This window comes from Arctopsyche grandis, chromosome 8 (genome assembly GCF_051622035.1).
Source record: "Arctopsyche grandis isolate Sample6627 chromosome 8, ASM5162203v2, whole genome shotgun sequence".
Lineage (NCBI taxonomy): Eukaryota > Metazoa > Arthropoda > Insecta > Trichoptera > Hydropsychidae > Arctopsyche > Arctopsyche grandis.
In genome coordinates this window covers 12762272-13050629 of record NC_135362.1, presented here as the reverse complement: position 1 = coordinate 13050629, position 288358 = coordinate 12762272, and the positions used below count along the sequence as shown (strand labels likewise).

At 35.2% G+C, this 288358-nt stretch overlaps 1 protein-coding gene across 2 annotated transcripts; it reads right to left on the bottom strand.

Annotated features, from left to right (window-relative positions):
- Positions 1–103883: 103883 nt before the first annotated feature.
- LOC143916007 (LIM domain only protein 3-like) lies at positions 103884–225643 on the bottom strand. Of its 2 annotated transcripts, none has more exons than XM_077436861.1 (8): positions 225324–225643; positions 171179–171234; positions 140108–140195; positions 109903–110167; positions 109700–109825; positions 108180–108294; positions 106307–106687; positions 103884–104770 (listed from the first exon to the last, which is right to left on the bottom strand). In XM_077436861.1, the coding sequence occupies exons 3-7, from the start codon at positions 140151–140153 to the stop codon at positions 106466–106468; spliced, it is 774 nt and encodes a 257-aa protein (XP_077292987.1). In that variant the 5' UTR covers positions 140154–140195; positions 171179–171234; positions 225324–225643; the 3' UTR covers positions 103884–104770; positions 106307–106465. The 2 variants fall into 2 exon arrangements, with proteins under 2 accessions (XP_077292987.1, XP_077292986.1); XM_077436860.1 differs by having other exon boundaries at positions 104437–104770; positions 108153–108294.
- Between the last annotated feature and the right edge of the window lie 62715 nt (positions 225644–288358).

The window sequence follows — 288358 nt, the reverse complement described above, 5'->3', positions numbered from 1 at the left end:
TTAAATTATAAATTGTGACGCTAATAACTAATAATACTTAACAATGATTTGCTATAAATGCAAAAGTGTTGTGTTGTTGACTAATTATGTGCTGTGCGAGCTTTGTGAAGAACCTTTCCACCATGATTGTGTGGGGATTTCGGAAACAAAATACAAAAAAATGACGTCAAAGAATAAGGAAAAATGGCGATGCGTTTCTTGCCGTATCCATCCTAACCCCCTTCCGCCGTCTCAGTCCTCATCACTAATGCTCAGTTCTCAAGATTCAGTCATCAGTCCTCAGCCATCTTTATTTGATATACTTAATGAAATTAAATGCTTTCGAGCAGACTTTAATACCATGAAAAATGAGTTTGAAAACATAAAATCTGTAATCACAGACATAAACAATAAATTATTCACAATAGAGGCTAAGTCTGATGAATTTGATGGGAGACTAACCACTGCTGAAAAGAAAATTTCCTGCTTTTCTGATGTAAATAAAGGTTTAATTGAGGCGCAAAATACTATTGTTGAACTGAAACAAGAAAACAATCTGCAAGATCAATTCTCTAGAAAAAACAATGTAGAAATATCCGGCATACCTATGAAAAAGGGTGAAAATCTAGTGTCTATATTATATGACTTATGTGCTGTCGTGGGTCACAAATTGTGCGACACAGATATTGACACCATACACCGTGTGCGGCCGTACCCGTCCCAGGGCGTTGCAGGTTCACAGCAACAGCAACAGCGAGAGGGCAACAGCGATGTGAGTGTGCGCACGTCATCAGTGGTCGTATGGTTCACTCAGCGCCGTCGTAAGGACCTGCTGATGGCGGCCGTGCGCGCCCGCCGCGGCATCACCACCAACGACATCAATATTCCAGGCCCGCCCACCACCCTATACGTAACGGATCACCTTACACCAACGAATAAATTATTATTGAAGCGAGCACGCCAATTGAAAACTGAATATAACTACGCCTACTTGTGGGTTAAAGATTGCAAGATCATGATTAGAAAAAGTGCGAGCTCCAATATCATACAAATCTCAAAAGAATCAGATCTTTGCAAAATCAAATGACTAAGTGCAATATTAAATTTTAATAACCTAATAATTATCTATGCATTTATTGTCTACTGGTCTGCATCACATATTATAATGTATGTGCAAACAATTATCGCGTTTATCGTATGTTTAACGGAGAGCTGAATGAGGTTGATCTGTTTGGTATTTCCCTACATCAATTCAGGTCTAACATCAAGAGAATCTTGACCGATTGATTCATTTTTTCTTCTATTCTATTTTTCCAATATTTCCATTATTTTTATACTTTAGTTTAGTTATGTAATGTGCTATTTAATCATATTATAGCTTTCATTCCTTTCCATTTCATTTGTTTATTTTGTATTTACCTTTTTCATTTGTTTTTTATATTTGTAAATTTCAATTTCTTCTTATATTCTATCTTATAACCTTTTCCAAATATTTTAATACTATAGTTTAATTATGCAATGTACTACATATTTTGTCATGCCTTTATTCTTTACTTTTTAATTTGTTTTCCTTATATTTATCTTTTTCATTTTTGTAAAAATCTATTATTGGACTCGGGTGTTACATATATTATTTATTTACTTTTTGTGTTTTTTATACCTATCTCTGTACATCCTGTCTGTTGATTTTTCAATTAATAAAATAAATAAATAAATAAATATACATGGTAAATGAACATTTTCGATTTTTCAACATTCGATGCGGTGACTAACACCGGAAGAAAATATAATAGAACAAATGTGTTGGGCAGAAAAAGGATGGTTATAATTTTATATAAAATATTTACTTTTGTGAGATAAAAAAATTTAATATAACCACTTATCTTTCTAACTTAAGTACAAAAACAAATTGAAAATAGCAAAGTAACAATTTTGAGTCAATTTTATAGATACGGTTCCATGCCGATTATCTGAAAGTTATCTAATTCAGAAGTATCAACATTCTGAACAACAACTGATTCTAATTTATGTTACACCAAATATTCCGAAATATGTACATGTATATTACATGTACATATTTCGTATGTATGTATGTATATATATATGTACATGTATATTTTTAATTTGGCAGATGGGTAAGGGGCTAACTTCAGGTCCTGCCTGATGAAGACGGTAAAAAGAGCAGATACAGCTTAGTCGGTGGGTGTCCGTTATTTGTGTGTCAGGTCGTAGGAACGTACGTGTGAATGGGCTAAATCCAGGTGCGGATCTGGGATATTGCTTGGGCCCAGTGGCCACGGACGGACGGACTGACGGGCAAACGAGCCGAACGTGGATTTTTGTATTAGGACGCTGTCACGGGATACGGCCCCAGCTCACATATTGGCTGATGTATACTGGCCGTCGTGGGGCTTACCCCATCGCTAAATTAAACCACCGGTGCACCACCTTTATTGGCCTCAAACGGGCTTCTTTCGAGCCATGACCGAGACGATGTCGTCGCTTCATTATCGCTGTGACGCATAAAGCGCTGCTGAATACACACACATACATCCATACATGAGATATATACATACAACACAAACATACGTAAATACATGAGAATATTAGATATAATATAAATTTGACTCGTTAAGCGATTGTTCACCAGTAGAGTCTCTGGTCGTGGGTTCAAATCCTAGTCGGAATCGAAAAAATTATTTGATTTTTTCGATAATTACGTATAATATAGTACGTATAATATATCGCTATATGTATATAGACCTGGATGGTTATTAAATCTAGATTTTCTGCTTCTTGGTAACGTAAAAATAACTGGTATAGCTGTTCAACTACATATGTAGACTGTGATGCTAACTAGGGGCGGCGAACAGGGGCATCTGATAGCCAGCTGTCATCACGTCGATCTCACAGTCAATTCTGATGAATTTGTTGAATGATTAAATTCTTCTAGCGTTCTGTCAGAGACATGTGTTTATTGTAATTAGAGCTAGCCTCCATATTTCAGTAAAATATCAAAGCGATTGGAAGATTGGAAGTGGTTCAAAATCAGCTCATAAATATTGGGATACGTACATGTGGTAAAAAGCTTGTAAAAATTGAATTTATTGAAACTGTGTACATAAATTTTACTTGACTTTAATATCTACATATACATAATATGTTAATATCTACATATACATAATATGTACCTGTCAAACCACATGTACATATGTACATACAAGCTTTGTTAAAGTTTCCTCGAAAGAAACATCCTACATAAACGAAAAATAAGAAAGGATGCTGACCTATTTATATTATAATAATACGTATTGCTTTTAATACGTATTTATTTAACAAAAAAATGATAATACATATGTACATACATATTAGTCTATTAATTGATTCCTTTTAAAGTCTGCATATGTATTGTAATTGGTTAGCTATTATAATTTATTTATTTTAAGTTTGGACCATTTTGGAATTAAAGGAATATCTAATGCAACACAATGGTACAAAATATATAAAATTGTACAGAAAAAATACATATTTATGCAAAATACACAAAAAAAGTCAGCACCAATAAACATATGTACATACAAGAACCAGCCTTGAATACAAAACATCCCCGTGAGTTCGAAATGGAAGAAAGAATATCAAAATTCATTCATACATCACATCTCATAATTATGAAAATAATAGCGAGCGCAGGTTACTAGATAAATATGTTAAAATAATCTCCGATAACCTACGCTCATTGAGGTGGAAAATATCACATTCAGGCACGGCAGCAACGATTACATTAGGAATTCTGATAGCCCATGGAATACGAGCCATCCGATAAAGAACTGTGTGGGTAAGTGGTACAAACGTCATGAATGATGATATCTACCATGCACATAATTATTAGGAACATAAAGTCCCAACTGTTCCAGCAACGATGCGTATGACGTACTATTACGTAGAAGCTGAAAAAAAAAACTAATTTTCTCCGAAATTCAAGAGAATTATACCCAAGCATACCAAAAAGGAAAGGAGTAGGGTAGATATATGGATGATATCCATACCCTTTCCTATATAGGAAACGAAGATATACTTATTGCACGTTCTAAATCACTAGAGAGCAGTTTGCTTCGTGTGGATTCCATGGCTTGCTTCTCACAAGCAAGTTGGAAAGCAAGACAGAGACAAAGGGTTGGAGAATAATCCTGTATGTACATACATATATCTTAAGACAAATCCAAGTCGATGAAAGGTTGTGAAAGGTTGAGGATCAAAAGTGAGATCCATATCAACCATAGATTCTAGCCGATTCAACAAGACGGATCCAATGGAATATCCGTGATAATAGATCAAATTTGGACATCCGTAACTCATAATTGTACATTTATTAAAATTAAGTTATAGATCTAAAATAGAACTGAACTTTAGGACGGTGATAAACATCAGCTTGAAGAAGAAAGGATTGCCTCTCAACCTTGACCGAAAAGAATAATTTGATGTCGTCAGCAAAAAAGATACATGATGCATTAAATTGGACTTTAGATAGGTTATAATATATGTAAGTAGATATTAGAATTTAAATCGTTTATTAAATATTTTCAAAATTTAATAGTATTTCTGTTTTATTTCGAGCATTGCTGTTAATATCGTATTATGAAAATCTTAAAAAGATTATTTAAAAATAATCATCGAATAAATATTATGAAATTTGATCGCACCTTTCGATTTAATTTGATACGAATTCACAACGAATTTCACTTCAACACACATATGAAACGGTAAAAAAAAATACCACAACGTCAACGATTTAACAATTTTTTATTTTAACATTCGCCCTTTTTAAAAAGTGACTTAGTCGGAAATCCGGTCGTTTGAAAAAGTTAAATCCGATTGAGTTGATCGGGTTTGGCGAACGGAAAATGGAAGGGAACGGGAGTGAGGATGGGAGTGGGTGGTAGACGGAGTATTACTAGTACGCGTATGATACGTTTGTGCGATTGCGGGCTCCCGAAGGGGGTACTAGGACACCCCAAACCTCCCCCATCCCCATCCATAGCCTCATTCGTCCCATCCCACCGACCCGGCGACCCGAGTGGGGTGGATGGGCGGGTGGCAGAGGGTGTTGAGCCCGCCTGTCGGCAATAAGAGTCAACCTTGCTCCGGATTTCAATTAGGCGGGGTGACAGCCACCCCCAGTTCCCCCCCCCCCCCAACCCTGTGCTCTAACCCACCTACAGGGTTGCCTCCGCTAATTCCGCTACGGGACGATCGCAATTTCGTATCTAATATAAGATTTTTAATTAAGCGCATACGCGATAAAAATACATCCAATCACAATAATTGATTTATCATCGTAAAAAAAGACCACTTCAAACTAGGCCTTTTTACTTTATTTTTATTATATTATAACATTATAATTGAGACTAAGCGCTCTGTTAAAATTATTGAGTGCACTTAACTGTGGTTATGAACATATGCATTAAACATTATATAGAATATACTTTGTAGAATGTCAGCCAGGATTAATTGGATCACAGCGTTGTGTCGAGTTCGGCTTTTAAGCGACTCTAATGGAAAAGTTTCCTCGAAGAAGCTTTTCAATATACGCATCCCTGATAAATGCATAAAATTTGAAAGTAATTTATTATACAGAAGGAGTGAGCGTACGCGAACGCCAAGTTTGTGTTATATTAATTTAATTTTACATACGTCTATTTAGTGGAAACGTTACCTAAGTACACACATACAAATGTACATATGTATGTAAGTATTTATGCTTGTATATATGTATATATTCTTGTTTATTAGTATATTAGCAAATATATTTCAGTTTTAGAGGTCTGAAAATAATAAGATCGCTTTTGAAAAGTCAAAAATATGTATCAAATATTATGAATACTATTTCATAAGAAGTTGAATGTTTTCTGAAGAAGTTTTCCATCAGCTTGATTCACGAAGCAGTGTTTAACTTTTGTAATAATAAAATGCATTTCCTCGGGTTCGACTAAAATTACTTTGTGTGAATAGCCTTAATAAACATATTTCAAGATATTCAGAGTATTTAAGAGATATTAAAATTAATATTGAATATTTATTTATTTATACAATTTTAGCTAGTTAGCGAATTTTAATACATATGTACTACTATTTTAATTGAATACAAATGTACATACATACTTAATTTCATAAGTCCAAAATTATAATCCTTATAAACTATTTGGATATCACTATTTCTTATTGTAAATATATAATCCTTAAAATACTATGTATGTATCCTTCGCCGTCGTCCGTAGATCGGTGACGTCATCGAACACGTGATTCGATTTTTTTTTTTTCGATCCATAGGCGCCGATTTGTTTTTTTCGATTCAATGGATTCACCCCCGCGGGGGCGCAAGGCGAGTAGTTTCATGGGGCCCCGCCAGGGGCGCCACAAGGGGCGCAGCCCCGTGGGGCCCCGAAGGGGGCCCGGGCGGCGCAGCCCCATGGGGCCCAAAAGGGGGCGCAACTTTATGGGGCACAGCCTTATCGGCCGCAGCCTTATGGGGCGCAACCTTATGGGGCGCAGTCTTATGGGGCGCTGTCTTATGGGGCGCAGCCTTATGGGGCGCCACCTTATGGGGCGCCGCCTTATGGGGCGCCGCCTTATGGAGCTTAGCCGTATGGGGCCCCGAAGGGGGCCCCAAAGGGGGCGCAGCCCCATGGGGCCCCAAAGGGGGCGCAGCCTCATTGGGCCCCAAAGGGGGCGCAGCCTCATTGGGCCCCAAAGGGGGCGCAGCCTCATGGGGCGCCGCCTTATGGGGCGCCGCCTTATGGGGCGCCGCCTTATGGGGCGCTGTCTTATGGGGCGCAGCCTTATGGGGCGCCGCCTTATGGAGCTTAGCCGCATGGGGCCCTGAAGGGGGCGCAGCCTCATGGGGCGCAGCCCCATGGGGCCCCAAAGGGGGCGCAGCCTCATTGGGCCCCAAAGGGGGCGCAGCCTCATGACGCGCAGGGGGGCGCAGCCTCATGGGGCGCCACCTTATGGGGCGCTGCCTTATGGGGCGCCGCCTTATGGGGCGCCGCCTTATGGGGCGCCGCCTTATGGAGCTTAGCCGCATGGGGCCCCGAAGGGGGCGCAGGGAGGCGCAGCCTCATGGGGCGAAGCCCCATGGGGCGCAGCCTTATGAAGCGAAGCCCCATGGGGCGCAGCCTTATGAGGCGAAGCCCTAAACGGCAACTGATCATGGGGGCGAAGCCCTAGACGGCATTTAATCATGGGGGCGGAGGGGCGAAGCCCTAAAAGGCATTAACTAAGGGGGGCGAAGCCCTAGACGGCAATTTATCATGGGGAAGCGGAGGGGCGAAGCCCTAAAAGGCAACTGATCACGGGGGCGAAGCCCTAGACGGCATTCAATCATGGGGGCGTGGAGGGGCGAAGCCCTAAAAGGCATTAACAAAGGGGGGCGAAGCCCTAGACGGCATTTAATCATGGGGGCGCGGAGAAGCGAAGCCCTAATAGGCATTTACTAAGGGGGGCGAAGCCCTAGACGGCAATTAACTATGGGGACGTGGAGGGGCGAAGCCCTAAAAGGCATTAACTAAGGGGGGCGAAGCCCTAGACGGCATTTAATCATGGGGGCGCGGAGGGGCGAAGCCCTAAAAGGCAACTGATCATGGGGGCGAAGCCCTAAACGGCAATTGCTCATGGGGGCGTGGAGGGGCGAAGCCCTAGAAGGCAAAGGCTCAGGGGGGCGCCGAGGGCGAAGCCCTAGAAGGCAAAAAATATTTTTTTGATTTTTTTGCAATTTTTTTTTTGATTTTTTTTGGTTTTTTTTTTATTTTTTTTTGATTTTTTTTTTTAATTTTTAAAATTTTTTTTTAATTTTTTTTTTTTTTAATTAAATGTTTACTATTAGCTTAGTCATGTTTAAGCGGTTTATATTATAAACACTGAGCGAAGCCGGGTAATACAGCTAGTAACTTATAAACAAAAGACATGGTACTAAGATTTAAATTATTTCTAACACTCATCCATTCAAATTCATCTAACATACTTCTAATACTTTTTAATCTACCAGCATTCAAAACACCTCTTATAGCTTTATTTTGTAATTTTTGTATTTTTTGCTTAATCTTGGCCATTAAACATGTTTAGCACAGTGGCTTAATAAACCACGTGTGGCAAGATAATTGTATTATAGACTAAAATTTTACTTTTTCTATGTAAATATTTTCTTAACCTACATAAGACACCAACTTTTCTAGCTATTTTTTAATTATACATATATTCAGCATGTACTTTAAAATTCAGTCTTGAGTCTATGTGGATTCCTAGATATTTTATCGGTGGTCGAGTTGCCGCCATAAAATAACAATAGACCTCTCCATTGTCCAAGAAAGCAGAAGAGCAAAAATAAAAATGGTTGACAATTGACAATAATGAACCAGAAATTGACAATAATGAACCAGAAATTGACAATAGTGAACCATTTTTTTAGCCGTCGAGCATCGCGTCCGCCAGTCTCTGGTTATAACTAAGGATAGGCGGTCGGTTTCTATTTGGACAAAAAAATGGGTTCATCATTGTCAATTTCTATAGTCAACTTTTTTTTTTTCCTCTCTAGCTTTGTAGGACAATAGTAATCAACATTCTTTCCTGGGAAATAGAACCCGAGCGACGAAGTCTAGTTATAAAAGTCAAAATCCCGAGGGAAAATTTTTGCATGATTTGACAAACTTAATATATTTTTACTACGTACATATGTATATAGATAATGTCAAAAAAATGTTGAAATTCTCGATAAAAAAAATTAAACCAGTACAAACTTCGAAGTGTATGTATAAGCAATTGTCGAGAAGACTTCCGGGGAGAATTCGAGTTGGCAATTTAAGGGTTGGTCCTGCAGGAACAGTTTCCGGTATAATTGATTGTTCTGAAGTTTCCTCTCATATTGGTTCGTCATCTGAAGATGTATGGACAGTTTAATTAACAATAACCCTCACTAGTACGGGCACGCTTGGCGATTACTACCCACAATATCATAAACGGCTACGAATCGAGATTCCACACATGTACCCGTGTGCATGCGCACGTGCTCGACGTGTCCGATTGGAGAGGAAGTAGGAGGAAAAAAAAATGATTTGAAAAAAAAAACAACAAACGAATGAATCAGAATGCAATTGCACTGTCATATATGGCGCGTGTCTGCTAGTGGCGTCGTACAGACTTGCGAACAATTTTATTGCCGGCTGCGGAGAGCCGGAACCTTATTAAAGTTTCCTAATTTGGTCTCGGCCATCTCCTCTTCCGAATCCTCTTCTTGTCTTCATCTACTTCATCTGGCCGTCGAGACACTTTAAAGTTCCCCCATGCTCCGTGTGCAGCGTCTGCCTAAACAAACAATATCGAGCCGAACGCGTCGTCGCACCGTCTCTCACGTCTCCTACATATATGAAGTGGGTTGGTTCTCTTTTTAATAATACGGTGTGTGAGGGAAAAATTGACAAATTGGATATAGTAACGTTTGTGACTTCAATTTGAGCAAATACGTAAATTGGCCTGTGTGGAAAGTAGACGAGTGTTTTCGTATTGCTGGAAATGCTCGCGTCACCTTACTTACATACATACATATACTCGACAAGAGATGTAACAAGCAGAGGCGAATTGGTTATAAATCTTAGCAAGTAAACCATTTAATGCACCTGGCATGTTTGTTTAACATACGGATTAACAATTTTATAAGTATATGTATATATAATTGAAATTCTACTTTTCTTCATTTCGAGATATATCTCGCAAAATATTAATATAATATTTTGCGTTTAACAATATTTTGAAAATACTGGTGGCTTGTAAATACGTTTAATCTGCTTTTCCGAGACTCTGGACACATCGAATTAAAATAAGTGATTACAATTTTTGAATTCAGTCAAACAAAAGTAGTATTTTTGGAATTGAAAATTGAACTTCCGCCACTTTCAAATATAACGGTTCAAATATAACATCTGTACATAAGCATTCCATTAAACATAATAAGCGTCTGAAATCATATACAAGTATCGATATGATAACAACATGCATACATTGAATATTGGTTGAAGACTAAATACGTATGTATGTATTGTGAATCTTGAAATGATTTTTTAATGTATCTTAAATGATCAGTTCATTTATGAAAAAATATTTACAGTAATAGTATTAAAATCACCAAATATTGAAATAAAGTCGGTGTAATTTTAGTACGCTTATTGTTCATATTAAATTGGTAGAGTAATGATTTGTCTTTGAACATGTTTTGATGGTTTGTTTTAAATGACTTTAGAAATATTTGGTTGATTTTAAAATTCAGATTGATTAGGATTTATTAATTTAATCTACGGATAGTAATTTACTGGCGTACATTGGGTAGCGGAATGATAATTATTTTAATCATTTCGAGCCGTTCTGATTCATTAGAAAAAAAAAATATTAAGGAATACGCTTTTAAAGAGCTAGATTGCTTATTCAGTTGAATCGATATGATGTACATACAATCGATCATCTTTTGCACGATTTTGAAATAAAACGGTAAAAAATATACGGTTTTTTTCTTTTTATATATCGTAATTTTTTCTTGTACATAGTTATCATTTTACTGTTCTATTTTTGCAATCTCTTTGTATTGTCTTAAATTTTGCTATTTTTTTTTCTCATTTAATTTATATATTATACATATATGAATAAGTTAAACCTCTTGGGTCTATCGGCTTTGCCGCCTATTAAGGATGTTAAATAAATAAATAATATTTTTTGCTTTAGCATGGTTTGACAAACTAAAAAATAGTAAAAATACGAATGAATGTATATATATATGTATATATATATATATATATATATATATATATATATATATATATGGTCCGAGTCCGATTGTCACCGTGTCCGCGCGCGTTTCTCTCGCTCTCACTTTGCATTTCGAAATACTCGGTCTCCCCACCCATCTATCACTACAGAACTAACCGTCTACTCACTTATTTAACTAATTGCATCCTAGTATAATTTAAGTGTAAAAATAAACAGACGATCGGCCGTTAACAGCGTTTTTTAATATCAGTGATTGCGTAAAATTTTGTGTTAATTTTGTGTCAGTTACAAAAGCGTATACGAACGTGATACATCTCCCTACCTGAATACAAAAAAAATAAGGGTCCCAGCCAAAATTCGGTCCCACAGAAGCAATAAATCTTCCACATAATTGCTTTCAGACAAAAATTTTTAACGAACTTTACTTAATAGAAAAAAATAGCAAACAGAAACGGTGTTTCCCAACTGTCTAATAGTTCTTTTTCATATTTAATTTATATTAAAGTAATTCGTGTAATTTTATATTCTTTACTAAATTTATTATTAAAATATTAAATCGCAAACCGCACTCACACATATATAAATCCGTTGTCTCCAAAGAGGCGTCTCACGATAAAGATCTGTAAAGAAAGTAGTATAACAATTGCTAATCTATTATTATCATAACTAACTACTTTCACTTACAAAGTAACCCTGTTAAATGGCATGTAATAACCCATAAGTGATCCAAGTGATACCTAGGATGACTATCAGACAAAGCTGACCACAGAGAAGAGTCTATGGCGGTAAGAACTCACTCCTTGAATGGAAATCTCTCTCAAGTACCGCCTTTTTCTCAACACATCTTGGATAAATGCGAGAAAAATAATATCCAAACCTCCAACAAGGTAAGAGTGACGATGGATGATAGCTTAGCTAATAGAAACCTGTATCTAGCCACGTACAATGTAAGAACGTTATCGAGTGAAGGAAGTGTGCTTGCATTAGAGAATGAATTAGAAAGTATCAAATGGGATTTAGTAGGACTTAGCGAAGTAAGACGAAAACAGGAAAACCAAATAATCCTAAAAAGTGGTAACTGTCTCTACTGGAGAGGGCTACCAAATGGTAGAATAGGAGGAGTAGGGTTTCTTATCAATAAGAGAATAGAAAGAAATATTATAGAAATAAGCGACATATCGGAACGTATATGCTATGTAGTATTAAGAATCTCGAGCAGGTACACTTGTCAAATCTTCCAAGTGTACGCCCCCACATCTAGCCACCCAGACGAGGAAATAGAAGACTTCTACGAAAAACTACAGGGCGCATACGATAATAGCCGCCACCACTTTAAAATAATCATGGGCGACTTTAACGCAAAAATAGGACAAAAGGCAAACACAGAAAGAGCAGTAGGAAATTTTGGTACCGGCCAAAGAAACGACAGAGGCGATCGCCTCATAGAATTCGCAGAACACAACAGGCTCTTTATCACTAATTCATTTTTCAGGAAAAACGCAAACAATAAGTGGACTTGGGAGAGTCCTAAAGGAGACAGGAACGAAATAGATTTCATCCTAACAAATACCCTGCACTCCGTTAAAGACGTTAGTGTTTTAAGTAAAGTAGATATAGGTAGCGATCACAGATTAGTCCGGGCCAAGATGGCCATTAATATAAATTGCGAACGTAGGAAACTAATAAAAGGAAGCAGTAGCTCTCCAGACTTCGCTCAATTAAGGTCTAGGAAAAAAGAATTCGAACTCGAACTTGGAAATAGATACGAGAAATTAAACCCAGAAGCAGACATCGAGGAATTGAACACTGTAATTAGTTCGGTTCTAACCTCAACAGGTAAGAAATTAGGTGGATCCAGAAAACAGATTAAATTAAGCAAAATTTCAGCGGAAACGAAAAACCTAATTAAGCATAAAAGGAGTTTAGATAGGGATAATAATAAGCAAGAATACAATCTAGTAAATAAGGAAATTAAAAAGAGAATAGTCAGGGATGTCAGGGATTTTAACAGCAAGTTAATAGAAAGTACCATTAAGAATAACCGTAGCCTGAAAAAGTGCAAACAGGATCTTTTCTTAGGCAAAAACCAATTGATCGCAATCAGATCAGAGAGCGGAGTAATAATTAGGAATAGAGAAGAAATCATAGACAGAGTTTACACGTTCTATGCAAAACTATACGAGAACGACAACGGCCAATCCCCCGCTCTGGAATCGACAAACGGCCAAAGGGTTCCTGCAGTATTGCCTAGCGAAGTAGAGGCCGCGCTAAAAACTGCAAAGAACGGTAAAACCCCAGGGGAAGATAATATTCCCATTGACTTACTAAAATGTGGCGGCTCCCCCCTAAATAATATCTTAGCTAGGCTTTTCAGCAAATGCATCCAGAACCAAGCTATACCAGAAGGATGGAATAACGCAACTATCATCTTAATACACAAAAAAGGTGATAAAAGCGATATCAAGAACTACCGACCCATTAGTTTACTTTCAGCGGTCTACAAGCTCTTCACGAAGGTTATTACAGAAAGGCTGAAGAATATCCTCGACGAGAACCAACCTATAGAACAGGCAGGATTTAGGGCAAATTTCAGTACAATGGACCACCTCCAAGTAGTTGGCGAACTAATCGAACGCGCCAACGAATATCAACGGCCATTGTGCCTAGGTTTCGTCGATTATGAGAAAGCCTTCGATACAGTGAGCCACAATGCAGTACTTAACGCTCTACAAACACAGGGAGTACCGGAACCCTATGTGGGGCTGTTAGCTGCAATATATAAGAATGCCACAGCTTCGATTAAAATTTTTTCAGGTACAGATAGATTTAGCATAAGAAAAGGAGTAAGACAAGGAGATACAATCTCGCCCAAGTTATTCAATGCGGTGCTTGAGGGAGTTTTCAGGAACTTGGAATGGGACAAAGCCGGAGTAAGCATCAACGGTCGCTTCTTGAGTCACCTTCGGTTCGCAGACGATATAGTTTTAATAGCTCGTGATTCAGCTGACCTACTTAACAGACTAACACAGCTGGACAGGGAAAGTAGAAAAGTAGGATTAAAAATTAACGTAGATAAGACCAAACTAATGTTCAATAGGTATTGCATGCCTGATAGCATCCCATTAGATGATAAACCAGTAGAAGTAGTAAATAATTATTTATACTTAGGTCAAATAATTGACATGTCTGGTAATAAAGATGAAGAGATAAAGAGACGTATGAAATTAGGATGGAGTGCATTTGGACGGATGAATGCTGTTTTTAAATCAAAAATGCCACTCTGCCTGAAGAAAAAGACCTTTGATCAATGCGTTTTGCCAGTGATGACGTATGGATGTGAAACTTGGACACTGAACACCAAGATGCTACATAAAATCCAATGCACTCAAAGAAGTATGGAGCGCTGCATGCTTGGCATAACGAGAAAAGACAGAAAGCGGAACACGTGGGTGAGAAGTATGACAAGAGTAGTGGACATAGTGGATAGAGTGAAGAGATTGAAATGGCAATGGGCGGGTCACGTAGCTAGGAGGATGGACGAAAGGTGGACAAAAGAATTGCTTGAATGGTACCCGAGAGAATGCAAAAGGGTAAAAGGAAGACCGCAAGGAAGATGGGTGAACGAAATTAGGAAAATGTGCGGGGTGAGATGGATGAGTGTTGCGCAAAACAGAGACGGGTGGAAGCGTGTTGGAGAGGCCTTCATCCAGCAGTGGATGGCGAGTGGCTGTAAATGATGATGATGATATATATATATATATATATATATATATATATATATATATATATATATATTTTTAGTCTTTGAAACGTATTCGAAATGTAAATGGAGGATCTGGTGAATTTATAATCAAATTGTTGAAAAAAATATGTTCCATAAATTATTTAATAGTGTCTATTTATTATCTATCAATACAAGATATTCTGTATAAAATGTGTTTTTATGTAACACCTACAATATATATTCTCGTATATATTACATTACGACGAAATGATAAATTTTATATGTGCGCGCGTGATTGATGGCGGAAGTAATTCGAGCGGATATTTTTAATTAACGGACATTTAGGGCGAACGGGGTTGAGTTGCCGGATGCGGCCCTGGCGAATTCGATACTACAGGAAAACTCAATAGAGGTGTTGATTAAAAATATTTGGCGTTCGCCCGAGGGGATTGGCCAATCATGCCGGGCAATCAGGGGCGGACAGATCAGCCACCTACATGGGGCTGTGAGCGTATTACACAACCAGCTCGTATCGACACTTGAACAATTTCTCATCGAAATTCGACGAAAATGTATCTTGAAAATAGCACAGGTATGTACTGTAAAATTTTCAAAGAATTGCGAAAAATTTTCTATACATTTTTTTATCATTGCCTGTAAACTGGCAATGAAAGCATTATTCTCATGATATTTTTCCAAAAATAAAAAATGAAATAAAAATTTCTTTCCATAAATGCTAAATTTTTATATTGTTTTATTTATCAGTAGTATAAGTTCAGTGGGCATATGTTGCTAGTTACTGAGCTGTCCCAGGATTGAATACAGATTAGATTTCGATTAAAAAGAAACACGTTGACTGGATAAATCGATTCCTATCAGAGTTTGCCAATTATTTAACTGTTGAAATGGTTCCTCACAAATTTACTACCTATGTACAGCCGTGGACAAATGTGTTAGGCCACTTGTAAAAAAATACTCGGGTATTTGAAATAACCACTATCTGCATCGCATCCAACTAATTTCTCTATTGTTTACCCTATTTTATCTTCCTTGGGTTACTTATTATTTGAAAAAAAATAAACGAACTTCTCCATTTTACACAAATTAGTGTTTCGAGATAAGTGGTTTCATCGCGTTGTTTTAAAGTTTTTGCTTCTGCTTTTTTTATTTTTTGATATTTTAAAATTAAGTGTAAATTCTTTTAATGACAAGTGCCAAAACCATGGGAATCAAGTTAAGGGAACAGGGCTCGGATTATTTTACTACATTTTCAAGGGTCGGGATAGATAAAAAATTCTAAGCAACGTTAATTATCGCGATGTGACATTGAAAAATTATTGTGAGATTGGTTCTATTAAAATCTACGAAAAAAGGGAAGAATAAGGAAGAGAGCACTGTATCATGATCACATTTTATCGACCATGTCTTTCAAAATCCCAAAAACGGACCTTTTGAATTAGGAGAATTGAAAACTGAATGAAATATAAAATTTTCTTCGCGAATCGTTAGAATATAGTTTATATTATAGTTTTTGTATTTTGAGATGCCGTCCTGGTGAGATGATTTTAATTAAATTTATTAATTTTTCCATGACGAGTGATGATAGATATTTTCAGTCCGATCCAAAGGGTCATCTTTGCGAATGAAAGTCACTCCTTCTTCATTTCCACTTTCTTTTCGGCGTATTTACAAAGAGAGGCCATTGTTCAATTCCGGCGTAATTAGGTAGACGCATTAAATTAATTAATTTTTCATCCTACGCGAGATTACACAACGCGGCGAACTTCAAACTGTGGTGCGAGAATTTTCCCGGAGTTGCTAATTTCAGCGTTTTCATTTTGTTGGAAGTGAAATATTACACGGACATTTGATAGATAACGACACTCGAGAGATTCAAAGATTTTTAGCTTAAGCGTCTAATTTTCTATTACGGACTATGAGAATTTTTTTTAGGGGTTGTCTAAATAAAGGCCATATTTGATACTGATAAAATTTGTCGTTAAAATGAGCCTTACTAGAGGTTGTCAATGTAGTGCAACTTCTTTTAAAGGATATACCTATATAATAGTTATTTATTTAAAAGTTTTGGATCATTGTGGCATTACAGGAAGAACCTAATGCGCCACAATGGCCTTTATAAATTATAATCATTGGGATCCTAAGCCGTTCGAATAAAGCAGTCTCACGAAAAGATTTCCCTACGAAAGAAATTGTCTACGAAATTCGCTATTGCGAGAGATACTACGAAAGATCTAAGATAGTTTTATTAGAAGACAAACTTTTTGACTCGACCTATGAGAATCAAATGCACTTTTGAGATCATTTAGACAAATAACTAAACTTCCTTGATTTGTCTAAAGAAATGCCGTATCTGGTTGCAGACAAGTTGTTCGTCTCTGAAATATTGCTATGCCAAGTAGATTAGCTTATTATGCACTACGGTTTGCCGATTTATCTACTGACAAATCAGTAGGCAAATCGGTAAACTATACGTCAGTGAGCTACTTAAGGAAGGTAAAAAGTGCGGGGGCAAAAGGTTAAGTTATTAATAATGGAGTTCAAATAAAAACTTCACCTCTAATTAAAATTTCATGAATGAAAACGCTTCGTCTATTTGTATACATACAAGTTTATCTTGATCCCTTTTATACTTCGTATATATTGTACATATATTTACATATGTAAATATGTATATATTAGTTTACAATGGTTTATAATGGCCATGTACATTACAAAAGGCAATCGATTCTTTTCAACAAAAATCTATTGTATATATTAGATACGTCTATACACCGTTGTGTTGCAAACATCAAATGCTATGAAAATAGCTTCATGTTTGCAATGGATTTCAGAACGTGTATAGAGTTTCGTTCACTCTAATCGAAGTGCATTTTTCTCCGATCTCCGGTGATCGGATAGACGGATTTACAACCGGCAAAGGATGCAAACAGCATCCGTTCGGGAAAGATGGCGAGAAGTCATTAGGCAAATTGATATGGCTTTGACATTAAATTAAAGCGTCGGGATTCTCGCACAGCGAGCGAGTCGCAAGAAGACCTCCGGCGCACAATCCGAGGCGCCATCGTAATTGGATCAAAGTTATTTTGTCCCGGCCCCCAAGTTAATTATTGTACAAGTTAAGTTAATTAATATAGTTGGCGCTCGAGAGGTGGAGGGACCGCCTCCTCTTTCGCTTCTCATCGCTGCGTGCTCTCCGTTTATCGCGCGCGATTATCGAACACGAACCGTTCGCGAAGATTATCGCCACCCTCCCTTTATTCCATCTTACATTTTATAAATTGAGTAAATTCAAAAAGTTGACAATGACCATTTCCATATTGGCTAATAAGTGGAAGTCTTGCGCTCGAGTACTCGCGAAGAGTACCGCAAAACCTATAGTACATAGAGCTAAAGATGAGGATAGTGCTGCTGCTAACAGACTGTCGGACTTTTTAATACATCGAACTCGAGTATAGCTACGCTGAACCATACGTCCTATATTTAAGAGGATAGTACTTTGTTTCACTGCTCTGTCCTGTTTATTTATTTTCTAAAATTACTTTTTTTTTCATTATTTTGTAAAGTCAACCATCGACAGCAAAATTGTTATTTTAAGCCATTAAAATAGTACTTTTTGAAACTGGAAAAATGTCCCATGATTCTGAAAAACTTTTTTAATGAAATATTAGTTGAGGAATAGCTATTTTTTTCTTGATAGTCAAGCTTCAAGATTTCGCCAATGAAAGTGGCGGAAGTCCAATTTTCAGTTCCAAAAACACTATTTCTGTTTGAATCAATTCACAAATAGCTATCACTTATTTTAATTCGATATGTACAGAATTTCGGAAGAGTAGAATAAACGTATTACAATCCACTAATTTTTTTAAATATTTTTAAACGCAAAACGTTATTTTTAATGTTTTGAGAATTATTTCTCGAAATTAAAAAAAGTGGACTTTGGCACTATCAAATATGATGAATCACAAAAAAATTCAATATGTGAAACATCCATATATTTAAAATAAGTGAAGCAAAAGTTAACTGAAAGAAGTAATGAAGGGTTTTTGCCTATAAACATTAAAAATTATCTTTTGATATAGAAAAAATGTTAATGCTAAAATATTCAAAGTTGCAATTTATAAATTTCATCAAACCTGTATTTAAATAACTGGGACAAATGTTCCGTTGAAATGGAAGTATTTAAACGGGTCATATTGCGATAAATTCCTCACGAAAATTGAGGAATGCTATTTGTTTATTTTTAGTCACTACTCTCGAAATAGTATACTCGTCGGCGAATTATTCAATGAAGTTTCGTGTATAAAAAAATTATGTCACAAATGAAAATATCAACGAATGGCGACAAAAAGACAAGCCCTGCCAACATAGGTGGGTTGAAATTTTTGAATATCTCAAAGATAAAAAAGTTCCTTTCAAAAACATTTAAAAAATCGTTGAATTTTCCTTACGTGTTCCTAGATCTAATGCCCTCATTGAACGAACATTTTCATTAGTGAACAATATGTGGAGTAATAAAAATGTCCAATTAAAAATAGAAGCATGCATTTATACCAAATATTACTTTGATATGAACTGTATGCAATTTTAAGATTTTTTAAAGCACGAACCTGCGTTATTAAAAAAAAATCATTGTTGGGAAAATATCAAAATTAAGATCAATTAAATTTCAATGATGTGTAATAAATATGATTGCCTAAAATTCTAATATTTTTTTATGCTACTATTTTATAATAAGTGTTATAATAATTATAAAGCATTTTTTAAGTTTTTCGAATTTTTATGTCCTTTATTTTTTTGAAAAAATATGGTCACTGTAAGTATAGCGGATTTCACCTCATCAAACATTGTTATTTAAGTTGTTTTGAGAAATTTATACCATGGAACCGTTTGAAATATTATTATCAGCTTAAATATGTTAGTTATAACTAGTCACCGGACCCAGAAGGTGCCGCGTATTGTTCAAAGGTTGTAAATGCATTGTTAAAGGTTTTCCGAACCTATTTTTTACAAAGGATTTACAACAATGGAACAATGGATAGCACTGTGACTATCCAGTGTCTAGTTATAACTAGTCTTTTATAGTTTAGTTATAACTAGTCTTTGTTATAACTAGGCGGTCGATGGACGCCTTTTGCACAAAAAGTGGTTCACTATCATCAACTTATTAGAGAAACTCTTGATTTGAACAAAAATAGCTATACCCTATACCTTTGGATAGCTAGCTGTCAGCACGTCGATCTGACAGATTTAATTTTTAATGATTAGATTCCTCTAGCTCCATATCGGAAACACTTTCTTAATTTAATGAAAGCTAGCCCCCCCCCCCTCCCCCGTATGTCAGTAAAATATAAAAGCGAACGGAAGAGTAGAAGTGGTTCAAAATCGGCCAACAAATTTCTGACGATCATGAATTTCAACCAACTAACCAAGTGAAACTAATAAAAAGTTGAATGAAAGATTATGGAAACAGTTTTTTTTAAGTCGGATGGAATTAAGGCGAAAAAAAAAACAAAAATGACTTTCAAGAATGATTTTAAAACATCATATTGCTCAAATAAAGACACATGACAAGCGGAAGATGTAGTCTACGTGAGAGTATTCGCATTATTGAAAATGGATTGCGACTTGATTGTTTGTTGTTTTCATAAATGATTGTCGAATATACCTCTGATAACACATATAATATTATACCATTATCATTAAAGCATTACTAAAATGGTCTCTTGAAAGTTTGCGGCGATGATAATATTATATTTATATTGAAACCGGCATTTTCATATTACACCGCGTCTTTACATTAAGAAATGAGAACAATAAGAATTTTATTTATTCTGTTGATGTTGTCGGGATGGGGAGACAAGAAGTTGAGACTACAATCGGTTTGACCCGGGCCCTCAGGCGGATGGGTCCCATTTGCCTAAAAGCCCCGCGAGTGTCCTACCGCCTCCCCTTTCCTTTTTCCCCCTCATACACATACATTTTATATGTAAGGTCCTGAGGGAGGACGTCGCCTCGACATAATGACTCGTGTTTTATTTAACATCCTGCCATTTTTATTATTCGGACGACGTTTAGGTCCTCTCGAAAAGGTGGCTCTCGTTCGTCGGGAATTAGCCGGATTGTTTATTGTAGTTACATTGCCAATTACCAAGGCTTACAGTTTTGTTACGACGCAGCAGTATAATATTGGATTACACCTTCGAGGTCGTAAAATCAGCGACACATACAAATCAACGTGGAATTATCTTAACGAGAGAATCTTTCAATTCGTTCGCGTCGGGATTGTTTTTCCAAATTCGTTAGTTCTTTGAAATGGCAATTTTATCTCGATCTGGCTTTGAATGTCGCATGTCGTTTGATTGAAATATGCAATAGCGAATATAAAAGGGAGCGACGTCTTTCAAAACCCGCCCATAGGAAAATCAATTAATTATTCATCATTTGAAACATTCGCCCTTGGGTTATAGTGAGGATAAAAAAAGAGGATTGAACAGAATAGCATTATGCCGTTCGACCTGACTTGTCCTTTACAGTAAATAATAGCTATTACACATTATACACATGTAAATTTATATTATAAATAGTATATGTAGTGAAAAGCTACATAGGTAATTTTAGTTAAAAATTCTATTGTATGTAAGACGATCTATGTACATATACACATATGTACATAGTATCATTTTAAAATCTTAACATATGAAGGATAATGCAATTCTTGTCGTCCATATATAAAATTCGGATGTGATCAATCCATGACTTTATCTATGTATTTGAGGAATATAAGAAGGTCACAAAACATTAAATAATTAAAAATACGTACAAGTTCACACATAATTTGACCATTGTAGCGCTTTAGGAATTCCTGTTATGCCACAATGGTCTGTTTAGAATTAAAATAAATAAATAATGGCTATGAGAGCTTTTTCGATACAAATTGAGCGCAAATTTAAGGAAACTTATACAAGACAAAAGTTCTACTTCCGGTTGTCGGATTTTGTTCGAAATTTTTTATTACTTAAAATCACTATAATTATTATAAAAATGCTAATTCCGGTTTACGAATTCTGACCAAAACCTTATCAGCTCTAAGTTATTACATAAAAATACAAATATAAATTTTTAGCTTGATAGTGCAAGAAAAATAAAACAAGAGTAAACTGCCACTTCCGGTTAACGGATGGATATCAAATTTTATACTTAACTTGGTATTAAACTTCTAGATATACAATTTCAGTTCAATAAACCAAAAGGTTTCTGACAAAACATGAAAAACCTCGCTTCTCTAGAGTTTAAGTACTACTTCCGGTTCAGGTAAAAATATTAAAAAAGTATCAGGGTATAAAATTTATAATTTCTATGACATGTGAAAAAATTTCAGTCTTATTCGGTTAGCTGTTTGGGAGATAATTTAATTCAAAAACTTAAAAAAAGAGGAAGAGGAAAAACTCAAAAAAAAAAGACGAATGATAGTGTGTTGGAGAGGTCTTTATTCAGCAGTGGATGGTGAATGGCTATACATGATGATGATGATGATGATACACCTGAAATTCAGCCGAGTATTTTTTCTAGTCTACTGCACACCGAGAACATCACAAGTATAATGCAGTTTATTAAAATCTTCCAATGAAAGAGTTAAATCAATACCTTTCTTCGTAATAGAAGAAGAACATTCAGCTCAGAATTCTGAAGTATAATACTTAACATTTACATAGCTGTTATACGGCTATTAAAATATTGATTTGCCCAGGAAACAGTTACACTGCTTCCATTGCAAACTTAATAAATATTAAAGTGGGTACCTATTCAAATTGAAAATATTTTGCGCTTAACTTTAATTAAATTCGTGAATATTGCAGGCGACGGTTTACGATATCATCAATGATATTTATGAAGAAATTTCTCACTATGTGGGAGTGTGGGTGGTTAGCGAGTGGGTGCCCCAGAGCACCCCAACCCATCCTAAAGGCTTGCACTCTATCATTCCAAGAATTCAATTAAAAACTTCGAGACTTTGGAGCGAGCCGAACGTTTTTAATTTCGTGAGTGCTCTCCTTCCTCGTCTTATTATATATTTTTTTCCAACCACCATCCCCATCTAGCATCCGTGTTATTTCCCCTTCGCGGCTGTTGAATTGATAATAACGAATGGTCACTGTATTGTATATCACAACAGCTGTTGCGGTCTATTGATTTTAGTATTTAAATTTTATGTTGGATTATCGGCGAAGCGGACAGGTGTGATAAAATATGGAAATGTAAAGGAAACGCTTAATTGTGCCTTGGGTTTGGATTTCAACTCGGAGCTGCATTCTCGAGGTTGGATTGCTCGGGGGTGGTCATAATTGATGATGGTCGAGCCCAGGTGTTAAGTGACCATCAGATGCAGTTGCACAACGTCGTTTTGCATTACACAGAACAACAAGCGAACCAGAGTATAATCTATACGTTTTGCATTTTAATTTTTAAATGTTATTACAACAACCTTCATTTTTGATGAGAAATCCAGACAAAAATGTACCACACAATTCAATAGCGAAATACTTAAATGTAAACATGTATTTGACTACGATTATTAAAGGAAAGGAAACCTTCAGCCTCAACGGTCATAAATTTGGGCCGTCTTTATTCGCAGAGACACACTAATGATATATGAACATAAATTTTTTTTAAATATGGAATACTATGTTAATATCATATCATGATTTATATTAAAATATATAATACAAAAGAAAAATAATTCAGAAGTGAAATAAATAAACACCTTATCATTATAATCTAAAGCAATACTTTCCAAGTTATTAAGAACTAAAAATCTGCATTAAAAATGGTCTATAATCACTGTTAAGTTTTACACTTTCATTAGTTTCGAGTAACTCTAATTCATCTACATATGTTTGTAAAAACATAATCTCATATATTTTTATTATTTTATTTACACTCTTTTGGGTACTAGAAAAGTACTCGAATACTTTTTCTTTTCTTTTAACTACGTTTATAAACAATTTCATTTCAATCTCTTCACTTGCTATACTATAATATTGTAACGTAGAGATTAGGTGGGTGGCGCTCGTGGACCGATGGGTTACGAGCGCTAATTACCTGATCTCTCGTTCGCGCCAAAATGTCCTCGCCGAATGAATAAGCCATATGTAACGGCCAATAGGATCGCCTCACTCATCGACCAATAGTTATTACATGTGCATGTATGTGTGTTGTGCCCAACGGGTATGAATATGGGGCGCTCTCGGCCTGGAAACCATTCCGACCTGGAGCGCCGATGAGAGCAGACCAATAAACCGCTACTACAACTTCCTGCGTCTTTCTTTCCGATTCTGGAAGCCCCCTCTTCACGTCCACACAAAAATATGTTAGCACTCATCTCACCAATGAATTTTGTTTACTGTCATCTTACGTTATACCGAGACAACGGCATTTTATACATCTGAGTGCATACATAAGTATGCATAGGTAGTATAAAACAAATTTTTAGAGACCATATTAGAAAATCTTTGGTTTCCTGCTCATCTTATCTGCTACCGTTGAAAGTCTTACTAATAAATTTTCGACATATTTTTATTTTATTTAAGACTTTGTCATAATGATACCACAAAAATGCCCCAAGCTGTCACTATGGCTAAGCAAAAAAGGATACAAGAATAAAATATGTATGTACATGTATTTCGTACTATAAAAATATTTTTTAGGTACGTAAGAACGGAATTCACTGAGAATCGGTGGATTATGAATACTTCCACGAAGATCAATGAACATGTGTCGTAATAATAAAATACGATGACGAGATTCAAGACTAACTAAACCTGTCATTGCCCAAATTTTGCTTGGATATTCCATCCACACAAGTAGAGAAACCGACAAAATATTTTGGTGGATTTTTTCCAATAAATTAATATACAATTTTTCGCTATGTGATTATCTGATTCCAACAAATTGGTAACCCTGTCCCATCCCTTTCACCAAGCATCGAATTATTCAGCATCTCGATTTTTGCTAATTAGAAAATCTCTGTGGCTGTTAATCGTTTGGTCATAGATTTCGTCTTTAATAAAAATGGATTTATACCTGTTTAAATAATAAATAAATAATTCTTAACCGTCGCATTTGGGCAATCTGTTGACGAATGAGCATGGTTGATTGAATAAAATAAAATATGTGCGTAGTGTTGATGATGTAGTTTTGTGATCATGAGAAATTTCAACTGATTTGAATCCACTATTTAGTTAACACTTCATCTACCGCGCGTTTTCGCAATGAACTACCACATAAAACCGCATGCGTTTTTCTGCCGAAATGGACATTATTTTTAAATTTTTACATATAAGAAAGAAATTTCCTTGTGATCACACAGGATGCCAACGAGACTGTAACGCACTATATACATGTAGATACAAGGCATCGTTGATATTTATGCGGTGCACATGGTCGCAAAACGTTGAAACATACATACATACATACGTACACACAATATATGTCGACTTTAAGCGCTTTAGTACCGCAAGTGCCCCCGCTGTTAATATAAAAGTAACCGTTCCGTGACCGTTACTGCTCCACAATTAAAAATTATAACCCTGGCTGTTTTCCTCCTCCAAACACCCCACCCGACTTGTCCATAAAAATAGCCTGAACGCGCGTGGGCACACGAGACGCCACTGCTATTTCGCTCTCGATAACACGCACGCGTCGTCGTCCGGTCGAGATGTGTCACCACAGTTGCATCTCGGATAACGCCACCGTTAACGGAAAAACTCTCGTGTCGATGGCCGACTGTCGTTGTCGTTGTCGACGATGACCGGCCCCGGTAATGGTAATCCCGCATTGGTCGTCCGTTAAATCCATTTTGTATTTATTAACGAGGAAATCTGCGAAATCGATTAAGTCTCGCTTGTCGGTTCGAATGGGAGCTCGTTGCGACGGTTGCTTTGTGTCGTTCGTTCGACGTGTAAATTCTCACATGAAAGCAATCATCTTTATGTATGAACGAGTGTACATATGGTGATTCATAGCTCGTGACAAGTTATACGGGCGGTCAATTGCAGATAAAAATCATGTGAATTCATGTATGTTACTTGGCACTTGTAGACCGGAATGGGGCCTAATTATATTTTATATTTAACTAGTGGTTTTACCCGGTTTCGCTCGGTATTCGCAATATAAACCGCTTAAACATGGTTAACCTAATAGCAAACATTCATTTGTTATTTTATTAAATTTATTTTTATCGAAAAAAAAAAATTTAATGTCAGTCAATAAAACAACTCATGGTTTTTTTACTAGCCTCTTCTTAGTTCGGAATCGATTTGTTTTTTATATATAAGGGAACCGGAACGGAAAAATAATCCTGATCCGGAACTGAAAAAGGAATCTGGATCTAGAACTGAAAAAGGAATCGGGATCTGGAATTGAAACAGGAATCTGGAACCGGAAATGAAAAAAGGATCCTTATCCGGAACTGAACTAGGAATCGGGATTCAGGCTTGAAACAGGAATCCGGAACCGCAACTGAAAAAGGATTCCAGATCCGGAACTGAAATCTGAACTGAAATCAGAACTGAAATCGTATTCTGAAATTGGAGTCGAAAATTAAAATCGGGAACCAGTAACTGGAACTCAAATCGGAATTGGAAATTGGAACTGAAATCAGAACTGAAATCGGAATCGGAAATTAAAACTGAAATCGGAATCGAAATCTGAATCGAAAAATAAAGGTTCTTTTCGTCTAATATGCTTCTGTCAAACATTGAAATATTTCATTTTAATTTAACCACTTCATCGCCATAAGCGCACCAGTGCGCACTCCTTCGTATTTAAGGCTATGGCTCTAAATTAATTTTGGTTTCTTCACAGCGAAATCTAAAAATATCCTGCGATACAAATGAAATTGAAAAAAGTCAATATTTTTCGTTAGTTAGTTATTGTATATTCAACTCACTAAATTATCACTAAGCATACATATAATATAATAAAATAATCGAATCGGTTTCTAAAAACGCGTGGCGATTAAGTGATTAAGTGAATATTCTTTCTTCCAAACAAATTTTCTTCGCACATTCAAATATTTTTAGTAATTTAATATTTCTTTATACATACATATGTCCAAAATAATAAAAAAAAGCGCGGGGCGTAAGTTCCGCGAAGTAAGCCATCAAAAATCATCAAGTCGATTTCTATCAACTAATGACGCGGACGTGGTTATGGTAGTTGTATAGGACTGGGGGGAGGGAAGCAGGGGGAGGACTTTGGGAGGACCGACACTCTCGTCGACGGCGCGTTGATAATTACTTCAACGTTAGTTATATTCCTAAGAAAGTAAAGCTAGTGTATAACAAAGAGCCGAGTGGCTTTGCAGAGAGGCTCCGCCCGCCCTCTCCTTACACAACAACACTTGAATTTAATTAAAGTTTGTTGTTGAAATAGATTTAATTAAACTAATGCGAGGCGCACAATGGCGCACGACGCACACCAAGTTAAATAGCCTTTTTGATACAGTGCGCCAGTTAATTCGCGCGCGAGCACCATCCAGACGCAATAATCCATTGGATCCATCAGACGGGGCTTCCTGTTTGGGGGATTCAGGGGGAGGAGGCGCTGATCGGGAGCTGCGCCCCCACCCCCCCCCCGTCGCAGTCGTTGCAGCAGCCGGAAGGCCAATTTTAATCTTGATCCAATCGGACGCTTGACGTATCGTCAAAGGGTCGGTGCAATAGCATTTAGCGACGTATTAGTGCCGAGTGTGAGCTTTCCGATCTGATGGTTGATGTCAATCCATAACATATGTATGTACATACATAGATGCTCAATAGACCGAAAAAATAGAGACGAAGAAACATTTGATTGGATACGCTATGTCAGGAAGTTTTTAAGTTGATCAGACAACTTTGAAAGTATAAAAGAAAGGTAGTAGTAAACATAATCAATGATTAAGAAATAAAGTTTGTGATCATAGACAGTTCACATACATATTATGAACGATAAGCGGAATAGACTATATAGACTACTTTGGTATTGCCAAGGGATGTCGAAGATCTCATAGGTGGATTGATTAACCAACATATCCACTATTAGAGAAATTAATTATAAATTCATTAGTAACCATCAGCATATATCAATAGTTACCATGTCATGCTTTCAATTGTGTGGTCACAAATGCTGTACCTGGAAAGTGCCGCTGGCCAGTTTTGTCTAATTTCTCGCAAAAATTCGAGTTTTCAGCATCTCGAATTTGCTGATTTATAAAATTTACATGGCAGAAGTGGTCTTTTCATCATATTTACATGTTATTATTTTAAAAATAAAAGATGCTGAAATTTTCCTTTGGTATTTAATATATCTTCATATATTTTCAACTACTACTACAGGGTTCCAAAAAATTGGCAACCCTGTTCTATCTCTCGAAAAAATTCGAGCTTCTCACCATCTCGATTTTCGCCGGTTTGCACATTTTGCTATAAGCGCCTCTGTAGATATTAATCGATGTTTGTATTTGCCTTGTATAATATGTAGATGTCGTGTTTAATGTAAATATATGGGTGTATACCTGTACACATAATTAATTATTATTAATATGTATAGCACACTCGTCGCGTTGGAGCAATCTGTTAGACGAGTGTACATGATTGGTTGAATAAAATATAAAATATATGACGTATACACTCAATACAGGCTTGATAGTGGTTGGTGATATGAAAAGAGAAAGGTGAAGAGGTACATATGTAGATCCTTGAAAAGCTGTTCCTAGTTGGCTATACACACTTCGATAGTATAGCGTGGAAGTGTAGAGGGGTTTCTAAGATCGGGGTGAAGGACGCAGTAAGTAATGGTAGAGGTAGTTTTTTGTTGTTCCGTCGACGAGTCAGCTCCGAAAGGAGCACGGAACAAAACCGCCGAATATTTATACACATCGTGTACTCTCAGCACAGAAAGTTCATTGGTCGTTGGGTCGCGAGACCTTATTGGCTGTTGTATACAGCTTGTTCATACATGGAGGCCTTTTTGGCACGAGCGGTGATTATTGATGGTAACCAGTGGTCCACAAACAGCAATTACCTAATCTCTACGTTACAATAGTATAAATGTAAGGTTAAATAGTCGATAAAAATAATTGCTCATTGACTTAGTTCACATATAATAGAAGATGAGCGGAATATATGAATATTATATAGACATCTTTGAGCTTTGGCGTTGGCAGTGGATGTCATAGGTGAATAGATTAACCAACAAATCTATCCCAGAGAAGCGAATTATTACAGTTACAATTATTACTAAACAAGCTTGAGTGTGGTTGGTGATCTGGAAAGAACAAGATGAAGTTAAAGTTGGCTATGCAAACTTTGATTGTATGAATGTAAGGGAGATAGTATTGTTAGAATCAAAGTCTATGATTACAGACTTAGCCCACATACCGGCTACTGGCTATTATAATAGATCAGGTGAATATAGATGAAAATTATACAGATGCCTTTGAGATTTGTTGATGGAAAGAAGCGTTGAGAATACTATGGATGAATAAATGAACCGACTTTTCAATCACTAGTAAAATGAATGATCAAATTTATTAAGTTATACGAAGATGACAAGACAGGCAGTCTCGGTGCTGTGGAGGGAACAAGAGGAAGAAGTGGAATATACCTGTTGGATTAAAGAACAAAGCGGATTAGTTTTGAAATACGTGGTCGAAATTTGCTCTCATTGTGAGTCACAATTTGTGACCACTCACAATTGCGGTCCTTCATCATGATACGTCGAAGTAAAGAAGAAGTCAAATATAAAATTCAGTATTTTGAAGACGACCTGTATTTCATATTACATATTACGGTTTCGCAGCACTTACATTTATTGTATTTTTGATCCCATTTCATATGTGGGGTAAGTATGGCACAATTTCGTCGTACACGTACGCATGTAGTAGTGTTTAAGTGTATTAAATCGAGGATTTTTTTTATTTTTTATTTCCTCAGTCGTCTCTTATAACGGCGGCAATAACACCATTCAAATATGGCGGACATTATTTCGGCGTGACGCGGCTAAATAATGGCGGCAATATTAACGCGCGAAAAAGAGAAATGGCGCACGCACGCACATCGCGCGTATATTAAGTGGAGCATCGTGTGAACTAAATGCAAGAAAATCTATTGGCATACATATGTGTATATGCTAAAGTTGCTGTAAATTTTCCATTATTTGTGAGCATGCCAGGAAATTAAATCCCGTTCGTTTTCCCAGACTAGTTCATCAATATTCATTGTATTCATCAAGTATTTTTTTCATTCTCATCTTATTTGACGTACACTTGGGCAGATAATTTAGATTATTTCTCAGTATATAATTGTGGGTGGAACGGTTAAAAACTAAGAGCTATGTATGATCTGTGATAGTTTGTAATATTGAGATGAAATGTATTTTCCTGTACGTTATCATTTAAGGGAATTTGAGTGGGACTCGAAAAAGGATGTTATGCTATAAAATTTTTGAATTTTCATCCACGAACCTAGTGGAAAACTTTTTTTATATATCTTTTTTCCGAGAATAGTTATGATTTTAAATGTAATTAAAAAAATAAAATACTTAATATTCATCTATTGCAGTTTAATTTAGTCAATTTTGATAATTTTTGACTGATTAACGACAATTCTAATTCAGAGTTTTATTCGAAAGTCTTATACAGGTAAGAAATTCGTATACAGGTTTATACGGGGAAAGCGTTTTTTCATATAATCGTTACCGTGGTTATTTTGAAAACAAAAGTCGTTGAGAGCCACCTTGGGTATATATGTAACTTCAATCTGAACATGAAAATTCCGAAAATAATTACGAATTTTAAGAAATGTGAGGTGGTCAAAACGACCTGTTTTACCGTTAAGTCATAGAAGTAAAAAAAAATTAGTAAAAACTGCAACCAATGATGCAATAAATTTGTATTAAAACAATGAAAGCTGGATTTTAATCATTTAATTCAATTTAAAGACCATTCAAGATTAAGTTCTGGGAATCAATACAAAATTGAAGTCAAAACATTCATTTTATATGTCTATAAAATATTATCATTTTTCCTGCAAGCTATAGATAAGTATGAAAATATGATGTTGATTCAGAGAAATGTTATAAATTTCTCTGTGTTGATTCAATTAATACGCCGTAGATTCAACATAACCTTTATCTATAGCAATATATGATATCCATTCAAATCAAAACGTATATGTAATTTAAAAAGAAATATCAAAACATACTAACTTTGGTTATGTGCTGCAGCTTCTAAATTCTCAGACACTACTTTCACAATTAATATAATAGACAGAAAATCACTGAATTTAAACACTACAAGTCAAACATTGAAAAAACGCTGAACTGTTGTCACAACAAGAAAAATTTTATTTGAAAAATTAAAATCGATCGTGTTTTGTTTTCAAACAAAATTTTCATTAGTAACGAACAGTCGGCCATTTTGAGGTGTTGAAAATGTGTCACAATCGTTCTGGACTCAATTTTTTACACTTGAAGGTAATATAATTACGTAGTTGAATTATTGAATATCGCCGGCATGGCCCATTAGCGTATTACTGTAACGTTTCATCCCTCAGCCGCGGTGATAACTTACGAAAAACAGACTCTGGCATTAAAAAAATGAAATAAGCCGGAGTAAGGGGTATCTACACCCCCCCCCCAAACCCACACCTAGAAACCACCACCATCCTTCTGTCGCGGATCACGGTCTGGTAGGGCATGCTTGGGGGGAGAGAGTCGATGGGTAGGTGGACGGGTGGTGGTAATCAAATAAGAGCAATTTGATGATTGCGTTACGGCCCACCCTCTCTGAGGGTTATATCCACCCCTCCCCCTTCCTCCCGCCACTATACTTTACCGCGGTTGATCCGCACCATCAAGCATTGCCGGGGAAGGAAAAAACTAATTCTAAGATAATGGCATCAAAATTGGAAAGCCCAGATGAGGTTGGGAGGGTGGGCCACTTACTGGTCGCAAGCGGTTATGTAAGTGGTTCAAAGTTAAATGATCGATTACTCTGGAAGTGTGTGTGTGTGTGTGTGTGTGTGTTTGTGTGTGTGTATTAAATTAACAATACCAAAATTATATATATAGGCAGTGCCGTGGAGAGGATATCCGGGCCCCGGTGCAAATTAGAAAATCCGGGCCCCCCCCTTTGACCCATTTTAGTAAAAAAATATTTTTCAATATATGTTAAATAAAAAGTGATGTGGGTATTTCAATTAATATCGTTGCTAATTTTTAAAAATATATTTAATATCAATTTAAATACATAAATACAATAACCGTAAAATATTAACTAATCGTAACCGTTATCGTATCAATAAGCTTATCGTATCAATAACCGTAAAATATCAATATAAAATATCATCAGGTACATAGCATGTACTAATGTATTGAATTTGGGATGTTTTTTTCTGTGAGAGCTTTTTAAAATGTCTCTATATATACATATATATATATATATATATATATATATATATATATATATATATATATATATATATATATATATATATATATATATATATATATATATATATATATAAATATATATATATATATATATACATATATGTACAAATACATACATACTTCAGATTGATACATGTTCATTATGGGTTAAAATAATCAACATAGAAAACAGTTGAATAATAAACTCGCACTTATAACTGTCCGCTTATTACTTGCTTGAATCGGCCAAGGGCTATTTTACTAATTTTTTTTTGGATATTTTGACGAGGGAATTGACCATTCTGAACACTAGGACAGATCTTTTCCTAAATTTTATTATGCCATAAGTAGGTAAAATCCGTTACTCGAAAATAGTTATACCATTTTGAAAAAACTCACTGAAAACAGATACATTATTCAGAAATCACTTCGACCTCATTAAATGCCCGTTAGTCTAATGTCCGTTCGGCCAAGTGTCCATTCGGTCAATAGTCCGTCAACCGCTGGCGTCACATCACTTTGATCCTTTCATATAGTTTTCTCAGATTATGTGATAACAGTTATTTAAAAAAAAAATGTGATTTTGGATTTACGGCATTTTCTGTGAAATTATTTCGTGTATCAAATTGAAAATCATTATCTTCACGGTCAAACCACACAATGCCATACATTTAATAAATATTGTAAAGATCCGCCAACCTGAAGTGATTGATAGATTACTCTCGAACGATTTTTTTCAGACCCCTTTTCGTATTTATAGCGATGATAAAACCTTCAATCATTTCGAACGATTTTTCATTACATTGGATAGATAGACAAACACATGTCTAGTTGGGTATTATAAGCTACCCTTTATATTTATATGTATGTACATATGTATATACTAAATACCTGTACAATAAATTCGTTTATATGTATATTAATATATTTTACAATAAATGCTTACACATATTTGGCGATTTGAGCTTAAAAACCAATCAATATAAATTATTAAATTTCATTTCAGATAAACCTTCAAAATATTGTACAAACAAGTGTAGCTTACACCAGACGATGACACCGGTTGAAGAATTCAGATCTTGTGAGTTTAATTGCGTTTCAATTTAATAGGTCTACGCAATTTGGCTGATATATTCCGACATTTCTATTGCACGTGTGTATATATATGTATATAAATGTGTATACATATATGTACATATAATACAATGCTCGGTTCGTATTTCCCGAAATTGTGTCACTGTTTGTACAGCAAGTGTGTATGTTATTATCGTGGCTACTTATCGCTGATGAAATTTCAATATGGGACTAATTTGGACAAACACTGCGGCGTGTCTTGTCTTGATTACCCAGAGGTGTTGACGTCCTCGCACCAAGCCTAATTGTAATCATACTAATGGACATCATACATAATGCATATTGTATTCAAATTGAAATTTTCTACCCACTACAATACACTCTTTAGCATGTACTACATATGTATGTATGTAAGTAAACTGGATACTACAGTATTTTCTATTACGCAGTAATTAGAAGCGGTTGAACTGCACTTTAGGGAGATGTATTTTCTATGTATGTAATCTTCTACTATATAAAACACTGTTTTTCTTAGAGACTTACTACATATGTTTGTTTATTCGTGACAGTCAATTTAATAAAAAAACAAAAGAGTATCCAAATAAATTTATATAAAATAAAAATATTCAAACACATTTAATAAAATGTTTACTATTAGATTAGTCATGTTTAAGCGGTTTATATTATAAATACCGAGCGAAGCCAGGTAATAAAGTTAGTATAATATATTCATATATGTAATATAGTAATAAACTTGTATGTATTGATTACAGATTATAAATCTGTAGTCATATTCAAATAGTGGTGGCATAGTGGGTAGGATTGTGTTGTCAATTTGATGACGAGATGTTTCAACAATGAAATTATATAAATTGGCAAATTCTGATAGGAGATGATTGACTTGGAGCACAAATATCCAAGTCTGACCAGCAGCACCACAGAAATACTCCGAATAAATTCTTTTCAAACGAGGTCAACCCAGGCTTGAAACCGGGAACCTCTCGGTGACTGGCATTAAACCTATCACCGAGCTTTGCTGCTGGCTTATATATTATATATTGAATATTTTATTAGTACAATAAAAACTAAGCTGAACTAACTATGGAAATCGTAGTTAATGAATTTACCATTGAAATAATTAAAATTGGTTGCGTGTTAAAGCCTTGTTGAGCTGCTTATGCCCCCCAAATAAACATTTTCTCGAGATTTGATTTTAGCTGAAACCATGACTATACGATTTCAAAACAAAAAAAAATAATTTTATTCAAAGCTCGGTCAAATTTAAGATTTCATTGATATAATTTGCTATTTTTTTTGATGAAAATTTATTAGAAGCGAAGTTGATCATCTTAGAAAAGTGGACACACAAACAGATGACAGTAAGCATACATATGAACATATGATAGGCTTGAAAATAACAAGCATACATATATATAAAAAAAATTGAGTGTGATGGACAATTTTTTAAAAAATTCAATGATCACCGTATATCCCCATAATTTCAAGCATATTATTCATTTGAAGATTATTATTGTCCACCTTTCGTTCATTCTTCTAATTACATAGTGTGACGATTTCAATGTAGCCACTTTTGCTGCCTCTCGTAGATATGCCAAAAATGGGTGCGTCTACTTCGAGCCACCGACTTGAAATTTATCGACATTCAAAAATACAGTAGGGAACTATATTTAATATATTGGAATTATACATATACCCAACGTTTCGAATCCGTATGTCATTATTGCCAAAATAAATTGGTCGAAATCCCTATTCTTCATACAAATGGTCGTTTTTGCGTTTGGGAACGGCATTTTCTACATCATATTTACTATACATACATACATATTTAATATATATGTAAATATTAAATATTATTTGATCACTTAAATTGGAAGCACATAACTGATAAAGTGTTACTTATGCAGAAACAACTCTCGCAAGACATGGCTTTGTTTTATATTTGAAATTTTTGTTTGAATTGAGTTCCGCGAGAGAGCAGTCTTCCATCGGCCACAATTTGAGAAGAGCCGCATTACATAATGGACGCGAATGTTTTATACCACATCTCGTGGGTGGGCGGCCGCGAAGTAACAACCACTTTTGGTAATTGGGTGGGTTTTCGGGGGGTGGGTCGGTGGGCGGTTTTGCCCTGGACGGATATTGGTCTAGATTGGGCAAGGAATGAACGCGAATAGGCCACTTATGTGCCACTGTTCAAAAATTAAGCCCACCGAATATAGCGTCATTACCTGATAAACTTCCAATGAGCGTTTTTCAATTACTGCGTACTACGTATCGCAAATTTCAAAGGGATTTTCGATGCTGAAAGCACTGTTTGTTTGAAGTGGTTCACAGTGCAAATGTATTTTGTATTGTATCGTGTGATAATTTCAATTTTCATTTTATACTTTTGTTTTTATGCTGAATATATATTCGTTTTTATGCTGAATACTTGTGGATGTATAATAATTTTAGCACGGTACCGGTCGGCGGATGCTGATCTGCTGACCCGATAGTCAAATCCTGAGCACATGCAAAACACAACTACGCAATATATAAGGAATTGAAAACATTTTACGAAAATTTGTATGGACGTTGCTGAGTAAATATTTATATCGATGCTGTTAGTAATCGAATATTATGGATTCCATTTGGAGCAGTAAAATTCTATTCCATTTCGGTTTGAGTGCAGAATTCAAAAGGAAAATGGCAATAGCTGCTGTATGGAGCAAAAAACTTTGGCAATCAATAACAACTGTTTCAAAAATGTCAATACTTACATACAAATGTTTCTGACTGTATAAAATCAAATTCATTTTGTTCTTCATTTGGAGCTATTTATTCGTGTCAGTTTATAGAGAGGACTTTACGTTTTAAAAATTATGTTGTCTTATTGAGGTTCAATTGGTTTGGTGTAATAATCGCGTGTACTAAAATGAAAATTTAAATATTATTTTGTATGGATATATCAGTGGACTGCCGTGAATTTAAAAACAGAGAACTAGAATGGACAAAAAAAATGGGTATATAAAAATATTTTTTTTTTGAATAATAATAATCTGCCTTGAAAGTGATGAATATAATTTTTCATTTTTGTGCTAACAGAAATATCATAACTGCGCTGACTTTCTTAATAACATCTTGTTTGTATCTAAAATATAATCTTCTTAACGATTTGTCGAACAATCGATCAAGAATGCAACATTCCAAGGCCTCGTTATTTGTTTCCGTGCGCTCCACACTGTTTTATTAAGAGGGCATAGTTTTGTGAGTCGAGTCCCTTGCCATTTTTGTACTCGAGAAGTTCTGTATAAATATGTGTTATTTTAACAAAAAAATTCGGGTGTGACCAACCCAATACTTTATCTATGTATTTGAGGAATATAAGAAGGTTACAAAACAAAATTTGATATTGAACTAATAACTATGATAGCGATACAAATTGAGCGCAAATATATGCAAATACTTGCACAAGACAAAAGTTCTACTTCCGGTTGTCGGATTTTGTTCAAATTTTTATTATTATTTAAAATCAGTATAATTATTATATTGCTGTCGGTTCCCTCATCACTGAGGATCGTGACTATGATGTGCGGTCAACCAGCTGCCTCCATTCAGTTCTAAATTCGGCCAGGCGAAGACTTGCTACCGTGGAAGCGCCCGTCGCTGCAGATACTTGGTCAGTCCAGCGTGCGGGGGATCTGCCTCTGGCTCTTCTGCCTTCGACGCTACCAACCACAACCAACCGCTCCAGGCTCTCCTCACCTCTTCGTGCAATGTGGCCGAAGAACTGCAATATACGTTTCAGGCATATTGTTGACAATCTATCCTTGATTTTCAATTCTTCAAGAATAGACACATTCGTGCGTTTGTCGGTCCAAGGCACGCGCAGTAGCCGTCTCCAGGACCACATCTCGAAGGCATCGATTCTCCGTCTATCCGCCGCCTTCATGGTCCACGTCTCGACACCATAAAGGCAGACAGAAAAAACGAGACTCTTCACGAGACGGATTTTGACAGCAGTTGTAATGGCTCTATTCTTCCAAATCTTCGTTAGTTGTGACATTGCCGATTTTGCTAATGTAATCCGGCGCCGTATTTCCAATTCACTGCCGCCGTTGTTAGATATGAGTGACCCCAGATAGACAAAATTATCAACCACATCTATACCGTTTAAAGCTGAGTTGTTGTTTTGCAGCTGTTGGTGACGGTCAATTATCATAATTTTTGTTTTGGGGCGGTTTATCTGGAGGCCAAGTACATTACTCTCTGTCTCAACACGACGGATCAGTTCGGCCATTTCTTCATGATTATTAGCTATGAGCGTTGTGTCATCCGCATACCGAAGATTGGATAGTTTTTTTCCACCAATGGACACTCCACCCTTCCAACCATCCAGTGCTCTACGCATTATATACTCTCCATATATATTAAATAGGTCTGGAGATAATATACACCCTTGCCTTACTCCACGTTGTACTCGAAAAATTGTCGAATTTAGCGAATTGATTCGAACTACTGCATTGTTATCATTATACAAGTTATGTATTATCTTTACAAGATGCATGGGGACTCCCATGTCCAGTAGAACTTTCCACAGATAGTCCCAGTTCACAAAGTCAAAAGCTTTTTTATAGTCTATAAAACAAAGAACGGCTGGAGTTTGAAACTCCCGACATTTTTCAATGAGTTGACGTATATTCAGTATTTGTTCCCTCGTCCCTTTGCCTTTTACAAACCCTGCTTGTTCGTTCGGTATTTGCCATCCAAGGTAACTGCTCAAACGATCTTTAATTATATACAGCAATACTTTACTAGAGTGCGATATTAAGGCTAAGGTCCTGTAATTCTCGCATTTTTTTGTAGATCCTTTCTTGTGTAAGGGAATGAATATTGAATTGACCCAATCTTTCGGCCATACTCCGTTTACCCAGATCTTGTTGCACATATTACATAGCGCCTTTATCGCAGTTTCACCAAGCTCTTTCAGAAGTTCAGCTTGTATACCATCGCTGCCAGGAGACTTTTTACATTTCAGTTTCTTTATGGCATTTACAACTTCAGATGTCAAGATGTCAGGCTCCCTGACATCATCAATTAGGGAAACAATTGAGGTTGACGAACTACCACTGTACAATTCCGAACAGTATTCTTTCCATCGGTTGAGTATCACATCAATATCTGTAAGCGTGTTTCCAAATTGATCATCTATTGTCCAAGTTTTGGGTGAAAATTTTTGAGTGACGATTTTTACTTTGTGAAAAATATCCCTTGCCTGATTCTTTAATGCGTGTTTTTCTATCTCCTCACATATGTCATTTATATATTTAGCTTTATCCCGCCTACAACTCCTTTGAATATCTTTATGTAATATTGCATACCTTTCAAGATATTCTGTCGATGTTATGCCAGTTTGTTTAAGTCTTTTACGTTCTTTTATCTTAACCCAAGTTGAATCAGAGATAAAAGACTTACGATGTTCATTTTGCGGTGTTTGATGTTTTCTGGCATACCGAATTATGAGATCTTTAAAAATTTTCCAAGACTCTTCTACATCTACATTAGGATTTATTTGGAATTCTGCATCTTTTTCTCTGATTACATTGCCAAAATTAATTACATCATCATTGGTGAGTTTAATTGCTTTATTTTGATGTCTTTTAATCATTTTCAATTTCAGTCGAAATTTAGCAACAAGTAAGTTATGGTCCGATCCGCAATCTGCACCTGGATATGTTTTGACGTTATGTATCGATGATTTCCATCTAGAATTTATTAATACATAATCGATTTGGTTGCGGTGACGATCCCCAGGAGATATCCAAGTGTACAATCGCCTAGGATGATGTTGAAACCAAGTATTCATAATGGACATTTTATTTTCAATGCAGAAACTTATAAGTTTCTCTCCTCTCTCATTTTGAATACCCAATCCATATTTACCTACTATGTTATCAATGTTGCTATTATTACCGACTTTGGCATTAAAATCACCAAGAATGATGGTCATTTCTTTGTTTGAGATATTTGACAATGTATCGAGTAGTGAAGCATAGAACGCATTTATTTTAATATCTTCGGCATCTGCAGTAGGAGCATATATTTGAAGGATGTTTAGTTTATACGGATGCGTGTTGAGTTTTAAGTGTATAAGTCTGTCACTTATGGGGTTGTAGCCAATTAGTGCACTGGTTAATTTAGATGCTAAGATCACCGCGACACCGCTATGTGACGAATCTTGGTTACCAGAAAAATATATCGTATTTCCATTTGAAGTTTTATAATGGCCGTTGTTCTTCCAGTGCGTTTCCGAGATTCCGAGTATATCTAGCCCATGACTGTACATCTCTTTCTCAACAACCAGTGTTTTCCCAGGATTCAGGAGTCCTCTAACGTTCCAAGTACCTATTTTGGATTTGTTCCGTAAAGTTTCTCCAGTCGCATATTTTCCACATGATGCCTGGTGAGTCACATGCATGTGGCCAGTAGCCAATTTCACACCGTGAGACCTGGAACCTCGAAGGCGCCGGGTGTCAGCCGGAGAGTCAGACTTCTTCACACTTTTATTTTTGTACATCATAGTTATCTTGGGAGAATACTGCAGTGGATTCCCACTTCCTTCTACAGCGCAGTAAATGTTTTGACATCTTATACTGGCAGAGCTGCTGCCCACTACCAGGGATTTATTATAGAGTTTCCTTCTCTGTCAAAGATGATACGGTACCTTCGAAAACCGGGTTGTGCTTTTGTTAAGCGGCGGCACTTACTCGCCGCTGACCTGAGACCGTCATAGTGTTGTGTGACATTTTATAGAGTGAAACTTACCACGGATTCACTCATCACCACTCTTATCTCAGCGCTCCTTGTCCAGGACCACCATGTCGCCATGGCAGTTGACTGCAAGAGTCGTTCCCCTATTTGCAACTTGGGGACCTGAGCGGTTGCATGGAGCTCTGCTCTGAGCTTATTAATTACTCCGTGCGGACGGACGTGTGTTTCCATTTATGATATATTTACATATATAGACAGTTTATTCACAATCATAATATTTATGAAATTAGTACCAAACAATAACGTTAACGTTGAGTACAAGTATCCAATATCAAATATTAAATTATCAAAACTAAATATTAAATAATTCAACACTCAATATTAAATAATCAATTATGAAATAATTCAACACTCAACATTAAATAATCAATTATGAAATAATTCAACATTAAATATCAAACCATTCACTCAATATTAAATATGAAATAATTCAACGTTAAATATTATCAATACTATCATTAATAAATCAATCGACGTTAATAGTAAATTATTATCAAAAGAAATGTGATCGAAATTATGTGGGTAATTATGTAAATATGAAAATATTATAAATTTAAATTCCATTTAAAAAATATGAAATCAAGCATAGATAATGATTCTGAATATGTACTAACTTGCGAGGCGCCAGAAGAGCTACATACTCATCCCAGCACCTCCTCTTTAGCTCCAATTTAACACAAAATTCTACATACTTATCGGGAACAACACACAAACACACGTCCGCACCGAGCTCGCTCAACCCGCGAATGTATAATTATTATACACATTAAATATCAAGATGATAAAAATAATATAAAAGGTCAAAATAAAATAATGAAATATTGTTTTAAAAAAATACTACTTCCGGTTTACGAATTCTGACCAAAACGTTATCAAATCTAAGTTAGTACATAAAGAATACAAATATAAATTTTCAGCTTAATACGTTCAGGGGTGTAGACAGGATCCAGGCGACAACATTTTTAACCTTTTTAATAGGAGAAAATCCTACTTCCGGTTCATTAAATTTGGTGATTTTATTTTTTATTTTTGCTTAAATTCACTATATTTATTATACCCAATAAATATCAAGACGCTTAAAATAATTTAAAAGGTCAAAATAAAATAATGAAAGAATAATGAAATATTGTTTTAAAAAAAAATACTACTTCCGGTTTACGAATTCTGACCAAAACGTTACCAAATCTAAGTTAGTACATAAAGAATATAAATATAATTTTTCAGCTTAATACGTTCAGGGGTGTGGACAGGATCCAGGCGACAACATTTTTGACCTTCCTTCCGGAAGCTTCCGGAAGGGAAAAAATCCCACTTCCGGTTTATTAAATTTAGTGATTTTTTTTTATTTTAATCACATTGATACAAGAGTTATATTTTAATTTTTTCGTGAAGACCACACATGTTTAAGGGGTCGAAAAAAATTGTGGAAGAAAAATCGAACAAGAGTAAACTGCCACTTCCGGTCGACGGACGCTTACCAAATTTTATACATAACTTGGTATTAAGCTTAAACTGATCGATATGAAATTTCAGTTCGATAAATCAAAAGGCTTTTGAGAAAAACATAAAAAACCTCGATTCTCTAGAGTAAAAGTACTACTTCCGGTCCAGATAAAAATATTTAAAAATATAAAATTATAAAAACTATTATTTCTTGTACATGTAAAAAAAATTCAGTCCGATTCAGTTAGTAGTTTGGGAGAAAATCGAATTCAAAAACTTAAAAAAAAGAGGACACCTATAAGGGGAGGTACCATTTCCGGTCAACTTAAAAATTTGAAAAAAATGTACGTAGTGTCGATAAGAATTTCAGTAACCGATACAAAGTTTCAGTTTGATAGGACTAACGGTGTTGAAAAAAATCCCCAAAGTACACAGACACACACACAGACACACACACACACATTTTTTCTAGATCATGAAAACGTGAAATCGATTTTATTCTTTGCACTTTATTCTTCCAAGAAATTTTTTATTGGTTATAAATGTAATAGTTTTATTATTTTTATTGTATAATTTTTAGTATAATTAAAATTTAATTTTAATTAATGATCAGTAATCGATTCTGAGTTCGAATCAGTCAAAATCTCGAGTTCGAATTTTCGCATGATCACAAAACTTCATATATTGTTACTACGTACATAGATAAAGTAAAAATAGTTCAGAATGATGTTTGATAGACACCAATCAGAATGTTTTTAGTGGAAGTTTCATAGATGCTTCAAGAGATGAGTAAATAAAAAAAAATGTGTTTTCTTTGACGGAACGCCTATACATAACAATTCGCAAGTACTGCGAAGGGAACAGAATTGAGACGGCGAGTCCGTGCAGGTGGACCACACCACAATAATCCACCACAACTACCTCAATTGTTGATATTTTAAATTTTTAGGTAAATGATTTTAGGGGGCCTAGCCTAGTCCCTCTAGTCCAATGACGGCACGCCACTGGAATGTACGTACTTATGTATGTATACATATATGTATGCAGGGGATATGCATATTTTTTACTGTATCGATAGGGTATCGGGATCGGTTTGTAACATCTGACCGGTGATGTATTGGCCACGGTCAGGGGTGGCCAATCAAATTAGGGTGGGTAACGGCGCGGTAGGCAATCGTCTGAGAGCTTTCACGATACACCCATTTGAATGCTATCGCGCAAAACCCCATTATTTCTGCACCCCTCTCCCCTCTCACCCCGTATCCCCCCCTGCGTTCGTTTCGTTTGAACGGAAATAATAAAAATAATATTTTACGTAGAAAATTGTACGAATTTATTTATTTATTTATAAGCCTATATATTTCACGCACGTTTTAATATATACGTACATGTAAGCCCGGTATTTAGCTTTTGCGTGCTACAGAGCAACACAAAATAATTCGTACGCTTTTTAAAGTGTGGCGTTGAGTGGAAATTACATATGTAGGTATATGAAATTTTACCCTTATGAATGGTTTTTAGTATATTTTAGTAAAAAAAAATACTTCGTGGAAGATGATTAGATAAACAAAATAAATGCTAAATAAGATGCATGAGAACATGTAGAAGTTTGCAAGAATGGTAAAGGAGATGCATCAGTAGTAGAATAAATTATTTAATAAAATATGTATGTATATAGTACATGCATACATATGTACATATGTATACATATTGTTTGCATTTTTTTATTACGTCATATGTGCCATGACAGGAATCATCCCAAGGTGACATACATTTATGGTTAGATTATATACAGGTACTAACAATTTTTCGAATATAACTATACATACATAGAATACAATAAAGACAACTATGGACAGTCAATACATTTTTTGATACACGGCAAATTTTCGAGAAGTTTATTATGTAGGTAGCAATTTATAAGATTCAACAAATTCGAGATGCTAATAGCTCGAATTTGCGAGAAACGTATACCGATGTCGTATTAAATTTTATTTTTAATTTTAATTTTACCATCTAACCATTTACCTGTGTCTTCACAGGTTACCCCAATATGACACTGTGGCCAGATAATACATAACACACATTTTATATAAACATACATAGGTACATATAAAATATATAAAAACACATTTGATTTTATTTACAAAACATTCACATGCTACCCAATATATGTATCTATGTATATATGTATACCCGTATTTATGGGCGACCGTCACCGCACCGAATGTTAAAAAGTCGAAAATGTTCCTTTACCATGCATACATATGAAAAACGGTTGGTATACATATCAGTGGCGTGCGGTAAAAGTCTCTCTCCCCCCGTCGTACATCCTCACTTAATTTGCGCGAGCAGGATACAAAAGGAACAAGAGAAACAGGCTTTTCCTCCCGTATTCTGCGCGCGCACATTAAACAAGGCTGTATGACAAAAAGAGAGATAATTTCACCGCATGCCACTCATATATATTATACATATATAGATAGTACCGTTTACAATGCACCCTTTTTTTTGATCTTTCGATTTTCGATCTTTGCCTTCCGATATTTGCGTTTTCGGGCTTTTCACTTTCGGTCCCGTGAGGTAGACCCATGTATGTATATATGTACATATGTATCTATACTGGTGACCGTCACAGCATCGAAAGTTCGAAAAATTGAAAATGTTCGTTTACCCTGAATACATATGAAAAGCGGGTAGTATACATATATGTAAATCAGTGGCGTGCCGCAAATCTCTCTCTACCCCCTTCGTGCAGCCTCACTTAATTTGCGTGAGCAGGATACAAGGGGAACAAGAGGAACAGGCTTTTCCTCCCGTATCCTGCCCGCGCACATTAAGCAAGGCTGTACGACAAAAACAGAGATAATTTCACCGCATGCCACTGATATATATATTATATATATGTACATACATAGTATCGTTTACCATGCATACATTCTTTTTGATCCTTCGACTTAAGATCTTTCGATTTTCGATCTTTGCTTTCCAATATTTGCTTTTTCGATCTTTCGACCTTTCTATGCCGTGATGTAGACCCGTACCTATACATATGTATATACATAGATATGATAAATTTAATTTGATTTTTTTGATAGAATTTTAATTTTGCAAAAGTTAGCATAACATTTTAGACTAGAATTTTCATGAAATTCAAATAATGAAGGGTAACGTTTGAACTGTAATTAAATTCTAAAACGTGCCAACTAATTAGAAATACTTTTGACTGATCATCCGCGTAATGCAATTTTCAAGCCGTGAAACGCTTTCCCGAAAACGTGACAAACTCGTTTCCCGAAATTTTTATTTGATGACTCGCCTTTCCTTCGTTATGTAATTTCGTGGTCGTTAAAAATTTAAATCGGCCAGCATTTGAATATTTTGAACATAAAATTTCGGTCGAAATTAGTGGAGCGATGCACTCGTTTTGATTTTTCTAAATAAGTGCCGCAAGCACTTGCATAATGCATATTGTATGCATGTTTTGTACATATATACGTTCATGTAAACGTAGTATTAGTCGCTTTTTAATTGGGAAATTTATAATATAAAACTTGTAATGAAAATACCTGCTTATCAGAGGTAGTTAGAGAACGGTTGACGTGCTTTAAATTACACATTCGTGGGCATATGCAAAATAATTAAAACTATATTAGCTAGCGAATTTTAATTAACACAATTTAAACATCATTCAAAGTTTACACACATGCGCATACGTACATTCACGTTTGTATTATTGAGAATACGTTAATTAGGCTAGCGCTTACGGCAAATATTAAACATGATTTGCCGTTATTAATTATTTTGCGCAATCCTATGCACGTGTGGTTATGCGCGTGTGTATATGCATCAAGTGCAATTGTCGTAATTAAACGAATAGGTGTCAGTGCAACCCTAACTGTTTTGCTTTGAATATTATACGTATGTATGTATGTGCTCATACATGCATGAATACATATGTACATACATATGTATGTATAAAGAGTAATTATACTAATTATATTATTAATTATGTCGTTTGACTTTCGGATGTGATTCTCAGAATATTATACATACATAAATATTCAATTGTTTTAATCCAAATTATTCATGATGGATATTATGATGCTTTCATCTTGATTGACACGTGTATATTGTGTATTTATTTTATTCATATTTCCTACTGAAAATAAAAATTAAGTGTTTTATATCGTCTCTAGGTGTTAACCTGATAAATAAACTTAAAGGCAATGTAGATAAATTCAGTAAAACTTGCCTTTTCTTTGTTTTGATTGACTGAAATAATTTATCCTCTTAGATGTTAATAAACTTGTGTTTGTATGTATGTATGCAGCGGTGTTTTGGATGTCGGTTCTCATGGTTCTCCAAAAGAGCCGATTCTCCAAATTTTCAGATATTTTCAGATTTGCAAAATTATCTAGGGTTGGGTGGAAAGACATTTTCGTTACGAGGTTGGCGGGGTGCTATTTTCATCAAGATATCATTATTATTTTTATTTTTACAAACCTCCTTTACGTTTCACTTACTATTATTAAATACTTTAATTGTAATCAAGTTGTACAAAGAAATTCGCATGCGACAGAATTTGTGTGCATTTTGACTTTATTACATTTTGCATTTGAAATAGAAAAATCCAAAAAATACACACACACACACATAGCCAAACACAGACACACACAAACACATACATTTTTTTCAAGATCATGAAAACGTGATCAGTGGTCGATTCTGAGTTCGAATTAGTCAAAATCTCGAGCTTGAATTTTCGCAAATTTTTGAATGAGAAATCTCCATCTATTGTTACTACATAGATAAGTTTTTAGAGATTCCCAAAGTTCTGAAAAATGAATAAAAATATTCTAAAATGGGATTGAAAGTTCATTAAATTGTGTAGTCATTTTAGATGTATTCAATTTTGACGAATGTGTAAATCATAGACTTTGTATGAAAACAATTTTTTTTTCATGGAGGGGGGGGGGGTGGATTTGACAGAGAACCCGTTGATAAAAATTTGGCAGCACACCATTGTGTGTTTGGACAGTGTTTTTAATCTTACAACATTATTTTTTCAATGCAATACCAAGGCAATACCCCATTTTATTTCAATAAAATGGGGTATTGCCTCCTATATTATTAATGTTGTGCTCGTTGATATTTCAATAAATACAATTATAAAAAATGGATAGTTCAATATGTCGAATAAAACAAAACAAAAACTATTCGAGAACGCATTTGTAGTCCTATAATGTCGGATTCGCGGTTAGATAGGTATGCGTGCATCTTCGCGTTTCGTAAGCATGTGCTGATTTTTGCAGTTAGACGGATATTACTAGCTTTTCATTAGTTTCACTCTGTTGGTTCAGTGACAATCTCGTCTGTCAAAAATTTGTGATCTGAATTTGAACCACTTCCACTCTTCAGGTTGCTTTAATATCTTACCGGCATACGAGTAACATTGAAGTAAAGTAATGTCTCCGACATGATGACAAAAGTTTAATAATTAACGAAATCATAAAAAATTACAACGGTGTTTTGTGTCCGATTGAAGCGATGACAGCTAGCTATCCAAACACGTCTTTCTACCGCCCCTTCACATCTCACAGGCTAAACAGCTAAACAGTTACTGTTTTCACTCTCATTTATTATGTGAATTTTATATTGTTTTATACGTATGTATATACTCGGATGTTATATATATTATATATTTACTATTTGTTTTATGCATGTTTACATCTATTGTCTGTTGGTTTTTCAATAAATAAAATAAAATATTGTGTGTTTGTATTTATGCACTTCTGCATTTTGTAACACAATCTTATAAATTGACGCCGTTTATACATGTGTATATGTACATACATATACATATGTGTTTCTGTACAATTGCCGAAGTACCTTGGAAGTTTGATTGTCGGAACGTACCCCCACCGAATCAAGGATCGGCTCTGTTTGCTCGGTTGCGAACGCGACAGGGCTGGCACCGTTGCGCCGGCTGCGGCGGGTTCGCCAGGGGTGGCACAAGGCATCGAGCAGCCAGGTCAGGTGACTGTTGAAACGGGAGAAGCTCCTCTAATTAGTTGATAATTGGCAGTAATACTAGAGCGGCTCGCCGGGCGGGCACAGCCAATTAGAGCGCTCTCCCAATTACGGGGCTCTTCCGCCCAGAAGTGCCCCGCTTTCCCGGCTCCGGCTCTGATTTCCACCGACAACAATCCGGGCCTTCATTCGCAAACACACTAAATAATCATTCGTTATATACACGTCGCATAATTAGCCGGGGACGGTTCGTGAAATATCTCCACTATACACTAGTATGTACATGCATACATATATATGTACATACTTGGGATATGTATTGTAGTAGCGCTCCGGGTCGACGTTGATTTTGTCCGATGACAACTGGCAGTGTATAAATTGATTACTAAAAAGAATCGGGACCCGGAACTGAAAAAACGAATCAGGAACTGGAACTGAAAAAGGAATTCCGATCGGAACTGACACAGATATCGGGATTCGGAACTGAAGTAAAAATCAGAAACCGGAACTGAAGCAAGAGTCGGGAACTGAAGCTGAAAAAAGAATCGGGATCCGGAACTGAAGCAGGAAACCGGAACTGGAAATGAAAAAGGAATCGAAATTGATATAAGATAATAATTAATAATACATTCTGGCATACTAAAATTTGTTTTTTTGAAATCTCCATACTGGTTGACTCGTCCGCACAAACACATTTACGTACATATTACATACATCGCGTCTCTTTTTATTTTATTACTAACCTCTTCTTAGTTCAGAATCGATTTTGTCGTCTGACGAAGTTTGGGTTCTTATCTAATCGTTTTCAAACTTTACCATTTTTCTCGATTTGTTCATCCCATTTGTCCACACTGATCTGATCGTTTTTTTCCCTTTTTGCCCCCCTCTCGCTATGCCAGACTGAGCACTTTGCCATACTCATGATCAAAGTGTACGGAGATAATTGGTGATTTCTTAATTATGTTTTTTTTTATATATTGTCTTAATTTTATATATGTATATTATTGACCATGGTAAAAAAATACGTTGGAAATAGCTTTGAAATAGCCATCATCTATGTACAGCCATTCACCATCTACTGCTGAATGAAAGCCTTTCCAACACGCTTTGATTCGACTCTGTTCGATGCAGCACTCATCAATCTGACACATTTTTCGTATTTCATACACCCATTTTAATTGGTGCCTTAGTACTCTCGGGTACCGTTCGAAAACTTCTTTTGACCATTCGTCCATCCCGATCTGTTAATTCCGTTTCAATTTCTGCATTCCAATCTCTCCTCGTTATTCTGAGCATACATTGTTCCATACTCTTTTGCACCATACTGTGCATATCTATTAGTAATATATTCATGTCAATGTTGTAATATTTCATTATTAACTGCGATAAACTCAATTTATTATGTATTTATTTCTATATAAACCGTCGTATAATGGGTGTGTATGAAATATTTTTCAGGATTTATTTTAAGCGAATGGATAACGATTTGCGTATTTTTGCGTAATAAATTTACATAGACGAGTTAATCCGCGTCTGCGTTTAACTGTACGGCATAGCTCGATAAATCATCGAAGCTTAGTAATCAGTTTATATTAATTAGCGAACAAACACAAACGCCCCGGGGCGGAGGTCTATGTTTGGTGAGTGTGTGTGTGCGTGTATAGGGGGAGGGGGTGTGTGCCTGAGGGTCTAAGTAAGGTCATAGACGATTGAGAGGAAAAGGGAACGGGTGGGATAGGAAGGAGTGGATTTCTAACGAATCAATGATGGAGGATCAAACTTAAACGGGGACAGAGCCGGATTAGGCTCTCAATCACAGTGTCGCTTAATTATCGTCACAATTGGGGATTAAACAAAAACAATTTGTTAGCATCTCAACTGTGTTCAATGAAAAATTGTTTCTATTTTCGCATTTGATTTATTGCATTTTATCGAGCTCATTATTGAAGATGATAACTACAATTTTATTTCTTTGCACCGTGAACACAGACAATATGTGTGTAACGGATGACTCTTCATAGTTTTTATGCAGGAATAAAATTATTTTGATTTTCTGGCTGGGTCTCATTTTTCATATCTTTCGATGATGTAGAAAAAGTATAAAATAATTGAAAATTATACATACATATGTATGCATTAAATTTTTTTTTTTTGTTTAAAATACATATACATATGTATCTATGAAGATATATGTATGTTTGTACACCAAAGGAAATTTTTTTGCATCTTTTTTTATTTTTAAAATAAGAAAAAACTGACGATTTTCTGAAGAGACCGCTTCTGCCATACAAATGGTCGTTATAAGCGTGCCGCGTTTCGTATGGGAGTTTTTGGTAAAACGGTGACTTTGATCTCTCGTTTATCAGTCAAAACTAATCACAAACAACCCCAATTTATTTTTATTTTATACCTATGTATGTATATACAAGAAAGGCCTAACAGGTGGACCCCAATGCATCATCCTGGCAAATTATTGATAAGCAAATTATACAGAAATTTTAGAGAGCATTGTAGAGACATCTATGGATAAATTTGACAAACAATTTTGCATTTTATAAATCAGCAAATTCAAGATGCTAAACTCGAATTTAGCATCTCGATTTGCTAATTTGTTGGAACTGTTGGCAAACTCTGGTAGAGAATGATCGCCCTGGAGTAACGTATCCATAATCTGGCTAGCAGTTCCGGGCCAGGGATTAAACCCGTGACCACTCTTCTGTTGAAAGCATTACACGCTAACCACAGATCTGTGCTGCTGGTTGGAATTAAGCTGCAGTAGATCACTATTGTATTTTTTAATAGTAAAAAAATCGGTATAAATGTGTGTGTATACATACATATTGACAGACATACATACATATGAAAAAATTCAGACGTTTTTGAAAATTTTGCCAAGGTAAATCGATTGGTTGGAAGCAAAGGATATTGTTTAAAATATGTAGATGAAAATTTTAATTTAACGTTTCCTTGATATGACAAGTTTTCCACTAGGTCCATCGTGAAAAATCCAAATTTGACTACATACATATGTATGTATGTATGTACATATCAGATGTTGGATTTTGATAACACATAAATTGACTTACTATGACGTTCCCCACAAAATTTCGTAGGTACTGCGAATGAAAGGGTAGCGGGTATTCAGCTGACAAATTAAGAGGAGGGCCGAGGCAGCGATGATTTAGGTGAGGGTGTTAGCGAGTACCATCGAGCTGACGATGACGAGGCTCCGAGGTCGAAGGACAATAATGACGGTTGCGGCTCTCGGAGGACCAACACTTGGTAGCTCGAAGGAGGGGGGTTAGAGGCGCGAGGGAGGTAAGAATATTACATTTCTGAGCATTGTTTCATTAGCCGTGTTATCAGATGCCAATTACTGGCGTATTCATTAGACTGAAGGCTCTGGTAAACAGCCGCCGGCTCGTCGACACTGCCACTTACACACACACACACATATACAGACACTACAGATAGGTATAGAATACCCACTCATACATCCGGTTCCGTTTTAAGGCGACGATGGACGTATGTATGTATGTATTTTTGGTTCGGTGATTATTGGTCACAAAGCGCTCGCCCAAAAGTCACTAAAATCTCTATAACGGAACATCTGGCAGCCGAAAAGTCCATCATACTAACGATATCTGTCATACTAACGAGAACTCGAGTGCCAAATATTCCGTATTCGCGGTTTTCATTACAAAATTTGTCTTTTGGGCGATCACAGTGTGACTAATAATCCAATTACCGTATTTTTACAGTCATTTCGTCATTGAAATTTGCCACAAGGTGTGGCTACAGAAAAATATATGTACATGTAATGCTTACGACAAATATTCTGATATCATTATGATATTTATATTCATACATATGAGCCGTTATATGTATTTGAAAGTAGCGGAAGTCCAAGTTTCAGTTCCAAAAACACTTTCTGTTTAGCTTAATTCACAAATTGTTATCACTGATATGTGATAACAATTTGTCTCGGAATAGCAGAAAAAACGTATTACAGGCCATCAGTATTTTACATATTGTAAAGCGGAAAGCATTATATTTAACGTTTTGCGCCAATTTCAAATATTATAGCTCATATGTACATATATGTACGAGTATGTAATTTGAGCTCGTTGTTCACTTCACTTATTTTGATCGAATTTTAACTGTTTATGTTCAAGTTCTTTTAGGCTCTTCGGCCTTTTCCATTCTGGAACAAGCGTTAGAATATTCTACTGAAACAATTCATCCGTGAAATATATATTATTTATCTTCAAACGTTCAATATTATTAATCGGTACTAATAATATTGGACGTTTTAAGATCTATTCACACTAAACAACAGTTGGCCAAAGAATACCGGGTTTGCTTTATACGTTACGGCGATTTATACTGCTGTATAATATGAATAGATCTTGTCGGCTACTATTGTTACGTCTACGCAACGTTAGACATGAATGTGTCCATTCAAAATTTACTGAAGAATACTTTTCGTACTGCTGGTTACGTGCAATTGCCGGTACGTGCTGTGCTAGTATGAATTGAATTGACGTACCTACATATGTATATTACTTTAAAAAATGATAAATTTACTGCTTTCAAAAATTTTTATCACCGGGGAAATACAGTGGGAACACGACAACGATTTAAAAAATCTTTAAAATTAAACTTAATAATTTAATTTATTTCTCATCGGGTCAATTTTTAAATATTTCTGGAGTTGTAATACAGGGTGCCACATTTGTATAATTAGTTGATGTACATAAATCATTAACTTTTAACTTAACTTTTTTTTAATTCAGTATTTTTTTATTTACGAATATATACGTACAGTATGTATTTATGTATAGATATGTATGTACGTACATGAAACTAAAAATATATTTGGCGTAACGGATATGTCAAATATTAGGGTACTCCTCAATTTGATCCAAGAATGAGAAAAAGACAAAGAATGGAACCTAGTGTTGGATTTGCATATTGATTTGCATTCGGTATTGATGAGTAACTCTTATGTAGTATATATACATAGTTACTAATTCAATTTCACGTACATTGTTAACTAAATGCGACTTAAGCGCGGAATCGGAGTCGTAGTCGAATTTTTAACGAATCCAGCTAAAAAGCCACGACTCCACAGCCTTGAGTTTTGTGATCGTGTATTTTATATAAAAAATGATAAATATAGTTTGAAAAGTTTTGATTTTTGAATCAAATGAAAACATTTGATTTTGAAAAGAGGCACAGTTTACTTATGTGTTTATGTACTATTAGTATCTTTGAGCACTTATGTACTTATTTATACCTAAATTTCTAATCAGTCGACCGGATACGCCTTTTGTTTGGTTCGTAGACGGAGAAGAGAGTGAGTTTTGGTATTGAGCGACGAGCGCGTGACGGTCCAATGTGTTTAATTAAGGGGCGCGCAATTAGCTCAAAAAAGTAAATTAAATTTCGTTCCGGCACTATCCTGAAGGGCAACCCACCCACCCCACCACCCACGATCCTCTCGGGAGGAGTGGGGGGTGAGATCGTTTAAGGCGTGTTAATTAATTTTAATTAAAACGCGAAGAGAGGCGAAACACGGTTAATTCGCCACCCGTCAGCATATTTTCGAACACATAATGCAAATGGCCGCGCAAACAACGTCAAACCCCTTCTTTTGATCCTCCCTTTCTGATCTAATCCCCCCCTCCACCCCCTTACATGCATTTAAACTATGTATGTTGTCATTTTTGATGGATAGAGCTTGAAACTATTGAATCCAGAGCTTTTTAGTGTGTATTTATGTAAACATATATGATGACTTGTTTAGAAATCGAATTAAATTAAAAAATGTGATAAAGTGGTTTGTTGGTGTGCTAAGTTGTGATAAGTTGCAAATAATAATAGACCGTTTCTTCAGTGTTCAAAGTAAGAGCAAAAAAGCTTGTTACAAATGTTAATTCTAAAAAAATAACAAAAGTGTCACGATCATTAGTTTACATAAGTATAGTGATAAGTAGAGGTAGGACCGGAAGCGCGCCGTCTATTGTTCCATTACTGTAAATGCTTTGTAAAAAAGGTTCGGCAAACCTTTAACAATGCATTTACAACATGTGAACAATGAACAGCGTGCTCTGGGTCCACTCATTAGTCATAAGTAAGCTTCGGCGCGACAGTGCTATTTTCCAGGAAGGAGGGTTTGCCTATTGTCAACCTACAAAGCTAGAGAGCAAAAATAAAAGGTTAACAATAGAAATTAACAATAGTGAACCCATTTTGCACGCTGATCGCCGATCTCTGATGATAAGTAAAGAGCGGCGGTTAGGTTTCCGCCATAAAATAACAATAGACTTCTTCATTGTTCGAGAAAGCAGGATAGAAAAAAAATGGTTGAGAATGGAAATTGACAATAGTGAAACATTTTTTCCTTTAATTATTATCAGAGTTACATGTGTGCATTTGTAAGCAACTGGCACTGAAACTAAATTGCAATTTTTTAATGATTTTTAATGTGTGCAATGACTGGTGTCACAAAGTTTTACTAATTGTTTTTGTTATTGAAAAAGACACGTTTAATTTTTTATTGTTTCATTTCTCTTAAAATACACACACATATGAACCGTTATATTTGAAAGTCAAATTTTGAAAAAAAAAGCCACTTTAAACTAGAATTAGGAAAATATGCATGTCTTATTATAAATTTATAAAAACAAAACCAAAATAGTGTAATATCTCCATGATATGAATAGAAAAATATTTCACTGGAAAATATTGCTGCACAATTGATGTTGTTGAAAGTGGCGTGAGTCCCTTACTATTTTTGTATGTATTCAAGTTTTCGATTGTTTATTAATCAGTTTATAAGAAAAATGTTTGTTTATACGTTTTTCTTTGTGTGTTTCATTCCACAACTACACTTGAGAAAATGACACTTTACTTAAAATATAAATTTTCTATTGCGTTTGTATAATTTTCATGACAAATGAAAGTGGCGTGTGTCCATATTTAATTCCAAAAAAACAATGCTTTGGTTTGATTATTAGAAATTGTTTTATTAAGATATTTTCATAATCTCGGAAAAAAATAGATTTATTTATTTTAATTTTTAATTTTTATTATTTTTTTTCTTCTTGTATGTATTTCATATAATTTTTGTATGTATTATCTGGACACAGTGTCATACTGGGGTAACCTGTGAAGACACTGTGGTATGTGTATTAAAAATAAATAAATAAATTACAGGCTACCATTAAATATTGTAAAGCGCAAAACATTAAATATCTCAAAATTAAAAAAAAAGTGGAATTATGCTACTTTTAAATATAACGGCTCATATTTTTTGAAGACAGGGGTAGTTTTGAATGAACCATACAACGCTCAAAATATTTGAAGTAATACAATGAAGAGGATAAAAGTTCGATACAACAACTACATACTACCGTGCTCTTCGCAGATGGGCGCGTGCCACACTTTTGGGCCATTCTTAGGATGAGAGCAGCCTCCCTGCGTCGTCGTGTAGTTTTGTCATCTAAGGGCGAAATCACAGAGCGGTAAATGTGGCATGGGGCTTTTTATAGATAGTTTAAAACATATAGAAAAACAATGTGACGTGTTCACGGCAAGCATGCATGGCACACGGTGGAATAATACGTATTCACGGTGGATAAATATTACCATACAATTTCAACGACATAGGTCAAAAGTGTCGTTTTGAAAGGATGTGTTCCACCGTGTGCCATGCGTGCGTTTCACTTGTTTAAAAGTATCTAAAAAAAAACCACGAGCCACATTCACCGCTGTGTGATTTCGCCCAAATTGTCTTCTCGCTGCCGCATCTTTTAAGTTGTGCTCGTTCCTGTATGTTCAGCTACTTCATCGACCGCCATAAATTGAATTTTAATTGATTGATTATTCATTATTATTTTATATTGTTTGATGTGTTTTTGTTTGTATTGTGTTGTCTTTATTGTTATCATTGTATTATGTAGATCTACATAAAACCGGTACAGTTATGTAGAATGCACAGAATTTAAGTGTGAATTTGAGATAAATTTGTATTCCGAATATATGTATGTACATATGTACATATTGTGGAATAACTAGGACAGTGTATGTAGGTGCGAGGATGACTAGTCCCATACCTGGTGATCGACTGAACCTTTGCTTGTCGCTGTCTCGCATAACAGCGTGTGTCATGTCGCTAATTAGCAGCGGTAACAATTATCCGACACGCTCATATTTCGACGGATGTTGCAGCGGCGAGCCAACGCTAATTTTTCAATGTTCGAGATGCTCGTGCTAATTGGGTCACACGACACGGCCAAGGAATCGTCTATGCTTTCTCCTTTTTATTGTCGTTTGTTTGCGATGTCGTTGTTTCTGCGTGAGGTTGTATGTATTGGCGGATCTGGACCATCGTGGCTTATCCGAAGCATGTTTGTTTGTGTGTGCACTGCGGTGAAGACAGCACCATCAATCATTATTAGTGTCTCGTTAAGGAGACTTGTATTATGTGTGCATACATATGTATGTACAATACGTACATATTTATATAGGAACATCACTGCATCGCTTGCATATATGTACATATGTACATATGTAAATGCTGTCGGTGTTGTAAAAAATTATAAAATAAAAATTTGCTGATTGATTGTTTAAATCCCATTCATCAAATAAACGGTGTCGAGATTTTTTGTGTCAGGTTTTATATGAAGGTAATATACATATATATTTCTACTTGTACCTATGTACATACATACTTTCAGTTTTGAAATACACTTCTAACTGTTTTTGAATATTTTATGTCTTCGGTAATTTTCCTTCGACATGTTGACTAGTTCATAAATGTATGGTCTTGATTGTGTATTATAGATGCGAATTGGTGCTTGCTTACTTAATAAAGAAAGTATCCTGAAAAAGTTTTGAAACATAAAAAGTTTTCTCTATCAGAAAAACTTTTGTCGGAACAACAATATAGACATTCCGATGGTTTTGTTTAAGGACGAAAACACATTGAGTGGTATGGGACGTCACGTGTCCTTGGCTTCCCACTGTGACCGTAAACAGTGGGTGTTGCCCAAACCGTATTCGGGTGTACTTGCACGTGCAGAATGCATATGTTTGGGAGGTCGCACGTGTATGCATATATGTATGTACATACATATGTACCTTACATATTCAACCAACTATTTACTCCTACATTTCTTTAAATATGGGATTCACCATTATCTATCACTATCAAGCAAGGATGAATACAAGGATAAAATATCACTGAAAACACTCCAGGGGGTGATTTTTGGGACTGTGTACCATGAATATGGGTTAGGAGTGCTGTGTTTTTTTCGCATTTTATAAAGTGTCTAAAAAAAGCACGTACCACTCAGTGTGTTTTCGCCCTAAATTGGTTTCGTGTACATATTTATGTAAGTAGTAAATATTTTGTACTAGTTAAGACGTTAAGGTCATGTAGAAGTACATATCTAGCTACCTTAGATTTTACTCACTCACCCCAGTTCTGAGAACTCTAGCGTATCCTTTCTTCGGGCAGTCATTGAGTCCCGTTAGCCTAGTCCGGGGGGTCTCTGTTGTTCACCCACGAATGCACTTAGACAGTGAATACTCTCTCTCATGTTCCCACGTTGCAATATTATTTACTTACATGTCGGAGAATATTCTGAAGTGAGCTGTCTTATTGTTCGTTGTCCTCGATTAAAAAATACTAGTTTTAATTGAAATATTAGTATAACGATAATTTTTTGTAAGCATGTATTTTTATTTAACCCGGAACTACTACCTATATATGTATAATTATGTTCATATTATTTGTACATACATATTTGGTTCAAAAAAAAGTTGAAAAAGTTATCGCGATTGTTTATAAAATCATAAAGCTATTTATTAAATTATAATTGAAGTTTAAAGTCATATTCACACCTGTGCATATAATATTATATACATATACAAATATGTATGTACATATACATATAGAGGAATTCGACACGTTCACTTTTTAATTAGTCTATTACTAAGTGGGTAGGTAGGCGTCAATAAAAATGTCAAACGTTAAATTGCAATCCAATGCCACATTCGTAAGATCGTATCGCATTAAAATTAATACGAGTTTTAACTGTACTTTATGACTTGTACCAGGAGCAGACTGAAATTTTAGCGATCGTTGAATGTATGTATATGTAATATATGTTGACGGAAATGTTCGTCAATCGTGAGGTACATATCACTGCAAAATCGTGTTTCTCAAAGTGTCTAGTGGCGAACCGGTAATGATTTATATTCGTAAACTCGGCAAGATTTGCTGTATACAATTTGCTAGCTGTGAAACATAAATAACCCCCGATGACAATTGTGTGCTACGTTCGGACGAAATCTAGAATTGTGTTTCTGGATTCCTCCTCAAAAGTTTTCCTTTTGTACCGTAGTATCTGGTGATTCTTGCACTTGGATACCGTTATTTATTGCATCAACATAATATGTATATATTTTTTTTATTCATTAAGTTCTTGAGAAGTGATGCCTGCTCCTTTTTTGAAGGGTTGATATTTCTGTTTTATTGAGTCTATTAGGTTTTGATTATTTTCTATTATGTCCATAAATTAAACATACATAGAGATGTTTTATTTTCACATATGCAATAAGTTTTATTTCGCTTCAAGTGGCTTAAGGCGAAAACACACTGAAAGGAACGGCACAGTACGTCTTCGTGGCTTCCAGTCAAGGAACGGTGTTCCCAGTTCATTGTTAATTCGTACGATCTTTTTAAATAATAATAATCTTAATAATGATTTAGTCTAGATAAATAATAATCGATCTAGACTAAATCATAAAAGTATCTCCTAAATTTCTTCAAAAATGGTGCCTCGGATATGGCTAGGCTTGCTTGCTTTTTTTGCATTTTCAAAAGTATTAAAAAAAAGTGCTACGTGCCTTTCAATGAGTTTTCACTCTCACTCGTTATAAATGTTTGCTTTTCATGCATGTGTGTATGTTTCATCGTGAAACCATGTGTGTGCATACATATGTATGTATATAAACATTTTATTGTGATTTGGAGAAAAATTGTCGTGTTGTGAGTCACTGAGCAACAAAAAAAATGTTTTTGAGTTACCGGAGCGAAGAGTAAGCAATATTTACTAAGTTTGACCCACTAAATTTAAATATGACAATATTTTTTGTTGGCTTGCCCTCGTTTATGAGATTTGACCGTTAAAAAAATGCAAAATTTTTTCAGTTTTTTTTTGTTTTTGCAGTCTCATAAACTAGTATTGCTGTGCCAGAGTGTTGGAATCATTAGTTGGATATTTTTTAATGCTTTATAATACTTATATTTAATTATCTAGCGAATTTTAAAAGCCGAAAATATATTTCGTTTTGCTTTTTCATTAACTTTTAAATTTAACACGATTATATGTAAGCATTAAAATTATCAGAAAAATATTAAAAAACCGATATAATAGAAACGTCGTTTTTTTAACCCTCAATTTACAATTGGGTCAAGGATTTTGCAGCCGGTGCCGTCTCTGTTTCAGTCGTACATGAATTGATCTAATCCGTGTATTCAATGATTAATTGGCTTTTAAGGAATCGATGTTACATAATTTTAGAATTTTGGGTCTGCTTAGAGTACAGTCGATCGTTTGCTAGCAGGTTTAAAAACATGAGATCGATTGCTAGAGGTAGTAATTATGTTCGTGGTATTTCTATGTAATTAGTACTGCATAAATAATTACTTATGATTTAACTGCCTAATTTGTAACTGCTAAATAAATAATTACTTTCTAGCAATCGATCTCATGCTTTTAAACCTGTAGAGCGGAGCGCAGAATTTTAGGTGTACAAAAATTGAATAGTTTATCATTTAGTTTAGTCAGAATTTTTATGTTTGAATTTGAATGAAAGTTATATTACTGTGTAACATACATGTTTAATATTTTGCTACTTTTACCACATGACTAGAGTTCGGCGGTGGCGTTTCCATTTCCTAGGAAAGAGGGTTGACAATTGTCTATTACTATTGTCTTACAAAGTTAGAGATCAAAAAAAAAAAGGTTGACAATAGAAATTGACAATATTGAACCCATTTTTGTCGAAATAGAAACCAGCCGCCGTCCCACATGACTTATCAGCAGCTGCTGGAGCTAAGCTTCGGCGCGAAGTGCTATTTTGCAGGTAAGAGGGTTTGCTTATTGTCAACCTACATCGCTAGAGAGCAAATATATTAGAATATATAATTGAAATTGACAATAGTGAATTCATTTTGCACGCTAAGCGCCGATCTCTGGCTAGAGAATTTCGTCGACTGTTTCGCCAATATTATCCGAACGTAGCGTAGGACCTACAGTGTGCAGTAGCCGGTTGTCAGGTAATAACGATGCACCGATCATTACGACCGCAATAAATCTAATCAATAAGAGCCCACCACCATTTCGCGGTGATTTATACAACCATTACTGGTCCGCGGACAAAGATCGCCACACATACTTTGTCACAGAGTTCCAGAGTTGGGGGGGGGGGGGGGGAGGTGGTCCTTACAAGAAGACGACGTCCGGACTATGCGACCGACAAACAACATCAATTTGGAACGTGGGTAACGGCAATATGGCATATCGATCACCCGTCCCGCGAGGATTGCCGCGAATGTGCTCGACACTTCCTATGTATAGTAAATTCGCGTCTCTTCGGGCAGGTGCCGATTGACGTCGGTTTCGCCGGTGGCTTCTCGGCTGATGACGTTGGCCGGTAACGAGGCGTCATGATGCATCGACGTGAGATGTGGACGTTTGTATAGCGCCATTTTATTTTATCATCCGCCAAAACGTGCCGAGGACGACCACCCTAACGAGGCTTTTCTCACGTGCAAAAGTGACGGTTGTGCGCAACGGGTTCGCAGTTTGCATATACATACATATGTATAGGTACATACGGATGTATGTATGCACGCGTCCGTTGATGCAATTTATCTTACGGTGTTGTGTGTATTGACGCTCGGTGGAGTTCTTTGGCAACAAAAATCTCACCGTGAGTGTTTGTTGGCGTACGGTTAATATTGGAAAGTTACGTGCATCGGATTTGGATCTGAACATGTGTAATAAATAGAGGTAGGATAGTCACAGTGCTATCCATTGTTCGGCAAACCTTTAACAATGCATTTACAACCTTTGAACAATACACGGCCCCCTCAGACTCCGGTGACTAGTAATAAAGTGACCATTTTTACTTTACCTACATCATATGTACGTAGTAACAATAGATGAAGTTTTGTGTTCATGCAAAAATTCGAACTCGAGATTTTAATTGAACTCGGAATCTATCACTATACTATGGTCTAGAAAAAATGTATGTGTGTGTGTGTGTATTGGTGTCCAGTCAAAACCGCTCGGTTCATAAGTGCTCCGAAATAATCACCCCGTTATTACCGCGTGGCGCGAAAACCACAAGTGACATAGCCGCGCTGCCACAAAAGAAAAAAGCGTTGGAATATATGAACAAATTGAAATATGAATATCGACTTCGGTTTTGAGAAATAAAAACAAATATGGCTGTGATAAATGTATGTACTTATGTTCATACATATGTATCAGTGGCGTGCGGTGGAAAATTTTATTTTTCTGTTGCACAGATTGTAGGATACAAGAGCATGCTTCCCGACCAAGTCAAAGTTGAAATTGATATTTTAATCTTTTCATATATTCTGGTGCGGTTTTGTCAGCGAACGTTTTTTGATGGCGCGGTTTTGTCGGTGCACAGTTTTGTCGCCGCGCGGTATTGTCGGGGCGGTTATGTCTGTCGCACTAGTCGGGGTACCGTGGGTGTAAGTTCACATGTGTGTCTGTGTATTTTGGAGATTTTTTGAACACCGTTAGTCCTATCGAACTAAATTTGGTATCGGTTACTGAAATGCTTATCGATTACGACGTAATTTTTTTTCAAAATTTTAAGTTTACCGGAAGTGTACCTCCCCTTATACGCAAGTGTCCTCTTTTGGATCTTTTGGATTCAATTATCTCGTAAGCCGCTCAAAGGATCAGACCGGAACTTTTTTGCATGTAATATAAGTAATAAATTTCATACACTTATATTTTTTACACAACCGGGAGTAAATTGGATCAATTTGTATTACGTTTTGTTTTGATTATTGCAGGGAGATCACATGTAAAAAATGCATTCATAATAATCATATCCTAGGTGTGTGGTATCTTAAGTGTTAAGTTACAATAATGAAACATTGGAGTTTCGTCTCCGAATGGCCTGCATCCTTTGCTCGGAAAAACAATGAGAAAAGGCGGAAGGTGGAAGGGAATCTATGTATGTCGGATATGACACTCAATTTTCCAATTCTAAAATGTATTCCCATTGTCCAGAATGTGAGCTATCTATAAGTAAATCATTTGTATATACATATGTTTACAAAAGGATAAATACTATTATTCAATAGTTATAGCACTTCATTAGATGCTAAAATAGTGGAAGTATTCAATAATTATTTATATTTAGGACAAGTAAAGAAGTATTAAATAAGAAGACAGTAGAAGACAGTAGTAAAGAAGAAGAATAAAGAGACGTTTAAAACTTGGTTGCATTTGGACGAATGAATGCCGTTTTTAAATCAAAAATGCCACTTTGCTGAAGAAAAAGATCTTCGATCAATGTGTTTTGAAAGTGATGACGTATGGATATGAAACTTGGACATTGAACGCCAAGATGCTACACAAAGCCCAATGCACTCAAATAAATATGGAACGCTGTATGCTTGGCAGAAAGAAGAAAGACAGGAAACGGAATACGGATGAGAAGTATGACGTGGAGAATTGGATATAGTGGAAAGAGTGAAGAGATTGAAATGGAAATGGGTGGGCTACGTGGCTAGAAAAATGGACGAAAGGTAGGACAAAATAAGTGCTAGAATGGTACCCGAGAGAATACAAAAGGGTAAAAGGCATACCGCTGGGAAGATGGGTAGACGAGATATGTGTGGGGGATGAGAATTGCGCAAAACAGAGTCGAATGGAGGCGTGTTGGAGAGGCTTTCACCCAGAATCGGATGGCTGTAGATGACGATTTGCAAATGTACATATGTTCATACATAGGTGTGGAAAAAATAGGATTTAATTAAATTGTCCATCGCATTGGATGTCTCAGAAATCGTATAGCATTGTTCTCAAACATTCAATTTCTTTCTTGGATGACTTCATCTAAGGACTGAATTGAATTTAAGGCATTTTTGAACCATTTTTATATACGAGTATTTTAATATCAATTTTAAGGTGGGAATTACTTTTCATATAAAACACAATAGGTAGTTATTTTTCATTGTTATTTTTTGCGGATGAGCTCAGGGTCGTGATTGGATCAAAGGAGCTTGTCCGTCGTAACGTGTAAGTGGTGTGTGATGATTACTCCGGCACCGAAAGTGTTAATGAGGTCCCTGCGGGGTCGCTAACGAGCGCCATTGTTCTGCCGACAGACGACGACGACGACCGAAACATAATATTTGACGTGTGTCGCTAATTGTATTAGGAACCCGGATATATGTACTAGCAGGGGTGGACTGGGCCAGCGAGAACTCGGGAACACGTTTGTGACACCGTCCTCAGAAAGTGTTCACACATACAGTCACGGGTTCTATCCCGTATGCTGCTGGTCAGACCGTGGATATGTGACTCCAAGGTCAATCGTTTCCTATTAGAGTTTGCCAAGTTATCCAAAAAAAGGTTAGCACCCTCGGATGGCATACAAATACTCCTTGACGCTTTTTTGTAGAATTCTATTGCATTAGTTCTCCTTGAGCATCTTTGAAAGTTTGGATGTCTCGAGAGTGCAACTATCTCGAGTACATTTTTCCGGTCACCACATGTAAGTACTAGCAGCATAGATCAATATCTAGCATTTAATGCTTTCAATTGTGAGATCACGGGTTCTATCCCGGACATGTGCCGCTGGCCAGATCTTGGATATGTGACTCCAAGGTCGAGCGTTTCCTATTAGAGTTTGCCAAGTTATCTGATTTAATTGAGACGGTTCCAACGAATTGCCAACCATTTTCCATCCCTTATTTTCAGCATCTCGATTTTCGCTAATACGAAAATGCTGCAAACATTGTCCATATATGTCTCTGAGGCTGTTAATCGTTTGATCATAAATGTCGTGTTTAATAAAAATGGGTTTATATAAACCTGTTAAAATAATCCTTAATCTGTATAGCACACTCGTCATGTTGGAGCAATCTGTTTGATGAGTGTGCAATCTGTTTGATTAATTGAATAAATAAAATAATAAATATTTTTAGTATATGAGCCGTTATATATGAAAGTGGCAGAAGTCCAATTTTCTGTTCCAAACACTATTTCTGTTTGAATTAATTCACAAATTGTCATCACTTCTTTTAATTAGCTATGTCTAGAATTTCGGAAAAGCAGAATGAACGTATGTACATATTACAGGCCACCAGTGTTTACAACTACATATTGTTAAATGCAAATATTATATTTAATGTTTTGCGAGATATTACTCGTAATGAAGAAAAGTGGACATGCCACTTTAAATTGTAACGGCTCATATGTACATACATATACACATAAGCTTTTGATAAAATCAATCACAACCTTTTACTCAATAAACTTTGGTCCCTCGGAATCCGAGGAAATTTATTTCGTTGGATCTCTTCGTATATACTAAATCGTCACCAAATCATAATTCTCAATGGTTTTAGATCATCACTTAGACATATTCCTTCCGGTGTCCCACAAGGGTCGCATTTAGGTCCCTTATTCTTTTTACTCTATATTAATGATATCTCATACATCTTCAAACATTCCTTTATACTTCTTTACGCTGATGATTTAAAAATTTACAAACCTATATACACCATAGACGATTGTCATAAGATACAAGAAGATCTAGATAGATTCTCTATATATTGTTTAAATAATGATCTTTTTATTAATCTAGAAAAATGCTCTATTTTAAATTTCACTAGAAATAAGTCAATTATTACTAATCAATATCAATTAAATCATTCAATCCTTAACACGTCATCTTCTATTGAGGATCTTGGTGTAATACTCAATAATAAACTAGATTTCTCTGAACATATTTCTTTTATTACCAACAAAGCATTTAAATCTCTTGGATTCCTACTCCGCTCAACAAAACCCTTTAATGATCCTTATGTACTAAAATTACTTTATTTTTCCTTTGTAAGGTCTCACCTTGAATTTGCCTCAATTATCTGGTCACCTTTTTATTTATCCCATATTAATTGTATTGAGAAAGTTCAACTTAAATTTATTAAATCCTTACGCTACCTTTTTCCTACCTATACCCATTCTACTGTTTCCGACATTTTAAAAATCCTTTCTTTTAACAATCTTTCTGTCAGGCGACGACATTCTGATGCTATATTCTTCTTTAAGCTCATAAATGGTTTTCTTGATTGTTCTGATTTACTGAATAAGGTTAATTTCAGAATCCCAGTTCGATACTCTAGACGCGTTGCACTCTTTTCACTTGATCCTTTCAATACTAATTCCCAAAAATATTTTTATCTGCAGCGCGTTTATCGTATGTTTAACGGAGAGCTGAATGAGGTTGATCTGTTTGGTATTTCCCTACATCAATTCAGGTCTAACATCAAGAGAATCTTGACCGATTGATTCATTTTTTCTCCTATTCTATTTTTCCAATATTTCCATTATTTTTATACTTTAGTTTAGTTATGTAATGTGCTATTTAATCATATTATAGCTTTCATTCTTTTCCTTTTCATTTGTTTATTTTGTATTTACCTTTTTCATTTGTTTTTTATATTTGTAAATTTCAATTTCTTCTTATATTCTATCTTATAACCTTTTCCAAATATTTTAATACTATAGTTTAATTATGCAATGTACTACATATTTTGTCATGCCTTTATTCTTTACTTTTTAATTTTGTTTTCCTTATATTTATCTTTTTCATTTTTGTAAAAATCTATTATTGGACTCGGATGTTACATATATTATTTATTTACTTTTTGTTTTTTTTATACCTATCTCTGTACATCCTGTCTGTTGATTTTTCAATTAATAAAATAAAATAAAAAAAAATAAAAATACATATGTATCTCAATGTATGTATCTGAGTCTATCCATCAATTTCACGCCGCAGCATCATTGTTGTTAATTTAGCCATTTACGTACTATATGTATACATATGTATATATATGGAGAATGTTGTGTATTTAGATTTTTTTTCAGATTCCATCTATGCGATAAAAGCTAGTCTTTTCGTAACACTGCACTTTATTATACCCTTATTCCTTATTCCTTACTACAAAAGCCGTTATTAATTACCCGAGTCGCTTGAAACTTAATTCTTAACCGTTCCGGAACACTTCAACTTGACGCTGGTAGAATGGGAGGGGGGACGAGTGAGCAGATGGGCGGTGAGGGTGGGTGGGCGGTGGGGTGGTCGGGGTGTTGTCCACCCTCGGCTATCACCGCTCGCTGGACGCTTCCGAAGCTGAAACTTCATTAAGTTGAACATGCATCTAGATGGGAAATTAGTTAATGCTGGGGCAGTAAAAAGCGTATCGTTCCCATGCCCATCGGAAAAGCTCACCACTCGACGGCACAGAAATCAAGTTTGAATAATATATTTATGTGTGTGTGGAATACAACGCCACTCGTAAAGATTGCGGATTGATATAGTTTGTACATTGTTTGAATTGTTTTTGTTTTTTTTACAGCCTGTGTATATCGAATTGATATTTATGTATATACACAGAAGGCGAAATTATTAGTTCTGTATGATTTGTTACAGCTTGAAAGGAGCTAGATTTCTTGTACATGGTTTACCTTAATGGGATTGGTTTGGTACATGGCTAAATTCTTGACTTCTGTAATTTTTTTTAATATAGGTATATGTATATTTAAATTAGCTTGATAGCTAAGATAATATATAAATAAAATAAAATAAAAGTCATAAAAATATAGAGTGAAAATAGAAAAAGTTATAGACGTTTAAAAAATTTAAATCTGACATAGCAAGAGGGTGGCGAAAAGGGAAATAAATACGGCAACTTACTATTAGACGTCAACGAGAACGATATAAGTAGTATTTTTCAAACGTGTCTATTGCGATTATTTTTCACCATCGTTCTAGCGGATTTGATTTCTACATATATTGATGATCAAACCGAGCAAAATGGTAAAGTTTGAAAACGATTGGAAGAGTGTGGATAAGAACCTAAATATTGTCAGACGAAAAAATCGAAAGCAATTTGATAAGAGGCTTGTAAAAATTAGCAAAGTCGAACTACTGAAGCCTTTAATTTCTTAAAGCTAGCATGTTTTTTTGTTTGTTTCTTTAATGTATTGTTGTACATATAAACATATAATGTACATACAAATATAATTTATTTATCTCTAGCAAATATAAATTTATAAGCATCTCATATGTGCTGATATTACAAAATGCTACCCACTCTGACTTTATGATACTGAATATGTAATTGTTTGTAATTGACCAGGAAAGCACATTGAAGTTTACCTGTTAGGCTTTCCTGGTATGAATAAAATAAAAAAATAAATTACTCCTACATTTTAACACAATGGGCAAAACGGCACGCCGTCATGAGCGCGCTGATATTAGCGAGCTGACAGTAGTACACAAAATAAGATTATTTTGTATTGTTGACTGCTAATTTTAAATAAGTTTTCATGTCTAAGCTAACTTTATGCCAAAATTACACTTATTTAAAATTATTTTTTAGAATTATGGAGATATCATTAATTAGAAAAAAATAATAACACAGTTTTCTTTAAAGTACATATGTATATCAGTGTATCTATACTCTGTTATTATTTGTCAACCGCTTAAACGTTAAACGCTTGCTTTCCAAACTGCTTATATTATGTACATTGAATATAAAAAAATATAATTTGCGTGCTAAAGTTGACGCGCGTAAGTCGGCGCGCAAATGTCGCTGCACAATAAAAAAAGGGATGCTGTTGTTGGTATTGCTTTGTGAAAAATCAATAATTTAATTTAATACAGTCATTTACAGGATTATACACTGTCTCAAAGATTTGTTGCAACATTGCGAATTGACTGTAAGTCAACCGCTGATTGATTCAATCGATTCTTAAGTATCATTGCTATGCAAGAGAAAATCTAGAATGTAGCCTCAGAAATAGACAAAGTAAGAAGGGTATTGTCTCGCCTTGCAGACTGACTGAAAGTCACCAGGCCAACTAATTTATTATTTTTGCTGTATTCGACAATACATTGTGCTCAGGGATTAGTATTTTAATTTTAAAAGTGCATCTCCTTTATTTTGTGGAATCGTTTGAAAACTTTAACGTTGATGGAGAGGTCTACGTTGTTAGTATGATTCAAATATATATACATGTGTCGAATAAAAAAATCTTTTAAGTATAATAGGTAGTATGTATAATCAGATAAGATTTTACGATGCAATAAAAGCTACTTTTTCGATGCATATTCAATTGCGAAAGTCAACTTGTTATGCCATCGAAGCGTTTGTCCTTTATTGTTCGCTTTTATTACTAGTGGATGTATTTTTTTGATTCGATCGTGCGTCATTTGAAACATTCGCTATTGTTTTAATTTTCTAACCCTTTCAGGGACTCGCACGATGCGACTTTACGACGTCGTCAAGTCGTTCACGACAATAAATTAATTACCATAAATATCGTAAAATTCTTTCGATAAGATGTCCGTCGTAAAGATTGTGATACGTATCGCGACGTTGTCGCGACGTGCTTTGGAAAAACACTTTTTTTGTTGTTGGTGGTAATCGTTTTGTCGTGGTTAATATTAATGAACGACTGGTGACTGGTAGGGTTTCGAGAGCGAAGGGCGTGATGATTCAATTTAATTCTTGGGCGAGCGTTTCGCGGCACAAGTGGGGTCTCCGAGTGAGTCTCGTATAATTACAGCACGCCGGGCATTATGCACTTAATTAAAACTGTAAACTCATCGGGGTATTAGATGTTATTATTAAAGTTTTTTAATTAAATGACAAAAGGAATGCCACGTCGCCGCCGGCCCTGCTCTGTCTCATCCCGGTACTTATCCATCCGCTCGGTGTATAATTTTGAAAAGATGAATTTCAAGTGAGCACTGTTTCGTAATGTTGATTTGAGATGTAATTTTTTTGCTATTCGTTGTTGTTAGGCGATTGTGACATTGTCGAGTTTTAATTCGTTCTGTATGAAGAATTGCCTTTGAAAGCGCATGTGTGTAAATAGACTTTCACCTGTAATATATTGATTTTAATTTATAATTTATAATGTTTTTATTTGGACGTGGATTAAGACGTTTCGTCAATAGAAGAGTAATGAGCAATGACTTGTGTCAAATAATTGATGAAATTTTTCCATTTATGGACTATGCATGTGTGCAAATACATACATACATTCTATGCAGATTAATTATTCAAAAGAATACTAGTTGGTTTGTTTTTTTTTTACTATTTACATATGTGGGTTCTAAAGTGGTTTTCAAATATTACAAACAAGGAATGTGAAATATAAACGTTTTAAAAAATGTTGCTTGTTTACCGAGAGAACACGTTTAAATTAAAATTGCAGCGTTTTGACGTTTTGGGATTAAGAGCTGTTGGGATAATCCCAACAGCTCTAAATCAAATTCAAATTATATACATATTTTTGATGCACATATTTTTTTTGAATTTATAACATACATAGTGCTTCATATTTTAAATTTTACTATAAAATAATTATATTTTGGATATTGTCGCTATATACATATGTATGTACATATATATACATACATATGTATGTTGACCATATATTGAAATTGTTAAATAATGATGTGAAAGTTGGACATTAAAATGCACTAAAAGAAGTATGGAACGCTGCATGCCCGGCATTACGAGGGGAGATACGGACGTTTGGCCGATTGTGTGCCGAAATTACTCAAAACTCACTGAAAACAGATACATTATTCAGAAATCAACTCAACCTCATTAGAATTTGATATTTACGATAAATTAAACATTAAAACATTTCATTCGGCCAGCGTCCGACGACTTAGTGTCCATTAGCCATGACAAGGGTAGTGAATATAGTAGAGAAAGTGAAGAAATTTAAATCGTAATGGGCGAGTCACGTAGCTAGAAGAATGGACGAAAGATGGACAAAATAAGTGCTAGAATGGTACCCGAGAGAATATGAAAGGGTGCAAAGAAGGCCGCAGGGGATATGGGTAGACGAAATAAGAAAAATGTGTTGGATGATAGTTGGGCAAAGGAATGGAAGCGTGTTGGAGAGGTCTTCATCCAGCAATGGATGGCGAGTGATTGTAGATGATGATTGGATTTTTCCTATAGCGTGTTGATATCTAAAAAGAAGTAAATCCATGTATATTTTTGTCCAATATGCAGACATATAGATATGTTTTCAAATTTATTTGTAGAAATTATATGTATTATAATATATAGGTATAATAAAATGGCATTGCATAAGATTACGTTGAGTTTAATTTGAACGACGACCATATTTGGCAAGCTTCCGATTAAGTATTTTTTACCATTACCGGTCTCTTTTATACATACAAATTAATTAGTCAATATCGATCGGATTATTGAGAAAAAAGAAAAAGTGAAGAAAATTCAATTTTAGTTAATTATTTGCGGCTAAGCCGTTTCCGCGTCGATGCAAAACGACAATGGAAAAATTCCGCGATGGCGAATTTAATTAATTTCGTGTAGTATTAATTGCGATTCCGGTGGGCCACCTCACCCTCTCCCTCCTCCTTCGGTCTCCGCTCGCTCTCTAATATCCTCCAACCACCCACTCACCCACCCACCCTCACCCTCGAACCTCCGAGCGTCGGCGAGATACATCATCAGCGCCCTATGAAATAATGGTTGTCAGTAAGTAATGGGATGATTGCATCCCTTTCGCACCATTCGACGGTCGTATGGCAGCGTCCCTTTCACCGACCCGACCCCCCTGTTCCCATCTCCTAACAACTAATTATAGTCCGATGGTATCTGCTAATTGGAAGAGCATTTCTCATTTATGGATACCCCACCTTTCTACGGACGTTTCTTCAACTCATCGTGCGGTTGCGAATAAGAATTTATTTTCATTTTTAATTGATACTATATATTGTATTCAATAATTCGATTACCTATATATGTATGTATGTATGTATGTACATACATATATTGTTGACGTCAACTTAATTACTCTGTTCGTGAAGATGCATACAGTAGTTCAAAATTATCGTGAAAATCCAAGATTATCTCTTGCATAATTATGTATATTGTATGTAGTATTGTTGAATAGAGCAAGAATGACGCTTATTATGGTTAAGTATTATGTAAGTTTAATAAAATGCTATGTTTGGGACTATATTATATTATATTATTTTAGGGTTATTAATTATAATTTTGTTAATTTTGTTATATTTATTTGTTAGTTTTGGTTTAAATTTGTTAATTATTAAATAATTCATTAGCAATTTGCTATTTAATAATAAAAATAAATAAATAATACATATCTCATTTCTAGATTTTAACTGGACAATGTATAGGTATCTATAGCGGAAAAGGTTTAGTTAATTTAGTCTGTTGGAGTCGTGCCTCTTCCTCTTGTTCCTTTCAAGGCTCTCTGAACTACATTATTTTCTCCATACCACATATCCAACGAATTAGAGAGCTACATATGATCATACATATGCATTTTATGTATTTAGATATATAATATGTAGTGCTGTCGATATCATCATACAGTTGTGTTGGACAACAACATCTATACAGTGGCGATCCAGGTCAAAGCTCACCCCTTGGAGTGTTTTCGGTGGTATTGTATCCTTACTGACATATGTAGGTATGACTGTGATCGATAACGATGATTCCCATATTTGAAGAAATGTAAGAGAAACTTGTCATGATAGAACGTATGAATTAACAATGACACGAAGATACGACCATTTACAGATGGAGTCTACCTAGGCATGCCGTGCCGTAGGATTATGTGTATCGGAGTCGTATATATGTACATAATTTTTTTTAATAGCATATTCTACATATAGTATTGTGATATATTTTTTGGGAATCGGTCCGTATTGGGTTTGCCTGAAGGTCTTCATGGTATAATCTAATATGTGATTTCGAAAGAGACTTTATATGTATGTATGTATGTTTGTTTGTTTGGTTCGTAAATCCGTGACGTTCAATTTATTAAAAAACAAATGAATATTCAATTAAATTTAAATAAAATAAAATTATTCAAATAATTTTAATAACATTTTTACTATTAGATTGGCCATGTTTAAGCGGTTTATATTACAAACACCGAGCGAAGCCGGGTAAAAACACTAGTTATAAATAAAATAAAATAGTAAAAATATCTACGTATACTTCTATATGTACATTGTACGGGTCTACCTCACGGCACCGAAAGTCAAAAGATCGAAAAAGCAAATATCGGAAGGCAAAGATCGAAAATCGAAAGATTTTAAGTCGAAAGATCAGAAAAAAAGGGTGTATGGTAAACGAACATTTTAGATTTTTTGATTGTCGGTGCGGCGACGGTCACCCACATTGTACATAATAATAAACATTTCAAGAACAATATTCAAATTTTGAATAATTTATTTTACTGTCAATAAGTTTTCATTCCAAGAAGGCATATTTTAAAAATTCTATTGGGTAGGTTTTAAATGGAAAATAAACAAATACGTGTAAATATATACATACATATGTACTGTAAATTGCAATTTTATTTTTTTGGTGCGAGTTGTGACGTGAAATACGTCTCTATGAGACAGAAACAGTGTACGCTTACTTTGGATTCAAAGTCCATAATTGGCTTCGTGTTAGATTTAAGTAATTGAATAATACGCCAAATGGGCGACAATTTATAGACGGGATTACATCGGTGAATAAATAGATTTAGGCGAATACACCCCGTTTTAAGTGATATAATCGGGCCAATCTGTAGCCCCATTTCTCGCCGAACGACACAACGCACCATCGAGGAAAATTCCCACCCCTCTCATCGTACTCGTATTGTATGTACGTCGGCTCTCAAGTAAAATTGTGAGAGTTGCGATCGGTGCGATTTGTGGAGGCCCGCGTCGAAACGTTTGAGAGGCTGCGGGAGAACCGAGCGCAGAAACAAGGTTAGCCGAGTATGCAACCGAACAAGCTAGCAAAGCCGCTTTATTCAATTCATCACAAGTTACTGCCTACGGCGGCCGCGATAACAATCATATTAGTCGACGTGCAGGGGTAGTAAACCTCTTGTGAATTATTTAAATTTGAAATAAATGCTTTGGGCTTACGTTTGTGGTACTTTGAATGCGGCCTGATTGAAGGATCGGCGTTGAAAAGGGGATGTTGCGTAGATTTTTGATTAAATTTGATAAAAAATTCTGGTGTATACACATACACATGTAGGTCATTGTAAAAATCTAATAATTTATTTAAGTACCGTATCAGCTCGAATGTAATGTGATCTATGTATGTACATATATGTATTATATATTTGGAGGGGGATTGAAAGGAAAATATTTTAAAAGAAACCAATCAATTTTCCTTTTACTGCTTTGTATAAAATGTTAGCCCCATTCCTATCTTTAATAGATTTTTGGAAATGCAACATTTCTTAAAACTTTTTTCAATACACAAATGTACATGTTACTAATCTTCTTCTAGGCGGTCATGATCAATTCCCCTCAGACTACAATTATTAGTTTTTTTTTATTCTTCGTGCAATAGGTATCAGTTGATGATTTCCGTGTCGTTAATTGCCTTTGAACGGTTTATTGACATATTGTGAGGTGAAACACAGTATTAAGTATGGTTTTGAACTAAACCACGAATGTACATAATAATGCGAATGCTTTTTGGAGAAAAATGCTTTATGTAAAAATTATCGCTTTATATTCGGACTGATACGATAGTTAGTTGGTTATAAATTACAAGAAGAGATAGGCTTCTCTTCAGGACAATTGTAAAATAACAAAATACGGTTCCAGTGTTCAACGAAAGAGAGTAAAAAATATCGTAAAAACTTGTTTTTTCCAAGAAATGAACAATAATTTTAATCAAAATAAGATGTAAATATGTACATATATTACATACATACAGATTTATAATTGAGAGGAAATACTACGTTCTTTCGTCATTTGGATTTCAAAAATTAATATGTATTGATTGTGTCCAAGAGCACCATAGAAATATAGAAATTTCTGATATCTGTCTATCAAATATCAACTATTTTAGTAGTTGTTAAAATAGCACACATTTATAAAGGATTTCTTGAGTACAAATATGGTAAGGGACTCGGTTTGCGAAACGATTCCCTCAGAACAAATCAGCGCGGAAACATATAACGAGGCTTTGGAGTTTTGCATTCTCGATCGACTGATGGACACATAATTCAGAAAATTAAGTTTTGAAGACAAACAAGATGTTATTAAGAAAGGTGGGCTACTTGAGATATTTCTGATAGCATAAAAATGCAAAATTATACTTACCACTTCAAGACAGGTTATTATAATTCAAAAATTAATCCCTCTCAGACTACAATTAGTATAGAACCCAAATCCGAATATTCGAATACTTTTTATACGAACTTACTTTTTTTTCAATCTACAGCACATTTCGTCCTATTTGATGTTCCGGATAACGATTCTCTTAAAATTTTAATAATATCTTGAACTTCTTAAAACCACAAGTAAATAATTTTAAGCTACTATTCGATATTCGATATTCGAATAATTGGGATCGCTACTACATATGTATGTAGTCCCCTGCTTTAAAAGTCACGGCACTCCTGGTTTTTAGGATTATTATTTTTAAATTTTAAAACTCAACGGTCCACCAAACTTAATTTTGCCAACGGTTAGTGTACAATGCTTATTAAAAATTTATTCAAATTGTTCGTTTGTATACATATGTAGATCGAAAATCAAAAGGTTTATTAATTTTTTACACACAAAATTTTATATACATAGGTTGAATTATTTTGAAATAAAAATTATTATAAATTCAATGACTATATAAGTGATAGTATTCTATTGTTAGTATTGTGATTTTTCATTTTTTTGTCATTTTACTGTGAATATGATCTTAATGTTTTAGTAATCGGATTGAATCTTCGGTACGGCGCGGCGAGGTGTTTAGATGCGATTACACAATCTGTGTATTTTTAAAACGTAGTTATTTTATATTTACAAGGGTAGAGGGCGCCTGATTGGGGCCCCGGTGGCGTCGTTACGTTTTCCCGGCCGTTAAGCGCCGTTTCGCCGTTAGCGACGGCTTTCACTAACGGCGCACAGTAACGAGCCGCTAACGGAACTCCTCGGAGCTTTTCATTGACATAACAACGACGTTGCTTACCTTCAAACGGTCACCGATTAAACTATAAATACGTACACATGTACACGGAATTGCATTTAAACGGACAAGTGCAGACAAAAATACACAATATATTTTCATGCCTAAATTTACACAGACGAGTCTAACTATTTTCTACATGTGTAATTACATATGTACATATATATTGGTAAATTAAAATAAAATTCGATTTTAATCATGTGGTTTATATATTCGACGAAAAACTAAAAATACCACTTTTAAATCGCTTTTTTATTTTTATTTTGTATAAAATATACAGCACTTTCTAAAAATCCGATTTTCCTTCGTTTCGTGTATACGCGATTGATTATTCAATTGTACGAGAAAGCTTATACATAGAAGCTCTTTGCTTTTTTTTTGTTTGGAAGTTTCTGTTGAAACACCTGTTGTCGGATGATAAACGACCGGTTGGAGCACCTGGTGACTGTTTGGCTTAAATCTTGTCCATATATGAGCGTACATATATATTTTTTATTTTATAATTTAAACGTAAATTTTGACTCATTTTAATTGCTTGAATAATTTTTTTAGCGTGTACGGACAATTCATCGCGGGGACAACTCATTGACAGATTTCATACAAATATATTTTTTCCACAATATTAATCTTTAATTTGTATGTTTTTGAAATGTACATATGTAGTATATTGAAACCGTTATTCAAATATTTCGAGCAATAATTTTTGGAATCATACATTTGTAGTTGTAATCTTTTTTAATTAAATTAATTGAAAACTTTCTAACTTTCTTTTATCAATAAAATATATATTTTGTTCGAAAATTTTTACTGCCGTTTAATATAATTTAAAAAATGGAAGAAATCTGCCGGCAATTTGTCCACGCGATGAAATGGTCGTGCGAAGAAATTTATCAAAATAATACGAGAGTAACGAATTGACAATGACATGAAGATAAGTCCATTCACATCTGGAGTCTATCTAGGCATACCATGCCGTACAATTATGTGTGTCTGAGTCGTATATACTTTTTACAAGGCCATTCTTAGTTTCATTTCGTCTATTGGTGTGATACTATTATTACATTCTTCCGCTCGGTTTGAAATTTTGCGCGGTTTGGTCACCGATAGCAATTTAAATCGCTTACGCAAATGTGACGGTGAAAAATAATCGTAATAAACACGTTTAAGAATCCAAAAATTTTGGAGATGATGTCAACTGATGGCCAGTCGCCTTGTTTGTTTGACTTTCCGCCACCCACTCATTTCGTCAGATTTTAATTGTTTAAACACCTATAACTTCATCTTTTGCACTAAGAGAAATGTACGTAGTTTCGATTTAGTATTTGCATATTTGAAGTATTTTATTTCGTGAAACTATTGTCGAAAGGGTATTTCAACAGTGTTGGAATAAATTGTATGTGTGTATTTCAAGCGATGCAGATGAGGATGAATCAAAATGGTGCTGCAGAAAACCTTTTAGCAGTAATCCTTCAGAGTTGTTTTTGTCCCACAGAATCAAAGGCGGAAAAGCGATGGAAAACAGTCGAGGATTTTCAGCTTTTACATTCACTTTGCTTCAATGAAAAATAAATATGTACATACATATGTATTTATTTTATATGCTTTAATACACACACATATGTAGGATATGTTTATTTCTACTTTTTATTTTAATTAATGGGATTATTATTAGCGTGAGACTTTGATACGCGTACGCGTTTCAAAGTCGTCTTTATTTCAAAGAATAAGTCCACTGATCCTACGTAGAATTGTTGGAGCTTTTTTTTATCCTATTCGGCATACACAAGGGTTGTTATTTTTTTTTATTATTATTTTAAAAGCTTTTCGTTGTTCGTAACGGTCTTTTGTGAGCGAGACATAAATATTCAATTCTTTTTCAATCCTTTCTATAATTTCGCCGTTCGCCTTGCCCGCCGTACGGCGGCCATATTTTCGTTTTATTAAAATGGTAATGCGGGATTTAGATTGAAAAATGTATATTAATTTTCGATGATGAATCTCCGGGTTGTGCGCGGGGGAGGGTCGGTCGGGATGGGTTTTGGGTGGTTCCTTGTAATACATATGTAGGGGTTAGGTAGGAAGAAGGGAGGAGTAAGGAGGTGGGGGAATGCCGGCCTGGAGGATCGCTTAATGCTTTTTCCATTTCCTGGCGGGGGAGGGCACTCTATCTGTCCGGACAGCTTCTTTCTTTGTGATTGCGGATGGCTCTGCTTAAACTACGTATTTATCTTGCTTACCGTTTATTTGCTAGCTTTTTAGACACACACACACAAACACGCGTGTGTATTTATATACATACATATGTACATATGTAGGTTGAACCCCACACATACATATGTATGCATGTATAACATAATATGTGAGTTTTACTTTCATTCGTTGTACTGAGCATCACGTATTCGTTTGTCAGAAAGAAGACGTGATAGATTCATGTTCAACTAAAGTATGTACTTTGTTAAGAGAGTACATTCGGTGTATGTATATTTTTTAAGTGAAAAAAAAGTAATAATACTTTCAAATCTAATTTGATTGTGAGAAGCAATCGGTTTTATTTACTCCATGTGTATGAAATGTAAAACTGCTTTATCCGCGGTAGAAGTTATTACACAGTTCGAGTACCTATGAATGTATGTACATATTGGTCTCTATTTTGCACTGCATATTTGTATTCGGTAAATGGAATTGAAGTGAATTGGAGATATGCCCACAAATAACTACGAACTATCCAAATTTGATCAAAATGCAAATTTGATCTACGTCTATTTTTGAGGTTACATTATATATTAATAATTGCTTTGCGATTACTTCTATCATACGTTAAAGTGAACTACAGTGCGCGGATCGCGAACATGATTAAGCCCGATCATAAGTTTCTACATATATAACTCGATTTTTATTACTTTATCGATCACTGATCACGTATTCATGATTTAGAAACACCATTTTTGAACACCGTTAGTCCCATCGAATTAACTTGGTATCGGTTACTGAAATCCTTATCGATACGAACAATTTTTTTTACAAATTTTTAAATTGACTGGAAATGGTACCTCCTCTTAAAAGAGTCCTCTTTTTTCGTTTTTGAATTCAATTTTCTCCCAAACCGCTAATTGAATCGTATTGAAAACTTTTACATGTAAAAGAAATTATAAATTTTACACCCCAATATTTTTTAAGTCGTAAGTAGTACTCTTACTCTAGAGAATCGTGGTTTTTTATGTTTTTCTCAAAAACCTTTTAGTTTATTGAACTGAAATTTTATATCTAGAAGTTTAAGTTTAATAACAAGCTATTTACAAAATTTGGTAAGCGTCGGTCAACCGGAAGAGGCAGTTTACTCTTGGTCGATTTTTCTTCCACTATTTTTTTCAACCTCTTAAAGATGCGTGCTCTTCACAAAAAAATTCAAGTATTATTCTTGTATCAATGTGATCAATAAAAAAATCATTAAATTGTATAAACCGAAAGTGTGATTTTTTCCCCTTAGAAAGGTCAAAAATGTTGTGACCACGATTCTGTCCATATCCCTGAGCGTATCAACTTGAAAATTTATATTTGTATTTTGTATGTACTAACTAAAAGCTGATAAGGTTTTAGTATTTTTATTTAAGGTTTTAGTATTTTTAGTGAATATGTATGTGCAGTTAAAAATCGAATTTGTTTTGTGACCTTCGTGTATTCCTCAAATATATTGAAAAAGTCATGGGTTGGTCACATCCGAGTATTTTAATATACAAAGGAACCCGACTGCTTTTCTTAATCCTTTTTACACACCACCGTCTCGATTGCATCGATCCCACGCTTTTCGTCATTGATGCACTAATGCGAAATTGCAATTGCACTTGTATGCGGTTTTGCCGTCGGTTGGTGAAAAGCAGTCTGTTGCATGGCTCCCCCACCCGCTCTTTTTTTGTAAAACGCAATTTTCGTTTTGATTGCACCCATCCCTCCCCACCTTGCCTCCCGACTGCACCCCCTCGAACGTCCGCTCACCCACCTCGAACCCACCCACCTTCGAAAGGCGTGGGGTAGGGGGGTTCACCTCCCGCGCTCCCCCCTGGATACAATGGAAAAAGTAAGCAAATTAAAATTAGTGTAATTTACGGTGCTGGCCTCCCCGCGGAATAAGGCGACCCGGCAATATCTATATGAAATTTTTAATAACCCAACCCCTCGTTCTCCCCCCACCCCTATTCCGCCTTTTCTCCCGCAAGGCCTAATTGAAAAACGAACAAAAATGCCGAGGCATTAGCGCTAACGATATGTTTAATTAAATTTCTGCCTAATCGACGCTATATGTGTGATATAAAAAAATAACGAATATACACCCATACAGTGTCTATGCTTTCGGGTTAAAATGCCGACAAAAAATGAAAGCTGAATTTAAATTCCTTAATCCAGTATATGTTTATTAGAAGATTTTGTTACCTTATTACATCTTATGTGCGTAATTAATACCGGTTGTTGAATGAAAAACCTCATGTATGTACATATATTAAGTGAGTATTGTACATAGGTTATGATTAGCGCATTCTATAACAAAGGTGTTTATATTTAATGCATAATTGAAGTGGAGATGGAAAATTTTATATAAACAACAAACGTGGAGAATAATTCGTTACGAAGCCGGAAAATGGTTAAATCCCCCGCAAGGTATGAGCGTGCTCGTAGCTTTTATAAAGGTGCTTTTACATCGCCAAGTTGCATATTTTATATACATATACAGATGATTTTATAACAATACTATAACGCGTAGACACGTTAATATAACATATGATGATTCACGAATTAAATATGTTGGTGCAATTGTTATAATATTAGGGTTTTTGATTCCGCATTTAAGGGAATTAATTCCATACAATGAGTTGAATTTCGGATTAAAGAAATTCAACTCATTTTCAAGGTAAATTCATACTAGCTCAGCATGTACTGGCAACTCCAGGTAACCATCAAGTACTGAAAATGTTCTTTGGTGCCTTTACTTATGAGCCGTTATAATTGATTCATTTTACTTATGAGCCGTTATAATTGAATTGGCTCATTTTACTTATGAGCCGTTATAATTGAAAGTGGCATAAGTCCACTTTTTTTAATTACTTCAAATGCTTTGCGTTTAGCAATATTTAAAAATACTGGTGGCCTGTAATAAGTTTGTTTTGCTTTTCCAAGATTCTGGAGGTATCAAATTTGATAAAAAAAAATGGTAATTAAGTCAAACAGAAAGAGTCTTTTTGGAACTGAAAATTGAACTTTGAAATATACATTTATATATAAATATAACGGCTAACGGACACAATCATATATTCCATTGGCGCAAAGAATATTTCCGTACTTTCTGCTTACGTGCAGTTACCGGTACGTGCTGTGCGTATTATGTTTTAAATAACGTATTGTTATTTAAAACATAACAAGATACATGATTTCTGTTCTCCTGCTCTTACGTGGTAATACGTCATGCCCGTTGTTGCTGGAGCAGTTGGGGCTTTATGTCCCTATTCACTATGTGCGTGGTAGACATCATCATTTGCTGGCTGTACCTCCTGCCCGCACAGTCCTTTTTCGAATGGCTCCTATTCCAAGAGCTATCCGACTTCTTAATGAAATCGTTGTTGCCGAGACTGAATGTGATATTTTCCACCTTAGTGAGCGTAAATTGTCGGAAATTACTCTAACCCATTTATCTGGTAGTCTGCGCTCATCATTGTTTTCATGATTGATTGTGATTTATGAGTGAAATTTTGATTAACTCTCTTCCATTTGGGCCTTACAGGGATGTTTTGTATTTGCAGTTGTTTCTTACATATTTATTGAAACTGGCTGTAGGTGCAAGGCATTCCTTATGCTATATTTTATTTGATATTTTTACTTTATCTGTTATTATAAATGCTATTTTTTATGTATGTATGGATGTATTTATGTTTATGTTTAATTGTTATTTTGTTTTTTTTTCTTTTTTGTGTTATATTTTTTGACCATTGTGGCGCTTTAGGAATTCCTGTTATGCCACAATGGTCTGTTTAAAATAAATAAATAAATAAATAAATAAATGATCGTTTGATTTTTCTTACTTAGGTACTATAAGAGTAATTAAAATTTTTGATCCGGGCTAATGGAGTCTTGCGGTAAAAAAAAATGAAATCTTAGTGGAATTTATGAGGCATACATATCTGCAAATCTATTATATAGATTTATCGTAATTGAATTCCACTCAAATATAATTAATAAATCGCTGTTTAAAGTTAGCGGAAAGGTGTGAGTGTGGTTGTGCCCTATTGGCCGCGGTAACAATACGCCGGCCAGCTCAAGTATCCGATTATATAACACGCAAAATTTCAATTACAACTTGTAATTAGTTTTTGGAGAGTTTTTCTTTCAAGATACATCTATCCAGTGGGCTCCTTGCCGCCACCTCATCACCACCTCGCCTGGCAACGCAACATCACACCCACACAACCTTCTACCCCCTTTACAAACGTACATACATTGTACGTATTTAGATATGTATATTCGGACCAGGGTCATTGTCAATATAAATTTAACTAATAATTGCTTGTACATTTTTTAACAATTAATTACAATGATATTCGATTTGAGGTTGTTTTCGGGAGTGCACCTACATATGTACATACATATATGTATATCTGGCTTGATGGATCAAGTTTTCGTAACGATAGTATTCTTCTATTGGATGACGGTTTTCAACTATTGTTCAACTTTTTTTTTAATTTCGGTCAGAATTCACTTACATTAAATTATTCAACATTCATTCCATCTTGTTCTAGTTTTTTCTATACATGGGTACTGCATATTTGGGCAATCTCTTTAATTTGTCTACAATAATAAAATAAATAATTTTATAAATCCCAATAATAAATAATAAGTATTTAGGTAGACGTGATGACAAATCGTTTATGTCATCATTCAATTTTCATCTCATATGACGTTAAAAATAAAAGCAAGATTCAAAAATGATAATTCTTCATAATTGTAATTCAGTCTATAACCGTCTTTCAATTGTAAGTTTCTTTGGGTTTTATATTTACTGGTTTTTACCGATTAAAATTTCAACGGATGGCTTTGAAATTTTTTTCATTTCTTGCACTTATTTTATATTATTCAACGTTTAATACGTGACTTTTATAGTAAATTAGTGTTTTTACCCGGCTTCGTTCGGTATTTGTAATATAAAACGCTTAAACACGGCCAATCTAATAGTAAACATTTTATTAAATTTATTTGAAAAGTTTTTTTTTATTCAAATTTATTTGAATATTAATTTGTTCGATGACGACACAGATTTACGAACCAACAATGGTTATATACATACATACATAGTTAAAAAGTCTCTTTCGAAATTATATATTAGATTACAGTAATTAACCTGCCAGATTTTGCATTATTTTAACTTAAAGTATGTACATATTTTTCCTGAACCCTTTGTGACCATCACAGTAGCTAGTAGATTTTTTTTCACAGTAAGACTTAAATTAAGATTAAAGCTTACTTTCGTACATAAATACGTGATGTTACTGTGAAAAGTTACTATTGAGTTTTAATGAAAAAAAAAACTAGTAAAAATCCATATTTAGCCAAATCGTGGATCTATCACCATTGTGTTTTATATGTAACCGGTGGCCTGTATGCACATAATTGTGCACTCAGTAAAATATCGCAATTCGGATCAACGGGATTGATAATTTAAAATTTCCGATCATGTGAACGAAGTGATATACTGCATTTCTTTCCACGATATAAACGATATAAGGGGAGAAAGAGAGACGGAGCAGGGCTAACGGACATAACTTCGCACACACGCACGCATTAGTCTTTTATATAATACAAGTTGTTTAAGCCGGCTTCGCTCAGCATTTGTAATATAAACAGCTTAAACATGGCGAAAAAATCGAATCGTTCTCATAGAAACTTTGATTTGTTTTCGATGTTACCAACCAACATTACATACTTACAAAGTCTCTTTCGAAATTATATATTAGAGAATAATAAGATTAGATTATCGAAAAGTAGACTAATCATTTTTTTTAAATAACGGAATATGGGGCTTATAAATAATGTACAAAGGCACATCCATTTATTTTTTCTTTCACATAATTTGGCTATATGTAGTTCACTTCATTTATTTATGTACTTGATTTACTTCTTAAACAAATTAGCCATCGTATTCCAATTTCAATCCTATTGGTAGGAATACATGCACCGTGAAATTGATTCGATTAATTATACTATACGTACATATATGTATGCAATTCTCGGTAATTTTTGATGAGCTCATCGTGTAAATTGTGGGTATGTGTAAGTCTCCCTCTCTCCCTCTCTCTCTCTCAACTGTTGTAATTGAATGCCGCACCCAATTTAACAACGCGAGGAATCTTTTGAATCCCCGGTCCGGCCCTGTGCGAAATTGCCGGGAAGACGGTGAGCCGGTGGGTGGGTGGGTGAGCGGGTGTAAAGGGGTGGGTGTGGTGCTAGCCGGTGAGAGGGTGGTTTCGGGGGTGGGCGCGGGAGGGTGGCCCATAAACGCTTTTCATTAATTAAAAATAAAATGGGATTTAGCTTTCGTTATAAGCCTTCTTTTTCGCCATGCTGCTGAAATTACTAGAAATATAATTGAACGCGAACCGCCGTTTCTCAAACTTTTCTCATAAAAGTTATGCACGGCATAAATTTCTCCGTCGTCGTGCCGCCGCAGAGCGTTGACGTTTTCTTTTCAACGCAAACCAAAAGGGATTATTAATATTGTATTATACCTATACATAGGTACGCGATGTTCATTGTGTGAAATTCCAATTTATTTATTTTACAGCTTATTGTATTATTTTTAATTACTACCTATATATTACGTACTTATTATATAATCGTGAATTATATATGTACCCATGTTCATATGTACGCATATAAATTGAATCGTTATGTAGTGAATTTCATATGAAAAGATGCTTAACTTTGTTTACGTTGTTGTTTAAGAGGTGATAGTTGGAAAACGATTTATTTAATAGTACATATGTATACATATGTATGTAATGTAAAATATCCCATTTTACATGTCAGAAGTTTTAAAAGTATATCATCAAAATAATTTACAGTCATTCGCTGATTCCACAGCTGGATGAAGGTTTCTCCAACAAGCTACCATTTGTCTCTGTTTTGAGCAACTCCCATCCATCTCATCCCACACATTTTTCTGATATAATCCACCTATTTCCTCTGTCACCTTCCTTGTAACCTTTACATTCTCTCAGGTACCATACAAGCACTTCTTTCGTCCATTTATAGTCCGTTCTTTTAGCTACGTGACCCGCTCGTTACCATTTTAATCTGTTTACTCCACCATTACACAAACTATGAATGTACCTTTGTTTTACTTCTCACCCATGTATTCCGTTTTCTATCTCTCCGCTTTATGTCAAGCATACAGCGTTCTACACTTCTTTGAGTGCACTGGACTTTATGCAGCATTCTAGTGTTCAATGCCTAAGTTTCGCATCCACACGTTATCCCTGGCAAGACACATTGATTTATGGATATATCAATGATTTTAGAAACATATGTATAAGAGCCAAAAATGTATTTATAAATTTTCTTTTCATCCAGAATTTGAATGTTCAACCTTTTAAGATTTTAAAGATTTTCAGTATAAAGATCTACATATTTGTAAATTATTGACTTCTGGGTGGTTCAGAACTATTCAAACTCGGAACTCTAATCGAACTCGGAAATTATGTACATATGTAATTCAATGCTATATCAGTTGTTTTTTTGGAGGAGGTGCAAAAATGAGCAATGTATCGGTATTTAAATAGAAGATTATACCTATGTATATAATGTTGTGATTATTATTTTCATTTTAATTTGAAACATTTTGTATGAATTTTACATTTTGTATCTACAGGTTGCCCAAGGCGACATCTATGATCAAACTTTTGTATATTAGTACCTACCAAATAACGTAAGTACACATAAATATTATACACAAAAGTTCATTTGAAAACACAGTGTGACAACCCCTGCGGAAGTCGCTATAGCAGCTCCATCACGATGTTCCTCTTCCCAATAAATCGACCAAAACTAAATAGTTAATTGCAGTATGCGTTAATATTGCTATTGTTTCACTCGACTCAACCAGGAAGGTCGACTGTCCCGTCATTACATCGTCATCGTCATCGCCCAGCTTTTAAATGTTCCATCGATGCCAGCCAAACTACACTCTGCAAAATGTTCAAATTATTGACGCGAATTAACAACTGCGTAACACTAAATACTATTCAATCTATTGAATAAACCTTTAACGTTCACTTATTTTTAATACGATACTATTAAATTATTTAAAAATAAAAATCTTGATTTTTATACGAAAAAACAAATGAAAATGTTTAATCGTTTTTCAAGTGAATTTTCATCACAATTTTCGCAGAAAATTTAAACACGATTTTATCGCAAATTAAGCACACTGTTATGGCACTTTTATGCGACTCGAATATTGTACAATTTATCACGAATAAGGTCGACCTGTTAGTTTCTAAATAACCAAGTATTTACATATGTATGAATGCGTAGATTATGTATGTAGTTCGTACGATTGAGTATATTGTAATGAACATAAATTAATTAAAATTTTCGTCTTAAAAGGTTGAGCGGTAAAGTTGGAAACCTTGGAAAATATATAGTATCTGGAAACTTTTCAAAAACATCATATCAAAGGCTTTTAAGGGGCTTTAGCCGTGACAGGCTAATTACACCGCGGACCCCTCGTAATTAACCGTTTATAATGAGGTTTCTATGTTTGATCGGACGGGCTCATTGTCGGCAGCCGCCTCGAAGCTTCGGGGAGCTTTCGGAGCTTTCCTCCTTTCCACCCCCCTCTTTTTCCCCCGCCCTCGAACTTCACTTAATGAGATTTGTTTTGATCGTTATCGAAACGCGCTTTCATTCAACTTCAAATCAGCCACGCCATTACGGCCACTCGGCTCCCGTAATGCCAGATAAATAACAATGCTTATAAATAGCAATTTATAAAGCGACCCACACTTCCTATAAACAAAACCGTATACATATGTATATACATACTTCAATCTCTCGTACAGTGTAAGCAACGAATATAATGTATATTTTAAATACATATTTGCGTATTGTTACAGGAATTTGTCCGTTTTTAATAATCGTGTTGTGTTGGTAGTGATTTTATTCCAAGTAAGAGGAGTTTTTTGCTCTCGAAAAAAGTTTTCGTGAATGTTGCCAGGCCCGACCCGAAGGTATATGGCATCCCTAGACGATGTAATTTTCAACGCCCCTCCCCCCCTCACAGAATAAATTGTATAAAAGGTACATGTTGAAGAAAAAAATATAAAATTAAGAAAATTATAAATTAAAAAAATTTAAATTGAGAAAAAATATTAAATTAAATTTACTGATTTTTATTGAAAATAGTCATGTTTTATGTTCAATATATAATATTAATAAAAATGAATAAAACAAAACATGGAAAAGTATTGTAAAAATGAGGGTGCCTCCCGGTGCCCCTTGGTTATATTGTCCCTAGACATCTTTGAGCCGGTCCTGAATGTAGCCGATATAAGATATTTACTAATACAGTTTAAATGTGCACGTATTTGTTATTTTAAACATTTTATTAGTTGTTATTTTTATTATTAGTTTTATTTTATCCAATAGATTTAGTAAAATACGTTTTCGTAATATTTAGTTTCTTAGTCGTATTCTTCAGATTGGTGATTTTTCAGGATACTACTCGATTTTTCTGGAGTTATTCCTATCAATAGAGTGGGAGTGAATCTTTTCTTTTGCTTCCTCCAACTCCATACTGTTGTATGGAGGTGAAGAAGTCAATTTATACTGTTGTATCATATTAAGAGGGCTGTACACCCGAAACCTTAATTTTGTTGCCGTTCCTTTCTTCGATATAAATATTGAGTGAATGTATATATTGACCGTTAAATAAGCACGCTGGACTCTATTCGTGAGTGTAAAAAAGAGGCGATTTTATAGATGTATGTCGGCTCCTAGCTCCTATAAAAAATAACTAATCAAAAAAATAAAAGCACAGATGCATGCCAATGGTGGATATCCATAGCATATTAAAAAATAATTTATCTAGTGCCATAATTGAGGAAGAGAGAAGTGTAATACGTTTGTATGGACAAGGCGATGGTGTCCAGCCCTCTTAAGGTTGTGTCATATTTTCAAGTTGAATTCTATTCAAGGATAGAAATATTGGTTTTACTGATAATGGTACACTTATTATGGTAAGGTATGGTACATTTTTTAGGATAAATCCTTTGTTTGATCCTAGGTCATTTCTGTTAAGATTGTCAACATAGAGTACGAAGTGTTTTTGAATACAACATATTTCGCACTACAATATATGTACATATATCGCGGATCATTGAAATTTTTGCTCATATTGTCGAGAGTGGAAGGTATTAGTTTTTTCTAAATCATTTAATGTTTGTAACATGTGAGTATCGACAGAGTTCACGGTACAGTAGTTGGAGAAACGCTGATGATGAACAAAAATTTATATTATATATGTATCCATATGCATGTACATATGTGCATAAATTGAAATGTACTCGCGTGGTATAATGGAGCACTTTATGCGGCATCATACAATACATTAGGAATTAATAGGTTTTTACTAAAAATGCACTTAGCTTAAAATAATATTACGGAGTGGGGCCGGAAATGCGCCAATGCACATCGTGGAAATGCATTAGTGCTTTTGACACTGACACGGCCATACACCCAAACGAATAATCATACACATTACATTTACAATTCTGTTTTATAGAAGTTTTGGTACGAATTTGGTTTTAAAGAGAATCCGGAATACGTCGTACATTTTCTTAGGTTCGACGTCAATTATTTTGATGCGAGTTTTATAATGCTGGGTTTGGAATATTGCGTTTGCGGTCATCGAAGTGTTGAGTGCGGCGAGTGTCGTCGCACATTGCGGATGCTGTGGGTCTTTAAACCCATTATTCAGCGTTGAGGTCCTTTTTTTGTTGGTGGTTTCGCGCCGCTAAGTGAAGCTTATCTTTATTTTGCTTCCTTTCGCCCTAATAAAATGCCACGCAGATACGTGCGGCACGCGTGCCCACAATGACGCGCGCCGATCGTCAACATTGGCGTTCGAGCTTTGGTCTTTTGCATTCTTATAACAGTTTTTTGTGAGGATTGTTCTATATGATGAGAATCCTCGACTGTTTAACAATTAATGCATTCGATGATGCTATTATACAAACTAGACTAACAAATGATCCCACTTCTGACACCAACGAAATGGCGAATAGCGCAACGATTAAATTAAAATGCAGTTTCTATGTCATAATTGTGTCGACATGTTTAGTTTTAGTGATTGCTTTATTATGTTTGTTAACAGGTATCATCGATGCTTTTTGTCTGGCAAAATATGGGGATTTGTAAAATTGATATTACAATTATTAGAAGTTTATAAAAATGCAAGAAATAGCGCCGCAAACATAAAAAAAAGACTATATGTACACACGAAGGCACATGCATACATATGCAAATTTGTACCGAGTCGGCCGGGCGAGCGTTTCGGGGTGCGAATTGACCACGAAGATTGTGCATGCTGAAGCCGTAGCGACAATAGCCTCGAGTGTGGTACATGTATCAATTCCTTTTCAAAACCACCCGTGAAATATCAACGGGAACAATACTAGTTGGATGCAGTATATTAGTTGTAAAGATTATTTATTTAAAAAAATCAATATCAATGCGTCATGTGGTTAATATATAAAAATAAAAATAAAATCATATCCAGAAACAAATATATAGAATAAAAATACATATAAAGCATGAAACATAAATATATAAGAAAAGAGTTACCATTGACCGTCGTTATTAATGTTAAATATCAAAACTCCTTGGCTTAATTTGTAGCTTTACTACAATTGGTAGGATGTATGTAATATTGTGAAGTAATTTGTTTGTTGTGAAAACTCGTGTCGATGAATAGTACTGTTATTTTATCACGCTTTTTGAAAATTTTGAAGGGTTCTGTATATTCATTCTGTTCCCCTATCTTATTTTCTACCCGGCTTTATTTTCCAACTTTTCTTTAAATATGTACATTTGATATCAATCCATTGAATGTTTGGCTTTTCTTTATTAAGTTTCGGCAATTAACCTCACAACTTATTTCAGGGTATTCCATTGACTTTTTCTCATTCGGTACGGCCGCTAAAATTATCCTCATAACTCAGACCACTCAATGAAAATTTTCATAAATTCTCCACATTTTTCAGATATTCTTAGCATCGTGCTGTGGATCAATATAAGAGTGTGTCTCAAATTGTGAAACCCTTACGATGGGACGAATAAAGGAGAACATAATGCTCTTGGAGCACTTCATGCGTCGACCCTACTGATGGTAAAGGTCGTACAGTTATTCCGGGAGGCAGCTTCCGCTCGGAATGGTTGGCGATCGCTGTCCGTGTCCGTAATGTATCCGCTAATGTAGTGGCGGCGGCAAGTGGACAAGAGAATACCGGATCCATTATGGATCGCCGCCAAATGGGCTTTGATGAAAGGCGCCTGAGTTGCGCCCGCCCACCCCTGCCGCCCCACAGCACATCTGACGTTACTTCACTCGATCGTCACACTATTCTCCACTTTTTTCCCATTCAGCGCTTCTCAAATGACGGTAAAATATAATGGAAAAGCCCCCCCCCCCCTCCACGTACAAAGCAATATGTACATACATGGTTACTGTGCCAATTGGAGGTATGTAGTCTGCGTCATCGATTAAACGAGGTCTCGGCGAATTATCCAAAAATCTTTAACAAAATGCTAAGTCGATTGTGAGATCAACGGTTGATACGATCCGGGAAAATATTACATTTAAAATCACTATAAACAAGTAACAATTACTAGCTGAACCCGGCATGCGTTGCAATTCCACAATAACACATGCAATTCCCGTTCCCGTTACTGTTGCGTTCTCGGTCCCGTTCTCGTTCTCGTTCCCGTTCTCATTTCTCGGAAAAATGCAGCAGCGAACACATTCGACATTATTCAATTGTTTGTTTATTTTACCTTAACAACACTATTGCGTTGCAATGCCATTCATTCCCGTTTTTCCCGTTTCCGTTTCCGTTTTCGGGGAGTACTTTTCTATTTAGCACTACACCACTGATCACAAGCCACCATTATTTTTAAATATTGTTGAACGCAAAACATTATATTTATTGTTTTGCGAGATATTTCTCAAAATGAAGAAAAGTGGACTAATGCCACTTTCAAATATAACGGCTCACGTATCCAACAGAAACTGTCTTGGTTGAAATTTTTGACTTGGCTGAACATTTCAACTTACGCAAAAGCTTCAGAACCAACAAACTAATTTTCTTTCTCACTGAGATTTATGCTTTGTAATATACGTAACATTTTATCACTGTTTTTATACATACATACATATACGTATGTACCTGAAAAGTCTTACAGGCCAAACTCCAATTCGCCTTTTTGGCCAAATACAAACAATTATGTTTATGCAGTATGATAGAGACATCTATTGACAAATAATACTAATATTTCGAGAAATAGATACATACATTTTACAGATTAGGTAGCATTTATAATATCAACAAATTTGAAATGCCATAAACTCGAATTTGCGAGAGATAGGAAAGGTTTGCCATGTTTTTCATGGCATAATTTGCATCATATTGTTTTGTGTTCAACTGTTCAATCGGGATGAATTTTCGTAGTTTTGTACAAATACTAATTTAATTAAAATCTTTCTCAGATTTAATTTTCTACGAATGTGCTATATCATATAATGCACTGCGTGAAATTATGACAAAAACTTTTTATACTTGCTACATATGTACCTATACAAAGGGTAGTGGTTGGAAGAAAAGTTATTTACCGGTTGTCATTACCAGCCGGAGAAAATGTTACATTATATTAAAGTAAAAATCAAAGGAGAGTAATTTTACGATACTAATCCGTTCAGGGATTTGCATAAAAATGACTATCAATATATGAATTAGAAAATTTAATTTCAAAAAGAGGAAATAAATTGTGATTATTTAATAATAAGCTATGGTTATCAATGTTATATGAATATATCGATTTTCCCACACCTTGTTGACGAATAAACATTAGAATTAATTAACTTTTAATTTTTTGCTATCTGTAAAATATGTATGTACGTGCAAGCTAGACAGCCCTTGATGTGGTTATAAAAAAATGTTGAGCATATTGAAAGTCACGGCAGTTGGGTGGATATGGTATTTAATTAAAATTATTACAGTATCGAATTTGTGTACCTTTAGCTCATATGAAATTAATTAATTTTAATTAGGCGGGACGGTATATCGAATTGTGCACAATATGTACGGTAATAAATACTTGGTATATGTGTCTATTATAATATTGTATGTGTGTGCTTAAATTAATTTCACATTATACGTACATACATTCATAGATATGCATGTATGTGTGCACATTCGCACAGGTATTCGGTTAATAAAACTGATTGATTTGTTGGTATGTGTGTTTTGCAACGTTCGTAGTTATTATTGTTGTGCTGTAAGCCGTACACGGAGTTGGCAATTAAGCAGTTACAATCAATTCAAAATTAAATTTAGCAGACCGGAAAACCGTACCGCTCGTAAACCGCTAATAAGCAAAATCTGTGTTTAAAAATAAACATCGCCTCGTACGGTTCCGATAGGTATTTATCGGACGCTAATTCAATCGGCATGGTCTTTGTCTAATGGTTCGTTTATTTTAATGAGAATTTTTCAAACATTGGTGTATATACATTTGTATGTATATTTTTTATATTTTCCCATGATGCTATTATGAGTTCCCATTGGGCGACACCTATGGTATTAAACTTGTATTTATATACATACATTTATAAATTTGAAATCATATTCAAATAGTGGTGACATAGTGGGTAGTATGGTTTCGCCAATTTGATGAGGGACTGTTTCAATAATAAAATCAGATACATTGGCAAACGTATCCCGATAAGAACCGATCAATTTGGAGTTACAAATATCCAAGTCTGATCAGCAGTCCTACATTGTAAATACTGCCGATAAAATTCTTTTCAATCGAGGTCAAGCCAGAACTCGAACCAGGAACCTCTGGTTGGTTAGCATTAACGCAACCACCGAGCTATATGTATCATGTTTACATACATATATGTACATAAATTTTAGTTCAGTGTGTGAATCCTTTCTGGTTAACTACTCTCTAACCTCTCTTATATCGGGTAAGCACGATATGAGTGCAGTCTGCCAATTTGGCCACTCGCACGTTACTCATAATATGGCAGCTTCCGAGTAGCGTTCGTATAACGTCCAAGTCACAAAATAAGCGTAATCGGTCTGATTGCATTCGTATCGTGTCAACCCGGTATTAAAAACCAATGAAAAAAATTTGGTTACACATGATTGAAGAATGATTCTCGCATTATCGAAACAGTCCATTGCATTTGTATGTGATGCAAATTTGACTCGACTTCCGTTGGCAAGACAAAAATCCATTAATGCAGTTAACAGAGTGATCAATTCTTCCTCTGTCGGGATTAAAGCACTCTATCCTGCCACCCCCGAATGCGACCACCCACTGGACGTCAGCTACCTTTACAGTCGGCAAGCCTCTGCCATCATCCTCCCCCTATATACACCCATTGAAGGGGGGGTTTGAGGGGATCGAATGGAGGTGTACATTCCCAAACATGGTTCGGGGAGAGGACGCTAAAAGCATTCGCTAAGTGGCGAGTATTTGTCATTAATCCTTTAATTGACGAGAACGGCCAGTCACAGGCCGACTCCGTAAAACGAACGGAAAAAATGAAAACATCGACAACATTTCCTATATATTTTATACATATGTAATACTGTGCGTATACATTTAGATTATACTCTCTCAAATATAAGATTTCTTTTAAATATAAGCAAATTGTAAAGATTTGTAAGAATATACATATGTATGTAGTAAAATAATTTTTAATATAGGTGATACAGTAACTAAGGAAAATTTGGTTTAATAATGATTTAGTCAGTATATGCGAGGATTTTTGGCTGAATGGACATTTGGCTGAACGAACATAGACGTAAGGACATAAGCCAACGAATGTTCAGCCGAACGGATATTTGGTCGATTGTTTATCAAAATTACTCAAAACTCACTGAAAATGGATGCATTACTCAGAAATCATCTCAAACTCTTTGATAAATTTAAACAATTTAAATTTCATTCGGCTAAAGATGCCGACGGCCTAAGTGTCTGTTCGGCCAATCGTCCATCGGCCAAGTGTTCATTCGGCCAATAATCCGTCAACCGTATAATACGCGAGTAAGAAGTATCACAGAGAAATCATGAAATTCCAATGGGCGTATTACGCAGCTAGAAGAACGTACGACAGATTGAGGAAAGAAGTGCTCGATTGGTACCCGAGAGAATATAAAAGGGTGCAAGGAAGACCACTGGGAAGATGGGACACATTTTTCTGATTTTATGGGATGAAATCAGAAAAATGTGTGAGATGGGAGATGGGTGAGAGTTGCTCAAAACAGAGACGAATGTAAGCGTGTTTGAGAGCCCCTCAGCAGTGGATGGCGAATAATTATGATGATGATATATGAACTTGATGATCTGTGATAGATATGTACTTCATGTTTATTTGAATAAACTTCTATAATTCTGCTGATTTTCAGATTGGAAAATCAGCAGAATTGTACCAAAAATGGGAGAAAAGGAATGAATATTTATTTTTGACCTGGTGACTTGAACTATGCCTTGTTAAATGGCAGTATAAAAAAACGATCGGATAAGAGATAAAAATGACCACTAACACGAAAGCCATGTGAAACGTAAAGGAGGTATGTAAAAAGTGCGTGATTCCTATTCATCAACTAAGATATTTTGTCAATAGGAATTGCTTATTTGGAAATATCCCCTCTAGCTAAAATTTACCTAAACTGGAGTGAGGTCACTTGGAGAGAATGATAACCTTCGAGGTTATCAATTAGCGTAGAGTATGTGTATGAATTGATGTATGCACATATGTATGTGTGTTACTACCGACTAATTAAAACGATGTAAAAGCGACTGAATCTTGTATCTAGAAAAGAGCTTTGTGCATCCTAAAAGGCACCTCATAACTTTATAACACTTTTATTATTTAATAACCAGGAGTTGTTTGCATTATACGTACTCATCAAAAACCAACCACTTAAAATATGGAGCGAAACTTTAATAAAGAAGCTTTTATAAAGCAGTCGGGTCAACCTGAGTGGAACCATCAGCTGTTGCATATTGCAGCGAAACTTTCAATGCATATAACGCATCGATGCAATTGAAAAGCAGCCATCGAAGTGCTTAGAGCAGTCGAGCGGAGGCAGTCATCAGGGGGGGGCATCATGGGTAGCATTAGGATGCTGTCGCACGTGACTAATGCCATTTTGATCCGGATTCGAACCGGAACCCACCGGTGCGCTCGGCCAATTAGCCGCAAACGGCGCTTCGATCACGCTCCGGGACTTTTTTTTTGCCACTATCCTCTCTCCCTCTCTCCCTTCCCGCAAATGGGTACCGGGTTCGGATACCGGGAATTGCGAGCGCCAATTATGGACAATTTTGTCGTCAATTGCTCGTACGTGTGCGAGTGTGTGGATGGGGCTCGGGATTGACGCGATTAGGCGAGGGTCGCCGCGGGAGTCGCCTAGTTTGATATTATCCATGATTATTGTGAGGAACAGTCTGGCTTTTAACATTTAGCCGTTTGTGAAGGCGATGCTAATTTTAGTGTGGAAATTTCCCAATCGAGTAATCCGAATAAGGGTATTATGCTATAGGATTATTCGAGTTTGGTAGAGGAATGAATGAGTGATTTTCTCTTTGATGTTTTATTTTTGGGTCGCTTTGACCTTTGCCACATTTTTTTTAATGACATAATTCTTCTAGACGGCTTTATTATAAATATGATTCGACAATCAGTGTAAGTGAGCTCTTATCAAATGGAGCGTAATTGGGAATTGCTTTCAAAATCACGTCTCTTGTTTTGGCCTTGTTGTTTTGTCTAAGCCATTCGATTTCTGTTTGTTGAAAATTGAAAATTGAAAATTGAAAAAATTGAAAATCAATGTTTTCAATTTTATTATAAAATATAGTAAATAACCCACACCGCTTAGCACTGGCTCTACTGGCTAGAAGTATGGCGCAAAGTAGAGGGAAGATCTTGTGGTTATTACTAGAGACCGGAGCCACTTTGCGCCGTTCATTGTTATCAATGTTCACCGTGCATTGTTAATTTATATGGTGAACCTTTTTTTGCTCTCTAGCTTTGTACTACAAAGCTAGAGAGCAAATTAACAAAGAACGGCGCAAAGTGGCTCCGGTCTCTAGTAATTAGAACAGAGATCTACCATCTTCTTTTAGAATTTTTTAGAAGTTTTCTAGCTCAATTTCTGTACCGGATCCAATAAATCGGCATCCTTTCCCTCAGTTCCTCGCAAATTCGAGTTATTAGCATTTCGAATTTGTTGTATATTATTAAAATATGCTACCAATATAATGTATTTCTCAAAAATTTTCTGTGCATCAAAAAAAATTGTTGATTGTATGATACGTATGTATGTATGAACATATGTCTCTTTTGTATTATGTACTTATGCATTGTTATGTTTGAAAATGTACATATGTAGGCATTATATATGTAACACACATACACATATCGACATTGCACACCTACACATATCCACAAAGCCAATCACACATTCATTTATTTCGAACGGGTGAACGGGTTGGATCATCATATTTATATATAACATATAACTTTATTTTAATTCGTGTATCAATTCTTTCCCGTAACCACATGTTGAAATCCACGGCCACAACGCCATGTACATACATAGTTCTACATAGTATCGATCGACATTAATACATTTAAAAGTGGTTTGGATTGAAATTTTTTTTTTTAAATAATTGCACCCTTCTTTTAAGATCCACTCTTCATTGATACTGGGAAAGGGTTGGGTTCGCATTTAATATTTTTTTATTATATTTCATATGTATGTACATATGTGTGTAAAGTATAATGCGGAATTGTTGGTAGTGTGCGGTTCGTCCCATACAAGGAACTTCTACGTACCTCCCGTCCTCCCCCTACGCCCCCACATCCATCCCAAAAGAGCTACTCGCAAATAATTGGACATGCACCCAATTAGCCGCCGCCACTGGGCTCCTATGCCATCGTTGTCTCGCTCTCTCTCAACACTCTTCACCTGTACTCGACAGGGACGCACATAGTCGGACCAGCTGTGTGGCATGAACTGATTCCGAGATGAAAACTGTAGCACTTGACTGTTTACCGTCTCCACTAAACTTATAATGAATCTGATATATCCGTTTATGTAAATGTGCTTCGAGTCGACTTTTTTTTAGTTTAATTTAATTTTAAATTTAAATTTTTCCGTGCTACCCCGCATTATAATCGTCAATTAGCGAGAGGCGATCCAATTTTGAACACAGGTTTAAATAATAAATAATTAATTAATATTCCGCTCGCTTTTTTAATTGGTCCACCGGATGAGTGTAATTGTCATCGTCGACGACAAAACCGGCTATGCGGCAGATATGCATCTACCCTTAAAATAATTAATTTGCAATTTTACGAGCGAGTTCTCATTAAAAGTTTTTCTTTCAGGCTATGTAATATACTTTTATTACACTTAATTTGATATTGCAACTCAAACATATTTGTATTTTATGATAAAGAACTAAGATCATCCGATTACAATTGATTCAGTCAATTTATTTTATAGCTGTGATTAAACCTCATTGTAATGTTAATATTTCCTTAAAACGTTCAAGAAGTATAGAAAATGTAATCTTGAAATAATCAGAAGTCATTTAAAATTAAATCTATTGTACTGTGACTGAAAAAACTGCATGCAAATGTTAAAAAAAACAGTAGTAGCAATTTGTGTCATCTGATTTCCATAACAACGGATTTCCAACAGTAAATTCTTTCAATACATACTATACATATGTAAATACATAGTTTAAAAAATATTTTTTCCAACTATATAAATAATGTTTACAAATCGACATACATATGTAGAAATATACATTTCTGCAGTGCTGTAACTAGCTGAGACTTGTCGCTGTACAAGATATCCCCTTATTTTTTAGCGAGGAGAGTAGGACTAGGCCGGATGTGAAATGAAAAGCTTAAACCTGCAACACATATCAGTGGTTAGCATGTAGTGCTTTCGATTGTGTGGTCACATGTTCAATCCCTAGCTTTGTTGCTGGCCAGACCTTGGATATGTGACTCTAAGGTCAATTGTTTCCTTTCAGAGATTGTCAATTTATCATTGGTAAACTCTGGAATTATATATTATTTCATTGGAAATGGTTCCAAATAATTGGCAATCCTGTCCTATTTCTCACAAAATTTGAGTAAACCTCATCTCAAAATTTGTTGATGTTTAAAAATGCAGCAAATATTTGTCCATAGAAGGCTCTATGATGATTATATTGTTCGATGATCCATCTTTGTAATTGGCTTTGAATGATATTTATGTACTACGTTGACCATAGATTTCATGTTGATAAAAACGGGTTTATACCTGTATAAAAGTAAAATGAAAGATTTATTTATACTATCATATAAATAAATATTATACCGGCAACTGAGCGTAATCAGCAGTATGAAAAATATTCTGTTTCTATATGGACACATTTATATGCCATACATTCGTTATGTGAAGCATCTTTTTCTGCTTCTAATGCCAAATCCGGATTCGGACGTAGGTCACTACTATGAAGAGACATTGTTTATTTCCCGTGCGAATTCTGCCCTATCACTAAGCCGAAACAATTTTTCGAGTCCGAGTCCTATCCTGATGTTCAGGAGCCAAAAGATATTCTTTGCATATATCCCTGTTTGGTTTAGTGCATGGGTTAAACTATCATGTTCCACTATATCGAATGCTTTTTCGAAGTCGATAAAACAGACGTATAGTCTCTTTTTGAATTCTTTACACTTTTGCAGGAGCACGTTCATGCAGAACAACGCCTCTCTCTTTCCCAATCCCCCTCTAAATCCAAATTGTGAAATTCGTATGTAACTCGTAAGTTATAAATAGGTTATGCGAAGCATCTACTTTAATGAAAAAATGTCTATTGAAACGTATATTATAATATTTATTTATTAAAAAATTGAAGCATTTGCAACATTTTTATTTCGAGTAAAGGATTTCTAGAAACACCTGGAATTCCACATTATAGCAGCGTTGTATGTGCTGGATTAATTGATAATAATGCATGCAAATGCAGGAAATTTAATGAAACATATGTTCATTCATATTAGGTGAAGCTGTGTAGTAAGGAAGTAAAAAAGGATCTAAGTGCCGTTTAAAGATTTTGCTTTATGTAATTCGGGTTTTGTCAAGCATTTTGCAATAATTGTACTAGAAATACAAATTTGCTTTTGATATACACGATTTTGGGGACCATTTTTTAAAACATTGTCTCTGATGTAGTAGAACGTATTTATGGCATAAAACCGATTTTGGATTTTTTGCCACTTAGGCTATTTTTTATTTCCGGTATGCATATGTATAAATAGCAATGGGAGGATATTACAGGACTTCACCGTATGTATGGCTGAAGATCTTCAACGGTGCAACTGTCAAATCAGATTCAAAAAAGGGTTTCAAAAATATATCCTTGTCAAATTGTCGAATGGTTTCGGGTTATGAGAGTTGGGATTTATGGCGTGATGATACGCGAGAGCCCGGGGCGAAGGGAATGTGGAAGCACATCAATATGTCACTGTTATTATTAAGTTTTCAAGGAGCCGGTCCTTGGTGGTCCTTCTGGGAACAATAGCGGAACCGCTTTGCAAATGCGTGGCGGAGTTGCGAAACGCGTGGGACGGGTCGGCGGTTTCGTCTTTTAAAATAAAAATAACCCACATACACCCATACCTCCATACAAAAGAAATTTAATTAAAAAGTTTAAAGCAAGTTCACAACGTAGGCCTGCACACATACACGCCAGTGAGAGTATTATGGCGTGGGGATGGGGTGTGTGGAGATTAGGGGAATTCCGGTCCAGGGAACGTTCGCCCGCATTAGATCATATTAACTTTACGCTGTTGATTGCCCACGAATGTATGTTTGACATCAAATATGTTGTATTGATCTGTCGTCGTTTCCATTCTCACCCGGATGACTAGTTTCGATTCGGCATTGAAAACTTGTTGTGGTCGAGCTCGATTTAGATTTCAAATATCAATCTCCTCGTGTATACATAAGTTTTGATCAATCAATTGTAATTTTTTTTTATTTTCTTTCAGGTTTCTGGGTCAACTAATGAAGCATGGAGGCGTATACGGTTGGACGTTCTTGGCTGATTTACTGCTTTACGGTATGGTTATGCAAATTTTAATTGAAGAAAATAATGCAGGTACTTTTTTTACCGTCGTTTTTTATTTATTTATGTGAATGTGAAAATAAATAGGTTTTAGTTTACGCCAAAGTAATATTGCGCAAATGTATTAAAAATGAAAGAAGTAGGATTTTTTGCTCACAAAAACCAATTTTGCAGATAAAATATAATGATTTGTTGACATAAACACGCAGGGCTTTTGATGGGATTTATTTCAAAGAAAAATTTACGTAATTTGCACCAAAAAAGGTACTAAGTTTTAGCTGCAAAGTTGAAGCTTAATTTAGACGACTTTCGATATTCGATATTTTTTGTTAGTATTGATATTGTATTCAGTGGCGTGACGTCATTATTAGATGCACTAGGCAAGTCCCTTAAAATCTTTTAGCTAAAATTAAAAAAAATATTAATTTAATTACAGTAAATTCAAACTGTTGTCCATATTGATATTGTTCATTCGGATTAGTTAAAAAACCGGAATCGGCCCTGACTGAGGTAGCGGTAGTTGTAGTGGTTTTGGAAAAATGTATATTTAGTGTTGTCAATAATAACTTCTTTCCGTTTGCTTTACTTTCCTTTATTTAAGATTGTAGAAGAGGGATTGCCGGCTGGTGTATGGTGATTGGCACATCACTTATCAATGTTAAATTGATACTAAATTAAATGGACACAGTGCACCGTCGGTAGCCCTCTATTTATACATATATACTAAATATCTGGTGGGGAGCGACCATAACAATATGAAGATTGTCCAGGTTTGTTATGGTATGGTATGCCGCGTCGTTCGCTTGCACGGTCTCACTGTCTCAATTCTGTTCCTTTCATGGTACTGGTGAATTATTATGTTTTTAAAAGATTTTATTAGTTAATTAACTCATCTATTCAAAAATTTTTGGAATTTTCACTAAGAATGTTCTGATTTGGTCTTTCAAATATCATTCTAAGCTGTTTTTTATTTGTTTTATAACTAACTAATATTTACACACTATTACTTCCGAATCATTTCCAGAGGGGCTCGGCTCACGAAACGATTCCCTCAGAACAAATCAATGCGGAGCGCTTGGAAACAAATATCGAGTCATTGGAATGTTACATTCTTGATCGATTGTCAAAATTATTCAAAACAATGCCTCTTTGTATTTTTTTTTTAGAATTAATACATATCTACCACTTATGCAATATATCCAAAACAATAACATAAAAAAAACGCGGTAAAACGATGAAATTGATACAAGATAAAAACAGTTTTCTTTTGACAAAACAGGTGATATTTAACAATATTAAAATCATCAGTGAGAATGATAGCGATGATCTTTCAAAACTTCTACGGGTTTCTACAATGTTTTTTTCCTACTTCGACATCAAAAATATCAATGTCAAAAGAAATCTTAGACAAAAATATATAAGTATGCAAAATTGCAGATATTTTTGACGATCAGAAGTGACTCAATTGAAAGACAGATTTCAAAAATTTTAATACCTTTTTTATTTTAACTTGTTGCATTCAAAGTAAAGTCGATTACTGTATGTATGTACATAAGTATTAGTATTGTCGAAATGCTTGCTTCCAAAACTCAATATTTCGAAACGATCACATATACTTCAACGTTACCCCCATCGTTCACCCTTAGCCCAGAGGGTGGTATCAGCCCGCATCCTCATCCCAAGGGGGAGGGTAATGGTGGTCCATACAAGCTCGCTAATTGATGGCCCCGTGAAGCGATCTGTCTCGCACGTGAGCCAATAACGTGGGATTATTGCCACACTCTCGATACTGTCCTGTAAATATTGCTTCGTTGATTAATTTGCCAATAATTCCCGACTAAGACTTGGTTTTTCAGTACGAAACGATTAAGTTTTGAGCAAAATTGATACCGTAAAACGGGAGCATATCGAGGATTTTTATATAAGGGATTATTCAAAGTTGAATGGATCTTTAATATACACCTTTAATTGACATTGTAAATAGAATTTTCGTTTTTCTTTTGTTTCTACCTATGTAGGTATGTATGTACATATGCCTGAAGTCTTAATGCCTGTATATATGTATGTATGAAGTCCAGTGAAGAAGCGACCGCGCCTGCAAACTCCACAACTTGGGGGGCACCTATTTCACTTTTTACTTTATCTATGTATTTACATACGTAGTAACAATAGACGAAGTTTTGTGAGCATGCGAAAATTCGAACTCGAGATTTTGACTGATTTGAACTTAGAATCGATCACTGATCACGTTTTCATGATATAATGCTGTCATAGCTATTAGTATTTCATAATGCTGCCGGTATGTGTGAATGTGTCTGTACGGTTCAATATCGAATTTTGTTTTGTGACCTTCTTATATTCCTCAAATACATGGGTTGGTCACATCCGAATTTTTTTTAACTAATATAACTTCTGTTAAGCTCGATTTTAAGTTTAGCAGAACTTCACCATTTACTATAATTTTTGGTTGACGGACATTAGGCCGACGTACATTTGACGGAATGAAATTTTTATTTGTTTGAATTTATCAAAAATATCAAATTTAAATGAAGTGGAGGTTATTTTTGAATAATGCATCTATTTTTCAGTGAGTTTTGAGTAATTTCGATACACAATCAGCCAAACGTCCGTCAACCAAGTGTCCATTCGGCCAAAATTCCGTGCACGAAATTTTTTACTACATTCCGTGTAGTGAAATTTCTTTGCTTTATCAAGAACTGTTGATATGTGAGTTGGTTTTATTAATAGAGTAATTTTCATGGATCTTAGTCATAAATTAAAAGTTGGCAAATTTTCGTTCGATTTGGATTTTGTAATCATATAGAACTTGGCGGTAGCGATGGACAGATAGATATAGACATCCCATGACCTCTTATCTCATTATTTTTTGTCACTGAATATACATATGTATGAGCCGTTATATTTGAAAGTGGCATTAATTCAATTTTCTTCATTTCGAGAAATATTCGCAAAACATTAAATATAATGTTTTGCGTTTAATAATATTCAAAAATATTGGTGGCCTGTAATACATTTTCCGAGATTCTGGGCATATCGAATAAAAAGATGTGATAACAATTTATTAATTTAGTCAAACAGAAATAGTGTTTTTGGAACTGAAAATTGGACTTCCGCCACATTCAAATATAACGGCTCATATGTATGCTCAAACGGCTTTCAGTTAATGACATCTCCCCGGACGGTTGATTTAGATCTTTCATACTAAATTGATTGTCCAAATTCGGACTGGTTTCGGGGACTTCTTGTTTGCCCTCAGGTGGGTCTCTCAAACAGCAGGTCCTCAAGACGAGTGGTGTTGACGGTAACGTTATTATTTCTCACGTAGTTTAATGAGCCCCTTGTTAAGGAGTCGCCTGGAGCGACCGCGATTCTGTGCCTCTCTTGTCCCTCCCCAGCCCACCCTTCATGGGGCCAAGGGGGCTTTGTTAGCCCCCGCTAATTGTCCCAGGCATAACGAAGCGAAAACGGGGACCAGGCGCGTGTCCCGGGGCGCCCCAATCAGTTGCGCGTCTTGGTACACTCAACACTTACCTGTCTTTATGCTTATACGGCATCTAATCAGTGACGATGCAAAATTATACGTAATTGGTACACATCCGAGTATCTACGTATGTACGAACATACATATATAGCGTGATAAAAAATAATTCCTTTTTGATGTAGAACTATATGTATGCCTATTCGTAAAGTTACATGTAAGCATCGTGATGGCAAGGGATCATTTTTATTACTAACCTCTTCTTAGCTTGTTATTATTACTATAACTAACCTCTTCTTAGATTGCAAACGATTTTGTCGTCTGACGAAGTTTGGGTTCTTATCTGATCGTTTTCAAACTTTACCATTTTGCTCGGTTTCGTCATCAATATAAGTGGAAATGACGTCCGCCATTACCACGGTGACAAATAATCGTAATAGACACGTTTGAAAATACTGTATCTTCATTCACGGTGACGTCTATCGTCCACACTGTCCCATTTGTCCACACTGTTCTGATCATTTTTTTCACTTTTCGCCCCTCTTCTCGCTATGGCTGATTGATCACTTTGCCATACTCATGATTAAAGTTTACGGAGAGAATTGGTGATTTCTTAATTAGGTTTTTTATATATTGTCTTAATTTTATAAACAAAATATAGAAGAGGTTAATTTTTAAAAAAACATTTTTTTTGTATAGGAATGATGCTTATTATTGTCGAATATAGGAAGAGAGGTGCTTTCTAAAAATAATAATTGGTGGATCTGGTGATGTGAAGTATAACGAAACTTCGCATAGTAAAAAAAAACAATGTAGAATAAGCCTAATGTACAAATAATAACCAGACAATGAACATATGACGAGAGAACATACGACTATGCTTGCAGTGACAAGTAAACTTATAGTCTACAACCCGCAAAAAAATTAAAATTGTATGTGCATAATAAATTACAAAACACTCATGTTCTTTTATCGGGTGTTTTGTTGACATGGAATGTTTATACCGGGTTAACCGAAACGAGTGTACTCAGACGTTGATACGTTTTGAGTAACGTCCGAGTGACAAACTTAGCGAACTTGGTCTGGTTGCACTCTTATCGTGTCAATCCGATATTATACACAGTGGGAGAATCCATTTATTATTTTGTGCAAGGAATGAAATTCGCATTAATATTTAAATAAATAATACTTTATTTACAAATGATCGTTGAACAAATATAAATTTATATCAATTTCATAATAGTAATAATAATTATTAACTAATAATAAAACTTAGAAAATATAAAACGAAACAATTTCAATCAAATTTCACAGTCAAAACGGGAAGTTGTACAAACAAAACGAAAAAAAATAAAAATATCATACATAAATATTGTACGTCGATACCTAAAGAAAGAATATACAAATTTAAAATTTAATTAGAAAACATTTAAAATGACTTATTATTTATAAATTTTTTGTATTAAGGTACATTTATTCAATAAGGATATTTTTTCTTTATCATAACAAAGCGTTTTATTTTTATTTTTTTTTCAAAAAATGCGAAGCAAACATATCTTCACTTGCAATAGCGTGAACTTCTTACTCTCTTCCACTCCCTCCTCTACATATCTCTCCTTTACAAATCACGTAGATTACTTTGGTTGATTTCTTTTTAAGTACAATCTTATAATATATAACTTTTATTATATACACGTTACAGACATATTTTTTTTTATTATTCATTAAATTTATATTTTACATAATATATTTTATCGTATACTTAGGTCACGAGGAATTCTTATCTACAATATATTGCAAAATCTGAGAGAAAATCGTGATAGACTAAAATTGAATAGTTACTTCGTTGCAGGATCGGGGGATTGATGGAAGAAAATTTGGATACAAAGGCGGGATAAATGATTTAAATTCAACAGAATTTAAAGTGAAATAGGAGTAGGTACTTAATAAAATTAACGATAAAAACTTATTCGTTATCGTCACTTGAAACAAAGTAGAGATTGTCTTTTAAATAGTCTACTGGAATCGTTGTATCGTTGCTTTAGTGCGGCTTTATCTGAAAAAAAAAAATTATATTACATTATCGTAAAAATATTACACCAAAATGAACACTCTTTAATAATGGTCTGTTTATTGTAAAACAATATTATTCAAATGGATGAATTTTAAAAGTGCGTTGCAGACTATAAGTATATAAAATACGTTTACGATGTACATAGTAGCTACTCTCTATAGATACGTTGTGAGAAATATAATATGTATATCGAGAGACAAATTTTTTAATGTCGTTTCTTTTGGAAAATGCTGATCGTATTTACAAGAAAACCAAACATCCTCGATATATACATATGTACAATATATGTATATGTTATAGTTGAAGTGTATCTTCCAGCTGTAATATATTTTGACTAGTTGGAATATATTCCATCTAACCTGGTACCAACTACCGTTATAGTTGAAGTGTATTTTTAGTTGTAATATATTTGGGATATATTCCGTCTAATCCACGTAAGTTGATTCAAATAGCGAACATTCCGACTGAACAAAATATATTACAAATGAAAATACAGTTCAACTCTAAGTTGGTACCAGGTTAGACGGAGAGGCTAATTTTTCGTGAAAACGTAACTAGACTAGTACATTGAGTTGGAAAGTCTCATTTTAGTTTTGAACACATTTTTAGAATTATCGTAATACGGTACTCATTACTAGAGGTAGGATAGTCACAGTGCTATCCATTGTTCGGCAAACCTTTAACAATGCATTTACAACCTTTGAACATTACACGGCCCCCTCAGGCTCCGGTGACTACTCATTACCTTGATTCATAATACCCAGCAAATATTAACGCATCAGTGAATTCAAAAAACATCACAGCTGTCAAAACTCAACTATTATATTACAACTGGCGCACATTGTTGAAAGTGTATTTGCGCTTGTAATTTATTAGTTGAATTGAATTCGAATATGAATGACCTAAAGCTTCAGTTGGAATATATTACAACTGAAAATACACTTCGACTGTAACATAGATATATAAAAACATTTTATATATCTATTGTTTGTTTTACACTACATATTACAGGACGTGCGCGGACTTTTCTGTATCGAAATTACTCAAAAACCCTATTTAGAAATCACTTCGAACTCATTGAGATTTGATATTTTTGATAAATTTAAACAATTAAAAATTTCAATAGGTTAAATTTACATCGGACTAATGTCCGTTCGGCCAAATGTCCGTCGGCCTAATGTCTGTTCGGACAAGTGATTCTGACTTCATCATCAAAGTACATAATTCACCATAAGCTTAAAAAGAAAATTCTAGCAAATTATTTTATATTTTTCTTTATATGTATGTATGCAAGTCTATGAATTACACAATCATCGAGGTCACAGTGACGAACGCAACTATGTAGATTGTATTAGACAAGCTTATGGTCTCTGAAAAACTACCATGTAAGACTTGTACTTGTTTGCCGATTTGACTACAGGACAATATCTACGTGAATTTCGTACTTAGTTACTGCATTAGTTACTTGGCAAAAAATATGACAGTACGTATTACTATTAGCATATAATGAGAACTCACCGTCAGGTCTGTCCTGGCGTTCTTCCTGAGAGGCTTGCAGGCCCCCTGCATATGATTGGCGTTCGCTGTGGGGTAGTGTTGGGGGTGTGTATGGTGGTTGGGCTGGTGATGTGTCTGATAGTGGTTGTGGGGGTGGGTCTGCAGCGGCGCCGGCAACTGTCATCGCGGGTTCTCACAAGTGTCCGCGTCGGGGCTGCCGTAACCACTTGACGCGTCATCCCCGCCCACGCTGCCCAACATCATGTCTTTGTCAACACCAACCCCAACGCCAACACCAACCCCCACCCCTACGCCGACACCTACCCCAACGCCGACGCTCGTACTTACTCCAGGGTGGTATCCACCACTCACGGCGCCCATACGCGCCGCTTCACTGGGTGACTGTAACAACATTCGAACATTGAACACTTGTCCTAAGTGTATATTATGTGCATACACAGTCCGTTTATTGAAAGGAGATAGCAGAAGTCGTTTAGTTTACGAAGGCCAACCCCCACTCCACGGTAGAGATGCGCAGGCTAGAACCGTGCACTAATTGCTGCTTCTGCGCACTATTTCCCTGGAGTGGGGGTGAGACGTCTCCATCTTTACTGACATTATGTACATTTGATTATAAAAAGCATCAATGAAACCACGTTTTGCTTGTGTTTTAGTGTTCAGTGTCTGTACAAAGCGTATGTTAGAATTGTTATTGTAATTTCATAACTTATGAATTATTCAATTTAAACAAATTGCTCAGGTTGTGTTAATGCTAGCCAAGGTTTCCGCGCTTGAACTCTGGGTTAACCTCAATTGAAAATAATTTATTTATGCGTATTTCTGTAGTGCTGCTGGTCAGTTTATCTATTGATTTCATTTTTGAAATGGTTCTTCATCAAATTGGCAAAAACCATCTTATCTACTATTTATAATCACAATTTTAATATGATTTCAAATTTATAATCTATAAATGTATATATGTACAAGTTAAATACCACACGTGTTATTCAGGGCAACACGTAATGGCATCATGGTGAAAGAAAAGAATGTACGATACACAAGGTTTTACAGTTTGATATATATATACATACAATAAATTATAATATGTTGGTAAAATTTGTATTTTACATTTGCGTTTCATTTGAATGGGGGAAAATATGCAAAAAAATCATTGAGAGGTTTCAATTAAGCCGATTGGGGTATTTTTTACAGATTGGAGGTTTTGCCTGAAGGACTTGGGAGGGCTATTTTGAATAACTTGGCTCGATTTTCCAGAGGTGGTTAAAGATAGACTTTTATGAAAGAAAAAAGAAAAATTAGAATAAAGTAGAACAAGGGGATGGGGAAGTCAAAAAAGGCATTTTATAAATTGTGATAATATTTGAAACCATATTATGTTATGTACATGTGTATAGAATCTACAAAAAACTTAATAAATAATAAGGTATACATAGATTCACTATTGGCGCGGTGTATATATTATTTTACATAAAAGGATTACCCACACGAGTGTTGCCTGTGGTTATATTGAGAAATACTAGTGTGTATATACATAGGTTATTAGTGTGTGTAATTCTTTTGTGAGGAATAATCATAGAACCATTCGCACAAATACACAAGCAAAACGGATACTCACTGTTGACACATAACTCCTTTCAAAAACAGACTGTGATTGTATAAATTGTAAACAGACTGTTATATGCAGCTTTTAATAATAAATAAATAAATAAAAGTGAATAAGAATGCAAGCCCGCCAGGAACTGATCATCATCATCATCATATAAAGTTTGAAGTAAAATTTAAAAATGAAAAATCAAGCGTAACTGTAAACATTCAATTATTTATTTTAGACGTGATGATAGTTTACCTGTAGAGCGTTAACTTGCCGTCGTACATGGGCTAAACTGGATGGGTTGTGGGCCATGTTGGCGAACACCAGCCTCTCCTCGTAGTCGTACTCGCACAGGATCTTATTATCGCACAAGTAGAAACGATCGCCCACGCAAAACCTAAAAAATTAAGACGCCGTACAGTTTGCTATCGTAAAAAGTGAATGGAAAAAATCTGCGGGAAATCGGGCTACTTTTAAAATACTAGAAAGTATGTAGAAGCAGAACTAAAGTCTAAATACAGTTTTTTCTCAAAGTGATATAACCCAATGAAACACTTTTTTTTTAATTCAGTAATCGATTAAGTAGATTTTGCCATAAAATTTATGTATAAAGGTTGATATTGTGCTTGTGCTCACTTTGTCTAAATATGATAATTGATTATATAAAACATCCGCATCCTATATGATTCGCCAGTACGAAGCAATCTTGAGTTTTCTTCTATCACATGTAGCCCTAGTGATATGGTACATTGTTTAAGAATCGAGAGAGTACAGAGGAGGCTTCTCAGATATGTATATACATATGCACCTACATGATGGTTTATGGTCGCTATCCTTGGATCTATCCTAGTGTGTGCCTGTTTGGAGCACTATGTTATAATTCCCTCGAGTCACGACGTAACATACATAGATTACATTTGGGGAAATATTTTTTATAAATTACTGGTTGGTTTGGTGAGCAATCCTCAAATTATTGCAGAATTGAGATTCAATGTTCCCAGTCAACTCAGGTACATTATATGCCGCAGTTTGTTCTCTTCTCCTGGGACACGTACCAATTTGATGGTTTCGTTACCTGTTGCTAGGTGTATGAAGCTCCTAGACCAGATTTCTGTTAACTTGGATTTGTTAAATCTAAAATATTCTGGCCTAGTTGAGGGATTGTTGAATTTGAGACTATAACGTGTTCTATTATTATATATATGTTTTATAGTTGTGGTAATTTGTTTTTTTTATTATGTTTTATTTTATTGTCATTGTATTTCTTTTTTGTTTAGTCATAGTGACGACTATTACTACTCTTTAATGTCACTATGCCAAAATTGTAATAAATAAAAGGCTAAGCGTTCGTACATACATACATACATATGTACATATGTACATTACAGCGATAATGCGCATGCACGTTCCATTAACTGACAGTTTTTACATGGTGATCAAGTGCACAAATGTGTGCATCAGGCTTTTTGTAATAATATGAAAAGGCGCTCTAAAACCCGCTTATACACCGAAAGCCTACGTATTATCACTACTAGAAGTGGGGGATTTATAGAATATAATCAAGATGAAATGTTGATCTATTCAATATATATATGTAGGTATAGAAATGATGAGTACAATACATTATCGTTTAAATAACTTATTTTCCATTGTTCTTGCAATTTCAAAGGTTTCGTCTACTAGAGTTAACGATCGCTTGTTTTTTCGCTGGTGTAAGCGCTCTATTAGTTTCGCTTTGTTGATGCAGTTTTTACGGCCGAAGCCGTATGCTTTATATTCAAAGTGTTTTTCCGGTTCATTACCTGTGATTACACTGCTGGCACGCGAAACACTCCAGGTGGTAGACGAAACTCTTCGCTCTCATCACCATCTCGAAGGCCGGTATCACTTTGTTGCATGCCACGCAGTTTCCAGTCACGCCGAATAGCCTAGATCGATAATTGCACGTGTTAAATTTTTATTCGAGATAATTACGTTTCGGTTAATTTGCGTTGGGTCGCTTTACCTTAAATAATCTCTTTTGCAAAGTATGAGATCAGCTTTCGTGTACAGTGTGGATCCGACTTCTCCGAGTCTCGCGTCGCAGCAGCCGCATTTGAGACAGTCCTCGTGCCAGAATAGGTCCAGGGCCTTCAGCAGGAACCTTTCAGTTATGACTTTTCCGCAGGAGGCGCATTCTCTGGCCACTCCAGGGCCGGATCCTGGACCTCCCGGTCCGTTGATCGTCGATCCACCGCTGCGGCTCAGCGCCAACTTGATATCGCCTGTAACTAAACAAATTAAAGTTTTGTGAGTTTGATTCGTTTTTGAATACTTTATGTACATTTTGAATTGTTTTTCAAAAGATTTGTCCGTTGTGTTTTAACATAGAGCCTTATTTTCATAAATGTAATGGTTTGCTTTACAAAGATAATTAATTTATTTGTTGTTTTGTACATTTAATTTGCGAACAACATTATAATTAGCATTAGTTTCATTGATTACGGTCATCTATGTATATTTAAAATTACATACATTTTTCACATAGCTTTGATGCAATACTACGGACTTATTGTAAGTCGTCAGGACAATCAACTATTGGGATACAAGCGTTATTTTAAATATTATTACTATGCGAGAGAAAATCTAAGATTTTTAGTGATTTGATGGCGAAATTTATGCGTATTGTATTAACCGAGACTTTGCAGCCTCAGTTGTAGACGTTGACCTGCGCCAAAGGGTTACTTTTTTGTGAAGAGAGATATGAGTTCCAATATGGCAGACTGATTGTAAGTCACCAGGTCACCTTGTTATTACTGTTAAAAGCGTCATTCTCACTCTATTCAACAATATATAATATATACTAAGGTCAAGCGCACACTGTAGACTTTTTGTCGTAAATATCGAGAGATCATCTCGGATCTATATGTAGCTATGCAACCATTTTTTGTTATCGCGATCACTGTGAATATGTTTCCCTATAAATTTACATATAAAAAATAAAATTTAAACAGAGCGGGTCACGTAAAAAGAAGAACGGATGAAAGATTGACGATAGGAGTGCTCGAATGGCACCGGAGATAATGCAAGAAATACCATAAGGGAGATGAGTGGATGAAACAAGAAAAATTGTGTGCTATGAGAAGTTTAGACAAATGTAAATACAGACAAATGGAAGCTTGTTGGAGAGACTTTCATCCAGCAGTGAAAGTCTATCCAACTTTAAGTCTGATAAGTGTTTTTTGTTGTTTTCTAACATATGTATGTACGTAAGTTATCAAAAGCAGTAATAAAAAAATTGATGTAATAAAGATGGAGTTGGACGCCTTTTATCAATGAAATAGTCTAGATAGTGAGAAATAAATTGAAAATTTAATTGGAAGGTATTAGAAGAATACATATGTACATACATATGTTGTTGAGAATACATATGTACATAGTATGTAATATGAGTGTGCGTGTGTGTAAAAATGTTGATGGTACAACCCTGTCGAAGTTTAAGCCTTTGTAGACATTTAATTAATGTAATGCGATATTGCCGGCTGATTAGTTTGTAGCGGCCATAATTGGTTTTCGATGCGATGCCGCGTCATTGTACTGCCCCAACTTTGGGTAATCAATTTAATTGGACTTTTGACAGTCGCATTATCGACGGGCGATTACTTTGTCACGTGGCATAGTGACAGCGGCGTCACGTTCAAATATGATTTTCTTTATTGTTAATTATATAGCATTTAATTGATTACATATGCAGCTTTATGTCCACAGTGCCAGGTGTGGTATGAAAATATTCGGAATTCAATTAATATTTCGAATAATTTACGATCGAAACTTCGCACGTGTATTCAGGTTTGGATTTAAAGAAATAAATGGTTAATTTTCAACGGTGAGTTTGGGAACTTTTCGATCATACCACGTCCACAGGCGCGTTTCAATTAATTCTGCCATGATTCGAGTTTAACATCCGGCAGAAGACGACGGGCTTTCAGTTAAATTAATGCAAATTTGCCATGGCAGGTGACAGGCAACTTTTCGTTCACACACACACACACACACACACTACCAATTATGCGATAAAGCCTCAATTTCAATATAATTTCACTGCAAACATACGGGCAAAAACGCATCCTATGCAAATGAGAAGCGTACAGTTAACTGTGAATTAGTTTCAACTTTACTTTTAAGTTGATATAAGCGGTTTTTTTTGTCAACAGAAGCCATTCGAAGCGCATGTTCTTTTTGCGTTGGCTATAGATAACCTATCATTTAAAACAGGGTATATGGCCGAGCATCCGCTAGTCATATGCCCGGCGGCATAAGAAATAGTCATTTAGAGATTTGTTACTATTTTATATAACTACATATCTGTATTTAAATTATCGTTCAATTTATTTTATTAGATAGTTGCCGTTTGAATTTACAAGTCACTTAAATCGAATGGAAAGAATATATTACGATTTTTAATAAAAATATGCAAATCATATTCATTCAAGATTGACATTAAGTATTATTCAAATGATTGTAGCGATTTTTTACTAATGCATCTAGTAGCTATTTTAAATGAATATTAAAGTCAAACGTAGTAATAGCTTCACCTTGTGTGTGGGCAATTTAATATGTATATAAGAAATTCAACGATCAGCAATCTAGGCATTGGTAATTGAATGAGATGGATAAGTGGTAGTTTAATTTAATTGCATTTATGTATTTTCATTTAATTTTAAATATAGGCCATTTATCTACGACTGGTGTTTTGCCGCGGATGTTTTCAACGTATTCCTGTTGTTTCATGATCTAAACATCTATGTATGTATGTATGTATGTATGTACATATATGTAGGTATATTTACATCATGAGATTTGCAACCGGCCGGAAGACGGATAAGTGGGTTTGAGAATGGCGTCGTAATGAACAGTTCGCGGATCAATTCAAGACGCGAACGAATTTATTCGAAATGGCACAAGTTGACTGAATAGCTTCGTTAGAAAAACTATTGTAGAAAAAAAAGCAATTAAGAGTATATATGTACATACATCGCATACAATCGCGCAGTAAATGTCAATATCGAAAAAAAATATTGAATGTGTAATAATTTGCGGGTGATTTTTTTCCCCGGTTATAATATTTGTTGAATTATTTACGAAATAAAATTCGGGTACATTTTTGAATTTTATTTGTGGGTTCGTGTGTGTGCGACGCCACTGTGTTACGCACAGATTTGATGGGCACAAATTGGCCATAATCGGCCGTCATTTGGCGGCCAACACCTGACCGGCTGCCGTTTTAACACCCGCACGTCACGTTAATTTATGCACCTGTCGATTTTACACTCAGATATCTTGCAAATATTTATTTCATTTGCGATAAAAAAAATTTGCCTTTCCCGTTTTTTGGTTATCGGATGCAGGACAATTAACGGCACATGCGAGTCAATTTTCGAAATATTTTCAAACGGGATGCTTAATAATAATTAATCGGATAGTAGCAGTTGAAATTTTGAATATATGTATGTACATATACATATAAAATTATTTCTATTATTTTTTGCGGAATGTGAAAAATAAATAATAAAATAAAAAAAAAATCACGTGTAGTCTCACCGTGATATAAAATTATGTTCAATTTCTATACCTATGCACGTGAATTTCAGGCGACTTTAAAAAGAAAAGCATTGAGTTTTTGTATTAAGAAAATCACATTTTTCAAAATGGATGAAGCTATTGTAAGTTTAGTTAAAGTTTGTAAGCTATATTAAATTTAGATTTAAAAATAGTTTTTGAGGCAGAAAATCTGTATAACTACCATCATAGATAAATTAAGTCAAAATTTTATTTCATAAACCCTTTTCTTGAACATAATCTGCTATACAACCATTCATCACCCAATAGTGGACGAAAACCTTTCCAGCACCCTTTCGTCTTTGTTTCGAGCAACTTTCACTCATCTCATCTTACAAATAGTTCTTATTTCATCCACCCATATCCTTTATGGCCTTCCTTGCACTCTTTGACATCCTCTCGGGTATTACATTCCAGCACTTATTTTGTCCACCTTTCGTCCATTCTTTTCAATCTCTTTATCTACTAAATCAACTACTCATAGATATCAGAAATTGTAATATTATACTGCGTACATACATATAATATAATATTATATATTGAAATTATTTGCTAAAACACATGTCTGAAGAAATTGCTGAATTTCTTATTGTGTCTGAATGTGTTATATTTAATTGAATTTTAATAAAAAAAATTTAAAATTCCATGTATTTCATGTGTGTCGTAACCATTTTTTTCTTTAGATTATTATTAACCGTTACGTAATTAAATTTACTGATTAGCATGCATCTCACGGACCTCTTGAAACCTTTCTTTGGGTTCCCTAGGGGTCCATGAATAACCAGTTAAAATATGTAGGAGGTTCAAATGAGAAATTGTGTATACATACATATATGGATATGTTTTATAACCATATATACAAACTGGTGTGGTTTGTTTTTCCATGAAAAAAAAATATACAACTACTAATCAAATTTGTGATTCGCCATTGTACGATTTGTATGTCGAGTAATTGAGCACTTTCCGCTCCATTTAGGCAACCGTCAATTAAGTGAGGGTTTTTGGTCTAAGTTTAAAAAAAAAAATTTGACAGCAGTTTAGGTTTAAACGGCGCAATGGTCGGAGGCTGAGGGCCAGTCAGTGCAAGAAGTGACCTCTTAGAGCTCATTTAATTGCCGTCTAGCTGTAGGGGGCGCAACGCCAAGATAAATCGGCCGCTGTTCATCTCATAGACATTTACAATACACCACTTAGCCCCAGAGAAGGAGTAGGAGGAAGAGTGAAGTGAAAAAAAAAGAAAAAAAACCCACTCTATACAACCCCCTCAGGCCTTTTTGGCGCTATCTAGAAAGGATGATACGACGAGTGCTTCTTTTGGGAGCTTTGTACGCAAGCACTCATTACAGATGCCATTCCGACAATTCAATAGGCTTTGATGTCACTATTCAATGAGTCAGTGATCCGATCGAAATTATTAAGCAGGATAGGGAAATAATAGACGTCGATAATTTGGAATTGTAGTGGGTCAACTGGTAGAAATCTATTGACGCATTGATAGGTGTTTTATCAAGTATGAACTTATTATATTATAGCGGCACTACTTTATTAAGGTAACGTGAAATAAATAAATTCAAAATACAATAGATAATAAAATATATTGTTCATATATTGACAGGCTCCGCGAAATACAAACATGATTCGTACTTTTTTGTAACGATTTGTAACGTAGAGATTAGGTGATTGGTGCTCGTCGACCACTGGTTTACTATCACTGATTACTTGATTTTGCGTTCACGCCGAAAAGGCCTCGACGTATGAACAAGCGATATACAACAGCCAATAAGGTCTCACAATCCATCGTCCAATGACCTCTTTGTGTTGAGAGCTCTTTGTTTTGGTCTGTGCCTCATTCGGAGTTGGTAGGCCGACGGATCAAGAGCAATAAACTCTGATAACGGAAATCCTTCTACACGTCCACGTTACAGTACTAATTGTTAACAAATAATTACCACTTCATAGAGGTTAAAATAATAAATAAAATATTATAGTTATATGTAGTCCATTCGCTGTAGGAAGTGCCTTACACCCCATCTCTACCAATAGAATTTCGCACGTATAATGTTATATTGTATACACGAAATACTATTTATTGGTCGAGAGGTGGTGTAAGGGACAGCATGTACGTTTTACCTATGTGAGTGACTTCCTACAGCGAGTGGACAATAATAAAGGCGAAAACACTAACAATTGTATTTAAAAAAAAAACCACGTGCCACATTCACCGCTGTGTGTTTTCGCCCTAATACTATATTTCTCGTTTGATGCCTTCTTAAGTTATAAGATCATACATTTCAAATGAATCTTCCACAAGATGTATTTCATAAAAACATTACATCGAATGAATGCACTAATGAGTATTAGTCTTCTTTAAAAAATCGAATTTCAATGTTGTATTAGATTTAAAAATTAAGTGTCTAGAAGCAAAAGCTCTTAAAGTAGTAGCTTTTAAACACATAATGGTGTAAAGATGCGTCGTAAAAGTAAAAGGACTCTTCGACGATAGCAGTTCGCGTGTTTCGCGTGAAATCATTAAATGCACACATCCTTGGGGATTTTGCACGAGACTCTTGCGCAATTTGCCAAAGTGGTTTAAACACCACCTACTTAACATACCCGTTCGACATGGCGTCGTCGCATTCAATCACTCACTTTATATACGTATTGCCACAAGAACCCTGTGGCGATTGTCGTCATTATTATGTCACCGTTTCGGACCCGTGGAATTTCAACGTCGTTTCACACTCGGCTAACATATGCGGAGGGTTTCGCGCATGTGAACTTATGCGAAGCTTTGGCGTCCCAATAAGCCGAATCGAGAACGTTTGTTGGTTTTAATTGTCGCCGTAAATCGTCTCGGTGTGGCTAATTCGGTGCTGATGTCTCATCTCGCGGAATGCAAGTAGTGCTTTCGCTTGAAGTTTATTGTGCGTTTAAGACTTATGTTTACGGTCGGTCGGGGGACATTAGCGAAATACCCGAATATCGCGTAAACTTGACTGATGGTCCCCGACGCGGTTTTGGGAATGCTCGAAATGCGGCTGGGCGTGGATGTGTGTGGCACCTGAGAAGACGCAAAGCATTAAGATTCTGGCTAGAGTCACAAAACTATTTTGATGGCCTGCCTAAATATATGTGTAAAGTAAGAAGCGGGAACATTTAGCAGCTGTTGAATTATTGGTTAATGCTCGCAGAAATATTTCGCGAGGGTGAGAAGAATCATTGGCGTGGAAGATGTAGTGAAAAAATAAGACGGACAATGGAAATGTATGAATCGTGTACAAAATCGGAAGATCGATGGTATTTTTGGGAGGACGAATTAAATATAGCTTGGTATACAGTGGATGGAGTCAATGCGAGTTTGGCATGGGATATTATTTCAGTAAGAAGAATGGTTATATTTATTTATAGATTAAAGTTGATATATGTAAGTAGAAAAATATTACTAATCATATGTTTATTTATTTATACGGGTTAAAACCATTTTTATTAAAACGACATACATATATTATCAAAATTGTACATAAGCATTATCTAAAGCCGTCGATCATCAAACATCATAGAGACAAATTTTTGTTGCATATTTGAATATCAACAAATTATTAGATGCTGTACACTCAAATTTTGAGAGAACCTATTGAATAGGATTGGCAATTTGCTAGATCCGTTTCCAATAAAATCAAACAAAAATTGGCAAACTCTGAAAGGAAACAATCGACACTGGCCAGCAAGAGAGTCAGGAATAGAACCCGTGACGACAAAATCGAAAGCATTAAATGCTAACCAACTGATCTACATTTTATAAAAAAAATATATTTTCCCATGATGCCAATACGGGTTGCCTTTGATATCCTATTGAAATGTATTTAAATAGTGATGACTAGAGATAGGCGCGACCGTGCTAACCATTGTCAATTTCAATGGCCTTTTTTTTTGCTTTCTATCTTTGTAGTTTGCCATTTTTCCTAGAAAATAGCACGGTCGCGCCGAGCTATAGTGATGATAGATTACAGGTAGGTAGGATTTCAACAATAAAATCAGATAAATTGGCGAACTCTGATAGAAAACGATCGACTTTTAGTCACAAATATCCAAGTCTGACCAGCAACACTGCATACATACTCGGAAGTTAATTATTTTCAGTCGAGGTTAACTCAGGGCTCAAACCCGGCAGCCTCTCGGTAGTTAGCATTAACGCACAATCGAGTTATGCTGCTGCCTACCAATATGTAAATCGGTTTTTTATAAATATTGGAGCGACATACTAGAAGTAGTTCGTTTTAGGTCTTTGAAGGACTTAAAATATTACTAAACAACGGATCAGACACTTAAGATGTAATTAGAGTGTGTAAAGTGTATTATTTACTCGGTTTGCATGCGATGGTCAAATATAAATCCTGACCATCATATCAGACCATTAATACCAGGGTGCGTTCATCAAGTAATGACCTTTTCGATTGACGTTCGACGTGGCAATAAAACTCCTTAATTGCGGCAGGCGTGTGTGTAATTAAAATATTTCGAACATATCACAATGGACGTGTTGGATAGTGGCCAGAACTTTGAATATATATACACGTAATAGTATGCATAGGTGGGTTTGTATGCATGTACCACTAGTGTTCCTTAATTGAGCAGTATCCATTAGCGCGTTCGAGATTACTTTTTATGCGTTGGCAAGTGACGAGCATTTTAAAATTTCGTGCTGAAATCGAAGCTCGGAAAAAAAGCTTTCAGTGTAGTGCATTAGTTAGTCTTTTATTTTTTTGCTTTTGGTCCGATATCAAAAGAGCGCGGTCATAATAATCGACGTGTGGTACTCTTTATTCTGGAAGTCTTCAACCCTCCCGTCTATTATGTCGATGTGCGTAATATTATAGAAATATGATATAAAGAAAATGTTTATTTGATTGATTGCTTTCAACTCAACAATATTTGATAAGTGAAGGATATCTTGAGAAACAGCAAAATTAAGTGACATTAAAGGAGGTACTGCTTTCAGTTTCTGAAAATTTGACCAAAAAGTCGTTTCATTTGTAAAGGCTCACCCCCATTTCCCAGGAAAAGATGGGCACGTTAGTATTGTGAACTGGTCGTTGCTTTTGCGCACATTTTAAGAGGATTGGGAGTGGGCTTTTATAAATAGAACGACCGTTATAAATATTTATCAAGATGGGATAAAACTGTGTTCAGTTTGTGTTTAAAATCTATATGTATATCATCATCATCATCATCTAGACACATACAGCCACTCAAAATCCACTGCTAGATGAAGGCTTCTCCAGCACGTTTAGATTCGTTTCTGTTCCCTTGTCTACAATTCGCCCATTCTTCTAGTTACGTGATCCGACTATTGCCATTTTAATCTTTTCACTCTCTCCACTAGATTCACTACGCTTGTCATACTTCCCACTCACGTATTCAGTTTTCTATGTATCTCTATGTATCTATAAAGCGTTCCATATTTTTTAGAACATTCAACTTTGTGTAGTTTTGTAAAACTAGGATTTAGTGTATTTGAACTAATGAATGCCGTTTTTAAATAAAAAAAGCCTGAAGAAGATCTTCGATCAATGTGCTTTACCAGTGATGATGTATGGATGTGAAACTTGAACATTGAACGTAAAGATGCTACACAAAGTCCAATGCAGTCAAAGAAGCATGGAGCTTAGCATAACGAGGAAAGACAGGAAGCGGAATATGTGGTTGAGAATTATGACAAAGGTAGTGGATATAGTGGAAAGAGTGTAGAGATTGAAATGGTAATGAGCGGACCATGTGGCTAGAAGAATGTACGAAAGGTGGACAAAATAAGTGCTAGAAGGTATCCGAGAGAATGCAGTAGGGTAAAAGGAAGACCGCAGGGAAGAGGGATAGACGATATTAGGAAAATGTGTTGGTTGAGATTTATGACATGGAAGCGTGTTTGAGACGAGTGGAAGCGTGTTGGAGAGGCCTCCATTCAGCAGTGGATGGTGAATGATGATGATGATATGAGAATTTACAAATTAAGTCGATTCTTTTTGTATTTTACAATTGACAGATAAGTTTTGAACTTGGACATATTTTTCATTCTCAGAACAAAGGTAAATCAAACGTCATTCCTGTATAAATACATTGTTTTAAATTGATCACCGGTTCTCGATGTATTTGTATATGTATGCTTTAACCCTGGGATCACATATGCAATCAAAAGTATAATGTAAGTCTATGGAAAAATATATGATATCAAATTTGAGACTGGAAAAAATTTAACAGATACAAATCAAATACCATTATAGTATATTTATATGTAGGCATATACGAGATGTGTAGACAATTGAATTATTTTATTATATAAAGCAGCCAAAAAAGTCATTATTTTTCTTTATATTCCAACATACATATCTGTGATTTATTTTCAGCATGGTAATATGTATGTAATATAAGATATACGTATTTTGCATTTTTAGAAGATAAAGTTGGCGACACGAGACGTCTACTTTTCCGGTGTTTTCGCTAGGGATTGACCAGTGGTCCGTGGGGTGGAATAGCGATATTGTATTTGAGGAGCCACTGGTGAGATTTATTGTTTAAAAGCTTTTCCCGGTTCCTTTTAGTGCGTTCCATCGGAGGTGACTGCCTGAGGAGGATGGGCGGGCGGGTGGGTGGGTGGGTGGTGCCGGGTGATCCATTACCCAGTCGTGTCTACCTAATGGTAGACGTTTAACTTACCCACTAAATCTGTTGAGGGGTTTGCTCGCTCAAGACGATGATAATGGCGACGACGAGGTATTTGCATGTAGCATTCCCATGCCGGAACGTTCCTTCGTTGCTTTACATATTTACGCGGGAATAATAAATAATTCGAGCGATTTGAAAAACGCGGATGCGATCGTTCAACGTTGTCGAGATTTTTCTCCGACATTTTTCTTCGGCGAGTGATGTGCGACGTGTCAACAAGTTGACTTGATTCGATTCTTATTACGTAAACAAAACTACAGGTGTGCTGGAGACGATTAGATTAGGCTGAATACATTACTGATTCGTAGTGATGGCAATCTAGTCCTGTGTAACGGGAGACAAGGCCAAGTAGCTGATATATACAAACATACATGTATGTATGTCATAATATATTGTTGCAAAGGGTGGGTTCAGGATTCAAATGAAAGGCCAAAGTCGCTTCATAGCATTTATTCAATGATTCCAGAGGTCCAAATTACACCACCGCTCACTCCAGAATAATTCATCTACCATGTGCACCTCCTTATAAAAGACAAGTTGCCCAGCATAGCATCACCGATCCGTTGGCGTGTCTTTGTCTAGGCACGTACATAGGTCTACCCACACTCGCCGCGTTTTGTGAGAACCCCAGCGTATCCTTTGTTCGCGCACTTATTGAGTACTTTTAGCCTAATCCGGGGTTTCTATTGTTCACCTACGAATTCACTTAGACAGTGGATGCTCTCTCCCATGTTCCCACGTTACAATATTATGGCTGAATTTTCAGATGAATTTTAATGCAAAATCTATCCAAAACAATCCTGATTACAATCTGTCTATGTATTTCTTTTGTTCTCATCCTATAAAAGCTATTGCTTGCCTAGGATTTATATATGTATGTAGAATTTCAAAATATTTGTATCCATACGTAGATCTATCCACAATCAAATCAATACCAAATTTTCAGCGTAATTTTATAGAGGGGAATGTATATTTGTTAAAAAAATAACACAATTGTTCAATTTATCAATAAATATAAGAAATATATAATATGTGCATATCTACGGAGCGTATACTCGGTGTGAAATGAATAAAAAATTGAACACAATTCTTAATGTACATACATAATATATTTATGTGTGTATAAATCATTCAGGAATGCCTTAGAATAAAACTCAATGGCTACACGTGTACAACCGAATGCTATTATACAATGGATTGTAATTTATACCTACACACTTACTGACCACATTCTTTAATAACATTATTAATATGCATATTTTTTGCACAAACGAGACAAGCAAAACACTCGACGTGCAAAAGCAATAATTATTTCATATGAATTTGAATATAAGTAGGTATAATTGGTATACTTACATTTGTGTTTTACTTGACCTATCACTAACTAACATCTCATTATCCGAAAACATGATGTTATCATTATGAAATTCCAACAGCGTATATGATATTCATACAGGCAGTTATATATTTAAATATTTATCAACATCGACAATTAGTGAGATATTTATTTTCATTTTGGTATATTTTATAATTGAAAATTGTAATCCATTCGATTTGATAATGAATTAATTGGATTTGATCGACAAGACTGCGTAAATTGGCAAAATCTATTCAAGAACGTCGATTTGATAGTCTTCTGGCACGAATTTTCAAATGTCAAATGATTTCGCTTTTTGATTTACCCTCGCAATGCGACTTTAAATGATACACATTTAAATGGTAATTAGAATTGGCTTTGTAACAATTGGTAGGATGATTGTGCGCGTCGCTCGGTCCCCCACTAATTAACAACGCAATCAATTTCTATTATTAATTAGAGCGATGTGCAAGCACCATTATATTTAACTTAGTTTTAATTAATAACTATTCGATTCGAGCGCTAATAACTAATTAAGTCGAAATACGTACATTTTATAAGCAAAAGTTCGCCACGTACGAACGTATCCAATTAAGGAGGCGTTCTGTGAACGGTGGCAATTAACTTGAAAACTTATCTTATTTAATAAAATTTAATTGGAACTATCGAAAATAATTAAACTGGAGGCATTCTGAGATGCGAGAAGATTTCTCATCGTGGCGTAACGTGTACATATGTATGTTTTTAATATTATATTTCAAATAAGTCCATGGTAAATGTAATTAAATTGCACCACGTACGGATATTGTTTAAGTACTTACTACGTGTAAGTTCCTCTTACTTTTATATATTGTATTAATTGCGACCGAACTTTGTACAATAATTCACCGGAATCTAGCAAAAGTTTTGTGCGAAGAGTAGGGAGTTTATAGGCTAAAACGGAACAAAATTGGCACAGGAATAATATTTTAAATTGAAGTATTTTACAGTTCTGAAAGTGATGTATGATCGTTGTTATGACTTGAAAAGTCCTCACGTCCAATGATTTTCCACTTTAATATGCGCAAGTAAATAACTGAAGCGAAGAGTTAAATTTTGAAATATTTTAACTTATTGTGCATATGTTTGTATGTAAAACTTTTCTCAATGTTATGTCCTGGCAAAAATGGAACAGATATAAAACGAACTCGTAGAACTCGTCCTAATAGAAAAATGTCAATTTTGTTCGTTATTTATGAATCATCTTATTCATATTTTGACGGTGGTGGATTCGTGGGGTGGGATATGATGGGTGGGGTTGTAGGATGTTAGCAGGATGCCAATAAAGCCTCATTTGTTATGTGGGGGTGTTCCAGCGTTAATATCGCAAGGAAGGACCCAGCCAATATTGGACCTCTGTGAAATAATGCCAATCTCTAAACTTTTCTGAGGATGCGACGAAACTTTCAGTCTTTCAATATATCATTTCATTTTCGATATATATATACATACATATATATACGGACATGTATACTTGAAGAGTTAACAATATCGCGCCCGTATTTCATTTTGATCAAATTTCAAATTCAGAATTGCAGGGAATGATTTGATTTCTGTTTTAAGCTGCTAAGGTGAGACACAATCGCCATAACCGACATATTGTTTTCACGCTTAAGTATGGGGTTTTTTTTACCCAAAGTGACAAATAACGCGGTGTGAACGCACCCCACGGATCGCTCTTCAAACTTCAATAAGACGCTCTCCCCCTTACTCCAGACGGCCAGGGGTTGCCAAGGGGTGGTTCGCGGTCAAACGCACACTGTGCCGAATATTGAATATTTGACGGAAAGCCAACACGCCCCGCTGAATACTAAAAATATTAAAACCAAAGAAAACCGTTCGAAAAGTTTATACGGTCCTAACCAAACTGAACAGTCCGATTTTATTCACGGCGAGCGCTCGCTCCTCTTCACAGTTCTACTATTTTCTTTATGTGCCGATTTTCATCCAGTCGGATATTTGTCGGGTACTAGTGGACTTTCGCTATTCACACCTATATACTATATTATAGATTTTTACCACTATTTTTTAATAATGGATATTTTAATTCGAACGTAGTCGCTTTGATAAAAAAAATTGTATCTGTCGTACGTAAAACATATTTTCAGCATATGTTTGAACATATTTTGAATACTCATTTTAAAAAGGATATTATATGAATTGGAAGGGCTTCGAGAAAAAATTCAAAAATATATGAGATTGAGAAGAATTAATATCTCCACATTTATGAGGAGAATAATGAGAGGTGATCTAATTGAAGTTAACAAAATTATAAATAACCATTGAAATTGTTTTATGATTAATCTCCTGACGTTTAGTAAAAATATCATCTAAGAGGTTTTTGACTCCAAAAAGATATTTCTTACACAAATATTAGAGATTTCTTGTTTAAAATACATAGAGAGGTTAAAAATTTGGAATAGTCTACCGAAAGAATTATTAATTTCTAAAATCTAAGGCTTTTTTTAATAAACAATGATGATTTTCTTAAAATTAATGGGTTTTTGTAGTTCTTCTATTTTGATAAATTCTTATTGTGTGTTTATTACATTTTTTTTTATAGAATTGACAAACCATTATTAAAATTGGTCTCAACTATTTTTTTAAAATAAATAAATAAAAATGTAATGTGAGAATGGGGAGCTGTGAGAAAATTGTATTTATTATTGTGTGGGAGGAATAAGGGGAAGAGGCAAATCTTCAACATCAGATCTAGCAAAAGGCCCTTTGTATTGGGAAAGTAACATCAACTAGAATATGACATATCATATGTTTGTATCATAATGTAGGCCATTGTGGCGCATTAGGTTCTTCCTGTAAAGCGACAATGGTCCAAAACTACTATAAATATATAAATAAATAAAATAATAGCAGTTTCTGTGATAAACAATTTTTTTGATTCGAATTTGATAACTTCTGATATTGCAGGTAAATCTGATTATGGATTAGAACCGACGTCATTTTAAGAATATTCGGACTTAACACACTACAATTATTAGTTTACTAAATTATAACAATATAAATTAAATATATAAAGTAAAATATTTGTTACTATCGTATGCATAAATGTACAGTTTTTAATTTAGAACTATGAAATTTGGTATACATGTATCTTTAACATATTTGGAAGGTGTTAAAGTCTTATATTTCAAATTTCATTCAAAAACTTCTGGAAAAGTTCTATTTTCAATATTTTTATTTTGAATACACCAAATTTTAGTCTATACAAGAAACGCTGGGTACTTCGCCTAGCTGTGCATATGTATTTATATTCAGGATATACGATATTTGAAGTTTGAAGTTTAGAATGTTATAATTTTACTATATGTTATGCATGTACATATTTATATGAAAAAATGTTTATAATTGCCGGCAAGCTGATAGATTACATTTCCCACAAGTTGAGTGTATTTGTCGAACCATAATAACAAAAAGCGGTTTAATAAAATGATCTAAAAAACAATTTTGAATCTGAGTGACGTATGACGAAAAGCTAATATTTCATTATCGGCCCATTTGACGTGTCGGCGAGGGTGAGTTTGTGGGAGGCTGAGGGGTGGGTGGGTGGTAAGTTTCATTCACATGTTGGCACAGTCTTGCGCGTCCTCAATATCACACATCAGCTGCCCATAAATCAAATCCGCATAAGTATGCGGGAGAAGGGCCCTCTACCCCCCCCACTCCAGAACTTCCCAGTCCCTCTCGCCCTCCCAGTGCGAACGAGACAGTCTGTATGAAACCAATAATTCAAGTTGCTGACAGAACGAAACAGCTTCAATATAACGAACGACATATCACCGGAGGACATATTAAATTTTGCCAATATACCACCTCCCACCCCCGTCTTCTCTTCCCATCATCCCTTGCGTCCTGACCTAGCATGCCTGTGCACGCTTCGGTATGTCGGACACTTTGGGTTTACGTGGGTAGGTAGGATAAGCACGCCTCTTCTATAATAAGTCAACTTTGACTAGAATTTAATATCGATTATCAGTATCGTTGCTTTCATTCGGATTTGTCGGAATGTGTGATACGACGTGTGAGATAAACAGCTGGAGTGGATAATCTTTTCAATTTTTTTAAAAATAGTATCAGTTCTAGTAATGCAAAATGAATTTTTATCACTATTATGTATTTTATCACTCTTCGTGTAGCACAAGTGAAGAGGTTCAAATACTGGTGGGAAAATTAAAATTCATCCGATATTCATGATGATTTCGATGTTTTGTTGCTCGTATATTTTGGAAGATTATAAAAATTCAAATCAATTGTATTTTGTCAGAAATTGCCGATTATGTATTTAATAATTGTTGAGATGGATACAAAATTGAAAATTTTAACAATCTTACTCACTGAAATCAATATCTATTTTCAATTTTCATTCCTTCTGCTTCAGAAAGCAAATGGAGAAAACCTTTCCAAAGAAAACTTCACAAAATGTGAAATAGTAAAAATGTTACAGAAGTTCACTACATACATATTAAATCGAGTATGTATATAAGTTTTGGAGTTGAATTTTTATCAAATTACTAAATAATGTTAAAAATATTTGTATACATAGAACTAGTTCCACTGTAAAAAGGGTTTTAGAATTATATCAGCTTGTTTTTATATATTATAAAGCAACTTTAGTATAGATTGGCAGATTAATATGGCAGAAAGAAAGGTTGACGGACTATTGGCCGAATGAACAATTGGTCGACGGATACTAGGCCGACGGACACTTGGCCGAAAGGACTTAAGACCAACGGTCATTTAGTCGAATGAAATTGTTAATTTATCAAAAATATCAAATTTGTTTTTTTATATTCTGTATTTGTATCTGTTTTCGGTGAGTTTTGAGTAATTTCGATACCCAATTGGTCAAATGTCCATCGGGCTAACGTCCGCCAGCCAAGTGTCCATTCGGCCTCAAGTCTGCGCACGGAAAGAAAGAATATGCTTCAAATTGGAAAATCACAATTCCTGTTATATAATATTTTACTTGTGTTTTCATGTTAGAACAAGGTCGTTATCTTTTGTGGATAGTTGTGAGTAAAATTTAAAAAAATCTAGGCAAAGTTATATGTTATATTATATTCAATATATGAGCCTTTATATTTGAAAGTGGCGGAAGTTCAATTTTCAGTTCAAACGTATTACATTTCTCAAAATGAAGAAATGTGAACTTTTGCCAATTTCAAATATAACGGCTCATATATATGTACATAGGTGATAACATTAGGATTACATAGCTTCGGTAGTATCACATTGTGGTTCTATTGTGAGGGGATTCTAAATAGTACACCCCCCCCCCCTTTTTCCACCCACTTTTCCTCATCTTCCCCTCCTCCTTTCACCCGTCGAGCCACCCGTCCACTTTGACCCCTCATTTACCCCCCACTCACCCTTTCGTCTCTCCCTTAGTTGCCTCGTCACCCTCCAATAGCCGTGGCGGCTAATGAAAAACTACTGCGAAACTTTCAGCGCGCCGTTCCGGATTTTTAATTTCCTGCCCGCGCCCGCCGGAACCCGCTTTTCATTTTGCAGAAGAAGGACTCGTCAACTGGTGGTCCGCGGACCGGACGCCAACTAACGAAGAAACGTACTGAAAATATCGGCAATACAAACCCAAATGGGGATAATCGGGAAGTGCGATTTGTATGTAAAGTTGGAAGCTATACTTACATATATAACCATAACAATATCTGACGTAGAACTATCCCTATTCGTTTTGGTACAATTTACCAATGGTCACAATATGGGGGCGATGTGTATTGTTTTTTAATACAATGATGAATTGGAATTAAAATATTTGATTGATCAGTAACGCATGTACATATGTATATATACGACTTTTGGTAATACCGGTACTACAAAATAGACTATTAGTTGTATCGTAATATAATAAATTCAATTTTATGTTAGTTGAATTGTTTTGAATTTAGAAGAAATCGTTGTTTCGACTAGTTTGTATAGTTGTCCAGTCGAAGTATAGTCGAAGAATCAGCCAACACTCAACACTATTTTCGACCTGCTATTCAAAGGAGCCGCTAAGTGTATCATAAATTTAAAAGCAAAGGTAAAGTATGCTGAAAATATTTTATTAATAATTATACAAAAGTGTAGGGATTTCAAAAAGAGGATATACTGTTTCATCGACTTTGAAAAAGCATTTGATAGAGTGGAACATGACAAATTAATCCATGCACTAAACCAAACTGGGATAGATGCAAAGGATATTGCCCTTTTGAAGAACCTATATTGGATCCAATCTGTTGTCGTGAAGGTTGAAGACTTGGAAACTGAAAAATTAGAAATTAGTCGAGGGGTATGGCAGGGAGTGTATTGTCGCCCATGCTCTTCAATCTGTATTCGGAAATGGTGTTCAACCAGGCAGTCGATAGTCGAATAGGAGTAAAAATAGACGGCGAAATTATAAATAATATCCGTTTCGCTGATGATACGGCAATATTGACTGAGAGTGCCGAGTGACCGCAATTGATCATTCATGTAAAAAATGTGGTCTGTCTATTAATATCGACAAGACAAAATCAATGGTCAATGTAAAGAAAAAACGGATCCACTAAACCTGAGTGTGCGCGGACAAATGATTGAAGAGGTCGAACAATACAAATACCTAGGAGCAATGATCAATACGGACGTCAGTTCCGAAATGGAGATAAGAAGAAGGATCGAAATAGTAAGAAATGCCTTCGGCAGCATGAAAAAAGTTTTGTGTTGTTGTCTATGAAATTGCGCTTAAGAGTCCTGCACTCCTATGTTTGGTCGATTTTGCTGTACGGATGCGAAACGTGGACGCTGTTAGTGGCATCTATGAACAGGATAGAGTCCTTTGAAATGTGGTGTTACCGGAGGATGCTAAAGATCTCGTGGAAGGAGCATGTAAGAAACGAAATAGTCCTCCAGCTTCTTCATAAAAAGAGAGAGGTTTTTGACACGGTGAAGCGCCGTAAGATGGAATACTTTGGCCACATTATTCGCGGCCCCAAATATCGCCTTCTACAAACAATCATAGAAGGGAAAATAGAAGGCAAACGGTGGCTTGGGAGAAATAAGCTCTCTTGGCTCCGGAACATCAGGTCATGGATGGGACTCGGTCTCGAAAAGTTATTTCGGCTTGCCCATGATAGGGAAGAATTCGCACGGGCCATAAACGATGTCTGCCCATGGTAGTCGCCTACGTCCGAATACGGATTCGGCATTAGAAGAAGAAGAAGATTTTATTAAAATTTATTGCACTATTTTTTTAAATAAATAAAAACCGGTGGATACATTTACTAGCAGTAGTGGATTTTTTTTTGGCGGCACTAACAAATGTTGATATTTTTGAAAACTATGTATTGTGAATTGTCAGAAGCAGAATTGTGTCAAAGCTATAAGAAAAATTTATGAAATCATTATATGTGTAAAAGCAAATATCGCTTTGGGACAACCTTTAACGGTACCATGGAGAATATATTTTTTTATTGTATTTGAAATTGTTGTAATTATCTGTAATTCAACTTATTTTTTTCTGTGCGTATTAATTACACTGTCGTTCAATCGTATGAACATGTACTTTTACTATGATCTGATCGATTTAAAGAGTCGTTGGCTACCCCTGACGTTAATCCTGAGTGGCGGCGCCCGTCCATAATCCGCCGCCCCCACAATTGGGGGTCGCGCGGTGTTAATTACGACCGACGTTTCCATTCGTACGGATTTATTTACGGCTTCGCGTAATTGAACACAGCGTTTGATTCAGCGCGCGAACCACCGTACGGCCAAAATATTAAACGACCGCGAACCACTGCACGAATTTTAATATCCGCATACATACATACATATGTATGAAAAATATTAAAAATAAACAATTCATATCGTTTCTTGATATTGCGTTGTTACATATGTATATGTAATACTCACCAGTATCGGGTAAGCGTTCACTTTCAGTGAAGTTATGTTTCACGTTTATGGTGGACGCGTGCTTTGACGATCAACCGTCATGCGATAACTATTCCTTTGATCTTTTACACGTTTTCGTCATAAAGTCTGGTCGTTAGTTATAATAGTTAAAAAATCCATATTAAAATTCTGAATATTACCCAAGTTATTTGCAAAGTTGAATTTACACAGCTTTACTGTCGGTATGTATGTGGTCATTCCATTCATTAAGGTCCACTTCAATGATGCGCAAGTTACATAGGTTCTTGCACTGACAATCATTTATGCGCATCTTTTCTGAGGACAGAGGGTAGGCCTTTATATGTAGATGGAAGAATTTACACGTATGTATTTAAAAAAAAAAACATACTAAATAAGTTCTTATTTTTTTAAATTATTATATTTTAAATTGTATACTTTATATACTGAATTTATTTTTATTTTTTTTATTAACCTTGCACACTAGTCTAATAGATCGCTATAAAGCAACGAGTGCACAAATTAAGAACAAAAAATTCTTACAATAAACATGGCTAAATTATTGGTTAACAGTCAATAGCCAAATTAGCATGTAAAACAGCCAAATTAGCAGTTAAGTGATTAGTGTTAAATAGCTCACCATCCCTAATAGAAGGATGAGACCAGGTCTCAGTGATGGCAATGATGTCGAAATCATTTAAAATAATGGATACATTATTTAAGAGCTTGTGCGTAACTACCGAAAAACTTCTGTTTGGAGGTCGCCCGGGCTGAGCGAAAAAACCATCTTCTAACTAAATGTTAAATAAACTTTCTATATTTGTAAACTTATTTTTATAGAAAGATTCGACTGTCCTGACATATTCGATACATTGGTGATCTGCATGTTCGGGTATGTGTTAAAAATTGGGTGTGTGTTCACAAGAACACATCATTTAGGTCGTCCAATAAACTCAACTGGCATTTAAATAAATACTACATGGTTATAAAAAACTCATGTCATTTATAAGCTGACAGGTAAGGTGACTGATTCCACATTGGTCATATTCTTATGAGCATTTTAAGTTTAAATATTTTTGAAAGGTATGATTACTTATTTTGTACGTGCGGAATATGATATGTTTAGTAATCTTTTGAATCAATTCCGTTATCCGGAAACTAATCGTTCCGTGTAAAAGAAATCTCGTATCAAATTAAAGGAAGTGCACTTGGATTTGTATCCAAGATTGATTTCACCGTTGCACATACATTTGTTGTTTTGGATCGACGAAGTGTTCTTCCACCTCATCGGTCTTCGCCACCCATTCCTCTGGGGGGTAGTGGCTCTTTCTCACGGTGGGAGAAGAAAGAGCCCCACCCTTAGGGGGTGCAGCGCCTGTGGGGCGAAAGGGGGTGGGGTTGTGCCCCGGGGACACTTTCATTATTAAAAAAGTACGGTGAGTCGCTGTCGGCGGGAACGGGCGCCGCCGCCGCGACTTTTTTAATTAAAAATTACGAAATTGATATAAAACCAGCCCTGGCCCGGCTGCGCGATGTATGTTGTCAACACTGTAATGACCGGCCGTTAAATTAAAATTTGATTTACAATATTAAAAAAGTTCGGTGCAGTGGAGTCTGGCGCCTTAGCGGACTAACGACGTCGCAGACCATTACCGCCTCACAACCCGCCTCAGATGCTTTTAACTCCCTTCCAATTCTTTTCCAGATCTAGGGCACTTTTTTGTTTAATTGAAGTCATTTTATATTGTTGAATTAGAGAGTGCCATTAAAGAGACATCAACGCGCGTTGGGTTCTAGCCCTAAGTTCTTGTTCTCGTATCGATGGTGTCGGAGGTATAAAGGATGGGTGGTGTTTCACCTCCTACCTACTCCCCTTTCTCTCACCCCACCTTCACTACGTCTCCACGTCAAAACTTCTTAATACGTTTTCCGTGACGCAAGCGAAATTGAAGAAAACCCATATTCGGAGCGCCGCACTTCCCAAACATAGATTAAAAGTTTAGTGCTCTCAAATTGGTCTTCCTATATTGAAACAATTACCAGAGATCCGTAAGTAATACCGCATATTCCAAATGGATACGGAGTAGAAGTTTCAATATAATAAAAAAAATGAAACACACCTCTTAATGCAGTCGCATAAATTGTAGACAGATTTAAATGATTGAAATTGATATCGGGGTAAATGTATTGAAAGACAATGTGGGAAAGTTTGAATGGTAACAAACAAAATGTAAAAAGAGTAAGATACATACTGATTAAATATGTAATTTTTTACATGGATCAAATCTGCATACGTATGTAGTTTGAGTACACATTTCATCGTCTGAGATATCACTGAAACATGTAACAGTTTATCCAAATTGCTAACGCGTATTTAAGTGAGACCCTTTCGAGGAGTGAATTGAAAATCGAGCCAATTTAGAACGAAGGGGGAGTCGGGTAGAGAAAGGGTGAGGTCGGGAGCGCTGTTAAATGAAACAAAACTTGGGTAATTTTGATTTTTAATAAGGCCAGAACCAATTTTGGCGCGTCGTAAAGTTCCGCGTGTATCGCGTTACTCGATTTGGGACGGCCGGATTAGGGAGCGAGGGGGGAGCCAGTCGTCTGGGTTGAGTTTGGTTTCCCAGGAAGCTTTCAGGAAAGGGCGGGGTGGGATTGGGTAGGGGTGAAAGGGGGAGGGATGTGGCGCTTCGCCCCCCTAATGGGATTGTCTTGTACGGATGATTACAATGAAGCACTCCGCCAGGGGTTCCGCGATGACGGAGAGTGGCGCTCATACGACGGACCACCGTGAGACCAGGGGTATCCAAGCTTTCACGATAAGTTTAGATTTTCTTATTTTGCACTTTGGGTTGTTTTCATATCTAACCCGTTTGTTACCAGTATATTTTATGGGTTTTCAGTCTGGCGAACCTCTTTATGTTCACTAGAGCAGCGAGCTGTTTGAATTATATTAGTATATGAATAGGTAACCATACATACATATAGGCAAATTCATAGAAAACACAACTTTAAAGTGACTCTTCACGTGGAGTTTTTCCAGTAGACCAGTCAGAATCTAACGGATTTTAAATCACCAGCAACTAATATGCCAACAGATAAAGATGTTGCTCACAGTACAATCCGAACAAGTCTTTAAATAATCCAAAAATATTATTAAATGATGGTTCAAGAATTATGCGTAAAAAATTGCGTTTTAAGTATGATAATGTAGCGTGGACGTACAGAGGGGTTTTGTACAGACGTACAGACGTACAGAGGGGTTTGGGATCGGAGTGAAAGACGCAGTAGTAGTGACTTCCCAGCTCCGAATGAACCACGTACCAAAACCGCCTAATATTTATACCCCAGTGTGTACACTCAACACAGAAAGATCATTGGATGAGGTAGTAGTAATCCATCCAGGAAGCATGGAACAAACCGCCGAATATTTGTACGCAGCATGTACAGTACAGATAGATGATTGGTCGATGGGTCACGTGACCTTATTGGCTGTTGTTTACAGCTTGTCATCTATACAATAGGTTTTTGTGCTCTTTTTCCTATTATGCCGTACATTAACATTAGCATAATATAATACTATGATTACTAACCAAATTAAATTAAATTGTAAAATAGAAAATGATCAGTAGATCAGTAGCTATTAAAATACATAGATATATGTAAGATGTATTTTGAACATAATTTCGTAATAATAAACGCATTTGAAAATCAAATCAAAACAATACGTAATGATGAAGGAATTTTTTTTTGGGAATTATAATTTTTTGTCGAACAAAACATTAATGAAGGGCTTTGTTCCTTGGTTTCAATCGTAGACTTTGTCATAGCTCTGTAACTAACGATACTACGAAATACTTGTCTTCTGTGAATGCTTTTTGTCTGCTGTGACCTTTTTTGTATTATGCTAATTAAGTCAAAATAATTGAAATACCTATATAACAGTTGATGCATGATGGTTTCCATCACAAAAATATTTTATAGTGGATAGTTGTATATATAATGACTATTTGTATTGCTATTCAAAATCAGTGGCGATATTGATATCGGCAAAGGGTTAAATCAGGAGAAGTGCTCACAACGAGAAAAGAAGGCAAAGTGAATGAAAATGGGTTGTTCGGAGGGGATGGAGTCTGGGAGATGGCTTGTGGGCCTGGGAGGCGCCTTAACTCCACTGGGGCAGTGGCGCGAAATAAAATTTATGGCCCCTCTCTCCTCTTAAAACAATATTGAAGGGCCTGCGGAGGCCGCAGCCGCCAGCCTCTACTATGATTGGATTTCCCGTGACGTAAGGACTTTAGAGGAAAATAAATTTTCGGATGAGATTCGCAGATTTGGCCCGCTTTAAAGATTGCACACGTACGATAGCAGTAATAATAAATAATATATATATATATATATATATATATATATATATATATATATATATATATATATATATATATATATATATATATATATATATATATATATATATATATATATACATGTGTATGTGAGTAAATTCCGGGCGTGAAGGGGTTGTACGGGGGCGGTGGCATCTCGTCAACATCCAATCTCCGAATGTGGTAGAGTTGCCGGCATGCAAATACCGACGTGTGGTTGACAAAAAGTAGATATCGTCTCTCGTGCCAATTTCCTCCCGGAGGAAATAGCCCGTCGGGGTAGGGGTTGAAGGGGTGAAGGACTGAAAATTAGGTGGGCGCTCACTACAAATAGTAACCGATCCATTCCAGTTGGTTCGCAAAACTCACATGTGCGAATATGGAAATTGTAGAATATACATATACATAAATCGAAATATATATTCAATTATTTTCGATGCTAACTTTTGACTTGGAAATCAATCAATAAATTAAGGATAGAATAGGAAGAATATGAAGGTTGTTGGTTGTATTTGGCCATTGGATGGTAGATCGAATATTAATAAAAATTATGATTTTTTAAATACAGGCATCCTTATGTATATATGTAGGTACATACATATGTACACATATGTATGTGTCGCAGTGAAATTATATTTCAAGTGAAAATGTATTTTCACTAACGTTTCAGTGAAATCATAACCAGTTACATTTTCAGGGTTGGTTTTATTAATTGAAGATTAGATCGTTAGGGTAGGTATTATTTAAGGGTTAGGATAGGTTAGGTTAAGTAAGGGTTGGTTCTATTCATTTAATATTGGGTTGTAAGGTTTAATTTATAGAGTTAAACATTGTAAATTCATTATTTGATACATTTTCACTGCTTGAATATGCTTTCACTGTAACATATGCATGATATGTATATGAATAGGTAATGATGTAGTTTTATTCGAGTTTAGAATGGACACCCTATAACTTCTGTAAAGATTTAAAAAACCAAATCTTTAAAATAAATCATCATCGTTTACAGTCATTCAACATCTAGTGTTGGATGAAGGCCTCTCCAACACACATCGTCTTTGTTTTGCGCAACTATCATCCATCGTATCGCATACTTTTTCTAATTTCGTCTGCTAATCTTTCTTACGGCCTTCCTTACACCCTTTTACATTCTCTTAGGTACCATTCCTCTGTCCACCTTTCATCCATTCTTCTCGCTACATTACCTGCCCATAACTATTTCAATAAATTTGTAAAATAGCATTTTAACAATGAAATCAGATAAATGGGATGGGAAATGATCAAATTGGAGTCACAAATATCTAACTCTGACCAGCAGCGATATAGATTATATCGAGGTCAACTCACAGAATGGAACCCGGCAACCTCTCGGTGTTTAGCATTAATGTAACCACCTTATAATGCTGCTGGCTAGTAAATCTAATCAATTATATCAAAAGTACAAAACGATACAAAATTGTCAATTTCAACATCAGACATGATTACGGTTTATAATCATAATAATAACAAATGGCATATCTGCAGCTTCGGTGGTTGAGCGAACGCAAAAAAAGCGCTCGTAAAAAAATATCTATTCGGAAAATTCAGCCCTTTTAAGTGTTTCGATATAAAAATTTTCCACTCGCTTTCACCGGGACATAAAATTACGTTTTATGACTAACGTGCATAGAAGCATATACACACACAAACACATTTACCTATATGATATATGTACATATATTTATATCGAGCAGGTCGTATAACTTGTATATACGTTATTTATATTTATATCGATCAAATTAATTCGAAGCGTGTAAACATCGCTTAATTTCACGCCACTGTATTTATTAAGGGTTGTGCGACAGGGCGAGCGAAAGTTGTATTCTCGCACATCCAGGGGTGTATTGTGTCGAGAATACACACGAAATACATAGGTATATGTGTGTGTGTGTATGTGTGGAACTCGTTTACTCAACATTTTATTGCATATTGAAAACGACACCTAAGGGCTTCTGGGGAAGAGGGATGTCGGAGAAATACATCTTAGATTTAAAAGCTTCTTGCGGAGCACAGACAACGTGGATGGACGTGTTCAGGGCCGGTTCAGATTTTCTAAAGATTGGACTCCATTAGATTGATTGGAATCGACCGTCACTTTGCATTACTTGAGCAGTATACATATGTATATATGTATGTGGAAAGTTCTTGCTAATAATGGAACGTTTTACGAGTCGGGTTCAAATTGAATTTTCCCATTATCGTCAACGATAAATTAGGTTGAATTGGATGAGAGTTTGTTTTGTTTTTGTCGAATTTAGATCATAAATAAATATTGTTCGAGTGTGTGGTGCCAAAGTCTTCGAGTGGTTGGGATGATCGTATAATATTGTTGCGGAGTTGAAGGTTCAAGGGTCATGAAAGACTACTGTTTATTGCTGCTTGAGAGATGACTCAATGGATAATGACCCAGTGAATGTTTTCGCACATCTCTCACTAATGTTGTGTAAGAGATGTGTGAGATGATTAGACATGTCAAGATGAAAGTGAAAGCGTACCGTATTTACAGTACATACATATGTATGTACATTATAGGTTTATTCCAACAGCTTTTGATACAGATATCGTTGTCTCTTTCATACATATTTTTTACAAGCTTCTTCTATGTTTCTCTTGTTAGTTTTGTAACGAAAAGATTAAGTGATTTATTCTCGTCGACCACTTACTAGCACTAATCACCTGGTTGCGCGTTCGCGCCAAAAAGGCCTCGGCGTATAAGCGAGCCGCATACAACAACCAATAAGGTCTCACGACCCATCGACCAATGATCTATCTGTGCTCTATACGCTATGTAGATTTGGTAGATTTGGCAGATTTGTAGATTCGGCAGATTTGTTCCCTGCTTCATTCGGAACTGGCTAACAACAATAAATTACCTCTATCACTACTCGCAGCGTCTTTCACTAAGATTTCGAAAAACCCCTCTACACATCTACGCTACAGTATTTATAGCTTATTTTTAAGTTCGAGTATACAGCATTATAGAAAAAAAGCTTAAAAACCTATTTATATAGTGCACTTAATGAAGTTATAGGTAGATTATGGAAGTTTATTTTTAACTTTAGTCAAGTAAATCAACGGGCGCTTAAACTAGAAGTTCTATCTTCAACATTCAATTTTATAACTTTCACTCTTAGTTTGACATATCAACTTGCATAGTTTGTACACATTTGTCATACTTACATGAAGCCGAAGTTTTGACAAAGAAGGATGCGCTAGTAAACCTTTGTAAATGTCGCGTAAGTTGAAAAGTGATCACAGAGTTATAGTTGAGATTCTTTTTTGCAGATGAATAGATGATTGTAATAAATCAGTCAAAATATTGTATCGTTGACGTGTTGAGGGGTTTTTAAGATCGGGATGAAAATCGGGGTAGTTTATTGTGGTCGACCACCCAGCTCGGAATGAAGCACGGAACAAAACCGACGAATATTAATACACAACGTGTACTTTTAGCACTGAGAGGCCATTGGTCGATGGATCGCGAGATCTGATTGGCTGTTGTACATAGCTTGTTCATACGTCGAGGCCTTTTTGGCGCGAGCGTGCGATCAAGCGATTGGTGATGGTAAACCAGTGGTCTACGATCACCAATTACCTAATCTCTACGTAAAAATACCCAGGTCGTATTTTCTCACAATCACGATATGTAGTTAAAGTTAAAAATTACAATGATAAATGCAACTAATTACACATGTACATATGTATATTAGAGCAATTATTCGGTTGGTAAGTATGGTAGGTTTATTTAAATGAAATATATTTTGTTTTTATATATTTTTTGTGAAAGCTAAATATGTACATATATAATATTAAAGATTTTGTTTTGTATTGAAAATTTTTGGGTTTAGCCTTTAAAATTTAATGCAAATAATGATAATAAAAGTCTGGCGCGTAAGTGGAATGAAAAATTTACTACGTAAAATTTATAGTCCAATAAATATAACGAAATCACGCTTCATACCCGTAGTAGATACGACTACGTATTGAAAGGAAAAAATGAAAATGTTTTTAATAGTTTCTTAAAAAGTCTTGTTTATTGGGCCGGTAGGGGCGAATCTTATTTACGACGCAACCCGGTGTAAAATCAGTTGTGTGGCCAGTGGCGGCGCACAATTATTTCGCCGAGAGCATATTTCACTTCCTTACGGCATTATTAAGCCTGAAAGGTTTCGACGCGGGACCCCCTTTGAAAGTGTATATCCCGGGGAAAATTCGCGTAAAAGCTTTGAAAGCTCGCCAAAGCGCCCCCTCCCCCTTACCTTCCGGAAAGAACGGGCTTTCGTTCATTGTAGTGTGTGCGGTGGCGGGCCAATCGATCCGAAAGCCTTAATCATGGCCATTCACGGCCAAAATCGATCGCGTAATTGAACCGTAAGTATACTGCCTTTCAAACGTTCTGTCCCGCCGGGATTTTGTATACGAATTTTAAAATATGTCCGCTATGTGATACGTTGTTGCGAGTTGCAGCGTGTGAGGACAATTTTTCGGGGCGATCAAAAGATTTAATAAAATTCGGATTAGTTATGCGAAAGGCCGATTTTGTGAAGCCACACACAAAAGGATGTATAATACGATACTTATTAATATATGAATTTTTTTTTGAAAATATAAGACTCGCGTTATTAAATAATACATATGTATATATATATAAACAGGAATACTGATTTTTTCTCATGAAGGTTATTGTTATGGTTTGCAATAGTAAAAGAGGCGTATTTTCTTCCATTGAAAAAGGTTGCTATACATGAGCACATTCAATATATGTACATATTTACAATTATTGTTCAATAATGCAGTTAAAATGTACACATATTTATTATATTTAAAATTAGGTCAATAGAATTTTTGAAATACGCTTTCGTGAGGTCAAAACTGAGTACAAATAATTGAAAAAAAAAAAACTACTAAAATGCATTAGATTGGAGGATTTTTGGAACACATTATTGAAAAGAATATTATTAATTAATCTAAAAATCTAAAATACTGTATTGATTTTTGGGCTTTTTTAATTTTCATCGATTGAAAAAATCTATATAGATATACTACATACTCAATATGTATGTAAGTATTTACAAATATTTCGCAATAATATATATACACATTTACAATGAATATACATACATATGGCTATTTCTTATTTTTAAAATCGGCCCAATAGATTTTTATATATGCCCTCTTGAGGTGAAAACAGTGTACAAATCATTTAAAAATATCTATTAAAACTCTTTTGAAATGTATTAGAATGCAAGATTTGTGGAACACATTATTGATAAGATATATTAATAAATTAAATGATTTTTGCGCTTTAGAATTGAAAGTTTTTAAAATTTAAATTTATGTATGTAGATGAAAATTTTTACTAAATTATTTGGTTTATTTCAGTAGCTTAATATTATTGAATTCATATTAGCTTTCTTATTTGATTTGTGTTTGTATAATACATATAATATGTATAGATAGCATTATTATGTGTAGTATGTATTTTAAAGGGTAACAATTTAAATGGTAATTTTTTTCAATAAATGGTCAGTAACTTTTACGTATTTTAAGTATTTTTTGACGAACAGATAATATTCAGGTGTTAAAAGAGTCTTTTTCCAAAAAGGCAATTAATTGCGAAAGAAATTTCTAATCATCGATAAAACTCTTGCAGTAAGAGAAGGGAAGGAACATTTTTATTAAGTAAAACTGCTAAACTATATATAAACTAAACTACTAAACTAAACTAAAAAATACATATAAGTTCTCAATTATGTAGTTGTTAATGACGATTCATCATTAGCATTGTATTATAGATAGATAACATTATACAAATTTTGGCATTGATTGAAAATTTCTCTCGTTCGAAAATTGATGACATTCATCATAGGTTGTCAACTTTTCGGTGTTGAGCTCCCCCCCCCCTTTCCCCCACCCATGAAACCGATCGCAGGGGTGTCGATCAATCCGCTCAAGACACTTCATTAATTTCACGTCATGGCTTATTAGGGTTGCGTCTATCGCTCGCTAAATTATCTCAAGCCTCATCGTCGAAGCAAACTATTAAGTTAATTATATTTTTAAATTGCGACAGTTTGTAATTTTGACAAAGCGCCATCGATTATATACATACATTTATATTTTTTAATAATCAGTTAGAATAAATGAAATATTTGTAATTTATTTACCGGTGGCATTATCAGGCTTGTGCATCGCAGGAGGGTCGCGGATCATGTCGGGATGGGCGAGCGCGTCATGCCCAGCGTTTGCTAATAGCTGAAAAAATAATAAAAAATACATATTAGTCTTTATGCGAAAAGTTTCAAGTGAATTTCGTATATATATAGGTTTTACAATAATTTTGTATAGATTTGACGTATGCAAATTGGAGGGCAGGTGTTCCAGAGGTATCTCGTTAAAAGGGGAGCTGCCGTCGTACGTTACCTGGCGGATTGACACCGCGAGAAAAGCTCACCAATTATCCACGAGCCCGGCAATTCTCAAACTTTTTAAAGCTGAGCGTATATGATAGAGTATCACTGGCTGGGGAATTCGTTTTATTTTTGGTTAGGCATTTTACAAGGCAGTTCATTGTTAGGATTAGCCAAATTGGTCGTCGTTAGCTGGATTCGTATTCGGATGTCGGATTTCATGCCATTCGACAACAGACTAACGGGGAAATATTGTATCATTAATAAATTGATATATTATTTTTTTACCCTTTCAAATATATAATATCAAAGATCAGTGTGTTGATCAGATTTATAGGAAAAAGCGAAAATTAATGACAAGCATAACACATTCTGTTAACACTTGTCGCACAGTGATGGATGGCGAGTGATCAGGAATTATATTTTATTTTATTTTTCCAAATATACTGAATGCAGGGTCTCTATATTTTATTTATTTTTCGGCAAAACCTCTATGATTTGAATGATGTCATTATGAAATAAAAAAATGATAAATGAGACTAAAGAACTCAAAGACTTTCTACATCTGATATATAGTTTCGAACGAGACTTTGTATGTACATACATATGTACATATGTGAGTTTTGGTTCGCAGAATCATGAAAAAACTGTATTTATATATATGTATATATGATTTTTATTTAAAAGTTTTACACCATTGTGGCATTACAAGAAGAACCTAATAATCGGGTCTATCACTAGTATATATGTATATTCCAATCAAAATCTTTCTACGTAAAAGCTTTTGAAACTTTTGAGATATTAGAAACAAAATTCCAATACAGTTTGTTGAGAACTACGTAGATAGGTAGTAATATCAAGCTTTCCGTTGATTTTGACATTCGAACTTATTTATTTGAACTTCTACTCAAGTTAACTGTTATTAGAGACGTCTTTTTAGAGAATTGTACATATAAATTACAGAAACTCTACAAATTGTATCATATCTGTATAAGTCAACAACATGTGAAGTTACATATGTACTTACTAGATGTTAAATTACTACTATATACAGTAACACGTGCGCGAATTACTATTTTGAAACGTCCAACTGTTTATTTAATATACCGTTTTTCCCCAATATGATAATTTGATTAATCAAAACGCTTTCGGATGCTCCAATCCATCCAATCAATCTATTGATACAGGTTTTGAAAAAGCCCGATCTGTACAGAGGATATTTACCGTAGGTGTGCGCCGCGTGTGTCCGGCCCAATCGTAAATTGGCATCGGAGCGCCGCTCATGTGCGTTCGGCGAATAAACTAACCGAAAGTAATGTTGCTCAAGTATAACCGGAAAATGAATTTCGCCAACCCTCCCACCGCCCACTCCCGTTCTTCTCTTTGGGAACGGGTGCCGCGGGTTGGGAGCGTGCGCCGCCCATACATCTGCCGGCGAATCCACTTTATTGGCTTCAATAAAATATGAACACGTTTGAATGGGCCGGGCGGGAAGGGGTTGGGGATGCGGACGGGTCGAGCCACTCACCACCCACCGCCCCCCCCCCCCTATGTATGCCGCCCACCGAAAGGCCTGAGTGGGGTATCGGGCCGGGGGCAGTTAAGATAGCCGTCGAAATTGCTTTTCAGTATGCACCGCGGTCTAGGGGTGAGAGGATGAGGGGGTGGATTTGGGGTGGGTGTGGGAGGATGGGGGTGCTGGCCCGCACACGAAACGTACGACCGAGAAACTTTGTCCAATACTATCCTTATGCATCTTCCATGGCTCAGCTGAAGATTGCTTTGAATACTTTAGATTCGCGCCGTGTGTACACGTGTGGGGGTATGTGTGTGTGTATGTGGATGGCCCAGAAGGGGTTGAAGGACATTTTGTCGCAACCTTTACAAGACCGGATTGAAAACAATAGCCGTTCCGGAGGCTAATATATACGCGCATAAATAAATAAACCGCATATTGTCGATGCAACGTCTATGTAACCGTCCGCAAGTTCGTTCGAGGAAAGTCCGGAAAATGTATGAATTTGGACGATAACATGATATTGAAATTTCAGTTGGAAATCTTTGGTATACTTTATAGGTATACGTTTTACATTGGAGTGACCTTGATCGGACGGTTGCAAATTGAAATATTGTGTAATATATGAATGCCATGACTAAAGGTGGTTATTGAGATTTTCTATTATTATTTCGCGTGTGAATTGATTTTTGCATACAGCTTTAATAAAACGTCTGAAAATTCAGAATTACAATTATATAAAAAGCTTGTAATTTTTGTTTTGAACATATTATTTTGTTGAACATATTATTTTAATTAAATTGTTTGGTATATATGTATGTTACAGTAGAAGTGTATCTTCCAGCTGAAATATATTTTGACTATTTGGAATTTATTGCATCTAACTTGGTACCAACTACCGTTTAAGTTGAAGTGTATTTTCAGTTGTAATATATTTTGACTAGTTGGAATATATTCTGTCTAACCCACGTAGTTGATTCATTTGGTGAATTATATTCCAACTGGTCAAAATATATTATAACTGAAAATACATTTCAACTATAGGTTGGTACCAGGTAAGACGGAGAGGTAAGGTTTTCGTGAAAACGTCAATCGACTAGTAAATTGAGTTGGAAAGTCACATTTTTGTTTTGAACACATTCTTAGAGTTATCATAATACAGTACTAATTACCTTTATTCGTAATATATAGCAAATATTAACGCATTATTGAATTCTAAAGCATTCATTAAAACATCACGCTGTCAAAACTCATATTTTATATTACAACTGGCGACTGCTTAAAGTGTATTTGCGCTTGTAGATATATAATTTACTAGTTGTATCGTGTTCGAATATGAATAATATATATATATATATATATATATATATATATATATATATATATATATATATATATATATATATATATATATATATATATATATATATATATATATATATATATATATATATATATATATATATATATATGTAGGTATGTATAATATGTTATATGATACAATTTCAGTGTATAAAAATATACCCCATGTTATTTTACGTAAAATATTACAATTAATGAATATTGTGTAACCGTAATAATACATCGTCTAAACAAGGTTTCAATCTATTATAATATGGTATTTGGTATTGAAAATAGTCTTAAATTATGCAAGAAGTAGTTTATTTAGATTAGAGTGTTAGTAATTGAAATAGATAAATTATCACGGGAATGGATGTTTCTGTTAGAATTATTATTTTGAATGTAATAATAATAAAAAAGTTGTATACTTCTGACTACCTCCCCTTTCCCGATGCCCTCCCACCCACCCAAGCAATATCAGCAGCAGCAGCAGCAGGCCGCGCGTATAATTCAAAACGAGATGGACCCGCGCTATCTCAGATTTATATCTGATGTGTTTCGGCCCGAATGTTCCGGGGAGCACATCGCGAGGGATGAATTTCCCCGGGATGACCGGATTAGATGGAGATTGGATGGGCGCCTTCAGGGGGAGGGCCCGAAGGGGTTGAGGATATGGAATGGTCAAGACCGAGTGCTTCGCGTTCTCTTTTTAGTTTTTTTTTATATATATTAGACACACACGTTCACATGCTATGTTATTGGTGTATCGACGAAACTATGTATTGTGAATTCCCCTCTTTGGGATTGTTTTGGAACAATATCACGATTATAATCATGTCGATTGTGAATATTATTATACAGCGGATGACTGTTATTGCATCTCTATGTAGTATGGACTTTGTATTTGTAAGAAATCTTTATGGCATTGTTTGCATTTATAGAATACAGAGAAATGCTGATGTTGTATTTTTTTTTTGTTTGTAGTAGTTGCTTGCTTAGAATTCCAATTATTAGATGGTACGTTTATTTCTTAAATTTGATCAAAAATTGCACAGAGTATAGGAATATTAGATATCAATGAAAAGTTCAATACCCAAATAGATTTGAGATACATGTATTGACACAAATAAAAATTGTTTTCTGTAGCTTACTTTTGAACGCTTTCAAATTTAATCAAAAATTGTATTGTATTTTATTCGATACACTTATACGTAGTGGAAAATCAATCGAATTGCCAATTTGTTCTGGAGTAGATTAAAATGGTTGCCGGTTTAATCTTACGCTACAGTTTCTCGATCGGAAAAATGTTATACGCTGTATCGCATTATTGACAATTGTTTGATATTGCACACAATTTCAAAATCCAAGTTATAAGACAATACAACGTATGTATGTACATAAATATCGATTCTAGCGAGTTGTGTGTGTACAATATCAATTTTTTTATGGAAATTGAAGCATTGGAGTGATAAAAGTCTAAGAGATCTTCATGTGAGTGAGGGATTTCTAGCAGTTACGTCCCAGTAGAGCGGGTCCCGTCAGTGTTTTATTTTTATTTTATTTTTATTTTATTAATTGAAAAATCAACAGACAGGATGTACAGAGATAGGTATAAAAAACACAAAAAGTAAATAAATAATATATGTAACACCCGAGTCCAATAATAGATTTTTACAAAAATGAAAAAGATAAATATAAGGAAAACAAATTAAAAAGTAAAGAATAAAGGCATGACAAAATATGTAGTACATTGCATAATTAAACTATAGTATTAAAATAATTGGAAAAGGTTATAAGATAGAATATAAGAAGAAATTGAAATTTACAAATATAAAAAACAAATGAAAAAGGTAAATACAAAATAAACAAATGAAATGGAAAGGAATGAAAGCTATAATATGATTAAATAGCACATTACATAACTAAACTAAAGTATAAAAATAATGGAAATATTGGAAAAATAGAATAGAAGAAAAAATGAATCAATCGGTCAAGATTCTCTTGATGTTAGACCTGAATTGATGTAGGGAAATTCAGCTCTCCGTTAAACATACGATAAACGCGCTGCAGATAAAAATATTTTTGGGAATTAGTATTGAAAGGATCAAGTGAAAAGAGTGCAACGCGTCTAGGGTATCGAACTGGGATTCTGAAATTAACCTTATTCAGTAAATCAGAACAATCAAGGAAACCATTTATGAGCTTAAAGAAGAATATAGCATCAGAATGTCGTCGCCTGACAGAAAGATTGTTAAAAGAAAGGATTTTTAAAATGTCGGAAACAGTAGAATGGGTATAGGTAGGAAAAAGGTAGCGTAAGGATTTAATAAATTTAAGTTGAACTTTCTCAATACAATTAATATGGGATAAATAAAAAGGTGACCAGATAATTGAGGCAAATTCAAGGTGAGACCTTACAAAGGAAAAATAAAGTAATTTTAGTACGTAAGGATCATTAAAGGGTTTTGTTGAGCGGAGTAGGAATCCAAGAGATTTAAATGCTTTGTTGGTAATAAAAGAAATATGTTCAGAGAAATCTAGTTTATCATTGAGTATTACACCAAGATCCTTAATAGAAGATGACGTGTTAAGGATTGAATGATTTAATTGATATTGATTAGTAATAATTGACTTATTTCTAGTGAAATTTAAAATAGAGCATTTTTCTAGATTAATAAAAAGATCATTATTTAAACAATATATAGAGAATCTATCTAGATCTTCTTGTATCTTATGACAATCGTCTATGGTGTATATAGGTTTGTAAAGTGTCCCGTGGATGGGGGCTCTGCACGAGGCCAGAGTGTCCGGAACCAAACCGCCCGGAAAATTGTCAATTCCGTTTGTCCCGCTCCGGTGTCTTCTCTCCCCCGTTCCCAAACCATCCCACCCACTCCCACCCCATTTCCACCCCGCGGAACCACCCTACATAACGGCTCTCGGTCACCCCCGGCTCGCCTTTCGCCACTTTCGGGATAACAACAAAATCGGACTGGCCGGAAAAGTCGACTGTTTTGCCCCCTCGTCCTTTTTTCCGCAGCCTCGGTGACTTTTCACGATCGGATTAAAAACGGATTATCTATTAAAACTATGATTGGTGGGGTTTTGATTTGTATGTTGTTAATTTTTGATCTATCGGTGGTTTTGCTTGGAAACGTGTAGTTTTTGTCAAATAGGATTTCTTCAGATTTGTGACTTTTATTCAATTTTGGGGGGGGGACCTTTATTTTGGTTATTATATTTCATCTAATATGCATAAGTTTTACTCAACGCCTTGGATATAAAGTTTTATCTTCTATCTTTGGAGATAACTTTAGTAGACGTAGAGTTTATTTATTGAGCATTAAGTTATTGGTTGGATTGGTGAGCAATCCTCAAATTCTTCCTGTATTGAACTTTAATGTTGCCAGCCAACTCAGGTCCGTTAGATACCGCATTTTGTTTTCTTCTCTTGTGGCAAGTACCACAGTAGAATGTTGGCATTAAGCTCCTCAGCCAGATTTCTGTTTACTTAGATTTGGTTGAGGGATTGTTTAATTTGAGATCGTAACGTGTTCTGACGTTGCTTTTGTTTTTAATTTATTATTATTGTATCCTTTTTTTATTTTTTTGTTTGACCATAATGACGGTTTGATACTATTTTGTAATATTACTAAGGCAAAATTGTATAAAAAATAAATACAAAAACAAATAAATATTCAGGCATTTCTCTTGTGCTCTAATTTCCTATAGGAAATTAGGGCACACTGTTAGTGATGACAAAACAATAACACGTTATTCATTATTATGTGCCGATTTTCAAATAAAAACCTATATGAAAAAGTATATAAGAAACGGTAAATTTCAGGCATCTACTATTATATAATAGCGAAATTTTAAGGTATGTTAGAGGAAAATGTAAAAAAATAAGTTTTATATAAAAAAAACTTCATCTATTGTTACTACGTACATAGATAAAGTAGCTGCAGTGCATTCTAGATAATAAATAAAATGGTTGAATTTAAAGTATTCAGCTTGAAATATTTTATTTAAAAATATATTTATGAAATGCATTTTATCAGTGATGTGACAGAAGTACATACATATGTACATTGTCTACCAAAATAAATACAATACATTGTATGTACAATTGTTTTCACTTTTATGTTTATAAGGTTTTATTTTTGACAAGATTTTTTACTATACATACATACATATGTAGTTAGTGGGAACATACTGTTTTACATTTTGTTTTTTTTCTTTAAAAACAGGGTAGAATTATAATATGGACCGAAGGGTAAAAAATATATTAGTATCTAAAACCGTCTAGTGGTAATATAAAAATATAAGGGTGGAAATTTTCATTTCCTTTTTTTTTTAGAAGAGGTTTAGTTTAAGTGATGATGAAGGACGAAGTAGTCCCTTTGAGTGGGAATTCGGCAGGGGGAGGAGCGGGAGCTGTACTCCGGTGGGGTAAGTGCGTGTCCCGGTAGAAATGAACGGCACACATATTCCATTAGGTCCTAGCAAAACGACAAGTCAGTTTTTCTATTTCCACCCGTGTGTCCCCCTCCTCTTCCTCCCCCACCCACACACACGCACATCACCCCTCTCGGAGGGCGAATTCTGCGTGTGTGGGGTACGAAAGGACCCCACACCACTAACTCCCACCCTTCGCCTTATATGCTCCACGGTTCACCCTGAAACACTGCGACATCTCATCCGCTACGTGATCCATTTCCCGAGTTAGAAGCAATCTTATTCAATATCCCCTTTCTGGCCGCCGCCCACTCACGCAGGGCCGCACTTGCCCCGTTCGATTTAGTCCTATTAATATTTGACGTAGAAACACACTGAAAAATGATATCTTTTGTATTTTCATTTTTCAAAGAAATGCTAAGCTAAAGTATAGGTAGTTCTACTTTTAAACAAATCGGGTGTCAAACAATTTGTTTATCGTTGTTGTGAGAAACATAAACAGTACGCGTATGGAATGTAGGCTGATGTAAGTTACATATAAACCTCGTCGACGAGTCGTATAGTGAAAACGAAGGTTTAATTTACTTTATGCAGAGTGAGCGGTGCTTTGAGCTATTTATTTTAATTAAAGTTGAGTAATTTCTTTCAAGGTCAATAAAGATAAAGTTCTCGTGTGAGGAAGGGCGGCAAAAGTGCTTTAAGTGAGTCGCGTGTAATGGAAAGTAGTCACGAACAGTAATTCTTCTTTATTCAAAAGCTCGCAAGTATAAAACTCTGCTTTAAACCCAATTTTTGGTAGGTCAAAGTATTAACATAAATAAATAGATTTTACTTAATTTTATTATGTTTTACGACCAATACTATTTAAATACACTGAGATGTAGTGGTCAAAATGCTGGATTGGATTGTATAATATATAAGCCATATAATAGTCGATTGAATGTTCTGGAAACTGTTACTGTTTAACTCAGTCTGCTTTCGACACGAATACAATTGGTTATTCTTATTCGGAATTTGAAATTGATAAAATCGCCGATTCGACCCTGTGGTTGCTGTCTAGGGGCAGTCGAGGCGATGGAATCCATTTGGCTTAGCCAACCCCTTCCCACGCTCTTCCTCCGACATCCTTCGATCTCCTTCCCATCCTGCCGCCGAGGAAAGCCCCCTTTTCTCCCACCCAGGTTCTCTTATGATGTCATATCAACCGTTTTGTTACGGCCGTACGAGAAAGTTACAGCAATTACTTTCATTGTAAATGCGGCAACTGCCGTAACGGATAACCGAAATGAGGTCGACCCTAACTTTTGCCCCCCCCCCCCCCCTAGCCCCGAAAAAAAGAAAAAGAAACTCGACCGCAATCAAAGTCGCCTTTTTGACAATTGCGAAAGTGCTTATGTAACTTTTAATATACTGCCCGATTTGTAGCATATAAATATTTATGCCTTTTCTACTGGAATTCTTCAATGCACTTCTTAAAGTTGGTGTGTAAATATTCTACTTATTTTACTGCAGGGGTGAGAGCGAGCTCTCAATGCAAAATGGATACATTTAGTCAAAGCAAACAATTGAGGTGAATTGAGTTTTAGATGTTTGGATGCAGAGGAAGACTTTTATTTTACGATCAGAATCTTAAAATCGCCATAAAATTTCCATTCTCGTATTATGGAACAACTAACTTGACTTTTTAAGGAAACGAATAGTACTTTGATCTTTTGAATAACAATTGAAGGTATAACAGCCATAAAAAAACTAGGTATAAACTTCTTTAGTGATAAATTAGACAATGAAATCTGATTTAATGTACATATATGTAAACCCAATTATATCAAATAGATTTTGTTAGGATGTTAACAAAGTTAGACAGTTCTGTGAATAGGAAAAATCAAGAAAATAACAGTTAAATAAAAACATTCATTTCTGAGGGGTTAACATAGAAGATAAGCTCCATAGTAAAAGTTAATTGTTATAAGTAGTAACCGGACCCAGAAGGTGCCGCGTATTGTTCAAAGGTTGTACATACATGCATTGTTAAAGGTTTGCCGAACCTTTTTTACGAAGGATTTACAACAATGGAACAATGGATAGCACTGCGACTATCTTACCTCTAGTTATAAGCAGAGATCGGCGTTGGATGGATGCTTTTCAAATAACAATAGACCGCTCCATTATTGTTCAAAGCAAGAAAGGAAAAAATCGTGGTTTTTCTAAGAAATTGACAATATTGAATTTGTGCGAAAAGCATCCATCGAACGATCTTCGGTTATAAGCAGAGATAGGTGGCCGAAGATGCTTTATGCACAAAAAATGGTTCACTCTTGTCAACCTTTTTTTTCTCTCTTGCTTTATAGGTAATGGACAGGTCTTTTGTTCGGCGGCCGAAATCTAGTTATAACTATAAATAAGTGTTATGTATATCTTAATTAGTAATTATTAATATCATGCTATACCTCCCGTGTCAATGAAACTGTAGGGTGTGACTATAGAAAGCAAGACGATGTTCGTGTTGTACAATCGTATGTATCTGAAAAATTTACTATGCAATTCAGGAAATATTCATAGGGCACGTTGAGTGCTTCGTCTCACTTTGTTCGTAGATTCCTTGCATAGGCGTTTCCGGATATCAAGACGCTTTCAGCAGCTGTGGGTCTGCAAAGAATCGTCACTTGAATCACGTGTTGAAGAGCTTCGACCACTTTAAGTGCCGACGTTTTGTTTCAGCGCCACGACATACATTTGCATACAAAAATATGGAGAAAATCCTCGCCGTAATGCCAGAGCGATCATCCTGGATCACACGAACATGTGCAAGCTCAACGAAATGTGTCAGGGACTGGATGAGAATATTTTATATGCCTACTACGTGACACGTATAACCGCACAATTGCTGTGTACATACGATGCGTAGGATTTATGTACTACTAATTGAACTTCCGAGGTTTGTTGTTTTTATATAAAACGGTTTTATCAAAATCACGGTGAGGCTTTCAGGCCAATTCTTCCGAAAAAAGGCGAATGTATTATGCAGTGCGCGAAACTTTGCATCATCTTTTCGGGGAAGTACTAGCATGTGGTAGGTAGAGAGCGCAAGAGAGCTTTCAGGATAAGGTGGGACGCACTCAGGCCCGGCACAAAAGGTCGGAAAGCTTTAAAACAAGCTTATTCTCAAATAAAGATTCCGAGTTGAGACGCACTCGGCAGTTGGCAACTCCTACAGGTGACGACACACACACACACCCACAAGTTGGCGCTTGAATAACAAACGACATGGGAAGAGGGGAGCTTTACTCATGTTTCATCCGCTGGAGGAGTCCACACCGAGGTTCAAATTATGGTATAAATATCAACCGATAATTGATATGCTTCAAATGTCAATTATTCAAAATGCAAGACAATTGTTATTAGTTTCAATATTAGTGTATGGAAGCGAAGTCTAGAGTTGGAGCGTAGAGTAGTAAGTTTCGTAATAACAAAAGAAGTACTGAAGTTTCATAGTATGTACATAGATTGAAATGCTCAAGGTACTTATTCATTATTTTTTTTTAACTAATGTTCATGTAAGTTTATCGTTATCAATTCAGGTGAATGTTTGCTGTGACATATCGTTTCTTCTTATAGCAAGTCTGACTCCTGAACTGAACTGAAGTTTTTTCCAATTTCGGATAATCTCTTGAAACTCTGCCCGACTTCTTGTGGCGTGAAGTATCCTTTCCGCAGAAGCTAATCCTGTCCAGTTTTTTATGTTCTGCAACCAGGAAAGGCGTTTACAACCCACTCTATTTCTTTCTATAATGGTCAATAACAGGTCTTCAATTTTATCATGATATGCCCAAAGTAGTTGAGTTTTCCGCATTGAATTTTTTTCATAATGGTACATACATATATCTAATGATTCAAAATAGCAAATCTATTTTAATGAACCTGATCACCTGAAACTATTTGATTTGAAGTAGATTTGGATTCCAAATAGTTTTAAATGAGTAATATTTACGAAGTTTAGGTAACGATATGCCTGGCTATGATATTTCATTAAAGAAATAGAAGGGAATTTTACAGTGGAGACTAATTATAGAATTATTTAATTGTTCAAAGGACCATTTTTTGGTCAAAATCTTTATTGTGATCTCATGATCAGTCTTAGGCGGTCGATAGATGATTTTCGCACAAAAAATTGTTCACTATTGTCAATTTCTTAGAAAAAACATGTTTTTTGCTCTCTTGCTTTGAAAACTAATAGAGCGGTCTATTTTATTTGAAAAGCATCCTTCCAACGCCGATATTTGTTCACGATATAAATAGTCTTAAAGACGCAAACACACTGAATCGTACTCGTACCGTTCTTAATTCGAAAGGTCTTATCATTTGGACAAGTTTCTCGTACATTTCTTCAATTATTCAGCAGTTTATTGAAGTAATCACTGTATGTACTTACACCAAAAGGAGCTCTTTTATTGTTGTGTATTTATTCTGCGTAATTGGTTACTTTATTTAATGTGACTTGTTGGCGTTTTAACCCTTATCCTACGGGTTGGGCAGAGAGCAAGCAACCTGCGACAGGGCGGGAGCATTCCATTAGCCGACAATACATTCAGTGAGTGGAGCCACTCGCCCACACCCACTTCACTTTAACTCGCGTCAATGGGCCGACGCCTCTGGGGGTTGCATGGGGGTGGAGAGGGGCCCTGGGGGAGGGAGAGGGTGGCTCATAAATCCGCCTAAAAATTACCATTATGCGCCCGGGCGGATATGAAACTGCCATTTTGACAGCGGCAGCTAACGACTGATGAATCAGTATAATTGATAACACATACGTATACTTTTCCATTGTATGTGTGCGAATAGACGTGGGGGAGGTTTAAGCGATTGTTGGTTTGTGGTTGGTAAGCGTTCATAAACACGCTGTCTGCATCCATTTGGCATTCGCTGAGGGGTTGTCGGGAGCGGGTGGGAGACTTTGGAGGGTGGGTCCGTGGTGGAGAGACAAAAGAGCAAATACCAAAAAATGTTAAGTAAGCCGCGAGCATCCTGTGAGTAAATCTGCCATTAGCGGTGGCAGCTGGGACTGCCACGTACCAATAATAAAACCGTAATATGTCTGCTACTACTACTACTAAACGCGACGCAACCAGACAGAGGATGGCATTTGAGAACGGATGATTTTTTTTGAGATAAAATTGAATGCTTATTGCTTGAAGTGGGTGTACTATATTCATACGTATAAAAGAAAATTATTTATAGGGACTTATGCACTACTCTAAAGCTTTGTATTAAAAAAAATAAGAAGTGTTTGAAAGAATGGGTTTAAGATGTTTTCGTAACCAAACAACCTCTTTCATAATATGAATAATCGATAATTTATCATTAAAAAAAACACTATGACAATATTTCAAATGAGAAAGCTTTTGTGCAAGGTTTAGTTCAGTTAAAAACTACACACATCTAATTTTATATCATATTTGAACAATGAACTAAGATTCCGAAGGATACAATGTATTTTTGTCTATTTTAGATTGTTGCGAATTCTTCAAAGCATGTTCTGTTATTTGAACTTAATTTAAAACATGCTTTAAACCATTGATATATGTATGTACATATTAGGATTATTTTATTATATAAACATAACAGTGATATTCTTAGAAGCAGTCGTTACTATTTAAATTTATGACTACCTTCAGCAATTATACCGAGGAAGAAGGAAATACATATAATATAACAGTTAATATGAATATTCCAATTTAATTTACAGTGCAAATTTAATTCTTTGACAAAGATTGTTCGAAAGTACACTACAACAAAAAAGGAATTTGTTAAGAGCTTGGATAATATTTATTCTTAGCAGTATATCAGGAAAGAAACTCGATATCACGAGACCCAGACTATTTTCAAGAACTGATACCCGACATTTAGAATACAAAGGGACGAGATATATGCAAGTATGTATGTATGTATATACAAGTATAAGAAAGCATTCAATAATAATCATATGCAAGTTTAGTTTTATCTTACGTACCATATGATTGTTTTTGGTAGAGGGACTAGGCTAGTCACCTAAAATCGTTTGCCCAAAATTTAAAAATATCTACAATTCAATCACAATAAATTTAAATCGTTGTCCGTATTGATATTGTTCACTCGGATTAGTGATGTTCAGAAACTGGAATGGGCCCTACCTGAGGTAGTGATGAGTTGTTATGGTATGGTCCACCACGTCGTTCACTTGCACGGTCTTGCCGTCTCAAATTTGTTCCCTTTACAGTACTGTGCGATTTTAATGTACAGGTGATCCGTCGAAGACAACATTTTTAGTTTACTCGTCTCTTTCAAGTATTCATGTATTTTTTTCTAAGAATATTCTGATTAGCGTCTGTCAAACAACAACCATTTTTTTTGTTAAAAAAATAACACATATTTACACAGAACATTGAGTACAAAAATGGCAAGGAACTTGGCTCAAGAAACGATTCCCTCCGAACAAATTAGTACAGAGTGCGTAGAAATAAATAACAAGGCCTTGCAAGGTTGAATTCTCGATTGATTGTTCGACAAATCATTTAGAAGCTTTGAAGACAAACAAGATATTATTAAGAAATGTAGGCTACTTAGAATATTTCTGTTCGCACAAAAATGAAAGTTTATAATCATTTCAAGAACGATAATTATAATTAAAATTTAAAATATTTTTTTATATATGTACATACATGCATATGAAATTTTTGTCCATACCTGTTTTAAAAGTCACGGCACGTCACTGATATGTACATTTATTTAATTCCCTAGAGTAGCAGTGCAACTTGTGTACTAAGCATGCCCAATTTTGACTACAAAAGCAATCGTAAACCTGTTAAGTGACAATTTTTTCAGGCAAAGGGTATATAAATGGCACGAGGACATACAGTCGTACTATCATTTTAGTTCAGTACATATGATCTACATGTATGTATGTATGTGCTAGGATAATTAGCTAATTAGAAGGAGACAAATGATCCTTCAAGGATCGGAATGCCGAAACGGATAAATTTGCCTGCAAAGTGCGAGTAGATCAAATCACCAGAGAATATTCATAAACGGATGGGCTTTCAGCGACTTTCAGAAAATATATTTTCAGAGTGTGCTCGCTATACGTCGTCGTGTTCAGGACAAAGTGGAATACAGTGCGACTTATGACAGCTTCGTGCGGCAAATTCAAACTGGCACTTATCGTTGCCGTACTCCAGAGTGCACCACTCAAAAAAGCACACACACACACTCGTATGGCGGCTAAAATTGTACAGATATAAATTTAAAATGCAGAATCGGGTCAGTGCAGTTCAGAGTTGCACTCGCACAATGCATTTATGCAAAGTGGAGTGTTAATTATGCGAGACGTTACGTCGAACGGTAACAATCCGGGTTCCTCTATTCTATATTACGAGAGTCTCTTGTTCGCGACCTTTTACCCGGTTTTACCGGTTTTCTCGCGGTTTTGCCATACTTTCTATAGCCGTTTAACACGAAAGATTATTCCGCCAATTAGCCTCGACGATCATTCTCCGGCAACAACGAATGGGTAATTAAATGCAATTAATAGTAATCATGTGTGATTTTCGATCTGAAGATGTTTGCTCTTGTTTCTCGGTAGTCGTTCCTCATTAACCGAACTGCACGCATCGCACGGTTTATCCGGTTTTTAATGATTTAGCGGTTGCAGTGTAATTTTATAGAGTGGTCGAGAGAATCTGGAATTATACGAGTTAATCATCAATTCATCAATCAATAAATGTATCTGCGATAAGCCAAACCGGTCTTTCGAATGAAAATCTTTTGAAAAAATGCGATAGATAGATATAACATTCCTTCGTAATAAGAGCAAAAGATTCAAACGTTTTTCTATTGAACGAAAACATACATATGTAGTAAGTAGGATTGCTCTAAAAACTTTCATCCTTTCGAATAGAAAATATGCTCACCGTTTATTTTCAGAGATGATATTGTTTCATTTATAGGACTATTCTATTACATATGTATGCATATGACTGAATGCTCGTATTTTATACACACAGTGTACTAAAATAGTTATTTATTTTTACTAATAAAACATGTCATATTAAGAGAAATATATTTTTTTCGAAATAATTAATAATTATTCGTTGATAATTTTTAAAATGAGAAAAATTCCGCAAATCCTAATAGATGACCTTTCCAATAAAAACACTGAGTAACAAAAAACTAATAAAAACCGTGAAAAAAAATTACGTTTTTTACTTACCAAAGCGAAGACTAATCAATCTTTATTTGTCAATATAAGTTTGAGTCATTGAATTCAAATATGATAATGATTTTTGTCGATTTATTCGCATTTATGAGCTATTAGCAGTCTTTTGCAGTCTTAAACTCAAAATCTAGTATTGCTGTGCGAAAAGTAAGGATTTGAATAAATATTCAAATATTTTTTGTATTGATTTTAAGTCTCTTTTGTTTTAAAATAATTTTCTAGCAAATTATTAAATTCAAAAATATACTTTTTCTTACACATTTTTATTTTCTTTTCTTTTTACTATAATTATTTATACGTTTTATAAAAATTGTGCATTTTTTTAAGCACTAATATCTCAATAACAAAAATCATTGTCATATTCGAATTCAATGGGTCAAATTGAATAGAGTAAAGGTTGAATAGTCTCCACACCATTAATGTTTTATTTATTGCTCAATGTAATCATATCAAAATCTTATCAAGACTTATTATATAGCAACTAGTATGAGATTGAATAATTTCACTGACTGATTTACGTTGTATTTGAGCGTATTATATGTATATGTGATAATTTTGGTTCGATATAAGTCATTCTTAATGAGTGTTCAAAGCGAACATTGTAATGCAATCCTGAATGAATTGATTGCCGATTGTACACGAGTCAACTCTTCGATCAGGTTTTTCGAACGAGCCTTCATAGCCGACCTTTGAACCGGTGTGTCAGGACGCAAGGAAAGTCGTTTTAGAAAGGCACGATCGGTCTTTTAAACAGTCACGACATTTTAAACCGCGCTGCTCAAACGCAAACAAGTCAACGATGATGACTTTGTCGTTGATTGCGCTTACGATTTCTTTATACTTGAATCGGTCAAGTGGCGCCCATCACTCTCGACTTTCAACTGAAATTTTCATACGTAAAATTATATTGGCGGTTTTGAATCCGCTGTCGTATAATTCGTGCATAAATTTGGAGATATTCTGATAAATTCGAATAAGTTTGTGTGACGTTGCAGTTTTCCCGTAGCGTGCAATATCGCGCTGAGGTTTTCCGCACATCCTCATCGCTTTTCCGTTACCGAGATCCTCCGTGGGGGAAAATAACAGATGCAGCCGATGATATTCGAGATATCTGGAGAGGACCTTATGTTATAAAAAAACGGTTTATCGTCAGGTTGGATTTGAACCAGAATAGATATTACGGTAATGCATTCCTGTTTAACAGTTAAATGGATATATAATAATTACAAATATTTATACATAGACCAGAAGAAAATGAGTTTTTATTCAATTAAATAATTTTTGTATTGAATAAAATAATAAAATTGAATTTCAAATTTCAAATGAAAATTTTTATATTCAAATTGTTCAGTTGTTTTTTTTTCAGTCGTTTTCACGTTGGAGAAAAATTTTATTGGTAGCCGTTTCTGTTTATTTTTATTAAGGTATTTATTATTATTTCTAAAATGAATTTATATCTGAAAATCGTTAGATATTTATATTTCTTATGTTACATAAAGTTTCTTAAATTTTCATTATGGAATTAAGGAATTCGGCCCCGAAAAATTTCGTTGATTTTTAACCTGAACGTAATTTATACACAGCTTTAATTAAAAATAAATATTTTGGAACGTAATATAATATAATGTAACAAACGTAATACATATAATATAATTAGGGTTGCCATAATTGTCAAGCATTGATACGGGACATTTAAGTGCTACATAAATAAAACATGGAAAAGTAGGTAGGTAATAGTTTATTTTTAAAAATTAGTCTTTTTTAGCCCAATCGTATTTTAATGATGATTTAACTTTTTTAATTAAATCGTTTTCCTCTTTTACATGATGATAAAATTGGGCGCAAGTCATTTTAAAATTATACTGGCAAACCAAAATTGCCTCAACTGTCTCAACCGCCAGCTTATTTCTTTCATCCGACCATTGTGTTGACATCAGAGAAAATATTCTCTCCACATTGGCATTGTGGGCTGGAATGGCAAATATATACTCACATAGTTTTATTAAACATGACTTCTGTTCAATATGCTTGGTATGTCTAAAAAAACTTCAGCCATTTCTCTTCCATACTCAATTTCAGCGTTGTCTCCCAGTTTTCGTTGGTATTATTTTTATTTAAATAATCTTTTAAATATACGAACTGGTTGAAAAGAAGCTTATTGTTTCCAACATCGATGTTCCTTACTTGCAAATATTCAACGGTTCATTCTATTTCCCCCCATCCAGGAACTTGCTTGAGAGTCATCCAATCGAAAGCATTCAATTTTTTGAATGATTGGGACCACTTATCACTGTATTCCACAGCAGTGTTAAAGAAATCGACAGTCTGTTTTTGGAGAAAAGTTTATGGAGAAAACGGGACAAATACGGGACAAATTGTAATACGGGACCGAGTAGTGAAATACGGGACATGTCCCGTATATACGGGACGTATGGCAACCCTAAATATAATGTAAAAAACAGTTTTCAATTTGTTCGTAATCGTTTAATACTTTTATGAAATTGTTTTTCGAACGAACGAAATGTTGTTTTGTGTTGCTATACGAAGATTGGTAGGTAAATTGCTACATATAAAAAGTAATTGTTCTTATACGAACATTTTTTCGATCTCATTTTTAAACTTTGCCAAATTGCTTTCTGAAATTATTACATAATACGCTTTTTGGTATACATAGTTAGGTTTCCGAGGAGTCAGGGAGGGGGGGAGAGGATTGTTTTCGTCTAATTTTCAAGGGACGAAAATCCCGTATGGAAAGATGGCTATCGAATAATTGGAGGGAAAGCTGTCGGTCGGGGTGAGAGGGCCGCGGCGGTCGACAGCTCGTAAAATATTCTCGTTAGTGACGGCCCGACCGGCCACACCCCCTAACCCTCCCACTCACCCACCCACCCCGTCGGTATGAAAGAATGGCGAGGTGGTAGGAAAGGAATGGGTGGGTCGGCGGGTGGAAAGGGGGAGGCTGGGCGTGTGTAAGCGTGTGGTGGCGCAGCTGCGAGCGTTCGTATGCAATTTGCCGCCTGTAAGTGGAACGATTTAACTACACACATTACACGGTCAGGACCTTTCAACTAAGGGCCCGCAGGCAAAATCTTGAGAAACTTCCGGAAATCATTCAAAATAGTCTCAAAGCGAACCTAACTTCAGTTGTCGTAAGCCGAGTTCAATGGTGTCCTTTGTAAGCGTTTCAAGTGCACTTTTACACTGTTTTACTTTATCTATGTATGTACAAAGTAACAATAGATAAAGTTTGGTGATCATGCGAAAATTTCAACTCGAGATTCTGATTGATTTAAGCTCAGAATCGATCACTGATCATGTTTTCAAGATGTGTCTGTTAGTATGCGTGTTTGTGTATTTTGATGATTTTTTGAACACCGTTAGTCCTATCGAACTAAAACTTAGTATTGGCTACTGAATTGCTTATCAATATGACGTACATTTTTTTCAAATTTTTAAGTTGACCGCAAGTGGTACCTCGCCTTATATGTAAGTGTCGAATCGAACCTTTTTTACATGCAATAGAAATAATAAATTTCATACACAATCGGTAAGTAGTACTTTTACTTTAGAAAATCGAAGTTTTTTAAGTTTTTCTACGAAACCTTTCCATATATTGAACTGAAATTTCATATCTAGTTTCTTATGTGAAAGTGGAAATGTAATGGGTAACTTTAAATGTAATGTACAAACTTTTTCTCAAGCGAGTGTCAAGTTATGTACCTGCCGTAGCAGTTTCTCACATATTAACGACTATTATTGTTTGCCAACAGCTAAGGTTTCTGATTACAATCTATCTTTTAGGGACTTCAAATATTGTTAGGGAGTGTATCGCAAATAATAATTACAATACTTTTTGTCTTAAAAATGATAAAGTATATCGATGAAATTTAGCTTTTCGTCAATATGATCTTATACATTTATTAGAAATTAAAAGACAAAAGATTCTTAGGCATGGTTTATCTCTTGTTAGATCTGTCGAAGTATATGTATGTAGTTATGATAGATGTTAAAGCTAGAGGTCTTACGAGAGATTTTTTTATGCAAATATGTATGTAAATTCTAGTGTGGATGGCCATATATCTCAATACTAGTCATACAAAATTTGCACAATATGATTAATCGGTATCGGTTAAGTTTTAATCCATGTTAACACAGTTGTAAGGAAAGTCAACAATTCAACATGTCAAAAATATAAAATGAACTTGTGCGGTTTTGTTTTAACATTACGTGCATATTTAATTGACATGTTGACTATTTCGTCTGCATGTCTGTGAGGATAAAAAATATGTTGCTATACATATCTTAATGTACAATAGTTACGTCTTTTGATGTATTTTGACCAGAATATTGACACTTGTTGCCTCTGCGTGTATTGGGCTTTTTGTGATATTTGACCCATTTGAATAAGTCTTAGTGAAAGTTGTACCCCTTTAACTTAAAAGTCACCTTTTGCCTGGAAAAATATGATTTCTCAGTATACCGAAAGGTTTTCGGGTAGTTTGTGAAATCTTCGAGTGCTCTCGCGATTGAAAACCCCTGAAAACGTCTTCGGAAACACAAGAGCCACCCTTATATAAACTTATGTGCGCGAGATTTTAAATTGGAAAAATAAATTGTAGCTCGAATCGTAATCTAATGTAATGGAAAAGTGAGCGCTGTGAAAACTAACCGAGGCGTGTGTCGTGAAAATTGGCCGAAAAACAAACACACGCATACCTACGTACATTTTGCCCTTGAACTTGCATACAATTATACACGTTCGTGTGTATATACATATGTGTGTGTGTATTTGGAGAAAATTTCATTTTCATTGTGCAACGGGGCTTTGTTGTCCCGACTTCCGCACGGGACCGTCTGTTTGCCGCGTAATTTCATATCGGATGATCATAATCGCATTAACCGCTACCCTAACCCTCGTACGCCCCCTCCCACGTGAAGTGGGGTCGTCGGGAAACCCCCCTTAGTGGGCTGTGTGGGGTGTCGGAACCTCCCCACCTCCCTCACCGTTTCTCCCCCATCCGACAGCGTGGCCCGGATAGGTAATATTAATCAGATGAGAGATGCCGGCGGTACTTTCGACTTTGAATATTGTTTATACTAGGTGTGTGTGTGTATGTGTGTGTTTGATATAAATTATTGTTATTACAATATTGACTTTGGATGTAATTATATTATGTAGCTTTATTTATAGGTGGAGGAATTTATATTTATATGATATTTCCATTAGTCAATGGTTATAGAAATTTAGCAGATTAATAATATATTTAGAATTAATTTTAATCTTAGTTTCCTTAGGATATGTGTATGTGTGTATATTTCGTAATCTTGTTCATAGAATATTGGATTTAGGCCATTTGTATAATATTATATTTAGTATAAAATTATATGTCGTATGGATACTACTTTATTTTCTCTATATACATATGTACGTACAGATGTTTATACATTATATTTACTTTTTAATTACATATATGTATATATAAATTAAAAACATATGAGTAGGTCATATTTGAGGGCGGGGGGCAGAAGGACGTTGCTAGGGTCTCACAATTTTAGGGGCCTCAATTTTAGACTCATAATTTAGATCAAACATACATAAATACAAATATTATATATATATATATATATATATATATATATATATATATATATATATATATATATATATATATATATATATATATATGTATATATATATATATATATATATATATATATATATATATATATATATATATATATATACATATAAATATACATATATAGGTATAAAAATTCTGAAATAATATCATATTTTGCTGGGGCTAAAGCAGCAAAATATTTATTTAATAAGAAAATAGATGTTAAATAAAAAATAAAAACATTTTTATTTCTATTTTAATAATATTTTTAAAAAGATTTTCTTTTCTCTTTGGGTTGAATTTTCATTATGGGGGGTTTAAAAAATATTGGTTCCGTTGGGCCTCACATTTTCTCTATATATGTAGGTATACTAGTTGTTTTACCCGGCTTCGCTCAGTATTTGTAATATAAACAGTTTAAACATGACGAATCTAATAGTAAATATTCATTTGTTTTTTTATTAAATTTATTTGAATCGAAAAAAATATAATATTGAACCAATTGAATTCTCATCATAGAAACTTTTTTTTGTTTACGAAGTTTCTTTTTTTTTTTCGTTTCTTTTCGAAAAAAAGTTTCTTTCGAAATTATATATTAGATATGTATATTATACTAGTAGTTTGATCCGGCTTCGCTCAGTGTTTGTAATATAAACCGCTCAAACATGGCATTCATTTGTTTTTTTATTTAAATTTATTTTAATATAAATAAAATATTTAGCCAATCAGAAACGAATGGTGTTTTTTAAATATAAGGGAACCAGAACTGAAATCACTGAAATCTGAATTGGAACTGAAACAGGAATCCGGATCTGGATCTGAAAAAGAAATCGGGATCCGTAACTTTAAAAGGAATCGGGATCCAAAACTGAAACATGACTCCGGATCCGGAACTGAAAAAGGATCGAATCGAAATCGATTTCAATATCGTTGTAATAGAAAATTTGATTTTTTCGATAGCGACACGGATTCTACGAACCAAAACTTACATAAATACAAACATACATACATACGCATACGGTCTCTTTCGAAATTATATATTAGATATATAGACGCAGTTGTACTAAAATTCAAAATCATTTTTTTTTCGTTTTGATACTACTATTTTTCATAGATCTTGGTGGGTATTCATTAAATTATTTTTTTGCCTGTACAAACATAAATATATTGAATGGACAAATATTTTCCTCATATCACATGTATGTATGATTTTTAAAAAAGTTATAGATTGTTTTCAGTGGTCCTTTAAGCATTCAGAAAATATTGTTTCTTCCATGAAATAGGATATTATTAAAAAAAAATCCAAACATCTTAGCTACGCTTTGAACACATTTTTATATTTTTCGATAAAAGAATTATTGGTTTATAAAATAACAATACTTTATTAGCGCTTAGCAAGAGGATATTGTACATGTTCAATGAGTACTTGTGCGCGTGTATCAAAATAATATCAGTTCGTTAGGTGAAGCCACCCGTGTCAAAATCCCAAACCACCCCCATCCAGCTGAACCACCCCTCCCCGCCTCTCCATCCCCCCCCCATTTGTCGGTGGACCAACCGTCTCGCTCAATTGCTTTATTAAACATTCCAATAGGTCTCATTTATTGCGAGCATGTTCGGAATTATTCGATACCCAGTTCCCCGCGTCTCTCGCCACCTCCACCCCCTTTCTACTCCACCCCCTCCCCCCACCCCACCGACTTTTTTCCCCCATTATTTACAAATAAATGAATGCGCATTGACAAATATAAATTCCGAGGTGGTTCGTAAACTATGCGATACCCCTCCCAGGTAGAAATTTGCGGCACATATTAAAAATTGACGGCTGCCACGGGCGACGGTGACGTATTATAGCCGCTCAGAATTCCAATCTCACCCCCCCCCCCCTTCAACTCCACCACAATTGACGCTGCATTTAATAAAATATGATATATCGATGTATGTGAGAGTGTGTATGTACATATGTATGTATGTATAAAGTAATGCCTAACACAATTATCAAATGTCAACATGTGAAGTTGACCTGGAGTTAATAAGATATATGAGTAGAATTGTGTTAGTAATTTTTTATTGTTTGGCCATATTTCCAATTCTTAATATCCCATATCTTCCACTATTTAAAGCTTTTATTTGATTTAATTTATATCATTATTCAAATTTATTTTAAGAAACTTTTTTGGTGAGATGTTATGTAATGTAATGCTGTTTGTTTCCGTAAAAAAAAAAAAAAATGTATGTAAATATGAACATATTTTTACCGATGAAATTTGGCATAGTGGTGTTTGCTAGGCGATGCATGTGTGGAATAGTGTAGATATGATCAGAAAATCTGATATTTATTGTTATGATTTTTCATTGAGTAAAAGTTTCTTGGTGGACTCACAGTCCATTTTTTTTCTTTTAATGCCGTGGTAGTAAAAATAAATAAATGAAAATTTTATCTCAACCTCAAACGGGGTGATAACTTGTTTTCTAAAACAAAAAAATTGTAGAACAAATGTCGAGTCCTTTTGGGGTTGAGATATAAATTTAGAATTTTTCTTATTTATGTTGCATTTTAAAATGTATAAATTATACTATGAAACTTTTTTATCATGTTTGTATATGTACTATGTATACTAATTATAATAGAAAAAAACATCAATAAAGCCAGTAGCGTTATAATGTACGTACATATATGTATATAAGTTTAAATTGTGGTAATATTACATTGAGTTTAATCTGAAATTTATTTCAAAAATATGTATTGTATGTATCGCATATGTTCTTGTTTACTCCTTGTGTTCCGAGCTTATATTGCTCGGGAACCCCACTGTATATACATAGGTGTGTGTGTGTACGTATATATGTACATATGTATACGCGTTTCAATTTAATTTAAAAAAGTCATAGTTTCAGAATTGACGCCGTATGAAATATTACACGCTCGCGCTTAGGTACATAAGTATTTATATGTAGCGACGAAAAAATAATAATAAGGGAAATATGAAATCCGCGCATAAAGCGAGACGGAATGTGTGTTATTTATGCTTGTGAATATTGCTTGTAAAGTAAATTCAATACAAACAACCGTACGCTTTTCACCATATGGCCGACGGACATAAATTCAGGCGTGTTACACATTTTCGAACGGAGCAATCATGCACGAATACCGGGCTGGAAATGGCGAAATAAAGTAAATAAAAAAATAAATAAAAACAAAACAAAAAAAAGTGCACTAATAAAAAATCGGATGTTTGTGTCCGTCGACGCTGTTCACTCCCGGTCCACACACATCGACAGTGCATCGTCGCAAGTCGTCCGTGCGCATTGTACGAAACGGTCGGCAATATGCAATTTTTGCAAATTGAATATGTTCGAATCGGTCGACCGATGTGTGAGCGTCGCCTTCTCGCTGCGCTAAAATAAATTGGTTTCTTCCTGAGAAATGGAATTCGATCAAAGTCATCTTAACCGGTTGACGGGGCCGGGGTGGGTCGATTCTAGTGAGTGTGTTGCAGATCGCATGCTCGGCGAAGCGATGCGACGTGATAAGGTGGATGTTGATTTGGGTTGGATAATCAACATCCGAATTTGACATGAGTATTGATATTTTGTAGAAAATTATAGTTCCTTCCGTCTTATCTACGTATGTATGTATGTATGTATAGGGAAAGGGCCAAGGAGAGAGATGAGGGGGGGGGGGGCAGACGGTAAAATTTTACTTGGATTATTTCAAGGGTCCACTCCTAAATGGTAAGCGAAGTCTGCAAATTTCCGTCAGCCCAGCGGTTACGAATTCGTCGTGAAAATCCGCCAAAAACACCGAAGTTTTGTTTTTGGTCACTAAATTAAATCTCCCGGGCACAAATTTTTTCTCGGCACTACTGGGAGCTATTATATATATATTTTTTTTATTTTGCAATGTTTTGGTTTTGAATATATTTATTTATATCAACTTATCAAATTCACTACACTGTTGCACTGTTAAATATGAAATGATTGAAGAAGCTATTCACAAATATGAATTATGAATTGTACATTATGTATTTCTGCAACATACATATATCCTTCAGCATGATCAAGTCAAGCAAGTCAAATTTCTTATGTAGATCGTGATTATTTATCAATTATTATACGGTAGCACCGGGTAACACCAAATTTTTCAAATTGAAAAACGCTCATTCAACATATTCGTTGTATGACGGTCCTCGAGCCGGCTACACGCCTCATTGCAATTTCTGAATTTGCGAAATTCGTCTGGTGCAGCTATGTATATATAGCATCAAATATGAGCCATAGTTGGCTTTTGTTTGAACTTAGCTTCTCTTTTGGCGCTTCTCTCTCGTTAGTCATAACAATTAACAACTATTAATAATTAATAAAAAATACTTTTTAGGTGTCACCACCCATAGTGACGCTACTGATTATATTTGACCTCTAAAGAACGAAACTCTAAAAACGAACGAACGAAAACGAAAAGTTGCTTTAGAATGCAGTTTTTAATTTGTCCTTACTCTTGATTTATCTACAATATTTATTAACCACGATAGTTACTAGGCTCTGTCTCCGCGATGATTTGAAAGATTTGTGTTATTTAAATTTAAGTATTGATAGTGTTGTTTTAAGTGTTGCAATATTCTTTTGACTCACTCAATATATGTATACGTATGTATAGGAAAAATCATTGTGCTTTTGAATTGAATTTCCATACCATTCAAAAGGTACCATCACAAATTGACAGTTGCTAAAATGTTTGTCACGATACATACGTCAACTCGTGTAAATTTGGTATCAAATTTGAAATAAAAATTCCTGCTTGATTATTAAAATCGCACTTGTATCAAGCAAATGTACATATCAAAAGTATTGAGAAAGCAGTATATTGGATTCCTGGCTCAGAAGAGGGGAGATTCAGGTTCAACCTTCGACTCTCACCCTACCCGCGAAACAAGAGAGATGGTGAGGGAGTGGGAGGGGCAATAAATGCGGCAAAACATTTTATTATTTATTCCTCGGAGTGACGGGGGCGATATTAAATGTTCGCCGCACATATGGAAATATGTTGTACGCAATTATGTGCGCCAGCATTAATATTGGATTTGTTCGGAGGAAAGGAGGTAGGGAGAGTGAGAGAGAGAGAGAGAGAGAGAGTGGGCCGAAGGGTGAGCCTGTGGAGGCTGTGTGGCGTTTGTCAAGGTGTTGAGGAACATAACGAAGTTGATGGAAGGAGGAACTACATTTAATAAGAGTTCGACATGCCGACAAACTCCCTAGTCTTGATTAACTTTGGATTTGTAAGCGATCAAAGGGAATGTACCAAAATAACGCTGGGCGTTAGTAAAAGTTTGTTACTTTTAAATAAATTTTAATCTTGTGAATATTAGTGTTTTCTTTTGCTAAAATTGCGTATAATGAGTTGTGGTGTACAAATTATCGCATTTTGTGTGAGGCAATTATCAAGTTCACTGAGCCTTTAGAGCACACAGACATCATCTACCGGTAGTACGTATGTAGTAGATATGGGTGGGGTAAGAGCTTTCGTACTGATCGTATTATCTACAATTAGACTAAATATTACGGGGAAATTTGTAGGCCGGAAAGTCTCTCGTAGAGTTTATAGATATCACTTTGTTCGAGAGAAAAAAAATCGTTCTAAAAATATTTTAAACTTTTGTCGATTGCAATAATTTTGCCTAAAAACAAAACTTCAAATATTATTCCTACATACATATTGTCGGTACACTAGCTTTTAGTCAAAAATCCTTGTTTTGAAAAAAAATCTGAAAATCAAGAAGCTTAAAGCTACATATTCTGTGATCTAAATATATCTTTTTTTTAAATTATATATTAAAAACAAATTTAATTCAATTTTAGACTTAAAATTTTCTGTCTGTATAGGTACTGACGATATTTTATTTTATTTTTTACATATATATATATATATATATATATATATATATATATATATATATATATATATATATATATATATATATATATATATATATATATATATATATATATATATATATATATATATATATATATATATATATATATATATATATATATACATATACCAGGAAGGCCTGACAGGTAGACCCCATTGCGCCTTCCTAGACAATTAATTACAAACATTGCAGCATTTTTCTTACGTATATTACTGTATTTTGAAAGGCTGAAGAACACGAAATTAAAATTAATTAATTAATCCATTGAGACATCTATGGATTTAGACTTTTACATACATTTTTACATGAATCAAATTTAGATATTTGTGACAACGGGTAGGATGATTTTACCAATTTGAGGAAAAGTTTCAACAATGAAAATCAGATAAATTGGCAAACTCTGATAACAACGATCGTCTTGGAGTCACAAATATCCAAGTCTATAAGTAGATACATGTAGAAAAAAAATCACTCAATCTTTTAAAAATATTTTGAGCCTTTGAAAGACGGCGACGAACACTACTAGGAACGTTCGATTAATTGTATTGTGTTGTGAACAAAAGCCCAATTAGTAAGCAGACAAGTTTTCGGTTTCTAGGAAACCGTTACGGTAGACAAATTGGTACAAACATGTCTGCCCATTTGTTTGCAGACGTGGTTTGCAGATGTGCGTAATGTACATACTATGTACATACATACGTACTGTCGATAGGTTTAACGTATGATTGGTCACGTTGTCTCCAAGTGTAACAGATTGTCAACCTATGCGTAAAATAACGGGGCATTGAAAAACTGGGTCGAATTGGAATCGGCAACACGGGGATGCGTCTCGCTCCGGACCAGAGAGAGGTGTCGGTGTAAGACTTTTGAGGGAGATCTATCGAGGGAAAAAATGGCGCGTGGGAAAATCCACCGATTGGATGGGAGCGGGGGATGGTCGTAGGTAAAACGTGGGATGTGCGCGCGCGTGGCTGGCGTGTAAATCGAGCCCGATAGATATTAGATGCGGACGTATTGTAATGGGATTTGGCCGGTCCCGGAAGGGTTAAAGCCGATCCGAATATGTTGTGTCGGAGCGAGGCTTCCGCAGACAACTGTTCCATAAACATGTTTCCGTATTTTTCAATCAGAGAGCTGTCAGCCGGCGCTGACGACCCCTGCGCGGCCCCAACTAACGCGCCATCACCTGCACTGCAACACCAAATTGGTTTTCTACCTTCGCCTACAACCTAGACGGAGTGTGAGGGGTGGGGGTTGAAGGGGGGGGGGTGGCGAGGGGCGCGCGGATGAGGATTGGGGTGGAGCAGTGCCGAAATAGCGAATCAAACGCTTATCGATGAAACGTCCGTGGAAAACTCACTTCGAACTGTGATAATATACGGTGCCTATATTGGAATCGTTGACTAATCGATTCGACTCTTTTCTTCCTTTTTTGGACTATTGAATCTTTGATATGTTGTGAGGTGAAGTTATGGAGGAGTATATATGTGCATGGTGGAAATGGTGGGTAAGGTTGTGTTTTTTTATTATTTATTTTTAATTTATACCAGGAAGGCCTAACAGGTAAACCCCAGTGCGCCTTTCTGGCCAGAGACACTGTACATTTGATACAAATAAAAACATATCAATTAACACCTACAGAGACATCTAGGTCAAATTTGTAAATTTCCAGCATTTTATATAATTCAGCGAAATTCGAGACTGCTGAAAACTCGAAATTTTGCGATGAAATGGTAAGGTTGCCAATTTGTTGGAACCGTTTCAATGAAAATTAGATAAATTGGCAAACTCCGATAGGAAAAGATCGATATGGAGTCACAAATTAAAGGTCTGGCCAGCAGAAACCAGTGGGATTTTAACCCGTGACCACATTGTTCAAAGCATTTTATGCAAACCACTAGTCTATTCTGCTGGTTATGTAGTGTCGTTTGGAACTGTCTCAATGTAAGATAAATTGAGAAAATTTTAGTGGAAGTTGAAAAAAATTGAATTGAAAATTGACGGTTCGTGCTGGATATATGTATATAAAAAGACCTTAAAGAGAATAAAATAAAATTTATTCTTTGTTATTAAAAAAGCCTTAATCTGGGATAAATGACAGGCAGCTTAGATTATTCACCACTATTGTAATTTTTTTTGGTTTTAAATTTTTTCTCTCATTTATATTTTATCTTATGTACATCCACTAAGTGAGCCGATATATGTATGTATGTATTTGAATAAGTCCACTTTTCTTCATTTCAAGAAATATTTCGCTAAACTGGTGGCCTGTAATACGTTTATTCTGCTTTTCCGAGATTCTGGACATATCGAATTAAAAGAAGCGATAGCAATTTGTTAATTGAGTCAAACAGAAATAGTGTTTTTGGAATTGAAAATTGAACTTCCGCCACTTTAACAGCTCAAATTAAATCTTTGAATTACGTCTGCTACTCCAGAAAAAAACAGTGAACTTGGATATCTGAGGATTTGATATTTAATTCATTTATTGAAGTTTGAATCTATGTAAATCTATTAATTCTTGTATGAAGTTTGTAGGATTTAAAAACACACACCCTGTGTTGACGGCCTTTGAATTAAGTTTTATTAAAAACACACTATGGGCCGTAAACACGAATATGTTTACGGCCCATAGTGAGTAAATTTAGTTCCAGTACGTGAGCATTCTATCATACATACATATATACATATATGTATGTATATGTACGTGATTATAACCAGTAATAAATAATTAATCTAAATATTAATTTGAACATTTGCATACTTTGTATGTGTTACTTTCGTTCATAATGCACAATGTTCCTATTGAATTGTTGATATGTACTAATATTTTTTTGTAAGATGATTAGGACATATGTATAGCAGGTTCGATTCAATCCGAAAATGGTTTCCTTCGCTCCTACGAAACTCCTCAATTATTCTAATGCCCTTCCTATTCGATACGCATTAACCGGATTGCAATCGGTTCGAAATAGATAGAGAATGGCGCGAGGGTGAGAGGGCTTATCGTCGATCTAATCATTTCACAGTGTGATGGTATGGCGTTTGGCGCGTTACGAGGGGGTGTTGGGGGGGTGTTGGCTGGTCACTCGTGTGCGCCCGCTCGTGTGTGTGTGCGGTCGTTTTAGGGTTACGAGTGAAGACTATGTATATATGTACCTCCAGCCTAATACACCGGTGTTTCCGGCTTCATTTCCTGGCTGGCGGATATAGCGGGGCGGATATTGGCTTCAGGGCCGGCCCTGACACCTGAGGATGAAGCTTCAGGATCCTGGGCGGTAGCGAGGAGGATGTGCCAGGACATCTTTTTGAAATGCTACGGTATTACAGTCGCGGCGCGCGGGTGAAAATTATTATTGAACTTTATCCATATATGTACATACATATTTACATATGTAAGCGTGGAATATCTTGTTCGGCAGAATATAAATTTCAAATAATTTTTAAGAATCAGATTTTACGTCATTTTATGTATGGTGGAAGACATTTTTAAATAAGTTTTCCTGTGTGTCACGATTGATCGATATTGTGTATGTGGTATGCAAGGTTGAGTCATATTTTCGAAACCACGTGTTGATTATGTGGTGTAATTGATGTGTCAAAAGGGTATTCGTGATCTTGTTTGAAAAGTTATTGATATTGTATAATCGCCTGTCTCTTTGCCGCCCCCCCCCCCCCCCTCCTCCGTACTTTAATTTAAATATTTATTACCTTTACCCGCAAAACGGTCTCGTCGTCTTGTGCAGGTGTATGTGAGTGAGGTGTATCTGCAACAAGAAAATTTATTTATGAATATTTTAAAATATTTATATACATATTTTAAATTAAGTCATTTGAATTCAGTTGATCAAATTAAGTCATTTGAAGTTTCCGAGAATATGAAAGTTCACATTTAAATATTGTAATTTATTACGGACGGGTTTATTGAATAATGTGCATAAATAAACTCAATTTGTCGATTAAAAGCTTTTACTATATATTATGTATCATCAAGACGTTCTTGACGCAAAATTAAAAAAAAAAAAATAGCATTTAAAAAAAACTTCATTGATAAAAGATAATGGATGCATTATGAATTAAGACCTAGTGGAGCGAATAAAGAGTCTGAAATTAATGACGGCATGGGTTTTAAAAACGCTCGAATAGCTCGAAGATAATGTACATATACGAAAGGTCATGTATGCTTTGATGGATTCAAAAAAATGTAGGTCAAAAAAATTCAATATAGATTTTGTTTTTTATTTTTATTCAATCAATCATGCCCTCTTCTAACAGATTGCTCTAACGCAAAGAGTGTGCTTTATATGTAGATTAAGAATTATTAATTATATATACAGGTGTATACCCATTTATTTACATAAACACGATATTGTGCAGAGGTATTGCATACAAGGAGTATAGAGTTCTATACATACAAGGCAAGATACAAAAATCGATTAACATCCACAGAGGACATCCATCTATGGACAAATTTGTGGCATTTATTTATACAAATCAGCAAAAATCGAGATGTTGAATAACTCGAATTTTTTGCGAGAGATAGGACACAGTTGCCAATTTGTCGGAACCGTTTTAATGAAATTGGATAAATTGGCAAACCCTGATAGGAAACGATCGACCTTGGAGTCATATATATACAAGGTCTGGCCAGCAGCCCATACCAGGGATAGAACTCATAATTGAAAGAATTATATGCTAACCATTGATGAATGTAGACTAAATTTTTAAAGACCAAATGATATGATTGACAATGTTGTTGATGATGGTAAGAGGTACCATGGAAAAAATCAAGGTTAGGTTGGGCTAAAATTTGTATATGATCTCGGCAAACTCACATCGGCAGAATACTAAATACGAAATTGGAATTGCGGATAAAGTAAAATTTTGTATTATCCGAGTTAGAGTCACTGGTTAGATTGGTTATTACGCCGTACTTTAAATGAATCAAGTGTGGTTTAAAAATATTTATATAATATTAGATTAATTTTATAATAAAATAAACGGTCAATCAGTATGCATAAATCATGAATAATTTATCAATCTTAGAATAGTTAGTTTGCAGTGTAACGTTTTTTCGATGGGAATAATGTGATTGAGGTAATTTTGATGCAGTCGATAATTATAAAAGTTCATCCATTATTGCGGCAAGCGGGATGGGGTCGAGGATGTCAGGATGTGGGATAAGGGGTGGCGGTTGTGGATGGGAGGGATAGGGGGCGGCGAGAGGAACCGGATGTGGGTGGTTGGGGGGGTGGTTGGGTGCGGAAGGGGCCGAGGGTCGGGGGAGGACAAGCTCGCGGGCCGGTCGCGTGTCAGCCGCTAACTTAATTAAACTCGCAGTGAAACTTAATTTCCGGCCGAGGCGTTTAATATTGAATCTTATTAAGATTAAAAAAAGCAGAATATTACTTGCCGCCCTTCGGTTCTTCGCCCTCTACCCTCTACCCCCTCTACCCCCCTCCGCGTACCGTCATCGGCGAGGGGTGGAAAAGGCGCGCTCGGAGGGTTAACAAAGGTTTGATTGATAGATGCAACTCGCCGCATTTTAACGTAAAGTGAAAACGGTCGAAAGCAATTGGCCAAATGGATGCATTCGAAATTCATTAGTTTCGTATTGTTCGTACCGAGTACGTTTTCACGTTTGTGGTAGATTTATACATGTCCGGAACTGACTCTTATGCTATTGCTTCTTGAGCAGTTAGCCCTTTTGTTTCACTTTTAATGATCCTAAGCTACATATATGTATATGTTACAGTTGTAATATATTTTGACTAGTTAGAATATATTCCAACTAACCTGGTACTAACTACCGTTATAGTTGAAGTGTAATATATTTTGATTAGTTGGAATATCTATATTCCGTCTAACCCACGCAAGTTGATTCATATGGCGAATTACATTCCAATTAGTCAAAATATATTACAACTGAAAATACAGTTCAACTACAAGTTGGTACCAGGTAACATGGAGAGGTAAGGTTTTCGAGTAAACGTCGATTGACTATTAAATTAATTTGAAAAGGCACATTTTTGTTTTGAGCATATTATTTCAGTACAATTACCTTTATTCGAAATACCTAGCAATTATTAACGCATTATTGAATTCTAAAGCATTTGTAATAATATCAGAACTGTTAAAACTCAACTGTTACATTACAACGGGCGCACATAGTTGAAAGTGTATTAGCGAATTGTATTATTTGTATTTGGCATTTTTCAAGAAAACTATCCATTTGTATGGTTTGAGTTTTGAAATGACCTTTAGACCTTTTATGATTTATTTGTTAATGGTGTTGCAACACCTAATAACCAAAAAACGAATTTTTTTCCTCTGATTTTTCTATTATTTTTACATCAAAACAAATAATAAACAACTTAATACATTTAATTATCAAGAATATGAAATTATGCAATCAAATCATTGAAATGTCTGGTAATAAAGAAGGGAAATAAGAAGTGGTTCAGGATGGAATGCATTTAAATTCCGCATTCAAATCTAAAATGCCACAGTGAAGACGTAACTATGGATGCGAAACTTAGGCACTGAATGCCAGAATGCTACATGAAGTCCAGTGTACTTAAAGAAATGCGGAACGCCGTACGATTGGCATAACGAGAAGAGGTAGAAAACAGAATACCTGGATTTAAAGTATGACAAAGGTGGTTGATAAACTGGTGAGAGTAAAAATATTGAAATAGCCGGGTCACGTAGCTTTAAAACGGACGAAAAAAGTGCTCGAATTTACCGGAGAGAATGTAAAAGGGTGCAAGGAAGGCCTCGGCGGAGATGGGTGGATGAAATCAGAAAAATATGTGGGATGAGTTGGATGAGAGTTGCTCGAATGGAAGCGTGTTGGATAGGTTCATTAGTGGATGGCAAATGGCTGTGATTGATGATGATATATTGGTATTGTATCACAATCCTTATAAATTTATAAATACAAATAGTATAGTAGGTTATATTTAGGGTTTAAAATGAGGTATCACAGTTTTTATTTCAGAAAAACATACAAACACACGTTGAGCTTTGTATGAACAGGTTTTTTCTTTTATGCATACTGTGTGACACATATGGTATTAAACTTGTATATATTACATACATATTTATATATGTATATGTATGTAAATATATAAAAAATAAAGGATGTTTTTTCCCAATTTGACGACGAACCGTTTCAAAAATGAAATCAGATAAATTAAAATCTGATAGGAAACGATCAACTTGGAGTCACAAGCATTGAAATCTGACCAGTGGCACTACAGATAATACTCGAAATAAATTCTTTCAATCGAGGTCATTCCAGGGCTTGAGCCCGGGAGCCTCTCGGTGGTTAGCATTAACGCAACCACAGACCAATGCTGCTATGATTTTTAAAATCAAAATTTGTCATTTGATATATATGTATGTATGTATATACTTAAGTGGAAGTATATGTACATATTCATTTGTATGTATTATAATATAGAATAAAATAATATATAAGTGAGTCAACATATTGCTTTACTTAAATGTAAAAGACGTTGAATTTAGACCGATTGGTTTATATTACTTAAATGAAAACACGAATGTGTGTGACTTTTCATTTATTAAATTGCCCGTATAATATAAAAAGTGTGAATGAATTCTGAATACAGTTTTCGGAACACCCGGTGTGTAAATGGAATTGCGTGAGTTGCCGATAGAGTGAATTAAATTAGGAAAACAGTTCGTGGGACCGTTTTATTATAAAACGAGAAATTTTCCAATGTTTACTTTTTAGCAGTGGAAAAGTCTCACAACGTGCGCGCGCGCGGCGAGACTTTTTAGACAAAAACGCGCGTAAATAAGCCGTTAAATAATTGCTTTATTATTATTGAACTGTTGTGAAAATATGGCGGAGGCGTTATAATCGAAATTCGACACGGCTTTTATTTTTTAATCCGCGACTCGACTGGCGGGTGCAACAAGGGATGTTCGCGTCTCTGTCGCACTCGCGCGTCGGGATGCGGGAGTGAGCAAGACGGGGTTAGGGCCAGCCGACTAATTGAATTTAACGAATAAAATCCAATCACTCCGATTCTTTATTATTCAAGATCCAATTTGGATAAAGGCTGACTTGGATGTGGAAACAGCGCGCCACCGAGGAACGGGGAAGTCGGCGATGGTTCTCAAACATACTCGCGCCCGCCCCCTTCCCCATCCCCGTCTCATATCCCTCCACCCCTATCAATTTACTCGAACGCCACTCAAAAATGATTCAAATCAATTCATAATTCAATCGGCCGAATGGAATCGTGAAAATTTTTCTGTGAGCGAATGAATTCACTACGACATACATATGAACATTGTATATGTATATGTAGGTATAACCTTTTTATGTTAACCTTTAAATGGCACCCCTCCCCCCCATTAAAAAAATACTATTTTGTTCTCTACAGATTAAAAATTATTAGATACTTCGAAAATTGTTTATATTTGCGAATGTTTTGGACAAACCTCCTAAAACTCTTTCGATTGCTTTGAAACTTTGCCATTTTGCGAGGTTCGGCCCCCGATAGAGATTTAAACTGTGTCCGCTAAGGCGATAGTGAAATATAATCGTAATAAACATGGTTAAAAATTCAAAAAATGTCTACTACTACGTTCGTGTGATTGCCCATGCATGTTTGACTTTTCGCCCCTCCCCTTCGTTTTGTCAGACTTTAATTGTTTAAGCGCCTATAATCTTTTCACACTATATCTTGTAAAATTTGCATTAAAGACTCTCATATATATATATATATATATATATATATATATATATATATATATATATATATATATATATATATATATATATATATATATATATATATATATATATATATATATATATATATATATATATATATATATTTTATATGAGTGGCAAAAAAAAGTTTATATAAAATGAAATGGGAAATGCCAACGCGTCCCCATTTCGCCCACATTTTTTGACGTCTCTATTTTTATTATTTGTTTATTTTTATATAATTGTGCAATACATAGAATTCTTAAAAATTGACTTCTTTAAAATGAGTAATGCATTTCATTTCAATCTCAATCTCATTTCAAAATAATATTATTAATTTTTCAGAACTTTCTTCTAAAATTTTGTTTTTATAAGTCAAAATTACATATATAAATTGAGCCACAGGCAAATTTCTTTTGAAATGTAAGAACTTTGTTTAACTAGATTACAATATTAAAGTATCTAAAAATAGTGACGATGCTTTTCATCAACCCCTTTGCCAAATTATACTCGTATAAAGTACTTTTAATCGTAGCTTTAGATACTTTTGTAGATCAGTATTAGATAGTAGCCTTGGATAAGATGGTAAAAACAGATCTTCTGGCAGGATAGGAGAGTTTTAAACAAAATTTGGCAATATCAAATACATATGTACATACATATGTATGTATAAAAGTCATGCTATAATTGTAAAATCATTGTGCTTTGTCACATTCAGCAACTAAAATCGATAGAAGAAGTAGAAAAATAAGTTTGTTCAAGAGAATTTACTACGAAAAAGACACAACGAGCATGCTTCAGTAAATTTTCATTGTCTGCTTAAAGAGTTAAAAATGTACTAAGGAAGAAAGGAATGAGAAGTTAGGAGTTTGGTGAAGTGGTTGGTACAAATTGTGAATGCGACTTAGTTTTTATACATTAACAATTTTTTTACACTGGTTGTCGTATAGTAGTTGAAACCATTAAGGTAGTTAAATAAATTCTAGAAACTGATTGGAAGAAAAATGTATATATTTAGAAAAAAGTCTACAGTGTTTGTACGAAGGTTCCATTGTGTACTCGTATGTATGTATTTATGTTCCATACAAACAGATGTCTGGTTCAAGAGTTATCTCGTGACCTTCCCCCCCTTCTCCCACACAGTGTCAATTAAACGTAACAACCTTTTAAAGCAATAAAGCTTAGCTCAATTTGAATAAAAAAAATTTAGATCCCGACAAATTCAATCTGTTTTCGCCGGCAGCTTTCCAACGGGCCGTCGAAAGCTTTTCCCGCTTTTCGCGACAAGCTTTTTGTCGAGAGGCCAACTTTTACCCGGCTCACCCTCTCTCGCTCATTCTCTATCCTTTTCCCTTTCCGTTGTTCGTCCGTCCATTGTCGGCGAACTCTCGGTCTCAATTCACAACTGAAAAACTTCCCGTCCATCTGAATTAATTCGAAGGTAATAAGTAATTAATGCTGAACGGGAGGATGGGCACTCTTTTCACGTCGACGAGCTATGTATAATACAATATATATGTACATACATATGTATGTTTGTACGTGCGACCTTTTTCCTTCGGCGAAATAAATTACAACACTTTTAATTGGACTTGTTCCTTTTAACGCGCATTCCTTTTTTATTATACATTCTCTTGAACGAAAATAAGATGGTTGGGGGGGGGGGGGGGATTTTTGGTATTAAACGACTTATAATCGGGTCAATATGGCCCCGAAATCGGTTTACTCGCGTAAATCAAGACGATTGCCGGGTGTATGTACAAGCAACGTGCAAAATAATTATACAGACTGTTTGATCAAAAGGTTTCGGTGAAGCGCTTCTCGTCCTCATTGAGTGTTGTAATCCTCCCCTGTCTCCCCCACAAATCCCAACCGTTCTCCCACCCACCCACCCTTTCACTGTCTGCGCTTCAGCCACCTCTGTCCGACGATTTCACAAGTTTTTCGCCTCTTTGGTTTCAATTTAAGCCCACAAGATCTCTCGACCGTTACCATACTGCGAAACGATCTCAATTGAACCTAAGTGATATTACTCCGTTTTCAGACAAACGTATATATACATATATATATATATATATATATATATATATATATATATATATATATATATATATATATATATAAGTATATATATGTATAAGTATGCAATGTCGGATTGTCTTGATTATTTACTATTTAATAACAAAAGCATCTAAGCATTAATTTAAAGCACGACAAATTTAGTAAATACATACATAGTTAGGTATATGATACTAAAATTACACATCTTTATATAATAAGTCCATGACGACATGGCTGATCAAGTAAACGCACAATTAAATCTTTAATGAAATTGGGAGAAAAGTTTGGTCTTTTCTAATTATAGGTCACTTGAATATGTCTCGCTTTTCGGTGACCCAAGTTAGTCTCTTTATAATTGTATGTACATACATATGTACCATATATCCTGAGAAATTCCACTATCTATATTATTACTACATTTAAATGATAGTAAATGGGAAAATAACCAGCAACATAGCTCAGTAGTTTGTAAAATAATTTATTCCGAGTATAAAATGCAGTGCTGCTAGTCAGACTTGGATATTTATCACTCCAAGTAGATCGTTTCCTATCAGAGTTTGCCAGTTTATCTGGTTTCATTGATGAAACCATCCTATTGACGTCTCCACTATTGAATATTATTTCAAAATAAATTTATATATGTATGTACAAGTTTAATACATTATAATGGGGAATGACATAATGGGGAAATATAAAATAAAAAGGTTGGTTTTTATATTAATATTTAAAACTTTCATCACCCAGAGTAAATACCAGGCGATTCAGACAGGAAAAATATATGTACTCCACTTTCAAAAGAATCTCATATTAAGCTGATACAATAAAAGTTTGAAGAAGTTGATGTATTTGAATTAATTTAAATATGAGATGAGGGGCGAGAGGTGCCGCGACCCACGGTTGAAGAGTCGCGTGCACCCCCGTGCGTTAAATTATTGCTTATCACGTCCCGGGCCGGTTTATTTGTAAGGTGCTTACGCCGGGAAAACAATTTTCACTCTCCACTTGTTTATAACGCCACTTAAGGGGGTGAGAGTGGGAGGCAGCGAACGGAGAGGGACGAGGGTTGGGGGATCAACAACTATGTTGATTGAATTTTATACGCCAGCCCCACACTGTGGTTCCATTTTCTCCATAATTAAAAACGATAAAGTGACGGTAGTTACTATCGCGATGTAAATGTTTGGTTATATTCCGATAAGCGCTTTCAATTCATGGAAAAAAGGGAACGCGAGCACGTTAGTCATTTTTCTAAATCACTGACTCTTTTGGAGGAGATATGAGTGGAGGCGCTAGTTTCGGTTAGTGGAAAGTGAAATAAGAATATTATCTGTTCATTTTATTGATAGTTATTTTTGTAGAAAAATAAGGGAGAAGTCCAGAAATTATTTTCCTGAAATTGTATACTGGTATAGATTAAACATTGAACAAGAACACCATTGTGGGCATAAAGTTTTCGACAAATTGTTTTTAAACTTCAAGATTCAAATGAAATACATACATATAATGGTGCTATTTATCTTGCGAGAACAATAAATAAATTTGTATAAATGTTTTGATATCTGCAGTTTCATTATCTGTACAATACATGTACGTACATATGTATGTAAATATGTATGTAAAAGCGAACTTATTTATTTATTTATTTAATTTATTTTTTTAAAATAATAACAACAATAAAATGACCAGTGTGACCTGACAGGTTGCCCCAAAGCGTCACACCGGATTTGGTAACAGTAAAAATAAAATTAGCCGGAAAGTGGTCATGGGTTCATTCCCCGACCCGGTGCTGCTGGTCAGACCTTGGATATGTGACTCCAAGTTGATCGTTTCCTATCGGAGTTTGCCAATTTATCTGATTTAATTTGAGTTTATAACATAACAAATTTTCTGATATAATATACAAAAAAATGCTATCCACTCGAATTATTGAATTATCGTATTATCGAATTTGTGCGTAGATGTTTCTATTTATTTATTTTATACAAGTATACGCCCATTTTTTTTATTAACAAGACATGTATTGTCAACTGTTGTAAGTGTTATTAAAGGCTAATTAAACAAGCATCGATCAACAAAACTCATAATATATACATCTATGAACATATTGTTACAGGATTTTCAAATATCAACAAATAATGAGATGCTGAAAATCTAGAAATTTGCGAAGAATAGGACAGGATTGCCAATTTGTTGGAACCGTTTCCAATAAAATTAGATAAATTGGCAAAATCTGAAAGGAAACGATCGACCTTGGAATCAAATATCCAAGTTCTGACAAACAACCAAGCCAGGGATAGAACCCGTGACCACACAATCGAAAGCATTACATGTTAATGATTGATCTACATATGTATGTTGCTGGTTAAACATAATTATTTATCGACGTTTGTAATTGGCCAGGAAGGCGCATCGGGGTTAACCTGTTAGGCTTCCTGGCATATATGTTCATATGTATATGTATACATATGTAACTACATATGTTTAAAAATAAATAAATATTTTTCAAAATTAAAGCGATTAAACTAAAAACGTAAATTCAAAAAAGATGCAGATTAAAATGAATAAAAAATTCTCAAATGGTTTGATCCATTAGGTCAAACTAAGTCAATTTGCTCCATTAGCTTATTCGTAAATAAAAAAATAAACATCGCCATTTTATTAAATTATCAAAACGGTAAATTTAACCTAGGTGCATTTAAATGTATGAAATATCCATACGTACATACATACATACAAAAGAGCGTGTTAATATTTTTTATACAACGTACGTACATAGTATCTGGTATTTTAATTGCTCGCCGGTAATTAAGAGAGCAGATAGATATTATTAGAAATTCGCACAGAAATCGAATTCGTTTTTGCCATAATTGACGTAGATGTATCGAGTGCATTATAATTTCGCACGGTGTGCGCGCATATTAAATAACGATAACAACGACTCTACACACATTCTATTATTTATTATAGGAACCAGGTAGGTATGTACGCGTGTGTATGTATGCGTTTTATATTAATTAATAATAATCGTGTGGTATCGTGCGAACTTGCAGCTCGTTTTAATTAACGTCGAAGAATGGATAATCAACGCGAATAAACCGCGATCGACGAGGTGCGCCGGAAACAATGGGTTAACCGGTTTTTATTTTCGCGAGGCGGGAAATTGCGGACGATGGGTATAACGAACGCGTCCCGCTTATAACGAGCTCGCGCACCGATATTGCGAGAGTTAATTCGCTATATTGTTTTCGATGAAAGCCCCCCGCTCGAATGACCAGGGCCGGACGCGCGCATAAATCGCGCTAAATGAAATTCAACGTTGCACTCTATGCTGTGTGGGTGTATGGGGTGGGGAGGGAGGGGAGGGGGCTATCACATTATTCAGGGATGAATTCTAAATTGGGTGGTATTTGATGGGAATTATCAACGAGAGTGTGTGTTTAATGAGACTGAAAGTCGGGAAATTTATTAGAAATATTCGGTTTTGTCTGACTCAATATTGTTATTAAGGCGTTTCTATATGTTATTTTAATTGTTTTGTATATCATAAATTGTTGTTTCATTTTACCACATATGTGTCATAGCAGCTTGTACCAAAGTGATACCTGCAGCCAAATTTTTATGTACTAAATACCGAACACATTCTACAATGTGAGTATATTTAACAATCAATTCGGATTTAAGAGAAACGAAGAGGGAAGGAAGGATGCCGATTTTATTAGATTCGTCATAGGAATTAAGTTAGATCAAATGGCAAACTCTAGCAGGAAACGATTGATCTGGATTTAATAACCATCCAGATTTTTCCAGCAATGTATATAAATCGAATATTTACTCGATTCCGGTGTGGATTTGAACTTCCAACCTCTTTACTGGTAAACAATGGCTTAAACAGTGAGCTACGTTGTGGCTTTTGAAATATAAATAGAGACATTGGTACATATGTATGTACCTATAGATAATGTAAAAATATTTTAGATTCCTTGAAATAATCTATGTAATACATATAAAGCTTGTTATTTTTGAAAATGTTATTTTTTGTCATCATTTGTCATTCAATGTATGTAAAACAAATGCGATATACATATGTATATGTTTGTATATAAGATAATAATCCGACATATTTTTCATCAAGTGACAATATGTAACAATATGCTGTAGGTACACGGTGGTTGCGTTAATGCCTGAGAGGTTCCCTACTGAGGTTAACTACTGATAGGTTCCCGGTTCAAGCTCGAGATTGACCTTGATTGAAAAGAATTTATTCGGAATTATTTCTGTAGTGTTGCTGGTTACGCTTGGATATTTGTGACTCCAAGTCGATTGTTTCCTATTAGAGTTTACCTGTCTGATTTCATTGTTGAACGGTTCCTAATAAAATTGGCAAAACCATTCCACCACTATATATGAATAATACATATGAATATGATTCCAAAATATCTATAAATTTATAAATTTATGTACAAGTTTACGGTCTCCGTGACGAGCCAGAATGTTAAATTACAGAAAACGCAAATATCGGAAGGCTTTTTTTGCGCGAGCAGGATACAACAGGAACAAGAGGAACAGGCTTTTCCTCCCGTATTAATGTGCGCGCGCAGAATACGGGAGGAAAAGCCTGTTCCTCTTGTTCCTGTTGTACCCTGCTCGCGCAAATTAAGTGAGTATGTACGTGAGTATGTACCGTTTACCATGCACCCTTTTTTATCTTTCGATTTTCGATCTTTGCCTACCGATATTTGTGTTTTCTGTAATTTAACATTCTGGCTCGTCACGTAGACCCACAAGTTTAATACCATGGTGTCGCTCAGGGGCAACCCGTATTGGTATCATGGAAAAATATTAATTTTAAAATATTTTAATTTCATACATTGAGGTTATGAATGAGTGTGACAATTTTATTTAATTTTTTATATTGATTAATGTCAACAAAATGGTGTGTTTTCAAATCTCCCTAAATTTGATTCAAATCAATTTTGCGCGTTATCTCGTTCACCTAGTGGCGAATTGAGCGACCCCTTTTCGCGTTTAAACGCGGCTGAAAAAGCAGGGGAGGTTTGTAGTCGAGAGAGAGAATAGTAGGGGGAGGGTTGGCTGGGGGGGAGGGGTGCCTGTGAAGACAGACTCACGCTCGCTTTCTAAAGCCGCTGTCAGTGTCATTGTTACTTTATCTTTTATTTACTCCCAGCTTCGAGATCCAATCTTCCATTACATTACACCGTCTATCCTGTTCACTCGCTGCCATCCGACCAAAAAGCGCCACCAGATCACGCCAACGACGAGACAAGAAATTTTCGTTCGTCGAAGCACACATTTTTTCGATCGATCTATGTGTATTGGTATACTGCGAAATATTTTCCCATCGAGCGGCACCGCGACGATTTGCTTTTATCTTTTGTTTTGGGAATCGTGAAAAATGGTACAGTGCACGTATGTACATAATTCGTAAATAAAACACCGTCTGAAATAATGTACACTTTCAAATAGTGTGCTGTATCTTTTCGACAGGTAAAATACTAAAGACTAAATTGTTGCCATAGGATTTGTCGATTTTGTTAGCTTGCGGCGTATGGTGATTTTATTATCATTGTCGATTTAATCCTATGAATTGATTATTTGAATGTAACTGTTTGCTTGCAACCTGTTGCTTCGTTCTCTATGAACTTTCACCTCTCGAAATAAAAGTAAAAAAAAAACATATCTAATTATTGTTTTCATACGCTGATTGTGTCCATTCTTGAATCGTACTTACATATGTACATATGTATGAGCCATTATATTCGAACGTGGCATAAGTCCACTATTCTTCATTTCGAGAAATATTTCGCTAAACATTAAATATAATGTTTTGCATTTAACAACATTTAAACGTACTGGTTTCCTGTAATACGTTCTGTTCTGTTTTTCCGATATACTGGAAATATCGAATATAAATAAGTGATTACAATGTGTGAATTCAGTCAAACAGAAGTTGTGTTTTTGGAACTAAAAATTGGTCTTCCGCTATTTTCAAATATAACGGCTCATATATAAAATAAATGTTTTTATGCATATCCGCGATTTACGGCCACAATTTTCTGTTTAGTATCATTAAATACGGTATATTATCTCAAGGTACGCTCTCTAGCAGATTTCTGCAGGTCTCGTGTTCGTGAAGCTTCGTGAAGCCTGGATCGAAGGGCTTCCAAAAAATAAAACACCCGGGCGAGTGTGTTTTCGAAATACACACATATTTTATTTTATTATATACATGGCACATCATATGTGCCATGACAGGAATTAATTAGGAATTTTTTTACATAAGTACTAGAATTTTTTCAAACATAACAGTGCATGGAATACAAATGATACATCTATGGACAATCTACAAAATTTGTGAGAAATACATTATGTAGGTAGCATTTATAAGATTCGACAAATTCAAGATGCTAATAACTCGAATTTGTGAGAAACTGAGGGGGATGATACAATTAAGTTAGAAAAATTCTGTGATTTCGCCAGTAGCGTATTTGGCCAGGACTCGAACCCACGACCTCTCTACTGTTATGCAATAGATCTACCAGTGCACTACGCAGTGGTTATATGTATGTATGTATCTATGATCAAAAAATTTAGTAAACCAACTCACAATAGTCAAGCTTAAGCTGTAACTTTATTGTTGCTTAAGGGTTTGGATCTCGGAGTCAAAATACCCCTACATAAACTTTCACTCAATCGGGTGAAACGATAGGTACATTTACTCTACGTACTGTAAACAACATCTAATCTACTATATAAAGATACATTTTCGTTTGTTTGTTCCATATGTAAATTTACAGTTTTCAATTTAGAACTACCATATTTGTTATATCTCATAGTACCGTGACTTATGTATATTGCAGATCGTAGACGGTTTTGGAGGGGATTTTCTGAAAAATAGTTAGCATCATGAATGGCTGTTTATTTTGTAGTTTGCTGTAGAAAACATAACGGATTGATTAAGAATCATCGATAATCGGTTGATTTAGTATTGTCTGTATAAAAAAGCCGTTAAATATGTAGTTCGAGGGTCGATTGGGTTCGTCGTGTCGTTGAATTTTGCAGTCGGGATCGATGCTATTTCAGCAAGTCACGTTGTCAGAATCGAGGTTAGGTTAGGTACATTCGATGTGAATTCCGTCGAAGATGCCATGTCGGGAATTCTCACGGTTCGTCTGACGAAACAGTGAACCAAAGCAATAATGTCCGAAGAACGGCAGACTTTTAAGACGTTAGGTACGAAATTGGATGTCGCACATACATATGCTATTTATCCTCTCGCTCGAACTTCGGATTAAAACGTCTGCTTCGTATCAAAAGTTTAAGTGCGCTTTAGACTAAATTGCCTTATCTGCTTTGTGTTCGTAAAACAATGAGCGAAGCAATTAGTCGAAATTGAACGTCTGCTTTCGAGATGATAAACAGATCAACGTTATTAATTTTTTTTAATTCGAAAAAAATTGCGAAATCGTATTGTATGCTGTGAGACGTCGTTTTCACGATCTTTTCAATTGTTGGATTTGGCGCTAGAATGTTTTGGTGCAATAATCGTTACTTATAATGATAGACAAAATATTTTTTCGTATAATTGAAAAAGTGCCCGCATCGGAATTTCGTGCGTGAAGATAATGCAAGTGAATAGGAATAAATTCTATTAATTACACGTGAAGAAATAATTAACAAGCTTAACAAGAAAAATAATAATTACACTTTGGTGCTCAGATTGAGAGTCGTATATATAATTGTATTATAACCCGTTGTTATTTTTTTATGTAAATGTTTTATTATTATTATTTTTTATATTAAAGACGCATTTGGATAACGTCGGCGTTCTTAGGACATTAACGCATAATCACCTGGTTAATTAATTTATTTATCTATTTCCTTATAATATACGTATGATAATTTGTATATATAATACTATTGTGTTATATTATATACACATAAATGCGTTTTCGTTTGTTAGTTGTAATTTACGTCTGTTCGCTGTTTTCCCGAGTCCAATTTACATAACATAATTTCAATTAGAGCCAAATCCTTAAAGTCTCGCTAAGGCCGACGCAATAAATTAAAAATGAAAATGAAACGTCACTCAGTTTTGATATGAAAAAAAAAACAACAATTAATTTACGTCACGAAGAGTAACAAACACACACACATAAAGTGTCGTAAAATGTACAACGATTTGTTTATTATACATATATTATACACAGCTTTTTCTGCTTTTCATCAGAGGTAATATTTGTATCTTGATTTGTTGTATATTAGTGTGTATATGTACATACATAAATTGGTCTTAGGTATAATTTAGATTAAATTGTGGAATGTAAACGGAAAGGGAAACGACAGACGTGACTTTGAGACGCATTCCATTGCAATAACTCGCGCATAGAACGAATATTATAATTGGTTTAATTGCGCATTGTGTTTGAGTATCATTTTTTTTTCGGGCATTCGAAGTCTGCAAAACGAATGTCTGAATGAGATAAAAACGAGCAGACTGCTTCCCGGTATGAGGAGAATTTAAATAATTGCTGGAGACTCTGAAAGGGACGTAAAGACGGCCATTTTAATTATGTTCCAAGTGTCTGGCGTATGTTCTGGTTGTGTTGTTGGGTTTTTTTTTGTTTGCCTTTCCGTTTCGCGTAATTGCAGCCAAAACCCGCCAATAATAATATTTCTTTTCATAACAGCGCTAATGATGTTATTAAGCTTATAGTTTCACTTGTTATCGTTGCCAGAGCATCTCTCTAATTGGCTCGAATTCTTTGCGGAAAATGCTCGCTAAATTCTCCAAGAGACACTTCTGACACGCTCATCGGCAACCTTTTATTCAGAGTACATGCTATAGGCTCGTTAATATGGAAATGCACGCGTCGTTGGATTGGAAGCTCGCTTCTAATTCAAAATTATATGCATAAATTGTTTTTACAACGGTCATTAATGGGGAAGTCGTTCAAGAACACAAAATCGAACGAGCGGAGTTTCTACAACATTTCTGATAGATTATTCAGTTATGTTTGAATACAAGAAAAACTGGCTGCCGAAGAGGGCTCGAGTATTTTCATTACTGGATTTATCTAAATTTAAGGCTAAAATGTTTGTTTGTTTTTATTTCGTTTAAAGCACTTAGAGACATACATACATATGTATGAATCAACGAAGTTAGAAATTGCGACAAATTTAATGAAAAACTCTTTGATGAGATTTGACATGAATTTACTGAGAATTATTTTTTAAATGCCTCATCACTGGATTAGCTAAGATTAAAATTCATGATTTTTATAATGAAATTATTAAATTACAATTTATCGGTGTGTTTTTATTTCGATAAAATATACTCTAGTTGACATATAACGTCATAATGAAAATAACACAGCCCCGAATCAAATCAAAAAAGTTTTTCTAAGAAATTAATAATAGTGTCCCTTTTTTGTGACAATTGCATCAATGAACCGAACTCATCATAGAGGCGTAGAGCGAACAAGAAAAAGTATTATATATTTGCATCTTAGTACAGATCTGATTTGTTCAGACCGCAGACATACATATAATATATTCATTTAAAACCACAGTGTAGCTCATTAGTCAAGCTAGATTGTTTACCAATAGAAAGGTCGTGGGTTGGAATTGATCATTTTAGACGATTTTTTCGATGATTACAAGTGCTGACATGATCTGGATAGTTATTGATTCTAGATCGACCGTCTCCTGTTAGAATTCGCCAATGTATCTAGCTTATCTGTTGTGCCGGATTCGATTACGTCGGCATCCTCTCCTCTCTCGCAAGTTCGGCTAATTTGTTGATTGTTGCAAGCATATATGTACATACATATTTGCTTGTGGTTTGCAATGCATATCTGTACACTTATGTACATTGTATATTGTGTTTGGATAGTGTCGATTTATGATATAATACTATGGCATACATTTATGAAGAAAAAAAAAGTATAACCACGTCTGCCATTTTTTAAAAGCCGTTGTTCTTGGATCGTGACTTTACAAAGCAGCGACCGATAGCAGTTGTATATCTCGTATCATGCCACATCGCGACGCGTCTGCAGTTGGTTGTGTCGAGTCGCGTCGCTCAATTTTGCATTTGGACTATTATGCAAACATTTGAGGGCTAGTTACAACGTTCATGCTTTGGTTTGAAGTAGTTTTTGCGACACAGGATGTAATTGGATCACCCTAGGTGCAGTTTCGCGCGCCACTGGTTGCCGACTGGTGCGGTTTCGCCACGGCGTCACTTCAATTAAAGCGGACGCTTTCGTGGCTAACATCCCGAGCATCTAATTAGAAGAAACTCTTCCGGATTCGCTCGTCGCAGCCGCCGGGTTGTTGCTCATTTACTTATTTATATTGTAATTAGCGTACAAGCGTTTCGTCATCCCGACAAACTCCTCTCTCGTTATTAGAGACGCTTTGCTCTCCTATCGTCCTCTCGGCTACTCTTGCACAGTCGGTCGTTTGTCGTATTCTTTCTGCCATTGCTCGAGAGCTCTCTTCTATAGGTACATATTTGAGTTTGCCAACTTCGAATGACTGATTGCGCTCGATGCGCGAATTCGCAATTAGGGATCGCTTAATTCGGCACTTTTGTCCGTTTCAATACATTATGTGCAGTCATTCAGAGAATATAAACTATTTATTATTATTATTATATTTATTTTAAGGTCTGATTGAGAGGTCATGAGTACATGCTGCATGTATTACTGCGACTGCATTCTGTTGAACATCCATAAACAGACACATTCAAGGTAAGAATTCCTTCTCATAAATGTATATATTATATATGTATTTCACTATTTCATTAGAATCTAAACAAAACAACATAAATCAATTAATACCTGACAATTAAGACCTGTTTGATTGGCGTGTTAATGAACTGGTCAGTTTCATGAGATTCAATACAAGTATATTTGAATGAGATGAATGCTTTCAATTTGTTACTGTTCTTGTTTTTCTTTTGTGAAACTGGTGTGACGCTTTGGGGCAACCTGTCAGGTCACATTGGTCATTAATTTGTTATTGTTATTATTATTATTTTCATGTCTCTTGTTTGCTGACGACGTTAAACTATTCTTTGCTGTTAAGGATGAGAGGCAAGCCTCTCTCCTTCAAGCTGATATTAACGCTGTTTTAGAGTTCAGTTCCAGTTTAGGGCTTGAACTGAATACTAGTAAATGTGCTATTATGAGTTATGGACGTGCGAATTCGCTCTATTGTCACGGATATTCCATTGGATCCGTATTGTTGAAGCGCGTGGAATCAATGGTCGACTTGGGTATCACTTTTGATCCTCAATTCACCTTTCACAACCACATCAAGACAATCGCTGACGTTTCCTTTCGTCGACTTGGATTTGTCTTGAGATATGCTAGATTATTCTCCAACCCCTTGTCTTCTCGCTTGCTTTTCAACTCGCTTGTTAGAAGTAAGCTAGAGTATAATGCAATTGTGTGGAATCCGCACGAAGCAAACTACTCTCTTATTATAGAAAAAGTGCAAAAAGCATTTCTTCGTTTTCTTTATAAGAAAGAGTATGGGTACTACCCATATCTCTATCCTACTCCTTTCCTTTTGGGCATGCTTGGGTATAATTCCCTTGAACTTCGGAGAAACTTCTCGTTAATTCGTTTCGTTCTCCAGCTATTGCGTGGTAATACGTCATGCCCGTTGTTGCTGGAACAGTTGGGACTTTATGTCCCTAATAATTATGTGCGTGGTAGACATCATCATTTAATGGTTGTACCTGCTGCTCGCACAGTTCTTTTTCGAATGGCTCCTATTCCAAGAGCTATTCGACTTCTCAATGAAATCGTTGCTGCTGTCCCTGAATGTGATATTTTCCACCTTGGGGAGCGTAGATTGTCGGATATTATCTTAACATATTTATCTGGTAACCTGCGCTCATCATTACTTTCTTAATTTGAATGTGATGAATGAGTGGAATCTTAATCTACTCTCTTCCATTTGGGCCTCGCTGTGATTTTATTTTTTATTCATATTTTGTTTTATTTTATTTTATTTTTTCTTTCTCTTTTGTACATTTTTATATACTATTTTAATTTTGATCAGTGTAAACAAAGAATGGGATTTATGGATTTTATTTTTAATTTTTACACTTTTGTTATTTTTTTTTTTCTCTCTGAATGATGTATTATTTTCCTTTTGTTACTTTTTTTGTAATTTTATTTTACCATGTTTTCTGCTTTTGCTTTTTTCCTTTATTTACAGTTTACTTGTTTTTATATCATGTTTTTATATATTTTTCAAATGTAGGCCATTGTGGCGCATTAGGTTCTTCCTGTAATGCCACAATGGTCCAAAACTATTAAATAAATAAATAAATAAATAAATAAATAAATAAATAAATTATTATTTATTCATTTTTATGTATTTATTATAATAATAAAATAAAATACACGGATAATTATATTATACTAGGCATCATCGAGTGCATCGAACCCCTGAGTCTCCCAATAATAGTTCAAACGCGTTGCTCTTTCGTGGATTTGAAATTCGGCTTTGAATTAATTATGTCCATCTTATACAGTTACTACAAACAAACAAACAGACATTTTCAGTATTTCCTATGTGTTTGTGTGTGTTTTTTTTCTTCTAATTGATTTTCTAAGCTTACCAAGCGATTGAAATCGAGTCTTAACAATTTTTAAAAGTTATCCGAACCCATATAAAAAAAGTTAATTAATTCTTTGAAGTAATTGGTATGTGTATATGATCTGGATTCGAGTGAGATTTTAGTTGCGGAAAGTGTTTAGTACCCCTGAATTTGCGAGGAAAACGTGGCTTCGCGAGCAAAACGGAACGTCACGCAAATCGCATAACGCACTCGTCACGACAATTAATGATGGCATTACATCACGCAGCGACAAAGACATCAAAGGATGATGATGCCAGCAGTTGCCTTAGACCAAAATTAATAACTTCACGGGGGACCACACACGCACATGTTACAATTAAGTAAGGCTCTGTGACGAACAGGAACATCAGCGAACGGAAAAACTATAAACATTTCCCGACCAATATATGTATGTAAAGAAAAAACATAGATAAAGTAAAAATCGTTTTGTCACGATAAACGTTTCACGTTTCGACCTCGTTAAAATTACTTGTATTAAAAACAAACTTCTACGGCCCGTTCTGTGTGTATTGTATGCATATTCACACAATAAAATTACGAATGCAAAGCGATTTCTAATTAGTTTATAACGAATTTGAGTGTATGTTCTCGCATACATATATTATTTATTAACGTGTAAGTGTAAAAATAGATCAGATTATAATGCCGAGATAAAACGGTAAATTAATAACGCGAAGTAGCAACATCCTAGTACACTTAGGTATATGAACATGTGTCAGACGCATCCTGCTTAACGACCAATCTACCAAACTGCCTGGTTATGACGACGCTCGAATCTCGGCAATGGAATTCAATGGCAATTTAAATTATTTACGAGGGATGTGCATGTCAAATTAATCAACCTTTATACTGGTGGAACCGCGGCATAAACATCGGTGCCAATTTAAAAGAAACTCTCAGGTTTAATTTTCCACTGCTTTATGTTTTTGAATATTTATATCCAACGTTTAATTATAATGATCACCTATTTCACAGTTATCTATCGTGTCTAGCGTTCGATTCTGGCATTATTAGCCTTTGTTTAAGTGTCGGAGAAAGGAGAATTTATATTTGTTGTTTTTCTATTTAGATAATTTGTTTCAATTTTTCCAACAAATATTCCTTATGAATTTACATTTATAAGGACATACTACATACAGTATTATATTAACATTCCAAAGACAATACACAAATGTATATGTATTAATTAAATGAGTTTAAAAAATGACAAATTTCTTTGCGGAAAAGTTTCTGAATTTCTTTGATAATTGGTTTCTGTAAAAATTTACATATAAAAATTAATTTTTAAATTAGCATGATGCCTTTACTAGTTTTACACCCTGAGCGACACCCATGGTTTTAAACTTGTACATGTTTATATATGTATATATATCATCATCATCATCTATATATATATATATATATATATATATATATATATATATATATATATATATATATATATATATATATATATATATATATATAAATTTGAATTGTATTCAAATATCAGGAATAAATTGATAGGAAACGATCGACTAAGAATCACAAATATCCAAGTCTGACCAGCAGCACTACAGAAATATGACGAATAAATTTTCAATCAAGGTCAACCCAGGACTTGAACCCGGTGACTTCTTATATTGAATATAATGTTTGCAAAGTTCACTTTGTATATTGAATATAATGTTTTGCGTTCAACAATATTTAAAAATACCGCTGGCCTGTAATAATTTTATTCTTTTTTCCGAGAATCTGGATAATAATAAGTAAAAAAATAAGTGATAGCAATTTGTGAATTAAGTCAAACAGAAATAGTGTTTTTCGGAATTGAAAATTGAACTTCCGCTACTTTCAAATTTAACGGCTCATACGTCAAAGTAAAAAATAGTACATATCTTGTTTATAAAATGGTTCAAATGAAAGGAAAATGTGGGAATTGAGTATTAAATAAGAAACATCAATATGTTGAAAGGTTTGATAAATTTTTGATGTAACGCAGCATCTTATCAAATTTGAATTTCAGATGTTTTGGCATGTACATAAGGTCAAAAAAGGTTGACGCCAACGCTGCCGTGGAAGGATTTTTTTCGTTAGTGTTTTAGTTAGTTTCGAACTTTCAAGTAAAACAAAGCGGTTATTATTAATTCCCAGCAAACGATAAGATTTCGGTTCTTGTTTACATTCACTAACCAAAACTTTGCTAGTGATTTTTGTGGTTAAATTAGCAACGTTCATTGTTTCATATAAGATAAAAATTTCCATAAAATTAATCAGACGGAAGTGGTAAGGCCATCATGTCATAAACATATAAAATGACACCGAATAGAAAGTTGCGTGTGGGCTACAAGTTATTTTTTTTAGCACTAAGCTCGAACATACATACACACTCATATGTCAATGCAACAATTGCTCGTTCGCCGTCTCGGTATTTTTATTATTTTTTTCGTCAATGCTCATTAAGTCTGATCGGATCATCACGCCTGCCTGTTCGACTCGGCTCTACAATGATACACAATAATAATGCAATTAAGACGATGTCTAGAAAGGGGGGGAGGGGGAGGTGTCCGTGTCGGACTGATTAGCTCTACAAAGTTTCTGCTAACATTCGACTTTAATTAATGTCTATTGTTCGCAGCGGCGCGAACGCTTCGGGTTCGCACGACGAAAGCACATACGTTTTTCGCGTCAACGACGTCGTTTAATTAATTCGCTAAATTATCCAATTAAGTTCGAAGCGCCTATGCAATTACAATATAATATAATTCGAGCGAGATTGTAATCAAACGCAATCAAGAAAAAAATGCAATAGAGATCATCTGCAACGCATGTGAAGTGTCCTTATGAATTCGAATTCTTCAGAAACCATTTTCTAATTTTATTTTTATTCGATAAGTCAAGGAATAATAGAGCCAAGTGTAGTGTTTTTATTTCAGAGCTGTGTGTTTTATTTCATGATTCACCCTGTTAAACGGGGGCGAGCTTTCTATAAATTTAAACCCTGCCCACTATAATGAGTAAAATACAGTTTCTTGAGATAAAAATATATAGCATTTCTAATAGATCTTATATATATATATATATATATATATATATATATATATATATATATATATATATATATATATATATATATATATATATATATATCATCATCATCATCATTTACAGCCATTCGCCATCCACTGCTGGATGAAGGCCTCTCCAACACGCTTCCACTCGTCTCTGTTTTGCGCAACACTCATCCATCTCATTCCGCACATTTTCCTAATTTCGTTCACCCATCTTCCTTGCGGTCTTCCTTTTACTCTTTTGCCTTCTCTCGGGTACCATTCAAGCACTTCTTTTGTCCACCTTTCGTCCATCCTCCTAGCTACGTGACCCGCCCATTGCCATTTCAATCTCTTCACTCTATCCACTATGTCCACTACCCTTGTCATATTTCTCACCCACGTGTTCCGCTTCCTGTCTTTCCTCGTTATGCCAAGCATACAGCGTTCCATACTTCTTTGAGTGCATTGGATTTTATTTTGCATCTTGGCGTTCAGTGTCCAAGTTTCGCATCCATACGTCATCACTGGCAAAACGCATTGATCAAAGATCCTTTTCTTCAGGCAGAGTGGCATTTTTGATTTAAAAACAGCATTCATCCGTCCAAATGCACCCCACCCTAATTTCATACGTCTCTTTATCTCTTCATTTTTACTACCAGACATGTCAATTATTTGACCTAAATATAAATAATTATTTACTACTTCTACTGGTTTATCATCTAAGGGGATGCTATCAGGCATGCAATAACTATTGAACATTAGTTTAGTCTTATCTACGTTAATTTTTAATCCTACTTTTCTACTTTCCCTGTCCAGCTGTGTTAGTCTGATAAGTAGGTCAGCTGAATCACGAGCTACTAAAACTATATCGTCTGCGAACCGAAGGTGACTCAAAAAGCGACCATTGATGCTTACTCCGGCTGTATCCCAATCCAATTTCCTGAAAACTCCCTCAAGCACCGCATTGAATAACTTGGGCGAGATTGTATCTCCTTGTCTTACTCCTTTTCCTATGCTAAATCTATCTGTACCTGAAAAAATTTTAACCGAAGCTGTGGCATTCTTATATATTGCAGCTAACAGTCCCACATAGGGTTCCGGCACTCCCTGTGTTTTTAGAGCGTTAAGTACTGCATTATGACTAACTGTATCGAAGGCTTTCTCATAATCGACGAAACCTAGGCACAATGGCCGTTGATATTCGTTGGCGCGCTCGATTAGTTCGCCAACTACTTGGAGGTGGTCCATTGTGCTGAAATTTGCCCTAAACCCTGCCTGCTCTATAGGTTGGTTCTCGTTGAGGATATTCTTCAGCCTTTCTGTAATAACCTTCGTGAAGAGCTTGTAGACCGCTGAAAGTAGACTAATGGGTCGGTAGTTCTTGATATCGCTTTTGTCGCCTTTTTTGTGTATTAAAATGATAGTTGCGTTATTCCATCCTTCTGGTATAGCTTGGTTCTGGATGCATTTGCTGAAAAGCCTAGCTAAGATATTAATTAGGGGGGGGCCGCCACATTTTAGTAAGTCAATGGGAATATTATATATATATATATATATATATATATATATATATATATATATATTTATATATATATATATATATATATATATATATATATATATATATATATATATATATATATATATATATATATATATATATATATATATATTGTGTGTAAATAGATAGAACCCATAACTCTAGTCGATTAAACTGTGGCAAGTTCGTATTCTATAGAAGGGTGAGAGTTGCAATTTTTGGGATAAATTATTTATAAATTAAAATTTGACAATTAGATGGTTCCCGTTTGAATTTGAATATTTTTAGTAGATTTTTCTTAGTTGGCACGTACATATATGTAGGTATGTGATGTAGAAAATATTGTTCCAAGTGGTTGTGCTTATTATGCAAAGACTTATTGAAAGGATTCGTGAGTTACCAGAAATAAATGATGGTTTGAAATGATTTGAAATTCTTTTCCATAATTCGTAATAGTCATACTAACGCATTGTTGAATTTTAAAGCACTCTGTAAAAAAATCTGAACTCTCAAAACACAACTGTCAATATAATGTGAAACTGTATTTTCGCTAGTGCGAAAATATATTTACTAGTTAATTTTTATTCGAACTTTATACAACTGATAATATACTTGGACGATAACATATATGTACATATGTATGTATGTGTGTACCAGAAAATTTTTTTTTTTTACCAAAAGGGTCAAAACCACTGTAAATTTTGATAGGTGTATAAGTATTAACCAGCAGCACACATTAGTGGTTAGCATGTAATGCTTTCAAACCAAGTGGTCACGGGCTCAATCCCAGCCCTGTGCTGCTTTGATATCCAGACTTTGGATATCCAAAATCTGAATTTCAGACTGGATATCCAGGTCGATTGTTACCTATCAGAGTTTACCAATTTATCTGATTTACGTTGAAACGGTTCCAACAAATTGGCAATCTTGATCTATTTCTTGCAAATTTCGAATATTTCAGTATCTCGAATTTGCTGATTTTTATCAAATTTGTCAAATTTATCCATATATGATATATTTATCTATGATGCTTTTTTATAGAATTACTTTATACATTCCTTACAATTTATAATGAAGGCGCATTGGGGTTTACCTGTTAGGTCTTCCTGGTATATGCATACATACATACATATGTATGCATATACCAGTATGTGAAAAAAAAATTAGCAGTCTAGTAAATTTTATTTGACTACAACACAACAGTCGAATGAACTACTGTTTGATCAGGTTTTCAATTTTATTGACATATTCAAAAGTCGAGCATTATTTTTACGCCTCCTCTTCCTTATTCACGGCTAAGGATTGATGCTAGTTTGAAAACCGCCGTTTTAAAGATTTGTTAGTTGAAGTCGAACGCTAGGCGAGCGATTTTAACGGCGATATCATATTGAAAAATGGTCGCAATGACCGGTAATAAACGTGATAAATCCCATGAGATAACCGGCTGCTCGCGACAGGCATGTCTGCCCTTGTATACCTGCCGAGAAATCACGTTTTGCAAACACAATCGGCAACTAATTAGCGATGAATCAGAAACGCAAGAATCCCGTTCCATTATAATAATGTCGTGCTTCTTCTATGTGCATAGTTGCCACAGAGACTCCCCACCCGGCCCCCCCCCCCCCACCTGTCCATTAATTAATCCAATTAATCACAATAATTACCATTCGCGTAGTTGTGCGTGCCGATCTTTAGAGTTTGCCAATGATTTATCATCGCGTTGTGCGTTTCTCATCCAGAAAAAGCGGCAGAACTGCTGCACCGGGCGGCGTCTAATTGCAATTAGTTAACTGAAAATAAAACGTCGATCCGGACTGCACTAATTGGTCCGCCACAGTTAAAAATTGAGTCAGTAAATTGGAAGTAAAATAAACAGACACACGTACAGTTCGTAATAACGAGTTTTGAGCTTATTTGAGCTGAATGAGAGGGGGGGGGGAGGGGGCGCACACATTCATGTATGTATACTTAGTTGCCTACCGAGAGGCAGCTTAATTGATCCGACTCAAAATGGCCACGTATTAGAATAATGACGTACACGTGTTCTCTTCACTGTAAATATTTTACACGAGAGCCGTCTAAATCCGTAATGTTAATTTAATGAAGGCATTGCGGAATGGAGGGTGGGGAGGGGATCGATCGTCGTATTAACCGCAATTTAGCTCGTTAGTCGGATTCGTAAGGTGGTTCGATTCAATATTGGGAATGTATGCTCAATTGAAATTGAATGTGAATTTCCAATATTTGGATTGGTTCAAGCCGGTGGCTATTTGAACGAATGTGTAAAGCTATCGTTTCGATCCTTTGATTTTATGGTATAAAATCGAGTGAGGCAAAAGGTGTTCGCTTTGAACAAATACCTACCTATGTACACAGGATTCTTACTAGCATAATAAAAGTATTCGTCACGATTGCCTCGTATTTGTGTGTGTTTACGGAATGAATTGTGTATATTTAAAGTCAATTGTGTGTACATACATTGATTTATGTATTTATTTACTAGGAGAATTTGTGTATCTAATTATAATCGCAAGTACTGGACAACGTTCTAAGATTATGTTCCGTTATAATTCTTAGGATTAACAACTGATACAAACACTTACACATTAGTTAATGAAAATACTATATCAATGATATATGTATGTATGTACATACATAATAATATTTTCAAATTCTCAAAGTTGTTGTAAAATGTAAGCGTAGAGGGGTTTCTGAACTCGGAGTGAAAGACGAACAGTTAGAGGTAATTTATTGTTCTTGATCCATCGGCCTGTCAGCTCCGAAATGAAGTAGGGACCAAAACTGCCGAATATGTATACCTTTCGGGTACTCTCCGCACCGAGATGTTATTGGTTGATGGATCGCGAGACCTTATTGGTTGTTGTATACGGCTCGTTTATACGCTGAAGCATTTATGGCGCGAACGCGAGATCAGCCGATTAGTGATGGTAAGCCAGCGATCCACGAGCACCAATTATCTGAACTCTACGTTAAAATATGGGAAGCTTATTAATATACGGCGGATACTCATTGAAATTGTTTTTTGGAGTTATGCCTATTGTTAACTTCGTAGAAAAAACCTTCTTTTGTTTTCTTGCTTTGAACATTGTTGGAACGTGTATTGTATTTTGAGGTTGCTCTAATGAGTATTATTATTGAGTAACGAGTCCCTTACTTATTAGAATAGCTATCTGGAGGAGGTTGAAATAAATGTTCGGAATTAGTATTTTTGTATTAGTATTTAATGCAGTCAGTTTTTAATGGAATCATCAAATTTCAGATAAAATGGCAGTAACGATATCTAAATTGTTATTAGTTGTAGGAATGCTGCTATTATGGGTTGCCCTGAGAGACATATGTATATGGTATTAAACTTGTACATATATAAATTTATAGATATAATGGAATCAGATAAATTGGTAAACTCTGATAAGAAACGATCGACTTAGAGTAACAAATACATCGACTCAGAGTAACATTTCTGCAGTCTGGCTAGCAGTACCTCAAAAATACTCCGAATAAATTCTCTTCAATCGAGGTAGACTAAGGGCTCGAGCCCGGGAACCTCTCGGTTAATTAACGCAACCACCAAGCTATACTGCTGGATTAGTTTGGTTGGGAAATATTCGCTAAATCTCTCAAACTTCTCTATGAATAGAGGAGAGGTATGGATTTTTTTTTTGGGTAATGTGGCAATTTTGTATTGAACTTTTTCACGTTAGTCAAAGTTGCAAAATTTTGAGAAAATTTTGACCAGAAATAAATCTTTGATTTGAGCATTCCATGGCTTTATTGATGTCTTAAGAACGTGTTTACATACATACAATTTAAGCATTTTCCTATGTAGTAGACGTTTGGTCGCGTGAATGTGAAGAGAGTTGCCAATACGTACGCGTGCACCTCAATTAAAATGAGCCGGAATAAATCAAGAGCGTTTTAATTAACGCTCGCGTATGTTAATGGGCGATAAGTCTTCAGGTTTCCTACTGTTTTTCGATTTGGAACGAGCACGCCACCGAATTATTCGAGTTATTAAGTACCCAAGCGAATGTCCCTGATGATGGACAGCGCAGCGGCAAGCCGGTCACGCGAGAAAATACCACTTAAAACGTTAAATCCCGTCAAAAATGACGGGACGGGAAAAAATCGCGAACACTTTCGATTTTAGTCGTTGAATATTTTATTCAAAGTTTATCAACCTTTATTGGTAACCTGATTTTCAAATGGCCAAATTTTTTGAATTTTTTACACGTTGTATCATTGTGTTTACACTTTTAGAATTTACATATTAAACATATGTAAGTATATATATGATACAGGCAATAATATATGTATGTACATATTTAAGTAAACCGTAAATAAGGAGATTTTGGATTCAAAAGTTTGCGAATAGAAACTGATAAAATGCGATTGAGTGGATGCTAACAATACATATTGTTGGTTCGTTTGTTTCTAACTCCTCAAATTGCTTGCAAAATTGAGCTTTAGTGTATCCAGTCATTTGAAGTTCATTAATTGCCGCAGTTTATTTTCTTCTCCTATGGCACGTACCAATTTGCTGGCTTCGTCATCAGTCGCAATGGGCAGCAAGCTCCTCAACCATATTTCTGTTAGCTTGAATTTGTTTAATCTAAACTTTTCTGACCTGGTTGAGGGATTTTTTTAATTTGATATCGTATATTGTATTTGTTTTTATACATTGAAACGGTGAGTTGCGCTCGTCAACCACTGGGTTACTAGCACTGATCACATCACCTCGCGTTCGCGCCAAAAAGCCTCAGCGTATAAAAGAGCCGTATACAACAACCAATAAGGTTTCGCGACCCATCGACCAATGATCTCTCTGTGTTTATAGTACACGCTTGATTATAAATATGAAGCGGTTTTGGACTGTGGTTCATTCGGAGCTGGATCATCATCGGAACAACAATAAACTACCTCTAAACACACTACTGCGTTTTTCACTCCGATCTCAGAAACCTCTCTACACGTCCACACTACAATATTTTATCTTGTAGTGTCATATATTTTTGGATTTTTTTTTTGCTTAGCCATAGTGACGACTTGGAGCAATTCTGCAATGTCACTTTGGCAAAGGTGTGAGTAAAATCAAAATATATTAATTTGATGCAGAAAGATGATCTATAATCCAGAACTGTTTTGCATTCATACTTCAAAAATCATTTAAAATTTGAGTGGGTCATTCAAAACATTAGATTCCAAGTAAGTTCTTATGATACCAGTTTGAGAACCACAAGAAACATAATTTAACACATCGTCGGTCGAATAAGATGTGAAGAGTCGCAACGTGCGAAATAACGATGTGAAACAAAATGCCGTGGGAATTTTAAACGACGATCGCAGCGCCGCCGCGCGGACAATACAATCAATCATCTTGTCTCGTTACGGATTGTTTCATCAAACCCGCTCCGATGCAATGTCGAACAATAGTGGCGCTAACAAGGTGTTACCTGTGCGCTCAAATATGGACAGGTGCGAAAGCCGCAAGATGTATAAGTGATTATAATTGGTGAGCGAAAGGAACGGGTTTTGGCGGGAGACGTTCGTCGAGAGTTTCGGTTTCGGCGCCGCTAGGTGTCGCTTTATCGATCGTGCAAATCCGCAGGACGTAATTAACGAGCTGGATGCAGCGGTATCGTTGCACATCGCAGCATCCCGCCGCGCATCTGCGGACCACTCGCTGAGATGAAGCCGTGCACGTACTTTTTGGATACTAGCGTCGCCAATTTTAGCAGGGATGAGACTATTTGATTTTAAAAAGTATTAAACATATAAATGGTGATAATGTGCACTTGATTTGCCTCATACATACATATAATACTCGACTAATGGAGCTCACAAACGAAGTGACTGCCTTTGGAATCCTTACAGTTTATAAACCACAATTATGCTGGTTATAAATGAGTCATTATATTTGAAAGTTGCGGAAGTCCAATTTTCAATTCCAAAAACACTATTTCTGTTTGACTTAATTCACAAATTGTTTTCGCTTATTTTAATTTGATATGTTCAGAATTTCGGAAAAGCAGAATAAACGTATTAAGGTCTGTTCATACATATTCAGCACGAATCGGCAGCAGCAGGTATACTGCAACTACGGACAGTATTATTTGGTACATTCTATATGGACGCATTCACACTTTATTCGCGCATGCGCATTCACGCATTCATACACGTCCATATAGAATTTACCAAAGAATAGTGTCCGTACTTGCAGGATACCTGCTGCTACCGGGTCGTGCTGGATAGGTATAAGCAGACTTTAACAGGCCATTCGTATTTTGAAGTATTTTTAAACGCATAACATTTTATTTAATGTTTTGCGAGATATTTCTCGAAATAAAGCAAAGCGGCTCAAATAATAAATAGCAAGTAATATACGTAGGTAGGATTCCGGCAGTTAATTTTGATATAGGACAAATAGGAAAGAAAGGTTTGGTAGTTATGAAGGATGTTTTAATATGATACGATTCATCTGGATTTAGCAATAGACAGACGCCTAATGTTCAAATATTTGATAGGTTATCGGAAAAATCTTGATGGATTTTTTCAATGTTAATTAAAAAAGGACAAAGATAAATGATGTATTGCCTGTATTTGGTAGTAGCCTTTTGCCATCATTCAGTTAGCTTCAAAATTCCTTATTAATAGAAGGGCCTATCTTTATCATCGGAAAACTGCCTTTATTCTGTTGTCATCAACCTTTCATCATCTTTGATCAGAATTATTAGCCCTGAATTTCATGAACTATCATTAGAACTGATGTTATTGTAGACTGTGCATTGCGGTGACAATGCTCTACTTTGTAAACTTTAGTATTCTTATAAAATATGGCATAAAAAAACAGTTCGGTCTTTCAATTTCAACTAGTCGTTAAATGTACAAAGCTAATTCAGATCGCTCAATTTTCACCCAGGTTGAATTTAGAATAGTTAGCTGTCAAATTAACTAACAATTACATTGATGTGAATGACGATAGTTCTTGAAAAAATGAACTAAAGCGATGTATTAAAAAATCCGTCACGATTTTTCCAACAACCCAATAAATTTGGAATGTTGCTTTAGTGTGAATTTTAAGCGATAATAAAGATTACCATTCGTTTAGAACAGGTTGTGAGAAGTAGAAAGTTAAATTTTGAATGGAACCGTTTTAATAAGTCAGATAAAATTGGAAAATTCTGACGGAAGGCACTTTATTTGGATTTATGTAGTAGTACTTGCATATATATCTAAATCAGCATCGGTGACTTGATTCAAACGCTCTATTGACCGACATGTCGCCGTAGCTATACAGTAGAATAGGTATCATTTAAACGAGGGTATTATATCTACATATGCCAGACGGCTATCCCGCCAATTTGTTCGATTCAATCTCATTCGGACTATCCGGGTGAGAAACATTGTTCCGATCCTTGCTGTATCAAATGTCCCACATCCTTCTCAACTCCAATTATGTATTATTTAAACCAGACAGCTCTCTTCTCTGCTATTCAGGCGCGTATCTAAACTAGTTGAACCACTTAGGTGCCTATAAAGTACGGACATAATTGAATTGAATATTGAATTTATTACGCTTGAATTTATACGACTGCTCATTGCACCGGAACCGGCTCTAAAACTTCAGGTGCCGCAATTAGAGATTTACGAAGGTGAGCCGATTACTCTGGTTCTTACATTTTATTGTGCTTCAGTTAAATTACTATGAGAAGACTATTAACTATTCTATCACTGCTTTCTTGAGTCTTAAGCTATTCTTTAAAATATAGTAAGAAAAGTTGAAACGAAAATTATAATGTCCTACATTTACATATCATTGTCATTTTCTTCTTATCTTATTCTCACAGTAGTACATCAAGTGCAGAAGTATCCTTTTTGAGATATTTCATTGTATGGTAGATGGTAAAAATGATTGTCACGGTGAAGTGGTAGAGTTTTAAAATCGTTATATAATAACTAGTCACCGGACCCAGAAGGTGCCACGTATTGTTCAAAGGTTGTAAATGCATTGTTAAAGGTTTTCCGAACCTTTTTTATAAAGGATTTACAACAATGGAACAATGGATAGCACTGTGACTATCCTACCTATAATAATAACTATAGTTAAGTATTGGGCAGAGGTGGCCAACCCTCGTTGAGATTAATCGGCGCACGCGAGTGCAGTTTAGCGCAGCGTGCGACCACTTTTGCCTGATTTAATTAAAACCGAGACCGAGAGAGGTGTCGGTAAATCATTCGGGTCTCGCACAAAACATCGGTTCAGAGAGGCGGCCAACTTTTGTAAAAATCCGTAATAATTAAGGAACATCTCTCCGCGATTGCTCAAAACGAGAGACGTCCCGCGAGTATTTATTTATTTATTTTTTTCGATTTGTGACGCACAAAGTTTTCCGTTGTGTAAATTACTTGCTATTTTTAAGAGGCGTCCGACGTCAACGACAACACCATTTATTTTGTTTTTGAGTGCCCGTCCTCCGGCTCCTAAGTGGATTTTAGTTAAATGTTTTGAGAAACGTCCGAAAGTACTTATGCGTTATATTATACCTATAGGTTGTTATTGTGTTATGGAAAGTGTTCCGCGATTTGTTTTGATTGAATGTATGTAACTATAGTGCTGTTGATTTTGCCATTTGGGAAGTGGTTTATATTTATTCTATGAACATATATACACATACATATTACATATGTATGAGCAGCGGCGTGCTGTCATTGGACTAGAGGGACTAGGCTAGCCTCTAAAATCTTTTAACTAAAATTACAAAATAACAACAATTCCATCACATAAATTCAAATCTTTGTTCATATTTATATTGTTCACTCGGATTATCTAAGTTCAGAAATCGGAATCGGCCCTCCTTGAGGAAATGGTAGTGGATTGTTATGGTATGGTCCGTCGTATCGTTCGCATGCACGGACTCGCCATCTCAATTCTGTTCCCTTCGCGGTACTGGCGAGTTGTTGTGGATACAAAACATTTTTTAATTTACTCGTCTAGTCAAGCATTTATGGAATTTTTACTACGAATATTCTGAGTTGTGTCCATCAAACATCATTCTGAACTATTTTTTTGTTAAAATAACATATTAGGAAAGAACTTCTTAACTACAAAAAAATGGTAAAGGACTTGGCTCACGAAACGATTCCTTCGGAACAAGTCAGATCGACGCGCGCGGAACCAAATAAAGAGGCCTTGTAATGTTGTATTCTCGATCGATTGTTCGACAAATCATTCAAAAGATTAAGTTATGAAGACAACAAGATGTTATTAAGAGAGATATGCTACTCTTGAGATATTTCTGTTTGGCACAAAAATGAAAAATTACTCTCATCACTTCAAGACAGATTATTATCATTCAAAAATTAAAAATATATTTTTGGTCCATACCTACATATGTAGTTTCCTGTTATAAAAGTCACGGCACGCCACTAGTATGTAGATATGTGAGTCAAAATATAGTCAATTTCTAATTAAACATAAATACAAATTCTTCCAGAAATAAAAATAGCAGACATAATTTTGAACCTTAACTATATTATCAAAATTTTGACTAAACAAGTAACTTGAAAAATTTGATGTGAACTAATAAATTTAAATTGTTATTCATTTTGATACGTTCAACTGAAAATATGTTGAAAATATATTGCAGCGTAGATGTGTAGAGGGATTTCCGATATCGGAGTGAAAGACGCAGCGAAGTGGTAGAGGTAGTTTACTGTTCTTGATCTGTCGCCCAGACAGCTCCGAATAAAGCACAGAGCAGATCTGCCGAATGTTTAAACACAGCGTGTACTCATAGAGAGATCATTGGTTGATTGTTCGTGAATAGCGAGACTTTATTGGTGGTTGTATTTGAGGCTTTTTTGGCGCCAACGCGAGATCTGGTGATCAGTTCTGGTAAAACAGTGGTCGACGAGCACCAATCACCTAATCTCTGCATTACAATATAATTGAAAGAAAAATAACCAGTTAAAAATAATTGTGATTGAAGTTAATATTGTACATATGTATATATATTGGAAAAAAGAAATTTGACCGCGTAGGGTTAAACGATATGTAGCAGACAGAAAGCAAAGCACATGGGCTAAAGTTCGACACGATGTAGCAGACAGTGGAGTGACTTGAAGAGATTGAAAAGCAATTGGGCGAGGTATGTAACAAGAAGATTGGACGAAAGGACGCAGATGGTACCCAAGAGAATATATAGGTAGAAGGAGGCAAGCAAGGTGGGTCACAAGTGCGTTGGGCTGGCGAGGTATGGAGTCAAAAGATGAATATGTACATATATAATGAAGGGAAAAATGGTCGGATCCTTTATACAGCATTATGAAGTGTACTTTTCGATAAATTATGACGACGACTGGTATTTTCAATGACAATATGCTTGCGTTGCAAAGTACTGCTTATAGATTAGTGACACTGTGTCCAATTTAGCAAGATTCGGTATTGTACATTGTTAAGGGGTGTCGTAGAAAGGGTTAGGAGCGCGTTTATAACTACATACGTACGTTTTGTATCTGAAAATAAACCGGCGGATTCGAACAATTGGGCGAGGGATAATGGGCGAGCGATTTTGCTCGAGCGTGACGTAACGAAGGAAGCCGGTGGCTGCTGCACTAAGGGTCATTACGCTAACAAGAGGGCCCCCGCTCGCTATACCTTCCAGCGAACGTTTGACAAACACTTGGATAATTGACAATGATAAGTTTCGAGTTTGGAAACTGCTGAGCGCACGGCAGAGCGCGGTATGGGAATGTAGGGGGAGGGACTGAGGGCCGGCGGATCCTCACAATGCTACCACTGTCGACCCTAGCGACCCTCCTCGTAAGATTCGCATATAAACTTTTTAGATGACGTTTTGTGAATCAAAACCTGATTATGTACAGGGGGTTTCGTTGAGATGAATTGAAAAAAAAACTGGATTGAGATGAGGTGGTAAATGTGGCCGTACGTGGAGAGACGTCTCGGTTTTCGCCAGACGTCTCTTGTAGGGCTTTTCTAAGATACGACAGACTGTCTGTGGACAAATCTCTGTGTATACTGAGACATTTTAATATGACTACGTCAAGCTTTTCTTGTGTAAAATTAGATTTGACACAAGAAAAGGATGTGATGATTAGAAATGTGAACAAAACACGATGAGAGACACACAGTGTGGTACGCAGTTTTGTGAATCAAAACCAGACTATGTACTGGGGGTTTCGCGGTTTCACGACATAAGATCCACAGGTATATGAACCATGAATGTTTCATGAAAAAAAATTGAATGTCCGCCTGATAAAAGATCCAGACGATAAAACATCCTTTCATCCATCTAATACCTGCGGATCTTATGTCGTGATACGCTTTCTAAAACAAATTTCTGTGTATATTAAGTTATTTTAACATGATAGCGTCATGCTTTTCTCGTGAATAACTAAATGTTAGACCTTGACTCAGGATGTCATGATTGGAAATGTGGACAAACGATGATAAGATAGATTTGGTACGCAGACACATAGTGGTTAGTTTTGCACATGTAAAATAATCCTAGCACGCCTGATCTTTATACGAGGCTAAAACTCTTCTCCTGAAGTGTTTTTAGTGATAAAATTTTCTCGATATATGTTTGACAGTAATCGATAACGGTGATTCCTACATTTGAAGAAATGTAGGAGAAACTTGTCGAAATAATAAGATCGTAATAATTGACAATGCCATGAGACATGCCCATTTACAGCTTGACTCTATCTAGGCATGCCGTACCGTACAATTTCGTATATCTGCGCCTTTATTGATGCTAGTGCTCTTTGCACTGTATAGGCATCGAAATATTTAGAATACAATACGTTAGATACTTTTGACTACTATCCGATGGTGATACACCGAAAATTATCAGGTGGCAATGAATTTTAAGCATACTATTTCAATAGCTGTATAGTAATGTATTTGGGTCATGGAGAGTGTATCTATAAAGTTTGTTTCAAATTAGTCAAAAATATGCCATTTGAAGTACAACTGTTTGATTTGATATTAAATAAGCAATTAGTATATGTAAAAGCGTACTTAGGGATTCGTATGTATGTACATATGTTTGTTATATGAACAAGTTCTAAATACGTTGGAATAGTTTGGATGAATCTTGAGTACTCGTTCGTATTATTGGAATATTGGGTCGTTCTCATTTCAGGAAAAATTTTCCATGCAACTGCGATTAAAACGAAGAGGGCCGTAACGACGGGAGGGCTTTACACCGGAAAGAGGGTTAATTTGAAAGTCAATATAACGAGGCTCGTTATCCGTCGTCGTCGTCGTCGTCGTCGTCTCCACAACCAACGTGAAAGCTCTCTTGTTAGCACCGACTAAACTATCGAACCATTCTTAAAGGGTATCTGTCCTCGCAGAGTTGACACATCATTAGCGCTCACCAACCCCTCGCCCGTCTCCCACCATCTCCCTCTTTCCCACCCACCCAGCACCGAATCGAACCCTCGGATGCTGCGGGAGCGCACCAAATTGCGCGCAAAAATCTCGTAGATGCGCGCTAGGCATTTCCATAATAATCATTTGCTATTCGGATCACTTAACGAGTCGGGGACGCCCAGGCTGATTGCTCGCTGAATGCGCTCTTAACGAGGACGACCGCGCGCCCTTCGTTCGCCACCCCTGGTCCAAGGATACAAACTCATTTCTGGGTCAAATTCAAGACCGAGGAAAGTTCGACTTTTTCGTAAATCCACATTGGATTTTGGATGCAATTGTAAACATCGATCAGATTTTGGGATGGATTCTATACTTTTTACTATTATATTTTCAAAAAATTATATTTTACCACGATATCATTACGGGTTTTACTCCTGAGCGACACCTATGGTATTAAGCTTGTATATTTATAAATTTAACGACTAAATTTGAAATCCTATAAATAGTGGTGACAAATAGTAGGTAGGGTGGTTTTGACAATTTGATGAGGAACCGTTTCAACAATGAAATCAGATAAATTGGCAAACGATCGACTTGGAGTCACAAATATCCAAGTTTGCCTAGCAACTCTGCAGAAATACTCCATATAAATTCTCTTCAATTTAGGTAAACCCAGGGCTTGAACCCGGCAATCTCTCGGTGGTTAGAATTAACACAACCACCGAGGTCTACTGCTGGCTTAATATACATATAAAGGTTCTAAGAAAACTATTCAATATTGATATTGCAATTTTTACCAGTGACTGAATTAATGATGACCTATCATCTTAGTTGACAATATAATCGAGATGCTGGAAGCAAATTCATAAGTTGTATTTATAAAGGCCCACAAAGGTCGGTACACGATCATAGAGTTCCCATCTTTTTGATAAATTGAACGACCTCTTTATTGATTTCCAGTTCCAATTCGAACAATCTCTACTGGACAAGATTGTATTATATAATGCCTATCTATGTACATATATCAAAATGTGAATGGAGAGTGATTTTAGCAAGTTGCTCACATTTGAAGTTGCCGGAAAAAGTTTTCAACTTCAATAGTTGATGATATATTATAAACGAAAGTTTCAGTTCATTCATTTTACTGTCAATATCTTCAATAAAATATCAATTCATCTTAAGGGTTTTCGGTAATTGATCTTTATAAATCTTTTGAGCTACTTTTCCTGGCACGGAAAAATTTCGTCGTACAATTTATTCTTTTCTGCAAAACACCCTTCAGTCAGTATATTTGAGACATTTAAATGCAGATATTCAAAGACTCAATATTAGAGTACTTTCGATTAATAGTAAGTCTTAATAAATTGTTTCAAATAGCGAAAATTGTTTTGAAATTTGATTATGATCATGGATTACATTGATTTAGATTATATAATATGTATAAACATTTTTATGTCCGAGCATTTGTGGTATTATATTTATCGCCGTTTATCCGCGATTCTTTCAAAGTGACACTGTATGCGTTTTATACGACATTGTAAAAATTAATATTATACGGCAAGAGTATAAAAATAAGCGTGTATAAGGTTTAATGGTGTAATTAAAAGAAGAACACTACAAATAAGTGATGCTTCTCGAAGGACATAATTATCTTTATACTATACACGTGTGCGTGGAATACTCGTTTATTCTTTTAATAAAATAGTTACCGACAACTTCGAATCTCGGGAAAGAGTAGAAGCCGTTGTACAAATTTGGTAGTTCCAAATTGTACCCGCGATCTCCTTATATGCGATTTATACGCTGAACTTCTTTTTTAATGAGATCCATAAACGTCAATACTGCGAATTCATCGCGAGCGTATGTAATTATACTCGGATTCTCTTCAGTTCTTCCACGTTTTACTTCAATTAGTGTCATATAGTCGAGTGAGATCAAGACGTTTCCAGATTGTATCGAGCTCATTACACGTTAATTGGATTGATATTCACAAAAATAAGTACCTATGGTTGTTTTTTTTTTACGTTCACAACCAATTAGTTTAATTACGTTTAGACACATTGTCAACATTCGAAGCACCCACCTTAAACCAGAGCATCTAATTAGAGCGGATGCGAGGCTCGAAGTATGAAGAGTTCATTAAAATGTAAAAGATTATATGTATAAGAAGATAAAGCATTCTACGATGTTTGTCCGAGAATAAGGATGAGCAAATTTCAAAAATTTCGAAAGAGTAGTTTTTTTCTTATTTGAGAATAGTTTTGATTACTTTGCTATTTTTAAAATAAATAAACGCTTAATATTTATCTATTTAGGTTAATTTGGGTCGATTATGTTGAGTTTTGGATGATTAATGAGAGTTCAAAGTCGCCGTTTTGCTCAAAAGTCCCCTCCCATACAAGGCACGCTACGCTCGTGATGGGTTTTCGTATGGGGAAAGCGTTATTTTCAGAAAATCATCATTTTTTTCATGATTCCATGATTTTTTTGAAAATAAAAGTCGTTGAGAGCTTCCTTGGGCATATGTATACTTTTAATTTGGATAAGCATGGTAAAGGAGTGAGGGGTAGGAAAGTGCACGATTTTATGAGTAGTACAAATTTTTGGCGAAGAATTACGACACAAGATTTTTACTAAGATTCTAATAGAAGTTATCATTAAATTAATAATTATCTTTCGAAAAATTTCAAGTGAATACAATTTGTTTAATAAAATCTATAAGGATTTGAATTTATTTATTAATCTTTTCAATTTATATTGGAAAGGGATTCTTTAAATTTTTTAATCAGACAGAGCTCGTCACGAGTAATTAGAAGTTTTTCATTAAAACCACACTTTCAGAAGCACAGTCCTAAACGAGGTACCCATAGAGAAAGAGAGACGTCTTCATTAAATATAAATTGAACTGACACAACAACCCCCCCGTATATGTATAAAACACACACGCGCTGCGATAAAAAGCGGTAGAAGGACATTCCTTAACGAGCGCCCCGCACCCATTAGGGCCAATAATAATATTGGTTGTGTACAAGAGGAACATGGATCATTACCGGTTTCGCCAAGTGGTTCTTTGCCCAGCACTCCCTTCCTCCCCCCTCATCTCCTTTCCTCGGTGGGACGACGGGAGGAGGCCTCCCCAGGTCCCAAGTCTTGGGGGTCCCTCTCCACCTCATCAGGCTGGGGCCTCCGCAAGGGACTTCATTTGTGGAGCGTAATGATGCAACTCTTTCTAAACACGTTCGAGTAATGATCAGCGAAGGGCGCCGCTCTAAGGGCCTGCCCATAAAAGGAACCTTTAAAAGGCGCCTTTGACTGTGAGAGACTGCCTATAATTGACTTTGTTGACATGTGTTATATCTACCTACATACATATTTAGTTATAAAACTCTACACAATTGACGGGAATAAGTCTTCGTTTTCATATTTTTTAAAACTTAATGAATACTTAACCATAAACGGACGAAAACAGAATGCATAATATACATTTGAATACGAAATATTATAGCTGAAATTAAATATAACAGATCCAATTTTATGTTCATATATGTATTTGTTCAACATATTTGGTCCTACTTTGTAAGCCATCATCCCCGTGAAAACTCTTCTTCTTTTTCGCTTTCGTTTCGCTTCTACCGTGTATGATCCAAAATAGGTAAATCCCTTTGTCAATTAATTAATTGATTTAAAAATATATATATATTTTTATATTAATTAATTGTTTAAATGTGCCATTACGGGTTGCCCCCGAGCGACACCTATGGTATTAAACTTGTATATACATATGTATAAATGTGTAGATTGTAAATTTGAAATCATATTAAAATAGTGGTGACAAATAGATTTTTGCCGATTTTATGACGAAGCGTTTCAACAATGAAATCAGATAAATTGGTAAACTCTGATGGGAAACGATCGACTTGGGGTCACACATATCCAAAACTGACAGGAAGCACTGCAGAAATACTCCGAATAAATTCTTTTCAATCGAGGTCAACCCAGTGCTTGAACCCGGGAATCACTTGGTGGTTAGCATTAACGAAACTACCGAGCTATACTCCTTGCTATATTGGGATGAAAAACCGGTTTAAATTTATTCACATCATTGATAAGAAGCGTTTTGGTAAATTAGATAAATTGAGGATGCAACGCTCAAATAAAAACTTTTTGAGTCGAACGTTAGCCATGTCTGGTATGGATGACACAATATAGAAATATATACAATATAATGGAAATTATTATTTGGATATAATGTTAAAATAGTCATATCGAGTATTATTTTACAAATCGTCATAATTTATTTGGAATTTGAGACAATTTATTTCTTGGGTATTTAGACTATTTTATTTGAATGTTAAATATTTACAACTAAATATTTACATAATTTTATTATTGATGATATATGTATGTAATATAAAATTAAATATTTCAAGATTATTTTTCCAGTATTATATTTGCTAGTGGGTTATATTTTTTTCGGATATATGTAATATGTGTGTAGTGTGAGCTGGGTGGGCTAAGGAAATCCGGGGGAACAAGATGAAGTTATCCCCGTTCTCGTTAGTGAACATCCATGTTTCCACCACCACCCCCATACATCCAGGCGTCTCACTCGTGTCTGTCTTTAATGACCAGCATCCATCGGCTCGTTACCAATCCAAACTGAGGAATCTGTATTGCGCCAGCGGTTTCCAACAGCGCTCCCCGTATATATTTACATGCATAAGTCGACTTTTCCTCTGATTATTTTTTTTCTTTTTCCCATATATACATAATACATATATCTAGGCGTGTACGTCGTTTCGCTTCCGAGAAATATAAAAGTTTCCTTTTCAGAACACGTTCACGATTACCTCATTATGAGTACCGGCGCTCGTTCGGTGTTATACATATTTGTTAATCAATGCAATCAATACGAACCTATTCCGAGACTAATACTATTTTTTATACATATTTGTTCATGTCAAGAGTATCGGTTTTATGGTTATTTAAATTAATTCCTACTGCCACCAGTGAGAGCACATTTAAACAATTATGTACTACTAAATGTCAAACATCAAATAATCTATGTAGGATTCAAATATTAAATAATGTAAGTTGGATTACAGAAGTATAAACACTGAATTGGATATTTCAATATTTTCACGTAATTTTCAGTGAAATAAAGGAAAAAACAAAAGGAAGAGGTGATTGGAGAAGCTTCAGTATAGCGAGTCTCATTTATGGTGGATACTTTCATATGTATGTATGTCTCTTCCTATTATGTACACCACTTCACTGTCGTAAGTTTAAAGTGTATTAATTCATATGTTGAGCGTGTATAATTACACATTACGTTATTGATTCAAATTGGGATTGATTTTTCAACGATTTCAACAAACAAAAATGTGAAATTTTCCGTTGGGAATTTACCGCATCGATAATTACGAGGCGAGATTGCAAGCTCACACGCCTTTGTGTTTCTCAAAACGCGTATAAAATTTCTTTTGTGCTGAAAAACGGGAAAACGTCACGATCCCTTTTCGTTTGGAAAAGGTCCGATTCTAATCAGGCAACGACGTCGTTATTCAGTTTTTGATTTTGAATACACAAACGCGACCGAAAGAAACGGACCCCTAATGAGGAACACTCCCATCCCTCCTCAGTTCCCATTGTTTGGATGAGAAATTTGACTGTGGTTGATTTTTTCAGTTTTTTTTTTACAGAAGAAGGGTGGGAGTTTAGGGCTGCTAGCAATTAGTGTGCCGAAAGTGTGATCATTACGTCCCATTCAGTACGGACGCCTTTCTGGTCCTGGAAGGGAGGTATGGGGGGGACCGACACCCCATCTCCTACCCACCCCCCTACTCTCCATCCTCGTGAAGTGTCTGGATAATGAGGCGCCCCTCCCAATTAGTCGTAGTCGACGAACAATCGGTCGAATTGGTCGAATTTGCGGGACGCGTGTGCGGCTCGGCTCGCCTTTGACGCCAACAACGGCTACCAATTAACGACTACCCTCTCTTTCTCTATTCAAACGAAAATATACATATGTACATATGTATATGTACGCCCAAACATATAATATATTATGTAATTAGAGTTCGCGAGCTCGGCGCCAGTGATAAACTAAGATGGCATTATTAAGCACTCGCTTTTATAATTGACGACCGTTATAACGCTCGCCAGTGGTGATTTCATTACACATTACGACATTACTTCTCAAGTAAATAAGTTCTTACGTTAATTAATGTTGAAACTTTTGTAATTATAGTAAAATATGGTCATTTCGTCCTCTTCCATCTTATTTTTCTGTCTCTTGTCTTTATTTAGGTCGGTGTTATAACTCATTAAAGACTATATTTGAATTTTTTCATTATGTTAATCTTCAACATGTGTAAACTTTAGTCTATTTTCCAGCGATTCTGTTAAAACAGCTTACTTTATTTCATTATTAATGTGTTCTATAGAAATTCTCCGACTATATATTTTTATCATTTATTTAAAGATTAACAGAATATGTCTTGCACAACGAAAAGTCAAATAGTCTTTAGCTAAAAATTAAGGATTTACTCTTCTTTCAACTAAAGAAGAATGATGAAGTATAAAAGGCACATTGTTCAGCGTATCATAACCAGTCTTAGGCGGACGATGGATGCTTTTCGCACAACAAAAAGTTGACTGTTGACAATTTCTTAGAAAAAATCATGTTTTTTCTGCTTTCTTGCTTTGAGCGCTAATGGAGCGGTCTATTGTTATTTCAAAAGCATCTTTTAAACGCTGATCTTTTATCATGAAAATGCTGTTTAGGAACTAGTGTTAATTTGCCGACTATTGCTCAAATGCTTCTGGAAAAGGTACTTCTACCATTCGCTGATTATTAGATGGGATACGGTCGTGATATAGAAAGAAACAATGATTCAATAGGCAGTTTGAAACTACTTTATCAGAAAAATTGAAGAATTTTAATGGATATTGTCCGATTTCCATTAGCATCTTGACGAAGACTAAATATCTACTGAATTTTTGGTTTTTTCGGAATTATATACATATATTCTAATATATTTGCGAACTGATTGCCGTTGATAATTAGCGTACTCCACTCTTCCTTCCTTTTTAGACCACGTGTTACTCTCCCCATCCCCATACTACTACTTACTACTACTACAACTACTACTACTACATAGTACTACAAACACCCTAAGCCTAGATTTTCCTTCACCGGAATTCCCCCACCCCTACCTCTCGACCTTACCTCAATTCCACCCATACCTAAGATGACGCATCGCATAGATTACCTCAACACAACTCTCCCTCCTCGCGTTGATCCACACCAATTTCACTTACAACGAACTAAATATTGACACTTGTCTAAAATAGTTACAAAGCTTAAAATCGATAGGACATTCAATTATGACAATTTTATTTATTTAGAAAGAATAAAACAATGGTTTATTTATTGCATTGTACGTGCATATCTATGTATGTTAATGAATAAAATCGCGCGTTGAACTCTCCAATATTAGACGTACATATTTATGTAGAGAAAGTTTTCGTGCGTTCTCCCTCGTATGTTAACCGTATTTTTTTCCTATTTCTCCATCTAAATCCATTACTTGATATAAAGGAGTTGCATCACATATTTTAAATGATTTTACCAAGCCGGAAAAACCGGTCTGTCGTGCGCGGTTTCATTGTTTATCCGCAAACCATCGAAGGGTAAAACTGCGCATTATAATCATAAAAGGAAAAGAACGGTGGGGTGGATGTTTTTTTTGTTTCCTCACACACCCCCTCGACCCTCCTCGAAGTTGCCAACGAGAAAGAGAGAGCGGAATTCAATTATATTTCTTGTTAAGTCCAGTGGTCACAATCAAGGAGAGCTTGTAACGAACGGTCGTGCGTATATCCCTACGGCTCAACTTTATTCAATTAGGCTTATTGCGTGTCTTAATTCGTGGGATGAGGAGGGGTGAAGATGGGTGGTTAGTATGTGTATTTTCAGCCGGTCTATAGTTATACGTGTATGATAATATATTATGTATACGTAGCGAATTAGCCAAACGTTGAACGTTAGTAATTTTAACCGTAATAAAGCTGCGTAGCTAACGTCGATTCGTACATTACGATTCCACGTACGGCCGTGTCGTTACCACTAAATCGAGTTTTATACGCCAGTCACACATATCTATCTATATGTGCATGCATATATGGGATTTCTCAAAGTGGGATGTGTGGCTTTACAAAAGACACGCGTGACGAATCTTTCGCTGAAAAGCATCAATGGTACGCCATGAATACGATAGTAGTGTGTGGACGAGCTCTATTAGGAACTATCTATATTTTGATGGCTTTAGAAGTGTCGATTGTTCCTTTTCACGAGCGTTTGGATTACCGAAAAATTCAATGGCCGTTTATTAGGTGATAAAAAAATCGTGAGGTTCTGATATTTTTAGCAGTTCGGGTTAGAACGCTGTTGCTTTGTTGTGCGATTTTTTTGTATGTTAATAATGAGAATGATCTTCCAAAGGTTGTCCTTTGGTTTATTGTGGAGAGTAATACATACTAATTAGGATTATATTAAGGCGATGAAATTTTTCAATAGAAATTATAGTATGCAGCAAATTAACTATTGTAATGTAAATTAATTTTGCTTAAACTTTCTCACTCAATGTGTAATGTTTTGGTATATATTTAATGTATGAGCCACAATATTTGAAAGTGGCATAAGTTCACTTTTCTTCATTTCGAGAAATATTTCGTAAAAAACATTGAATATAATATTTTGCGTTTAACAATATTTAAAAATATTGATGACCTGTACATAATATGTATGTGCACATACTCTGCTTTTCCAAGATTCTGGATATATCGAATTAAAATAAGTGATGATAATTTGTGAATTAAGTAAAACAGTAATAGTGTTTTTGGGACTGAAAATTGGACTTCCACCACTTTCACATATAGCGGCTCATATAGACTGTGATTATATTATAATATAAACTATGGATTTTTAATTAATTTTTTTTAGAAAATCAGAAAATTTTAGAAGCAAATATTCCTCAACTATCTTCTGTGTCAAACTTTTCGTGAATGAAATTTGAGCTACCTTTATATACGCTGTCGTGTCAAAACAAGTAGAAAATTATTCATATTCATGAGAGGTGCTAATTCGTGTTGTTTTGAGAAGAGCAGAAATCAAACAAAGAGACGATTTATCTATGACAATTTAATAAGTCGCGGTTGATTTAACGTGTTACTAAAGATTACAACATAATTTTGAAATATCTGCAAAGTTATTGCTATGATTTGATATTAAAAAAGATATTTTATTATATACATCTGCTATTTGTATATAATAAATCGACTTTTAGTCGAGAATTACGTACGAGTATTCAATATACATAAACAAAACTGATACTTAAAAGTCATTTTGCGTATTTTACTGACTTTATTTATAGCACAAGGTAATAAGTTGCAGTCACTTTATTGATTCAGATTATTAGATTAGGAAATTTGCTATCGTTTTATCTGGACGAGTTTTGTTATAAACATATGTATTTGCAAACTAGAAAAAGTTTAACAAAATCTTACAACTGTATTTCGAATTTAGCCCTAAAGAGCACACTATTTTTTGTCACTCCATATAATAATGGGGTATGAAATATTTTATTATTTGTTTGCACTATCTAAGTTAACGATTTGCACGATAGCGCGCTCAAAAATTGTGTGAAAATTTATATTACATTGTTTGATTCAATTAACGCTTTTGTACAGTAATTGTGTGGATTGGGTAATAATAGCGTTCAAGTAAAAGTGAGTGTTATTCATTAGACAGCTGATGTGTGTCAATAAAAAACTTTGTGAATTGTCAGTTTTCGTCTCGTTTGATTCAGAATGGAAATGTCGCATTTTTTTCCCACATCGCGTGAAAATCTCAATTTTCACATGGAGTCAACACGAACTGCTGCAGATCTATCCGCGATTCAAAGGTATGTCGTTTGCATGTATAATGTTTCTAAATTTACGTGTCGCAAGTTGGATAAAAGGTTGATAAGCCCTGGTGGTGTTCGGCGTTTGCGACACTCAAAGGACGGGAAATCTCAAATCGGACGTTTATCCGAATCCGGGCCCGTTCGTTCTTTCGCGGCGGGCGATAAAACCAGCGCTAGTAAAACTGTGTGACGCTTCGATTTATTTACTATCCGTTCGATCGTCTTCTCCTCCTCTTCCGCACTTACATTAACTGATTGGATGAATGCGACGAGCCGGCCAGGTCACGGGAAAAAATAATAAAAGTTTAGTGACTTCACGCAAAAGCGTGGCGATTTATCGGATCGATTCAATCAAATTAAATGGAAAAGTTTCGTCGTCTCGGTAACGGGCCGTTTACACCGGAGATTATCTGTAATATTGAGAATTCGATAGATTACAGATATATACCAGATTCTGTTCAATTCCTCGTATAATTCTATAAATATACATATGTACTGTTGTGAGTATGTCGAATCGAGTGGGGCGGCATTCTCAAGCACATACATATTTACACATTTTCATTTGAAATATAATATGTAGTATATGTATATATTATGTGTTTTCACCTACAAATTCTATTATTATCATCGTCTACAGCCATTCACCATCAACTGCTGGATGACGGTCCCTGTTTTGCGCAACTCTCATCCATCTTCACACATTTTCCTAATTTCGTCCACCTTTTATCCTTTTGCATTCTTTCGGGTACAATTCCAATACTTCTTTTGTCCACCTTTCGTCCATTCATCCACTACCTTTGCTATAATTCTCACCCACGTATTCCGCTTCTTGTCTTTCCTCGGTATGTCTATCATACAGCGTTCCATACTTCTTTGAATACATTAGACTTTGAGTAGCATTTTGGCTTTCAATGTCAAAGTTTCTCATCCATACGTTATCACTGGCAAAACACATTGATTCAAGATCTTTTTCTAAAGGCAAAGTGGCATTTTAGATTTAAAAACGGCATGCATTCGTCCAATCTACATATTAGGCATGTTTTGAATAAACAATAATTGTAAAAATCTCAATTATTTCGACATATATATAGTTTTTGGCAAATTGAAGAAGTTCCAAATAAATGTTGGCTTTATTTTATGCCTACTTCAAATTTCGAACTTATTTATTCAAAACTAAGGAGAACTGTTGTCCTTTGATTGTATAAAATAGTTATCCAAAAATTTTATATAAGAATAATTTAAGTCATTTTACATAGTAAAAAAGTGCTGTAAAACTCGTTGCTATGTTTGGATATTATTATTTTACTTTTCATTAAATTTATAATAAGAATCAGCACTGCATCATTTATTATTTTTATTTTCGTTTAAATAAATCCCCTGTTCCCTACACAATATGTATAAGAACGTTTTTTACTGTCAATAAGAAGGCTGCGCCACTTACGAGATTCAATATGCGTAAGACGCATTTACTGCGTCGTTATAATTCCCACCGCGAATGCGACAAAACGCACAGTTAGAACGATCGGACGCCATTGTGTTATTTATTACAGGTGTGTTTTATTTAATGAAGGCAATAATGTGCGCTAGGCGTTAAAACATACAATCGTATATAATAATAAAAATTAACGTATTTTTTATGGTCGGCAATAAAAAAAAGAATAGCCATTAAACGTGCAATAGTGTGATACAATACAATGCTCAACATCTTTTCATGCATATTAACGTCAATTTCACGAGCGCATCTCACGTTTTCGTATGAAAAGCGCGTGTTTGCGTAACCCTTTAATCGCAGACCGTGAGCACAATCATTTTGCGCGTTGCATTATTTAACAGTACGCGTAATTAACGTAACGCTTTTACATAATTAAGCTGATTTATCGGTATATTTGTGTACGCTCGTAATTAATCACAATCCACGCGCCGTCCCAAATTAGACAGTGTGTTCCATTTTTCGCATTAATGCCATTATAATATTGCGTTGAGGTTTATACACAAACGATCGTGCTAAAATTTGACGCGTCACTATTGTCGATTTGTGTATTTTGATTGAACGAATGACGGAAAGAGACGGAGATATGCCGAATCGAACCTGTCAAAAGGGGACGGTGATACGTTTGGGGAAATCGCACGTAGTGAATAATCGGAAAAACGCTTTTTTTCAATTACACGTGCGTTTCAATTTCGACAGAAAGAGATATGAATGTTTGTGTTTGTTAAGAGTTTATAAATATTGCAGTAAGAGTATTAGTGTAAAATTAGACAATCAAACCGGTAGTAGAAAATAATGAAAAATCTTACAAGCGATAAAACGTTGAGCAATTAGACGTTTTTCAGCGGTGGTGGTCTAGACGATTTTCGAGTTTTCCGCCGGTGATAAATCGATATTCCGCTCAAATGCCAATTATCAGGGTCAACTTCTGTCAAGAGTTTGTTTGTGTACGGTGAAATTTTCGTTAAATTCCAATTCGTCGAAAGTGACATTCTTACAATGGGGTGGCTGTATAAACTTATTATGCGTACAATACGCGAGTGTCAATTTGATTTTCTCGGAAAATTCCACGCGGAAATATTATACGAAGACGTATTTGTTTCGACGGAATCGGTGAAATTTGACGGTCGCGTAAATTCACACCAATATTGAGCTTATTAATTTTGCAACGAGGCAATAATTTATTTTATATTCAACACAACTTTAAACTTTGGTTATAGTTTGAGTATAATTCCAATGTATTATAACATATTAAAATGCTTATATATATATATATATATATATATATATATATATATATATATATATATGGAGTTCGGTCTTTCGTGTCATGTGAGGAGGACGTGCTTCTGCGTTCCTCCCGCTATTACTCGCTTAAACCCGGCTATTGCACGAAATTTAACTTAACCATCTAATCACTTATTTTACTAATTGCATCCTAGTATAATTTAAGTGTAAAAATAAACAGCAAATCGGTCGTAAAAAGCGGTTTTATATCAGTTATTTCGAAAAATTTTGTGCTAATTTTTGTGTCAAATCGGTGTCAAACGAGATACATCTCCCTACCTGAATACAAAAAAAGGGTCCTTCGCCAGCCAAGTCGGTCCCACAGAAGCAATAAATCTTCCACATAATTGCTTCCAGCCAAAAATCTTTAACGAACTTTACTTAATAGAATAATAGCAAACAGAAACGGTGTTTCCCAACTGTCTATCAGTTCTTTTTCATATTTAAATTATATTAAAGTAATTCGTGTAATTTTATATACTTTACTAAAGTTATTATTAAAATATTAAATTGCAAACCGCACTCACATATATAAATCCGTTGTCTCCAAAGAGGCGTCTCACGATAAAGATCTGTAAAAAAGTAGTATAACAATTGCTAATCTATTATTATCATAACTAACTACTTTCACTTACAAAGTAACCCTGTTAAATGGCATGTAATAACTCATAAGTGATCCAAGTGATACCTAGGATGACTATATGTCAAAGCTGACCACAGAGAAGAGTTTATGGCGGTAAGAACTCACTCCTTGAATGGAAATCTCTCTCAAGTACCGCCTTTTTCTCAACACATCTTGGATAAATGCGAGAAAAATAATATCCAAACCTCCAACAAGGTAAGAGTGACGATGGATGATAGCTTAGCTAATAGAAACCTGTATTTAGCCACGTACAATGTAAGAACGTTATCGAGTGAAGGAAGTGTGCTTGCATTAGAGAATGAACTAGAAAGTATCAAATGGGATTTAGTAGGACTTAGCGAAGTAAGACGAAAACAGGAAAACCAAATAATCCTAAAAAGTGGTAACTGTCTCTACTGGAGAGGGCTACCAAATGGTAGAATAGGAGGAGTAGGGTTTCTTATCAATAAGAGAATAGAAAGAAATATTATAGAAATAAACGACATATCGGAACGTATATGCTATGTAGTATTAAGAATCTCGAGCAGGTACACTTGTCAAATCTTCCAAGTGTACGCCCCCACATCTAGCCACCCAGACGAGGAAATAGAAGACTTCTACGAAAAACTACAGGGCGCATACGATAATAGCCGCCACCACTTTAAAATAATCATGGGCGACTTTAACGCAAAAATAGGACAAAAGGCAAACACAGAAAGAGCAGTAGGCAATTTTGGTACCGGCCAAAGAAACGACAGAGGCGATCGCCTCATAGAATTCGCAGAACACAACAGGCTCTTCATCACTAATTCATTTTTCAGGAAAAACACCAACAATAAGTGGACTTGGGAGAGTCCTAAAGGAGACAGAAACGAGATCGATTTCATCCTAACAAATGCCCTGCACTCCGTTAAAGACGTTAGTGTTTTAAGTAAAGTAGATATAGGCAGCGATCACAGATTAGTCCGTGCCAAGATGGCCATTAATATAAATTGCGAACGTAGGAAATTAATAAAAGGATGCAGTAACTCTCCAGATTTCGCTCAACTAAGGTCTAGGAAAAAGGAATTCGAACTCGAACTTGGAAATCGATACGGGAAATTAAACCCAGAAGCAGACATCGAGGAATTGAACACTGTAATTAGTTCGGTTCTAACCTCAACAGGTAAGAAATTAGGTGGTTTCAGGAAACAGATTAAATTAAGCAAAATTTCAGCGGAAACAAAAAACCTAATTAAGCATAAAAGGAATTTAGATAGGGATAATAATAAGCAAGAATACAATCTAGTAAACAAGGAAATTAAGAAGAGAATAGTCAGGGATGTCAGGGATTTTAACAGCAAGCTAATAGAAAATACCATTAAGAATAACCGTAGCCTGAAAAAGTGCAAACAGGATCTTTTCTTAGGCAAAAACCAAATGATCGCAATCAGATCAGAGAGCGGAGTAATAATTAGGAATAGAGAAGAAATCATAGACAGAGTTTACACGTTCTATGCAAAACTATACGAGAACGACAACGGCCAATTCCCCACTCTGGAATCGACACACGGCCAAAGGGTTCCTGCAGTATTGCCTAGCGAAGTAGAGGCCGCGCTAAAAACTGCAAAGAATGGTAAAACCCCAGGGGAAGATAATATTCCCATCGACTTACTAAAATGTGGCGGCCCCCCCCTAATTAATATCTTAGCTAGGCTTTTCAGCAAATGCATCCAGAACCAAGCTATACCAGAAGGATGGAATAACGCAACTATCATTTTAATACACAAAAAAGGCGACAAAAGCGATATCAAGAACTACCGACCCATTAGTCTACTTTCAGCGGTCTACAAGCTCTTCACGAAGGTTATTACAGAAAGGCTGAAGAATATCCTCGACGAGAACCAACCTATAGAGCAGGCAGGGTTTAGGGCAAATTTCAGCACAATGGACCACCTCCAAGTAGTTGGCGAACTAATCGAGCGCGCCAACGAATATCAACGGCCACTGTGCCTAGGTTTCGTCGATTATGAGAAAGCCTTCGATACAGTTAGTCATAATGCAGTACTTAACGCTCTAAAAACACAGGGAGTGCCGGAACCCTATGTGGGACTGTTAGCTACAATATATAAGAATGCCACAGCTTCAGTTAAAATTTTTTCAGGTACAGATAGATTTAGCATAGGAAAAGGAGTAAGACAAGGAGATACAATCTCGCCCAAGTTATTCAATGCGGTGCTTGAGGGAGTTTTCAGGAAATTGGATTGGGATACAGCCGGAGTAAGCATCAATGGTCGCTTTTTGAGTCACCTTCGGTTCGCAGACGATATAGTTTTAGTAGCTCGTGATTCAGCTGACCTACTTATCAGACTAACACAGCTGGACAGGGAAAGTAGAAAAGTAGGATTAAAAATTAACGTAGATAAGACTAAACTAATGTTCAATAGTTATTGCATGCCTGATAGCATCCCCTTAGATGATAAACCAGTAGAAGTAGTAAATAATTATTTATATTTAGGTCAAATAATTGACATGTCTGGTAGTAAAAATGAAGAGATAAAGAGACGTATGAAATTGGGGTGGAGTGCATTTGGACGGATGAATGCTGTTTTTAAATCAAAAATGCCACTCTGCCTGAAGAAAAGGATCTTTGATCAATGCGTTTTGCCAGTGATGACGTATGGATGTGAAACTTGGACACTGAACGCCAAGATGCAAAATAAAATCCAATGCACTCAAAGAAGTATGGAACGCTGTATGCTTGGCATAACGAGGAAAGACAGGAAGCGGAACACGTGGGTGAGAAATATGACAAGGGTAGTGGACATAGTGGATAGAGTGAAGAGATTGAAATGGCAATGGGCGGGTCACGTAGCTAGGAGGATGGACGAAAGGTGGACAAAAGAAGTGCTTGAATGGTACCCGAGAGAAGGCAAAAGAGTAAAAGGAAGACCGCAAGGAAGATGGGTGAACGAAATTAGGAAAATGTGCGGAATGAGATGGATGAGTGTTGCGCAAAACAGAGACGAGTGGAAGCGTGTTGGAGAGGCCTTCATCCAGCAGTGGATGGCGAATGGCTGTAAATGATGATGATGATGATATATATATATATATATATATAATCCAACTTCTTGTGTAATATAATATGTATTCTACATATTTGAGAAATAAAGCTGATTAAGTTATTATAGAAAATTCATTATAAAAACATAAGTTTTCAAACTTTTTCGGAACAAATTTCAAACTAAAGTAACCTACATAATTATTGTATACATGTTTTATTGTTAAAATTGCTTTGATTATTTGAAGTACTTTTAGTAGTATAAGATTCATTTCAATCCAACCTATGTGTATAATATACATATGTATATCTATATTTTACTTACCCACCTTTTTGTATATATTATAACGTTTGTATACATAAAACAAACTTTTAAACTTATGTATAGGTTTTTCAGCTCTTTTTCCTGTACATTAACATTAGAATAATATAATACTATGATTACTAACAAAATTAAATTAAAATCGTAAAATAGAAAATGATCAGTAGATCAGTAGCTATTAAAAAATATATAAGATGAATTGTGAACATAATTTAGTTTTAATAAAAAGCATTTGGAAATCAAAATTAAAAAACTCATTCATATGTAGACTTATAAACTAAATACCTAAATAGGATCGTAAAATGTATGCATATATGTAATGTAATTTGACTTGGTATAATGATTTCTGACTTTAGTAAAATTAAGTCAGCTTGAATTGAATTTGAAACATAACAAGTAATAATTTTGTTGTTTATAACATAAACAAGTCAACATATAACATTTCACAAAATCTAATTAAATCAATTCGATTTAGATTCGCCTACATATATGTAATGTAATGACTGTAACTTCCTGAATCTTTTTTGTGCAATAAAAAAGCGAAACTTTTCAACTTTTTGGCAATATTAATAATAATATGTTGCCACGAAGTTCAAAAGCTTCTTCATGGTTTTGACAGAAATGTAACGCGTTTCAAACTAACCTGAGAGCGCAGTCTGAGATGACGAGGTGCGATTATTCGGCAAACGGCAGACGAGCGCGAATCAATTCGTCCCAAAGTGAAAAGTGCAACACAGTCGGTAGATGCAACAATATTCTCGACGAGAACAGTAATGAAGTAAACACAGAGAGTAGGAAAAGCAGGGCAGGGCAGGGCAGGGCAGGGCGCAACAAGTGTTCAAAATCACACAGTAACGTCACTGTCGAGTGGGTCACTCGCGCCGGGTTTGTTTACGTGCGAGAGAGCGCAGAGTGCAGACCGCGCGAGACGCGTGCTAACAGCCCGATGTGCGGCGCGCGACTGACGACAGAGGACGGCCACGCGACCCCTTCCCCGTAGCCCCTGTTGCCCCTCCACGATCTGCCCCCATCCCCTCGCTTGCCACTCACCCTCCCGCTTTGCTCCTCCTTGCCCCCCCTTGCCACCCCGTTGCCGCCCGCTTGCCTCCCGCTCCCCGTTCCCACGTCGAGTCGCTTTTCCCGCCGTAATTGCCGGCGTAATCGCCGAATCGGCCCGCACTCCGCACTCCACACTCTATACTCCAGCACACGCACACTATCGCCACCATTGATTGTTACGCGCTGCAATTGTTATTGTTATTGGCGGCGCGCGCGAGACGCTTTGCTATGCCGTGACCTAGCGCACATCACACGCATACGTACGCTTTCGATGTTGGTTGACCGAGTGCCTGATCATTAGTTATTGTTGGCGATTGATTGTTCTGTTTGTGTTTGGTTTTTAATACGTTAAATGCTGATCTCTAATAAATCTCTATCTATCAAACTTGAACTTATCCAGAGACGCTTTCTTCGACTGCTTTATAAGGAGCAATATGGGATTTACCCATATTTATTTCCTTCACAATTCGTTATGGGTTTGGTCGGCTATACTTCTCTTGAACACAGGAGGAGTGTTGCCCTCATCAAGTTCTTGTTTTTCATATTTAGAGGCTATATCTCCTGTCCGTCTATCCTGGTTGAGTTGGGCCTTCATGCTCCGGAGAGTATGATATGGACCCGCCATCGTCCCCTTTTTCACACTCCTCTGGCTAGAACTGTGGCTTATAGTTATTCTCCCATTCCTCGTGGCCTCCGTTTCTTAAATTCACTGGATGGTGCCATTGACATTTGTCGCATCTCTCATCATTTTCTGCACCACTTTCTAAGTTACGACCAATTAGAACGGTTGAGTTAGTTTGATTAGTTAAGAATTTTTAAGAATTTTTTGTCATGTTTATTTATTTTTCTTTTCTTTATTTATGTATTTTTACTTGTATTTCATGTACTTTTTTCCTTTTGTCCTTTCTTAATATTTTTAGCACACTTGTTGCTTTGGAGCAATCTGTTAGACGAGTGTGCTTGATTACTTGATGTATAATAAAATTAAAATAAAACAAATAAAAATAAAAGTACTGTTTAGAATTTTTGGTTAAGCAGTTGATTCGATGGAGAAACTATTATATGTATGTACAGTAGAACCGCGATTATCCGGATGGTTAAAAACAAACAAACAAAATCCAATTTATATAAAAATTGGAAAATAAGACGGAAAAATGAAGTCAGTTGTAGTCAAAATTCAATACTCAAAGGACGTTGAAAGTTTGATCGCGATTTAAATATTTATTTTTAATATTACCAATATGGAAAAGAAAACGTGTTGTATTATCATTAAAAGACAAATTAGATGTGTCTTAGGTTAATTATAGTGTCTTAGGACGTTTTTTGTCAAATAAATATGGCGTTGGAACGTCAGCGATCTCGGATATAAAAAAAAAAACAAAGTGAAAAAATGATGAAGTTTACTGATTCTTTAATGTCAGAAGATGGAAGCTCAGAGCGTAAGGTTATGAAAAAATCAGGAATGAAGGAGTGGAACTCATACTGAATGTTATTCATACTGAATGTACATGTCTTTCCCTGTCAATTGTGATTTTTTCGATTATCCGGATTTTTCACCATCTGGACTCCAATTTTCACCATCCAACTTACCAAAACAAATCCAAACATTTTGGTAACCTTACAGCACATATTTGTAATCGTTCGGTGTATGGACCATTTTAAATGCGGCATAGTAGCTTTATTTACTTATGATCTCTGTTAATTAGGCTGTGAAGAGAAGTTAATGTGATGAACTTGTCACCAGGGAAAATCCTGTGGCGGTCCTGGTTTGATTGGTCCAATTAGTTGGGGATCTCCCTCTTCCTCAATTTCCTTTCACACCACAAAATCACTGCAAGTCTTGCCAATTTTTCTTCTACTTTCAACTCCTCCACAATAGATGTTTGTTCTTTACGCCACATCAAATATTCCAAAGATTCGTTTTCGGCACTATATTTCGTCTTTTTTTTTATAATATGTGGAGAATAACAGTGTTTACAAGACATTAATTTGGAAGTTTAACTCTATCTATGTAAATATCCATTCCTTCAAATGAAAAATTTTTCCTCGTCTTCTAGATGAATGTGATGTGTGAATTTTTGTCTATGTACATATAATTTTGTATATACAAATAACATTAACAGAAGGAAATTTCAGAAAACCGCCCATAATAATGATAATTAAATATTATTTCCCATCGTTTCAAAAGCATTTTCCGGCAGTGAGGCACCACCTCGTTTGTAATTTACAAGATTGCCGTTAATTCCCCATTCTACGGTGGAAAAAAGTTAATTTCGTCCGACTCTCAGCGGCCATAGTGGACAATGGAATTTCATTAATTAATTTTGCGTTTGATCAATTCTCTTGATTAATCCGTCCGTTACGACGCTGCGCCCCATCAACCACTACCGCCTCTCTATGAGTTTTTTTAAATGAAATTACTTTTTAAGTTCCATTTAAAAATCATATATAAGTTGACTTTCAACTTAGGTGCTATATTTCAGTAAAAATTTGAAAGAAATTTCTAAAACATCTTTTACAATTGTAGTTCCACTGTTTCTTGGAGAGCATGGATGGAAATGGATAATAAAAATGAAAATATGATAATGATAATGAAAAGTTTATAATGCCCAAAAATCTTCTATATTTCTTCATCTACATATGTATGTATGGACTTCAGATATTATATTTTTAAGTAAAATGCATATTACGAATGTACTAAAGAATATTTTAATATTCGTTTCGATTCAAATTCAGTCGCGTCTTTTGAGATTACAAATATATCCCAAAAAGTGAGTGAAAGATGAAGATAAATAGTTCCAAACTAGAAAATTAATACGTACACTAAGCATTGATGGTAATGAAAATGTATGACTTATAAACAAAAAAGCTACTGTATGTACACAAATACACATTGTCCCGTCAAATCATGATTCTCATATGTTTCAAATGTGAAATGAATAGTTCTTGAATGCACTCTTTATAAGGTAGTAATAAATATTCAAAGTACATAGCAACCTTCCCTTGTCACTTCGACCACAATTTAAGACTGGACCATGGTTGAACAGAACGCCGTTGAGTTATCGCTGTGGCTGATTTGATTTAATACCACAATTTCATTTTTAGTCATCGTACTAAAATCGCATGTTCGTGATGTTTTTCATTTTTTTCTTTGTATACACCCCCGCAAAATTTAAATGAAGAAGGCTGCCGCTATTATCGGATTTCTATAAAGCACACACCCACACATAAACACACACAAGTACACACGTCCCTCCCTTCCATACAGCCCGCCCCGAAAGCAATCTGCCATATTGGTGGCCATAAAGCGGGCGCTTGTTGGGATTGATTGTGTACAGCTTTGCAACTTGTCCCGTCAAATTGGCGCTCAGTGGCGTGCGGGACAAGCGCTCGCAGGCGCCCTTAAACGCCTATAAATTATTCAGAGGCGTTCGATGGACTTCAGTGGTGACGAACACGTGCTTTTCAATGATTATTTTGACATTGTCGTACCAAAATAATGCTATATTCAAATTTATTTAATTATATTGTCTAAATTTTACTTCAAAGCAGTCAAATATTTACGGCGATTTGCTTTTTCTCTATTAACGTGTTGAATTAAAAATTTAAAGGCAAATAGAATCCAATCCAATTACATCTTTATTATTTATAGTATTGTAGGGTGGACGTGTAGAACGGTTTCCGAGATCGAAGTGAAAGATGCAGTAGTATGTAGTGTTAGAGGTAGTTTATTGTTGTTCCGATGATGATCCAGCTACGAATGAACCACAGTCCAAAACCACTCCATTTTATATCAAGCGTGTACTCTTGATTATAATCAAGCGTGTACTCTTGATTATAAATATAAGACAGAGAGCTCATTGGTCAATGGGTCGCGAGACCTTATTGGTTGTTCTATACGGCTCGTTTATTCGCCGAGGCCTTTTTGGCGCGAACGCGAGATCAGATGATCAGCGCTAGTAAACCAATGGCTAACGAGTACGACTCACCTAATCTCTAAGTTACAGTATTATAAGCACCACTAATTAGTCTTAGGCGGTCTATGGGTGTTTTTCAGATAACAATAGACCCCTAAATTAGTGTTAAAAGCAAGACAGCAAAAAAGTATGGATTTTCTAAGAAATTGAAAATAGTGAACCATTTTTCGTGCGACAAAGCATCTATCGAATGCCGATTTTTACCAACTAGTCTTGAAATATTAATGTCAAAAACTTCGATCGTCTTCAATTATGTTATTGAGTATATTTTTTGTCACTTTTAATTGAAGTGGAGTTTATTTTCAATTATGTGATATTTTTAGGTGTATAATAAACGTTTAATTCTCGGAATTTAATTCACTCATCGGAAAAAGATACGCAAAAGACACATTTAGTAAAATATCAAAGCACGCGCATCTTTTCTTTGGAGTCAAGTGAGCCTTTAGAAATTAAACTGTTTCTACCTATACATAAACATGTATGTATGTATACATATATGCTTTCTACCCAACATATTTTTCTGTCTGATAGAGATTTAAACCACCACAATACAATGTGGAAATTTTACAATGAGAATATAACCTATTGAGCACGATCATTTAAAATAAAATAAAGGATGTTGTGTTTTTTTCAAACTATTCTGCAAATTTATCTTATTTTGAAAGATCGTGCTCAATAAATTATATTGTCATTCTTCGTGATAGGAAAATTTTACATATTGTGGTTGTTTTAATCCTTACCATACAGATGAACATATTGAGTAGAAAGCATATATACTATGTGGAAAATAGTTTCATTTTTAAAGGCTTACTTCTCCACAGAAGAGACACACGTTCTGATATTGTACTGGTTGTGAAAATTCCATATTTTGTGGTTGTAAGAATTAAACGTATTGGAAGAAAACGAAACGCTTGAATAAATTAAAATGCGTGTGATTCATTAATTTCTATATTTTTACAAACAACTTAAGTTGGATTGAATTTAATTTCTAATTTACCAGTTGCGTTGTTGCTTAAAAAAGTAAATATTTGATGAAATTTTTCATAAATAAAAAAAACATATAGTAGAATCATCTTTAAAACAAAATATAATCATCCACTCCACTCCCGCTCTGGGCGAAATTCCACAACCAAGCGTCTGACATCAATACTAACGCCCTGATTTTGTTTTGCAATACGATCCCGTACACAGTATCGACATACTTTGATCTAAATAAAGTTTAATGTTTAGTCTGCGATCGGTATCCACGTAGAAGAAGGGTATGCTGACATTTAAATCTAGCATTCGGTTAATGTCTTGTGTAGCGGCGTGTACGGGGAATTTCGCAGCTAAACGATTGACGAATGGAGTCGAACCCTGACCCGTTCCAAGTGATTTTGGACGCGGTACAATTGAGTGCATCATCGGCTGCCTTCACGCATATCAATTAGGCCGACTGCACACGCACACACAATGCAAGTGTGATTCGATAAAAATGCAGAGTGCGTTCGCGTGTGCACTACGGATCAATCACGTGAGAACGTGATCGAATATATGTATGTATGTATGTGTGTATGCCCTCGGCCATTTTCGCGGTATGGTCCCCCCCTGTGCGGTTGATGGATGTTCGCAGTACTCTGAATCGTGGTCACACTGATCAATTTAATATTAGGTTCAGATTAATGGAAAATAGATTAGCCATTAAGAGGGCTGTACACCTGAAAACTTAATTTTGTTGCCGCTCCTTTCTTCGATATATATATTGAGTGAATGTATATATTGAGTGAATGCGACAATATATATATATATATATATATATATATATATATATATATATATATATATATATATATATATATATATATATATATATATAAATTAACTCAATATATACATTAATATATAATTAATTATAATTAATATATATCAATATATACATTAATATATACATCAATATCGCATTCACTCAATATATATATATATATATATATATATATATATATATATATATATATATATATATATATATATATATATATATATATATATATATATATATATATCAATATATATATATATATATATATATATATATATATATATATATATATATCAATATATATATATTGAGTGAATGCGACAGTTGCACTTCGACCAGTTAAGACGTATTTTAAATTGACAAAATCGAGGATTCGTATTCTCCTATTTTCTTCTCCAAAACTAGACCAATTTTAAAAAGAAATTCACCATCGGTATGAGAAAAATATTTTCTGTGCAACTATGCGCGTATTTTTTTTAAAATCGACCGTTAAATAAGCACGCTGGACTCTTTTCGTGGGTGTAAAAAAGAGGCGATTTTATAGATGTTTTTGCGGCTCCTAGCTCCTATAAAAAATAACTAATCAAAAAAATAAAACGATAGATGCATCCCAATGGTGGATATCCATAGCATATTAAAAAATAATTTCTCTAGTGCCATAATTGAGGAAGGGAGAAGTGTAATACGTTTGTATAGACAAGGCGCTGGTGTCCAGCCCTCTTAAGTGTATTTATGTATATAAATTTAGAATTCTTCTTTCATATCAGTCTTGTCAATTTTTTTGAAATTTGATCATATTTATATAATCAAATCAAAATGTATATAACCAGCAGAATATATTGGTGGTTAGCATGTAATGCTTTCGAACAAAGTGGGCTTACGCTGGTTGCTGCTAGCCAGACCTTGGTTTGTGATTCCAGGTCGATCGTTTTCTATCATAGTTTGCCGATTTATCTGATTTTGATTGAAACGGCTCCAGCGATTGGCATCCCAGTCCATTGCTCTCGCAAAAATTTGAGTTATATTCAGCATTTCGACTTTTTGCTGGCTGGAAAAATGCTGCAAATTTATCCATAAATGTCTCTGTGGATATTGATCGTATTTGAGTACAATGTTTGACATACATAGATGTCGTGTTTAATGTAAAAAAAAATAGTACACTCATCACATTGGAGTGATCTGTAAGAATGAAAATAAAAAAATGCATAAAGATGCATCAAATGTGATGCAATTGAAGACGACATTAATGCCAAACATTCTAAAGGAAAATTGATATTTTTTAATATGCACATTTACTGTGATTTTGATTTTTGAGCGCTTCTTCTTCTAATTACGTAGCTAGGGGAACGGGCGATAAAGTGCTCGAACGGTACCCGAGAGAATCTAAAAGGGTGCAAGAAAGGTCACAAGGGAGATGTTGTGACCTTTCGTGAAGCGTGTTGGAGAGCCCTTCATCCAGAATGGCGAATTATTTATTAGTTATCTTTAAATTTAAATTTTAAATTTTGTTCATAAACAGCTCAAGTTAACAAGTTTTAGATTTAATATCTAGTTCTTATTCTTTTCCCGTATTCAAGATTGGATCGAAGTCTCAAGTTAATCAGGTTCAGTTCCTTCCATGAAAAATATTTTATTGCTTAGTGGAACTTGCTCCTGCTGAAGGTTGAGCCCATCTGTTACCAATAAATACTACCAAGAGAAAACTTTTCGGCAAACTTTGTTGGGTCATTCTGAGTTAGAGTATACATTTTTAGAGATTTACTATGAGTTTAGTCACTTAATTTTAATCGAGTTTTTGATATAAACATATTTACCTCACTCCTATCCTTTTGAGCATGCTTGTAATTCTCTTGAACTTTGGGGAAACTTCTCATTGATTTGTTTAGTTCTCCGGCTTCTACGTCATGCCCGTCGTTGCTGGAACAGTTGGGACTTTATGTTCCTAATAATTATTGTACCTCCTGCCCGCACAGTTCTTTATCAGATGGCTCAAATTCAAAGAACTTAATCTTAAATTAAAATATCTTAATCAAATAGTTGTTACCATGCCTTTACATGTTATTTTCCACCTCAGTGAGCGTAGGCTATATGTAGTATTGTAGAGATTATATAACATCTTTGTCTGGTAGCCTGCGCCCATCTTTATTTTAATAATTGGGGGGTGATGCATGAGTGAATTTTGCTCTTCTCTCTTTCGTTTGGTTTTTACGGGGACGTTTTCTATATCAACTGGTTCTTATACAAACATACATTTGTACATTAGTGCTAAGTGTTAATAGACATTCCAAGTTTTTCTCCTTATATTTAAATTTAATTATATGTTTTATGACTGATTCCATTTTTGTTTGAATTTTTGCTGCTATTTTTTTATGTGTTGTATGTATAAATATGTATATGTTTTAGTTCTGTATATATTTTTTATGTATTTTTTTGTTTCTCTGTTATATTTTTGACCATTTTGGTGCATTAGGAATTCCTGTAATTTCACAATGGTCAATACTCTAAATAAATAAATACATAATTCCACTTGCACCCACTCACTAAATAGTATTTGTTTACAAAATTTCTACAAAATTTTATTAATAAGACAACTGTATACAGAAGTACTCTTCACTATATGGTCGACACTAAAAATAGTCTGCAGTATAATAATAATATATGTATGTATGTATGTATGTATGTATGTTTGTGTCTTAACAATTTCATTTTTTACGCAGTCTCGACGTTGATTGCGACACAATCAGCAAATTTCGATCATCGTAAAACGTACTACAGTACTCTTTCGCAAAATATACTGAAACTGTGATATTCAGGCATGAGGGATGAAGGGGAGACTGCGGGGTGGGGAATGGGGGAGGAGGGGGGAGGCGTACGATTCAACCTCCCCGAAAGAGAGGGTGTGTATGTTTTTTTCATTTGGTGCGTAGAAACTTTATTGCTTTCGGTGATCCAATATATACTTTGCGAGTGTGAGGCTGTACGTGTGCCCGGACGTGTGTGTGTTCGCGTTTTTATGAAATTGTCAATCAGAAGTGATGCAGTATGGGCTCGGCGCGAACAAAATATCAGATTCGACTTGACGCGCGTGCCATATAGCTGATTGGTTTACATTTTGGCCAATACGCTAAATTGAACGGCCAAATTGGAACTCCGTATTTTTCAATTCTTTTTTTTTGTTCGCTTTACTTTATTTTATTTTTTCATTTATTTCGCTGGACTATAATTGAGTTTGGAGCTTGTTCGTCCGCTCGTTTGTACAGTGAGTGCGTTGAAGCCTACTTTGCTTTATCTATTGTGCTGCAGTGGTGATTTTAACGTCGCCAATGTTTTTTCAGTCAGTGTATACATATATATAAAATGTATGTATGTATATATATATAGATATACATATACACGATACAAACAGATAAAGCTGGAAGTTTCAAGAATTTGCACTACGAACTCCCAATGTGAATTCATAATAGGGAGTCGACCGGGCCGAATCGGTCAAACTGCACAGGTATATGAAAATATAGGACTTATTTTTCACTAGTCAACGCGGTTATAAAATATTAAGTAAAATAATCTGTAAGTGAAGTTAAAATATATATGAGCAATAATGAGAGGCTATTTTATCAGATATGGTGTGAAAAAGTTAAAGTTATAGGCGTTTAAATAATTAAAATCTGACAAAAGGAGTGGAAGGGAAGTCAAACAAGCGTGGGAAATTACCAAAAACGTTCGTGTCGGCTGTCACCGTCTCGAAAAATTCTGTATCTTTGAACGTGTCTATGACAATTAAATTTCTCCAACGACTTAGCGAAAACAATTTAAATATCTATCGGGAGCCAAACCTCGCAAGTAAGTTTCAAAGCGATCGAAAGAGTTTAGGAAGGATCGCCTTATTTACAAACGAAATGAAACTAATATAAAACCTTTAAATGAGGGGAAACGCAGCAAAAAGTTGTAGACGCTCTTCGATGTTCCGTATCCCGTTCCGATTCACATGCTCATATACGATTTTAACTTCAAACTAAAGTATTGTTGCTTAGGGGTGGGTTCAGGATCCAAATTACAGGCCAAAGTCACTTCACAGCATTTATTCAACGATTCGGGAGATCCACACGGAACCACCGCTCACTCCATAATATTTGATCTACATTTGAAAAGTTGCACAGCACAACTTCCTCGATCCGTCAGTGGATATTTTTTCTAGGCACGTAAATGTCAACCCTGGCGATCTATTATTTACGCACGAACTCGCCCAGGTCTATGAGAACTCCAGCGTATCCTTTGTTTGGGCACTTACTGAGTCCCGTTAGCCTATTCCGGGGCTTCTATTTTTCACTCACGAATCCATCTAGACAGTGGATACTGTCTCTCTCTCCCATGTTCCCACATTATAGTATGATATGTACAAAGTATTGGGTTGCTATTAAGTGCTTATGCAGCGTATTGAGTAGTGGAGGGTGATTTTTCAAAACTATGAAGTGAACAGAAGCGAATTTGTGTATCTGAGTAGTTTGCTTAGTGGTACCTAACTTTATGTGAATATATGAATTAATGTTTTTCTTATTTAAAACCGCTTGATAAAATACAGGTTTTAATTTAAGTTGAACCAGCAGAATAGACCAGCAGAATAGGTTAGCATATAATGCTTTGAAAAAAGTGGTCACGGGTTTAAATTCTAATTCACGGGCCAGACCTTGGATTTGTGACTCCAGGTCAATCGTTTCCTATCAGAGTTTGCCAATTTATCTGATTTTTATCGAATGGTTCCAACAACTTGGGAACCTTACCCATTTTCTAGCAAATCTCAAGTTTTCAGCAATCTCAATTTTTGCTGAATTGCTAAATTGAAATGCTGCAAATTTACAAATTTAACCATAAATGTTTCTGAGGGTGTTAACTGATATGTATTTGTACTTTGTATAATACTTGTATCAAATGTACGATGTTTCTGACCAAGAAGGCGCATTGGGGTTACTTGTTAGACTTTCCCGGTATAAATCAAAAATAAAATAAAATATAGTTGGAATATGGAGCCGATCTTTCGAGTTCTGTAATGAAAATTACTTTATTGTCGTCCTGTAATCTTACACGAATCCCACCCATGTTACAAGTGATCTTTCGTTAATGGAATTCTTGTTCATAATAACGTCTTATACCAAATACATAAAACGTGTTTCATTCGGAGTTTATAAAATCTTAATATGAGTCGTCGTCGTGTCTTTCTTATCTTGGCGTGTCTTCGTTGACCCAGTGGCCATCACCGTAATTAAATACCGTGACCACTCCTTTCTTGCCCACACTCTGTGGGTTCAAATCCCACCCAGAACTGAAACCCAGGTGATTTATTAACCCGGCAGCCGAACGCAGTAATGAAATACTGGAGCCGGCAATAATGCGCCCCGCAGATATATTAAATTTTACCTAACTTCACACTACTCAGCTTACAGGTGTGTGTGGGTATAGTGCGAAAATTTGAAATCACTCAACGAATACCTCTGAGATATAAATTGTTTCAGTGTGAAAGAAAAACGGACGAAGTTCCGGGAAAATCAATAAATTGTTCAATATATTTCATATTAAAAGTCTAAAAGTGGGTATGTATGCATGTACATATGTGATTAAACTTCTTAATACTTCTTGTATTTTAAAATAAATACAATCTAGTAAATATCTATCATATTTTGAGAGGCAAAAAATCTTCATTCCTGTTGTCACAAATCTTCTGTATTTATTGTATGTACAAAATTTGAATCCATAGATGTCTCAATGTATTAATTCTGTAATTAATTAATTAATTGTTATTTCGTGTTCTTCAGCTTCTGAATATACAGTGATTTATGTAATAATAAAATGCTACATTATTTGTAATAAATTGTCCAGGAAGGCGCATTGGGGTCTTTCTGTCAATCCTTCCTGGTATATGTGTCTACGTAAAATAAAAATAAAAAAAGTCAGCGTGGACTAGTGGTTAGCATATATGCTTTCGAATAGTGGTCAAGGGTTCACTGGTTGCTGCTGGGCAGACCTTGGTTTGTGACTCCAGGTCGATCGTTTCCTATCAGAGTTTGCCAATTTATATGATTTTCATTGAAATGATTCCAACAAATTGGAAACCTTTACCCATTTTTCGAAATTTTCGAGCTTTCATATTCGTATAAAAATGCTGCAAATATGTTCATAAATGTTTCGAAAATTTCGAGTTTTTCAGCATATGGAGATTTGATGATTTATATTAAAAAAAAATGCTCCGAAAATGTAAATTTATCCATAGGTGTCTCTATGATGCTTTGTTAAAATTATTCTAAAAATAGTATATCGATGTTTGTAATTGGCCAGGAAGGCGCATTGGGGTTTACTTGTTACGGCTTCCTGATATATATGTAAAAAATAAAATAAATTCCTTATCATTCGAATTATGAGTTAATGTGGAACTGAATATACATATATTTTATTTATTGAACGGTCTGACTGCATCATTTGATAGTTCTGATAGTTGAGTGGTTTTGGGTCATGGTTGGGTGGGGAGTTTTTAATACCAATCTACGGAAATAAGTCATTTATTTGAATGAGAAGTGCTTATATTTCGACTGTAGAGATTATTAAAATTTTACCCATATTTAAAGCCCTAGTTTCATTAAAGCAATTACGATCGGGCTATTCGTGTTGAATAATGCATAAAGTGTAGTATTTCGTTACAAACTTTAGTACGATGCCTTCTAAGTGCAACTTATCTTTCTCCAGAGTATGAGCTTTAGTTTAAGCCTTAGGTTAAGCATCAAAAGTAATTAATTAATGTAATATTATACGACATATTTTCAAGCAAGCTGTGCTATGCATGTGAATCGACCGACAGACATATCTCTTGGTATGTTTATACGAGCACCTAAAAATAAGATACATATATTGTAATTTGTCTCAAAAGTGGAATGATGCATGTAAATATATTGTATGCAATTAAAACAACCGACTCCCTCTTCCCTATCCCAACTCTATAGTCACCCCTTCGTTCTCATCTTGGTGGCAACTCCTTCCGGACGCTCCCATTCTTCTCCGCACCCGGAACATTAATTAAGGACGGGAAATTTAATGAACAATTTTTAATTAAAACGAAAAAGGATCGAGTTTTTATAGTTTCTGCAAGTCTATGCATTAAACGCTTCAGCTTTAATTACAAACTACCGCGGCCATATTGTTCGGACGATCTTCTTTTTTTCAGCGCAGCCCCTACTTTTAGACTCACAATATAATGGGAAATTAATACGTTTTTATAATTTTAAATATTGTCATTTTTGTGTTCGAGACTATAATGCAATTTTTGATGAGTATGTAAATACATTTTGAACGTCATAAAATGCACTGCAGGTAAATTTTTTAAAATTTAAAACTTTTCAAAAAGCTTTTAATATTTAAGTAACATAAATAGTAAATTGTTGGAGGTACATAATTTATCGAAGTTTTTAAATGTTAGCATCTATGGAATTGTACGATACGGCATGCCTGGATAGACCGGATAGATTAATTCATACGATTTTATTATTTCAACAAGTTTCTCCTCCATTTCTTCAAATATGGGAATCACCGTTATCGATCAGTGTCAAAAACATGTCAATAAAAGGATAAAATATCACCGAAAACACTAGAGGGTGAGTTTTGGCCTGGATCGCCATAGCATAGATCTGGTGTGCTAGCAGTTTTTTTACATTATTTTTAGTGTATGTGCCCTTAAGATGTTATAAAAGAGGTTTTTGGTCAACTAACACCCCCCCCCCCCCCGTTCATCTCGCACCACTCCCTCAAGTTAAGTTAAATTTTTTATTTATACTTGGGAAAGGCGTCATAGCTGATGGACTCAGTTTTATACATTCCCAAGAGGTCGTTATTCGGTTACCCTTGAGTGACATAAAGATATGATATTAAACTTTTATATCATCATCATCATTTACAGCCATTCGCCATCCACTGCTGGATGAAGGCCTCTCCAACACGCTTCCACTCGTCTCTGTTTTGCGCAACACTCATCCATCTCATTCCGCACATTTTCCTAATTTCGTTCACCCATCTTCCTTGCGGTCTTCCTTTTACTCTTTTGCCTTCTCTCGGGTACCATTCAAGCACTTCTTTTGTCCACCTTTCGTCCATCCTCCTAGCTACGTGACCCGCCCATTGCCATTTCAATCTCTTCACTCTATCCACTATGTCCACTACCCTTGTCATATTTCTCACCCACGTGTTCCGCTTCCTGTCTTTCCTCGTTATGCCAAGCATACAGCGTTCCATACTTCTTTGAGTGCATTGGATTTTATTTTGCATCTTGGCGTTCAGTGTCCAAGTTTCACATCCATACGTCATCACTGGCAAAACGCATTGATCAAAGATCCTTTTCTTCAGGCAGAGTGGCATTTTTGATTTAAAAACAGCATTCATCCGTCCAAATGCACTCCACCCTAATTTCATACGTCTCTTTATCTCTTCATTTTTACTACCAGACATGTCAATTATTTGACCTAAATATAAATAATTATTTACTACTTCTACTGGTTTATCATCTAAGGGGATGCTATCAGGCATGCAATAACTATTGAACATTAGTTTAGTCTTATCTACGTTAATTTTTAATCCTACTTTTCTACTTTCCCTGTCCAGCTGTGTTAGTCTGATAAGTAGGTCAGCTGAATCACGAGCTACTAAAACTATATCGTCTGCGAACCGAAGGTGACTCAAAAAGCGACCATTGATGCTTACTCCGGCTGTATCCCAATCCAATTTCCTGAAAACTCCCTCAAGCACCGCATTGAATAACTTGGGCGAGATTGTATCTCCTTGTCTTACTCCTTTTCCTATGCTAAATCTATCTGTACCTGAAAAAATTTTAACCGAAGCTGTGGCATTCTTATATATTGCAGCTAACAGTCCCACATAGGGTTCCGGCACTCCCTGTGTTTTTAGAGCGTTAAGTACTGCATTATGACTAACTGTATCGAAGGCTTTCTCATAATCGACGAAACCTAGGCACAATGGCCGTTGATATTCGTTGGCGCGCTCGATTAGTTCGCCAACTACTTGGAGGTGGTCCATTGTGCTGAAATTTGCCCTAAACCCTGCCTGCTCTATAGGTTGGTTCTCGTCGAGGATATTTTTCAGCCTTTCTGTAATAACCTTCGTGAAGAGCTTGTAGACCGCTGAAAGTAGACTAATGGGTCGGTAGTTCTTGATATCGCTTTTGTCGCCTTTTTTGTGTATTAAAATGATAGTTGCGTTATTCCATCCTTCTGGTATAGCTTGGTTCTGGATGCATTTGCTGAAAAGCCTAGCTAAGATATTAATTAGGGGGGGGCCGCCACATTTTAGTAAGTCAATGGGAATATTATCTTCCCCTGGGGTTTTACCGTTCTTTGCAGTTTTTAGCGCGGCCTCTACTTCGCTAGGCAATACTGCAGGAACCCTTTGGCCGTGTGTCGATTCCAGAGCGGGGAATTGGCCGTTGTCGTTCTCGTATAGTTTTGCATAGAACGTGTAAACTCTGTCTATGATTTCTTCTCTATTCCTAATTATTACTCCGCTCTCTGATCTGATTGCGATCATTTGGTTTTTGCCTAAGAAAAGATCCTGTTTGCACTTTTTCAGGCTACGGTTATTCTTAATGGTATTTTCTATTAGCTTGCTGTTAAAATCCCTGACATCCCTGACTATTCTCTTTTTAATTTCCTTATTTACTAGATTGTATTCTTGCTTATTATTATCCCTATCTAAATTCCTTTTATGCTTAATTAGGTTTTTTGTTTCCGCTGAAATTTTGCTTAATTTAATCTGTTTCCTGAATCCACCTAATTTCTTACCTGTTGAGGTTAGAACCGAACTAATTACAGTGTTCAATTCCTCGATGTCTGCTTCTGGGTTTAATTTCCCGTATCGATTTCCAAGTTCGAGTTCGAATTCCTTTTTCCTAGACCTTAGTTGAGCGAAATCTGGAGAGTTACTGCATCCTTTTATTAATTTCCTTCGTTCGCAATTTATATTAATGGCCATCTTGGCACGGACTAATCTGTGATCGCTACCTATATCTACTTTACTTAAAACACTAACGTCTTTAACGGAGTGCAGGGCGCAGGGCAGGGCAAAATTGTATAAAATATGAATTTTGAAATCATATTCAAATAGTGGTGACTTAGTGGGTAGGATGGTTCTTATCAATTTGATGAGGAAGCATTTCAACAAAAAAAAAATTGGCAAACTTTGACTTAATCGATTGGAGTCAGAAATATCCAAGTCTGACCAGCAGCACTACAGAAAATACTCGGAATAAATTATTTTAAATCGAGGTCTACCCACGGGATCGAATCCGGCAACTTCTATGTGGTTATAAACGCAACCACCAAGCTATGCTGCTGGTAAATCTGGTTTGAAAACAAAAATCTTATTTCACATGCCCTATTTTGTGAGATATTTAAGGCATGTTTCTATTACTTTACTATTATCACATTACAGCAGAAACAGGAGTTACAATATTAGCAATAAACAAGTAGAGGCGAGCGTCATTATATCTGGTAGTTAGATCAAGTCCAATCACTTGCGAACTGTGCATAAAGCACGCGTTATTCGTATCCAAACTATACTAACAGTTGGCAAACATGATCGAATCCCCTGATTATATTGCACATCTCTCGTATAATGGGACATTTTTGGCACATCCGCGGGAATTGGCGCCCTTGTCCCATCGTCCCGGCAGCGGCACGTATCGCTCTATTAGAGGCCATAAAACAAAATTTATATTCACGTTACGAATTTCGAATTATTTCCGCAATATTCACATGCTAGCGCGTAGTAATTTGTATAGAACGGTTGTCGCTTTCACCGAAAAAAAAATTGTTCAATATTCCGAAACGTTCGAATGTGGTATCTATAATAAGCCGATTATGTCTCGTAAACGTATAAGTGGGAGCGCTCAAATTCGTTTACAAATTATTATGGTAATGAGCTTCGGTATTTGTGCCACGTGTGAGAGCGTGAGACTACGTATTCTAAACTATTAATTATTAGCATAATAAGAAAATTATATAATTTTCCTGCTTGATTTTTTTGATTTTTTAAATGCTTTTTATTATTACGAAATTATGTTCACAATACATCTTATATCTATTTTAATAGCTACTGATCTACTGATCATTTTCTATTTTACAATTTTAATTTAATTTGGTTAGTAATCACAGTATTATATTATTCTAATGTTAATCTAAAGCATAATAGGAAAAAGAGCTCAAAAACCTATTTACAATCCTTATAAATGTTCATAATACATCTAATACATAATATTAATTAAAGACTCTCTAAAGTCGATGACCTAAAGCAGATTGTGTTTAGGTAATCTGTGTTTATACCTGAAGGGTATAGACATTTTATTGTAATCACCGAGACTCTTCACAAGTGTGTTAGTATGGTTATTAGTGATTCTTTCATAGAATCTACTGGTTAGTTTGTTAGTAATGTCTGTAACAAACGGAATATTATATATAGCATGCAGTTTTTTCAGGTTAGTATATATGGGTGTATTATAAATTATTTTAAGGGATTTATTTTGTATTACTTGGAGCTTGGAAAGGTTAGTATTCGAGGCGTTATTCCATACAGGTGAAGCATAGGTTAATAATGGTAATATGAGCGCGCGATATAATTTTATTTTATTTAGCGTTGATAAAGAACTATGGCGATTAAATATTGGATATATTGAGGATATACCCCGCATCGCCTTGCATTTCGCTGCCTCAATGTGAGGTGCCCATCTCATTCTTTTATCAAACGTTACTCCTAAATATTTTATTACTGACTGCCATTTCAGACTTTCTCCAGAGGGGATTTTCAGATCTGAACTTGGCTTATGTTTTCTTACACTAAAGAATATGGCGTCTGTTTTGGTTTGATTAATTTGAATTTTCCACTTAGTGAAGTGTTCAGTCATTGTTTTAATTGCAAATTCAAGATTTTTAAGAATAGTGTCTGGTTTTTTGCTATGTACTTGTGAAGCAAGCTGTATCATCTGCATATAGGGCTATGTGACAGTTTTTTGGAATAGGTATGTCATTTATATATATGGAGAACAAGAGTGGGCCAAGCAAGCTCCCCTGCGGAACGCCAGCTGCGATTATTTTTGGAGACGATAATTCATTATTTACGCTAACCACTAGCTTTCTACGAGTTAAGTACGATTTGATGATGAGAATTAGGTAGTTTGGTATTTTGTTAATAAGGAGCTTATGAATGAGTCCATCGTGCCAAACCGTGTCGAAGGCCTTTTCTATGTCGAGACATACCATTCCGGTACTTCTCTTCATATTAAAGTTCTTCGTCACGTGTTCAGTTAGTCTTGTTAGTTGTTGGGTCGTGGAATGTCCAGTGCGAAATCCAAATTGTTCATTTATTAATTTCTTATTTACGACTTTAAGTAAACGTGTGTAGATTATTTTTTCTAGAATTTTTGAAAGCGTGCAAAGTAAGCTAATGGGTCGATAATTGGCCGGGTTTTTTGAGCTTTTATCGGGCTTAAGTATGGGAATTACGTTGGCTGTTTTCCAGTATTCTGGGAAATACCCGGTGAGTAAACATGCGTTGAATATTTTAGATAGTGAGACTAAAGCTTTAAATGGAAGTTGTTTGATTGTGATGTTATCTATTGAATCTCGCCCAGGTGCCTTTTTATTTTTTAAATTACGTATTATATTTTGGATTTCACACGGATGCACCAATTTTATATTTTTAGTACTGTTAGTGGGAGTTTTTGTGATGATTTTAATGGACCGGTTGACTTTATTATGCGTTGGTATGTGATTGTAATGTTGTGTGAGTGTGTGATGTTTTTGGAAGGATTTTGATAATAGTTCTGCTTTGTCGCAATCACGCGTCACTGAGATTCCTGCATCATCTAATGGAGGAATCGAGTTTTTTGTCCTGCGAATCGCTTTAGCTAATTTCCATAGAGAGCCATCAACTGAGCTCAATTTTTCTAATTTTTTAGACCAACCTTCATTTTTGATTTCTTTGATTCTAATTTTAATTTGATATGTGAGCTTATTAATTAATGTTTTCAATGCTGGATTTTTTGATGTTTGCCAAATTTTACGGAGTTTATTTTTACTTTTAATTAGATTTGCAACAAAGTCAGTTATCTCTAATTTGTGTTCAATGTATTGTGTCTTAGGTATGTGAAGGTGTTTGGATCGAGTTATTGATTCCGTTAGGTGTATTATGGAGCTGTCGATTTCGGTTTTGTTTGTGAGTGTGGTAGAAGTTAGAATGGTTTGGTCATTTATGTACGACTTGAACTCTCGCCAGTTAGCTCTCCCGTAATCCCATCTATGCTTGATGATTTCCTCGGGTTTCCCGTCGATTGAGAAGATTATCGGGAGATGATCAGACGACAGGGTTTGAAGGGCATTTGGTGTCGATATTTTTGGGCAGTTCTTGACGAGGACAAGATCTAGTGTGGATGGTTGTGAGTTATTTGTGGGATAGTGTGTGTATGTATCCGGATGAAGTAAGATTGTATCTGTTAGTTGAATGTATTTAAAAAGAGTTGTGCCTTGTTGGTCAGTGTTTACGCAACTCCATAACGGATGTTTGGCATTAAAGTCACCAGCTACCACTACCGAACTACCAATGTTAAATATTTTGTTAAGATCGGATGCCAATAATCGTTTTTGGGGAGGATTGTAAGCGGATGCTACTATGTGACGGGTGTTGTTAATTGTTAGTTCGATGGCGGTTAGTTCTAAATTTTTTAGTGGCGGGGCTATTACGCGACAATGTTTAATTGACGATTTTATAAAAATGGCAACTCCCCCTCCATGCTGTTCTCGGTCTTCGCGATAGCAGTTAAAGTTAGGTAGGTTAATACGGATATGAGGTTTTAAGAAGGTCTCGGAGATTAAAACTATGTCAACACAGTACTCACCGATCGCCGACTCTAGTTCGTCAATCTTATTCTTAAGTCCACGAGCATTCCAAGCTAGAATGTTCAGTCGCCTCCCGTTAATCAAAGACATCGAGATATTCGACAAGCATGAGTGCCAGCTCTAGTTTGTCGGTGCAACCGCTGGCCTTGGCACGAATCTCCTGGAGGATCTTCAACATCTTCGTCATAGACGCCATGGAAGTTAGGTCTGTTGTTGGTTGAATGTTGGGATTGGTTGGTTGGTGGGGTTTTTTAGGGATATTTGGGATATTTGGTAAAGGAGTTTTATTGGTCGGTAGCTTTGGGAAGTTATGATCGTTAACGACCGGGATATTTTGTGGCTGCGCCACTGGGAGTTTCCAAGGGTTGGCTTTGACAATTGATGCTCGATTCTTCCTCGATTCCAGCATTTTCAGATAGCTCTGTCTTTTTGGACAGTCTTTAAAGTTAGCGGGGTGAGATCCTGAACAGCCTGAGCAGACAGCAGGGGTAACTATTCCTTGATTGCATTGTGCGGTGAGGTGAGTGCCGGCACATTTGACGCACTTGGCCTGCCGATTGCAGTTTTTCGCAGCGTGTCCATATTCTTGGCATCTGAAACATTGAGTAATATTTTGTGATTTACTAGTATATTTAACGACACTGAACTTTGTGTAACAGATGTTCCGGATTTCTTTAATCTTCTTTGCCGATACCGATGGCTCGAAGAACACCAAGTATAGCTCGGTGGCGTTGCTCCTAGGCTCCTTCGTCTTCATCTGTATGACTTTGGTTACAGGGAATCCCTGTCTGATGATGTCATCTTTAATATCAGCTTCCGGCAATTTCGGCAAGCCACGTACGACACTTTTTATTTCCTTTTCCTCCTTCCTGGAAAAGGTATGGAATTGTCGGTCTGGTGTCAATCCATCCCGAAGTTTTTTAAAGTCTTCAAGACTTTTACATTGTATCTTGACATTATTTTGACCAATGTAAGTCATTGTGAAGTCTTTTATAAACTTCTTGATCGACTCGATCATGCTGCCGTGAGTGCCAGTAGCTGTCATGATGATGGGCGGGATTCTTCCACCGCTTCTGGGGACATCGGAAACTTCCAAGAGCCCTTCAAATTTGTTTTTCTCCTGAATTTTAAATTCAGGAGCAACATCTTTCACGTTCTTTGCCGTATGTTTTGGAAACTGCCACTCGGTCTCCATCTGAGCGGTCTGAGAGCAGCCTGGTTGAGGAGCTTCGGTTGTAGTTATCAGTGTCTTCTTAATTCGCTTTTTCAGGTTGGATCCTCGCATGGTGCCAACATGTGTTCGTTTGGTGTTCGTTTTGTGGGGGGTGTTTGTGGTGTATGTTAAAAGGTGTGGGTTTTTTGACGGTATGGCGTATCGCTGTATTATGAGCGCTCGCACAGAGAGTACGTCTTCGGCACGTCCGTTCTCACGGTCCGTCCTGCTTAAACATATAGATGTGTTTTAAAGGTAGCCGCCAATTTACATGCGCCATTCACCTGTCGATTGCGATTTGAGTTTTATTATCTATGTTTGTATTGTTATCATGGATAATTTTCACACAGTTATTAATTAATTGCTTACGTTAGAAATTTTCATGGTTCACAAGGCTCGTATACAAACATATGTATGTTTGTATGCATGTAGTGATAGATCTATAAAATATCTATTAAAAAACGATCGGATAATAGGCAAAATTTTTTCTTAATAGTAATCGTAAGTGAAACATAAAAGAGGTATGTTAAAATGTAGATTTGTTTTATTTAATTATTACAAATATTTTTACGATCTTATTTTTTTTTCTTAGTGGTTTAAATCTACATAAAAGCTTGATGGGTAAGTATTTTTCTGTCTACCTTCCATTTTATCTTCTTCTACTCCCTTTTAATAATTTGGGTGAAAAATTCGTAGACTTTATAGTATTTCCTCAATCAGTTCATAAATTTCCTAGCACTTCCTCAATAAATTTTTCCAGCATTTCTTCAATCAATTGAAAGGATTTCTAGCATTTGTTCAATTCTGTTTGTTTTTCAGTCATTTTTTTACTGTCCCATATTCATAGACATCCAGTAATCTTCCGTTATATTGAATAACTTTTTATACTCCAACCAGCACAATTGAAACATTTTAATATATGTATGTATGTATCTACTAATAAAAGCGCAGACCCACAAAATCATACGACACAGCAAGCCTAGGTATACTCTAGCAGTGGATGGGCGTTTCTTTTGTATTGTCAATTCGTACAATCTCATCACAAGTCAATATATATCACCGAAAACACTCCAGGGGGTGATTTATGCTATGCTCTAGATCGCCATAGCATAGATGAGGCGTGTCAGCGTTTTTTAACATGTGCAAAATTATCTAAAAAAAAAAACACGTGCCGTGTACGAATCGGTGTGTCTGCGTCTTAGCTTTTTTCCACGGATGACCGCTATATAAGTCATGCGTAAAATATCACAAACGAAGCACTCGGTAAACATAATGTAATACTTCAGGCGTGATTCACTATTTAAAAAAATACATCAGGTGTCAATTGATATATTAAGTCACTTGAATAAACTTTACAATATATATTTATGGTCGAAAATCCAATTTAAAAATTCGCTAAAAATGTGCCGCGAAAGGTGCCATAGACTAAACGTTCTCCACAGATTGGCTCATCTACCTTTCCATTTTGTACTATGTATGTTCGAATTTGGCCATACTTATTCTGGAGAGCACACTTGTAAATTTGGAAATAAACTGTTGTAACTGTACATTCAAATACATATATTTTGAATAAGGCAACGACTAAACTGATCAACTTATGGAACACGATTAAATCGCTAATTAATTACAGCGGCTGTATATCAAGTTGTGTATTTGAATGTGGTAACTTCCATTTACTGTTTTGCCTCATTTTTCGGAATGATATTTCTCAAAACAACTGCTTCCATCCGAGAGTGTACATACATATGAGTTTATGGCAACTGCTGTACTGATTTCAGCCGAATGCTGAAGTGATAAATGTGAGTTGGAATTTTGTATTTTCAGCGCGTTGCATTCGCGCGAAAAGCGATAAATTCCACAGTTTGAGTTCATAACGGTTTGTGCAGTGTCGGTTTTAGTAATTTGGGGCTAGGAGAGGCAGCCGCAATTGGCGGCGATGAGCGTCCAGCGAAGCCCCATCAGCGGGGCTTAGCCCCCTTTTGCCCCGTACGTCTTCTGCGGCATCGGCACGTATAAATCTTGACGCGAGCTTTCGCCCTCCACCGCCCTCTTGCCCTTCGGCCGACGGGGAATTTGCAAATTGGACAAATAACACCACTTCTTGGGGGGCAACAAATCAAGTTAATCTATTTCTAGTTGTTAAGTGCGCCGCATTAGCGGACTCGCCCAGAGCGAGCCACTGTTATTTATAACTAACTGCTACACGGGGCTTCGAGCCCTTTGCCCCCGTCCTTTTCCATTTCCTTCAAACACGATTAACGATTTTTAACGTTGCAGCTTCGTGTGAAGTGTTTACTGAAAGTGTGTCGCTTGATTGCTTAAAATAAAAATTTTCCATTTACTTAATAGCCACCCACCCCGATTGCTTAGTTTCTTCTTCCTCTCTTAACTCCTTTCCTATAGGTCCAATAGTAAAGGAGGTTTAGATAACATCGTGATTGTTTTTGACAAGATGTAACGCCTCTATGAACATACATACATACATGTATACATATGTATGTAGATAAATATGTATATAGTGGAAAATTTGTGAACAGAAAATTGTTAAAAATAAATTTGAAAGTATCGATCATTTCTTAGATATTATTTGTTTAATGTCGGGCTGTGGAGTCGTAGCATTTCAAGCGGAGTCGGAGTCATTAAAAATCAACCGACTCGGATTCCTGTTCATTATTTGCTTTGATTAATAGTATTACGGTAGGTGTCACCAATTTTATTGAATCCACTTATAAATGTTAATTGAATAATTTGTTAATAAAAATAATGATTTTAAATTACATTATAAATAAAATCGTTGAATTGTAGGTATTTTGATGTTTTGTGGCCAAAATAGATTGTTTCCTCGGTCTCATATTTTATTTTATTCTTGTTTTTACTCTCATTTTTCATGAAATTCATACTAGTTCATATTAATATAGTTTTTTACTTATACCTATTTCATTACCAATAATTCAATAAATTGGGCTACATGTCAATTTTTAATTCCTTTATTTTTTTATTTGGAAAATCGCTATTATTTTTATTCTTAACAATTTTATACGTTGCCAAGAAAAATCAATCTTACTAAAATCGTTCAAGTTGGAGTCAGAGTCGGAATCGGAGTCGGTAAATTTTGATCCGACTCCACAGCCCTGGTTTAAATAATAGGATAGTTTTAAAATCTTTAAATATTCACAAAAAAGTTCCAAAATATCAAACATTTACACATACATATGTAAGTGTGTTCAAGAATCACACCACCTTCTTTCTTCGCTTTTTCTATTTTGATTCATAAATTAAAAAAAATTGTGCTAAAAATAAAATGAAAAATATAACAATTATAAAAAATATAAAAAATATGATAAATATAAAAAATATGATAAATATAAAAAATATAAAAATTGTCTTAAAGAAAATTTTAAATATTTGAATATGTATTATTATTGTTCGTATTTTACATATGTATATATACACATACACATATGTGTATATTTACATTGAATGCGATACATATAATTATTTTTAAAATCTGTAGCAGTACAAAAGCACATTTTAAACAAATAATAAATAATTATCTATTTTTTTTTAATCTTAAATTGCAAATGTTTCATATGTTTATATATTTTTTGTTATTGGTGACTGGTGGTGCATACATACTTCCTCATAATACTAATAGTGTTAAATCAATTAATTTCCCACTTAAAATTAAGTTAAGTAACAAATCAACTACAAAAAAAGCATTTTCATGGTTTAAAATCAGTATACATATGTATTTATCCCGCATTTTATTAGTGTCAGAAGTGGGATAATGAACCTACTACAAGCGATTAGTTAAAGATCTTGTATTCTTATTCCAGCATATGGGCAGTGCTAGTCACGAGGAAAAATAGCAGGGGTATTCCCATTATGGGAACAATGCTTTATGAATCTAATGAAATATGATAATTCCGTGAAAGCATTCCTTTTTTGTAAACGTACAATACTCTTGTACGCGTTTCACAGTATCGTTTCTTCGAGTGCACAGAATTCGCTGATATTTTTTTATTGGTACATAAACATATATTAGGAGTCGTTTCTTTATTTTATTTTGTATTTCGCTTCGTCTTCGGGGGGGAGGAAGGGGGATGGTTACGTCCCCATAGTTTTTCGCTGACGCTCACACACTCTCGAGTCGAGCGGTAATATTATGCAGACGCCCTTATTGCCGGCGGCATTTTTCGCCAAAAAACAAAATACCGACGCCGAATTATAACTTCCTTACAGAATCCTCAATGTGTGTAGGAGCTGAGCAAGCAATGCCTAAAATACGTATAAAGCGTTCCCAGCATGTTCGTAATGACGCTGCCGGTTGACAATCGCGAGTAATAAACATTTCTGCTCGCCCAGCATTTGCTTACATTATTAAGCAATAAAATGCTCCAAATGGCTCTAATTTGACTCGCTATTAGGCCGTGCTGAATGTGCGCGAAAGCCTACGCTCACTTACCCCTGAAACGCCAGCATCCCCCCCGCTCACAATATTACGTGCCCGAATAGCTCAAAGTCGACTCGTGAAAAATTGTAAAACAGCAAGTCGCTTACTTTCCGATTGTTTGCGATATTTGTATTGAAAGAACCCATCAAATGATCATCGACATATAGGGAAGCTAATGATTAAAATTGCGCATGATTGAGGATAGTGTTTGGGATGAGTTTTAAGCTTATGTAACTGTTAAAAAGTATCGTTGGAAAACAGTATCGGAAATAGTTAATTTATCTACTATACCACAAATATACCACGAACACGAAAATTGTTATCATAAAAGCGTGTCCCTAATTATTGTATTAATATTTTTTCAATACTTTTGTATTGTATTTTTTTTTCATACATAAGTACTAACGATTATATGTATTTATACAAAACCATAGAGATATATATGGACAAATTTGATATACAGCAAAATTTTGCGAGAAATTCATCCATTTTTACATAGTATGTAAGTAGGTGGGCAGCATATTTATTATAATCAATAAATTTTAAATAAGACTCAAATTTCCAAAAAGAAGAAAAACAGTATAGGTTGCCAATTTTTGTTGGAATCTTTTCAACAATGAAATCAGATAAATTAGCAAACTCTGGTAGGAAACGATTGACCCGGAGTCAAATATATCCAAGGTCTGGCCATCAACATCGGACCAAGGATGGAAACCATGACCCCTTAATTGAAAACATTTTATAGGATTTATATTAGCATTATATTTGGGTTTCATTTTTAGACAATCTAAGCCCTATAAATCCCATAGTATTTACAGTGCCTTGCTTTTTAATTAATTTGTAATTTTCTAGTACTGTTTGGAATTCTTTCTATCTATTACATGATAGTAATTTAATCTAGTAATTTAGAATAAAATAAAAACGTTTACTAAAACGTTTACTAAGTGTTTACTGCAATTCCAGATTTATTCACAATGATCGTTTTGTTTCCTTACAATCTAGGAGGAAAATTTATGATGTATGTTTTTTGTTTAAGCTTTTGTATTATATAATTAATACTCCTTATTTATTAATTAAGATCCTATTCCAATATCCAATCAGATCCCTCCGTAATACTTCATTATTACAGATTTATCCCTGTTTACTATTACTGTAATTATTTTTATATAGATCTTGCTCTTCTGTTAACAATATTCCCCTCTATATTGATACTTTTTGTTGTTTCTTTTATTGCTTTAAATTTCTATTGTTTGATTATTTTTATATGTATTACCAAGTATTATATACATACAATGTATTAGCAATCCAATATTTTTTTTCATTTTTGTTATTAATCTTAAGAAACTTTTTTGGTGTAAATGTTATATACGATGTAATGGTGTTTGTTTTTGTTCTAAAAAAGCTTAAACAGTGTCTGTTTTATTTATAGATATATGTACATACTATGCCGATAGAGTTGAATAAATTCATGGAGCTTTAATTTTAAAACACGCACTAAGTGCTACATCTGTTTAATTAATAAAGTACGCACTAAGTACACGTTAAAGCTCCACGGAGCTTTATATAAAATTTTATTGAACACACACATACGTAGATTAAATAAAAAAACGTATCTAATTTCTGACACTTACCCTTGTTTCATTCCATTATTCATGCAAATGTATTTGATGGTCTTGGTTTTACTAAAAAGTTTGCCAATTGATTTGTTACACCTGCTCTAAATCATAATAATATTGGGCAGGCATTCGGATAATTGCACATACGTAAATATTGCCAAACGTTTAATTAAAGTATAGGTTACGAAAAACGATAAGCGTGTCCAATTATATTATTATTAAACGAATATTCAACGTGTGGTAAATTTGTAAATTATTCCATTGCGATAGTCGTATGTGTGCAAATCAAATGCAAACTAAACGCGGCCATTGTGAAAATTATGCGGAGCGTGTGCGATCGCATTTATACGGTTATTATTCTGAAGCGATTACTTTAAACGGAACAATTCAATGTATTATATCGGAATTTTTGAATTTTGCTGCCACATTGTTCGCAATTATTGTTGGGAAACTATGACAAATGGGTAATATAAAAATGGTTGACGGAAAGCGATAAACATGGTTAGACTTAATATTCGACCGTTGTCAAAGTTTCCTAATGGTATATGGTTCTGGTTGGTCAGAGCCATATTTTATTTTAATAACTAAATATGCATACTAATGGGTATCACACAGTGCCATTCTAAACTAATTTCAATCTAAGAAAGTTGTATACATATGTGCACCGATGCGGTGCAAACATACCCAATAAAACGCTACTTCATTTTTATAAAGAACTTCTCCTTCGCAGTGGATGTATAAACTAAACCGTTCTTTTTCAAAAAGCATGCCGTAGCGAGATTTCATCGTTAAGTTTTAAAATGTTGAATCAAAGATTCAGGAATAAGATCCGAGATGAATTTTCCGGGGTGTTGAAAAGTTTTCCAATGGGAATGAACGGTCGTCTTCTAGTGCGCGGCTTTTCAATTAGATTACGCAAATGTTTGCTCAGACTTTATAGAAGATGGTGAGGGGAGAGGGGGTTGGGTTGGGCCCGAGAGGGCAATTAAATGCGTCCTGTGTTTGGTTTAATTCCAGTACTAATCGCTAGGCTAACTGTTTGCGACGCGAAAAGCACACCGGCGCCAATGCACACGGCTGATGGACGATGACAGGTCTAAATTAAATGCATTCTTGTTTACTGGAAATACCTACAGTAAAAAATATATGCCAGAACAGCTGCCACAGAGATATGTAATTTTTTAGTAGCAATGGTACAAATGGTTAAAATCTGAAAGCGGTTCGATTTTCTTTACATGCTTCTAGCTGCCAGCAAATCCTGTACCCATACAAATTTGGTGTAGGTTTTCAACATATGTATTTTCCCGAATAACATTCTGCTTCTTCTACCTAGTTTTGCTCAATGCTGAGCATCGCGATCGTCCCTGTAATCTAGGATTTGGTGAATGATACATATGTATGTATATGTATACCTCCATTCCATATAGTCCTGTGCCAAGTTAAATGCAGTATTTAGGGACGCTCACGTCAGCTCCTTGATTTGATCTGACCATATTTGGGAGGCCATTCACTTGCCTTCTCTTTGGTGTTCTGGTGATTAGCAGCTGCTCGAGATTCTTCACTAAATCGAGATTCCTAGCAATATGGCCAAAGCAGGAAATAATCCTTTTTCTATATGTTGTGGAGAGTCTCTCTGAAACTGCAGCTTTTTGAGGATGGAGACATTCGTACGTGTTGCGGTCCATGGAATGCATATTTCATAGGCATCTAACAGGTCCCTTTATCTCTTTTTTAACTTCCATGTCTTGAATTCATACAATAAAACGGGGATCACCAGAGATCGTATTAAATGGATTTTCGCTATCCTCATTATAGATCGGTTTTTCCATATTTTTGTAATGATGATCATCGCCGCTTTTACTATTTCTACATATTCTTTTTTACAGATTTCTGATTGGCATCTTTCTTCTCTTTCAATCTTTTTAGTCCCTTTTTAATCTTTTTAGTCTCGAGTCTATTTTTAATATTTTGATTTTGAAAGTGAAATTGCTAGTCATCATATGATACAAAATCGCATATTAATATTGTTATTTTGACTTAAGTTCAAATTTTTAACAATTCTTTATAAAACGGGAGTTATCTCTATTAACACTTCTTTATAAAACGGGAGTTCTCTTCATGCCTACACATATCAAGGTTTAATACTTTTTAGAAGGAATAATAGAAGAATTTGTCACAGGCTACCTGTAGTTAATTTGTAATTGAATGTTGTAATTTTTCCTTATATTATATTTACCCCATTTGTTGGAATCATTCGATACAACTCGACTTTTTGTTTGTTCAATCGATAGTAATTATATCACATGCTTGATATATATTTTACAAGGTGCTCTTAATGAGGCAGCAATATGTCATGGAAAATCTTTTGAATTACATTACAAAATTTCCCAATTTTCCCAATTGTATTCGTATGTACATTTTGTGAGTTTCCCTCGCGACTCGTCGAAAATAGACGCTTTGGTTAGAGAGACATTCCAAAAAGAGAGCTCGTTAATATTTCTTGGAATCGGGCAGCAAACATCAGGTCCTAATGAGCCGAGGTGGTCTCTAATTGCCGGTCTCTCAGTTGGATGCTGCATAATTACCGCTTCCACGTGCGTTAATTAATACGATAGAGAGACAGAGAGAGAGGCAACGTTTGCGTGCCTACATACAATTCTCAATTGCTGATGTCTAAATTGTCTCTGAGTCATAATTATCACTGCTATCAAGACATTTAGTATTATTTTTCTCAAATGGGGGGAGGGGGTGGGTTTATGTGAGTGTAATTCTTAATGTATTCCAATCTGTATTTTTATTATAGTGAAAAACGCTAATATTATAACGTTAATTTTATTCCGATAGACTGTTAGATTATTTTTAGGTAAGATTCATCGTTAAGTTGAGATAATCTATTGTTTAAGTAGGATTAAGTTAACCTTGTTATTTTGTTATTCAAAATCAGCATAATAACATATTTAATGATATCAATTTTTTTTACTGAAATTTAAAATAAATTCCATGTTCTTCCTAATCGTATCTCTGAATATGTGATGAATGCAGGGTGTTCTTATTTTATTTATTCCTCATCAAAACCTCTATGATTCGAATTCCGTCATTACGAAATAAAAATATTGATCAATATCAACATAAATAATTATTTCCACGGGAAACTCCTTATATGCGTGCCTCATGGTTACCTGACAACTCGTTCACAGATTTTCCGTAAACCGATGATGCGCTCCAGGCATTACGTATACGGCCATCTCTTTCTCACCCCGTCTGTTCACCATGATCTTGTTTACTATGCCATTACGTATGCGGCCATCTCTTTCACAGGCCGTCTGTTATCGGTGAAAAAATGGTCTGTGAAAGAGATGGCTGCATACGTAATGGCAGAGTAAACGAGATCATGGTGAACAGACGGGGTGAGAAAGAGATGGCCGTATACGTAATGCCTGGAGCGCATCATCGGTTTACGGAAAATCTGTGAACGAGTTGTCGTGTCACCGTGCCTCATAGATGCTAGAGAAAGGGGGAATTCAAAGGGGGATTCTTGTCATAATTCGCATATATCGTAATAAGATTACCTACGTGGAATAACACAATTTTTATTTTCTTTCTAACATTAAATTACAATTGATTTTGGAGTTTTGTATATTTTAATTTATTATTATTGATTATAGATTATTTATAATGAATCTGATATATGTACTGAAATAAATTAATATTGATACTGACTTTTTATTAAAGATATTGTCAATTGTTATAAAATATTTTTAGCGGGGGTATTTACACGGGGGATTCTTGTCCAGGGGGTTTTTGACCGGGGGTATTTTATTTTATTTTATTTTTATTTTTATTTTACATATATACCAGGAAGGCCTTACAGGTAAATCCCAATGCGCCTTCCTGGCCAATTACAAATACAAATGCAGCATTTTTATTATAAGTCGTTGAATTGCGAGACACTGAAAAAACTCGCAAATTAACGAGACATCTATGAATTGTACATAAATTTTTATTGTACATCAATCAAGTTTCAAATAGTGGTGACATAGTAGGTAGGAAGGATTTTTAGCCAATTTTTTTTCCGGGAACCGTTTCAACAATGAAATTAGAGAAAATTGGCAAACTCTGATAGGAAACGATCAACCTGGAGTCACAAATCCAGGTCTGACCAACAGCATACTCTGAAAAATTCATTTTCATTCAGGGATTGAACCCGGCACCTTCTTGACGCTAAGCAGAAGCTTAACGTCCGAGCTATGCTGCTGGCTATGTGTTCAGGGGGTACATGTCCTGATACCATGTCTCTCATGTTCCCACGTTACAATATCAATCAAATGGGGACTTACACTAAATTATCTTCCCTTCTTCAGCAACCAAATATTTAGAAAATATATTTTGGGCATATTCAGATACATTTTAGGTAGATGTATTTTATTTGATAAAATTTAACTAAAATTTAAAATTAATACATTATGCAAACATATTTATATCATCATATCAATTGTTAAGTTCTCGGAAGAAGACCCGCCCACAGAATTTAAATTTGAGAAACGCTCACCTAGACTATAATATCTCCGCCCTAATTACACGTGTCCCGAGTCGCGATTGCACACTAACATTCATTGTACGAATGCAACGCAACAATGCATCTCTCCACGACGCTATGCGATGGTATCATTACTATTACTATCCGGTGCGACGGTATCCTCGGGCCGGTCGTTATTGTATTAACTCGTACAATGTTTGTGCATCAATCGATAAACCACCGTGTGTGGCCAACAGACCATTGTTCTCCTTTGGTCCTCTATTCATCTACATGTTGCACATTATTATTATGTTATTCCAGTATGTATGTATCGAGTTGTTGGCGTGCTTTTAAGATATGCATAATTAACGAAAACTACGATGTCTACTCGCGCATTCGGTTACCTCCCTATCCTCCCACACATATGAATTTATATGTACTGTGCATAAATATTTTAAACTTTTGTTATGTGTTTTATTTATATATTTATGACCTTATGGATGATTTTATGTTGTGGGCTGTGTGCTTTCAATACATGGAATCGTTAGAAGTGAGATGTACATATGTACATATGTAGTTTTTTCAGCATTGTTGAGTATTTTATTTTTGTATTTTATTAAAGTCTCTATTTATCGATGTGTTGTGTTTTAAATTTAATGAACTATTCAAAATCGGAAATTTGCCGTGTAATGGTTGATATAAATTTGTCAGCTAATTGCCAAATGTTTGCCAGGTATTGGAAAGCTCGCACATATCTGAACATTTTATCGCGTTTATTAATGTGATTAATCGTCAATGTGTTTTAATATTACAAAATGGAGTTAAAATCCATGTACATATGTATGTATACTTACATATAATTAGTCAAAATGGCATCGATATGAAATAACGCCTGCAATACTGCAATATCATTCAAAACTCTAAAATAAATCACATTAAGTTCACAGACGTAAAAAAGCTAATTCGGAATAAAAGTATGTATGTATTTGTAGATGTCACAAATTTGATATGCTATCGAATTAGCGAGAAACTGAGGTGGAAGTTACCGATTTATTTGAATTGTAATAACAATTAAGATAGATAGATCGGAAAATTCGAATAGGAGACGGTTGATCTGTGTTTTTATAACCACAAGATCTTGCCAGCAGCGTATTTAGCCGGGACTTGAACCCCCGACCTCTCTACTGGTGTGCAATAGTTCTAACAGTACGCTGTACGCTGTGGCTATTTCATAATATGATACATATATAACCAGAAGCGTGGACTAGTGGTTAGCATATTATATTGTATTGTTAGCATATTATATTGCTTTAGAGTAGAGTGGTCACGGTTTGATTCCCACTAGTAGCTGCTGGCCAGACCTTGGTTTTTAACTCCAGGTCAATCGTTTCCTAATAGAGTTTGTTAAAATTTTTCTGATTTTAATTGAAACGGTTCCTGTGAATTGGAATCCTTTCCTATCTCTCTTGCAAATCTCAAATTATTCAGCGTCTTGAGGTTCGCCTATTTGTATAATAAAAATGTTGCGAGAAATTCTCCATATACGTTACCGTGGATGATGCTTGTATTGAATGTATTTATTGTATTGTATCTGTATTAGTACACTCGTCGCTTTGGAGCGATCTCTAGAGGTAGGACCGGAAGCGTGCCGTTTATTGTTCAATTGTTGTAAATGCTTTGTAAAAAAGGTTTGGCAAACCTTTAACAATGCATTTACAACATTTGAACAATAAACGGCCCCCTCAGGGTCCGGGCTTTAGACCGATTTCTAAAGGCGAGTGTACTTGTTCGATTTAAATAATGATATATGACTTTTGAGTTCGGTCTTTCGTGTCATGTGAGGAGGACGTGCTTCTGCGTTCCTCCCGCTATTACTCGCTTAAACCCGGCTATTGCACGAAATTTAACTTAACCATCTAATCACTTATTTTACTAATTGCATCCTAGTATAATTTAAGTGTAAAAATAAACAGCAAATCGGTCGTAAAAAGCGGTTTTATATCAGTTATTTCGAAAAATTTTGTGCTAATTTTTGTGTCAAATCGGTGTCAAACGAGATACATCTCCCTACCTGAATACAAAAAAAGGGTCCTTCGCCAGCCAAGTCGGTCCCACAGAAGCAATAAATCTTCCACATAATTGCTTCCAGCCAAAAATCTTTAACGAACTTTACTTAATAGAATAATAGCAAACAGAAACGGTGTTTCCCAACTGTCTATCAGTTCTTTTTCATATTTAAATTATATTAAAGTAATTCGTGTAATTTTATATACTTTACTAAAGTTATTATTAAAATATTAAATTGCAAACCGCACTCACATATATAAATCCGTTGTCTCCAAAGAGGCGTCTCACGATAAAGATCTGTAAAAAAGTAGTATAACAATTGCTAATCTATTATTATCATAACTAACTACTTTCACTTACAAAGTAACCCTGTTAAATGGCATGTAATAACTCATAAGTGATCCAAGTGATACCTAGGATGACTATATGTCAAAGCTGACCACAGAGAAGAGTTTATGGCGGTAAGAACTCACTCCTTGAATGGAAATCTCTCTCAAGTACCGCCTTTTTCTCAACACATCTTGGATAAATGCGAGAAAAATAATATCCAAACCTCCAACAAGGTAAGAGTGACGATGGATGATAGCTTAGCTAATAGAAACCTGTATTTAGCCACGTACAATGTAAGAACGTTATCGAGTGAAGGAAGTGTGCTTGCATTAGAGAATGAACTAGAAAGTATCAAATGGGATTTAGTAGGACTTAGCGAAGTAAGACGAAAACAGGAAAACCAAATAATCCTAAAAAGTGGTAACTGTCTCTACTGGAGAGGGCTACCAAATGGTAGAATAGGAGGAGTAGGGTTTCTTATCAATAAGAGAATAGAAAGAAATATTATAGAAATAAACGACATATCGGAACGTATATGCTATGTAGTATTAAGAATCTCGAGCAGGTACACTTGTCAAATCTTCCAAGTGTACGCCCCCACATCTAGCCACCCAGACGAGGAAATAGAAGACTTCTACGAAAAACTACAGGGCGCATACGATAATAGCCGCCACCACTTTAAAATAATCATGGGCGACTTTAACGCAAAAATAGGACAAAAGGCAAACACAGAAAGAGCAGTAGGCAATTTTGGTACCGGCCAAAGAAACGACAGAGGCGATCGCCTCATAGAATTCGCAGAACACAACAGGCTCTTCATCACTAATTCATTTTTCAGGAAAAACACCAACAATAAGTGGACTTGGGAGAGTCCTAAAGGAGACAGAAACGAGATCGATTTCATCCTAACAAATGCCCTGCACTCCGTTAAAGACGTTAGTGTTTTAAGTAAAGTAGATATAGGCAGCGATCACAGATTAGTCCGTGCCAAGATGGCCATTAATATAAATTGCGAACGTAGGAAATTAATAAAAGGATGCAGTAACTCTCCAGATTTCGCTCAACTAAGGTCTAGGAAAAAGGAATTCGAACTCGAACTTGGAAATCGATACGGGAAATTAAACCCAGAAGCAGACATCGAGGAATTGAACACTGTAATTAGTTCGGTTCTAACCTCAACAGGTAAGAAATTAGGTGGTTTCAGGAAACAGATTAAATTAAGCAAAATTTCAGCGGAAACAAAAAACCTAATTAAGCATAAAAGGAATTTAGATAGGGATAATAATAAGCAAGAATACAATCTAGTAAATAAGGAAATTAAGAAGAGAATAGTCAGGGATGTCAGGGATTTTAACAGCAAGCTAATAGAAAATACCATTAAGAATAACCGTAGCCTGAAAAAGTGCAAACAGGATCTTTTCTTAGGCAAAAACCAAATGATCGCAATCAGATCAGAGAGCGGAGTAATAATTAGGAATAGAGAAGAAATCATAGACAGAGTTTACACGTTCTATGCAAAACTATACGAGAACGACAACGGCCAATTCCCCACTCTGGAATCGACACACGGCCAAAGGGTTCCTGCAGTATTGCCTAGCGAAGTAGAGGCCGCGCTAAAAACTGCAAAGAATGGTAAAACCCCAGGGGAAGATAATATTCCCATCGACTTACTAAAATGTGGCGGCCCCCCCCTAATTAATATCTTAGCTAGGCTTTTCAGCAAATGCATCCAGAACCAAGCTATACCAGAAGGATGGAATAACGCAACTATCATTTTAATACACAAAAAAGGCGACAAAAGCGATATCAAGAACTACCGACCCATTAGTCTACTTTCAGCGGTCTACAAGCTCTTCACGAAGGTTATTACAGAAAGGCTGAAGAATATCCTCGACGAGAACCAACCTATAGAGCAGGCAGGGTTTAGGGCAAATTTCAGCACAATGGACCACCTCCAAGTAGTTGGCGAACTAATCGAGCGCGCCAACGAATATCAACGGCCACTGTGCCTAGGTTTCGTCGATTATGAGAAAGCCTTCGATACAGTTAGTCATAATGCAGTACTTAACGCTCTAAAAACACAGGGAGTGCCGGAACCCTATGTGGGACTGTTAGCTACAATATATAAGAATGCCACAGCTTCAGTTAAAATTTTTTCAGGTACAGATAGATTTAGCATAGGAAAAGGAGTAAGACAAGGAGATACAATCTCGCCCAAGTTATTCAATGCGGTGCTTGAGGGAGTTTTCAGGAAATTGGATTGGGATACAGCCGGAGTAAGCATCAATGGTCGCTTTTTGAGTCACCTTCGGTTCGCAGACGATATAGTTTTAGTAGCTCGTGATTCAGCTGACCTACTTATCAGACTAACACAGCTGGACAGGGAAAGTAGAAAAGTAGGATTAAAAATTAACGTAGATAAGACTAAACTAATGTTCAATAGTTATTGCATGCCTGATAGCATCCCCTTAGATGATAAACCAGTAGAAGTAGTAAATAATTATTTATATTTAGGTCAAATAATTGACATGTCTGGTAGTAAAAATGAAGAGATAAAGAGACGTATGAAATTGGGGTGGAGTGCATTTGGACGGATGAATGCTGTTTTTAAATCAAAAATGCCACTCTGCCTGAAGAAAAGGATCTTTGATCAATGCGTTTTGCCAGTGATGACGTATGGATGTGAAACTTGGACACTGAACGCCAAGATGCAAAATAAAATCCAATGCACTCAAAGAAGTATGGAACGCTGTATGCTTGGCATAACGAGGAAAGACAGGAAGCGGAACACGTGGGTGAGAAATATGACAAGGGTAGTGGACATAGTGGATAGAGTGAAGAGATTGAAATGGCAATGGGCGGGTCACGTAGCTAGGAGGATGGACGAAAGGTGGACAAAAGAAGTGCTTGAATGGTACCCGAGAGAAGGCAAAAGAGTAAAAGGAAGACCGCAAGGAAGATGGGTGAACGAAATTAGGAAAATGTGCGGAATGAGATGGATGAGTGTTGCGCAAAACAGAGACGAGTGGAAGCGTGTTGGAGAGGCCTTCATCCAGCAGTGGATGGCGAATGGCTGTAAATGATGATGATGATGATATGACTTTTATGAAAAAATATGTATATGTCAACGCATTTCATATAATTCGTTGACATGCAAGTATATATTTTATTTATGTAATAACCTGGAATGCTTTTAGCAAGTAGTTGAAAAATTCGTGACCACCATAAAAGTATGCATTTTTCCATATTACATATGTGCATACACATGCTACTCGGTTATTTCCTGTATTATACATAAATAGAACAATACATTTATTACACTAGCTTGATTTGTATCACAATACTTGCTCTATATTTTCGATTCAATAGAGGTGACAACGTTACGCTTGGCAAAATTCATTTATTTAAATAAAACATGATAAACTAAGCATATTTTTCCAATTGATAAGTCTAGGCTTTATTGTTTTTTTTTATCATTCTGAATATACATTGAAAAATGTCAAAGCTGCCGATGTGGTTTTTTTCTTTAGAAATTCAATCGGAAATCCCATAAACGTCATCGTCATATCAAACGGGAACGACTTGATCGACGATCGTCTTTTTGCTTTCTCCCGGAGCGTTTTCCTTCCATGTTTTTTTCTTCCATTCCCCGCTTGCCCCGCAGTTAATCGCTTTTCATTCTCATGGAAATCATCGTCTCGTCGACAGACGGCACAACTTCTATTTCCACTTTTATTGCCGGTCGGTCGTAACGCAAAACCTTAATTAATTTGCCAAGCGTTATTGGCTTCGCTTCGACCTGTCGATTTGTTCCGTCGAATGAACGCTAATGCAATCACAACAATAATACATTTATTACTGCGCAGCCTTTCTTTTTATTTCTTTAATCCTTTCATAATTGTGCACACCATTGTGTTATGGTCTTTCTTCAGCTTTATGCCCGAACGAAGCGATACTGCATCGAAATTGGATATTCGTTCCGAAGCTTAAATATTCATCGTTTAATTGCACATATTGTATTATACATCGCTTATGTACATTATATATGTATGTATGTATGTATATATATATATATATATATATATATATATATATATATATATATATATATATATATATATATATATACACATACATAAAATAAACGTTAAATTACATTGAAATTCTAGCGCTTAAATTGCTCGAACTGAACAAACTTGAAAACGTTGTGGAATTCAGCGCTAGAACTATGGTAATTAAGCACGCTATGGATTTTAACTTTTAACGTTTCGAAATACTTTTCATAAAGAATGCAATTTTGCCGTGTGCACTAACTATGTCGTTTAATATTTTTATGTTTTATAATTTAAAATTTTCAGCTAATTTTAATTAGCACTTTGTACATATACATATGTATATGAGTCATGTACTTAAAATTCAATCCCGAAATTCTTCTTGAATTATGCTATTATGGTCATAAGATTTTGCTGATTACATTTAATGAATTTATTATAATTTTAATTTAAAAATCGTTTATTTTTCTTAATTTCCTTTCCAATTATTTTAAAACGCAATGGGAAACCACTAAAAAAATTAATTCCTAAAATATACGATAGCAGACTTTTTTTAAAATGTCTGTTTTATTCAATTAACATGCAACCGTGGAGCAGTGGTATTTAATCAGTGAGCAAACCAAAAGTATTTTAAAAGATTATAGAAGTTCGTTTACGATAAATTTAACCTAGATATAAAATTACCTCTATCATTTATATTATTGCCACTTTTAATTAAAAAAAAATAATAGTATCTTCGTCGACAGATTGTCTTATCTAAAAACCCAGATCTTCGGTGTAAGTATTGTGATAAAAGAATTCCGAAACTGAACGATACAGTCCTCTTTAAAACCAGCAACATAAGTACATAATGTATGTGTATTTTTCTTTTATATTTCATTTTAATTTTTTTTCTTTTTCTTTCTCTATTTCCAACATGTAAAATGGTCAATTTTTTCTTGACCGTAAAATAAAATAAAATAAAAATAAAATAAAATAAAAATATGAAGTTCATTGATTAACCAAGGCGTCATGGGTTCAATCTCTTGCCCATAGTTGCTGGTCAGACATTGGATATATGAGCCGTTATAATAATATATAACGTTATATATATATATATATATATATATATATATATATATATATATATATATATATATATATATATATATATATATATATATACATATATATATATATATATATATATATATATATATATATATATATATATATATATATATATATATATATATATATATATATATATATATATATATATATATATATATATATGTATATATATGATGAAGCTTACCCATTACTAATTTTAAGAAACCAATATTAATTTTGACGCATAAAATTAATCAATCATGAGCTTTTTGTTTTTATGGACATCAATCATTGGTTGTAAACAACTGAGATAGAGGGGAAATGTAAGTCCGTACGATTAAACTCAACCCTACCTGCTTACTTTCGATTAAAAGCGGCGAGGGCACGCTTGAACAGCCCTGTCACGGAAGAATGCAACCGATTGATTGTGCTTTAATTAAAAAGGCTTGTTTATGGATCGCGATGATTGCGGCGTGACGTGTCAATTTATTTTATTAATGCCGAGTCGATTAAAAGGTGACGATTACCATAAAATAATTACGCGAGACAGACGCTTTCAACTCGGACAGTTTGTATAGTCTGCGTCGTACGCCACTGGCACCATTGCATACATATACACAAACTGCATCATTAAGTTTCGTTCTTATGATTATTGTGACAGTTAAATCTTATACATATTTACGTTGGATGTTCGATTAAACTTTCTTCATGTTGATCTTTCATAATCAAATTCCATTTTTACTCTTATAGTATACGATTTTAGCTTGATGACTTGAAATATAGTACATGTATATGTACTATTTTTAGTATGTAATATATTTGGGTCAAATACTAGGCATGTCCGGTAAAGAAGAAGAAATAAAGAGACGCATGAAATAAGGATGGATGCATTTGGACGAATGAATGTTGGTTTTAAATCAAAAATGCTACTCTGCCCGAAAAAAAGATCTTCGATCAATGCGTTTTGCCAGTAATAACGAATGGATGTGAAACTTGGACATTGAACGCCAAGATGCTACACAAAGTCCAATGCACTCAAAGAAGTATGGAACGCTGTATGCTTAGCATAACGAGGAAAGACGTGGGTGAGAAGTATGACAAGGGTAGTGGACATAGTGGATAGTGTAAAGATATTGAAATGGCAATGAACAAGCCACGTGACTAGAATGGACGAAAGTTGGACAAAAGAAGTGCTAGAACGGCATCCGAGAGAATGTAAAAGGGTAAAAGGAAGACCGCAGGGAAGATGAGTAGACGAAATTAGAAAAATGTGTGCGGTGAGATGGATGAGAGTTGAGCAAAACAGAGACGAGCGGAAGCGTGTTGGAGAGGCTTTCATCCAGCAGTGGAGGGTGAGTGGCATATCTTGAAATTAGACAATGGCATATCTTGAAGGATTATACGAAATATTTATTTGATTCTTAAATGCTTTTTATTATAAATAAAATAGGTTCAGTTTAAATCTTATACCTACATATTTTAATAGCTACTGATCCACTGATGAGTTTCTATTGCACAATTTTATTTATTTTTTGTTAGTAATTATAGTATTGTATTATTCTTATGTTAATGTACAGCATAATAGGAAAAAGAGCTCAAAAACCTATTTACAATTCTTATAAATACTCATAATACAGACTCTCTTTAGAGTCTTAATACAGACTCTCTTTAGAGTCTTAATACAGACTCTCTTTAGATTGTTGACTTTAGTCAACAATCTACATAAAGCAGATTGTGTTAAGGTAATCTGTGTTTATACCCGAAGAGTATAGACATTTTAATCACCGAGACTCTATTAAGCGTGTTAGTATGGTTATAAGTGATTCTGTCATAGGATCTTCTAGTTAGTTTGTTAGTAATATCTGTGACTAACGGAATATTATTTATGATATGAAGTTTTTTCAGGTTAGTATACATTGGTGTGCTATAAATTATTTTTAGAGATTAGTTTTGAATTATTTGGAGCTTGGAAAGATAAGAATTGGAGGCGTTATTCCATCAGGTTCAGCATATGTAGGTTAACATTGGTAATAGTGCGCGATATAATTTTATTTTATTTTGAGTTGATAAAAAACTATGGCGATTGAATATTGGGTATATTGAGGATAAACCACGTATCGCCTTGCATTTCGATGCCTCAATGAGAAGGGGTATAGGGAAAATCATATTTATATGTTGGTTTATTTAGACAAATGTTTTTTATTTTATATTTTTCTCATGATGCTATTACGGGCTGCTCCTGAGCGACATCTATGGTAGTAAGCTTATACGTATGTGTATAAATATATAGATTAAAAATTTTTGAAATCAAATTTCAATAATGGTGACATATTGGGTAAGATGGTTTTGCTAATTTGATGAGGAATCGTTTTAACAATGAAATCAGATAAATTGGCAAACTCTAATAGAAAATGATCTCTTGGAGTCACAAATATTCAAGTCTAACCGGCAGTAATTTTTTTAATATAAAACGACAAAAAATAATCATCTTGTATTGAAATTATTTAAAACTTACTAAGAATAGATACATTATTCAAGCGTACTATGATAAATTTAATTTGATATTTTTGATAAATTTCGTCAATTAAAAATTCCAAATGTTTGTCGGCCTAATGTCCGTTCGACCAAGCGTCAGTCGGCCGTCGGCCTAAGTGTCCGTCAGTCAAGTGTCCATTCGGCCAATATTCTGTCAACTAATGGAAGTATGTTGGAGAAGTTTTCACCGCAGTGGATGATACATAAATTATATTGATAATTATATTTCAAACTAAAATAATAGTAATTAACATAATTATAATATACATAGATAAGGACAAACATTAAATTGTGCGATTTATTGATGACCATGAAGGGCAACACTACTATATACTACATTCATACATAAGCACATATACAAGTATGTATTCATAATATTCATTATAAATATTACCTTGGCCAAATAAGGCACAACCAATCATATTGTCAAACTTAAAATATTTAATAAATTTTACGAACATTGTGCAGTTGCACTCCGCTGAACTTCTCACACATGTCTATATATGTATGTATGTACGTGCGATTAATTACCGTGTGATGCAATATTATAGTCCAAACATTAATTATTATTCGACGTGGAATAATAACGTTTGATTATGCACTGTGTGCACTTTTAATGTAGCTATTGAAGGCGCAGGTATAATAATTAAATACTGTAATATTACACGTTTAAATTAATTGACGTGTGTCATTTCGCGCGGTCACCTTGTGAAATTAATCGAAAAACAGGTTCGTAAAAAATAATTGGTATACAAATAGTGTATTCCAAGTATCACTACCATTCGGGCTTAATTAACATTGTAGGTACTTAAGACATCAGGAATATATGTATATTAAAACGGCAATTAGGGTCATTATTTTGTTATGAAATTAATAAATTTTAGAATCACTTGAAAATGTAATTTGTAGGGTCTATTCTGAAAAATCTTCAGTCAATTCGAGTAATTATTTGTTTTAAATTACCGAATTTTGTATGACACATGTACATTAAATTTTATATGATATAATATATAGTTTTTTATATTTGAATTATGAAAACTATATGTAATATTCTTATAAAAAAAATTGAAATATGCGTAATTGTCTAGAAAACATTTTTTTAATAGAAAATGTACTAAAAAAAAATAGCCAATTTGATAGAGAAACTGTCAACAATGAAATCAGATAAATTGGCAAATTCTAGTAGAAATGATCCACTTGGAGTCACAAATATCCAAGTCTGACCAGCAGCATTAAAGATTAGCACGGGATCAAACTCGGAAACCTCTCGGTTCTAACATAAACGTAACCACAGAGCCATGCTGCTGGCTCGATTAATAATGAATTAATATCCAATCTTTTTTTATTCATTTAAACCGAGCGAGTTTTTTAAGAGGGCGCTAGTTACGCCATTGCGCCAAAATACGAAAATTCTTCATAGCGGGGCCGGTTTTCCATTTCAACACGTGAAAAAAGCCTCCTAATTAACACATTCTGTGCACACGGTAGATTGGTCGAGTTTTACAACACAAATTCGCGGAAAGCTCACCATCGCATAGCCAGAATGTGTCGGAATGCACCGGAACGGTAAGCTGGTGCACACATCACGCATGCGCACTCATCACGCCACATACGAAACGACTAATGTTTTAATAATGCACCAATTACCCGTGTTGAAATATTTTACTGTACAACGAAAGCGATATGGTCGCGAAGTGCAACAATGGGAATGCAATGGCTAAAACGGCTCATTGTTTGTTGTTGTTGTTGCTCGCAACTGATACAATACGCACATGCTTACTCACGCTAAGTCTGGTCCACACCGGCTGACTCTCATAATACTAATTTATTATTATAAGCATTAAATAAATCCCCTGATTAAGAAAAATTGATACATTAAAACTAAGCATTTTATTTGATATTAAATGTTTCAATCCAAATAAAAAAATTACTTTACGAAAAATTACAAAAAGGTGGAACTGACATTTTTGGTCGACTTAAAATTTTGAAAAATATATTCACGACGTTTCACTAACTGATATTATGTTTTAATGTCATAGGATTTACGATTCCATTCATCTCTAAAATACATACATACATACCCACATTAAAAAAAAAGTAATAATCAGTACAAAAATCAGTAAAATTTTCTAACGATCGTAATACTTAATCGATTGATCATACCTACATATGTAAATAGACAGACAAATTTGAGTTCATGAAACTAGTATTATTGTGCAAGCTTTAGGCTTAATTAAATATGCTATGAATAATTTGACGAACTCTACTTTGAGTTCTATAAATCTAGGAATATTTGACATTTGTTGCATTGTTACTGATTTTACTTTCATCGATTGTCAAATTATAGGAAAATAATGCAACACTTTTCAGATGCATTCAATAGTGAAATGACATTGGAAATAGAAAAGGTCTCGCACTATTAGGTAGGTTTCAGTTTCGGTCTCCTTTGAAGGTCAACGCTTAGAAAAGACTTCTTTCGAATAAAGTTGCTTCTAATTATAACACTTATCGCACTGTGATGGATAGTGAGCGACCAGGACTTATATTTTATTTTATTTCATCAAATATACTGAATGCAGTCTTCATATTTTATGTATTCTTTATCAAAACTTCTATGATTCGAATAATGTCATTAGGAAATAAAAACATTGATCGATATCAATATAAATAATTATTTTCGCGGGAAACCCGTTATAAATGTGCCTCGCAGATGCGAGAGAGAAGCGGAATTCAGTACGCGCCGCGCTCAGTGGTCAATGTGAAAATTAAATCTGCCTTGGAATGACGGCTCTGCTTCAGCCACCATTTATTTTTTATTTTTTGCACTTATTTTACATTATTCGACGTTTAAGAGGGCTGGACCCCAGCGCCTTGTCCACACAAATGTATTAGACTTCTCCCTTCCTCAATTATGACACTAGAGAAATTATTTTTTAATATTCTATGGATATCTACCATAGGCATGTTTCTACTATAAATATATATATATATATATATATATATATATATATATATTTATTTTTTTTTTTTTTTTTTTTTTTTTGATTAATTGATTGAGAAACATGCCTATGGTGGATATAAATACCACACTAAAAATAATTTCTCTAAGGAAATAAACATTTTTAACTGGACCAGTCAGCACCGTGACTAGCGGATTATATTAGCACAGTAGGGCAATTGATAACCAACGTATTAATACTATGTATATGTATATAGATAGTTCGAGTGGAGATTAAGTTTGGTGTGATAGTAGGGCCAGATCACTTATGTATAGATATATGTATATAAATAAAAGTACTCATAATATACATATGTACTGTTTAAAAAGGAGCAACTTTTTGTGATGCATTTCAAATGATTTTGAAAATAGTTTAAAGAAGTTGTGATGGTAAGAATGACTCTGAATATGCTATATATATTTACCAGATACGATACTTTTTTTTACCAAAAAGGCAGCAACAGCTTTTAATGTGATAAAAATTGCAAAAAGATCATATTAAAAAGTTCTCACAAATAATATGAAAATGAAGTCATGTATGTATAAAAAAGTGGCATGTTTCTGAAATCAGTTACATATAGGCACAAGTATTGAATTTGTTTGTATATGTATACCGGTCTTTATACGTACATACACGTGTAGCATACATGGCAATCATGGAAATATGCGAGTATAATTGTCGGAGAGCACTTGATATTATGGCGTTTCGTGTCTACGAGCCGATACTCCTAATTAAACATGAGCACTTACTGTTGCCAACAGTGCGTATGTGTGCACGTGCAAACAATGCAACCGAACAATCCCCTGCAGTCTGTAATTGTTTGTAATTGGACAGTTTATAGAAGTATCCATGTAACATCCATATTGAAAAGTATTATGTATATGCCTTGTGATACGCACAATGGCTAGTTTAATGCATTGATGGAAGTCAATAGTTACAAATGTATAAAATATGGCTTGCATTAAAAGCTCGTCGTTTGTGGAAATTCCAATTTGAATGAGCTGACAAAAATTATACATTAGTTGCATTATCTAATATATAATTTGAAAAGAGACTTTGCATATATGTAACCTTGGTTGGTTGGTTCGTAGACAACACATTTGATTTATTTTTGTTTTTGATACAAAGGATTCGAAGTCCCGGGGGTGAAGGCGCCGGATTCGGGTATACATATAATTTCGAATGAGACTTAGTATATATGTTTGTTTGTTCGTGACAGTCAATTTAATAAAAAAAAAACAAATGAGTATTCAAATAAATTCAATAAAATTTTTACTATTAGATTATTCATGTTTAAGCGGTTTAATTACAAATACCGAGCGAAGCCGGGTAAAACCACTAGTTTATATGTATATACCTATGACATTATTCACCTGACATTTATTTTTTTATTTATCAGTATGTAGTGGAAAAAAATGTTAGCCTATTACCGGTAAATGAAGTTTGATGGTAAATTGAAATCCCTAAAAATCGAATAGTTAGGGTGCAGACACACAGAGTGTTGGCACGTGTTTTTTATAGATAGTTTTGAACATGCATAAAAATTCAATCACGATCCTTGGCAAAACTCACCCTCTAGTGTGTTTTTGGTGATATTTTATCTTTGTATTGACATATTTGACTGTGATCTATAACGGGTATTTCCATATTTGAAAAAATGTAGGAGAAACTTGTCGAAATAACAAGATCGTATTGATTAACATTGACATTAAATTGACATAAACGTCTATCAAAGGTGGAGTCTACCTAGGTGTGCCTTTCAGTGTGTTCTTAACATTAAAGTACAGACACACACTTTTCACGTGCATAAAAACGTTAGTAGGCCTAACGTGATCCTTGGCGAAACTCATCCCTTGGATTATTTTCGGTGATATTTTGTATTTGTATTGACATAGGTTTGACAGTGATCGATAACGTCGATTCCCATATTTTAAAAAATGTAGAAGGAACTTTTCGAAATAAAAATATCGTTCTAATTAATATTGACATGAAGACACGCCCATTACAGCTGGAGTCTACCTAGGCGTGCCTTTTGTGTGTGATCTTACTATTATTGCTCGATTCCGGTTGGGATATGAACCCTTGACATGTCTACCGGTAAAAAATGGCTTAACCAGTGAGCTACGCTGTGATTGTAGGTTGTTTGACAACGGAAAATATGTTGGTAGTACAAATAAGTAGTTTTTTTTATATTGTTGAATCTTTATATCGTTTTGTGAGCTTAACTTCAACGATGTATATGTACATAAATACCTAAAAACCATTTCTTGTTGATTTTTCGCTCAATATATTCCATTTTTTCTATGCTATCTACATAAATATGTAACATGTTTATTTAAAAGCCAATAGGAAAATGCGACTTCCTGTAGTGGAAAATGTAATCAACTTTGAAAGCTTTTATCAATGTTACAAATATTAACGTTTTATCGTCTACGAACAACGTCTTAAGAAAATTATAAATTAAATAATAATACAGTGTAGTTTCTTTGTTAGTGAATTTCCGCATTAAGTAATTATTCGAATTTTAACAATAACAAAAATTTAAATAATACATAACGAGACGCAATACCTTGAACGATATGTATATTACTATAATATAATATAATTTGTATAATAATAATAATAGTAAGTAAATAATTCTCCAAATTATCTTGTTGTTGTGTGCGCAATTGAAAAGCTAATTTCGCATTTTGTGCATATCTAATTTTCGAATCGGGTCTAATTAGACCAAAAACACACAGAGCTCGCCTTTAAAGCCGAACTTTCAATCGCCACGTTCACGCGTTATTATTATTTATATTATATTGTTATTAAATATTTGCAATGCTCTGTTTAAATCACACGGCTCGTTACGCGCTCGACGCAGCGTTTCTCAATTTACGTTCAGAACAATTTTTTACTATATTGGAGTCAATTATATTATAAACATTATACCATGTGTACATATGTATACACTGTGAGCATATTAGAATGGAAAATTATAGAGATTTTTTTAACACGATTGAACATTGTGTGTTATTCCATTATTTATTTATTAACATATTTAGTCGAAAGATTTCATAAATACATTCAAAAATATAAATGGGTGTAAAAATAATATTAAAGCAGAATTCAATATATGAGCCGGTATATTTGAAAGTGAAAATCCACTTTTCTTCATTTCGAGAAATATTTTCAAAACCTTAATTTTAATGTTTTGCGTTTGAAAATATTTAAAAAATACTGTTGGCCTGTAATACGTTTAATCCGATTCTAGACGTATCGAATTAAAATAAGTGATAATAATTTGTGAATAATTCAAACAGAAATAGTGTTTTTGGAATTAAAAATTGTACTTTTGTCACTTTCAAATATAATGGCTCGTATGAATGTATTTATGTATATGGAAAATTCAATCCAGATCTGTATATTTACTCGTCTTATGCATCACATATTGGTGCATCTTTGCGACCGTAAACACGGAATAAGAACTTAGTTCTCTTCCCAAACTACACAAGCACGTTTTTAAGACGCTTCCCTTTCCCAGTCCTTGTCTTAAGACGGTTTTATATACACATATAATATTATTCAATAATTCAAAATTTCATACATACTCAATATGGAACTTGTATTACAATTCGTTGCATATAATATGAATATAATAGAAAAATAAGCGATGAGAAGAAAAATCTATTTAAATTTATAATTATGTTTATTAAGAAATTAAATTCTGTTCCCTCATACAAACGTTCAGAATTTACGTGCTTATCCATTTACAGATAAATCATAAAATTCAAATTGACATAGACTAGCTCTGAATCTCGATTTCTATTGGTCTATGACTTTAGGCTATAAATATCTAGCATATCATAATACGGCACCCCATCATAAGCGCGCCGACAAAAGTGTGCAAAACAAAACTATAAAATAATGAAAAAATTAAGCTTTTTCACTTTAATTGATTTCGCAAGACTGTTAATCGACAAAAAATTACTAAAACTGCCATTTATAGTTTTTAAATTTTAGTTTTAAACGCCAGAATTAATATGTAAAAATTTCAAACTTGAGGATAAAGGATAATCTATGTACATATATATTGCAAAATTGAGAAAAAATAAATGAAATAAAATAAAATACGAATAGATTTTAATGACTAAATGACTAAAAATAGTTGGCTTTTTCTTTCCGAACAACCTTTTGTTTCTGGTTTTTTTCACATGAGTATGTTTTACTTGCAAAATACTTTTTGAATTAAAATATATAGGGATAAATACTAGTTGACTTCGTTAAATATTTGCGTGCTTATGTCGACGCAATAATCTCGGCCCGCTTATGTTGGAACTCCCATAATTTAGTCATTCAACATCCATTGCTGGATGAAGGCTTATCTTTTGAGGTTTGTTAGTTTTGAGCAAAACTTACCCCTCTTACCCCACACAACTACATATCTTAATTTCCACCCTTTTATATTTTCTCGGGTATCATTCCAATACTTTTTTGTCTACACTGCGTATGTACATTTTTATAGCTATGTGATCCAATTATTGCCATTTATTTTTTCCTCTATATCAGCTACTCTACTTTCATTTCCATACTTCTTTGAGTGCATTGGCTTAATTTCTGCATCCATCATGTAATCACTGGCTAAGTATATTATTTGTCATTATCTTCAGACCATCAAGCATGCACAATACAAATCTTTAAATACAATATTTCTCAAAATGTCTTATCTGATCAATAATAATCGTATATTTTCTTTCCGCTACTAAGCTAAGCAAAATGAAGTATAATACATATATGTATGTACATACGTTTCACTGGTTATTTTTTTCCGATTTTATGCATATACGATCCGAAAGCGCCATCATCATCATCGAGGTCCTTCACTCCAGGACAAGTCCCATTGACGGAGGACGGGTCTGTCTGGCAGGAATTAATCTCGGACGTTGTGTCCATCGTCAAACCAGTCGGCTGACGAGGGGTCATTTTTATAATTCGACCCGCTCACGTTCGGTGAATGCGGAAAATTGTCGAGCACAAAAGTGCATGGATTGAATGGGCCGTCATCAGTCGCGGGCCCGTTTTTCTTGCAACTGCAGCGGACACGGTTTGTTGCACCGCAATTTGCATCACAATCGCGGTAATGGCTCGCAACGTGCGTGGACCCAAATCAGCGGCCGTCAACCTGTAAACCACCATCAAACCCTAAATAAACAAAAAAAAAACCAGTGACTTGATTGAAGCGACATTCAAATCGCACTTGTAATGCTTCGGTGGTGGAGTTTCGTGAAAAAATATTGTGATGTTGTATATAATTATTTAAATGTGGTACATGTTAGTTTTTTTTTCATTTTCCCAATATTTAAACGAAATAAAAATTAGCATCGGATTAAAATATAATGGGCAATCTAGATCGTAAAAACTTAATTATTATCTGTGTTGAATTTTTTCATTGCTGTGCACGAGCAGTTAGCGGAAATTAATGGTTTATTTTTTGAAATTTAAATATTATATGATTTTCCATTACTTTTTTTTATTTTGAAACGTGTGATGTTTATTTTTAATAAATTTTGTTGGTAATAATGATTGAATCTACCCAAATATCATATTTGAGATGATTTTATCCAACATATTCAAGATATTTTTTTCATACATATGAATATGTACATTGAACATGAATATGATGAAAATATTAATCGTAAGTAATACTTCTTTTTATTAAAAAAGTGATTTTACCATACTTTATTTAGTTGGAAAAACATAAAGAGAACACAATATAAAGAAAAGTTTTATTTAAAAAAATGTATTAAATGGAAGAACATTAATATATTATAGTAATATAATATAATAAAATAATTCTAATTTCAGTATTCTAATGTGTTAATTGTAGTATATTGCATGTTAAAGTCTAAGTGAACATGTCGTTCGTTCCTGAACACAATTACATACTAGTTTTTTCATATACGAACCAATCTGGCCAGTTATAGTGTACACAAAAAACAAATTTACCAACTAACTAGTTTCTTATTGCATAAACTATTAGGCAAAAGTATTTTCAATGGTTTTTCCGATACTCATGTATGTATGTATGTATGTACATGTATGTATGTATGTAAGTACACCCTGGGTTTTGATATTTTTTAAATCAGTGGCAACTGCCGTTTCCATAGGATTTCCCACTTTAAACACTTAAAAAACTTTGTGAATATTTTTTACTGTTATAACAAACTAAAACTCATTGTTATGAATGAACAAACTAATATGTTCATGAACGAACCGAAGCACATGCACTGTAACATATATGTACATTATATAATATAATATATATATTTATCTAAAATATTATATATGTTACAGCGTTTACATAATTGCTGTGAAAGTATATATATGTTCATTCACTGCCGTTTTAGGGAATTCATATTCCGAATACTTTACATTTACTTCCAATACCTCTATTAATACTGCGTCTTCTAATTCTACCTCTTATTCTTCAATTTTAAAATGTTTAATTTCATCAAAAGGCAAATTTGATGATGTTACAAATTCATATGGGGATCGTTTGGTTGCCGAATGGAATGCCCAATTTTTTTATAAATAGAAAAGTTCTCAGTCATTTCTTCCAATTGGTGCTGTAATGATCTAGCATCTACATAAGTTGACAGCATGTTTTATATGTCCTGATTTGTGCGATATGCTTTCACTGACTGGATTGGTGAAAATCTACTTCTACTAGTTAAAGTATACTTTGTTCGGAGAATACAGATTCAATGTAACATACATATGTATATGTACACAAACAACTAAAAGTATGTAGCCCCGGTTTATTTAATTATTTGTGCATTTAGCCAGCAGCATAACTCGGTCGTTAAGCTTCTGCCTAACACCGAAAGGCGCCGGGTTCGATCCCGTGAGCTGACCTCGATTGAAAAATAATTTTTCTGAGTATATCTGTAGTGCTGTTGGTCATACCTGAATATTTGTGACTCCAGGTCGATTGTTTCCTATCAGAGTTTACCAATTTTCTCTGATTTCATTGTTGAAACGGTTCCCGATTAAAAAATGGCTAAAATCCTACAATTCATAGATGTCTCGTTAATTTGCGAGTTTTCGGTGTCTCGTAATTCAGCAACTTGTATACTAAAAATGCTGTATTGTTTGTAACTGGCCAGGAAAGCGCATTGGGGTTTACCTGTAAGGCCTTCCTGGTATAAAATGTACTAAATGTAATGTAATAATTTAACACGCGGGAAATGTATTGAAATTTTGAATTATCGAGGTTTTACTTAAGTTTACTTTTTAATTTGGTATAATGGCAATTTACAAAGTACTACATTTTGCACTACATAGTTCACAGGCAATTGAGCGATTTCACGATATATTTCATTATGCGATAAAAATGATTTGGTTCTGTCCAAAAACATGTACATATGTAAAACTTGGCAGAGATCCATATCTTCATATCCAAGTGCTTTATGAGATGTGATGAATCACAGAGAGTTAATGTGTAAAGTTTTGACCTGAAAAATATATGAAAAAAAAATGTTTTAGAAGCAGTAAAAAGAGCTGCATTCAAATCATAGATGGATGTGGACAAAAGTGTTTAAATATTGAGAAGCTTTTTACAGTCGCCTCAATGTCCATTATGCGGCAAAAACAAAAGCTCTCGCTGGCAATGCTAAAAAGCTACGCGCTTAAAAGCTCGCATCGTTACGCCAGATTTCGAACCGCCGACAAAATATTATAAACGTGCAAGCGAATTAGCGTCAATTCGAGGAATTCGTCGAATTATTATCACTATTAATATAATATTATACTGTTATTATTATGATAATGTATTCAGGCTGCGATGGCCGCGTCGGTGCCAGTGGCGGCGCACTAAATCGTCATTTGAGTCGTCGACAGCGAGACAGGGCGGCCCATAAACCGACGCAACTAATGTGGCGGCAGGTGGTGTGGCCCATCGCCGACAAATTACAATTTTGTAATTATCGCGTGTGCCGGATTAAACGGTCCAATCCGGTTATGGGTTGAACGCGTTACACGCCACTGCACTCGTCCTCCTGGCCATCCTTTACAGAAACGCTCAAATGCGTACACGTGTGTAATCAAAAACATAATAGTCATTGAGATGGGTGCTCAAGAAAAAAAATCTGGTGTAATCAAAACCAATACTTTATGTCTGGAATGAGTTGATGCATTCTTAATGTGCTTATGCATTTCGACATTCCGCAGTATGGAGTGCGCTCGTTATGACTTACTACACTACTTCCTCTCTGTCCCTTCACATTTCGTATGTCCGTAGCAGTTTTAATTTATGCCGTTCGAAAGTAGAGGTAAAATTGATAAAAATATTAATAAAAGCAGTGACATTTGCCGGCTGCATAAAATTACGAAAATCTAATCTATCATATACATAATTATCATACGTAATTCAGTTATAAATTAGTTGTGCGTTAAATGAAGGTATATTTCAAAACCTTGTTATGTTTTTAAAATATTTTTTATCTAGTCCAAAACCGTGTCAAGAATTTTAAATAAAAAAATTAATTTATTAAATTTTTTTAATCGAATATGTACACTCGCCTTTACAGATTGCTCCAAAGCGACGAGTGTACTAATACAGATACACGCATTTATACAATGCGAATTCATAAAAAAACATCATCCACAGGGGAGAATATATTGAGAAATTTTTGCATTTTATTATAGAAATTGGCGAACCTTAAGACGCTGAATAATTTGAGGTTTGTAAGTGGGATTGGAAAACAGATGCCAATTCAAAGGAACCATTTCAATGAAAATCACCAAAATTGGTAAACTCTGATAGGAAACGATCGACTTGGAGATCGTCGACCTGAATACTAGTGGGAATCGAACCGAGACCACTCTGCTCGAAATCATAATATGCTAACCACTAGTCCACGCTGCTGGTTATATATATGCTGGTAGAGCTATTGCACAAAATTGCTCTCTACTGGTAGAGAGGTTGCGGGTTCAAGTCTAAATACGCTAAATATGCTGCTGGCGAGATCTCGTGGTTATTAAAACACAGATCGACCGTCTTCTGTTAGAATTTTCCGAATTTTCTAACTTAATTTTTATGAAAATTCCAATATATCGGTAACTCCCGCCTCAGCGGCTCGCAAAATCGAGTTATTAGTATCCAAAATTTGAGACCATAAGCTTGTATAAGCTGTATTGGCATTTTTGATGGATTTATCTGATTATTTTTGTTATGTTTAAACGAATTGTTCTTTTATATGAGAAAAACAAAGTAAAACTTCCCTCTTTATATGTATCTATGTATAGAATGTTATACAGGTAGAACTCACACCCGCGTAAAATATTTATTATTTGAATACAATAATAAACGTCGCTGAATGAAAATTGACGGTTCATGCCAATGATTAATTCAGCAGACGCTATAAAAATCGTCGAATCGGCCGATCGCGAGACTGCGAGTGCTGGGACGGGAAATTATTTTAAAATTTGCCGAAAAGCAGTGGCGGCAGGTATTAATCTTTCAACGCGCGTTTCTCACCTTGATTACAGCTAATGGCCCTGATGGAAGAATCGTGTCCGGTAATATTTTGATAGTAGATAGCGAGACGAGGCGACTCGCGTCCTATACTTTATTACCCCTGGCGTCTACGTAAGTAAAGTGCGAGTGGCTAAGGGGGCCGATGGGGGCGGCCGAAAGCCTCGACCTGGGGGTGAGAAAAGGGGTGGAAGTGGGTGGGTGGGTGGTAATGGACTCGTCCAGCGTCACTTCATTACGCCACCGTCGGCTGCCCTAAAACCGTTCCAATGTTCCGCAAATGAGACGCCCTCTACCCCATCCCACATACCCCCTCACCCCTCCCCCAGCTCTCAGGGCTCATTCATCCCATTGGGGTTCTCTGGATAGGTTTTGGCCCCTGCACTGCGTGTGTGATCGTCTCGCTCTTCGCCGTGGGGTCCAGAGTGAGACGAGGGTAGGATTTTAGAGTCCGATTTGTGATGGTATTTGGGTATCTTTGGGACTTTGGAGTAGACGAGAGTCGTTCCGGTTAATTTTATTAGACAACAAACGGCCCATATCGCTCGGGAGGAAATTTAGCTTTTGCTAATCGCTCTGTAAATTAATACGCCAAATATGTTCCTAAGCAGTGATAAATGTCTATAAGTAGGAGGTATATACTTATATAGTATATATTATCATTGGTGAATTATGACCACATGTTTTTTATTTGATATTATTTAGTTTTACCATACGAAATTCGTGTTATTCGTTTAGTTTTACCATACTATGAAGTTAGGTCTCACACTTCAAGTAGACAAATACACAAATGCAGTAGCGGTGCGGGGCGTATGGGGGCACCAATTCATTTTTAGGGTAATTCATCGTATTTGGTAAGATGTATGGATGTGAAACTTGAACATTGAATTCCAAAATGTTATACAAAGTTCAATGTACTCGAGAAGTATGGAAATCTGTATACTCAGTATGATAGAAAATAAAGGAATATGTGGGTGAGAAGTATGACAAGGGTAGTTGATATAGTGGAGTGAGTCAAGATATAGACATGGCAACGGGTGGGATACGTAGCTACAAAAATGGACGAAAGAAGTGCTCTAATGATACCCGAGAGAATTTTAAAAAGGGAAAGGAAGATGGATGGGTGAAATTAAAAAAAATTGTAGGGGAGATGGGTGAGAGTTTTTGGAGAGACCTTCATCCAGAAGAGAAAGGTGAATGATTATAAATGATTAGAATTAGCCACAGCCTATCTATGGTTTTAAGCTATTGTTTACCAGTAGATAAGTCGTGGAATCAAATCCCAACAGGAATTGGAAAATTTATTCGATTTTCTAGATGATTATGAATATTTTTACTGCCGCTGGCAAGATCAGAATGTTTGTTAAAACCAAATTGATTCTCTCCTGTTAGAATTTGTCCTTTTATCTAACTGGATTGTTATGATGGGTCAAATAAAACCCACATCCCCCTCCCTTCCGTCTATCGCAAATTCGCCTAGTCCGAATTTGTTGATTGTTACAATCATACATTTGCTTGCAGTATGTATTATATCAGTATACCTATATATATTTACAGTGTATAATGTTTGGGTTTGCTCTAGAGCAGTGGTTCTCAAGTTCGGCCACTAGTGGATTTTACTGCGGCCACCAGCGACTTCATAGTAAATAATGCTAATATTTAAAAAAAATTAAATATATTTTAAAAACTACAAAAAAGTAACTTTAAATTAATAGAAACCATGCTAATCATTGAGAAACTAAAAAATATAGAGAAAAGCCTTGTGACAAAAGTTGAAAATGACAATTTTTCAATTTTATCTTCTGTTAGTGATTTGATAGATAAGATGACGGACACAACTTCAAAATTAAAATTAAAACTTAAAATAATAGTGTCTTAAATCTCGGAATCTGGAACTTGATAAAAGGTTCGAAGAATTGAATTTTTTTAAAACTGTTTCTTTTGTATCTTCCCCTTTTATTATGATGACAAATGAAAATTTCATAGTACTACAAAATAGATTAAAATCATTTTCAGTATTGAGATTAATTAACTGGGCTAACGTAAAATATGCATCATTAGAAATTAGTCATGATCAAGTACTTAATAACCATTTTGATAATATTTCGGTTCAAAAATTTTGGTCGGAAATATAAATTGAAAATGAAACAAACCAATATAAAGATTTGGCAACAATTGCTTTGTTAATATTGTCTATTTTTCCCACTACCGTATATTGCGAAAGATCATTCAGTGTAATGCACTTTATTAAAAACAAATTTAGAAACCAGCTGACAGACGCAAACTTAGAAGCAGCAATGCGGCTTGCATTGGAAGAAAGTAGTATTGAGCAATTTCCATTTGCATTATTATTAAATAAATAGATACCAAAATGTTAAAATTTCTTTTATTTTATGAATAAATTGATCCACTTTTTTTGTAACTTTAATTTATTTGATTAAATTTGGTGCGGCCACCAGACATTTCCATGGGACCACTATTATCACCTGTGCGGCCACGGTAAAATTTCGCCTGAGAACCACTACTCTAGAGTATACATATGTAGTCGATCGTTTACCAGCAACTGCTAGCTGCCTAACTCAACTACATAAATAATCACTTGATCTCATATTTTTTAAACCTGCTAACAAATGACCGACTATACTCTAGAGCGGATTTACTTCAATTGAACGATTGAATGATGCTCTAGAGACTAGATGTTGTAGACAGTGCTATTTTATATGACAAGAAGTGAGGAACTATCACTGATGCTACATACTATGACAGTTCATCGTTTGGAACTATGTACATGTAACGGCACCATCATCGAGTCGTATTGCGTCACCTCAGTGTACATAAAATACATATATTGAATTTCCCTTTCTTATGTGGGATCAATCATATGTTTTTGTATTTGGGTATCATCGGCAGGTTTGAAAGGGAACGTACCTTTAGTGCGACGACAGGGCTGTCGTTTCGCTCCAATCTATTCGTTATTTCCGCACCGGTCATATCGGGAATAAAGTGCAGCACACGCGAGACCAGCTGCTGTCCCGTTGAGGTGTACGTGAAGTCAGGGGTCGTCAACCGCGACCTGGGGTTAGTCGAAGGGCTGTGCGAGATTATGCGCTATGGTGGTGCGAAGGAGAGCAACAACGGAAATTGGTTTTCTTAAGCGGCGCCAGTCTGCTGAGTGACTTGTCGGTAGAACATAATCCCATCCCTTAATAAACCCTCGCTGTGGCCTGTGAAACAACTCTAAAACCACTCCGAGCCACTCCACCGACAATACACCCCGAAATAATCTCAGTCGTATTTATTATACAGCCGTTTATTCGGCCACTGAATGAAAAAACGCAAACACATTAAATAGTCCACTACGTATACATATGTGGAGGACTACAAATACATACAATGTACCAAGTAATATTATATGTATATACTTCATATACTTTTTTATTGAATAGGTTAAGACTTCATTTGTACATGTTTGTTTATTGGCAAGGATTCAATACTTCTGACTCTGCATACGTACATAGGTAAGTATGTACATACATACAGGGTCTACGTGACGAGACAGAATGTTAAATTACAGAAAACACAAATATCGGAAGGCAAAGATCGAAAATCGAAAGATCTTAAGTCGAAAGACCAAAAAAAATGGTGCATGGTAAACGGTACATACTCACTTAATTTGCGCGAGCAAGATACAACAGGAACAAGAGGAACAGGCTTTCCCTCCCGTATTAATGTGCGCGCGCAGAATACGGGAGGAAAAGCATGTTCCTCTTGTTCCTGTTGTATCCTGCTCGCGCAAATTAAGTAAGTATGTGCCGTTTACCATGCACCATTTTTTTTTTGATCTTTCGACTTAAGATCTTTCGATTTTCGATCTTTGCCTTCCGATTTTTGCGTTTTCTGTAATTTAACATTCCGTCTCGTCACGGAGACCGGTACATACTTGAGGCTCACTGTACTTATGCAATTTGCCATTTTGATAGTAGTGAATGCTACAAATGAATTTTAAATTAAGTCGAATGAAGTTTTTAATAGTTCGAAGGTCCGAATGTTGTATTCAAGTAAATTATATATGTACTTAGTGCGAAAAAATAACTGTTATAAGGGCGAAAGCACATAGAGATGAACGGCACGACACGCAGTCTTAGCTTAGTCAAGAAAGGGCGTTCCCAATTATTTGTTAATTCGTAAGATTTTATCATTACGACAATTTCTCGAATTACGAAGTTTCTCCTACATTTCTTCAAATATGGGATTAGCCTTTATTAATCATTGTCAAGCTTATATCAATACAAGGACAAAATATCATCGAAAACACTCCACGGGGTGATTTTTGGGACTGTGTGCCGTGAATCTGTGCTAGACAATAATCAACAGGCTAATCCACTGAGTAGTCAATCAACAATAATCAACAGACGCACTGATAGCTAGCTGTTATGACGTCGATCTGATAGTTGATTTTGATGAAATTTCGTTAATTGATTCTGAGACATTTACTTACTTTAATTACAGCTAACCTCCATTTGTCGGTAAAATATCAAACAGATTATAAGAGTAGAAGTGGTTCAAAATCAATTCACAAATAATGTGCCACACAGAATCAGTGAAACGAATAAAAAGCTTGTAGAAATACCACTGTATCTGATGAAGAAAACATTGAAAGTGATGATATAAATACATATGTACGAATGTGAAAAATTTATATCTCATTTTTTTATTTTATTATTAATTTTTGGCATTGTGTCATAGCGTGATTTCCCCAAGGCAACACCTATGGCCAGCTTTGTATACACGTATGTATTATATATAAATTTATTATTAAAATAAAATAATGGTGACAAATGAGGGTAGGTGATCTTTATTGATCAAGTCTTCTTATTGCTAAGTTGATTTAAATTAAGTATTCACAATATAATACACTATATAATACACATTCGAAGTTATCCAAATTGAGGAAGTTTCATTACATAGTCCAGAGTTTGATGTGGAAAAATCATCAAGGGTGATTGTCATATTGACTAATTGATATGTCATATTAATAATTGATATGTCATATTGACTTATTCTCATCCATCTACATACATATGTTTTCTTTCAATTTCGACCTAGTTATGTCGAAATTTTCCATGTGATTACCTTTCGATTCAAAAATTTCATTTAATGAGTTCCCGATGCGTTTCCGCAACACATGACAGTTATCCTTTCTTTGGACGATTTATGTCCAGGAGTGGACTTTTCTCTCATTGAAGCCAGCGTTTTTGTCAGCAAGCATTTCCAGTACAAGCCTGTTTCATCTGCATTATAGATTTGATTGTGTTGGAAAATTTCTCTTTGCAAATATTCTCGAAATTCGATGCAGAATTCATCAGCAATTGAAAAAAATTAAACATAGGTATGTTATGAAAAAATCTGCTCTGAATACACGCACTTGTTACTTCTTCGCTGATCAAAAGCGACTGAAAGAATTAACGCAATAGTAAAAGACATTTAAAAAGGGAATGAAAAATATTTCTGTGTGATATCATTTGTATCGGTGCGTCTTATAATCATATAAAAAATTAATTAATATTTTTCAAGCACAGATAATCCACAAACCGGTTAATCCGCGCCCGGATAATCGAGTGTATACTTTATTTACAATTGGATTGGTTCGGTGATTTCGTTTTCGAAAATTTTCATTTTTATTGACATCTGTCAACATTGTTTTAAAGGTACAAATTAGTAAAGGTTCGAACCTCAAAATTAATATTCTTATTTGAATAATTTAGTACGCCCAGTTTTCTTCTTGATTAATTTGTTGAATCATATTAAATTATTTAATTATCATTCCATTTCAAAATTTTAAACATTTATGCTTTTGAATGATTGAGATTGAATTTGAATAATCATGTACAATACATACATATTATACATGTATAAAATATGATTAAACATATGTATACTAAAATCATCTCGATATGTATGCTATTAAAACTATGTATTGCAAAATTGCACGTACATGCATATAATTTATTAAAACCTTATTTTGCATGCTTAAATTCTGTAGATCTGCAGAAACACTGGAAAATTCCAATAAAAGGATATTTGATTTGTTGAAATTTGATATCAAAGGAGCAGGATCAGAAATGCATCGTGTGCATTGATCCATTTCACATGAGACTTTCGTGTGCACATACATACGTATAATGTACGAAAAAAGGGGGAAAATACACACCCATTCGTCCGAAATCGTAGGTGCGTAAAATGAGTTTATTTTTTAGCTTATTTTTCGATATATCCGGGAAAAGTTAAAGCGGAAGTGCGCGCACATGTGACAGGCGCGGAGATTAGTTCGACCGTGTTCGTCTAATATTTGAAAGAGTCGGGTTCAAAAGGAGAATCATTTAACAACACACCAAAAAAAAAAAAAAAACAAGAAAAAGAAAACAATTCGATTCGCCGCCTGAATACGCGATGAGGGGCTGCAGATTTTCCTTATTTTCCACTCAGGTAGTTTTTCCTCCTTTTGCTCTGCGATTGCCCGCCCCATCCCTCTCTAATAAGCGAGATAAACTGATTGCATCCTCCGGTACGACGACTGCTTACAAATGCTTGCATTTAATCGCATAATCACTCAAAATATCCACTTTGCACATTTTCCGACGCTTACAACACTGGGAATCCAATCAATCTATAAAAATATGGTTAAGTTGTTTTTTTTATTTACATTATATAATATATGTAAATAAATTTTAATTTCAGTTACACATCTATTTTTTGACTTTCTACAATACGCAATCATTAGTTGAGAAAGCACCACTAAATAATTTATCAAAGTTTTAAAGCAGAAATTGACAGTCGAACACTCGATGTCAAGTGTTGATGATCTTAAAAGTATAATTCTATAGACATACATACATAGTTTCCTACATACATACATAGTGTTAAGCTTAGATTTTCAATCAATTTATTTAATAAGAAATTTGACTCCCTTTCTGCTTCTCTACAGATTTACCTATTGAGTTTTAAAATTGAGTGCTTTTAACTAAAATTTTGATCTCAATGGCTACATAAATTCAAACTACAGGGAAAGAATGAAAATTTGAGCATTTTGTCAATGGAGTGGAAAATTTTGACCATTTGTCGCAATCCTGAATATTATACGTATTATAAGTTATATAATAAATATGTAGATTGAAAGATAACTTCCATTATAATTCGACAAGGTGCCATACAAAGACCAATGCACTCAAATGAGTATGAGTAATGAGTATGCTCGGGATAACAAAGAGAGATAGGAAACGGAATATGCGGGTGAGAAGTATGATAATATACATATATACATATGTATGTAGATGATTGAATGAAGAGATTGAGCTAGTCATATTGCTAGAAGAATGTACGAAAGATGGACAAAAGAAGTGCTAGAATGGTACCCGAGATAGGTAATGTAAAAAGGTGAAAGGAAGATGGGTAGACGAAATTAGAAAAATGTGTGTGGTGAGATGGATGATAATTGCGCAAAACAGAGCCGAATGGAAGCGTGCTGGAGAGCCTTCATCCAGCAGTGGATGGTGAATGGCTGTAAATGACGATGACAAAGCTTCCGAATTATATTGTAGGATGCTCTTCAAACAAATGTTGCCATCGTCAAATCGAATTTCAACATCATCAAAGGTATTTATTTCAGATAAAAATCAAATAAAACAAAAGGGAAAACTTTTAGTATATAGAACACTGTATTTGACAGTTGTCGTTATTGGAACTTAAAATACCTACCGGAATTTCCGATGTCCCACATTAAATACAGGCACACATACACGTACATACATACATATATGGGATTTGAGAGGGCGGGCATTTTCACGGTGGCCCGCTCTGATTCCTCATCTCCTCCATATCCCTCCTCCGCCCCTCGCCAGTCTTCTCTGCTCCAAATGAAGTGAATTACACACTTCACCGGCCTTTCAATAAGCGTCCACTGGAGCGCGCGGAGATGGCCCGCTATTGTAAACACCCTGTTGGATACACCGCACTCCACTCCTCCACCCTCCCCCATTCAAACCCCTCCACCGGAACATATAAACACCCCCTCCCACCCTTCACCGATATCCACTTCCTATTACAACTAACAAAATTACATATCAGCCACTTAAATATGTATTACATACGAGTATTGGATTCAAAGCTATAATCCATCCAAAATAGTGATTCTATTGGAACGTACATACTTACATACATATGTATTTATGTCTTGTCGTATATCGGAAGAGGAAACTATTGTTATTTTACAAGATTTTTATGAGCTTCACTATGTTAGTTCAGTGACATTTCTGCCCATCAAGAAATTGATTTTTATATTTTATTACATTTTATACCAGGAAAGAATAATATACAATTACAAACAATACAGCTTTTTTTATTATAAAATTCGCTGAATTATGAGACACTAAAAGCTCGCAAATTAACGAGACATCTATGAATTGTACATAAAGGTCAATGGGCAAATAGTATGGTAGGAAAACCCACGGCGGACAGAAATGA

Coding starts and splice junctions, on each gene's coding strand:
- LOC143916007 (XM_077436860.1), bottom strand. CDS start 140,153: ATGATCCGCGACCCTCCTGCGATGCACAAGCCTGATAATGCCACCG. Junction 108,295..109,699: donor TGCCAGCAGTGTAATCACAG/GTAATGAACCGG, acceptor TTAATTTTTTAG/GTTTTGCGTGGGCGATCGTT. Junction 106,688..108,152: donor GGCAAGTTAACGCTCTACAG/GTAAACTATCAT, acceptor ATGTTGTTACAG/TCACCCAGTGAAGCGGCGCG.